Source organism: Plasmodium brasilianum, chromosome 13, assembly GCF_023973825.1.
Source record: "Plasmodium brasilianum strain Bolivian I chromosome 13, whole genome shotgun sequence".
NCBI lineage: Eukaryota > Apicomplexa > Aconoidasida > Haemosporida > Plasmodiidae > Plasmodium > Plasmodium brasilianum.
The window spans coordinates 1,544,836-1,788,628 of NC_090126.1; the positions used below are offsets into that span (position 1 = coordinate 1,544,836).

At 27.2% G+C, this 243,793-nt stretch overlaps 51 protein-coding genes across 51 annotated transcripts; 33 read left to right on the top strand and 18 right to left on the bottom strand.

Moving 5' to 3' along the window:
• Positions 1–589: 589 nt before the first annotated feature.
• Positions 590–2,377, bottom strand: MKS88_004993 (14-3-3 protein; the record flags this gene model as incomplete). The annotated part of the gene is made up of 1 exon (XM_067218213.1): positions 590–2,377. The coding sequence occupies one exon, from the start codon at positions 2,375–2,377 to the stop codon at positions 590–592; it is 1,788 nt and encodes a 595-aa protein (XP_067071369.1).
• Positions 2,378–5,969: 3,592 nt separating this feature from the next.
• Positions 5,970–7,667, top strand: MKS88_004994 (actin-related protein ARP4; the record flags this gene model as incomplete). The annotated part of the gene is made up of 1 exon (XM_067218214.1): positions 5,970–7,667. One exon carries the CDS (start codon positions 5,970–5,972, stop codon positions 7,665–7,667), a length of 1,698 nt encoding a protein of 565 aa, XP_067071370.1.
• Positions 7,668–9,973: 2,306 nt separating this feature from the next.
• MKS88_004995 (uncharacterized protein) lies at positions 9,974–14,095 on the bottom strand (the record flags this gene model as incomplete). Its single annotated transcript, XM_067218215.1, has 1 exon — positions 9,974–14,095. The coding sequence occupies one exon, from the start codon at positions 14,093–14,095 to the stop codon at positions 9,974–9,976; it is 4,122 nt and encodes a 1,373-aa protein (XP_067071371.1).
• Positions 14,096–16,611: 2,516 nt separating this feature from the next.
• MKS88_004996 (uncharacterized protein) lies at positions 16,612–18,441 on the bottom strand (the record flags this gene model as incomplete). Its single annotated transcript, XM_067218216.1, has 1 exon — positions 16,612–18,441. The coding sequence occupies one exon, from the start codon at positions 18,439–18,441 to the stop codon at positions 16,612–16,614; it is 1,830 nt and encodes a 609-aa protein (XP_067071372.1).
• A 933-nt stretch (positions 18,442–19,374) lies between these two features.
• MKS88_004997 (ERAD-associated E3 ubiquitin-protein ligase HRD1) lies at positions 19,375–22,706 on the bottom strand (the record flags this gene model as incomplete). The annotated part of the gene is made up of 5 exons (XM_067218217.1): positions 19,375–19,509; positions 20,407–20,550; positions 20,827–21,693; positions 21,950–22,213; positions 22,572–22,706. 5 exons carry the CDS (start codon positions 22,704–22,706, stop codon positions 19,375–19,377), a joined length of 1,545 nt encoding a protein of 514 aa, XP_067071373.1.
• Positions 22,707–25,026: 2,320 nt separating this feature from the next.
• MKS88_004998 (nucleolar RNA-associated protein) lies at positions 25,027–30,605 on the bottom strand (the record flags this gene model as incomplete). Its single annotated transcript, XM_067218218.1, has 2 exons — positions 25,027–25,965; positions 26,058–30,605. The coding sequence occupies 2 exons, from the start codon at positions 30,603–30,605 to the stop codon at positions 25,027–25,029; spliced, it is 5,487 nt and encodes a 1,828-aa protein (XP_067071374.1).
• Positions 30,606–32,768: 2,163 nt separating this feature from the next.
• MKS88_004999 (DnaJ protein) lies at positions 32,769–34,257 on the top strand (the record flags this gene model as incomplete). The annotated part of the gene is made up of 2 exons (XM_067218219.1): positions 32,769–32,934; positions 33,314–34,257. The coding sequence occupies 2 exons, from the start codon at positions 32,769–32,771 to the stop codon at positions 34,255–34,257; spliced, it is 1,110 nt and encodes a 369-aa protein (XP_067071375.1).
• Positions 34,258–36,074: 1,817 nt separating this feature from the next.
• MKS88_005000 (uncharacterized protein) lies at positions 36,075–36,965 on the top strand (the record flags this gene model as incomplete). Its single annotated transcript, XM_067218220.1, has 1 exon — positions 36,075–36,965. One exon carries the CDS (start codon positions 36,075–36,077, stop codon positions 36,963–36,965), a length of 891 nt encoding a protein of 296 aa, XP_067071376.1.
• A 1,314-nt stretch (positions 36,966–38,279) lies between these two features.
• MKS88_005001 (ribosomal protein L21) lies at positions 38,280–40,103 on the top strand (the record flags this gene model as incomplete). Its single annotated transcript, XM_067218221.1, has 3 exons — positions 38,280–38,388; positions 38,484–38,536; positions 38,886–40,103. 3 exons carry the CDS (start codon positions 38,280–38,282, stop codon positions 40,101–40,103), a joined length of 1,380 nt encoding a protein of 459 aa, XP_067071377.1.
• A 3,258-nt stretch (positions 40,104–43,361) lies between these two features.
• On the top strand, positions 43,362–43,907 carry MKS88_005002 (copper transporter; the record flags this gene model as incomplete). Its single annotated transcript, XM_067218223.1, has 1 exon — positions 43,362–43,907. The coding sequence occupies one exon, from the start codon at positions 43,362–43,364 to the stop codon at positions 43,905–43,907; it is 546 nt and encodes a 181-aa protein (XP_067071378.1).
• Positions 43,908–45,201: 1,294 nt separating this feature from the next.
• MKS88_005003 (uncharacterized protein) lies at positions 45,202–46,596 on the top strand (the record flags this gene model as incomplete). Its single annotated transcript, XM_067218224.1, has 1 exon — positions 45,202–46,596. One exon carries the CDS (start codon positions 45,202–45,204, stop codon positions 46,594–46,596), a length of 1,395 nt encoding a protein of 464 aa, XP_067071379.1.
• A 380-nt stretch (positions 46,597–46,976) lies between these two features.
• MKS88_005004 (uncharacterized protein) lies at positions 46,977–50,248 on the bottom strand (the record flags this gene model as incomplete). Its single annotated transcript, XM_067218225.1, has 3 exons — positions 46,977–47,035; positions 47,410–48,988; positions 49,337–50,248. 3 exons carry the CDS (start codon positions 50,246–50,248, stop codon positions 46,977–46,979), a joined length of 2,550 nt encoding a protein of 849 aa, XP_067071380.1.
• A 2,285-nt stretch (positions 50,249–52,533) lies between these two features.
• On the top strand, positions 52,534–54,756 carry MKS88_005005 (DNA-directed RNA polymerase III subunit RPC6; the record flags this gene model as incomplete). The annotated part of the gene is made up of 6 exons (XM_067218226.1): positions 52,534–52,592; positions 52,772–53,096; positions 53,401–53,457; positions 53,634–53,699; positions 53,980–54,372; positions 54,748–54,756. 6 exons carry the CDS (start codon positions 52,534–52,536, stop codon positions 54,754–54,756), a joined length of 909 nt encoding a protein of 302 aa, XP_067071381.1.
• A 967-nt stretch (positions 54,757–55,723) lies between these two features.
• MKS88_005006 (uncharacterized protein) lies at positions 55,724–60,019 on the top strand (the record flags this gene model as incomplete). The annotated part of the gene is made up of 7 exons (XM_067218227.1): positions 55,724–55,785; positions 55,928–56,011; positions 56,189–56,257; positions 56,400–56,456; positions 56,682–56,770; positions 57,058–57,993; positions 58,191–60,019. The coding sequence occupies 7 exons, from the start codon at positions 55,724–55,726 to the stop codon at positions 60,017–60,019; spliced, it is 3,126 nt and encodes a 1,041-aa protein (XP_067071382.1).
• Positions 60,020–64,010: 3,991 nt separating this feature from the next.
• Positions 64,011–67,313, bottom strand: MKS88_005007 (uncharacterized protein; the record flags this gene model as incomplete). The annotated part of the gene is made up of 1 exon (XM_067218228.1): positions 64,011–67,313. The coding sequence occupies one exon, from the start codon at positions 67,311–67,313 to the stop codon at positions 64,011–64,013; it is 3,303 nt and encodes a 1,100-aa protein (XP_067071383.1).
• Positions 67,314–70,545: 3,232 nt separating this feature from the next.
• Positions 70,546–72,109, top strand: MKS88_005008 (DIX domain-containing protein; the record flags this gene model as incomplete). The annotated part of the gene is made up of 4 exons (XM_067218229.1): positions 70,546–70,697; positions 71,039–71,099; positions 71,502–71,787; positions 72,066–72,109. The coding sequence occupies 4 exons, from the start codon at positions 70,546–70,548 to the stop codon at positions 72,107–72,109; spliced, it is 543 nt and encodes a 180-aa protein (XP_067071384.1).
• Positions 72,110–73,450: 1,341 nt separating this feature from the next.
• Positions 73,451–75,234, top strand: MKS88_005009 (mannose-1-phosphate guanyltransferase; the record flags this gene model as incomplete). The annotated part of the gene is made up of 2 exons (XM_067218230.1): positions 73,451–73,849; positions 74,398–75,234. 2 exons carry the CDS (start codon positions 73,451–73,453, stop codon positions 75,232–75,234), a joined length of 1,236 nt encoding a protein of 411 aa, XP_067071385.1.
• Positions 75,235–75,982: 748 nt separating this feature from the next.
• On the top strand, positions 75,983–77,531 carry MKS88_005010 (dynein light chain; the record flags this gene model as incomplete). Its single annotated transcript, XM_067218231.1, has 3 exons — positions 75,983–76,408; positions 76,827–77,105; positions 77,442–77,531. The coding sequence occupies 3 exons, from the start codon at positions 75,983–75,985 to the stop codon at positions 77,529–77,531; spliced, it is 795 nt and encodes a 264-aa protein (XP_067071386.1).
• Positions 77,532–78,044: 513 nt separating this feature from the next.
• On the bottom strand, positions 78,045–81,401 carry MKS88_005011 (surface protein P113; the record flags this gene model as incomplete). The annotated part of the gene is made up of 2 exons (XM_067218232.1): positions 78,045–81,078; positions 81,286–81,401. 2 exons carry the CDS (start codon positions 81,399–81,401, stop codon positions 78,045–78,047), a joined length of 3,150 nt encoding a protein of 1,049 aa, XP_067071387.1.
• A 4,982-nt stretch (positions 81,402–86,383) lies between these two features.
• On the top strand, positions 86,384–87,874 carry MKS88_005012 (pantothenate kinase 1; the record flags this gene model as incomplete). The annotated part of the gene is made up of 1 exon (XM_067218235.1): positions 86,384–87,874. One exon carries the CDS (start codon positions 86,384–86,386, stop codon positions 87,872–87,874), a length of 1,491 nt encoding a protein of 496 aa, XP_067071388.1.
• Positions 87,875–87,903: 29 nt separating this feature from the next.
• On the top strand, positions 87,904–89,458 carry MKS88_005013 (pantothenate kinase 1; the record flags this gene model as incomplete). Its single annotated transcript, XM_067218236.1, has 3 exons — positions 87,904–87,965; positions 88,674–88,908; positions 89,360–89,458. 3 exons carry the CDS (start codon positions 87,904–87,906, stop codon positions 89,456–89,458), a joined length of 396 nt encoding a protein of 131 aa, XP_067071389.1.
• Positions 89,459–91,209: 1,751 nt separating this feature from the next.
• Positions 91,210–94,323, top strand: MKS88_005014 (protein GPR89; the record flags this gene model as incomplete). The annotated part of the gene is made up of 1 exon (XM_067218237.1): positions 91,210–94,323. The coding sequence occupies one exon, from the start codon at positions 91,210–91,212 to the stop codon at positions 94,321–94,323; it is 3,114 nt and encodes a 1,037-aa protein (XP_067071390.1).
• Positions 94,324–95,210: 887 nt separating this feature from the next.
• On the bottom strand, positions 95,211–97,865 carry MKS88_005015 (glycine--tRNA ligase; the record flags this gene model as incomplete). Its single annotated transcript, XM_067218238.1, has 1 exon — positions 95,211–97,865. The coding sequence occupies one exon, from the start codon at positions 97,863–97,865 to the stop codon at positions 95,211–95,213; it is 2,655 nt and encodes an 884-aa protein (XP_067071391.1).
• A 1,620-nt stretch (positions 97,866–99,485) lies between these two features.
• MKS88_005016 (DNL-type zinc finger protein) lies at positions 99,486–100,616 on the bottom strand (the record flags this gene model as incomplete). The annotated part of the gene is made up of 2 exons (XM_067218239.1): positions 99,486–99,606; positions 99,814–100,616. 2 exons carry the CDS (start codon positions 100,614–100,616, stop codon positions 99,486–99,488), a joined length of 924 nt encoding a protein of 307 aa, XP_067071392.1.
• A 1,330-nt stretch (positions 100,617–101,946) lies between these two features.
• MKS88_005017 (myosin-specific chaperone UNC) lies at positions 101,947–105,639 on the top strand (the record flags this gene model as incomplete). The annotated part of the gene is made up of 1 exon (XM_067218240.1): positions 101,947–105,639. One exon carries the CDS (start codon positions 101,947–101,949, stop codon positions 105,637–105,639), a length of 3,693 nt encoding a protein of 1,230 aa, XP_067071393.1.
• Positions 105,640–108,941: 3,302 nt separating this feature from the next.
• On the top strand, positions 108,942–114,862 carry MKS88_005018 (uncharacterized protein; the record flags this gene model as incomplete). The annotated part of the gene is made up of 3 exons (XM_067218241.1): positions 108,942–114,321; positions 114,625–114,713; positions 114,815–114,862. 3 exons carry the CDS (start codon positions 108,942–108,944, stop codon positions 114,860–114,862), a joined length of 5,517 nt encoding a protein of 1,838 aa, XP_067071394.1.
• Positions 114,863–116,342: 1,480 nt separating this feature from the next.
• MKS88_005019 (splicing factor 3B subunit 4) lies at positions 116,343–118,231 on the top strand (the record flags this gene model as incomplete). The annotated part of the gene is made up of 3 exons (XM_067218242.1): positions 116,343–116,415; positions 116,594–116,704; positions 116,967–118,231. The coding sequence occupies 3 exons, from the start codon at positions 116,343–116,345 to the stop codon at positions 118,229–118,231; spliced, it is 1,449 nt and encodes a 482-aa protein (XP_067071395.1).
• A 2,220-nt stretch (positions 118,232–120,451) lies between these two features.
• Positions 120,452–121,618, top strand: MKS88_005020 (uncharacterized protein; the record flags this gene model as incomplete). Its single annotated transcript, XM_067218243.1, has 1 exon — positions 120,452–121,618. The coding sequence occupies one exon, from the start codon at positions 120,452–120,454 to the stop codon at positions 121,616–121,618; it is 1,167 nt and encodes a 388-aa protein (XP_067071396.1).
• Positions 121,619–122,020: 402 nt separating this feature from the next.
• Positions 122,021–122,902, top strand: MKS88_005021 (uncharacterized protein; the record flags this gene model as incomplete). Its single annotated transcript, XM_067218244.1, has 1 exon — positions 122,021–122,902. One exon carries the CDS (start codon positions 122,021–122,023, stop codon positions 122,900–122,902), a length of 882 nt encoding a protein of 293 aa, XP_067071397.1.
• A 1,555-nt stretch (positions 122,903–124,457) lies between these two features.
• Positions 124,458–126,581, top strand: MKS88_005022 (glutathione reductase; the record flags this gene model as incomplete). Its single annotated transcript, XM_067218246.1, has 3 exons — positions 124,458–124,525; positions 124,737–124,815; positions 125,229–126,581. 3 exons carry the CDS (start codon positions 124,458–124,460, stop codon positions 126,579–126,581), a joined length of 1,500 nt encoding a protein of 499 aa, XP_067071398.1.
• A 960-nt stretch (positions 126,582–127,541) lies between these two features.
• On the bottom strand, positions 127,542–129,037 carry MKS88_005023 (eukaryotic translation initiation factor 3 subunit H; the record flags this gene model as incomplete). The annotated part of the gene is made up of 2 exons (XM_067218247.1): positions 127,542–128,692; positions 128,812–129,037. 2 exons carry the CDS (start codon positions 129,035–129,037, stop codon positions 127,542–127,544), a joined length of 1,377 nt encoding a protein of 458 aa, XP_067071399.1.
• Positions 129,038–130,991: 1,954 nt separating this feature from the next.
• On the top strand, positions 130,992–135,206 carry MKS88_005024 (uncharacterized protein; the record flags this gene model as incomplete). The annotated part of the gene is made up of 13 exons (XM_067218248.1): positions 130,992–131,001; positions 131,333–131,410; positions 131,641–131,701; positions 131,865–131,966; positions 132,262–132,658; positions 132,859–132,903; positions 133,187–133,217; positions 133,314–133,546; positions 133,897–133,959; positions 134,190–134,261; positions 134,540–134,595; positions 134,810–134,884; positions 135,002–135,206. 13 exons carry the CDS (start codon positions 130,992–130,994, stop codon positions 135,204–135,206), a joined length of 1,428 nt encoding a protein of 475 aa, XP_067071400.1.
• Positions 135,207–136,517: 1,311 nt separating this feature from the next.
• Positions 136,518–137,153, top strand: MKS88_005025 (uncharacterized protein; the record flags this gene model as incomplete). The annotated part of the gene is made up of 1 exon (XM_067218249.1): positions 136,518–137,153. One exon carries the CDS (start codon positions 136,518–136,520, stop codon positions 137,151–137,153), a length of 636 nt encoding a protein of 211 aa, XP_067071401.1.
• A 3,151-nt stretch (positions 137,154–140,304) lies between these two features.
• MKS88_005026 (uncharacterized protein) lies at positions 140,305–147,177 on the top strand (the record flags this gene model as incomplete). The annotated part of the gene is made up of 4 exons (XM_067218250.1): positions 140,305–146,277; positions 146,416–146,480; positions 146,646–146,894; positions 147,123–147,177. 4 exons carry the CDS (start codon positions 140,305–140,307, stop codon positions 147,175–147,177), a joined length of 6,342 nt encoding a protein of 2,113 aa, XP_067071402.1.
• A 1,320-nt stretch (positions 147,178–148,497) lies between these two features.
• MKS88_005027 (glutathione S-transferase) lies at positions 148,498–149,308 on the bottom strand (the record flags this gene model as incomplete). Its single annotated transcript, XM_067218251.1, has 2 exons — positions 148,498–149,077; positions 149,271–149,308. 2 exons carry the CDS (start codon positions 149,306–149,308, stop codon positions 148,498–148,500), a joined length of 618 nt encoding a protein of 205 aa, XP_067071403.1.
• Positions 149,309–152,164: 2,856 nt separating this feature from the next.
• MKS88_005028 (thioredoxin-like protein) lies at positions 152,165–154,786 on the top strand (the record flags this gene model as incomplete). Its single annotated transcript, XM_067218252.1, has 3 exons — positions 152,165–152,230; positions 152,412–152,485; positions 152,890–154,786. The coding sequence occupies 3 exons, from the start codon at positions 152,165–152,167 to the stop codon at positions 154,784–154,786; spliced, it is 2,037 nt and encodes a 678-aa protein (XP_067071404.1).
• Positions 154,787–156,053: 1,267 nt separating this feature from the next.
• Positions 156,054–159,176, bottom strand: MKS88_005029 (ATP-dependent RNA helicase DDX55; the record flags this gene model as incomplete). Its single annotated transcript, XM_067218253.1, has 1 exon — positions 156,054–159,176. The coding sequence occupies one exon, from the start codon at positions 159,174–159,176 to the stop codon at positions 156,054–156,056; it is 3,123 nt and encodes a 1,040-aa protein (XP_067071405.1).
• Positions 159,177–164,055: 4,879 nt separating this feature from the next.
• MKS88_005030 (uncharacterized protein) lies at positions 164,056–164,481 on the top strand (the record flags this gene model as incomplete). Its single annotated transcript, XM_067218254.1, has 1 exon — positions 164,056–164,481. One exon carries the CDS (start codon positions 164,056–164,058, stop codon positions 164,479–164,481), a length of 426 nt encoding a protein of 141 aa, XP_067071406.1.
• A 214-nt stretch (positions 164,482–164,695) lies between these two features.
• On the top strand, positions 164,696–167,878 carry MKS88_005031 (uncharacterized protein; the record flags this gene model as incomplete). The annotated part of the gene is made up of 1 exon (XM_067218256.1): positions 164,696–167,878. One exon carries the CDS (start codon positions 164,696–164,698, stop codon positions 167,876–167,878), a length of 3,183 nt encoding a protein of 1,060 aa, XP_067071407.1.
• Positions 167,879–168,957: 1,079 nt separating this feature from the next.
• On the top strand, positions 168,958–171,960 carry MKS88_005032 (ATP-dependent RNA helicase DBP4; the record flags this gene model as incomplete). Its single annotated transcript, XM_067218257.1, has 3 exons — positions 168,958–169,135; positions 169,272–171,683; positions 171,917–171,960. 3 exons carry the CDS (start codon positions 168,958–168,960, stop codon positions 171,958–171,960), a joined length of 2,634 nt encoding a protein of 877 aa, XP_067071408.1.
• A 7,359-nt stretch (positions 171,961–179,319) lies between these two features.
• On the bottom strand, positions 179,320–179,730 carry MKS88_005033 (calmodulin; the record flags this gene model as incomplete). Its single annotated transcript, XM_067218258.1, has 1 exon — positions 179,320–179,730. One exon carries the CDS (start codon positions 179,728–179,730, stop codon positions 179,320–179,322), a length of 411 nt encoding a protein of 136 aa, XP_067071409.1.
• A 469-nt stretch (positions 179,731–180,199) lies between these two features.
• MKS88_005034 (uncharacterized protein) lies at positions 180,200–181,236 on the bottom strand (the record flags this gene model as incomplete). Its single annotated transcript, XM_067218259.1, has 3 exons — positions 180,200–180,244; positions 180,630–180,724; positions 180,879–181,236. The coding sequence occupies 3 exons, from the start codon at positions 181,234–181,236 to the stop codon at positions 180,200–180,202; spliced, it is 498 nt and encodes a 165-aa protein (XP_067071410.1).
• A 2,728-nt stretch (positions 181,237–183,964) lies between these two features.
• On the top strand, positions 183,965–185,044 carry MKS88_005035 (liver specific protein 1; the record flags this gene model as incomplete). Its single annotated transcript, XM_067218260.1, has 1 exon — positions 183,965–185,044. One exon carries the CDS (start codon positions 183,965–183,967, stop codon positions 185,042–185,044), a length of 1,080 nt encoding a protein of 359 aa, XP_067071411.1.
• Positions 185,045–185,121: 77 nt separating this feature from the next.
• On the top strand, positions 185,122–194,226 carry MKS88_005036 (liver specific protein 1; the record flags this gene model as incomplete). Its single annotated transcript, XM_067218261.1, has 1 exon — positions 185,122–194,226. One exon carries the CDS (start codon positions 185,122–185,124, stop codon positions 194,224–194,226), a length of 9,105 nt encoding a protein of 3,034 aa, XP_067071412.1.
• A 1,738-nt stretch (positions 194,227–195,964) lies between these two features.
• On the top strand, positions 195,965–198,592 carry MKS88_005037 (ubiquitin fusion degradation protein 1; the record flags this gene model as incomplete). The annotated part of the gene is made up of 10 exons (XM_067218262.1): positions 195,965–196,052; positions 196,248–196,310; positions 196,718–196,803; positions 197,082–197,150; positions 197,251–197,381; positions 197,561–197,654; positions 197,786–197,867; positions 197,942–197,982; positions 198,225–198,350; positions 198,509–198,592. The coding sequence occupies 10 exons, from the start codon at positions 195,965–195,967 to the stop codon at positions 198,590–198,592; spliced, it is 864 nt and encodes a 287-aa protein (XP_067071413.1).
• Positions 198,593–199,477: 885 nt separating this feature from the next.
• MKS88_005038 (ATP synthase-associated protein) lies at positions 199,478–200,509 on the top strand (the record flags this gene model as incomplete). Its single annotated transcript, XM_067218263.1, has 4 exons — positions 199,478–199,593; positions 199,872–199,925; positions 200,107–200,191; positions 200,330–200,509. 4 exons carry the CDS (start codon positions 199,478–199,480, stop codon positions 200,507–200,509), a joined length of 435 nt encoding a protein of 144 aa, XP_067071414.1.
• An 858-nt stretch (positions 200,510–201,367) lies between these two features.
• Positions 201,368–204,497, bottom strand: MKS88_005039 (DNA replication licensing factor MCM2; the record flags this gene model as incomplete). Its single annotated transcript, XM_067218264.1, has 2 exons — positions 201,368–204,280; positions 204,492–204,497. The coding sequence occupies 2 exons, from the start codon at positions 204,495–204,497 to the stop codon at positions 201,368–201,370; spliced, it is 2,919 nt and encodes a 972-aa protein (XP_067071415.1).
• Positions 204,498–206,077: 1,580 nt separating this feature from the next.
• MKS88_005040 (uncharacterized protein) lies at positions 206,078–207,749 on the bottom strand (the record flags this gene model as incomplete). Its single annotated transcript, XM_067218265.1, has 6 exons — positions 206,078–206,103; positions 206,257–206,330; positions 206,405–206,522; positions 206,845–206,995; positions 207,210–207,489; positions 207,703–207,749. The coding sequence occupies 6 exons, from the start codon at positions 207,747–207,749 to the stop codon at positions 206,078–206,080; spliced, it is 696 nt and encodes a 231-aa protein (XP_067071416.1).
• Positions 207,750–211,660: 3,911 nt separating this feature from the next.
• MKS88_005041 (uncharacterized protein) lies at positions 211,661–225,451 on the top strand (the record flags this gene model as incomplete). The annotated part of the gene is made up of 1 exon (XM_067218267.1): positions 211,661–225,451. One exon carries the CDS (start codon positions 211,661–211,663, stop codon positions 225,449–225,451), a length of 13,791 nt encoding a protein of 4,596 aa, XP_067071417.1.
• Positions 225,452–227,685: 2,234 nt separating this feature from the next.
• Positions 227,686–229,089, top strand: MKS88_005042 (H/ACA ribonucleoprotein complex subunit 4; the record flags this gene model as incomplete). Its single annotated transcript, XM_067218268.1, has 1 exon — positions 227,686–229,089. One exon carries the CDS (start codon positions 227,686–227,688, stop codon positions 229,087–229,089), a length of 1,404 nt encoding a protein of 467 aa, XP_067071418.1.
• Positions 229,090–230,544: 1,455 nt separating this feature from the next.
• On the bottom strand, positions 230,545–243,512 carry MKS88_005043 (rap guanine nucleotide exchange factor; the record flags this gene model as incomplete). Its single annotated transcript, XM_067218269.1, has 3 exons — positions 230,545–239,603; positions 239,864–240,152; positions 242,127–243,512. The coding sequence occupies 3 exons, from the start codon at positions 243,510–243,512 to the stop codon at positions 230,545–230,547; spliced, it is 10,734 nt and encodes a 3,577-aa protein (XP_067071419.1).
• Positions 243,513–243,793: the final 281 nt, after the last annotated feature.

The following is a 243,793-nucleotide window of genomic DNA, read 5'->3' on the forward strand; positions in this document are numbered from 1 at the left end:
GACCAAATTGAAATAATGCAAATATGTTGAAAAATATTTAAATGTAGATCGTAGTATTTAAAGAGTACCATAAAAGGGAAGGTGCTACATATATATATGCATATACATGTACATATATCTGTGCATATACATGTACATATATCTGTGCATATACATGTACATATATCTGTGCATATACATGTACATATATCTGTGCATATACTTGCATGTGCACAACAAGAAAAATCAGAAAAAACGAGTAAATGTTGCACAGGAGGGTAGGATGATAAGCATTTAACTTTTCCTTAAGGAAGGATCGGCAAAAATTAGGAGCAAAATGAGAAAAACGAAATGACGTGGGAAACATATCAATAAAAGGGTTATTATGAATATTAATTTTTTTTTTTTTTTTTTTTTTTTGTTTAGAAACTGTATGTATATTTTTAGTGTTTTCGGTCGTCCAACATATATACGTGTAAACAAATACAAATATATATTTGTGAATGTATATTTGGGTGGATGTGTGGGTGGATGTGTGCACGTATGTACTTATGTATGTGCGTATGTATGCGTGTACCCCCGGCGTACGGACGCACCTGCTCCTTGTCTACTAAAAAGTTAAGAGCAGAATACTGTTTTTATTAATTTTTTTGGACCACAGTTTTATATTATACCGTATTTTGGTCAGAATTTGTGAACATTTGTATGCCTTTTCAGTATTTTCTATATGCTCTAATAAATTACAAGAATTGTCAAAAACTTCAATAGAGATTTGTAAAGCCTTTTGTTCATACCCTAAATTAAAATATAAAAAGTTTATATAATGACTAGCTAGCTGTAAGAAATTAATATCTACTGGTTGTAAATATATTTGTCCTATGTCATAGGCTTTTTTATATGTTTCGTTAGCTAAATGCTCATATTTATATTTGACGCCTGTCTCAGTTATATCGGATATTATTTTATACTGATTTGCATTTAAATGAATATAATAAAATTTATTTTTATCTTCATCAATTGTGCTAAAGATCAGGTTTATTATGTTTATAAGAGCTTCACAATTTAAAAGAAAATCATTTTTTATTTTAAGCCGAATACTGTTACATATATTTTTTTTTTTTACTGGGTCCATGATACATTCCTCACTCGCTTCTTTTTTTGGTAGGGCATTATTATTATTATTAACACCATTCACATTATTGCTTCTGTTCATGTTATTATAGTTACTATCACTGTGGTGATGGTACGCCTTAAAGGTTTGTCTATATGATATCATACAGTGGTAACTATAAGCTCTTAGAGTATTTTCTAAGTCTTCTTTTTCCATCTCATTTAATTCTTCCTCTGGGTTATTTAATCTGTCTAATAACAAAAGTATCGCACAGACGATGGCATAATTATAATCTGAGCATTTATATGATACTTTCAAAAAATTATATATGCTTTTTCTATTCATTTTCACATTTAAATTTTCATTAGTACTGCTCCTTACTAATGCTTTGATTTTATTTATACACTCTGCAAAGAGATCACTATATTTTTCTAAAATTTTTTTTTTTTTAATTTTTATGTTTTCTTCTTTTTCCATTCCATTTTCATCATAATGCACATCTATGTCGTAATCATCATCATTTTTTGAAAAAATCCTTGGGCTATTAGATTGCGTTTCACTGCAGGGTGGTGTTAGCTTACGATCATTTAGCTCTTGAAAAGATTTTGACATTTTGGCTTTACCTTTACCAATTTTTCTGTTTTGATAATGGGAAGAAGTAGCAGTAATAGCGGCAGTAGTAGTAGCAGCAGTGGCGGTAGCGGCGGAAGTAATAGTAGTAGCAGCAGCGGCATTTGAGCTGTTATTGTTTATTCTCACTTTATTATTTTCAAACGATTTTTCCTTATTCTGTTCAGTTTGTTTTTTTGAATTTTTAATTCTATTCAAATTTGTTCTTTTTTTCGTTAAATTAACACCACAGTTATTTCTGTGAATTTCAACTGAAGGTGGCAATTCGTCTTTATCATTTGGATCATCGACATCATTACTGTTATTATTAATATTATAATAAATATTGTTTATTCCTTTTTCTCTTTTTTTTGAACAAACATTTTTTTCGCCCTCCATCATTTTATCTCTTACTTGATTTCTTGCGTTTACATTTTTGTCCTTCATTATTCTATTAACAATATTTGTTTCTGTTTCTTTCTTTGTGTTCATTTTTATTTTGTTTTTCCCTTCCTCTTTTGAATTTTTATGATAATTTTCTTTCTTATTAGACAAGCCATTTTTTTCATTTGATAAAATTATGCTTTTTTTTTTTGATGAAAAAAATGAGGAAGCTGAATTTCTGATATGTGCATGTATGTCTGTGGACTTCATAGTGGCATCAAGTGGGCTTAACATTCACACCTGGAAACATATACATATGTGCATATGTATATATGTATATAGATATAGATAGATACATACGTACATCCATACGCACGCATACAAGCACGTTTAAATGTTTCTGCCCGTTTTCCGTTCTAAAATATTTTATTTTTACTAAAAAATAAAAAGGCTTACATCTCATATATTTGAGTAGTTACTATATAACCATATTTTTACTGAAAAAACGTGTTGCTCACTGGTGTATGATCAGTTCGGACGTATTGTCTATTTACTAATTTGATGAAAGTGTTAACATACAAATGCTATACTTAAAGTTAATTCAAATTTCCAGTTCTTATTTTTATTTTTGGGCGAGCTAAATAGATATACATAAAATGTAAAATAAAACTGTATAAGCATAAACATATATTTGGTCTTAAACTGTGCACACAAATGACTCTTTAGCGTTTTTCAGTTTCAATCTGCCAAAATGCTTGCACTTATATATGTATATATGTGTATATATATGCATAATTAAACTAAGTTTTTTAGTGTATTTAAAGCTGCAAAAAAAAAAAAAAAAAAAAAAGGCCGCAGATTGACCGTACAGCAGATTGCCTTTTTTTTTTTTTTTTTTTTTTAAAACCTCAATTTGGTAAAAAGTTTCCTGAACAGTTAATAATATTCCTGTCTTCTAAGGAAAAAAAAATAAAATAAAATAAAATAATATAAAATAAAATAAGAAAAAAGGGGGATATAATCCAACTTAGAAAAATAAACAAATTAAGCAAATTAAGCAGATTCATCGAATTCATCAAAACTAGCGAACTAAAAGTGGCAACGGCTGTTCATACCTTTTTTTTTAAATTTTCATTATATATAGCTAAATAATAAAATGCTTTCCCCTTTTAACAGCAAATAATCGCCTATATATATACACATCTTAATTAAATGAAATTATACTTGAAATGGGAAAAACGAGCTTAAAATATATTAAAATAAGATGCCAGTCGTAAACTCCTTTTCACAACTCCTATATACTGTTAAACGATTGCAAAATATATTTAAAATGAAGCATCTCCATATATCTGTCTATCTATCTATCTATCTATCCATCTGTTTATCTTTTTTTTTTTTTTTTTTTTTTTCGCACTTAAAATAAAATAGTTGTAAAGTACAGATATTTTGAATTATCCATCAAACCTCCATATGTTCTTATAAAAAGGAAAAATGCTAAACTGTGGTGTATTAATAATTATATGTACATACAGGTGTTAATAATTTTTTCCCTTTTTTCTTTTCGTCTATTTGATTGTTATGGTAACAAAAGTATTATCGAGTTGAAAATAGAAGAAAAGCTATGCTTTCGAAAAAATCATTTGGCATATAAGCTATATGCATAAGTATATATATATATATATATATATATATATATACATTTTCTCTCTGCGTACGAAATTTGCTATACACATTAATTTATATAAAAATGCGTTTTACGGAAAAACAGTCGACGCCCTAAAATAAGAAGAACAATGTAGGGACAAATATAATGGAAAGGCGTCCTAACGATAAGACCAACAAATGACTTCTATATTTGTAAGAGAATTTTACGGTTGAATCATATTCTTTTATATTTATCCATACTCTTTGGTTTAACGTGTTAATGTTTGTTTATTAAAAAAAAAAAAAAAAAAGCACTATAGTTGATACGCTTTTAAAGAGGCATTACTTAATGGAGGGGGAAAAGAGGGAGCTGCATATGCGTCTTTTCTTGCTCTTCTACTTTTATTTTGATTTCCTTTTAAATGAAAAAACGCATACATTGTTTTCATGTAGGGAGTAATAGTTAAACGGTAAAAAAAATAAATAAATGGTTAGAAAAAAGTGGATTAAAAATGAATGAAGGAAATATATTTCAAGATGAAAAAAATATTTCGTTGCTTGGGCGGTATTGGCATAGATATAATTTTCTTTTCCAAAAATGAAGAAAATTCTTATATACTAGGTTGTAATTAGTTCTTTCTTTGAACATTTCTGGGTCTCAAGCCAAGAGTATAGACAAAATTTACAAAGGAAAAATAATGTACAAACCATGTATTCCCCTTGCTCGTAATAAATGTAAAAAAAAAAAAAAAGAAGGACATACACCCATAAATGGCTTTGAGTCCTTGAAAAACAGAAATCCAGAATTGCCTGTATGCTCGTTCGTTTGTTTGTGTATTTGTTTGTGTATTTGTTTGTGTATTTGTTTGGGCATTTGTTTGGGCATTTGTTTATGCATTTGTTTGTGCATTTGTTTGGGCATTTGTTTGGGCATTTGTTTGGGCATTTGTTTGGGCATTTGTTTGGGCATTTGTTTGGGCATTTGTTTGGGCATTTGTTTGGGCATTTGTTTGGGCATTTGTTTGGGCATTTGTTTGGGCAGTTGTTTGGGCAGTTGTTTGGGCAGTTGTTTGGGCAGTTGTTTGTGCATTTGTTTGTGCATTTGTTTGTGCATTTGTGTGTTTCTCTTCGCTTTTTATTTCTTTTTCCACTTTTGACATCCTGGCCGAGGTCTATATCTCGCTTCGCTTATGTATGTATAAAGTTTTGTTAAGTAATAAAAGGCAGCAATTCTTCAATAATTCAGTTTTTCCAGTACAACACATTTGCGCATATGCGTATGTACGCATACTTCCAGTTTTTTTGCCATTTTTAACTCGCTCATGATCCTCGTGAACCTATACATTTTTACAACATTTAAGCAGCGCGTAAATACTAATGAGGTTAACTTTAATTCAAAAAAGTGGGAGAAAAAAAAAGGAAAAAAAATGGAACTTCATAATGGTAGATTATAAGCTCTCGAATGGTATTTTTATGAATGTTTATTATTTATTTTTTTATTTTATTTTATTTTTTTTTTTTTTCCTTATTTTTACTGACGCTTCTTTTCATTTCTGAGAATCATGATCACTCTAAATATTAGTTTAACTATAGCTACAACTATTACTCTCCCTTTTTTTTTTTTTTTTTTTTTTAAAACTATTGTTCAGAGAATATGTAGCACTTTCTTCCTATATGTTTTTTTCTTTTTTGTGCTTCACATTTGAGCGTTCCCTTGGCAAAAAGGGTTTGAGAAAAGTAAACTACAAGAGCTATATTCTCATTTTCCTTATCATCATAATGTTTATGCAGAATTAATAAAAAGAGATGAGTTTTTCTTGAGCAGCACAATTTAAGTTAATACCTGTATATCACATTGACAATAATGTATATGTTTAATATATATTCATATTATATACATGTTAATGCATGATATATGGGAATATATATATTTAAGAAAAAAAAAAAAAAAAAAAAATATAGAAAACTGCAACGAGTACATACACTGCGAATGTAAAAAATATAAGAAAATTTAATAATATAGAAGAAATAAAGAAATACCGTATTTATGTGATATATAACATATACTTCTTTCAGAATAGAACCAAGTTAGCGAAAAGGGTTTGGGGCGGGGTAGCAGTCAATTTGTCAGCATATATACACATATGCACAAATAAAACATGTACCCATACTGTTCAGTGTGTTACCTTTACGCATCAAAAGAGCCAATCTGCGCAATATATTTAAAATAAATTGTAAAAAAATGACAACGAACAATGATGTTAATGAGAATCTGTTATGCGGTGGCGAAGATATATCGGCACTTGTAGTTGATTTGGGGTTCAGTACATCTAAAATAGGACATAATCAAGAAGACACACCAAGAATATTTTTGAATAGTATATGTGGAGAGTGTATATTTGAAGAGGGCGTGATGGGTATAAACGGAGGTGCAAATAATGATAATGTTATTTGTAGTAATGGTATTGGTAATGCCCATGGCAGCAATAGTAGCAGTAGTAGTAGAAGTGGAAGAAGGGAAAGAAGCGAAAGGAGTGGTACAGTTGGCGTACCTGGCATTGGTGGAAGAGGCCGCAGTAGAAATAGAGGGATAAATGATCTTATGTTTCCCCTAAATTTGTATAACCGAAAAGAACATGTACGAGTGAAACCCCTATTTTGTCGAGACCAATATAATAATGTAAGTCTTAATAGTGATGTATTTGAAAAAATGTTAGAGTATGCTATTGAAGGGGTAGAAGTACAAAGAGTATATGAATGTACAGATGAAGTTATAGATTCTATTAAATTAGGTGGGTTAAATTTAAATTTTGAAGAACATCCAATGTTGTTATCAGAATCAAATATACATCATAATAAAATAAGAGAAGAAATGACTGAAATTTTGTTTGAAAAGTATAACATTCCAGCATTATATTTTGCAAAAAAGGCAAAATTGACATCTTTCAGTTTAGGTAGATCAAATTCATTAGTTATTGATATAGGTTTTAGTTCATTAGATATTAATCCAGTATATGAAGGATATGTATTACAAAAAAATTCTTTAGAATATAACATAGGTGGTAATTATTTTGATAAATTAATCTATGAAACATTAAAAAAAGATCATATCAATATTATTCCCTATTTCTGTACTAGTTATAATAAATATAATATGTCTTCTGACTTATTTAAAAACATTCATAGTTCATATAGAGAAGAAGCCATATTAGATATCGTTCGTTATATGAAGGAAACTGTTTGTAGAATTCGAGTAAACAATGATACAAACCTTGGTACCAGGGGCGCGAATGCCACTGCTAAAAGCAGTGCTATTGCTGCTAGTAGTACGAATGTACATAGTAGTACTAACACTGCTAACATTATTAATAATACTTCTCTCAATGCTAACGCATCTGACCTTATCACGGCTGCGGGAAGTGCCAATGCTTCTTCCAATGGCAATATTGCAGAGGAGAAGGGAAATGAGAAAACGCGGAATTACGATTTGAACGATCCATTAAAAGAAGAATATTTCGAACTACCTGATGGATGTAAAATTAATATAGATAAGTATAAGTATGACATAGGTGAATGTTTGTTTAAGAGTATACCTTTAGAAAATAATTTTAAAGGATTACCGCAGTCCATAATAAATTGCATTTTATCGTCCGATGTTGACATAAGAAAAGATTTGTTACATTCGATAATAGTAACAGGAGGTTCTTCTTCTTTCCCTGGATTGATAGAACGTTTATATAACTCATTAAAAGAGAAAGAATGTTTTACTCAATCCATTAAATTAAAAATTTTAAATATGACTTCATATGTAGAAAATAAATATTCATCATGGTTAGGTGGCTCTATATTAGCAAGCCTGGGAACGTTCCAACAGTTGTGGGTATCAAAGAGGGAATACCTCGATTCGGGGCACAAGCTTATTTTTGATAGGTGCTTCTGAATGTTTTGGAGGCAAAAAATGTGTAGTATGTGCGTAAAAAAAGAAGAAAAAAGTGTACACACACATATATGCGCGTATGTTTGTGCGTATGTTTGTGCGTACGTTTGTGCGTATGTTTGTGCGTACGTTTATGCGTGCGTTTATGCGTGTGTTTGTGCGTACGTTTGTGCGTATGTTTGCGCTTATGTTTGCGCTTATGTTTGCGCTTATGTTTGCGCTTATGTTTGCGCTTATGTTTGTGCGTATGTTTGTGCGTATGTTTGTGCGTACGTTTGTGCGTATGTTTGCGCTCATGTTTGTTCATGTGCATACGCATGAGTGCCATTCATTCCACAATGTTAAGCAACAGTTATCGATGCCATTCTTATTTCATGGTACCACCGAAAGTGATATATGTAACTTTGTGCATATTTTTAAAATGTCCTTGGTATTATATTACTGTGAACTGTTTCTGCTGGACGTGCCTGACGAGTTTCCCCCATCGAACCTTTTGTTTTCCCTCCTATTTAGTTCTACCAATCTGCATACCAATCTGTATATCGGTCTGCTTACAAATCTTCATACCAGTCTGAATGCCAATTTACATACCAACTTGCGTGTCTATTTATTTATTAACTGTATGATTGTATCCAAAACTACGTAATGATGAATCTACTTGGTGGTTGTCCTGTTACAGCGCTCATTGCGTTAATTCCCATTATTCTTTTTGTGCTATTTCTTTTTTTTTTTTTTTTCCTTTTTTATGTCGTCGTGGAACTAGGTATTCATTTGAATAATACATACTACCGCCTGAGAATGTAACAACTTTAACCTAAAATCCTGTGCTTATTTGTAATTTTAAATGTTTGCATTTGAATTGTACAATTACAAATACGTCCGCTATGTGTATATACATATATGTATATATGATTATGTACATATACGTGTGTTTTTGTGTATGGGTTTATAATATATATGGTCCAATATATATGTTGCCTAACTTGAGGGGCACACACACATAAGAAAAGGTGCACTTCACAAAATCTGTAAGGCGATGCATTTTGTTAGCCTTGAAGATGACGATAGTTCGATGTAGAGAATTAATTATATTCAAATGAACGAAAAAGAGAAAGGGAAAAATAAATACTCATCAGTGTATCTGTAAAGGTTTCCCATTTTACGATTGGAAAATAGTTCTTTTCATAGACTGGTTTTTAATGCACACCTGTTTGGGTAGATTTTATAGCCGATTGACAGCTTAACCGATTAGCGGATTAACCGCATATCCGCTTAACAGCTGAAGAATCGAAATATTTCCAAGTACTACGCTTCAAAAGGAATTAAAAGTTTATATATTCATAATAATTTAAAAGAAATGATGCAAATATATTTTCAGTCAAATAAGTAATTACATATAATAGAAAAAAAGGGAAAAGAATTAAAAGGAGTAAAAGTGTTAATTAAAAATACATAATAATATGTATGAGATTTCGTCATATTTTTTTCCAAAAAGAAAAAAAAAAAAAAAAAAAAAATAAAAATAAAAAAATTGTTTCACTAATGAGATTACGAATAAATAATGAACATACACATCACAGTTAATTTTTATAAAAAATTGTGTGCACATGTAGATATGGATTTATAAAAAAAGTACAGGGGATAAATGAAAAAGGAAAAAAGGGGGCATCCAACTTCTAACTGTTGTGTAGTTGAGGAATAATAAAAGCAATATATGTATGCAAACATGCACACTATAATGACAAAGATGTTTACAATTATGTACGTTCACAAGTATACCCGTTCGTACATATTCATTCTCTTATATAGACCCGCTCATACATACACCCGCTTATATATATGTACATACGTCCACCCGCGCAATGTTTTACCAACCGTGTAGAACTCATTATCACCATTACAAAAAATGTGCGTTGATAAAACTTTACATTCATACATATAAATTAAAAATGTTGGATGAATATAATTTTTCATTTACATATAATGAAGATCTTTTTTTTTTGAAAGTACCGATAGGTCCAATGTTAAGGGTCTTGTGGAAAGCGAATAGGGGGAAGGAGAAATATAATTAAATTACTTTAACTCCACTATTTTATTAGTATGTTTCTTTTATGCACACGACATAAATGTATATTAACTGTTTAGCGAAAAAAAAAAAAAAAAAATTTAAGAGCACATTTATGCGTACATATTATATACTATATACATATTGTATATGTCCATGGGTATTCCAATTTTCTCCGCTTCTAAACACGCCACACCTACCTGCGCTTATAATTACGCTATTTCCATTTTCCCCTCCCAACCCATTACTCACTGTCGGCACCCCTGAAATCCTTCAGAACGCTATCTATCATTGTCTGCGGTATCTTCGAAATATTTTCATAGTCATTACTTAGTGAAGCCAGTATCTTCTCCCATATGTGCTCCCCTTTGTAGGCATAGGAAAGGCTACACGGCGTACCGCTACTGTCATTGGTTACATTATTATAAAAATCATTTGTTGAGTTAAAAATTATTTTTGATAGTAACTCCTTATTTTCACAATTTAAAGCTATCCAGTAGTCGTTGTTCACTTCCTCCATAAGTTGATCTAACTCCCAAGTGGCTTTTCCGATGAATCTCTTTATTAACTTTTTCTCGCAAACATTTTTACCATTGCGCGGGGTATTTTCATCGAGGTTATTCCTATTGAGGTTATTCCTATTGAGGTTATTCCTATTGAGGTTATTCCTATTGAGATTATTACTATCGAGATTATTACTATCGAGATTATTCCTATATAGCTCATTCCTATATAGCTCATTCCTATTGAGATTATTACTATCGAGATTATTACTATATGTGTTTAGATTATCAATGTTATTACTGTACGTACCATCACTACGTGCAGTACTGCTTCCTACTCCATTATCACTGCACATGGTACTGCTGTAGACACCTCCGTCGTACGTACCACTAACAAAATCAGAATCCATTCGATCTGAAGCTATTAATCGATCTTCCTTCTTCCCCCCCCATTCTTGCGTCTTTTTGCACATACTGTTGTTGTTATTCGTCGACTCCATAAAATTGGCATCAGTTGTTAAGTGAACTATATCCTCTTTATCATTTTCAATATTCATACTGTCGCTTTGTTCAGGTAAATTTGTGTCTACATGTTCGTTATATCCTTCATAAATTAAATCATTTACAACAATATTTTTTGAAAATTTCTTCATGTTATGTAATATGGTAAGTCCTGGTAAAGGTCCACCTAGCCAGAATAAATTTACAGGGTTTCTTACAATATAGTTCTGATTCATTGGGTTTATGTTTACTTTGTTTATTGATGATATCTTACTAGATTTGGTTTTCCTACTTTTTATATTTAATTCATTCTTTAATTTTTTAAAATTTTTCTTATTCTTCAAAACAGTTGTTGTTTCTTCCTCTAGTGCATTTTCTGCACGAACCTGCAACGTGTCCGTTTTTTCATCTCTCCTGTTTTGTCCTTTCTGCTCGTATTCGCTCCCTCCCCCATCATCGCCATCTTCGTTTGCTTCGTCCATCTCATCCACTTCGTCTACTTCGTCTACTTCATCCGCATCGTCCACTTCATCCGATTCTTCCTCTTCATCTGCTTCATCCGATTCTTCCACTTCATCCGCTTCATCCGCTTCACCCGTTTCATCCTCTTCATCCACTTCTTCCTTGGCATACTTGCCATCGTACATATGATACCCGCTGTCCCTAACTCCTCCCCTTCTTCTAAGTATACCCCTATCCTTGCCTCTATTTGTAGTGCTACTACTGCAACTGTCAATCCTGCTGTTATTTTTTTTTATTATTATTTTTTTTTTATCGTTTAGCTTGTCCCCCTCCTCTTCACCACTCTCATCTTCCTCCTCCTCATCCACACATAACTTGTTGGTTTCCTTAAATTTTTGTATCCTCCTGTGAATTCGTTCCTTTTCTTCTTCCGTTAGTTTCTCCACATCCGCGTTACTGTTACTCTTCATCATTATATCATATTTGGAAGGAGTCTTTTGTAATTTCTTCTTATTTTTTTCCTTATCGAATATGTGTATACGATTATTTATTATAACCACTTTCCATTTATTATATTTTTCAAAATAAATTTTATAAAATTCATTTAACATTTGCAGCTTTTTTATTTCACTCTTTATATCTGTCATTGAGCCAATATTATATGATGGAAGAAATCGTAAATATAAAGGTACCTTATTCAATTTTATAATATAATGAGTAATAATATCAAGCAAATGTTCATCCATCATTACAAATAAATTGCTCTTTTTTTTTATTCGCTTGTTCATAAAATGCTTTGACGAACTTCTAAATTGTATCCTCAAAAACATTTCTTGTAAATCCTTCAACGTGGGGAAGTCCTCTCCACTGCCACTACCACTGCCACTACCACTGCCACTTCCGCCATCACTGCTGCTCTTTTCCTTATCGTACCTAGGACCTTTCTTCCCCTCCATATCCAATTCTTTTTCTAAATACGCTTCTTTCTTTACAGTGCTTTTGTTTTCCACCAGAATGAGACTGTCCCCCCCGGGTTCACTACTACCAGTATCACTACCTCCACAGCGGTTCCTATCCCTAGCACGACCATTACTGCTACAGCCGCTACTACGTTCGAGGGGAGGTGTTATTACCTTTTCCCCTTCCACTGCTCTACCATGCGTATCATATATATCTCTTATCTGTTCACTGTTTCTATTTGTTTCATGCACGCTTGTGATATTCTGATTACAATTGCCTGATTCCTTTATGGTACTACTCTTCTTTTTGTCTATCCCCAAATGGTTCGTTATTTCATTATTTATAAATTCCTTCTTTTTTAGATATAATTTACTTAGTATTCTTAGAATTTCCTTTTTATTTGATATACCCCCCATATAATTATTGTATATGGGATGTTTATTTAATATTAAACCACACACTAAATTGTTTTTATCTTTGTGAGTAATTAATATTACCGACTTATTCCATAACATACTTGAGGTTAACGGGTGCGCTATTAATATAGTACCTTTTTTAATTTCATTCTTACTATTCTCTCGTTTCAAAATAATGTTGTTACTCTTACTACGCTTTTGAAGGTTGCACTCAGGGATTCCCACAATATGGCTAGCACTACTCTGGCTAGCACTACTCTGGCTAGCACTACTCTGGCTAGCACTACTCTGGCTAGCACTACTCTGGCTAGCACTACTCTGGCTAGCACTACTCTGGCTAGCACTACTCTGGCTAGCACTACTCTGCATAGCACTACTCTGGATAGCACTACTCTGCATAGCACTACTCTGGATAGCACTACTCTGGCTAGCACTACTCTGGATAGCACTACTCTGGCTAGCACTACTCTGGATAGTACTACTCTGGATAGTACTACTCTGAATAGTACTACTCTGGATAGTACTACTCTGAATAGTACTACTCTGGATAGTACTACTCTGAATAGTACTACTCTGAATAGTACTACTCTGAATAGCACTATTCTGGGTAGAACTATTCTGGGTAGAACCATTAAGTTTAGCATTTTTTTCTGGACCGTCTTTTATCCCCCCTGTGTCGTCGCTACTGCGGTCTCGTGGAGTCTTCTCCTCGCTATTCACGCTGTCAACCTTTGCAATGCTGCTGCTTCTACTGCTCACTCCTTCTGCTACTCCTTCTGCTACTCCCTCTGCTACTCCCTCTGCTACTCCCTCTGCTACTCCCTCTGCTACTCCCTCTGCTACTCCCTCTGCTACTCCCTCTGCTACTCCCTCTGCTGCTCCCTCTGCATTTACTCCATCCGTGGGGTCTTCCCCTCCCTTACTACTCTTCCTACTTACACTCTTTTTTAACACAGATGACCTTTTTTTTTTCTTCGCGTAATGTTCCTCATATGGTATATCAACATGCTCACATTCTCGTTCACTGGACACATTGAAGTTAATTACTCGTAAATTATTTTTGAAAAAATTCTTTTCTTCTTCGGATGTCCATACACTTCTTGTCCTATCAAACATAGCTGTAGTATTGTTATATTTACATGTATGGTCATATGTCTTACTATTTGTTTTATCATTTGCCTTATCGTTTGTATATAGTAGTACTTTATTTTGAATCCTGCCCAAGTGACGAATGGCTGTAAAGCCTATGTTAAAAAAAATATGATCATTATTTAAGTTAGTCCTTAAAAAATTAATAAGTTCTGTTCTTAACTTTCTTTTATTAGACTTGATAGGACAATAATGTATATTGTTCTTTAAATAAAGTCTTAAGAATTCATTATACTTGTCACTTTTCTCATTTTCATATCTGTATATATTTGATAAGAAACATTTCCATATTTCATTGTCATCAAAAAAATTTGCTAATTTTCCTAACGTTCTTATTAGTGAACGATACAACTTTTTGTTTTCTTTTAAAGGCATGATTTCACCCAGGTACTGACGTGTTCATGCGCGTGCGGATACGTGTGCGCACGGGCGTGGGGGGGAAATATATGTACACATATACGCGTATATACTTACGTATATATTTCTTTTACGTGTACGCATATATTATATCTACGCGAGTATAAATTAGCGGTTAAACAATTATCACCATACATTGGCAAAATTGCTAAGCGTTTTTAGTTGTTCTTTTTTTTTTCTGTTTTGCTATTATTCTGTTTTGCTATTATTCTGTTTTGCTATTATTATGTTTTGCTATTATTATGTTTTGCTATTATTATGTTTTTCTGTTTTTCTGTTTTGCTGTTTTGCTGTTTTGCTGTTATTCGGCTTTTCTGTTTTGCTGTTATTCTGTTTTTCTGTTTTGCTATTATTCTGTTTTTCTGTTATTCTGTTTTTCTGTTATTCTGTTTTTCTGTATTTTTTTTTTTTTTTAAAATCGTTTCTGTTTCTCCTCTCGTTTTTTTAAAGCATACAATTTTTGCGTTTAATTATTCTAGCGTTATGTTGGAACAGTAGCTCACAGGGGACTTGCCATTTTTCTTTTACTACAAATGTATATATATATATTTGTTATATATATACACGTAATATATCATTCATATGCGTACTATACATATACATAATATTATTCATATATGTAATATATAAGAATAGTAAAATCTTAAAAAAAATAAAGAAAAAATGACTGAATGAACAAATTAATAATCGGACTTTTTTCTATTTTTTTGCTTCATTTCTTTAACTTTGAAATGCCTCTTTTCTTATATACTATGCAAGAGCGCTTTTCATATGTAGAGAATAATATATAGCTTAAAAAAAAATAAATTAAGGAATATATATAAATAAAAATATTAACCATATATATATATATACATATATAATAAATGAATATATATGTAAATAAATATATCATTAAATAAATACATAATTAAATTTAAAAGTAATTAAATATATAATAAACACATGAACAAGTAAAAAATAAATGAACAAGTAAAAAATAAATTAACAAGTAAAAAATAAATGAACAAGTAAAAAATAAATGAACAAGTAAAAAATAAATGAACAAGTAAAAAATAAATGAACAAGAAATAAATAAATGAACAAGCAATAAATAAATGAACAAGCAATAAATAAATGAACAAGCAATAAATACGTATACTAGAAGGAAAATAAATAAAACAGCGCACCTGCTGTTTCAGCATAAAAAAAGCTTAATATTATATATCGAACAGTTGTTTCAAAAGTATAAATTAAAACATAATAAAACGTAAGAATTAACATGGCAAGAAGTATGCTTTTTGTGTAATTCCCTTTTGTAAGTTTTTTTCCTTCACCATAGGGCCTTATATATATATATATATTTATACATATGGAAACGTAGTAATACACTCGCTGGCTAAACCGAAGGCAAATGGCTTCCATTGTATGTGCATAATTTCTTCTTTTTTATGTCTTTTTATAAAAAATATGGAACGATGAGAAAAAAAAGTCGTCATATGGGATGAACAAGGGGAAGAACAACTAAACGCGTATAGTCAAATTTTTCATGTTAACATCCTTTTTGCATCTTTTCCCCCGAAAATGCGTATGTGTTCGTGCATACGTATATACATACATACGTATATAATACATACATACAAACATAAACACATACATACAAACATAAACACATACATGTACGGTAGTATACTTATGTAATATTTACATACTTGGCCAAATTTGTAATAAAACTGAATTAATTTTCCTGTACCCGATCATGCACAAACAGGTTTGAAATGTTTAAAAAAAAAAAAAAAAAAAGAAAAAAAAAATTTCATTTTCAACATTAAAATTGAACTGGGCAATAAGGAAATTATTTTTACTGTAGAGGAAAATACAAATGATATTTTATGTAACTCTATTTACAAAATGAAAGAGAAGATAACGAGCTTTATACGTGTGCTTATAATTTATGGGAATCATAAAAAAAAAGGACTTGCAGGACGCTTATTGCAGTAATAGGGAAATATGTACCAGGGCATGTATATTCATGTATAAGCAATTTTTAAGCATCCACATGTGGGTCATACAGTATGCGGGGCTTTCCATTATAACGTTAGATAATGTTGAGTAATTGTGTAAGGGTCAGTTAGTACTTTGTGAAGTCTCCTGAAGTGTAGATGAATATGTTTTTACATGTTCGTATGTATTCACGTGTGTGTGAAACTTACTAACTTCAAATAAACGTTTCATAGAAATAATAAGTGAAAACAAAAGAGAACATGAAAAGCACAATAGGCATAATTACGGCCCAATTGAAAAATCCAGAAAATGGAGGAAATGAAATACATTACTTCGAATGACACGCATTTAGAAATTGCCAAATATGTAGGCGTGAATTCACACACACAAGCATATATATATATATATATATATATATGTGCATGCATATGTGTGTTAATGTATAAGTGTGTTAGTGCACATGTCTGTACATGTATATGTGCTGAGGGGGTCTAACGAATGAAGGACGATGTTTTGTTAAAAGTGGCCATCGTTTTTGTGCTTTTGAAGTGGTGAAAAGTCTCATATTTTTTTTTGAGCGGTTCGGAGGTATTAGGAGGTTTCAATATGTTTCTTATCTGCTTTTCTAGTATAACTAAATTTTGTTTATTCTTAATACCTGTTAAAAACTTTAGAACAATTTGGTCTTCCCCATGATATTCCAACAATAATATAAGTGTCTTTTTTATAAATTTTTTGGTTTCTTCTAATTTAGCATTAATGAAATTTAAAAAAGGCTCTGCAAAATTGCTTAAGTTAAAATTAATTATATCCTTTTTTGGAATATTCTTTATAAATAAATAAACAAAATAAGACAGTTTTTTAGATATAGATGAATTCTTACTATTTGAATAAGAACATATTAATCTTAACATTTCATAATCATTATTGCTACTACTATGTAACATAAACTCCTCAATAGCATTAGTAGCACATCTATTTAAAAAATTATTTTTTATATCCAACTTTTTTACTATATATGGAAATATATGAACAAAAAATTTACATAAATGAATTTTATCCTCTTTCAAACTTATACATACATGTTTAATAGTCAAAAAACTGTTTTTACAAATACATGATCTTGGACTACAACAATAATTTATTATATTAGGTAATACACTTTCTAAATTTTCCCATTTATTGAAGGTGTTTGAGTTTTTTGCTAAAATTTGAATATTCGTTAAGTTGATGAAATCATGAACCCAATTTATTTCTACATCGTACAGGTGACTACTCTGCTCTTTTCCCTTTTCGTTCTTGCAGTAGTTTGTATTTACTTCTATCTTGTCTTCCTCATTTTCTTTGCCTTTGACCTTGTTTTCCTCATTTTCTTTGCCTTTGACCTTGTCTTCCTCATTATCTTTGCCTTTGACCTTGTCTTCCTCATTTTCTTTGCCTTTGACCTTGTTTTCCTCATTTTCTTTGCCTTTGATCGTTCCTTCCCCTATTTCTTCGCGTGCATCTCTGTCCTCCTTCTGTTCTTTGTTCACTCTATCAATTTTTTTTTCAAAATCCAAATGAATCATATCCTGAGTTCCCCTTGAATGTGACAAGTTTACCTTATTAAGAACTCCCTTATCATTAGTAACATTCCATTCAGTGTTCATAATACTATTTCTCAGTTTAGTTCCCTTTTGTTGAATTTTCAAAAAGTATTCCATTATATCTTCATATATAATAGATGATACCATACTTTGTATACTCTCTCCCAGTTCTTTATCGTTATTAATGCTTCTAATATTATTCCCATTCCTATCAGTTTCATTATATCTATCGTTAGAAGCTACAGCTGACACTGCTTTCTCATTTGACGGGAAATTTGAAAGAATTTGTGAAAGTTGTTGCTCATAAAAAATAGTTGACTTTTCATAATACATAAAATTGGTATTTTCCTTTTTATTAATAACATAAAAATTATTTTCAACTGAATCTACACTCTTCATATTGCTCTTAATTCTTTTTAACATCATATCTTTGTCTTTGTTAATTAAACCATACGGTAAATTAGTAACTGTTGGAATATTATCCCATTCGTAATAATAATTTATGACCAACTCAGGTAACTTTGTTTCACCCAAATTATTGACATCCCCACTATTGACATGCCAATTTATTTTTTTTAAATTTTTGTTATATTCTTCTTCAGCAGTTTGTAGTAAATAATTATGTTCTACTCTTCTTTTGTTACAAAATTTATACCCTTTCATATCGTTATTGTCATTCGTACTATCAGGCTTTAAAATGCCCGTCTGACTGCTAGCCACATGTATTTCCGCCATTTTTAATTATTACAATACGGAAATGGCTGCGTCTGCGTCTGCGTCTGTCATCCTTATTATATTATACTATATTATTTTATTTTATTTCGTTTTATTTATTTAATTTTTTTTATATTTATTTTTTCCTTTTTTGTTCTATTTTATGGCTGAAATTTCAAATTTATGCAACACGCAAATTCAAAAGGGCATTCAGGAACTTCCAAAGTATTAAAAACAAAAAAAAAAAAAAAGAAAAAAGAAAAAAGAAAAAAGAAAAAAGAAAAACATAAAATAAAACACATATATTAGTTGCGGTTTAACAATTTCCGCATATACATATATATATATATATATATATATATATATTACATATTTGATATTTTTAATTTAAAAAATGGAACGGGTTTGAAGTACACACCAATAATCGCCTCTTCCTTTTTTCATAACACGATTACATGTTATTACATTATTCGGTAGTTAATTTAATTAAAAAAAACAATGGGAAATTTAAAAAAAGTGTATCATTAAATTTTCCTTTTTAAGTACCATAAAATTTGTGCAACGCACTGGTTTATGCGCATGTGTACCTATTATATATATATATATATATATTTATTTATTTATTTATTTATTTATTTATTTTTTTGTTTATTTACACAAGTGTGTATGCTTATGGGAATGTTTATACGTATTTACGTATTTACATACGTTTCTATGTGTACATAATACACACATAAATACACACATAAATACACTCATAAATACACTCATAAATACACTCATAAATGCCTACATGCATAAATACACGCCAATTTTATATGACTTAGCAAAAGGAAGAGCCATTCGAGGCAAGTGTATATCCTTCTTTGTTTTTACCAAACGAAGACTTATTTGTGAATATATTTTTCTTTTATAAAATTCGTTCACATAAATTTTAATTTATATCAGTGTATTTTATGCTATATTAATTTGTGTTATAATTTGTAATTTTTTATCATTTTTATCATTTTTGCCATTTTTACCATTTTTGCCATTTTTATCATTTTTATCATTTTTATCATTTTTATCATTTTTGTCATTTTTGTCTGTCTAAAATGAAAGTTTGTAACACATGACGCTTATCAGAATTATTAGCAGTTAACATTTAACACAGCTTTTCTTAATTTCGAAAAAATAAAATGGAAACTAAATAAAAAAGAGGAAAGAAGAAAAATATATATAGAAACCGAATATTTACGCTTACTCTGTTTTCTCATTTCTATATTTAAAAAATAAATTTGAAGAGCAGTAATAAAAGGCATTGGTATTTATAAGTGTTATAGATATGCATTATAACGTGCTGTTTACTTAAAAAGGTAAAATAAAATTGTAAAATAAAATTGTAAAATAAAATTGTAAAATACATTTGTAAAATAAATTTGTAAAATAAACTGGTAAAGTAATGTGCTACAGCGAAATGCTACACATTTCAGGATAATGTATATGTTTCACTTATAAAAAATATAATTATATTTGCTAACACTTTGCTGTAATGAATATTTTTTTGTATTTAAAGTATTAACATTATATTTTGAAAAACTGCAAAAACATATACATCATATATATATATCCCTATATATTATTAAGGAGTACAAAAAAAAAAAAAAAAAAAAAAAAAAAAAGGAAAGGAATGGAAACATAATGACAAATATACATAATGAAAGGGCGAAGAAAACATATATACGAAAACAAAAGGGAATAATTATATCAATGCATATATACATATACGTACATTTACACATATACCTATATACGTATATGTACACACATACATATATACGTACATGTACACACATACACGTATACGTATTCATACAAGTACAAGATTTACATCAATGAACAAATGTCTTTTGTGTACTTCATGTCTGTAATTAATATTTTTTCCAAATAATTCTTAAGAACACTCATTTGCGGTACATGCGATAACTTATTTATATATTTTTTAACCTCGTCTTCTTCCTTATTATTTAATATATTATAATTTATGGAACCATAAATATTTCTTAGCATTACATTTGCCGGCACTGCGCTGTGATTAATTTTGTCAATTTCTTTTAAGCAAGCCAAACACAACTCCTTGTAATATTCACACTGAAAAAAAAAAAAAGTAATAAAATATGAACGCTTCATAAGAAAAATGCAAACATGCAAATTTTCACACGTGTAAGCAGAAATTCACATGAATGGTTCATAAGAAAAACGCAAACATGCAAATTTTCACACACATTTGTATATATTCACATGAACGGTTCATAAAAAAAATACAAATATGCAAAAATTTGCACACGCCATATATGAATTTCTGTGAACGGCTGATATGGACGAAAAAAATGCACTTTTTCTCTTCGTTTGATTTAAGTAGATTACCAAGTCGACCAATATTTTTATTTGCTCCTTTGTGTTCATATTTTGGTTAATAAGAGCACATCTTTCTTCTTTTGTGTTAAAAATTTTTAATGAACAGATATCATTTAAAAAGGGGGAATCTTCCTTTGGTAAAAAGGTTGGTTTTGTTATTATTTCTTGTACAGATGGTTTATTTACAGTTTCTTCATCTTTTTCATTTTCTCTAGAATTATTATTCGGTTTCATTTCCTTATTTGTTTGTGGCCTTATTTCTGTTCTACATATGGGACAAGTCTGTTGTTGTATAAACCAAGATTTTAAACAGTCAACATGAAATATATGTGAGCATGTCAATTTTTTTGATCCTTGTTTTAAATCATCTCTACATATTATACAAGTACCGACTTCTTTTATTTCTTCTTCAGTAGCATCAATAAATTTGGTTTCAATATTTTTCGTCAATTCTCGATATCTTTGAAAAGATTTAAATCTAGATATTAATGTTTTTACAACATGTATAATGTCAGCAGTCATATGTAATGGCAGGTTACTGAAATTATTTAAAATAAAAACCAAAATAAAAACTAAAAATATAATCAAACTCATAATATCATGCAAAATGTCCAAAAAAAACAAAATGGTAGCTTTAGAAGATAATCCATTGGGGGCCCTTAAATCAATTATATTAACAAAAAATTTAAATATAGATATTTGGCAGGATTCAAAAATACTTAAACTTTCGAAAAATAACCATAGATACATAGTTGAATTTCTTAATGAATATTTATAAAAATAAGTAAACATTGTTAAGTTAGCTACTGAAAGCAGACACATGAAAATGAACAGCTTGACTAATACTCTTGTTCTCGGTACACCTAACTCGAATATCTAAATGAAAAAGGGAAATGCGTGAATGTGCAAAGCAAACGATATCGAGGGTTAAAAAGTGGGCATATAATACAGTGGATGGGAGGGGGGGATGAAAGAACGTACACATTTGCACGTGTCTATGTATGTCTGCGTCTATGTATGTCTGCGTCTATGTATGTATGCGTCTATGTATGTATGCGTCTACTTATATATTTGTCTACGTATACCAAGTTTATACACATACACACACAGCACAAACGGAATGCATAATTACGTGTGAAACTCTTGAGTACAGGACCAAATGGTAAGCCTTAAGAATAACAATAATCGATAAATATTTAATTAAAATAATGGAAGATACTTCTTTTCCATTTATCGTAGGTTTGGATAAGACCAAAAATAAGATTGTGTCCATTATAAAAGCCCTTGCATTGTCTATCAGTTGTTCTACTTCTAAATATCTTAATTCGCCGATAAAAATGTTTAGCAGTAACTTACATAATATTATAAATATCATAAGGATGAAATTATATATTATCTTGAAAAAAAGGGAAAAGAAAAGGGTAAGATAGGGTGGGATGGGATATAATTATGCAGGATGGGATAGAACAGGAGCGTATAGCAAAGATTAGCACATGAACATTACGCAGTATACAAACGTATCGTTTGTAGGGTAAACACTACGGAAGTTATGTACATATCGGGGGGTGGTGGTAGAGAAACAGCACATGATAAGGGGTTAATATGAAATAACTATTGAAGATTCATTAATATGGCGCATCTCTTAACATCTCCTTAACATATACGTATATATATGTGTATGTATATATATATATATATATGTATGTATGTACATATATTATTTTAATATATATATGCCTCTGCTTCTTTCTTACTGTTCTTGGGAATTTTTCCGTTGATAAATACACAACTGCCGAGTAAAATTCGCTGTATTTCATAAAAGAATACATTAAAATAAAGGCTAACCCTATATGACTTAAAAAAATGTACAATCTCATATTTACTTCCATTTTTACCTTTTCTTTTCTTTTAGCCTGTTATTTTTACAAAAATTGAAGTATTCTTTTATCATTCATGAAGAAATTATTGAAAAGAAAGAAAAAGCATAAAAAATAAAATAAAATGGGAAGAAAAATGAGAAGTAACATGGAAAAAACATGGAACAAAAATGGCAGAAAATGGATGAAAAAAAACAAAAATGATGGAGGAAAAATAACAAGAATAATGGAAGAAAAATGAAAGAAAAGGAAGAAGAATAGTGGGGAAAAAAAAAATGCAATTATCTTTTCCTCCACGCACATAAATACGCGATAAATTATTTGTATATACTATTTATAATACACTACATATTATATATAATACATACTATATATAATAATACATATTATATAAAATACATATATATATATATATATATAATGTATACATTATTTAATCGCAATTATGTACACCTTTTTTTTTTTTTTTTTTATTATTCTTCCGTATTGAAATATAACAATCATAAAAAATTCGATTGAAAAAAAAAAAAAAAAAAAAATAGATGGTGGGATATAAAAAATATGATTATATCAAAATTAATAAAAATATAAACGTACTAATTCTAAGTTAAAATTTTTCTTGGCACAAATTTCGAACTGTTTAGTAAATTTTTTTAAGTACTTAATGGAAAATGTAGAATAAATGTGAACGACAAAAAAAAAAAATAAAAAAAACAATCAAATGAATAAATAAATAAACGAAAAGGCGAATAAACCGAGTAGGCGAATGGGCGAACAAACGAATGAATAAATAAATAAATTATGCATTATACCGTTTAAATGTATACAACATATATATATGTCGCATTTATGAAGAAATATTTTTTATATGCCACATGCATTTCCGATTGTTGAAAACTTATTTTGAGAAAAAATTTACAACGTAAAAGCAGCAATAACTTTGTTAAGGCTTCGCAGTTTTGCTGCTTCATTTTGCTGCTTCATTTTGCTGCTTCGTTTTGCTGCTTCGTTTTGCGTCTCTTCACAGTTTAATGGTATTTCGTTTTACTGTTCGTCGTTTTATTCATTTTCATTTCTTTTTATTTTTATTCCTTTCCTTTCATTTTTAAAACTCACGCCATTTTTTCAGCAGTAATAGTTAATAAAAAAAATACGACACTACGAACGTATAAGATGCCCCTTTTTATATTTCTCGTTAATTCAATTTACATTTTTTTTTTATTTCCTTTTAAATCTTCTTTACAAGTATCAATTGTGTGGACTGAAATATTTTGATTTTATAAATTTATAAATTCGCTACAATAATAAAAAAGGGATCTTTCAAAAAGTAATGAGCATTTACATGTGTGCTCCTGTATCTTAAATTTTAAAATGCCCTTATTAGTGAAATTTCTTTTTTTTTCCAAAAAAAAAAAAAAAACCATTGTGATATTTGAGTGATTTTTTACCTGAACTGTGCATGTTGTAACTATGGCACTTGATATAATGGTATTTCCTAACTATTTTAATTTTTAGTGTTTTCAACAAAACCGCAAATGATTGAAATAATATTTGTATTTGATGTGGTACATATAAACTTCTTTGCATAAATAAGTTTACCATATGTGTGTTGTCAATATAAAAAGTATTTTGTCGAGCCTTTTGCAGGTTATACGTATATATGAACATACATGTGTTACACATGTACGTATATGCGTATATTAAATTATTATGGAACGACTCGTTATAATATTATGATATCATTATATATTATATGCATTTTCCGATACGCGGCTAATGTAAAATATAAAAAAAAAAAAAAAAAAAGCTCGACTGCATAAATGTAAAGCTAAAGCAGCAACGTTTGTGGGCCTTTATAGGAGTGAAAAAAAAAAAAAATAAAACGAAATAAAATAAGAGGACGCAAAATGATATAATTTCACGTGCAGGGCTGTCAACAGTTAAATATAACTAAAAATATGCACAGTTCATGCAATTATTTTTTATACAAATGAAACTTTTGCCAAGTGGAAAGGATAACTGAGTATTATAACATGTAAGCATGTATATGTGTGTGCATATTTGGAAAAAACATGTAAACTTTTCCAAAAAAGTAGGTCAAATGGAGCACCGTGAAGCTCAGTTATATGTTGTTATATGTTTATGTTGTACAACCGTTTTAGCTTTACTTCCATTTCGGTGCACTTTAAATACTTTGAACAAAATAACTACTCGAAGAAGCACACAGGACGGGATCTGACGACGTGAAGAAAGCATGAATTGTGTATATAATTATATTCCCGGTATGTATGTGTGTGTAATTGTATAAGTTTTTACGCTTATCCCTGCGCAGTTAGACGGTCGGGAAATGAATCCCCCGCAGAAAATCTTGCGAGTTATTTTTTATATAAAACAATAAAACGTTAAAATTGTTAAGAGCGAGGGAGTAATTTGTATCATCAGTCATATTCTTTTCTTGACAATTTTCCTGGTTACCCATCTGCGTATTTATAACAAAGGACGGGTTGAACGTAATGAAAATATTGGGTGTCCATGATTTATGAATACTCGCATATCTATTTGAAAATACGTTGTTTAATTTTCGTTTAATTTTTTTCCGAAAATTATGAACATTTAAAATTTCATTAAAACATAAGGGATTATATAATATTGTTATTTCAGATGAAAATTTAGTCTCTAAATTTTTTATAAAATTATAAAAATGAGTTTTATATATATGCACCAATTCACATCTTTTCAAATTGCATACAATATTTGATGGTGTTTCATTCTTATTCGTTATATTATCTAAATAGTCTAAGTCATATTCCTCATCTATTTTGTATAGTTCCTCATCTATGCTTCTGCCAGTATTATCATTCTTTTCTTCTACTCGTTCATCTCCTTCTCCTACTTGTCCTTTTACACCATCTTTATGTTCGTCCTTTGCTTCATCCTTCTGTTGTTGTTCATTTGTATCCTTCTTTTCTTGCGTTTTTCTGTTGCTTTTGTTTTTATCTGTACAAGAAGGTACACTCCGGTTGTTCTCAACAGATGTCTTTCGGCTATCATTAACCTGTACCTTTCTTTTTTTGCTATTCGTTTCCGCCATTTTCATCTTTTTCTTGAAAATTCTAAGCGCAGTAGTAGCTTTATGAATATCCAAAATGATATCATAATTTCTTTTATCTATTAAGAATAAGGACATCCAGTTATCCCTCTCAAAATTATTGTGTAAATTTTTTATCATTTGCAAAGAATTGTTTGCAAAATTTATTATCAAATCGAATAGCTGATGAGGCAAGGAAATTAAAGTACAATGTGGGTCATATACTGAACATATCCAGAATTTTTTTTTTTCCTCTTTTTTTTTTTTCTTTCCACAAATGAACTAGTCAACTTGGTTTTATGCTCCTCACTTAAGGAGTTATCATAATCTACTATCAGTGGTCTAGTCTCCCATTCATAGTTAATAAGAAATTTTAAAAATTTTATAAGAATAATTTTTGACGAAAAGGAAAAGCTGTCCATATACACGTCTTCCTCCATTTCTATTTTTTTCAGTTTAAACATGGGTGATAGACCGTTAGTTCTCTTTTTCCCCCTCGCTGCGTGAGCATTACCATAGTCATAATTGCCACTGCCATTTCCACTACTTAAACCTGTTGTACCATCTTTGACCCTGTTGGACCGCTTTTTTTGTTCCTCTCTACTTTCAAAGAATTCATTAAAGTCGGTGGTTTCGTCCTTGTATTCATCCGCGCTAATTCCAACATTTTCCTTTTCCTTTTTGGTGAACTTGGCAAAATTTTCTTCCCCCGTTTCGTTAAAACTATGCATATCATTGGCTGTTACAATATTGGTTCTTTGCATTTCCACCCTCTTAACTAAATAATTGTAATACATTTTGCTTTCTTCCTGTTGTTCCTGTTCCATCATGCGTAAATATCCATAATGCACCAGAAATTTTCTAAGTCCCTCATTACCAATGGGCATATGATTATGAACAAAGAATTTATTCATCATGTTGTGCTTTCTAAATTCTTCTGTATATATATAAAACAAAATATGTTCAACTAACTCGTCATAACAGGAAATACCTTTAGAGGCAAACCATAATTTACATATTTTTATAGACATATGGAATGATGAAAATTTAGTCGCATAATAATAAATAAAAGAAGACATCATAGGTTTGTATATATAATTTTTAATTTTTTCTATATTTTCAACGTGTTCAATTTTCATATCATCTAAGTTTGTTATTTGTATTAAATTTTTTTCAATTATTTTACTTATAAATATATGCAATCTGAAGACTGTTAATTTACAGAACACATCAATACAAAAATTTCTTTGCTCTATTTTTACAAATGATTTGCTCTCTGTTTGGAGCTTACTCTTTATAATTCCTTTTGCTATTTCATAATTTTTAAAAAATAAATGTGCATTTTTATAAATATTATTCGAAAATTTTATATCAACCACAACATCTATCATTTTGGTATAATTTTTCTTATATCCTATATCTGTCATTTTTAATAAATTTTCTGAACTATTCATGTTACATATAGAAAATAATTTCTCATTAATGTTATATAGGATACCCTTAATTTCATTATAATATTCTAATATAGCTTCGTAATAGTTAAAATGTATATCTTTCACTAATAATGGATTAGAAAAGTACACATAAAAAGATTTATTTTTTATTCTTTTTCCACAATACAAGAAATTGTCATTTGTCTTTATATATTTTATTTTTTCATATAATGTTTTTTTCAAATCACTTGATTCCCTATATTTCATTGTTTTTAAAATGTACTGAATTACCTGAACGTGTACAGATTTTGTTCTGTTCTCATATAACTCACTAAATAGTGCATCAAACACGAAATTTCCCATATCTTCTTCAGCTTTTTTCTTATTATAACTCTGTTTCGTTAGTTCACTGCTATTCCAATTGCAAAAATTATCATCATGGTAGATCCTTCCACTATTTCCTGTGTAACTTCCGTTGGAGGACGTGGTGCTACCGCTCTCACTGTTCGCACGACAGCTTCTATACTTTTTATTTTCATTATTTTGCTCACTCAGTGCATCGGAACCATCCTCCTGTGGTTTTTTCTTTTTGCCCATTTCTCCGCTATTTAAGCTACATTTTTCCGCCTTTCGTTTTTTCCTTTCCTGTTCATGCTCAAGCGTATCCTCCTGCTTATCATCTTGTTTGGCATTCTGCTTATCACCTTGTTTGGCATTCTGCTTATCACCTTGTTTGGCATTCTGCTTATCACCTTGTTTGGCATTCTGCTTATCACCTTGTTTGGCATTCTGCTTATCATCTTGTTTATCGTCCTGTTTGTCATCCTGTTTTTCATTCTGCTTATCATCCTGCTTATCATCCTGCTTATCATCCTGCTTATCATCCTGCTTATCATCCTGTTTATCGTCCTGTTTATCGTCCTGTTTATCGTCCTGTTTATCGTCCTGTTTATCGTCGTGTTCCATCTCACCTTTATTTGCATTCTCATTATCATCACCACTGTCACTACCACTTTCGCTACCACGCGCACGCTCAAAGTCATGTTCGTATTTTTCTTTTTTTTTTCTTTTTTTTCCTTTTTTCATCAAAATCATTTTTGCTGGTTTTTTCCACATGAGTACTTCAAAAATGGTGTTATTTTCGAATCTCCTAATTTTTACCTTGTCTGTCCAGAATTTTTTAAAATTCGACGTTCTTCCAGGGTTGTACAGAACTTTCGATACGTCCATATATCTTATCGTGTTATTCGTGTTTATAAAAAAGGAAACACCGAGTAAAACTCTTTTTGTCAGAACACGTTTGCTCACTGGCTCGGCTTCTTCATCTTCCACTTTATCGCTATTTTTTTTTCTTCCCTCGTCTGGGTCTTCCCCTTTATCTTTTTCCCCTTTCATTTGTTTTCTCTTCTTGTTGAAGAGAATATCTTGAAAAATTGTTAAAATGGGGGAATCATCAATTATACTTTCACCGTGTGTACGTGCATCACCAGTGGCGGACCCAATGCAAAATCCAGTGGTACTACCTTTTTCGTAAAAATCAAAGGAAACCAAACGAAACGTTAGCTCCTCAACCCTGTCTGATAATGCTTTTATTAATTTTTTTTTTAAACAGCCAATTTGTTCATTATAATTAGAAATATTATTATTAACAAGTAAGGGAAAAAATATTTCTTCTTCATAATTAAGGGGAAAACAATCACTGTTGGAGGCAAAAAGTTCATAAAAATCGCTACACTTTAGATAGTACTCGGCTTTTTTCGCTTCTTCTATTAATTCCATAAGGGAATGTGAGCTGTTTTGAAAAATTTCGTACGTGGAATTTATTAAAAAAATGTGTGTCCCTTCGTTTTGTTGTGTTCGTTGTTCGCTGTGTTGTTCCTTCTGTTGTTCCTTTTGTTTTCCACTATCCTGTTCTCCTTGTTCTTTACTTTTTTCCCTTTTTTGCTCCTTCTTCTGTTCCCTCTTCTGTTCTTGTTGTTTCTCTTCTTGTTGCTGCTCTTTAGATCGTTGTGATGATCTTCGCCTGCACTGTTCAGAAGTTTTGTATACCCCATTTTGATACTCATAAAAATGTTCGCACAAATTCATAGAACTGATAAAATTAATAGTTTTTTTAAAAATTTCAAAAAACTCGCAATTTTCTAATTTATAAGTAAAGCAAACAAAACTGCATAACAGTCCAAGTATAAACGAACTAACGTCGGAATAGTAAAAGAAATTTGAAAATTTGTATTTCTCATGATATTTAAATTTTACGTTATTATTTTCATCATATGTGGAAAATGTATATAACAACTTTTTATTCCTGCACCATAATTTTAAAAGTTTAACGGCCTTTTTATATCCCTCAAATTGTTTACTCGTTCTTTTTATTAACTCATCACACTCAAGGATATGGCACTCTGTTATAAGAAATTTCTTCAGCATCATTCGTTTTGTGCACATAAAGTCTACTTTTCTTTTAATACTCCCCTCGTCCATGTTGTTCCTGTGTCTGTTGTTGCTTGAGTTCTTGTTGTTCTTCTTTTTGCTCTTCTTCTTCTTCCTCTTCTCGTCGTCCCCCTTTTTTGAGCCCTTCTTTTCGCTCATTACATGTGTTATTGCACCTTTGTTTCCCATACTTTTGCTACTACCGTTTTCGATAGGGCTATCTTTATCATCAAACTCCTTTTCATTAGGAATATACTCACATTTGGCGTAGTATTTGTTGTATACATACAAAAAGCTAGAAGAAACTTTCCTCGAAGGGTACAATAACACATTGATGCTTCCAACGTACTTTTTCTGTTTGTTAATGGTAAACACTAAAATAGATTTACACCTATTTGTCCAAGTGTTTATGCTTATACAAATGTCCAGATCATACGAAATGTTTGATTTCCTGATCTCGTTCATAAAATCTTTTTTATAAAATAAGTATTTCATTAAATTTATGTACATATTATGGTATATGTGAAAATTTCTATATTTACATTTTTTCCCCATCTTTGTATTTAAATCATACTCAATACCTAAGTCGATATTTACACAATTATTTAGATACATATTATTTTTAAAACTACCAATTATTTTACTATTTTTTAATGTTATACTTTTTGCATACATATCTTTAAAATTATTTTTTTCATTATGTATATGATCATGTAAATCATCCTCTAAACTTTTTATAAATTTTATTATTACATTCTTAATTTGAATTAACAGGTCTAAATTGGTTAAATTCTTTCTATAATATTGTAGTCCTCTCAATATATCACATAAATCCCCTCTATCGGAGTTATAAAAATTATTTCCATCATTCAAAATGTATTTTATTTTTTCATCATCTTTATTTCCACTGACTCCTTTCTGCAATTCAAAGAAAGCTTCTTTCCTTTGATGAGAATTCATTTTAATAATATTTTCTTCTAATACAAATTTTTTTTTTTTTTTTTTTTTTTTAAACAAACGTATTCCTGTGGGTTACGAAATTCCGAATGCACTTCCTTTGTTTTGTCGGTGTGCATTTAGTGAGCGTATGTAAGGGTATCTATACTTAAACTCTAATGACTAAATTGTTTTTTGGCAACACCTGATCTCTCTTTTCCTCTGAAATTTTGGTTTAACTTTTGGACCGTTCACCTTGGTCGTATGTACAAGCATATGCATATATATACGTCAATGTATATAGGTATATGTTAATGTATATATGTACAAGCATATGCATATATATACGTCAATGTATATATGTACAAGCATATGCATATATATACGTCAATGTATATATGTACAAGCATATGCATATATATACGTCAATGTATATAGGTATATGCGTATATGTATAGATTACATATCACTCGCATGTAAATGACCAATCAGTATACTACTTTCGGTTATTCATAAAAACAGGCATGCGATTTTCTTCCCGCTGCGCTTCAAACCTTTTGTATCAAACTAAAGTACGTACGTTCGTTCGTTTGCCCATATATTTTGCTTAACAACTTACTGAATATTAACCTCGTTGCCCCTTAACGAAATGCATATATTTCTATGTTCTTTTTTATTTCACTATTTTTTACGTAGATATCCAAACTTCCTGCCCTTTCATGCTTATGTACGTGTTATTATCACAAAGTATTTCTGATAGTGCAAATAGGTATATGTATATATATATCTATATATCTATATATATATATATATATATATATAACATAAAATGACTGTATTTTTCTTTTTTATTCCTCCTTTTCCTTATTTTTTTAAAGTCTCTTTTAATTTTGAGTTGTTCTCTTCCATATTATTTGTACTAATAACATGATTCATGCAGTTCTCTCAGTTGAATTGTACTTTTTGCAGTTCTACTATTTTGTTTTTCTTTTATCAAACCATAAATAAAATGTTTATCTTTTTTTTTTGTAAAATATACCGTATCTTCTGACAGGGAAGAAAAAAAAAAAAAAGAAAAAAAAAAAAGGAAAAAAAAAAAAAAACGGTCGTATTTATTTTTTTTCAAAACTTCATGTTGTTACAAAAAATGAAGTGTTATAATTTCATATCTATCTTTTTTCAAATTTTTTTTTTTTTTTTATTCTATAATTTGTTAAAAGTGTACATATTGACCTATCTATTACTAAAAGAATATTTTTCTTTTATTTATGTCATTTTTTTTTATGTTATTTAACGGGGTCCGTTTTTTTATATTTTTCTTAAGCCTGACCAAATAAAAGCATATGACCACGTACATATGTATATATATATATATATATATAATATATATATATATAATATATATATATAGTATTTATATATGTATAGTTGATAATTATACATTGAGAATAGTGTTATTTGTTTTGAAACACGAAGGAGCGAGGTTAAGTAAATGTGTACAATTGCTAACAGTTCCAAGATATGATATATATATATTTTTTTTAAGAGTACATTGAAAATGCACTTCTATGTGTATACAATATGAACACATATGAATATATATGCTCGTAGGTACATGCGTTAAACATGTACTGATAACATTTTACTCATTTATTTTGCATTCTTTTTATTTTTTTATTTCTTTTATTTTTATTTTTTTATTTCTTTTATTTTTATTTTTTTATTTCTTTTATTTTTATTTTTTTATTTCTTTTCTTTTTTTTTTTTTAAATTACTATTTTCACTGTTACATGTATATATATACGACAAATCCAAAAAAAGGAGAGGATTTTTCCTTTTTTTTCTGAACAAGTTCATAATAATTTAATGACTGTAGGGGCATAACACGAAAAAGCTCTTCGAATTTATGTAGTATTATAGGGGTTATTGTTATGTGCTACTTGTGTACATATATATATATATATATATATGTATGTGTACGTGTTTACATGTATATGTTCTGTTAATAAAATTACGAAAACGTTTCCCCAAAGGAGTATATTTTTGTTTATTTTGCTATTTCGTTATTTCTTTATTTTTTATTTTTTTATTTATTTATTTTTTTTTGTTGCATCTTTTAGAATTTGATGAATTCCTGTTCGTCGAAAGTAGTACTTAACTAGTGAAGGGAAAAATTAGTAGGCTAATATGAGGAAGATTACAACACGCAAAATTTACAATAATAGTAGTGGTAGTAGTTATAGCAGCAGTTGTAGCAGCAGTTGTTGCAGCAGTTGTAGCAGCAGTTGTAGCAGCAGTTGTAGCAGAAGATGTAGCAGCAGCTGTAGCAGAAGATGTAGCAGCAGCTGTGGAGGTAGTAGCAATTTTAATGATAATTAAGGGTACTACCTTTTTGTAATTACATGATTATGGTCAGGTAAATTCGCCTTCACAGTGTTACCACGTAATTTCCCCCTTTAAAAAAAAAAAAAAAAAAGGTAAATGAAATGTATAGCGTTAAATGCAGTATACACAACATGGCAAATACTACATTAGCATATATATTAATATATTAACTTGCTAAAATGTAATATGTATAAAGAAAAAAAAAAAAAAAATTATGCTTTTTTTTGCAATAATTCTGATGACTTTCATACCATTGTAATTTCGCATAAAATTTACAAGTATATATTATATATGAAAAAAATAACTCATCAAAATGGACTCATCATTTATTCCAAAAGAACTGGTAGGAAAAGACATTTACAAAATTTTGGGTCTTAGTATAAATGATGCGAATAAAGAAAATATAAAAAATATTATAAGAAAAAGTTATTTAAAATGTGCTTTAATTTTGCATCCTGATAAAAAAGAAATTAATTTTAAAGAAGAGGAAAAAGATATAGCATATGCGGAAAATTTTAACACATTAAAATGTGCTTATGAGTTTTTAATTAATGAAAAGTTAAGAAGAAAATATAATTTATATGTTCAGAAAAAATCAAAAAAGAGCACACCAGTTAATAATAATACAAGTTTAAATAGGTATTTAGATAAGAAAAAATTTGTAGCTTATCAGAATGAAAAATTAATATACAAAAAGAAACTAGAAGAGAGGGAAAAAGCTAGGGAAACTTCAATAAGAGCTGCTGCTACGTCTGCTTTCAACAATGAAAAAAGGAATGAAGAAAAAGAACAAAATTTGCAAAATGAAGCAAATTTAAAAAAAATAAAAAGACAGAATGAAAATTTTATAAAAAGAAATAACTGTTCTCAAAATCTCCAAAAAAATATTAAAAAATGTGCAACTGATAATGATGATAGGTTAATTGAAATTTATTTGGACAATTATGTAAATAACATTAATTTACTAAAACTTTATATAAAAAAAAAAAAAATTTTACACTTTTTTGTTAATTTTAATTTTCAAAAATATTATCTTAATTTAAATGACGAAGAAAAGAAAAATGAACGAAAAGTTGGGTACATCCTTTTTAGTCATCGCTTCGAAACCATTCAGGCATACTTATTCTACAAAAAATATAAAGACAAAATTAACGACAACTTTAAGTTAAAGTTACTAGTCCCTTGTAACGACTGTAAGGATTTGAACGATCCCAAAGTGCGCGAGTCGGAAAATATTGATAAGATGATGAACGAAATGATGGATGATCTGGACAAAATTTTTTCTTTATAACGCAGGAGTACAATCGTGTGCAAATTATGATGATTAGAAGAAAAAATGCTTCACTATTATGACAAATTAAGGTAAAAATGTGCTAAAATTATAACATGACCACAAAAATGCACCAATATTATGACATGGCAAGGTAAAAACGTAAAAATAGCACAGTATCGTATCAGTACGACAATATAGTAACATTGTAGTTATAATAATTTTTTTTTTTTTGTTTATGTTTGTGTGCGTTTAACGAAAATATGACTGTTTTAAAATACCCCATTATATGTGTAAAATTTAAACTTGGGCATTGAAAATGGCATATGGGCATATATATTCGTATACACAAATGTAAATGCACATACGTGTATATATTTATGTATATATATTTATATATTTTGTTTTTTCCATTTTTCCGTTACCATGTTTCTCCTTTTTGTTCGCAAATTTGTTATTTGTTACAACTGCGTAATGACTGCGCGCATTCTGAAATATTATCAATTTTGTACATTTCGTATATTTGTTCATTTTTGCATTATTCCTTCTTTGCATTATTCCATCTTTGCATTATTCCATCTTTGCATTATTCCATCTTTGCATTATTCCATCTTTGCATTTTTATGTTCTTTCCATATGTTTTATTTTCAATTTTTTCAATTTCCTGCTTAAATACACCTTTTCATAATTAACAGAAAAAAGCAGGGAATTTCTCATGTACCCAATGAGGACCAGATGATGGGCATAATTTTTTGCAATATTCAAAAAGAAGGAAAAAAAAAAAAAATATTAAAATAAAGAATTAACAACAGTTGAGTTAGAAATAATAAAGAAACATAGAAACACAACAGTTGTTATCGTTTGTCTAAATTTTCAAAATTGTTCATCTTTTTTAAAATATGCACAAATATGTATACAACTGCTGTATGTATATGCATTTATTCATTTTTTCCAATTTTTTTTTTTTTTTTTTTTGTCACTGTTATTATTAATTTTAATTATTCTTTTTATAAAACTTTTTTAAGTGCATTTGTAAGTTTTCATCATTTTACACAAGAGATGCAAAATGGAAAAATGGAAAAAAATAAAAATAAGAATAAGAATAAGGAAAAAACAGAACGCTCCGTAAAATTAACTGTGCTGCAATGATATACTGCACGGGAATTGCATTGTGCGGAATGTACTTAATATTGAAAAATGCGCAGTTCCAGTTTTTTAGTAATTATACCATTGTGATACTAAATTAGCGAATATTATGGTTAAAGTAAAAAAATTTATACCATGTGCATATATGGCGCGTTCTCTGTTCCTTGGTTTATTTTGAAAACATTCTGTCACAATGCAAGTGTAAAATAAAAATTTTACGTAGCGCTGACTGTTCCTTGTTTGTTTTCGTATGTTTTGTTAATTTTTCGTATGTTTTGTTAATTTTCCGTATGTTTTGTTAATTTTCCGTATGTTTTGTTAATTTTCCGTATGTTTTGTTAATTTTTCATATGATTTGTTAATTTTTCATATGATTTGTTAATTTTTCGCTTTTATTTTTATTTGCATTTTTGCGTTTTTATTCGTGTTTACGGCTGTTTCGCCCAGTGTTGATGCTTTTTTTTTTTTGTCCTTGCTAATTTTCATATTTTTGGCACATTTTCCCTTTGTATTATAATAAAATATAAAGTGAGTTATTACGCACGTAATCATAGGAATAAAAATTATTAAATCTATCTAAATTAACTACTCCATGCGTTGAGTTGTTACATTTGTTACAATGTAATGCTGTACCTTACTGATTTATTTTTACCCAGATATTTTACTTTGCCTACTCCAATTTCTCTTACACAATGAACTGCCTAAGTGAAGAGCGCCATTTTCAAAACATTGTCAAAAAATTAAAAAACTATAGCATATATGACGAAATAGACAAAAACAAACTGGACAAAAATATTATAAAAAAAATATCAATTTTATATGACTTGTTCAGGCATATAAATAAGGAACGAAATAGTAATACAACTGATTTTATATATACTAGTGATATAAAATATTCATTAAAACATGATGAGTTTGTACGTATAAGGTTTCATATTACCCCTATAGAAAGAAAAGGAATAAATTCCCTAGATGAAAATAATTATTCATATATTCAAAATTTAAACAATTTAGTAAGTAATATATATAATCCGTCAATTTATGACCAGTTCATAAAAAATCAAATAGAGGAAGACAAGGAGAAATTACAAATTATGATAAAATGTATTAACGAAATTGAATGTGCATATATTTATAAATACCGGAGTGATAACAATATCAAATTAACTTTTGATGTATTTTGTCATAATTTTTATGTTTTTCTTTCATATGATTATAAAAAAAAGTTAAGTATTAAAAATTTTAAAAATAAGTATAATCAAATAAAACAAGATAACGAGTTTGAATATTCTACCACTCAGAATATTATGCAGCTTAATTCAATCGGTCTGATTTTAAAAAATAATGACAACTCCTTTGAACAAGAGTATTTGGAAAAACTAAATCCATATATATTTGAGTCCGAGGCAATCATAAAAGAACTTCACTCAAAAAAGTATGCCCCCATAAAAAAGCTTGAACTGGAAAACAATTTTTTTATCAAAAATGATAATTATGAACAAGATATGCGCAGGTTGATCCAAGTGGAGAAAATAAAGAACGAGTACAGACGCTTAAAAAATAACATAAGAAAAAATTTTTGAAAAAAAAAAAAAAAAAAGGATATATAATTTTGCCTTCGTTGCACCATTATAAACAGAGGCGACCACGAAAGGGCGTGCAGACATACTTTACACAATTCGTCCTGAGAACATGCGCATACCTTCTATACATACATGTTAAACCCGTGTGCATACCCCCTCTATGCATACATGTTAAGCCCATGCGCATACCCCCTCTATACAAACATGTTAAGCCCATGCGCATACCCTTTATACATACTTGTTAAACCCGTGTGCATACCCCCTCTATACATACTTGTTAAGCCCGTGTGCATACCCCCTCTATACAAACATGTAATGTTGTGCACTCAACTTGCTCTGAATTTTATGACGACATAACATTTGGGCCTTCATTTTGAGAATTAATTTTCCCGTGCTCAGATTTAAATTAATTAAATTATGTCGACAAGAAAACAAATTAAAGTGTTAACTGGATAATACGTAATTACTATACTGCACATTTATTCATTACATTTTTACATGTACTGATTGTGCATTTTTTTAATTTGTTCCCAATGGTGTAATAGTGCTTTTTTTTTTTTTTTTTTTTTTGCAAAAAAGCCATAAAATTATAAAACTTCCAAAAAAATTTTTACTCTTCCCTGCCCTCACTCCCCCTCAAGCAATATATGATCTGCTCATAATTTGTTGCTAAAAATTTCGAGTAAGTTACGAAGAAAATGAATTCATGAAAGATTTATAAAGTTGCAAAGTCCCTCCATGTTATATGCCCTTTTCCCCATCCCAATTTGTGGCATTAGGCTGTGTTGTTTGTTCATATATAGCGCACTATTCACGCGTATGTATGTATGTAAATACATGTACAAATTATTTACGAGTAAACATACTTACTTGTACGCAAAAACTTGCCCTTTTTCTCAGTACACCTCTAGTATTGTGTGAAATTCCCTGCATTTTTTGTAGCCCCTTGCAGTGCAAATTTGGCGTACATTTTACGCGCCAACAAATTAAAAAATAAGTGCAAAAAAAAAAAAAAAAAAAAAAAAAATACAAATCGATAATCACTTAACCCATTTTGCACAACTCACATTGCATAACTAATTTACATATAGTATATAAAGTACGTAGTATATAAAGTACGTAGTATATAAAGTACGTAGTATATAAAGTACGTAGTATATAAAGTACGTAGTATATCATGTATGTAGTATATCATGTACGTAGTATGTCAAGCCCCATTTACTAGTCAAGTGTTCCTCAAACCAACTTACTAAGGCGCTCGTTCTTTTTTGAGAGAAGGAATATCCTATATTAATAAATGAAACCTTCTGCGATATGATACTAACAAGATTGGAGGAACAGATAAAATTTTTAAAAGTTCTCAGGTGCAAGTTCAGCTTATCGCTTGATGTTAGCGGTGTGCACACAACTACCCCTAATATAGGTATCGCTTTAATGCAAAAGGGAATATGAAATATTTTAAATTAACTGTTTTTGTATTTTTTATGAAACAAACTTTTCTTTTTTCCCCCATCTCAGTGAAGCGTTGTTTGACCTATTACCCGTGCAGAAGACAAGAGGGCCATAAAATTGTAAAAAAAAAAAAAAAAAAAAAAAAAAAAAATGTAATTTGAAAAGGTGAAACTGTAAGACTACACACTTTTTTTTTTTTTTTTTTCTTGTTGTTGTTGTTGTTGCTGTTGCTGTTGTTGTCCTTTTTTGATGTGTTCATAGAGTGGTGGTAGTTTGTTAAGCGGCAAAGGAGAACACAATATGACACAGACCTAAATTCTGAAGCAAATATTTAATTATGTGTGCAATGTTATTCATTTTTTTTTTTTTTTTTTTTTTTCGAGCTATATTGCATTGTTTGTTCCCTTTTTTTATTTCCATTTTTATTTTCTGTTTTTGTCCTTTTTCTTTTTAAATTTTTTATAATAGGAGCTGATGCTTGGTAAGCACAGGAAGAGACGAATAAACCCGCCCGTTTATCCAGTTCATCCGAACGAAGAAAAAAAAAAAAATCTTAATAATTTCATAACTTACAAAGATTTGAAAATAAGATGGAGGAATACGTCTAAAAATTATCGAAAGAAAGTAACCATAGCAAGGAAATGGAAAAATTTACATTGTATTATGCCTATGAATGTAAACTCATGCATATTCGTTTTACATAAAAATTTGCCACGTACTAGATATACACAAATAAAAAAAGAATATTGTCAGAAAGAGGAATGGTCAAATTCGGTACCATGTACAAATGAATATGTCGAAGTGAATGGTTATAGACAGAAAAAGGAGTACAACCTATGTTTGAATAAGAATGATGGAAAATGTGCGGAGGTAGTAGAGATGATAAATAATGAGGTAGGAACAACTAGTATTTTTCAACAAGACGACTACAACAGAAGCAGTTGTAGTAATAGCCAAAATAATGGAGTAAGAAGAGGAAGAAGGAAGGGGAAACATGCCATTCGAGGAAGACATATTGCGTTAAATGAAATAACACAATATGAATGCGAAAGGGAAGAAGATGATAATGAACTAAATTATTATGAAAAACCTCCGAAAGAACTAGAGCACATTATTAGTCGAGATAAGAAAGATTTATTTTGTATCTTCAAATCAAATTTTATAAATGAACACAAAGTAACAGTAGGAGATATTGTTCAAACAGAAAAGATGCATAGAAGGAAGGCAGGTGATGTTGTATATTTTGGTACGGTTCTCTTTGTGGGATCTAAAAATTTTTCAATCATTGGTAAACCAACAGTACCATACTGTAAAGTAAAAGCTACAATAGAACAGATAACTCTCAGTAAAGAAATTTTAAGTTTTCGTTATAAGAAAGTAAGAAGATCTAGTAGATTTTTACGAATAAGACATTGGATAACACTTTTAAAAATTGATGAAATAATTATTAACACATCAGGTAAAATAAAAGATGAAAGAATTAAACCTTTACAAATACTTGATTTATGGTCTAATAGATGGTTATATCAAAAAGAATTGAATTTTATTAAATTTGATGAAAATAATAATCCATTGGCAGAACAAATCTACAACTTAGTTGAACATCAACCCAATACTTTGCACAGGCGAGGACTCACTGACTGCTATCGGTTTTATCCTGATCCGCACGTTCCTCACTCGTACTGATACAAAACATTCGCTCTGTGCACACACAGTCCTAGCGTCGCGTGTGAATCCTCGTACCCTGTAAACTTTAGCCCTACGAGGGCTTCCTCCTTTTGTCCGCCATTTTGTAATCTTTTTTGTTTTATTTTGTTATCATTTTTGCTTTATTTTGTTATCATTTTTGCTTTATTTTGTTATCATTTTTGCTTTATTTTGTTATCATTTTTGCTTTATTTTGTTATCATTTTTGCTTTATTTTGTTATCATTTTTGCTTTATTTTGTTATCATTTTTGCTTTATTGTTTCATCATTTTTGCTTTATTGTTTCATCATTTTTGCTTTATTTTTTCATCATTTTTGCTTTATATTTTCTTCTCCCTTTTTCTATATATTTCTCTGAAAAAATCCGAAAATTTCAGCTCATCAGCGTATATACGTCCGCATACATGTACGCAAGTTTGCACGTATGTTCATTTATGTATATATGTAAATATACATACATGTGCACGAGGGAAGCTTTTGCTTATTCTCTCTTTTTTTCCTTTTTTTTTTTTTTTTTTTTTTTTTTTTTCACATACTACAAACCTTTTTTAACTATCCTCATCCCATGCTTATTAAATTAGCTACTAAAAAGGATATACGTTTTAATGTTGTAACACAATTATATACTAAAAGAGAAAAATACAGCATATCTTTAAAAAAATGAAAAAAAAAAAAATAAAAAAATAAATAAATTGAAATAAAATAAAATAATTTTTCATTATTCTGTTCTTTTCGAGGTGTTAAAAATTATTTTTTTTTTATTTTTAAAAAAATTACCATATAAGAGAAAAAAAAAAAAAAAAAAAAAAAAAAAAAAAAAGCGATTTGAAGGAGAGGGAAGCGAAGCAAAGCTAATTAAATCAAATTAAAACAAAACAAAACATAACAAAACATAACAAAACAAAACAAAACATAACAAAACAAAACAAAACATAACAAAACAAAACAAAACGTACCAGACCAAATCGAACCAAACCAAACCAAACACATTTATGTACAATATTACATATATACATACCTACATATGGTATGCGTAGATATCCTATAACGCTTACGCGCCTTGACTTATACCATATAATGGGGGTTAAGTTCGAAATCTTTCGATTTTTTAAATTAAATTACTACGCATTTTATGTAAAGAAAGAAAAAGTTTATACCTTTTTGCACACAACTGTAGCATATTCCCTAGTGGGGCTTAGCATATACCTAGGTACTACTTAAACTGTCTTCACATTTTGTATCTGTACTATTAAAAATGTATTCGCATGATATGAACAAGTGCCTTTTTTGAGCATCTCCTTGAGCATGTTGCATACCTACATCTGTTGGCACGCGTATATAGTATGTGCGTACATGCGTACGCATACATATACATATATATGAACGTGGGTATGTGGACCTGTCTACATATAAGCGTAGGTATGCGCACTCTTTACGTTGTTGAAAGGGTGCATGTGTATTTTCCTTTATTCATTCGTTTATTCTGTTTGTTTATTTTATTTTTTTCCTTTTTTCCCTTTTTAGGGTACTCCTTTTTCCACATGTGGAATGACGCAGTACATTACTCGTACAAGCACTACATAAGAAAAGAGGTAAGCACAAAAAAATAAAAATAAAAATAAAAATAACAATAACAATAATGGAAATAAATACAGTAACAGTAACGACAGGAACAATAATAAGGATAATAATTGTAGTAATAATGAAAAGACGCAAACGAATAAGTGAAACAACGAATAGCTTAAGCAATCGTTTCGTTTGCCTGTGCTATTGTAAAGAAACAAATATGCACAACGAGTATATTTTTTCTTTTGCATGTATCTCTGCTTTTTTTAAAGTAGAAAATAATTGCATTTTTGTTTTACTTTCTTTTTTAACAAAAGCGCAAATGTCTCTCAATACTTCATCATCGTTTGAGCTTTGCTTTGTCATATTTCCAACCTTTTGCCATAATATTTCGCTTTGTTATTCTCATTTATGATATATATATTTTTTTTTTTTTTTTCTAAAGAAGCAACGAAAAGAACTGTACGAAAAAATTAGAAGTGCCAGGGAAAGGGGCTTAATACCCAAGAGTCAAGTTGGCTACCCTAGTTAGCAATAAAATAAAAAAAAAAAAAAAAATTAAAAAAAAATAAATAAATAAAATAAAGAAATAAAGAAATAAAGAAATAAAGAAAAAAATAAATAATAATATATAACATAGCGTGGAGTAACACAGCATTATAAAACAATCACCTGCAGTTACTTTGGCACACCGGTCGAATTAACATGCCTTTTGCACAACCACATCATCTGGACAGTGGACCAACCAAATGAGTAGGCGAAATTTGTGAAAGGAACATTAATGAGCAAAATAGGTGCGACATTTTCCCCGTTGCATATAGTGCTGTAATTTAAAAAAAAAAAAATTTTGCTGAAATTTTTTTGAGTAAACAGTGCGTACAGCACGAAAGGATAGGGGGGGGTATATATAACCCTTACACAGTTAAAATGCGATACGGAAGTTTAAGAAGACAACAAGCTTAAGAAGATAACCTGCTTAAGAGGATAAACGTTTAAGAAGATAACCAGCTTAAGAGGATAAAAGTTTAAGAAGATAACCAGATTAAGAGGATAAAAGTTTAAGAAGATAACCAGATTAAGAGGATAAAAGTTTAAGAAGATAACCAGATTAAGAGGATAAAAGTTTAAGAAGATAACCAGATTAAGAGGATAAAAGTTTAAGAAGATAACCAGATTAAGAGGATAAAAGTTTAAGAAGATAACCAGATTAAGAGGATAAAAGTTTAAGAAGATAACCAGATTAAGAGGATAAAAGTTTAAGAAGATAACAAGATTAAGAGGATAAAAGTTTAAGAAGATAACCAGATTAAGAGGATAAAAGTTTAAGAAGATAACCAGATTAAGAGGATAAAAGTTTAAGAAGATAACCAGATTAAGAGGATAAAAGTTTAAGAAGATAACCAGATTAAGAGGATAAAAGTTTAAGAAGATAACCAGATTAAGAGGATAAAAGTTTAAGAAGATAACCAGATTAAGAGGATAAAAGTTTAAGAAGATAACCAGATTAAGAGGATAAAAGTTTAAGAAGATAACCAGCTTAAGAGGATAAAAGTTTAAGAAGATAACAAGCCAGGAGATTAAGTCAACGAGTTAAGCAAAAATAAGCCAACGAGTTAAGATAATAAGCAGACAAGTCAAGCTAATAAATCAACGAGTTCAGGTAACAAGCCTATGAGTGGAGTTACGTTGGGGGGATGCAAGGGGCAGTTCAGCATATCCGGAAAAACACAGAGTGAAACATCATACAGCGTAATACCTACGTATATTTTAATTTTCCTCCATGCTATATTTAATGTTCATATAGTTAGTAGCAGTTGTTATCACAAAAGAGGTAAAGATGGTGTTGACCCACTTCCAATGTACTTTTCAAATGACACAAACATAATATTCTTATTTGACTATTTTCGAATTAGATGTATGTATGAATTTATTTTTTGTAATATCATGTGTTTCTTATTAGGTTTTTTATCTATATATATTAAAGCAGTAAAAAGAAATACATTTAAAAAATATCCGAACGATTTAAAAGAAAATTTACTGTTCGTAAAAAATATTCCAGTTGATCATAGACTTACTTTTGGTATGATATCTTTTATAAATTATGCCGTTGATTATTTATTAATGCTCCTCGTCATGACTTTCAACTTGTTTATATTCCTTAGTACCATGGTGGGCATAGCTGTTGGTTATTTCTTTTGTGGGCATTTGCTAGTGTAAGGCGGCGGAAACGAGAGGATCAAAAAAGATGGGGTGAAAATGAAAAAAAAAAATGAGAAGAAAAGAAAAAATAGGAACAAAAAAGTGGAACATAAGAACAAAAAAAAGGTATAACAACATCATTATGGTCTACCACCCAGATGATGTTGTTTCCTTCTACTGAGTAATATTATGTAGTGGGAGAAGCTATACCCCTTATTTCTTCAAAAAAAAAAAAAAAAAAATATGCATAAATAGTATCATATTCGTGTTATGCGCATTTAATTACACGTCAGGTGCATACATCTACTGTGCTCACAGCAATTAGGTAAAATTTTAAGAGTTATATGTTTGTATATGCAAATAACTATTCAATATGCATGTAAAAATTTTCCAATTTTTATGACGTGTGCAGAGTGTTCATTTGATGAAATGGTACATTGCATATATGTGCATATTTTACGCCATCCAATTTTTCATTATATTTTTTCATTTAATTTTAATTTTGCTTCAATTTTATCTTTATTTTATTTTTATTTTTATTTTATTTTATTTTTATTTTATTTTTATTTTTTTGCCCTATTTTATAACTTTTGTAAAAGAATACTTTCGCACAATCCTTTAACGATACGCTAAAGTAAAAAGTGCAAAAAAAAAAAAAAAAAAAAAAATTGAAACGTTTAGGCGAATTTAGTGTATGTTTGCAGCAACTTTTTAAAAAGAAAAAAAAAAAAAATAAAATAAACAGACGATAACACAAACGAGCGCATAAAGGAAAAATCTGTTTTATTATTCTTCTGAATCTCTAAGGTATTAGAGGTATTTTCTTATTTTAGCAAAAATGTAAAGGTCTTCATTTCTCATTCAGCGCGCAGCAAGTAAAAAGTATTTTCACCTGAACAGGTACAGGTAAAAATTTATTCATTCCTATGTGTGGCTTTTTTTTTTTTGTTTTTTTCTTTCCTTCTTTCATGTAAATTCTTTATCGTCGTTGCATATTTGTGCAACAAAAAAATTTGTAATTATATAAGTACCTATATAAAGGCACACCTGTTCTTTTTTGTTGTTTTGTCCGTTGAGCAGTTTTTTTTTTTTTTTTTTTTTTTCCCTCCCCCTACCTCGAAACACCCAAATATATGAGCACCTGCAGGTTCCCTGCATCTTCTTTTTGTTTTTGTGTATGCTGTTACATTTACGTTGTAAGATAGTACTATGTGTATGTTTGCATTTGCATTTACTTTAACTTCTAGTCTTTTTTTTTTTATATTTTGATTCGCTTTATTCCATTTTCCCTACTTGACTCAAGTGAAAAAATATGAAAACCGAGAAGGCCCAAAAAGAGGAAAAAACAAATAGCGGTAATATAGGCACAATACTAATACAAGTTACGGGTAGCAACAACGTTGAAATGGAACCACAAAAAAGGAAAGGATTTGATAGGAAGAGCAATGAGATGAAGAGCAATGAGATGAAAAGTAATGAGATGAAAAGAAGTGAGATGAAAAGTAATGAGATGAAAAGTAATGAGATGAAAAGAAGTGAGATGAAAAGTAATGAGATGAAAAGAAGTGAGATGAAAAGTGCAGAGGACATGTATATTGATGCAGTAGATGGTGAAAGTGCCAAGGGGACCATTGAACGGGCAAAGAGGCTTAAAGGGAAGGAAGATGAGCAAGAGCACGAGTACTGCATACTTAACAGAAAAAGAGAAGATAAACAAAGGAAAAAAGATAATACATGTGATAGGGATGAAACTACTGATGATATTGTCAATGTTAGTGGATATGGTAGTGGCACTAGCAGTGGAAGTATCCATTTGAATGGACTTCCTAATGATGGACTGCTGAAGAACGTCGAATTTCACAAAATATACGAAAGCGACGACAATCACGTGTCGAGGAAAAATAGCACAGTCGATGTGGACAACAAAAGTAGTCAAGGAAAAACGATAAAAACAAAAAAAAAAAATAGTAATATAATATTAAATACATCAGTGCTTCAGTCGTATATCCATAAGAGTTATGACAAGGTATCAACTGCTCTGATAAAAACGTCCAAGACGTTCCTGGGAAAAAATTGTAACACGTGTAATGATAGCGGTGATAGGAGCATTGACAGGAGCAAAGACAAGAGCAACGACAAGAGCAAAGACAAGAGCAACGACAAGAGCAACGACAAGAGCAACGACAGGTACTGTGACAGACGCAAAAGTAGCTACTCTGAGGGGGAAGACGAGGGGAACGAAAGAAAAGATAAATATTACTGTAACGATAATGACAACATAAAGTCGGAACTGCTAAAAAATTACAAAAATGAGATGAGCAGTAGCAGTGCAGACAATTTTAGCGCAAAAATTTTTTTTGAAAAAAATTCAAAAATAATTAACAGAATCCTTGAAGAGGATAATCATAATATGAAAGAGTATAAGGAGCATATTATGGAAAAATATAAAAAGCTATCTGAAAATAATAATATATCAAAGTTTTATAAAGATTTAAAACAATTATTAGATGAGAGAACATTATTAATTAATTTCATTTTTTATTACAAAGATATGAATATTAATTATAAAAAGGATTTATACAAATATCAAACGTCCTATGATATATTAGCATCTGAAAACGAACAAATAAAACAAAATAATATAACATTAAAAAAACATATTGATTTTTTAAGTGCTAATGAGAATAAGCAAGACGACTGTAAATAGGCACACCATCCTGTGATAAATGGTACAGTTAACGGGTAAATCGCATGTACCCTATAAAAACTGAGAAGAAGTCTACGACATAAATTATAACATATGGGGGTTAACAGTCATCTGAAAAAGTACATTAAAACCTGAAGCTTTGCCCGTTCGTGCACGGCTAAATATACATACGTATGGATATGTGCACGTTTCAGATGTCCATACTGTCATACATGAACAATAATTCAAATGTGTCTTTCACAAACTCCTACGCCATCAAGTAATTTTTTTTTGCCTTTTTTTGTCCTTTTTTTTTAAAAAATATTAATCGGTTCAAATGTTTCGAGAAATAAAATAATTTAAATATGTTTCCTAGTTCTTTTCGTTGAAAAATTAAGTAACTATACGTGGGTGCAGCTTGCCAATTTACAACATCCCTTTGCTGAACTTTTTGTCGTACCTATGGAGGGAAAAAAAAGAGAAGGGGAAAGTGGAAAAATATGAGAGGTCATAGAAAGTACGCAGAGATGAGAACTGTTCCGCGATATATGATACATTCTCGGATGCACATTAGATGCATGCGAATGCAAATTTCATTTTAGCTATTTCGACTGTCCATTTGTGTTTATTACTGATTTCTTCGAGATCGCCCCTTGTTTACCATTTTCCTTTGGTAATATTTCTTCAATTCTAAGAAGTATATATATACGAAAAAAACAAAAATTAAAATTATATAAAAAACAAATAGAAAAAAAATTAATAAATAAAAAAATTCCGAATAATTTATGCATAGGCGCGCTTCCATACTGTGTGAACGTTCCATCTTTATATTACCCGCGTCATTGCCCTTATCATCCTTTGTTTCCTCTTTCCTTTTTAATGCCTCTGAACAACCTCTACCTTTGTAATTTCCCCTGGACTTGGTTGCATAAAGATGGGGGGTGCATTTATTTTTGTAAAATCGCCCTTGTTCATGCAACCTCGGGATATTCTTCTCCACTTCGTTATCCATTTCGCCATACTTCTTTCTATCCATTTCGCCATCCTTTTTTCTATCCATTTCGCCATACTTCTTTCTATCCATTTCGCCATACTTCTTTCTATCCATTTCGCCATACTTCTTTCTATCCATTTCGCCATCCTTTTTTCTATCCATTTCGCCATACTTCTTTCTATCCATTTCGCCATACTTCTTTCTATCCATTTCGCCATACTTCTTTCTATCCATTTCGCCATACTTCTTTCTATCCATTTCGCCATACTTCTTTCTATCCATTTCGCCATACTTCTTTCTATCCATTTCGCCATACTTCTTTCTATCCATTTCGCCATACTTCTTTCTATCCATTTCGCTATACTTCTTTCTATTCATTTCCTTCTCTTTAATCTTCTCCTCCTCATCGCTATCACCACTTCCTACATCCTGCCCTTCATCCTCGGCATAGTTCTTTCTATAGGACGTAGGGATAATCTTTTCATTGACAAAGATATCATCTGAACCCTTTAACAAATCATCAGAGGATAAACTTGATTGATTAAGAAGGTTCAAAATTTTGTTTTTATTCTCTTCACTCATTGATTCATTTCTATATTTGTACTTTGCGTTTTTCTTTTTACGTGCTTTGTTAATTAACGATTGCTCTCGTAGCATTTCTAACACATTCTTTTCCTTACTCCTATCTTTATCGTAACCATAATAATTATCAGTCCTAGTAAGGTTATTCGTTATAACATCCATTATACCTTCATCTACGTTTCTATTTTTACCTCCATTTTTGCCATCATTTGCATCGCAACTACACACAACACTTTTTTCATCACTACTCACATGTCCACTCACGTCAACACTAACCTCCCCACTTCTTTCATCATTACTACTATCATATGCACTAGCATCCGAGGGAGTGCCTTGACCCTTGTGCAGTATATCCATTTGCTCCTGGTTCATGTTAAGAATATGCTCCAAAGAATTAGAAACATTAAAATTATTTTTTTTCAAAATTTCTAAAATCATACTAGAACTACAAGCGGTGGCTATTTCCCTTACTTGATTAATTTCATTTTCATATATTTTTTTCATCATTTTCTCAACTCCTTTTTTACTTTTAATTTTTAAAAAATTATTAACATAAATAAAAAATTCAAAATCAAGTTTATCCTCAACTACAAAATTTTGTAAAAATTTCCATTTGCTCATACGTATGTCATTCCTTAAAAAATGAAGACTCACATCATTACATGTTTCAGTTAACAGATCAATTACAATTGAAAGGGGAAGAAGTTTGTTTTTGTCGTTTCCATACAATATATTGTATTTTATAAACATCTTCAACACTTTTGCAAATTCATATCGAAGGAACAAAATGGATTTCTTGCTCGTGTCCTCTGCACTGCTACTGTATAGTTTACGTATCTACGAACAGAGGGATGGGGAGAGATGAAAAATAAAAATACAAAAAAAATATACATGTACACACACATCCATACATATGTACACACACATCCATACATATGTACACACACATCCATACATATGTACACACACATCCATACATATGTACACACACATCCATACATATGTACACACACATCCATACATATGTACACACACATCCATACATATGTACACACACATCCATACATACGTACACACATCCATACATACGTACACTAATCTGCACAGTTGGGCCAGTTAGATAAGGCGCGCAACCCTCACTGCCGCAAGTATGTACACACACATATAATTTCCATTAGTGCATACCATTTCGATATAAGTCTGTATGAACAAGCAAAGAAAGGAAGAGCCCCCCTCTTTCCGTAAAACCAGCGAAGGGTTCTGTTCCAAATTATTTTCCTCCTCTCCTATTTGATCATGAAATAACAGTTTGGCAATAATTAAGTCGTTCGTTAACTTATTTTCATTCGTATCATAAAATTTGTATTCTTTGAAAAATTTTGTAAAACAGTAAATGCATACAATAAATTCATTTATTTGGAAAAGAAGAATATCTAGTATATCTTTTTTGGTGGGATTATTACTATTACTATTATTACTAATACTACTATCGCTATTATATTTTTCTATTTTTTCCTTTATACATTTTAGTTCCTTATATAGAAAAGATATATATTTATTTATTTTGAAGAAATGAAATTTAGTAATAACGTACAATTTATTCAATACTCTTGTTATAACATCTTTTTTTATTTTATAAAATAGCATTACAATGTCCATAAAAATATGTATTTTTAAAAACGTCGTTTTAATTATGCCCGTTTCCAACCTGTCCTTGTTCATAAATATTTCCACTAATTTTACATAAAATTCAAACACGTACATATCTAAATCGGAAAATTCTCTCTCTTCATTATTTTTAAAATATAAATCGTAATATCTATTGGCATTCAATAAATAAGAAAAAAAAAAGGACGTCAACGACCCATTCTTCTTCAGTGTACTGATTATATAGTCATGCTCCTGATTCAACAAAAAGCTGAAGCATTTGCTCATGTAATCAAAGTACATCTCCGACAGCCCTTGCTTCTCTGGCAACTCCAACAGCTCATACTGTTCGTATTTTTCTTGTAACTCTTTGTTGTCTCGCTTCTCTTCCTTTTCCCCTGTCACCTGAACATACAGGAAAATTTCTCTAAAGTATGTATTCGATTCCATTATGTTCTACTTGGATGAACAAAGGAACAACACTCCAATTGTAACGCACTATGTATAAATATATTTACGTTGTATATATATATATATGTATATATGTATATATGCATTTAGATATTTATGTACAAGTGTACGTGCGCGCACAGGTACGGGCCTATTATTGCAGTATACACAAATTCGCAGTGGAGTACAAAGTGTTAAACCGTATACAAAGGATTAACAAAAAAAAAAAAAAAAAAAAAAAAATACTGTTCAGACAAAAATACTCAACTTAGTGCCTTTTGCGGTAAAACTTTCGCCGCGACGTCCGTTTTGCTATACTTTGCTTTATTTTATTTTTACTTGTTTTTACATATCTTTATCGTTTTTTATTCTTCTATTTGTTTCTATCTTTTTTTCGATTTTTCTCTTTTTTTTTTTTTTTTTTTTTTTTTCTCCACCACTTAATTCGTGCACATATGTTACACGCACATCCACATTCTTATCCATAATTTGACATATAAGGTTGGTGAAAAGCATAAAAAAGATGTTTTTCTGCTTTCATTTTTCTTTTTTTTTTTTTTTTTATAACATAAACACTATGTTTTTCCAGATTTCGTGAAACCCCGTTACTTGTTTATAAATTCATCTAATAAATTTAAACTAGCTAATGTATCACTATCTTTTGATCTATTTTTTATAAAATGATTACACTCCAAGTATCTTTGCGTACAGTTCCATATGCACTTCTTGTTACTGTTGCTTAAACTTTTTTCTGAAATTGGCGTAAAGTTAAAAGGTATTATAATGGAAGAGCTAGGTCGAAAATGGGGCAATGGAGCAGTTATGCAATAGATTAATAACACAGTATCATCAACTTGTTTTATTTTTTACTTTATACGCATATATACATTTATATATGTACGTTTTTACATTTTTAAATTCATTTTTTTTCTCTTTTACCCGGGTAACTAACGCACTTATCGAAGCAGTAGGATGCTATTTTGCAGTTTTCCTTAAAGGAGGATATTATCTATGTAGTGAGGAAAGAAATGCAAATGGACTGTAAGTGAGAAATGTTGTCCTCTTGACATATAATTATGCGTAAATTGATACAAACATATATAAACATGTATATTCATATATGTGTATATAAACGTTTGTACAGGTAGGTATGTGTGCACTTGCGTGTATAATGAATATAACGGCGCGTACTTTGTTTAATTTGTTTAATTGCGTTAAAAAGTTGTCCGCATTTTCTCCTTTTATCTCTTCATCCATTGTTCAGCAATGCAAACTTGTTTACTTGTATCTTATTTTACCTACCCTCCAGTATAGTTTTGCCTATACTTATGGATGTTTTAATAACATGTGTTTTGTTTCTGCCTGTATATATAAGTTATTTCTTCAATATGCCCAAGGTTAAAAAGAAAAAAGGAAGAAATAAAGAAGAAATAAGGAAGAAATAAAGAAGAAATAAGGAAGAAATAAAGAAGAAATAAGGAAGAAATAAAGAAGAAATAAGGAAGAAATAAAGGAGAAATAAAGAAGAAAAAGAGAAGAAAAAAAAGATGAAAAAAAGAAGTAAAAAAAGAAGAAAAAAAGAAGTAAAAAAAGAAGAAAAAAAGAAATAAAAAAAGAAGAAAAAAAGAAGTAAAAAAAGAAGAAAAAAAAGAAGAAATAAAGAAGAAAAAAAGAAGAAAAAAAGAAGAAAAAAAACGATAAAGCAGTAACAATAACAGTAACAACAGTACGAATGACCGCAGCAACTTTGACAGCAATATTGGTATAACTACCAGTATAATAAATGTTGGACGCAAATTTATTTTATATTCTTAAATCTAATAATATAATAAATATATAAGTAAAAAAAGAGAGCACAAAATATTGGAGTTCTCAAAATAATTATATAAAAGGGGTATTTTCCTGTTTCATTCTAATTCAAACATCCGTAAGTTGTCAATTGTGTAATTTATACAAAAAAAAAAAAAAAAAAAAAAAATGGGAAGAGAATAAACTTTTTTTTCTTTTTTTTTGTCATTTGGGCAAATAATTTTCTATTTTTTGTCGTTTTTGTGTAATTTTTTTTTTTTTTTCCCCCTTTATACGGCTTATAAGCGTAATTGTTTCTTTTCTTTTCTTTTTTCTTTTCTTTTTTCTTTTCTTTTTTTCTTTTTTTTTTTTTTTAAGTAACTAAAGAAACGAAAAATCATGGGAATATATCTCGAAAGGCAAGATTACATTTTTTCATATATTGTTACGTACATTAAAATTTGGTAGCATTACGAGAGATCAAAAATAAGGAAAAAATGAACGCAAACAATAAGCAGTTAGTGAAGGATATATATAGAATAGGTATGTTAAACAGGTGAAAATATATAAGTATATGTATATATATAAGCATATGTATGAGCATATGTATGAGCATATGTATGATTATATGTATAAGTATTTAAACACGCCCGTACATGTACATACAAACGGGCAATGATTTGCGTTCGTATCTGCTCGTACACGCCACATTTTGTATATCTTGCAAAGATACAGTGAAAATTTCATCCGACGTGTCTTTGTAGGACTAGATCATAAGGACTTTATAAATATAGAAAATTTAGAAGAAATATATGAAAAAAAAAAAAAAGTAAAGTTAAGAAGATGCGAAATTGTTTATGCATTAAATATCCTTGAAAATGCAAGAGCTTGTTCAATAAAAAATGAAAATAATACAATTATAACGAGGATGAGAAGTGAAGATGTTACGAAAAAATTGAAAGAATTAAGTGATATAGATTTTTTAATATTTACCAAAATTGAAAATAGTCAAAACAATGGAATATGGACAGCTGATCTGAGAAAGCAGACCAAATTACTGGTAACTTTTTTTTTTTCATCCGTATGTAACATAAATTTTTAAACAAAAATATTTTTGCATAAGCAGATCTGCTACGATATTTGGCTAGTAGCTAATTCGTATCGCCTCCTTTTGCTCACACACATAAGCATACACACGTACATGCATAAATGCATACACACGTACATGCATAAATACATACACACGTACATGCATAAATACATACACACGTACATGCATAAATACATACACACGTACATGCATAAATACTTAAATATATATATTATGCCCACATGAACTCCCCTAATTCGTGCTCCTTTTCAAGATACATCAAGTCCAAAAAGGAGTGAAGTTGCTTTGTGAAAATAAATTAATAAAACAGGTAGAGACAAAAAAAAAAAAAAAAATATGAACAGTTAATGTAATATTCGCAAATTTGTTCATTTGTTCATTTGCGCATTTGTTCATTTGCTCATTTGTTCATTTGTCCGTTTTCCTATTTTCCTATTTTCCCATTCGTTTGTTTGATTATTTCCCCCCACCTTATTCATGTCGAAGGTAAATAATATCCATGTTAAAAATCGCAAAATGTACATACTGTATGATTTGGAAGCTTCAGAAAAGGTAAAAAAAAAAAAAAAAAAAAAAAAAAAATAGAAAAAAAGAGAGCTATTTTTGAAATTCGGATAAAATGTGTCATTAGGATTTTATGCTATTTTTTTTTCTTGTTACATTTTGATGTTGTTATAATGTAATGTGGCAATATTTTGTTATATGGTTTTTACTCGTTTGTGATTACTTATTTTGTTCTATCATCTTTTTATTTTTATTTTTATTTTTAATTTTTTTCCTATTTATTCTCTACTTCATTCCCATTTTTTTTCCCGTATGTGGATGTTTTCAGGTGATTGGTGGATCGTTCTACACGGACGGAGTGTTCAACAAAAAGGTTGTTGACTATATAAGAGAGAACATATGTTTCTATTTATATAACAATAACAATTCAAATGTTATTTCTGTTATTAATTATGTTAAAAAACTTAATAACAGTGTGTGTTATTTTTCGGACAACGATATATACAGAGTTATAAAAACGCTGTTATATGAGGAAAGAATTAAGATATATAAAAATAATAATGATGAAGAATATATTTATTATTATAACAATGAAAAGAAAATTTTTTTCCATAATTTTCCTTGCTTTTCATGTGATATTTTTAACAAATGTAATTCTGATACAAAAACAGCTATTAACCCGAAGAATTGCTTATATTTAAATTTTTATCTTAATTTAGAGGTATTCCCTACATTTGTGTGCGCTCATAGGAGAGGATATGCGTTGTTACTCCGCCAAACCTATATGCATTTTTATTTATGCCTGTCTTTTTTTGTGCGTATTCCGCATTTTAATATGTTTATTATGAGCACAATTTTATTTTACTTTTAATTTTACTTTTACTTTTACTTTTAATTTTACTTCTAATTATACTTCTAATTTTACTTCTAATTATACTTCTAATTATACTTCTAATTATACTTCTAATTTTACTTCTAATTATACTTCTAATTATACTTCTAATTTTACTTCTAATTTTACTTCTAATTATACTTCTAATTTTACTTTTATCTTTATTATTTCCTTCTTTTTTTTTTTTTCATTTCTTTTTTATAGAGCGATTAATATCATTAGCAGTGTATAGGATAAACAGCGGGAAAGAAAAAAAAAAAAAAAAAAAAAAAAAAAAGGAGTAACTAAATTAGTATTAAATTATTCCCATTTTAAACGCATTTTTTTTTTTTTTTTTTTATGTTTGTCGTTTTTTGTTAAAAATTTAATGTATACCTTATGAATGTGCTTTTAATTTATGACTCGTTTTTCAAAAACCCTTTTTTGTTTATTTTTCTTTTAAATAAAATGTTTGCCCCTTACTATTTTTAACATTTTATTGAGCATTATTTTATATGTCATTGGGTGAGGTTTTTACTTTGTTCTACACAGTTTTATTTTACTCCATTCTGCTTTATTTCATTCTTCTTCGTTACATTATACTTTATTTCACTCTTCTTCGTTACATTATACTTTATTTCACTCTGCTTCGTTATATTATACTTTATTTCACTCTTCTTCGTTACATTATACTTTATTTCACTCTGCTTCGTTATATTATACTTTATTTCACTCTTCTTCGTTACATTATACTTTATTGCACTCTGCTTCGTTACATTCTATTTTATTTCACTCTATTTTATGCTAATTTATTTTATTATATTCTAAAATATTTTTTTTTCTTTCTTTTTTTTTTTTCGAATTTCCAAAACGCACTTTTGCACACAATTCAGAAGTGAGAAAAATCAAAGAAAAACAACAAAAAAAAAAAAAAGACACCGCCATATTTTTTTAGCATTATCTTCCTTTTAAAAGCATAACAAAAATAAAAGGAGATTTAATTAATTTTTTTTCTCTGTTCCACTTAATATTTACCATTATTTTGAATTTACAAATTATCCTTTGGAATTTTATTAATAAAAAGAGGAAAGTGTTAAAAAGAGAGTGCTAAAAAAACAGCGCTAAAAAAAGCAGCGCATTATTATAAGATCATATATTGCGTCTTCATTGCAAAAATTATAAAAAAATAATTTATGTGGAAATGAGAGAAAGCAAAAAGAAGCAAAGCAATAATGTTCGAATAAAAGAGCAAAAATTAGAGCAGTAACCTTCATAAAAAAGTCTATTTTATATTTTCTTTTTTTTTATTTCTCTTTTCATAAGCTCATTGCAGTATGTCTATATTATATTCAAAATAATGAGACTTTTCTTTTTTTTTTTTTTTCCCCTATGTTACCGTGGGCAGAAACAAATATGAAATATCAAGGAGCGACTGCGATGAGTTCATAAGAGTTGTAAAAAAGTACGAAATATGCGAAAGAACAAAGCTGTTAGATTAGTGCTATAGATATTTGAACATAATTCCAGTGATTAGAAGTTCAAAGCAGTTACATTATTCCGTGGCGGAGCACGTACATATATATATATATACATTAATAAATACCCACGTACGTATATATGCTCATTATTTGGTTACATATACTCGCCGTTTTTCTATGTACAACAGATTTGGAAGCTCCTTTAACAGACAGGACCTGATAGAATATTGCAAATTAAACGAAATTCCATTGAACGAGTAAGGCAAGCAAGTGAATCCACCTCCACTCGTACATGATATATGTATATATATATATGTATATATATATATATTTTTTTTTTTTCTACTGCGTGGATACATTCCACAACTCGAGAACATGTATATTTTTACATTCGCTCAGACAAACAATAGACTGTATGTTTGAAGAGCTATTTCTAAATAACAGAAATACAAAGGAGTAAGATGCAGAAAAAATATATAACTTGACACATTAATTTTTTTTTTTTTTTGTAATGTTCATATATTGACGCACTTATACCTAGTTGTGTTCCGGCAAGCGTATATATATACATATGTATGTATGTATATACATATGTAAGTATGTATATACGTATGTATATATATATATATATATATATATACCTGCATACAATTGTTTGTAACCTATGCGGTGGCTTTATAGGCATAACGACATAAATGCAGACGATTTAATTTCACTAATATCTACCAAAAAAAAAAGATGCTTTTATGTACCTATAGCAGTGTATATAGGTTAGTAAGTAACGTAATCTTCTATGTTAAAAGGAAAAATGTTCATTTGTGCACTTATGGGGATATATGTTTGTGTGTTCATACGCGGTGATGTACACTTGTGTATTAATTTATGAGTGTACATGTATGTCAAAATTTGTGCATGTCTACATGTACGTGCTTATTTGCGGGTGTTTGCACATACGTGTTCAATTATTTCTCATTTTTTTGAGTAAACAAAATATGGCATAACACAGATCTGTTCTAACGAATTTGCTTTCCACCATATCCTTTCCCTCATGTAATAGGAAAAGGCAAACACATAGACAGTTATGAAAAAGAAATAAAAAGAGAAAAAGATGTTAAAGATGAATATATAGAAAGAAAAAAAGAAAAATTAAAAAGACAACATGAAAAAGACGAAAAAAATAAAAAAGAAAATGAATTGAAAAGATATGTATATGAAGACACAATATTTGATAATTCAAATAGTCATAGTATTAAATTGTATGAACTTCATGGATCCGAACTGCAAATAAATAATAATCATTTTGAAGGAAGTAAAAATGATATTTCTGTATTTGGAAGAGTGCCACAAGATGTGGTTAATAAAAGAGAAATGGATAAAGTTAAAAATGGAAGTGCCGAAATTTTAAGTGAGGAAATATCAAATGTAAACATGCATGACAAAGAAATGAAAAGGAATGGCAACGAAATGAAAAGGAATGGCAACGAAAAGACGCATATAAAAGAAGACAGTGCCAAAATGAAGGAGGAATCCTCGAAAAAAAGAGGTAACCATAACATTACAATGAAAACGAAAATAGTAACAAATAAGGGGAATAAGCATATCACACGACATAATACACAGATAAATCAAATAAAAGTGAATGATGACCACACCAGTTTGAATGATTTGAAAAAAGGGGGCGGTAAAGAATCGGGGGAGAGGGGGAGTGAAACATTGAAAGGGTTAAAGAAAGGGGAAGAGAAAGGGGAAGCACAGGGGTCAGCGAAAAGGATAGTGAATGAGGCAGCAACAGAAGCAGCGAAGGAGGACGAACAAAAGGAAGAAAAAAGAAGCTACTACAACTCACTGTTGCAAAAAGTGTTGAATAATAAAAAGAAAAAATATAAAAGAAAGAAGAGATATTTACGATCTTTTAATTTTGTTACGTATTTTAAGTTAAACGAGTTAATATATATCTCCTTTTTGGTCGAAAAATATTACGACTACTACTTCAGTAAGAGCATAAAGTGATATACTGACGATTTTTTTTTTTTTTTCAACTTAACCCGCCTGCAGTTTGATGTAAAGTGTGTTCCGCGAGTGTGTGCATGGATATACATTTATGCATATATACATACGTGTATATATTAATGTACGAATAAACTTGGGTGGGATAGCACATACATATGATGATTCATTTTCCATTCGCAGAAGAAGAATGTTACGACCTGGTTGACATATATGACCATGTTAAGAAAAAAAGACAGAAAAAAAGAGATGAAAAAAAGGAAAAAGAAAAATTGAAGGACAGCAGAGTAATAGAAAATTGTAGCGAAATTAATTTGACCGAAGGAAAAGATAACATGCTAAATTGGATGAAGGAAGATACAAAAAAAAAAAAAAAAAAAAAGCAAGAAGAAGGATGTATTCACAAAGTTAAAGATATAAATTGTTATGATATCTTTAAAAAGTACGATGAAGAAAGAAAAAAGAACAAAAGAAATATTTACAATAAGAATACATATAAATATGTGCATAGCAATTACTTAAGTAATTTTAAGTATGTAGGTAAAAATTTGCATTCCATAATAAGTTGTGTCTTATCTAACATAAATTTGTTCTTCAACCAAAACATTAATGATATTGAAAATGTAGCAAATAAATATGGTACTGTGGTTAGTACCATTAGCAAAGTTCCAAGTGGAGTAAGGAGTGCGGTAAATGAAGTAGGTCTCTACGAAACTTTGGATTTCAGTCTGGAGAACAAGACGATGGGGGAAAAAAAGCAGCAGGTGCATGCTAATAATGTATGTGATGACAGCATGGCGAAAGGTGGAACAAACGAAAATGGTAGAGGTGGTAGTGATGGTAGAGGTTGTAGTGATGATAGAGGTGGTAGTGATGGTAGAGGTTGTAGTGATGATAGAGGTGGTAGTGATGGTAGAGGTGGTAGTGATGGTAGAGGTGGTAGTGATGGTAGAGGTGGTAGTGATGGTAGAGGTGGTAGTGATGGTAGAAGTGGCAGAGATGGTAGAAGTGGCAGAGATGGTAGAAGTGGCAGAGATAGTAGCAGTTCCAGAGATGGTAGCAGTTGCAGAGATAGTAGCAGTTGCAGAGATGGTAGCAATAGCAGCGGTAGTCACGCAGACGGGGCCGTAGAAACGCCTGGCCAGAATTGCAAAAAAATGAGCGAAAAAAAGGAAGAAGATAGTTTTGATAAGGTAAAAGAAAAGACAAGTGAAGCAGATGATCCACCCAATGGTGAACGTGGAAAGAATTGTTCGGAAAAGAAGGAATTCCAGATAATAGTAAGAAAAACAGGAAAAAAAAAAAAGAAAGATTTACTGCTCAGTGATGACCAAGATAATAATAATAATAATAATACTAGCGAAAAATGCAACTCAGACGTAAATTATTTATCAGAATGTAACAACCATTTTGAGTATGATGAGAGACAAGTCATGTCGGATAATACCATTAATTATTTAAATTTAAAATACAGTAAGGACAAATTAAAAACTCCTAATTTTATTTATTACTTAACGAATGATATAGATCAAATACATATTTTTAAAAAGACTTATTTTTATGATTTTTTTTTTATATATTTATTTCGAAAATTATTTTGGAATATATTTTCATTGTACAATATATATTTGGAGCAATATAAAAAGGAGGAGCACTTACAAATACATGTTAATAATATATGTTCTTCGGATGAACAAAACACAAGAGCTGACAATTTCCTCTTATATGAAAGTGATATTAGCATAAATAATTTAAAAAAAAATAAAAACTTGCTTTATAATACTAACCAAAAGCTTTGCAATAATTTAACTCCTTTATTTCAAATTATTAAGAGAGAAAAATTGTTCATATATTTTCGCTATGATGAAAATAAAAAGCTTAAAAGCAAAAATAAAACAGAGTACATTTATAAGGAAATTTGGGAATACCTTATTATCACATCTCTAAAAAGGGGGCACTTAAAAAAAAGGTCAATTCCCTTCAGCGAGTTTGTGCTATATCGAGGGTTATAAAAAAAAAAAAAAAAAAAATTATAATAAAAATACAGAAAACAGCTAACAGTAAACAGTCATTTTCCCCTATCTTCTGTTTCCACGCTTTTACACTTACATGATGGGAAAAAATGGTTATTAGCTGTATTTTTTATTTTATTTTATTTTATGTTATTTTATTTTTTTATCTCTTCATACTACAAACGTTCGCGGTTTACATCCACCCTGAACTTTATTACGCACATGTGCATGTACACGTACAGATATATGATGTATGCCCATATACGGCGTATTATCGCTTTGCCGTTCGTGTAACGAATTTTGGAGGATTTTGTCGTACCGCATCTTATATTTTAAAATATTTGCCTTGTGCTACTGTTCCACTGGATGATGTAACATTTAATATGAAAAAGAGCATTCTCTTGTATTCTTTTTTTTTTTTTTTTTGCTACTCTTTTTTGATAGTCTGGTGGGCCTACATTTTATATGTCGATTGTACGTACATAAGTATATACACCCATCATACACATATATATTATATATATATATGTATACATTTTTTCACAAATGAATGCAAAAAATTAACGAGACATCCCTCCCCCGAATAGGCCTTCCTTTTTTTCTTTTTTCTTTTTTCTTTTTTCCTTTTTCTTTTTTCTTTTTTCCTTTTTCTTTTTCCTTTTTCTTTTTTCCTTTTTCCTTTTTCTTTTTTCCTTTTTCCTTTTTCCTTTTTCTTTTTTCCTTTTTCCTTTTTCTTTTTTCTTTTTTTTTTTTTTTTTGGCTTATTTATGGCGAGTCGACAGAAAAATGCACAAAATTATTTTTCCGTTTCTACGTACATAAAATGTTCTAATAATTCCCACGGCAGTGCTAACACTATTAATTTAATATGTACCTTCATTTATTTGACTTCTTTATTTAGCTTCATTCATTTATTTACGTTTTCACGAACTTTTACTTAATTTAATTTAATTTAATTTAATTTTTTATTTTTTTTTATTATCCTTAACTGCAACTTGATGCTTTTCAAATAATGAAAAAAAAAATAAAAAGAAAATTCTTATTGGAAGTCATAAAAACCACTTAGATCTCTCAAAGGCTGTAAAGGGATAAAAAAAAAAAAATAAAAATAAAAATAAAATAAAAATAAAATAAAATAATATATGTGCGAGTACTTTTTTATATCCTTACAATTTTAAGTTGCACCAAAATAAAAAATAGCAACTTAAAAAGAATATATGACGAAATAGCAAAGCAAAAAATATATATATACTTGATAGCAAAGCAAAAAATATATATATACTTGATAGCAAAGCAAAAAATATATATATACTTGATAGCGAAGCAAAAAATATATATATACTTGATAGCGAAGCAAAAAATATATATATACTTGATAGCGAAGCAAAAAATATATATATACTTGATAGCGAAGGAAAAAAAATAAAAAAAAAAAAAATTAATAAAAAAAATAAATTAATAAAAAAAATAAATTATTAAAAGAGTAACGATCTTTTTAAAGCGGAAATCTCCAAAGCATAAAAAAAAAAAAGAATCCTCTGTTTTTCATTTCTGTTGAAGAATTAGTGTTATCAGTTTTATATCCCGTAGTGTATTCTTATAACCATCCTTTTTTTTTATAGAAGTAATTGTTTTAATAAAAACCATCTTATGAGAAAAAATAAAAGAAAAGAGAAACACCAAGAGAAGTGATATACTTCCCTGGAATAATTTTTAGTTTCATTTTTATTAGCATTTACCTTCATTTTGTTATGTCGTACATTACTACTCCATATTTTGTTATGTCGTACATTACTACTCCATATTTTGTTATGTCGTACATTACTACTCCATATTTTGTTATGTCGTACATTACTACTCCATATTTTGTTATGTCGTACATTACTACTCCATATTTTGTTATGACGTACAGTTCTCATTTCCTTATCTTATTTCTGCTTAATTTTAGTGCCTCCTAAAGAAAGAAAAACGAAAGAGCAAATTGCTGCAGCAGCAGCTGCATCAGGAAGAAGCAAGAAGAAGGTATTGTTTCCCATTCGCAAGAAAAAAAGAGACTAATATAAAAATTCTGTTGTGTATATTTCCTTGCGAATGCTTTTACGTGGCTATCCATGAACATATGTGCGTGAATATATGTGTGTATGTATATATGTATATATGTATGTATTACTTTACTATTGCACTATATTTTTTGCCTGTTCATATTTTCTTTTTTTCTTTTTGCGTTTTTTGCATCAATGTGTAGAAATGGGGTAAGGGAAAAAACAAAGAGAAATTAAACCATGCCGTTTTTATTGACAAAGCGTTACATTCGAAAATTTTGGAATGCAAAAACATGAAAGTTATTACTCCCTCGAGTATATCGGAGAAATATAAAGTAAATTTAAGTGTAGCTCGAGCAGTTATTAAACATTTAGCGGAAAAAAATCTGATAGTGGAAGTGTGCATACAGAACCACAGCCAGAAGCTGTACACGAAGGCAGCTTGACTTTTTCATACGTTCTTTTTGAATTTTGTATTACTCAACCTTATGTTTCGTTAATCAGCTGTATTGTGCGCAATACTCCCTTTTTTAACTAATTTTTTCGAATTTTTTTTTTTTTTTTCTATTTTACAATCTTGTACATGCGAAGATAATAACCCCGCATAGTAGAACGCAGGAATATATTACCCTTCACCGTATGTACATGTTTATGTGTGCATGTAAGCTTCTCATACGTTTATAATTTTCCTTTTAAGTCGAACACATACCATGCACACGAAAATGTGAAGAGACTATTACTTTTAAAAAAGAGAAAATTAGTAAATTAAAATCCATGGCAATATGTTAACCAAACTTGTACATATGTGTAACCTTTTGTCAGTTTAAAAAAAAAAAAAAAAAAAAAAAAAATCCGTTATACATGCATGCATACGTACATACATACATACACACATACTTACATACATACACACATACTTACATTGATACAATAAAAGAAGTGCAAGAAGGATGCTGACAGTAGCGAAGTAGAAGAGCAAAGAATGAAGCTAACCGAATAAATGAAATAAAATGATGATCCAAAAAAAAAAAAAACTAATAAGTGAAGCAAATTTAAAAAAAAATGGAATAAAAGATTTCTTCTTCTGTTCATTTTGATTAAGTTTGCAAACGTTAACATGAACGTAATAAGTTGAAGTCATAGTTACTCTGATTATTTCATTTATCAAAAAAAAATAATAATAAATAAAAAAAAATACAATACAATACAATATAGTGAAAGTGAAGTGCATTACAGCATCGTACATTAACGAATTGCACGCCTCACATGCATGTATGGAAAGAAAGGCTGAAATGTGAATTCGCACAAAGGCGTCTTTATGTAGTAAAAATGGTTACATACATGTATATGTATATGTACATGTACATATACATACGTACATACATACATACATACAATATACCAGAATTAAACGAACTATTACGTCATTTTCGTCTAAGTGTTTACTTGTTATATATATATACATACATACATACATTTGCAGATATATATGTACAAGTGTACAAATGGGAAGAGAAATTACAAATAGCGTAAGAAAGTCATACAGTGTGCGTAAATTACCGCCGTTACCTAGAATACACATATAACTACATATGACAGTGTACATATAACGACAAGTGGAGAGATACGCAAATGTACTTCTAGTTATCGGTGTTACTCGCACTATTCGGTACGGCAGTGTTAAACGGACAGACAGGCGAGAGGGGGTGGGGGCGGACATAACTGCGAAAGATAAACTTTTCAAAAGAGTATCATTATGTTGTGATAAAAAAAAAAAAAAAAAAAAAAAAAAGACAAAAATAATTAAAAAGGAGTTAATTGAAAGGAAAAGCATTCATCAGTTTTATCCTCATGTTAGTTTTCTTTATTTTGTTCTGATTTGTTTTTTTTTGTTTTTTTTTGTTTTTTCGTTTTTCGAAAAACACTATTCAGGAAAAGTACCGATATGCTTATATATCACCGAAGAGAAATATGCCTATTTCCAGCCAACTTTCGGTTGAATAAATAATTTTTTTATTTTCATCATAGATATCATTTAACTGCTCACTCCGTTCTGTTGTTATTGAAATAAATTTCCCCGGAGCAACTTTTTTCTGGTGCATACCTTCAATGTACTCTATAGTGTCTGACTTTACCGATTCATAGTTATTTATATTTCCATTTATGTTTCTATTTCTATTTCTTCGTTTGAGTTGTTCAACTTTTGCTGCGGCAAAAACAAGTGGTTTTATCATAATGCTATGTTTCTCACAAAATTTGATGAGTAGGTCGTTATGCCCTATTAAGATGGGTATATCTGCACTTAACATAGCATCCAAGTCGATTAAGCTATCCCCAATAAATGCGGACAGATTATGATTTATATTTGTTAGTAACGAACATACTTTTGTTTTTATTCGTGTCTTGTCGAACAGCGAACATAATGTTACTTTTTCTTCTATACTATCAGCTTCATTATATTTTTCATGTTTTATTTTAAGTTTATTGTACTCAAAATTTCCAGTGTAGATCCTCTTCTCTTTATCATAGGTATGTGTCTTTGAATAGTATACATTGAAATATTTCTTAAAAATTTGGTAATAATCATTTTCATCATGTGTATCTTCTACTTGTTCGCTCGTGCACTGGTCGACTGGAAGTGGTAATTCTGTAGAGTTCTCACCTAATCCCGTGGTAGCTGTAGTGGTAGCTGTAGTGGTAGCTGTAGTGGCAGCTGTAGTGGTAGTAGTACTACTACTATTATGTAGTACTCCGCTCTGAATTGGAACCCCCTTAACTTTAAGCAAATTGTTTCGTATGGTATAAAGACATATTTGTTTTTTTAGATTAAGCGTAATAATATCGAAATAAAAAGTTTTTCTATTTTTTTGTTTATGATTCATTAAATGTAGGAAGACTTCTAAAAAATAATCATCCACTTGAAAATTATCATACGATTCATTTATTAAATTGTTTAGTACATCTACATTTATGTCTTTTAGAATATCGTAATATGCTATTAACATAGAATAACTTACGTGCAAATTATCCACTAACTTTAGGTAATAATAATACGAATCAGAATACGGTTCTGATATATTCTTTTCATCTTCTAGTTTTTCCAAAATTGTATTCTCTTCTATAATAAACCATTCATTTATTTTATGTAGGTATTCAATTCGCTCTTCCACTGAATGTATCTTTTTCTCTTTCATCTTGTCTATACTAAAGCTTTTAAAAAAGTGGATATCATCTTGGGTTAATTTTGCGCCTTTTCCATTGCCAATGCCAATACCATTTTCATTTCCGCTTCCATCCTTGTTAACGTTACCCTTACTGTAACTACTTTTATAGTATTTCCTCTCCAACATTTTAAAAAAAAAAGAATACGAATCCTTCTTTATTATCGTTTTGTCAAAGTCAATCGCTATGTAGTAAAATTCGTCTATACAGTGTAAGCGATTCTCTTCCCCTTCATACATATCGTTAAAATTTTTTAAAAAGTATTCCTTTTCCTCTTTCCACCCCTTTTTCTTCTCATCATTATCTGTAGTGCTAAATCTTTCATTCTGTTTAACACCCTCCATATTGATATGATCATTTCGTTTGGATTCCTTCTCCCCCGTTTCACTAATCTCTTCCGATGTGATCCCCTCTAACATTTTCCCTTTTTCATTCCCATTTTTTGCAAAAAGAGCATCGTCTATGTTAAACGTCGTTTGTTCGAAAAAGAGATGATCGAATTGGCTGTTAACTAAGCACTCTTGATGGATATGCAGCCTCGGACTACCTTCCCCACTATTACTTAAACTTATGGAAGTTTCATTACTATTACTTCCTTGTGCGTAGTTGGTACTATATACACTATTACCATCCTCTTTTATAAGCTCGACGTATTTTTGAAAAGCTTCTTTCTTTTCTGGTGTGAGATCAAGATATAGGGGAGAATTCTCTGTCACAGTACATATCTTTTTACAAATATTGCGTCTAATTGCTGTGTACTTTCCATTATGATGTAAAATATCATCCTTCTGAGTACTTGTAAACACTTGAGTAAAAAACAATTTTTGTAAATTTGTAGCATATTTAATTATATTTAAATCTTTCATAATATCATTAAAGTGGTAATTATTTTTATGTACTCTCTCTTTGGATAAGAAATATAATAAGAACTCATTTAATTCCATAAAGTTTACATTTGCGTATTCATTTATGTATTTATAATATAAAATAAATTTATCTTCATATCTTTTATCCCCATGTGGAAATACTACTCTTTCGTTTGAACTTAATTTCATTTCATAGTTAATTTTCTTTTGATCATGTGCTTCTATATATTTTTGTGCTTTCACTTTGTTAAAAGACATAAAACACGTGTAATACACATTTGAAAAAATATAAATAAACGAATAGACGCCATATAACAGATTTAAATAATTATAATTTTTATTTTTACTTAAAAAGTGTACTATAAAATATACATATTTTATTACGCTGTTATGTGGTACGCTCTTTTCTTCATCATATGGCTGCACATTTTTACTCGTATCCTTCTTCCTCAATACATTCAACTGTTCATATATATTTGATAATAGCTCACTACACATTCTGATTGGATGTTGCTCATTAATATTTTCATTCTTAAGTAATACAGATGAAAACAACTGTATATAACTATACAGCAAGTACAACTCAGAATCTAGGCACTTATAAAAATGATTCGTATCTAAATAATTGTAAGTAATAGCACGCGTAAACTCACTATGCAAACATTTGTAAAAGCTCTTTTCACAATATTTTCTTATCAAGTACATGTGAAAAAATTTAATTAAGTTTACGTTCTTTTCAGTTCTCACGCCGAGTGGACTAAAAGGCAAGCAGCTACCATTGTCAGTGCTACCACTATTAATGCAGCTAATCATGCCGCTAATAATTCTGCTACCACGACTAGTGCTACCATCATCGCTGTAATTCATAATAGCATTGTAATGACTGCTCTTATGGTAGCTATTAATAACATTACTGTAATAGCTATGTTCATACAAAGTTTTCCTCTTTAGATTCTTATAAACCTTTTCCACATATACAATACAGTTCTTAAAATTTTCAAAACTTAAGCAATTATCTTCTTCAATTACACTGCTTTTGTTTCCTTTCTTAGTCCTACTCACATGGATGTGTTTTTTCAAATCTATTAGAATTTTTACATCCTTGTCAAATTCTTTTTCTCTTCTTGTTCTTAGTTTTTCTAGCAGTAATTTTATATCTTTCATTTTGCCTTCTTAACTATTCGCTCACTATATAAGCATCCAACATGAGCTGCTTCTACGCCCTCACCCCTTTACCGCTTGATTGTTCTATGGTTCTTTTATGTATTCGGCTTACCCTGCTTACTCTGTTCACTCTGTTTATTCTACTTAATCTTCTTCCTCTATTCATTTACTTCTTATCTTTACTTTCTTTTTTTTTTTTTTTTTGTTTGTTCTCATACGTACTAAATGTTCGCAGATTGTTCATGCATTCATTCTAAAAATATTTCTCACCTCAGTTCTTTTGTAAATTTATACGTTTAGTATCCCTGCTTTTTAATTTGACTAAGAGAAGATATATCTGAGCAAAAGAGACTTGCGAGTAGGTACATACACATATAAAAATGTACACTTATATACATGTAAGCATATATACATATACATATGTATACATATACCAATACATCATGTACATATTTATACATACCGACTTATACACGTGTACATATACATGTGCTTCTGTATGTGCATACGTGCGAGTATGTTGTGGCGTACTTCTACTCACCACGAACAGGGAAAAAAAGACTTCGTTAATTATAAAAAAAAAGAGAAAATTTTCGTGCATGCGAAAAAGTATAAATAATGTATGCACGAGAAGACATCCCCTTTTCCCCTTCTATTCATCTCTTTTAAAATTTCATGGTATGGTTTTTAAATGAACAGAAGTGGACGGATGCGCGTATGTGCGAGGGCACATAAAACACGTGCATTAGATATATAGCATATACAGTACAACTGCTTAAGTGTATGGTTGTTATCAAAAAAAAAAAAAAGAAAAAGAAAAAAGGGCATTTATCCATACACATGTACATTTGCATGTGCGTTTATACATACATACATACATACATACATATAAATATATATATGTATATGTATATGTACATGTGTACAAAAGTACACTTGTTTACTTGCTTTAAAGAAGAAGCTTCTTATATATTTAGAATAACCATCTTGACTAATTTTGTTTTAAAAAAAAAAATTAAATAAATAAATAAAAAACTGCTGTATACTCTGAACACGTTTCAGCATTTATTACACATGCTATTTGCTTAAGTGAAGCTCGAAAATGCATATATCACAATGCATATATTTAATATATGTTTATAAATATGTACAACAAAAAGTATTTTCACGCATACATAATAATATGTATGCACAACTCGTACTCGTTCGCTATATATTTTTTTTTTTTTTTTTTCCTTTTTGTAAGTAATTAATTTTCCTCTTTAACTTAGTGGCATTCATATATGTAATATTTAATCGTGCTCAGTATACTCAACATAATAATAATAATAAAAGCTGGTTTGAGATATGCTTCCACTGTATTCCTTTTTTTTTTTTTTTCTTTTTATACTTTTTCTTGTTTTTCTTATTTTTCTTATTTTTCTTATTTTTCTTATTTTTTTTATTTTTCTTGTTTTTCTTATTTTTTTTATTTTTCTTATTTTTCTTGTTTTTCTTATTTTTCTTATTTTTTTTATTTTTCTTGTTTTTCTTGTTTTTCTTGTTTTTTTTGTTTTTCTTGTTTTTCTTGTTTTCTTGTTTTTCTTGTTTTTCTTGTTTTTCTTGTTTTCTTGTTTTTCTTGTTTTTCTTGTTTTTCTTATTTTTTTTATTTTTCTTGTTTTTCTTTTTTGATAATGGACAAAAATTTTGTGGAATTAAAAAAATCAAGGTGTATGGTAAAATAATTTTAAAAAATAAGAAATCATTATGTTGTCAAAGAAACTTAAGTGCGCAACATGTAATTTGTGTAAAGGGGTATTACATAAAACAAAAATGAATAAAATGTGAGTCCAAAAAAAATGTCTTCACAAAGTATTAGTGAACAAAGCACAGTCAAACAAAGCAAAATTGAACAAACAAAATTCAATAAACAAAATTAAATAAACAAAATTAAATAAACAAAATTGAACAAACAAAATTAAATAAACAAAATTGAACAAACAAAATTAAATAAACAAAATTAAATTAACAAAATTAAAAAAACAAAATTAAATAAACAAAATTAAATAAACAAAATTAAAAAAACAAAATTACACAAAAAGGCTACTTTTAAAAAGGTAGTTAATTGTTAGCTTCCCCTATGCTACATATCATGTGTTAACCTGTAAGAAAAGAAAAACAAAATAAGAAAATAAAAATAAAAAGGCAATAAAATGAGACATTTTTTTGGTATGTGTAAAAAGAAATTTCTTTTTTTTTTTTTTAATCCTGTTTGTTTCTTTATTTCACGTTAAATTATTTATATTACTTTATATTATATTAATTTTTGAAGTCTTTCATTTTTTCATTTTTTCGTTTTTTCATTTTTTTATCTTTTTATCTTTTCGTTTTTTCATTTTTTTATCTTTTTATCTTTTCGTTTTTTTATATTTTTTATCATTTCCAGTAATTTTAAAATGAACCTTTTCTTTGTATTTGTACTTCAACATTAATCGTTTTCCTAATTTTACTTCAAATAAATAAACATACATATATATATATATATATATATGCTTATGCATAATTGTCATTTTCTGTATTTATTATTATTTTTTTTTTTTTTTTCTTGTACATGGTTTAATAATGCATAGACAAATATGCGAAGAACAAAATGTACATGTATGTTCTCACATATACAAAACGAATATTGAATTATATACAGATATGTCCCTGTACATATTATTTTATGTGAGTATATGTTAGCATATGGAAGTGTCTGTGAGCTATATATATGTATATGTATCTGTTTTTTCTACAGTGTATGCTTTATTGTTAGAAGAAAAGCTTTATTATCCTTGTGAAAGGAACAGCAATACATAGGCAATAATTTATTTTTTTGTTTATATATATATATATATATATATATGTATGTATGTATATTTGTATTTACTTGTAAAAATTTTCTAAGCAACAAAAGAATTTTTCCCCATGAGCATTCACGAAATTTGGAAATTAACAATTTTACATAAAAGTTAAAATGTCAACAAAGTAAAATAAATAAATTAATAAATATACGAATGAATAGATATATAAATGAACAGATTAATGAACAGATTAATGAACAGATTAATGAACAAATTAATGAACAGATTAATGAACAAATTAATGAACAGATTAATGAACAGATTAATAAGCACATACATAAATAAAACAACGCCTATGCGTACAAACGTAATCTGTTTGTAAATCTTCCAGAACTTAAGGCAAAAAAAAATGTCAAAAACGACCGTTGTATTTTATCATATTATTAATGATAAAGAAGATAAAAATGCTCAAAATGTTTTTTATATATCTAAGCCAATAAGTTTAATAACTTTAAATGACATTAAAAATGAATTTCCTCTCATAGGAACGTATCACTTCAGGTTCTTTTCATTTTTCAATGTGTGTGCAAATTTACGCATACATATGTGTATTGTACATATGTGTATTGTATATATGTGTATTGTATATATGTGTATTGTATATATGTGTATTGTATATATGTATATAATTACATATGTATATGAATTTTTTTTTTTTTTTTTTTTTTTGTTAATATGCATGTTACATTTGTAACTAGATCATGAAGAACAAGATGAAAATTTTATTTAACTTTAATATGTATTTGCCTACATGTATTTATTTATGCGGAATTATAAGCACTTTTTCTTTTTTTTACTTCACACAATTACATATCATGCATATTATGTTAATTTATACATAGATTTAAAATAATACATAACAATATTCCCGCGTGGGTTGATATTAATGATGAGTCCTCCCCTGTTCCTTGCTTCAATTCCTGCATATACGCAAAAGTATATATAAAAAAAAAAAGAAAAAAAAAAAAATTTAACAATGAACAGTTAATAATTAAAAATTTATATATAACAGTCAACAATTAATAATTAAGAATTAATGTTCTAAACACATATAGTGAATTCGTACACGCCCTTTTGCCAAAATGTTTTAAAAAAAGAAAAATTAATAATAAAAAGAAATATATCACATAGGTGCAACTGTATATGAGAACAGTAATTACTCATGAAATTAACAAAAATTAACGAGAATACGTTGACGTTTTTTTATTAATGCATATATTCTTCATCTGTGTCTACAATGTTATATGTACTACCAGCCTTTACACATTTTCAAAAATATTTCTTAAAAATCATTATTTCTTATAGGTTTTGAGACTAAGTTGGGTGGATTACAAATGGAACAAGCAAAATTTAAACGAGAAAATTTTAAACGAGAAAATTTTAAACGAGAAAATTTTAAATGATAAAATTATAAATGAACAAGGTGTAACAACAAAGTCGTATAATAAAACCAATAAAACAGTTTCTGAAGCAAAGGAAAAAAATATAGATGATAATGGTACTAATCATAAATCAAAAAGTAACATTGACATGTTATTATTTGAAACAACTCCCAATAAATCCAGTAATACAAATATAGGCGAGAAAAAAGGTATTTACACAAATATGCAAAAAAAAAAAAAAAATGCACACATAAGCGTTGTAAGGATATACCTATATATATGTGCATATATGTATTTATATATGTATATATATATGCTTATACGCGTTTATATATATGTTTTTATATATGTGTATATATATGTATGCATGTTTGTATTTATAAAATGAAATGTTAAGAAAATGTGCATAACTTTTACTATATTTGTATATTTATGTTTTGGCGTTAACGTCAAATGAATTTTATTTTATTTTTTTTTTTATTTTCAGATAACACAAAAGATCAAAATTACTTTGATTTAATGTTTAATTAGATAATATTAACCTTTTTTTTTTTTTTTTCTTCCCTTGGTTTTACCTTTCCTTTTTCCCTTTTTACTTTTTCGTATCCCTTTAATTTCTTTTTTTTTTTTATTCTTTTTACACTTGAAAATTTTAAAAAAATATTAATGCCATTGTGTAATTATTATTAATAATGTAAAACGTATCAGAATAATATAAATACATTTTTTTTTCATATTTGAATATATATGCGTATAAATGTGTATTCATATAAATATATATAAATATGAGTACATATAAATGTATGTGCATATATGTATATAAATGTATGTGCATATAAGTATATAAATGTATGTGCACATTTCATGTTCTTGAATTATAAGCATCTTTTTGTTGCAATATAAAAAATATTTTTGTATTGAAATAAAATAAAATAAGATAAAACAGGATAAAATAGAATAAAATAAAACTTTAACAATTGAAGGTTTCATGCCTTAAGAAAAGCAGAAATGCGAGCATGATAGGTACAAAAAGGATTAAAAGAATAGTGCGCGAAATAAAAATAAGAACTATATGCCTAATTAAAAGCTCCACGTAGTAACAAATTAATTTTATTTTTTCTGTATTTTTTCCGCTTTTTTTTTCACATCATAGTATTATATTTTGGACACGCAGTAATCTATTTTGAAATATTGTCGTTTTCCTACTTTTTATGTGCGTTATGAATTTATGTATTTTGTACACATATTTATAATATACGTATATATTGTATATATATATTATATATATATATATGCACAAATATATGTACACATACATACATGCATACATACGTATATGTATCAAAGCGTTTTTAGTGTAATTTTTTTCGAGTTAATTTTATAATTTTGAGATATTTCATACTTTGAAGTGCTATTGTTTGTGTTTTTTACCTATGTTTTAGTTGGTAAATCATATGTATGTAATTGTACAAGTATCATTTTGTTTTATTTTTTCTATAGCTTGAATTTATTTTCGCACGAAAGTTTTGCCTTTATTTTGCGTTTGTTTAGCATTAGTTTCGCATTCATTTTGCATTTACCTTGCCTTTTTTTTTTGTATTTTTTATGTATTTATTTTGCATTTATTTTATCTTTTTTTTTTTTGTATTTACGCAGCTTTTTTTTTCGTATTTACGCTGCCTTTTTTTTGTGTATATTTCTCCATTAATTACACATATTTTTTCTTTATTTTGTGTCCATTTTCCCCTTATTTTGCGTTCATTTCCCCCGTATTTTCTCCTTTTATTTTGCGTTTATTTTACACTATTCTACCGCCTAGCATCGACTATTATTTGTTCGTGTGCACGTAATATTTTCGTTCTTTGCGTAAATATGAACGCGTTAATATTAGTTGGGGGGTATGGCACACGTTTGAGACCATTAACCTTAACAACACCAAAACCGTTAATTAGCTTTTGCAATAAGCCAATTTTAGAACACCAAATATTCAATTTAGCAAAATGTGGAATAAGAGAAATAATTTTAGCTATTGCTTATAAACCTACTAATATAACAGATTTTGTCAACGAATTAGAAAAAAAATATGATGTAAAAATTATTTATTCAATTGAAGATGAACCATTGGGAACGGGAGGACCAATAAAGCTAGCTGAAAAATTTTTAAACAAATATGATGATTTTTTTGTTTTTAATTCAGACATTATTTGTACCTTTCCATTATTAGAGATGATGAACTTTCACAAGGAAAATAATTCTCCTTTAACAATTTTAGTAAAATAAACAAAATAACACTAAGGAAAAAAAAAAAAAAAAAATATATATATATATATATATATATATATATATTTATTTATAAAAAGAGAGATTGACGAATGTGTTACTATTTTCCTTGCACACACATGTCTGTGTATTGCACATTGAAATACCTGAACATACGCGCTTGCACCTTGCTTGTGCATGTAAAATTCTAACATTTTGACATTTTAATATATTAACATTTTAACACTTTAATATATTAACATTTTAACACTTTAATATATTAACATTTTAACACTTTAATATATTAACATTTTAACACTTTAATATATTAACATTTTAACACTTTAATATATTAACATTTTAACACTTTAATATATTAACATTTTAACACTTTAATATTTTAATATTCTAACATTTTAATTTTATTTTTTTATCTTGCTGCTACTATTTTGCTGTTACTACTTTGCTGCTACAACGTTGCTGCTACAACTTTGCTGCTATTATTTTGCTGTTACTATTTTTCTGTTTTATTTTTTTTTTTTTTTTCCCTTCTTGGCAAGGTAAAAGAAGTTGAAGACCCCAGGGCATTTGGTGTTGTAATTACCGAGGATAAGAGAATTACAAAATTTGAAGAGAAGCCATTAGTGCCTAAGTCAAGTCTAATAAATGCAGGAATATACATATTAAACAAAAATATTTTAAATTATATTCCTATGAGAAATAGTTCTTTGGAAAAAGAAATATTTCCCAAACTAGCAAATGAGAATATGTTATATTTTTACAAATTAAATAAATTCTGGGCAGATATTGGAAAACCGTTAGATTTTTTAAAAGGTCAGGCGTTGTATTTAGAAGATTTAGAAGAAAAAACGAAAGAGCGAAAAATTTTATGCGATTATTTGTTAATATGTTATAGTATAAATGAAAAAGAAAATAATGATATACAAAATCATAGCAATAAAAAAAATTTATTTATAACTTTTGAAAATATAGAAGAATTAAATAAATTTTCTAAAAATAAAGATCATTTTTTTAACGATATACTACATTTTACAAAGGTTGAAGGAAATGTTCTAATATCCTCAAAAACTGTAATAAAAAAAAATTGCGTACTAGGTGATAATGTCGTATTAGGTGATAATGTAGTTATAGGAGAAGGATGTCGAATAAAAAATGCATGTGTAATGAGTAATTCTATTATTAACTCATATTCATATATTGAAAATACTATTATTGGTTCAAAATCAAGTATAGGAAATTGGTCGCGTATTGAAGGCTTATGCGTACTAGGGGAAAATGTTGTTTTAAAACCCGAAATTTTTCTTAATAATGCTTTTATTCTCCCATACAAAGAAGTTAATAACTCCATTTATGAGAAAGGTGCGATTATCATGTGATGAGGAAGTGGTAAATTAAGAACGCGAAATTGGACAGCATGTTTTAAAAAAAAAAAAAAAAAAAAAAAAAAAAAAAAAAAAAAAAAAAAAATATATATATATATATATATTTACGTAAGCATAAGTAAATATAAAAAAATGAATGATAAATTCATAAATAAATTAATTAAAAAAGAATAAGTGATAAATTAATAAATATATCCATATATCTATATATTTATAGTCTTCAATGTGAAGTTGAAAAGTTTTTAAAATTATATTATTACTATTCTTTCTTTGCCTTTTTTGTGTATGCTTTATAATACTAAGACTTTGTTTAATTAGTTTTTCTTTTTTCTATTTTTTCTCCCCCGTTGAATCCCCCCTATTAATTGTGTGTATACATGTATATTCTTATGTATGCCTGCACGTATGCATGTGTGCATATAAATGTGTAATTCTCTACATAAAAGGATAATGTTTAATAGCTTCCATTTGTGTGCATAACGTTTTTTTATAACTCCTCTAATGAAAACAAAAGCATTTTTAAGTATTAAAAAAAAAAAAAAAAAAAAAAAAGAGCTCAATGCGAATATGCTTATTTGTATTACTAAAATAATATACACATATACATATATATATACATATATGCATATATGTTTATGCATGGATGGATATATATATGCGCATGCATTTTATCTTTCGTACATTTCTTCGTCCGTTTATGCGAATTTATCTGTACAAACAGTACTTGGCGATTAATGTAAAAATGAAAGACTACTTAGCTGAATGCAACAAATATTTAAAATATGATAATCCAATAGTTATTGAAAATGAGGCTGAGGAGGAGGAGAAAGGTAAAAATTTGAAAGACGAAAAGAAGATAAAAGATAAAAATATTGTACGAATAATTCAAGAAATTCGAAAGAATTTAAAATCGAACATGTTATATAAAAATGACAATAAAAATGTTTTTTTCAATGAGCCTATTTACAATATTTTTCCAATGAAAAATATAAAAGAAAAAAAGATGGAATATATTTTTTACGTATCAAGATCAACTAGTGAAGACGATGTATTAACATGCCTTAGAAAAATAAATGAAATTATATTTGCTATGTATACAAAAAGTTTGGTCATAAAAAAAGAATTTCTCGATGAATTGTTAAACGTTTTTATGGAATTGTGTAGACAGGTTTTTCTTCTTAATTTTTAAAACGCCCATTAAAAGTGTGGGGTATCCAAATGAACATGTATTGCTACTCAGTGTTTACATGTTTGTTCTGTCATGCGTTAATATATCCTATGCCTCTATGTGAGTAAAGCATACATGATAAACGTGGGTTTGTTTATGCATATGCACAGGTTTCAGTTTCTTGCTTTCAAAGAGGGACCCTTCTGAAACAGTTGTTTAATTATAACATAATGTTGCTTACCCATTACCACAAATTAGTGCAGTAATAAAAAACGTATTAAAAAAAAAAATAAGTATAATTACAAATAAATTGTGCACAATATGCCCACCAAATGGGCATAAATTCGCATGAACACTATGCTACGTTGAGCGTATATTTAACAAATATCAAAAATTTTTATTTTGCTCTGCGAAAAAGACACGCGGAAGTGGAATACACGCAACTACTTCAAATTCTAATGAAAAAATATATCTGAACGCTTTATTCATTTCATTGTTACTTTTGTTAAAAAAAATGTTCAGATCATCTTTGGAATTAAATCTGAAGAAACAAATAAAACAAAACAGCTCGTTAAGTGCCCTACGCAATGAAATAGAAATAAAAAAAGATGCTATTAATTCTTTGAAAAATGAAATAGTAAAGACTGAAGATATGATCGAAAATGAAAAGATAAACTCAGAAAAGGAGCTATCGAAGGTATGGCCTTTGCGCAACAGTGCAAAAATGGAAGAGGAAAAAAAGAAAAAAGGAAAAAAAAAAAAAAAAAGGAAAAAAAGCATTGCATAACTCTCAACGCAAAAGTACAATATGCATGATGAATGTTGCCTTTTTTATTTTATTTCGTTTCATTTCGTTTTATTTCGTTTCATTTCGGTTCATTTCGTTTCATCTCGTTTCATTTCGTTTCATTTCGTTTCATTTCGTTTCATTTCGTTTCATTTCGTTTCATTTCGTTTCATTTCGTTTCATTTCGTTTCATTTCGCTTCATTTCGTTTTATTCCCTTTCGTTTCCCGTTATTCTTTTTGCGTAGGTGAATATAATATACCAAAACAAAATAGATAAGCTGAAAAAAAATAATCAAAGAAAAAAGGACGATTTCACAAGAATATTGCAATTATGAGTAGGTAAAAAAAAAAAAAAAAAAAAAAGCAAACAGTATTGCCTCCTTTATGTATTTTCTTCTTCTAAACGCTTCATCTACGCCTTTTTTTTTTTTTTTTCAAAATATATAACAATGTTTAAGTAGTTTAAACAGTTGAAATACTATAAGAATAAAACATTTAATGTTAGTGTACACATAAAAAAAAAAAAAAAAAAAAAAAAAAATGTAAAATGAAAAATTGAAAAGCTGAAGAATTAAAAGAATGAAAACTTAAATTGAGTTAAAAAAAAGGGGAAAAATGAAAAGCGCGCAGTAGAAATCAAGAATTGACGAAGAATGCTATGTAACATAAAAACGAAATATTTATACATTTACAAAAATTAAAATTACCTAAAAAGATTAAAACGTTTATAATTATATTTATATATACATGAATACATACGCACATAAGTATGTACAAACATAAATACAGACGCACTTACATACGTATTCATACATATGCCCATCAAACAGCAATTTATTACATGAAAATTAAAATAATAATTCTAAAAATAAGGCAGCTACAATAATTAAGAAACCATTACTTAGATATATAAAAAATGAACTTCCGTTATCTTTTCCACCCATATCCTGTTTCGCTATTTTTTCTTCAGAACCTCCATTCTCCGTAGTACCTTCAGGTGATTCATCATCATCATCTTCATCAGAGTTATCATCACCTGAAACTGTACCTTCCATGTTTTCAGTGTCCGCTCCTTCGACTGCACTACCACCTTCTCCTTCTTTTTTATTTTCTTTTTGTTCCTTTAATTCACCAGTAGTTGTTCCTTGGTCATTGATAACTACTACTTCGTCAGTTGAACTTTCATCTTTATTGCTTTTTGTCATTTCTTTACTTTCTTCTTCTTCTTCTTCTTTATTTTCATCTGTGCTTGGTACATCCGTTTCGGGTAATACGTCACCTAGGTATAATTCTTCCTCATCTTCTTCCCATTCAACGTTGCCTTGTTCTTCAGTTTTTTTCTCCTTTACAGATTCATCCCCTTCATTAGACTGTTCCTCCGTTACCCCTCCTTCCGCAGCGTCTGCTGGTATCTCTGCTGGTATCTCTGCTGGTATCTCTGTTGGTATCTCTGCTGGTATCTCTGCTGGTATCTCTGCTGGTATCTCTGCTGGTATCTCTGCTGGTATCTCTGCTGGTATCTCTGCTGGTATCTCTGCTGGTATCTCTGCTGGTATCTCTGCTGGTATCTCTGTTGGTATCTCTGTTGGTATCTCTGCTGGTATCTCTGCTGGTATCTCTGCTGGTATGTTTTCTGGTATCTCTGCTGGTATCTCTGCTGGTATGTTTTCTGGTATCTCTGCTGGTACGCCAGTTGGTACTTCCGCTGACACACCTGCTTGCACCTCTCCTTCCACTTCACCCGCATCATTTAGTCCCTGTTCATTTATTTGAATATTTTCCTCGTCCAGTTTATCCGTAATATTGCTTTTGTTTTCACCAACTCCTTTGTTTTCTGGTATAATATCGGTAATATGCTCCTCTTCCTCTTCTTCATCAACCTTTGGAACTACACCCTCTATATCAGAGTCTTTTGCTTGCTGATCATCTGTATATATAGGGCTTCCCTCATTTACTTCTTCGCTCTTTTTCCCGTCATTATCATTGACAGCTCCATCATCACCCATACCTTCACCAGCGCCTGTATCAGCACTGCTAGCTCCACTACCACTGGTCTCATTGCCCCCCCTTCCCTTAAAAATACTGAAGAAGGAAGAGGCCTGGTTACCGAACACCTCATCTTCGTTTTCATTCGGGCTTGAAATCATGGATGCCCTCTTCAAAGCGTTATCACTTTCACTGAACAATCTATCTAGGTTAAAGCTCTTTGCCTTTTCATACAAAGCATTATATTTTGAAGTTTTTTCTTGGATATATTTTTCCTTTTCGAATACCTGTTCATATCCTGAATTCATAATAACCTGAAGTTTCTGAGTTATTCTTTTGTTGTTGGTCCATGGTTCATTATTTAACTGTGCTATTTTGTCGAGGTAATCCACCAAGGTCGTTAGGGCATCTTGATTTTGTTCATTCTCTTTACTATCTTTCATTTTATGATAATTATGTTTTAATAAAATGCTCAAATTTTTTATGTTTAAAGGTTTTTTAAAACAATAAGATTTAATACAACTTGCTTGCATATTAAATATATTATTTTTTTCCATATACATAACTTTTAGACTATCAACTAAACTGTTTCTCATACTGATAATTCTTTGCTTTCGATTTGATTCATCTAACTTCTCTAATTCCTCTATATCCTTGTATTCATTATATATATTATTCTCTTCTATCTTATTATCATATTTCTTATCCTTAAAATCTATAGCTTTTACTTCTGGATGATATTTAAAAAATATATCAGCTGAAATCATTTCATTTCCTAGAGGGAAATCATCATAGGTTAACACAGGATCTTCATTTTCATCAAAGAGATCTACTACATTATTACTTTTTGCCTTTGTATATAAATTTGTATATTTCTTTCTTATTTTATCTATAGACTTTTCTACTACATCCAGTTTATTCATTTCTTCTTTTAAAATGTTTAGGAGCTGTTCTTGAAAAGCTGTTACATTAATATTTTCAATTTTCTCTGCCTCTAACGTTTCTGTAAGATATATATAATACAAATCATGATCCGCATTCCTTTTCATTTCGTTATATCTGTCTTCTAATAAATCCTTTATATCTGCTGCTTCATACTTTTTATTTAATATAAGTGATATCTTTTCTCCTAACTCGTTAAATATACTCGATTTTTTTGTTAACTCACCATTCATTTTTTCTAATAACAATGCTTTTGCTTTTTTTATTCGATCTGCTAAGTTTTCACTACCATTCATTATTTCATCCACTTCATCCTTTTCACTATTTACATCGTTACTTTCCAATCCTTGTTCTTTATCAGGCACTTGTTTTCCACCATTAGGGTTATTCTCTACCTCTACCCCTTCATCACTGGTACAAATAACATTTAAAGAAATATATGAATTGTTAATATAGCAATTATCTTTTTCGTTCAACTTAAATACCTGTAACTCGTATGGATCTATTAGACACTCTTTGTTATTATCACAAGATTTTTTTATATGTTCTGTTACATCTTTCATCTTTGTTGGACAGAAAGGGGAATGCAATAAAGCACTTTTTATACTTAATTTCCCATTCTTACATATTATTGGCTCTTCATTCTTATTCTTTATAAAAAAGAAATATTGTATGAACGTATCCTCCAATAAAAAGGAATTACTTAATAAACATGTTGTAGACGTTTTCACTTCATTTTGATCAGATTGCACACACTCATCTATTTCTATACTGTTTTTGTTTCTAAAAGACTGCGTTTTACTCTTAAGCACATAATCAAACATGTACAAGCACTTCTTATTATTCGTGCACTTCTTTTCTATCTCGTCAATGCACCTTTTATGGATTATTTCGTTATTCTTGTTTATGCACTGCACTTCACAGTGTAGTATGTACAGGCTTCCTTGTGTGCACCTGGTTGACGGAAAAAAAAAAAAAAATAAATAAATAAATAAAACAATAAATGGGGGGGTAAACTGAATAAAATGTGCCAAAAAAAAAAAAAAAGGTAAAATTATTTTTAATTTCACTCGAACGTGTGTACATATATACAAGTGTGCATGTGCATTTGCACACGTCTGTGCTAATACTAATGCATATTGAACTGTGTTATTTCCTTACTTCAACGAGTTTTCCTCCCCAAACTTTAAAACATCACTATGTACATAACACCTTGTCAAGCACACAAGAAAACTTTGCAATATTAAAATAAAAATACTAAAAAAATTTATTTTCATTTTACTATTAAAGTATATAAACAATTTCTGTATATATATACATATGTATAAGGTATTAAACTGTAGATGAGAAAATTCAAACTGCTCAGGAATTTATATCACGGCTGTACAACGAAGCGAAACGAGAATCGAAGAATAACGTAAAAGTTTAAAGACGAAATAAGAAAAACTCTAAATGAGAAAAATTAAGGAAGAAAAATCAAAAATTAAAAAAATAAAAAATAAAGCGTAAAGAATAAAAGCTACTATTAAAACTTTATGCAACGAAAACTTCCATAATTTGAAGAATTCTTTTTTTTTTTTTTTTTTTTTTTTAAGGTATAAAAAAAGGCTATTGTATAACCTTGTTCTAATAAATCAAAATGTATATAATAAAAGGTGCAACGGTATACTAACGGGCTTTTACAAAAAACCAGTGGCAAAAAACAGAAATGCTTCTATACTTTTTAACTTTATAATACAACTAAAAACATAAAATTGAAGCATCAAACTGTATATATATACATGCATTCGTGTAAATGTATATATACATATAAGCACATGAGTACAAATGTACATATATACCTAATATATATATATATATATATATATATTTATTTATTTATTTATTTACAACTGAGTACACGTACACTTAAATATGCGTATAAGTGTACGTAAATAAATATACGTACAAATACGCACTTTTACGGACTTAAATGCGTTATACGTACTCGTTTGGGTAAAGCAAATCGAACTTAACGTAACACTACTATTAGCGCGAATGAGTAATATAATAAATTAAAAGTGTAAAAGTAATGTAATATAATCAAAAAGCTTTGACTAATGTTGGTGAATTACAATATTATACATATATAAAAATTCCTATATCAATATATATCAATATATATTACGTATACATGAGTGTACTTTTACTATAAGGGCATTTAGTGATTATATACATAAAATAAAATATATATACATGTATGTATATATTATATAAACACGCATGCTTCTTTATTACAATACATCATCTATTAATTCTTACGATTATACAATAACACGTACTATGAATAACACGTTGTAATTTTTGACACAATTGCACAAATTATGCTAATATTATATTTTATAGCTGTAACAGAGTAGAAAAAAAGAAAGGAAATGGAAGGATGAAAAAATGATGAAAAAATGATGAAGAAAAAATAAAAGAAGATATGGTGAAAAAAAAAGAACAAAAATGAAGAAAATTAAAGAACAAAAATGAAGAAAATTAAAGAACAAACATGAAGAAAATTAAAGAACAAAAATGGAGAAATAAAACCAAAAAAAAAAAAAAAAAAAAAAAAAAAAAAATTATTTTACTCCTAATCTCAGTATAATAATTCTAAAAGCGCATGCAAACCTTGAACCTTGCATGTATATATTAAACAAGAAGAAACAAAGTAAAAAAAAAAAAAAGTATATAATGTAATATAATGCAATATATTATAATATATATATAATATAATAGTGCATAGCACTATTATCCCATAAATATTATTATTATTTGCAAAAAATATAAATTTTTTTGTGTTAATTTTTTTTTTTTTTACACAAATTTTAATTTTAAGATCTTGAATAAATTAAAATTTAACCACATAAGAAGGGCACGAACAGAATTATTTATTTTTAATATTTTCAATTTTTATCGCTTAAGAGTCCAAATCTTGGGATCATATAATAAACCCTTTTTTGTGACCCATACCAATTAGAAGTTTTTTCATTAAAAAAAAAAAAATTGCACATATGTATTAATACAGTAAGTACACTTACATACTTATGCACATACTTATATATTATACATTTTACAATGAAATTTTAAGAAACAAAAAAAACAATTGAACACTTGTAAGTGTACGTTACATTTTCGTTCCGTACCTAGGCCATTATACTCCATTCACCATGCCTCTTAAAAATGTACATACGAGTTAGAGGTTTATTCTTTTTTTACATATATTGGGAGAACAAGAATATACAGAATTTAAAAAAAAGCAAAAAAAAAAAAAAATGATTTTTTAATGGTATAAGTTAAGGAGTATAGTTTTATCTTTTTTTTTTTTTTTTATTAATTTTGCATATATATTATGTTCACATGCAGTTTTAACATATACTTTATTATATAGTCTTTTTTTTTGATTTTTTTTTTTTTTTTTTTTTTTTTTTTGCGTGGAGTGTCAAACTCGCTTTTTTTATGATTTTCTAGCATGCAGATAGATCTATATATATAAGTGTCAAAATTAGGAAAAAATATTTTTGTTTGTACTCGAAAAAGGGAAAGCATTTTTCTTCTATTTTCGTCTATATTCTTCTATTTTCTTCTATTTTCTTTTTTTCTTCTATTTTCTTTTTTTCTTCTATTTTCTTTTTTTCTTCTATTTTTTTTTTTTTTTTTTTTTTTTTTTTTTTTTTTTTTTTTTTTTTTTTTTTTTTTTTTTTTTGTGTGTATTCCCTTTTGTGTAAAACGTTGCAACTGTAGCAATATAATCTAAAAAAAAAAAAAAATTTCTTTCATCTTTTTTAAATTTAATTGTATAAATAACTGAAGGAGATCGTACTTGACAGGTTTCGCCTTATGTGTATACATGTTTTCGAATATTAACCCGCATATGCATATACATATGCTTATATATGCATTTGACATAACCGTGTGAGGGCAGAACTACTAAAACTTTTCCTTAACGGATGGAAAGCTCTCCCAGTATTTGCCAAAAGTAGGAAAAAAGTACGCTTTTCAATAAAACTGTTAAGTTAAAAAAAAATGAAACAATAGAAAAATAAAATAATTTTAAAATAATTTATCCATTTAAAAAAATAGAGGACAAAATGGTGCAACTACGTAATAACGTAACGACATAATAACATAAAGACATAATAACATAACGATATAATAACATAACGATATAATAACATAACGATATAATAACATAACGATATAATAACATAACGATATAATAACATAACGATATAATAACATAACTACATAATGGCAAAATGTTAAAATAAAAAAAAAAAAAATTTCACGATGCAACAGGAAAACATAAAAGTAAAAACGGAGGTATACTGAAATTTATTTTATATTTTAAAAAGTTTATGAAGGGTTTATGTTAAATGCTTCGATGAAACAACGATACTATTTCAAATGGCTTAAGTGCATCGTCCCTATATTGCCGCTTACGTAATTAAACGAACATCTTCTATACCCGTATATTTATGTGTATGTGTAAACATATGTACGCATTTATACGTTCAAATGTGTGTATATTTCTTTATTTGTGTAGGAAATAAAATATTTCCAAAAGCAACAAAGAAAAAAACTCATTATATATATATGAAACATATATTTAAAAAATTTTTATATATCCATTATGAAAAATTTCATATATTTATTTGTGATTTAGCTTTATGTTTTTTCTCAACTCGTTAAAGTATCTTTTGGGTCATTCTATGATGGCTTTTTCAATTTTCCCATGATACGCGATAATATAATATATTTTATTTTTTTCCGCTTCAATTATATGCCTTTGTATTCCCCTCACATATTAAAAAGAGCATTTTTTTTTCCAGTTGTAAAAAGAAAGAATGAAATGGAACAAAATAAAAAAAAAAAAAAGTGGACATAATGAAAATAAGAATTATGATATGAGATACTATATCATATAACATAATGTACATTACGAAAAATGAAAGAAAAAAAAATTGTAATAAATGGGACCAACTAGCGAACAGTTCTTTAAAAAAGAGAATAATTTATATCTAGTGTTTAAGCACTCTAAAGCGAATATTTGATTCTTCACCTTAACACAGGCAGGTGCACCATGAGCTGTAATAGTGCGAGGGTTACATAATTTTTTTTACCATAACAGGTATGAATGTATTGACATATGTATGTACTTACGTATGCATGAATGGATGTTTGTACAAATGTGCGCACTCTACAACTCATACAACCAAAATGGTTAGAGAAATGCATTAAAGGAAATAAGAAAGATATGCCTTGCGATCATAAAAAAAAAAAATAGTACTCCTTATAAGGTGTTTTTTGTACATACTTTTATACATACAAAAAGACCACTGCTACAGGATCTGTAAGTACTACAGTGCAGGTTTAAATTTTTTGCTAGTTTATATGCATATTCTTACTCAAATGATTAAGTTATTTCCCTATCGTGTCAAAGAAAAGCAAATATGGAGTTATACATACATACATACATTATATATAAATATACATATATATATATTTATGTATGGTAAAAAAAAATATCTGACGGATTTTAAACAAATGAAAATGTGCAATTTATCCTACGAGGGATTGCAGATGAAATCGCTTTTTTTTTTCGTTCCTCTGTTTGTCATCTTGTTTTTGTTAAAATTGAAATGTTGGCATTATGAACATATATATATATATATGTGTATGCAGGCGTATTCCTTCCTAAGTACATGCATATACTTGAACATTCAAAAAAAAAAAAAAAAAAGATGGTTACATAAAGAGGGGCCCGCCCACCTCCTGATGGTCTCCTTGTAAAAAACGAAACTGCTTAAGGCACAAAATAAACATAAAATGAGAAAAAAAAAAATATACATATAAAAACTTATGCATATATATATATATATATGCACACAAACATATATACACATACGCGTATATTTAAATGTATATGCGCTTACGCATTAGTGCGCATCTGTGTTTCTTGCCATACTCAAGCACTTCGAGGAGAAAAGCCGCTTTTTATTCTAGTTGAAAAAAAAAAAAAAGAAAAGATACATTAAGTACAGTAAGAACGGTATGTTTAGCACAGCAAGAACAATAAAGTTCAATAAACTCGTTACAACAAAAAATTCTTAAAATTTTATTTATCCTTTCGTAGCGAATAAATTAGCTACACGTTAGTTATCATCATAGAACAAAAAGAAGAAAAATCTATCACATGGCGAAATTTGCTTTGTTATTTTAAAAAAGCAGTAAAATGAGCGCACATATCCGAAATAGCGTACTTGGTAACTCTAACGCAGAATTAGTAAAAAAAAGAAATGCATACATGAACAATGCACATGAATATGTGGAAAACTTTGGGAGGAGAAGGTACATGTATAAGTTAGTCAACAGAAGCAAAGGAAGTGTCAGTGAAAGTGATATTACCGCGAACAGCATTAACGGGGGTAGTTACAGCGCGAATAATATTAACGGGGGTAGTTACAACGCGAATAATATTAACGGGGGTAGTTACAACGCGAATAATATTAACGGGGGTAGTTACAACACGAATAATATTAACGGGGGTAGTTACAACACGAGCGCGCTAGATATCGGTGGAACGCTAATAAAAGTTGTGTACCTAAATGATGAATACGTAAGAGCAAAGAGCGAGGAGGTATCTAATGAACCGTTAGCAATAGAAATAGAAGAGAACAAATATTTGTATGTAAACTTTTTTAACATACATGATTTAGAAGGTACATTGGATTTCTTAATAAAAAATGATTTAATAAAAAAAAAAATTATGTTAACAGGAGGAGGTTCACATAAATATTATTATAGTATAATTGATAAAATAGTTAAAGAAGAAATTCGTAAGAGAGTAAAAATTGCAAATGAGAACTACTTATTGTATGTATGGAACTACTCTTATGATGAAGAAGCTTTTGTGTTATATGTTGAACTGTGTATAGAAAGAGAAGATAACAATGAAAATAAAATAATTTTTAATAAAGAATTTCTTTCAAAATTTAAGAATTATGAAACTATTAGAGTGTATTTATTAAAATGTATTACATGTAATGATAAAATGGATGTCTCTTTAGAATACAATCCTAATGAAGTAGGATGCCACAGTCTTTATACGAACGATGATCAAAGAGAGCAAATAGAAGCTTGCCATTATAGTAGGAATGTAACTAACGCTAACAATGACAATGTCTTTGTTAGAAACATTAATTGCGTTAATTGCTTGTCTTTCAAGAGAGATTTAATTGTCGAGTGTTTCCGAAAAGACGAAATGAGTTGTGTTATGAAAGGAATATACACACTGTTTAATGTAAAGAAATCCATTGTTACATATAACAGTTTGTTAAGAACAGAACTACCTGTACAAATAAAACATCCTTATTCACCTTTTATAATTGCAAATATAGGGTCAGGTATTTCTATTTTAAAGTCAAACGGGCATGGTTGTTATAAGAGAATATCTGGTACAGCTATTGGAGGTGGTACTCTTATGGGGATTGCACAAACGATATTAGAAAAAATATCCTTTGAACAATTAATAAAATTAGCATCTAAAGGAACGACAAATCTTGATTTGAAAGTAAAACATATGAGAGAGGATGCATCTGGTAGTACTTGTATTAATGGACATGCTTTGGCAACTAGTTTTGGGAATGTTCAAAAAATTTTAAAAAAAAAAAAAAAAAAAAAGGAGAAGGAGAAGGAGAAGAGAATTATAAAAACCAAGAAATGAACCGAGATATAGCTAGAAGTTTAATCAACATGGTTTCTTACAACGTCGGATACTTGGTTTGTTTACTGGCGAAAATACATAATGTGTTTAGGTAAATTTTTAACACACACTTGATGAAGTGCCCAGCAAATATACACATGCGCACGCACATAAAACAAATATAGTACAGTATAGTACAATATGGTACAGTATAGTACAATATGGTACAATATAGTACAGTATAGTACAATATGGTACAGTATAGTACAATATAGTACAGTATAGTACAATATGGTACAGTATAGTACAATATGGTACGATATAGTACAATATAGTACAATATAGTACAATATAGTACAATATAGTACAATATAGTACAATATAGTACAATATAGTACAATATAGTACAATATGGTACAGTATAGTACAGTATAGTACAGTATGGTACAGTATAGTACAATATGGTACAATATAGTACAATATAGTACAATATAGTACAATATGGTACAGTATAGTACAATATAGTACAGTATAGTACAGTATGGTACAGTATAGTACAATATGGTACAATATAGTACAATATAGTACAATATAGTACAATATAGTACAATGCAATGTAACATAATATTATACGCATATCCGTACACGCTTCTTATGTGGTTGACGCATCATGGATATTTGCAGAGAGAACCAGTTTGTATCTGTACAACATATGTGCACCATGTGCAATTTGTGCACTCTTTTTTTTTTTTTTTTTTTTTTTCCATTTTCTTATCCATTTATTCCTCCATCTACATCTTCATTTCCATTCCCTTTGTAGAATATTCTTCTCGGGGAAATATGTAAGCAATCATGAATGTATAATGGAATCCTTGACAAATGGTGTGTATTATTATTATCGTTATTATGGTTTAAACACAACGGAGGTGTGTGATACCCCCGATGATAAGCAAATAAATAACATGCGTATACGTGAAGACAAGGACAAGGATAATGCACGGTACGACAAGAAAAATGCCTACAAACAGGTCAGTCCGTACCCATCTCACTATTCGGTAAGAATAATTCGGAAAAAAAGGAAAAAATAATGAAAAAAAAAAAAAAGGGAAGACGCGGTTCTCTTGCATATATGGAAACTGTTTTACGTGTTAACTTGTGTATATACATACGTACATATGTACGCGTATGTATGAGCATGAATGTGTTTTTAAACTTCATTAGTTATGTAGTTACCATTTGTTTTTAGTGGTTATTATGCAGTTCTTGCCTTCCCCACATAAGTATATGTGTATGCAAATATATATTCCAGTTATTATGGCAAAAATTAATATGATTTGTTCTAACAAAACTTTTTTTTTTTGCTTCATTGCTTATTTCCTTTCTGCTTTTTTTTTTTTTTTTTTTCATTTAATACAATTGTTCATTTCCCCCGTATTGCGCTATCCCCTTGGGATTAGTAACAGCCTGTATGAGGTAATATTTTTTCTTTTTTTATTTTTTTTTAAGAGTAACGATGATAAAACAATTAGTACGGGACAACTTCCAGAAGTTTTATTCCTCAAACATGATGCGTTTTTAGGAGCCATTGGATGCTTTTTCTCCTAGTTTTTTTTTTTTTTTTTTATTTATGCATGAGCGAGCATTTACCTCTTATGAAATAAATGAACATGTGTATCCGTGTGTATAAGTGTATACCAGCTTTTGTTGATAATTTTCTGTTACCTGTTAATTTGTATTACGGAAATTTTCATGAACATAAGGTATTATGGAAATACTAACATGATTTTGCAAAAGTATACCTGGTCAACCACTATGACTAGTGAACTTACGTGGGACCTATTTTTCCGTACGCTTATAAATAAGGCTTTGTATGATACTTAAGTGGGAATAAATGGATACATACATATTTGCATGCGCGTATGTTTGTTTGTATATGTGTGTATATGTGTATGTGTATATATGTGTGTTTGTATATGTGTATATATGTGTGTGTGTATATGTGTATGTGTGTATATGGGTATGTGTATATGTGTATGTGTGTATATGTGTATATGTGTATGTGTGTATGTATGTATGTATGTGTGCGTCCCATGATGTGTTGTGTTTACCACTTAGCGCACATCAACACTCCTTTTCTCCTATCAATTAGCTCTGCTATGTGAACATATATGTATCTGTGCATGCTTCCCTTTTTTTGCGAATTCAATGGTTTCGAAATTTTCTATTATTATCGAATGGAATGAATTACTACTTGCGTATGAAAGCTCCTTATTTTTACGCGTTTGAAAGATTAATTTTTAATTTTTTAGTGAATTGCTTTTTTTCCGATTTTTTCCTTTTTTCTTCCTTTTTTCTTCCTTTTTTTGTTTCTTTTTTTTTTCTTTTTCTTTTTCCTTCTTTCTTTTTCCTTCTTTCTTTTTCCTTCTTTCTTTTTTTCCTTCTTTCTTTTTTTCTTTCTTTCTTTTTTTCCTTCTTTCTTTTCTTTTATCCTTTTGTTTCTTTTTTTTTTTTTTTTTTTTTTTTTTTTTTTTTTTTTTTTTTTTTTTTTTTTTTTTTTTTTTTTTTTTTTTCATTCCCGTGCAATAATTAAAAAGGATAGGATTCTCAACATATTATTTGCTTCCTCCCTTTTGCCAAATGTATTTTACTATAATTTCTTTAAATTACTAAAAATGAAGAATAAACAGTTAGCAGTTCAAAACCTTAAGAATTAAATAAACAAAGATGGTGAAAATAATAAAGCAGATTGAGATCGTACATTTTATAATTCTTAATATTAGCTAGCTCAAAAAAGAAAGAATAAAAAATAAAATAAAAAATAAACTAGCAAGCAAACAATCAAAAAAGCAAACAATCAAACGAGCAAACACACATACGCACATACACACATATATACATACACACATACACATATATACATATATACATATATACATACACACTATATATATATACACGCATATGCAAGAAAAAACTGGGCTTCACAGAAAAACATGTTTTAGTCCTTTCAAAATAAGCCGTTAATTTGACTTCCGCGGGTGAGTAAAAACGAGTCATTCACTGAAGAAGCGAGTGGCATATTCTGTGCACACACCAAGCACTGTAAATATTGCAAACGTTGCAAGCACTGTAAATATTGCAAACGTTGCAAACACTGCAAACGCTGCAAACACTGCAAACGCTGCAAACACTGCAAACGCTGCAAACACTGCAAACGTTGCAAGCACTGTAAATATTGCAAGCACTGTAAATATTGCAAACGTTGCAAACACTGCAAACGCTGCAAACACTGCAAACACTGCAAACATAGTGAGGGCTTTCCTCATGGGGGGAATAAACTGTAGAGGGCTGCAAATATGATAAGCTGGACAGCCGTGTTTTTGTGCCTCTACCACTTAGCATTGTCGGTGTTGGGGTCATTGTTTTTTGAAAATTATTTGTTCAAGGATTTTGATAACAGCTTTAGTCTTGTAAAAATAATTTTCTGTTTTTCTTTTGTTCTATGTCTATCATTGTTGTCTATGATTGTATTTGAAATACTTGGTTTCATAACAACAAGTCTGAAGCTGTTTATATGGTATATTGATATAACTCTTTTAATTTTGTTTATTTATTTAATAATCCCTGTAAGTTTAATATATACATACATTACATTTGAAGATGAAAAGACAGCGAATAGTTTATTTAAATTTAAATATTTTTATACTGCACTAACTAAGATGAAACATAAGAAAAAAAAAATATACCTGCCTGATGAAGATAAAACAAATTTTATGAGGAAATTAGTGTATGTTAGTGAAGACTTAATATTAAAAATGAAAAATTATAATAAAAAAATAAGAAATAGAAATAAACAAAAGATATTAAAATTTGTAGTTGGTTGTATTTTTTTTTTACCAATAATATGGTTTACTTTTTATAAAATTTCAATGATTACATTAAAGAACAATAGTGATGTATATGACAAATCAGATATATATGATATAGGTAATATATTGCAAGAAAAATTTAAACTAATAAACAAAGAATTTGCTGAAGAGTATGATACTAATAATGAAAATAGTCAGAATTTTCTTTTCATCAAAATAATCAAAAATTTACTGATATATATATCCGTTACAGGGATGACAATAGTTAGTGCCTTTTCTGCATTTACTAGTTTATATTCACCTTATACGAACATAAGTAATTTTTTTTTTTTTGTAACTCTTAAAAAAGTAAAAATCATTGAAAAGAAGATTATGTTTATTACTGACGAGTTAGCATCAAAAAAAAAAATGCTTTTGTTACATGATTACCCACATTTAATTAATTTATATTCTAAAAATGTACATTATAATGAATCTTGTTTTTCAAATAAGCTACATTCTTATAATAACAGGAATAGACATAACAACTACACTAAAAACCTACATTTTGATAAAACCTCTTCTTTTTATAATACTTCCGCCAATACGAATAACTACTCTTTTGCTCAAAATGTATGCCTGAATGGATGCGAAAATTTTACCGATAATACTTTTAACTACACCAATAACAATGATACAATAAATCGGTACGTCGACAATTCCCCCCATAATTGTTATGGCATTTTGACATACCACATAGATGATAACTTCAATGTGGAAACGATGCATAGTCACAACGACCATGTGAATCACTGCGGACGGGAAAATAAACATGGTTTGAAACATACAGGGGGGCACAAGAGGGAAGAAGCAGAGGGAGTGGTAATGCCAATGGCAAGGATAGAGCCATTGAACGGTAATGGTAATGTGAACGTGGGTATACGAGATAGCGGAAAAGAGCAAATAAAAAGCAGAGAAAACAAGCAAAGAAAGCAAAATGAAGAAATCGAATACATACATTTTAAACCGTTCAAAAAGTGTAACTTATACTTGGGTAGTCACAAGTCAATATACAAAAACATATACGAAACGTTCATAAAAAAAGAAAAGAATTTTGGGGGGATATTTAACTTGAATGGAGGGTATGATGAGGTGGAAGGGGTAGTAGTCGAAGAGAAGAAGGAAATGGAAATGTTGGAGAAAAAAATGGATATGTTAGAGAAAAAACAAAAAATAAATGTATTGAATCTAACGAGTCCACATGAAGAATGTAAAGAAACACATGTAGAAAATCATCATATGTCTATTCTAAACAATAATAGAAGAGAAGTAGAAGTGGATATAAGTACTAGAAGTAGTAGTAGTAACCGGTTTAGTCCCTTTGTCGAATATATTAATAGCACTAATTCGTTGTATAAACGGAATGTTAAATCTACGAATTTGATGGAGAATAATAATAATAATGATAATTGTATTAATATTAATGATAATAGTACTAATAATAATATTAATAATAATATTAATAATAATAATATTAATAATAATAATAATAATAATAAGCATGTGGATTATAAAAAAAAATTTATTTTTTTCAAAACGACAGAGAAAGAAGAGGAAAGAGAAGCATACGACGTAGAACATAATGAAGAGACGAAAGAGATAAGCAGTTGTAATGATGGGGAAGAAAAAAACAAATCCATCTTTCATAAATATAACAACACAGTACATTCTTTTAAAAACTTATTTAGACATTTTGATACTTTACCACAAGATATTAAACACAAGGAGAGTAAGAGTATAAACCGGAGGTATATATCTGCTTTTCTTTTTAATAGTTTTCAAAAACCATATAAAACTTTTCAAAGTGTTAAGGAATTTTTTACAGGTAAAAAAGCAAATGTTAATAAAAAAAATAAAGAGATATTAATACAAGACATAAAAGCATTAGAATATATGGCTAAGAATTTATATTTCTTACTAGATGAAGTAATAAAGGAACAAATACGAATAAATCAGAGTACAACTTTTTGTGGTATTTTCTTATATTTATTAGGAATAATAATGTCCATATTATGTATATATAAAATTGTAAAAACCTGTTATATTATTTACATGATAGAAATATATTATAGGTTTATATCAACCTATAGCAGCGGACATGTGTTAATGCTATTTTATTCAAGAAATATGAATATTTCATTTATAAATGATCTCAAAAATGTACTTCATATAGTTCATATTAATATTAATTTAGATAATTATGTCATCTCAATAACATCTATTTTGTTATTATGTTTTATTTTTACAAATTTAAAAACGTTTATGGAAAAAATTATTAAATTACGATATTCTACAAAATCGTCCTTATACTCCAATATTGCTATTTTGGTCATGTGCGAAATTATGGACCTATACTTTTCCGCTTATTGTATACAGTTATTTGACTACTTACCCGTTAAGGAGAAGGTTAAAATGTTGTACATATTTTTCAACAATAATTTGCTCAATTTGTTTAAACTTAAATACCATTTCGATTTTGTCTACGTCATATCGCTCTTTATATCTCTGGCTCTGATCAAGTTGCATCACAAGCACAGGTCTGATCAATTTAGAGAAATATGAGCGGTTCATGAGAAAAAATACGAACGGGTCACATGAAAAAGTATGAGCACTTCATAAGAATAAACACGAAGGGGTCGTATGAATAATAAGTATGAACGGGTCATGTGAAAAAAGAAACACTTTAAATTTGCGTAAATATGATGTGATAATATTCCTAAATATGAAGTTACGGAGTGGATCTACTTCCCAAACGTTTTTGCGAAAATGTGCACTGTGATGAAATGATGTCGTACGAATGAGAATGATGAAAGGGGGGAAGCACAGGAAAAAAAAAGTAAATATATAAATAAATAAAATGTACAAAAAATAACATATATAAATATATAAATAAATAAAAAATAAAATGTACAAAAAGTAAATATATAAATATATAAATAAATAAAAAATAAAATGTACAAAAAATAGCATGTATAAATATGTAAATAAAAGAGAACAGTTTCGATGCGCTTTGCACAAGCAGACAAAAACAGGATACTCCGCCCCTATTATAAAGTTATTAAAAAAATTATACTACGTTGCTTAATATATTTCGAAAATGATTCCTAACATGCGTTGCATGTGTTTATATTCATGAATGAGTCAACTTTTATATTTAATATTTTTCATTTTTCATTTTATATTTTACATTTTTTTACGTTGTACTTTATTTTTTTGTGTTTATTGTGATATATTTTTAATGTGCGTGTACAATTCGGTTGATTGTATATGTATGAATAAGGGTGTGCGTTTTTCTTATTTTTTTTACTGTTTATTCTGGTCCTTCTCTCAACGCTTTTTAAAATTATAACACATTGTTAATTTGTTTACACTACTATGGAAATACGCAACGAGCACGTAAAAAGTACATGTGCAAGTACAAATGTGCGTGTACCCACACGCACGCTGCTTCATGTTTCCAATATTTGCTGTGTGAATAGACCATATTTGGAAACATACTCATCCCAGCTCTTCTTCTGACTTATCAACGAATTCACAATTTCGACGAGCTCAGAAACGTCAATCCTGATCTGTAACATTGAATTCCTTTCCCTCAGTGTGATAGTTTTATCCCTTATGGTTTGAAAATCAATAGTAACAGCAAATGGTATACCTATTTCATCTGTTCTAGCATATTTTTTACCAATAGATACACTGGAATTATCAATTTTTGATGATATGTTATATTCAATTAATAACATTTGTACTTGTTTAATAAAAGGGAGAAAAGATTTATTATTTGATATAGACAATATAGAGCATTTAATTGGGGCCAATCTATAAGGTAAGGCTAAATAATATCTTTCTTCCTTATCATCCGTAAAAATTCTAATCCTAAAAGAATGCTCTAATATACAAAATAGTAAGCGGCCAATACCAAAAGATGGCTCTATAACATTAGGGATGAAATTTTCCTCTTGCACTTTTTTTGTAAATTTTTGAAAAGAAATCATATCTCTTGTTAATTCGAAACACACAGATCTTTCATCTTGTTCGGTGGAAACTTTTAAAATATATTTATTATGTTTATTTAATTCATCATCAATATGTAACAGATCTTCATTACTTTTTTGATTTAAACAAATATATATTTTATTTTGATCTCTTCTAAATTTATTTCCTATTTTTGCTTTATTAGGAATAATTTTCACACATTCTACTTCCACCGGTTCGTTATATTTTTCGCATGCATATAAATTTGCACTAGTAAATTTCATATGATGCTTTAAATCATAGGCAGATCTATCTGCATGACCAACTACTTCAATATAACCATAAGATGTTAATATTTCAGCATCCCAACAATCATTTGCATAATGTGCTATTTCTGTTTTTAAATGTTGTCTAAACCTTATTCCATCTTTGTTAATTCCACATTTTAATAAAAATAAATATGTACGAGCAAGGAAGTAGCCTAACGCTTCATTTGCTATAATCCCTTTTTTGACGGCTTCTTCTAAAGAAATATTTTTCATAATTATTGCTTCACTACTGAGTTGATTATCTCTAGAATATAACGGTAACATCAAATGCTTAAATAAATCAAATTTTTCATGATCTTTTTTATTAGGATTTACAAAGTATTCAATTTCTGCCATTTCGAATTCTCTTACTCGTAATAATCCATTTCTTGGTGATATTTCATTTCGGAATCCTAACCCAATTTGTGCACACCCAAAAGGCATTTTCCCCCCATTATAATCCAGCAATTTTTTGAAATTTACAAAAATGCCTTGCGCTGTTTCTGGCCTCAAGAAGGCAATGCTACTTAAGTGGCTTTCCTCTTCGTTGAGATATCCATCCCCAACCACCTTCCCACTTGAAATTGCCCCTCCTTTTTCGTTTCCTACGTCCTTATCACTTCCAGCTGCACCTCCAGCCTCATCCCCTTTGGGTCCAATTTTTGTCTGGAACATCAAGTTGAAGGGAAAGGGGTCCGACAGATCATTATTTAAAGGAGATTTGACATTATACCTTTTGATAATTTCTTTAATTTCTTCCTGATTCATACCATCTAGTTTTCTCAAAATAAGTTCTATTTCGGCTAGTTGCACATGGAAACACTCTTCATCCTTTTTATTCGCATCATTACTACTAATATCCCTTTTATTTGCATAGTGATCCAAATCTGCCTTTTCCCTCTTTTCATTAACTCGATCGCACCTTTGCTCCTTTCCCTTCTTCATTTCCTCCATCAGATTTGTTAAAAATTCAAATAAATATTTATCCGCCCTATAGCAATCTTTTGTAACTACATCTCGTATCATCAAGTCAGTGAACCGATCAACATGTCCAGATGCTTTTAGAACATTATAAGGGGTAATACAAGAACCCCTTATTTCTAGCATCTCATCATAAAATGTAAAATGATACCTCCATAAATTCTCTAATTCTGATTTTAATAAACAGCCAGATGGACCATAATCATATAACCCAGAAGCACCACCATATATTTCAAATGAATTTGTGTAAAAGAATTTTCTCTTTATTAAATTTTCTAATTTGGTTCTATTTTCAACTAATTTTAATGGTTCACTTGGAACAGTGTATAACGACTTCAATTTATTTTTCTTTTCTTCTAACAACTTTTCATTCTCCCTATATTCTTTTTTTAGTTCTTCATCATTATCCAAAACTTTGATTGATTCATTCCTTTCTATTAGCGACGATATTTCTTGACTGTACTTTTCAATTTGCTGCTCCACCGTTCGTGTTTCGTCTATACTACTGTTAACATTACTGTTCACACTGCTGCTCACATTCCTGTTAACACTACTGTTTGCATTGGTACTAACATTCATATTCATACTCATACCCATACTCATATTGGCATTAATACTGCTATTAATATTTTTGCAAAACAGGGCATAATTTTTTTTTTTTTTTTTTTTCTTTTTATCGTGAAAATTGCTCACCGGAACAACATATGCAAATTTTCTAATTCTGTATGTACCAATCGTGTTATATGTAAATTTTATTCGTTTTGAGTTTAAGCTAGAACTGATGAAGCTGTACGTTCTTCCCTGAAAAAACATAGAAAGAAAAACTAGTCCAGTAAATCTCATATACCTTCTTTTTTAACACGTTGAGATGCAGGCTTGTGGAGCTAAAGCAATTTGTTTAAATATAAGAACATGCTCATACGGATATATATACCTATACGTTCATACAGATATATACACGTCCATATACAGCATACTCGATGACGGTAAACATTTAAAATGCGCTTTTTATGCAGAATTGTATCACAAGGGTGTTGGGTGAAAATGAGGAATACTGGCGCTTCAACTATTTTTTGCTCCCATTAGAAACATAAAAAAAAAAAAAAAAATTAAAAAAGAAATTATAAAAGATATAAACAGATAAGCAAATTAACAAATTAACAAATTAACGGATTAACAAATTAACAAATTAACAAATTAACGAATTAACAGTGAACGAATTAACAGTGAACGAATGAACAATAAAACAGTACATTATGGAGGACGATCTAGCTTTGCATTTGCGTAAAATATGTACCATCCGGGCGCTCAGCACAATTTATTCTGCATTATGATGAGCGCTTGCAAAACACACACTGATGCATATACCGTGCAAAGGAATTTTTCAAAAACGAGGGGTTTTGCCTTATATGCATAATAATATATCAATGCGCTCAGGCCCAATTTTCGTTAACAGTACTGTTCTAATTTTTTTTTTTTTTTTCTTTGTTACGTATGCACATCATGTATAATGAATATATATACATGTAAACAAGTAATCATGTATGCACGTACTTCCGCGAGCAAGTATGTGTTTGTATACCATTTCATGGCAGCCTTTTAATTTTATTGTTTTTTTTTTGGGGGGGGCTTTAATTTAAAAAAAGCTTTTAAGTTTTTCCCCACTAAGAAAATAAAAAGAAGTGTGTTACCCGAGCTTAGTTGTTACTGCGTTTGTTGTTCGCTACAAGTTATTTAGGTATATAAATAAGTATAAGAGAACATTATACATACGTATATTCGTACGATTATATGCATGTACGCATTCATGTAAATCTTTCGGTCGCTACGCAAAATTGGCGGCTTAAAGTGTATAATTCTTAAGCATCCTTTTTTCAATATTGTAAGATTATACACTTTTTCAAGCTGTATATTTGTTTGTCTGTCCAGTTCTCATGTTTATTTATCGTATTATAGCCGATCTTATCATATGTGCTCCTGTATAGCCAATACCTGTCCTTTTTTGTAAACGCACCTGCTGGAGAACATTACTGCACGTCATATGTTATAAATAGAATTATGTAACACATATGCATTAATGTATTTGTTGATATATATATTCATAAACTCCTTTACTTTTTTAAATCGCGTTAAGAATTGTACTTTGATAACTGCTCACATTTAAAGAAAATATAAATGTCCAATCAAGGTTAAATGGATTAAGCAGTTTAATGGATTAAATTAAAAATGTAACAAGTTGAACGAATTGAAATTAACTAATTGCGGGCGGGGTAAACGAGGGGGAAGGAATACAAAAAACTTTATTGAACGAAGTAGTACGTGGGCGAATGAAAAAAGGATTAAAAGAAACAGGAAAGATCATTAAATTATCTGATATGAAATTATATTTCATCATATAAAATTTTAATATGAGCAAAATGAACGATCGCAAAAATGTGTTAACCGAAGGAAGAATAAATATACTTAGGTGTTTATTTTATCATTATCCACTACGACTAATTTTTTTTTTTTTTTCCTTTTTTTACAATTATTTTGTTTCAGCCAAAATTCTTTTTTCGAAGGAATAGTACAATACGTTATGCAACTTAGACGCGCGAAAAAAGTAAAAAAAAAAGAAAGCTTATAAAGTAAAGACATACAATACGAAGCAAAAAATTTACGACACATCATATCTGCAAAAATGTGAGAACTTAAAAAATTAGCCCATTCAAGGGTATAAAGTTATATCCATATATACACACATATGTACTTACGCATATATATGCGTACCCCTCCCCCATACACTGCTCACTTGTAAGCATTCAACAAATCGTCAATTTCTAGCAGGTTATTGTAGGAAAACTTTTTAATAACCTTTTCCCCCTTCTCTTGCAAAATTTTCTCTATGTTCGTTTTTCCATCTTGAAACCAGCCCAACTGGTCTGATATCAAGTGAAGGTTTTCGCATGAAGGACACCTTATAATTACAACGCCATTATAATAAGCTTGCTTTGAAAATTTTTTAGCTGTTTTCTTTTCACATATTTTACAAGTAAACATTATAACCATATATTCTTTATCTTTTCGTGTCTTTCCCTCTTCAACAGATAAATGTCCATTATTTATTTCATTTCCTTTTAGCTTAATCATTTCAGAGTTAACAAGATGATGGTTATCATCATTTACAGGTACTACAATTGGATCGTTTTGTTTTTCCTTATCATGATGATCTATTTGTGATACATTAGCTTTTGTTGTGTTTTGAAGCTCAACTATGTTTTGTTCTTCCCTATTTATTATTATTTTTTTTTTTTCTATGTTTCTTTCACATTCTGATAATGATGTTATATCATTATCGTTTTTATTATTATGACTATTTTCGCCCTTGTTGTTTGTAACGAATTGTTTCTTCAAAAAAAATATATAAGGATGGTAATTTTCAAATGGTCTTACTACATTTCTGTGAAAATATGAACATCCCCAATTGATGTTACAATTATATTTATTTTTAAAAGTTGAAAATACAAATTTTCCATCAAATTTGTTCCCCTTTATAGGTAAACTCTTACTCATGTAAGGTTTATTTAAAACTCTTTTTAGCAAATTTTGAGTCATTTTTTTGTCTTTTCCTCTGAAAAAAAAAGAAAAAAAAATTCCTTTTTACCTGTACAGGTTAATAAATACCTGGAACAGAAGGGGACACAAGTCAAGAAATAACTTATGATAACTCATGATAATTCCCCTTTACGCATTTGACACGTATAAAGTATATATATATATATATGTGTAATATATACATATATATATGTATATATATGTGTGTAATATATACATATAATAATATGTACTTTACCCGTTTTATCGCACTGTATACTTTTTTTTTTCTTTTTTTTTTTTCTCTTCTTATGTTGTGTTAATTATAAACGAACTTCAAATTAATCATATTCCCCGTCTCTTCATTCTTTGAAAATCTTAACAATTTCAATTTATTTCCAAAAATTTAATTCAACATGAGGATACAACATGGAGAAATAATACTTATCAATTGTGCATAACAAGTGTTAGGCAAAAAATTTAATTAGTAATTTGGGACTGCTTTATTTGGAAAATACCCACATTATACACGATGTTATGTATGTGTTATGTATACATATATATATATAAATGTATACTCACATAAGTTGGACATGTATCAATATATGGAAACGCAAAAAAGTTTCAATCATTAACTGGTGGAGAAGAACTTACTTAACTTCAGTATGTAGTTTTTTTTAAATATTTGAAGTAAAAAAAAATTAAAATATTTTTTTGCCAGACGAAAGAGGAAAGAAATAACTGACAGTTGTTAATGCCAAAGAGAAATTGTTCGTCCATGATTGACTTATTGTTGCACAATTTTAAAAATGTAAAAATAAAGAAAAATAAAATAAGAATAAAAAGTAAAAATAAAAAGTAAAAATAAAAAGTTAAAATAAAAAATAAAAATAATAAAATAAAATAAACAAAATAAAAATAAACAAAATAAAAATAAACAAAATAAAAATAAACAAAATAAAAATAAACAAAATAAAAATAAACAAAATAAAAATAAACAAAATAAAATAAACAAAATAAAAATAAACAAAATAAAAATAAACAAAATAAAAATAAACAAAATAAAAATAAACAAAATAAAAATAAACAAAATAAAAAAAAAAAAAAAAATAAAATAAAAAAAAAAAAAAAAAAAAAAAAAAAAAAAAAAAAATATATATTAAACAACAAAATATAAAGCAAAAAAAAATATATTACACAACAAAATAAAAAACAAATCATATATACTGCTCTACCCCTTTAAACAGTGCAAAATTTAGCTTTTGATCAACTGCGCGAATTTGTTTCCCTCCCTCTCCCCTGCCGACTTTTCCACCTTCTTACCATTTTTTGTTATGTGTGTACTTGAATCATGGATGTATTTAATCTGCAAAATGTTGATGCAGAAAAAATTGAAGAAATTAAAAAGGAAGGAAACGCACTGTTCCGAAATAAACAATATAAGGAAGCACTGAGTGTTTATCGCAATGTTATTTCACTTCTGTGTAATGGTTCTTTCGATTTATATAAAATTAAAAACGTTGTGAAATTTTTTCAAGAGCAATGTGTAAATAAAATAAATGGGATAAAATCAACTGAAGAAATGGGCAAAGAGGCAAACAAAGATTTATCAGGAGTAGAAAACGTTAAAAGTCTTTTTATAAAAGTTTGTCATAATATATCATTATGCTATTATTTTTTAGAGGATTTCAAACGGTGTATTGAGTATTGCTCTTATATTAATGATATTGATAAGGATCATTTCAAAAGTTATCACACAATGGGCTTGTGTTATGAAAAGATAGGAGATTACAAAAAATGTATTACCTACTTTGATAGGTGTAAAGCGGTGCTTACAGAGGATAAATCGAATGATAATGGAAGCACTAGTAATAAAAATGAAATAAACAGAATTAATGAAAAGTTAAAAATGATTGTTAAACTAGCAGAGAATAACAAAAATGATCATACAACCAACATAGACACGCTTAAAGGTGTCCTTCTTGATGAAAACAGTAGTGAGGAAAAAAAAATTAAAATGTTATATAGTATTTGTAATCATAAGTTTTATATTCTTCTGAAGGAAAATATATTTAAATTGTTATATGACATGTTGCATAGAAGTAGTAGTACCATACGCATAGAAAAAACTTGCTTGTACGTTATTTATAAACTAATTTCCAAACTTGAAACGGAAAACTCAAAAATAGATAAGGATAAAATGGAAAATGGTAAAAATACCAAAATTTGCATTAACAAGTTAGACGATTTGAAATTTCAATACTATTATGATGTAGATTTTGTAAAAATGTTAATATCATTTAATGAAGTATTTGATATAACATGGATACATAATTATATAAATAACAAAATAAAAATAATTGAAAAAACTTTAAAATTTTCAAAGGAGGATCAACATGTGTACAAATCAACCATTGACATGGTAGTGTACATAATAAATATAATAAAATATGTACATGTCATAAATAATGATACCATTTTAAAAATAATTAATTTATATTATTTGAATAGTGATAACTACGAAATAGCGAGCAGTGGTCTAAATGCACTTATTTTCCTTTGCAAAAAAAAAAAAAGCTTTATTCAGAGAAGTATTGATAAAAAAAAAAAAAAGGAAAAAAAAACAAATGGAACACAAAAGAACGAAGCGAATGGAAGTGAACCAAAAAAGAATAAAACAAATGAAAGTGAACCGGAAAACAAGGAAATGGATTTTTTACAAATATTGGAAAAGAATCATAACATAAATATAAATAACACAATTGTTGATTTGCACTTTTCTCACTGCTCCAAATATCCTGTTTGTGTTAATTCAGAAATAAAAAAAATAATTCAAAATGTAATTAGCATGTATGACAACTCATCTGATGATGTAGAATATGCATTAATTTTACTGCTTACATTATTATATGATAAAAACAGACCGAGTGAAAAGGATACTGAAATGAATGACTTAATATACGAAAGTGTAAATACATATTTCCAAACAGACGAAATATGTGTTGAATGGTTCATATGTGTCAAGTGCCTTTTTTTAGTAGATAAAAATATTGTTTTAAATTATTTGATAGGAAAAACAGAGTACATGTTTCAAATTTTAACCTTTATTAATAATTCCATTGGAAGGAAAAGCAAAAAAATTTTGTCAATTTATATTGATGTGTTACTTCTTTTATTAAATATATCGGAATTACGTTTCATGCTAAATGATTATATTGATTTATATATAAACATTCTTAAAACATTAAATTATGATGAAAATTTTTTAAAATTGCTCATAGGATCTTTTAAGTTATACATGCATAACAATGACTTTAAGAAAGAAATTGGAAAAAATATGGATTTATTTTCATATGCTAAGGAAATGCTAAAATCGTTTCTTTTAAATTATGATATGCAGTTGGATGACCTTAATGCAAGTGGTGATAATATTTCACCTGCAAAGAGTTATTTAACTAATGATAAAAGAGAATATCCTGAAGAGAGGGATAAAAACAATGTTGCTACTGGAGAAAGGAGCAGTCGAGCTCGTTTCGTTAAAGAGGAAGTGCAGGAAAACACTGTGAGTAAACTAAAAAAGTCTAGCTATAGTAACCCTGTTGATAGTGCAATAATAATAGAAAAAGCAGAAAAAAGCCAAAAAAATTGTGAACTTGTCGATAACAAAAAAAAAGGAAAAGGAAATTATAACATAAGATATGATGAAGCGATGCTTAAAGATTTGATAGAAATGTTGTTTTACTTAAGTTTACATATTGAATTTAAAAAGCAGCTATTGGAGGAGAAAAATAATTATATTTTATTTTTTTTAATAAAAGTAGGAGATGATATAAATAAAAAGAAACTAGACAATACATATAAATATATGTACTGTAATACAATAAATAATTTAATATTAACAAGAACAGATGAAAAAATGAGAAGAAGGGCAATTAATAAAACTAATTTGTCTAATTTTGATAATGAACAAATAGAAGCATTAGAACAGTTTTATGATAAGTTACCTAATGCAGCCAGACCGAAAACGGATCCATTATATGATTATGGAGATGATGAAACTAGTAATGAATTAATTAGTTTATTATTATACAATGAGAAATATCAAAAGAATTTTATTGAAAAGGATATTTTATCTTTTGCATCAAAATGTAGGTATAAAAATGGAACGCTTATTAATACTATTTACAATTTTATTAATAGCAATTTTTTTACAACAAATATTGCTGAATCTATTTGTGATATTATTTCAAAATTTGTAAAAAATACAAATAATATCGGTATAGTACTTGTTAATAATGGATTGAAGACCTTATTGTTAGCTTCAAAACATATTACTAATAAAAAAAATTGTACTTTAGCGTTAAGTGAAATATTTATTTATACAAATCCGAAATTAATTCATTTTTATGAAGCATATGATTCTTTGCCCTTATTAATTGAACAACTAAATGATGATGAAGAATTATTAGTTTTTAAATCATTAATGGCTATTACCAATATTTTGACCATTGATGAAAATATAGCCATAAAAGCTATGCAACTTCATCTATGGAATAAATGTTTTGATATCTTATCATCCGAAAACGATTGCTTAAGATCTGCTAGTTTAGAGTGCATATGTAATTTATGTTCACAGTCAAATGTTCATCAATATGTGTACGAGAAATATCAAAAATTGGTTAAAAAAAATGAGGATAATGACAAAGAAATTAATTTTGTAGATATACAAATACTTTTTGCCTTTTCTATGGAATATGAAAATTATAAAGCCGTTTTTGCTTCTACAGGAGCCTTAGGTATGCTATCATCCGATCTACGTTTACCTTTTTTTTTAATTCGAACCAAAAGCTGCAATCTTATTTTTTCATCCTTCGAAAAAACCGACGATCAAAATATTTTACTACGTATTTTAACATTTTTTAATAATGTAATACTATGTGAACAAATACCTACCGATATTGTTAAAAAAATAAAAGACATCGTTCGGGAAAAAAATGGGTTGAATGAAGAAAACTCGCAAATTGCTAATTTAATTCTTCAGTAAAATTTGCAACAACATATTCGCGTTCTTTCCGTAGAGTTTCTCATACATATTAGTGGTATCCCTTTTTCGTTAACACGTATATAAATGAATAATACGTGCGTAATACGTGCTTAAATAAATGCGTAAATAAATGCGTAAATAAATGAGTAATTAAATGCGTAAATAAATGCGTAAATAAATGAGTAAATACATATATGTGCTTTTTGGTTTAACCAAATATATTTTTCTTTTTTATTTGAACTTTCTCATTTTACAAGTATCATTACATTTCTTCCCTTATTTTCTCAAGGATGTAAGCTTCCTTTTTTCCGTAATGGTGGTAGAATATAAAAGAAAAAAAAAGACCTCGAAAGTGAAATAAAAAATAGATAGATGATAACACAAATGGCATACGTACATACATGCATACATGTGAGTACATACGCATACATATATATATATATATATATATATATATATACGTATACCAATTTTTTACCATTCCGTACGAACGCAAATGTTCAAACGAGAGACATAAATGTGGAATGTACAAGATACAGAGCAGATACTGATAATGCGTGTAATGTGCTAAATATTTATAAAATTTGCATGTCTAAAACACGCAAGTTGTAAGTTTGTTCATTTTTACATTTACCATATTAAATTGAGATGCTTTGTCGTATATCAGATATTTTATTAATAAATAGAAACTATTTTTCAAAGTCATCTTAAAGTACAATTAAAGATATTCATAAATCTTCTCAATATTTCAGTTGTAATTTTATTATGCACATACATGTATATATCTTTTTTTTTTTTTTTTTTGGTATTTCCTATTTTGTTCATAAAATATTTTTGTTAACCAGAAATGACATTTAAAAAAAAAAAATAATAAAATGAAATAAAATAACTTATTCATAAAAATGAAATTCCCTTAATTTCCATGGTTCTTAAAAAAGCTAGTAGCACAAAATTAAATAAAATACAAACATAATAATCTGTTTAGCTGTATAGAAAAAAAAAAAAAAAAATATATGAACTGTTAATAAAAAATTTATTGGATGTTTTTTTCTAACATAAATGTTCATAAATTTTTTTTTTTGGATAGTAAACATTTATTATGAAAAGTTCGAATTTTTGGGGGTATGACCTAGTTGATGTTATTTTTTTAATTTAAGCTGTTTTATTCTACCTTATTTTTTTTTTTTTTTTATGTCTGCTAATAGTTGAAGGCTAATATTTATATTTTATCTATTCTTTCGTTCGTCGTTCGTTCGTTCATTCGTTTGTTTGTTTGTTCATTCATTCATTCATTCATTCATTTTATTTGTTTGTTCAATTGTTTATTTTTTATTTATTATTATTATTTTTTTATTTTATAATCCTCCGTTAATGCTTTTTTAATTAAAATAATAGCAATTATTACTATTTTTAATTTTTGAGAATGTTATAAAACATTAATGTTTGTATTTGTTCGAAAAATACCAATTCTTAAAATATAAAATACACCCACACACGCACACCTCTTTTTTTTTTTTTTTTTTTTTTTGTAATCCGTTGTATATTCACCATTTATATGAGAACATATGAGTTCACTATTGTACCTTGTAAGAGATATCTTCCATAAATAAGTATAGTCATATTAGTGAATTTGGAAGAAATAAAATACATTAGTAATTTTAGTGCTTAATAAAATTCTTTTTTTTTTTTTCCCCCTTTGATAAGTCCTATGAGGTATACCATACTCATAATGTTTATGCTATTAATTTAATTTACCTTTTTAATTTAAACTCATAAAACAACCTTGAAAAAAAAAAAAAAAGTTAATTTTTAATACATTTTAAATATTTGTATTATACATATATATATATATATTTATATACATACATATACACATATATATACATACGCGTACATATGCGTAGCATACCCAATGCCTTACATAAATTTTTAATGTGCGCTTACCAAGAAGTAAAAAATAAAATACCGACCTTTTTAATTGTTCTGTCATATATCTACACATCTGTGAACAATCAATGCATTTTAAATTACACCATATTTGTTATAATTAAATGAGTAAAACAAATTAATCGTGTTTTCAGCCTATTATGTCATTTTTTATAAAATAGCAACGCTGTAATTTGTTTAATTACATGTTGGATTCTTAACACCCCCTTAATCGTGAATATTATTTTACATTATATATTTTACGTTGTATATTTTACGTTGTATATTTTACGTTGTATATTTTACGTTGTATATTTTGCATTGTATATTTTGCATTGTAAATAATTTTTCCCTTATATTTTTTTCCTCTTAAGTATTCATCTTTTTATCTTGACTTTTTTCTTTTCTTTATTTTCCTTTCTGTGAACACATTTTATTATTTATTAGTGTCAATACGTATTCTTATAAAAAGAGCTACTAATTTCATTACGGATCTACAGAATAGTTTATTTACAATAAGTGATATCATAGCAGTATCTTTAATTACAGATTATTATATTGTCATTAAATGATCCCCTTATTTTCCAAAAAATGTGTATGCTTATCGTTTGCATTATATTACACTAAAAAGCATTAACACCATAAAAAAAAAAAAAAAATACAATAGTAAAATAAAATAATAAAATAAAATAATAAATATAAATCTAGTAAGTTTTTTCATAGAACAAAATTTGCATATAACCGTTAACGTATATGAACGTTTTCTTATATATTGTTGTACGCACGTTTGTTGATCTCTCGAGAATTTTGAACAAATTGACTTGTACTTTTGTCTCCTTTGGAAGACATTATATATGTGCATAAATATATACATATATATATATTAATGATTAACATGGCAGCGTTTAATGCCATTTTTTCCTTTTTTTTTTTTTTTTTGTCTTGTTACATTATTAGTTATTATTTATATTCAAATTATTTATAATCAACGTACATGCATATATACACATATACATACATTTTTAACTCCTTATGATGTAAGACACTTTATACAAATTACAAAGAACGTATTTGAGAAAGTTCTTGTTATGACACATGTATTATAGATGTGTAATGTTTTGTATAATATAAACAATATATTAGGTAGTACTTTGTCTTATGTTTTTTCTTTTTAAATACATTATTCTACTATTAGATAATAGTATATTACACAAACCTATGATACAGGTATTTTCAGGGGGATAATAACAAACTGAAAAAATAAAAACAATAGGAGGGAATACGTTGGAACATTTACTATACTGCTAAAGGTGTAAGGGGAAGATATACAATATAATATCACAAGGAAGAAAAAAAAAAAATTATTAAATAAAAAAATGAAGAGAATAATTAAAAGATTTAACGATAACCCATCTTCAACACAATTCGAAAATGAAACAAATAAGGACATAGACCCTGTAGAAACAACTTTAGAGACAAAATATAGAGAGAAGGAAGGAAATATGGACATAGAAAATATTGATATAAAAGATGACGCAACAAACAATTTTAATTATATTAACAGATATTTAACAGCAATTTTTGATATAGCAAAAAATGATGATTCCTCTTCATCAAAAGAAGACAACATAAAAAAAGGTACTAATGGAATTAATAAATTTACGGAAGAAATTTCACGTTTTAGCACAAAAAATCATAATGTAGATGATGAATGGGAATTAGGTAATACATATGAATTTGAAACAGTGGAAAGTGGAAATGCCCAATATGACATTTCTTCTCTAAGTAGGACATCAAATGTAGAGTATCACACTTCGCTAAATAGGGAAGTAAATCGTATCAATGTAGATAATTTAAAATTAAAGAAAGCCCGTACAGATATAATTGATGATAAAAATTGTGATAATATATTTGCAAACAGGGAAGTATTTAATTATTTTTATTCATTTAACGAAAATGACCACCTAGATGTATGGCTTAAAAGGAATGAAGACCTTTTTAACTTTCCCAAAAAATATAATGCAGAAAAGGACATAAATGGAAAAGAGGGTACATCAAGAGAAAAGTTTAACGACGATGTTGTAAAGGAAAAGACCTCAACTGAACGGAGAAATAAGTACACTCAGGAAAATGCTCCGCATTCTTCAAGCGGGAAAAAATATGCGGACAGTCTGCATCAGAAAGATAATCAAGAGCAGCTACAGCTGCAGCAACAGCAACATCATCAACTAATGCACCAGTATGAGAATAATATAAACCGAGGAATGGATTCAGCGAAGAACACAAATAAAGGTAAAAGGATTGAGAAGGAACAAATTCACAAGACATCGCATGATGAGTTAAGTAAAAATCTATTTCGTATGCATAATTACCAAAGTGAGGATGTACTTTATAGCTACTTCAGTGATAACGTTAGCATAAGTGATAAGCAACTAAAAGAAAGGTCAAATGAAAATATATTACAGGATCAGTGGAATGTAATACATAATTATTCTGGGAAAGGATTTAACGAATTTGCAAAGACGAATAATAACGAATATTACGAAGGAGGTGGAAATGATAAAATTTACAGCACTTATCAAAAAAGTAGAAGTGTCTATCCGAATTTTCCTTATCTTAAGCAAAGCAGTTTTTTAAAAGATCATTTAACTGAGGCTTATACAAACATTTTGGATAATAGAAAATATAATGTTCCTATTAAATTACAGAATTTAGAAATTGGTACAGATGATAATCCATTTTTTTCGGAACATATTAAGGAAAATATCAAAAACGAAGAAATGAAATTAAATCAACCCCCTGAAATGTGCCTTGATAATAAAAGGGTGGGCCCTTATAATTATGAAGATTATAATTTTAAGCATAATATTTCTCATTATAACAATATAAATGAAGATAAGAACACTTTTTGTTCAGGTATAAATAATGAAGTTCAGAAGGAAGTAGAAAATGATGGGTTAAACAAATATGATAATGTTATGTTGAATAGGAAAAACAACGTGAGTCAGGGAAAAACAGAAATTACCAATTTGTTTAAAAAAGATGACACACAGAAAGAGTGGAGTAATTTCAATAATAAGCAAGTCATATGTAGTGATATTGAAGGTTTAAGTATGAATAATAATTTAGTGAAAAATTCGATGAGGTATGACAATATAGAAGTAAACCAAAATTTAAGTAAAAAAAGTAAAGATAACTATTTGGAAAAAATGAGAGATTATATGTTACATAACAATGCCCTTTTTTCGAAAAAACCATATTTAGAAGAGAATAAAAAATGGGTAAATGAGGTAGATGAAAATGATCCACAAAATAATGTTAATGAAGGAAGTTTCAGAAATTCTGACATGTGCCGAAGCTTATTGTTGTCTTACTTGAGTAAGCAGGTGAACAGCATCGGAGTTTATGAACTGAATAATGAAGCTACAAAGAATTTTAATGGTGAAAAAGTTCGCGGTGGGAATTTAGGGCAGTACCAAGGGGACGTTGGAGGGTCTTCAGGGAGCGGTGCCATCAAGGGGAAAATTAATAATAACGATGATAATAATGGGTGTGATAATAATGGGTGTGATAATAATGGGTATGATAATAATGGGTATGATAATAATGGGTGTGATAATAATGGGTATGATAATAATGGGTGTGATAATAATGGGTGTGATAATAATGGGTGTGATAATAACTGGTGTGATAATAATGGGTGTGATAATAACTGGTGTGATAGTAATGGTAGTAATTATAGTGGAAACCGTGCATTTTTTCAAAATGATCATAACGGTATGCATAGCTCAAGTGTTAAGGACACACACAATATGGAGAAAATACGTGGTTGTAGTTACAAAGAGAACAATTTTAACGAAAAAATTCAAAAATTAAACGAAAAGGAAAGAACAGTTTCTACGTTATGGGAAAATAACTCAACCATAGAAGGAAATTGTTTTAACAATTGTCTTGACTCTTATGCTAATTCAAATGATATTAAAAAGAATAAATGCATACAAAAAGGATCATTCAGTGGAATGAGTAATCTTATTAATGATAGTAGAAATAACCATGTACTAAAGGAGACGCTAAAAAATAAGATAAAGTTTTTACTGGAACATGAAAGTGATGACATTTTGTTAAGTGAATATATTATAAATACCATAAATGATTATAATAAAAGCAAATGCAACATGGATAGTACTACTATATATGATAATAACTACAAAACGGAAGGACATATATGTGAAGATATTAGAACCAAAAATAATAATTACACAGAAAAAGACAAAATAATAGCTACCGAAGAAAATATTAAGAGAACAGATGATCAGATGAACAATCAAATAGTGAATAACAATTCAGATACAATACTTCATAAATGGAGGAACATGGAATGTAAACATACCTCTAATACACTTTACAATAAAGTAGAGGATGAATTGTATGATACTACTAATTCCCAGATCCAAAACACAGGTGAGGGTAGTAGTTCGACAGTTTTAAATTTCAATAATATATTATTACCTGAACAAAATAGTTATAACCAGCTTAATAAAAACATGAATATTAACTTGAATGTTAGCGATTTAATATCATTGCTAAACGCAAGTTCTGCTATAAATGGAAGTGATGTTATTTGTTCTGGTAAGGACCTCACTAGTAGTAAGGACTCCAAGTATTATTTAAGTCGATGTGACGAATTTAGAAAAAGCTGCAATTTCGAGGAGGGGTTCTCGGCCAGTTCCTCGATGTTTGAATCAAAAAGCGACCATAAGATTAGTGGTGCTGTTAGTAAGCTTGATATTAGGCTCGATAGTATGCACGACAGTATGCACGACAGTAAGCACGACAGTAAGCATTGTAACGGACCAACCTATAGCACACACGAGGGGTCCGGCAGAGAAAAAGGGGTAGTGTGCAACTCCCCCTCAGAATTCGCTACAAAGATAGAAACTGTACATCTTAATAATAAAAAAAGAGAGTTCAGTTACAATAATGAAAGAGGAGTGGTGCGTTATGCTGCTATCGGAAGGGAAAATAAAGATAATGACATTTTTGGAAAAAAGAATAGCATCTATCAATCGAACGAACAAAGAGATTTCACAGTAAATGAATCACAATATGAAAAAGTAAATAATCTTGTACATTTCATAAGTAAAAATAGTACGTTGGATGGAAATGAAAACTGTGCAGGGAATACCATTAATAGTACTTTCCCAAATAGTAATAATGTAAATAGTAATTCGAGTCATATAATGATACAGAATCATACAAAGGATAGAAGCATGTTCGAATACACTAAGAAGGAAACATATTATAAAGATAATACGCTCACAGATGATTACATAAAGAAAAAGCATAAAAGTGAAAAATTGATAAGTTCATTCCCTGGTGAGACTAATTCTTATCTTAAAAGCAAATGTGTTAAAAATAACAAATCCAAATGGGATAGTGGTAATTTTGAAAATGGCTATTTTAAAAAAAAGGAGTCGACTTGGAAGGGGCTACGAAATTTTAGTAAGACAGAGGAAACTAATGGAATGTGCAAAGAATGGAGTATGGGAAAGCAAGGGCATAACAAGTATGTTTCTAAATCAAAAGAAAAGGAATCTTCTCTTTGTTTTACAAGGAGCCACCATTACGGTAGAGATAGCGATGCAAATAACAGTTGCAATGAAAGCAGTGGCGGTAATGAAGGTAATACCTGCAGTAGTAGTAGTGACGGTAATAGCGCTAGAAGTACTAGCAAAGGTAACCCTCTCTGGCGAAGGAACACCCACTGGGGGGGAAGGTTGTCCACCAAGGCGTGCCGCAAGGACAGGTACGTAAGGTTTAAGAAAGGTAGTGTTGATATTAATATAAAGCCAAAATTAACGGGAAAATATACTATGTCTTATTTAAAAGAAAATAAAAAAAAAAAAAAAAAATGGGAAGAGATAGATGAATTACCATTTGAGGTGTTAAAAAAATTGGTTACTGAAGAAGAAAACAATTTAGAAAAATTACTACAATCGTTATATGATGACAGAATATTACCATTACTAATTAATATAAAAGGAAGAGCAGATGAATATCATTTAACAGATATATTAAAAAGCAATATAAAAAATGCATATAGTTTAAATACAGAAAAATATATAATAAAAATGAATAAGTCAGCTAACGATTATGTAATATATTTTTCTAATAAGAAAGAAAAAGATGACTACTTCTTTTCTATAAATAATTTGGTAGATGTTTATGATACATCTATGTGGTCTGAATTTGAAAAATATTTAATCCAAATAGCTAATTCTGAGGATCCTAATTTATATACATTTTCCGGGGGCAGATATGGGATGGCAAAAGAATTACAACGAAGAAATTTACCATTTTTTAAAGGGCTATATTTAGGTGAGTTATGCCAAATTGTTCATATAAGTACTAATAAAAAAATTATAGCATATGAAAATAATTACTTAAAGCCTATTTCTCAATGTCATAAATATACAAATGCCAAATTAGGTATTGTAAATACAAGTAGCAAAAATTTGGAAAATTATATTACAACTATAGATGAACTACGATTTTATTTGAGTAAATTATTGAAATATTATAAAGGGGGATTTAACATTTCTACGCTGAAAAAAAAATTAAAAAATAGATTCAACAAACAGCTATGCGAGAGTGTTTTCCACTGTATCAAATTGATAGAGGTCCTACAGTTAGAGCAGCTCAAGGATGTGTGCATCGTCGACACGCAATCCAAGGTTGTGCGAAGCCCCAGCGATGGTTAGATAAACAGAGAGGGGGATGATATTGATGTTGATAGTGATGGGGGTAGAAAAGAGGCTAAGGTGTAAACGTGTGAATGCAAATGCACGGGCTAAGACCGAAACCGCGTGGAGGTGGTGTGCCTAAATGGGGACGTAATATGTGCACATGAGTATGTACCTGTATGTACGTATGTGTGTACATGTAACATCGTGGTACATTTCTTATGTCTATCGGGGAAGTCTCTAAATTTTCATTCATATGTTTTTTTACCCCTCATATATAGTTCTTTTTCATGACAATCCACGGTAACTTATGAAGAGATTCCTTTGCTCCCATACATGAAACCGCATTGCAACGCAGTTGGCAAGATGAAAAGAAGCAAGATGTACATTATTAACGGAAGCATGGTCTCCCTTTACGTATACCTTTTCATACATATGTATGTGCACATATCTGGTATACAATTTTTTTTTTTTTTTTTTTTTTTTGTGCTACTCTTCTTTACAAGCAACCCTACGAAATTGGAATGTTTAAAAATGAAAACAATGAAACTTAGATATAGCAGAAGTTTTCCTATTAAATTCTACTAAAAAAAATTATCATAAAAATAATTCTATATTTTGTAAGAGCATAATGCATATACCACATTATATACTTCTGATTTTATAACGTTTCCTATTTTCCATTTGTTCAAAAAAGTATACGACTTTAAAAGTAGGGTAAGACAATTTTACAAAAATACTGTATAAATGAAAACTTATTTTGTTCACTCTTACAATAAATACAATTAAGCATTCATATTACACAGGCAGAACGTTTGATCATGCAAAAATGATGGCAAATGCACACCACTCACATTAAACTCGTATTTTACCTTTTCTCTGCATTCGTAAAAAGGTGTACACGTATGTACTTACGCACATGCATATACACTCATCCTCTCACTCAGTCACTCACTCACTCACACACATACATACATACATACATATGTATATGCAAATATAGGGGAATCTCTCCTGTAACGGACTCCAAATTAGCTAAAATGAAAAGGAGTTCTGGCTTGCAAAAAAAAGGGAAAACATATATCAATGTGCTTTCTTTAGCATGATAAGTTCATGCAAAAGTTAGGATAGAACTTTAAAAATTATTTATATTTCCGTTAAGCGTTTAACTTCACACAATGTAGAATGGTGCGTTTCCTCATTTTCTACTTACAAATTATGTCATTCTATTTTTTTTAAATGTAAAAAATTATGGCATGGTATTTTATTTTTTCAATTTATGTTTCATTTTGCCCCACTCATTTACTCTATATAATTCTCGTATCCTGCTGCCTAAACTTCCTTTCACGTTTTCATATTTGAAGTACTAACTACATAATAATATTTTTATTTTTTCCTTTTTCATCTTAGCAATTATATATAAAATTGTATACACAGAAAGAAGATGAACTCGCAACAACAAAGAAAAAACAAAAAATATAATAATAAAATAATAATAAAATAATAATAAAATAGAAAAAAAAAAAGTAATGATTATTTTATTTACTCTTAATGAAAAAATAAATGCATATACCTTGCATTACTCTGTACTTGAATTACCACATATATATATATGTATATATGTATATAGTAGTAATACCATTTTTTAAAAATGATGTGAAGCGCACGTAGGGGAATGGTCAACTTAAAATAATTCTATACTAATGTTAATAATAAAGTAGTTAATTTATTTTTTTTTTTCTAAATATAAAAATGTAAGCATTCAGATTGATATTTTTACTGTGGTTTTTTCTGTAAAATTGTGCTTGTTTTATTTTTTTACGTATTTTCTTCTTGTATGTATGTATATATGTATTTTTTTTTTTTTTTTTTTTTTGGTTTGAACTTAATTTTTTATATTTTAAAAAATAGAGAGAGAGAAAAAGAAAAAGAAAAAAAAAAAAAAAACTTTGAACAGATCAATAAGTGAATAATATATATATATATATATATTATTCATTTATGGGAATAATTAAACAATAGTAGATACATATGATGTTTATTCCTCATAAAAACCAGGAAATAAGTCATATATATGAAAGAAACAATGAAGCTACACTTTATATAGGTTATTATATAGAACACGTTCACAAATCAGTGATACACATATCGTCTATTTTTTGTTGTTGCTTTTTATAAAAAATGTCTCTTTATTAGCATATGTGAAAATAGCACCTCATATGTATAATAAATGCAAATGCGCGTCTATACATATATATATAAGTACATAAAATTTCTCCCTGCAGCAAATTTAGATACCCAAGTGGACGAAGAGATCTTGTGTGAACTGTTCATGCAGTGTGGTAATGTGAAGAATGTCCACATACCAAGGGACAAAATCAATGGGCATCATTCGGGTAGTTAACTATAAAACCATTTCGTCCACAACATTTTACTCATTTTTTACTCATTTTTTACTCATTTTATACCCCTTTTTTACTCATTTTTTACTCATTTTTTACTCATTTTTTACTCATTTTATACTCATTTTATACCCCTTTTTTTACTCCTTGTTTACTTTTTTTTTACTCCTTTTTTACTCATTTTATACCCCTTTTTTATCCATTTTATGCCATCAATTTGTACCACCATTGGTGGCTCCGTATTTTTTCCCATCAGGGTACGGATTCGTCGAATACGAATATGAGTACGAGTGTGAATACGCAGGGAAAGTGCTAAACATGACAAAGCTATTTGGAAAAGCGTTAAGATGTAACAAGGCATCTCAAGATAAAAGGTCATATGATGTTGGAGCCAATTTATTTATAGGAAATTTAGATGCAGAAGTAGACGAAAAGATGTTATTTGATATATTTTCATCCTTTGGTCAAGTAGCAACAGTAAGAATAATGCGAAATGAAGATGATACATCAAAAGGACATGGGTTTATATCATATGATAATTTTGAATCGAGTGATATGGCAATAGAAAATATGAACAATCAGTTTATATGTAATAAAAAAGTACATATATCCTATGCTTTTAAAAAAGATACAAAAGGTGAAAGGCATGGAACGGCAGCAGAAAGATTTATAGCAGCAAATAAAGCATTAACATTGTACCCTAATAATGAAAATACAGCTAATGGTATATCTTATAATAGTTCATCAACTATTGATAATACAACAAATAATAGTAATAATAATTATACTTCGATAAATAATGATAATAATTTATTTTTAAATAATATGATGATTTCATCTACAAATATAACTAAATTTCCCCATGATCCTATCCCCCCTCCCCTTATTAATTCTTTCTTTCCAACCAATCCACCACCACCTCTTTCATCCAATTTTATGCCACCAACTCATATTAACATACCACCAAATACAAGATCGAATAATTCGTATATAATGCCCTCAAAGGTTATCAGTAAAATGGTGGGTAGTATGCAACAGAATATGTCACCAAACATGCCACCAAATATGTCACCAAACATGCCTCCAAATATGTCACCAAACATGCCTCCAAATATGTCACCAAACATGCCTCCAAATATGTCACCAAACATGCCTCCAAATATGTCACCAATCATGCCGCCAAATATGTCACCAATCATGCCGCCAAACATACCTCCAAACATGCCGCCAATTATGCCTCCAATTATGCCCCCTAACATACCTTCAAATTTTCCTCCAAATTTTCCTCCAAATTTTCCTCCAAATTTTCCTCCAAATTTTCCACCAAATTTTCCACCAAATTTTCCACCAAATTTTCCACCAAATATTCCTCTAAACGTGCCTCCTACTATACCACCCACTATGCCACCAAACTTGCCCCCCATTTCGCCGGACGAAGGAACTTCAAATGCAACATCGAATGTTGAAACTAATCAAGTGAAAGAAAGTAAGGAATGTATAAACACCGAAAATCATGATTAAAAAATTAGCAGTAAAAAATTAGGAGTTAAATATCCGGAGTAAAAAATTAGCATAAAACAATTTGGAGTAAAAAGTGCACAATGAGCTATTTTTTGTAAGTACATAAAAGTTATGCCTACACGACGGTTCGTTTTTCCCAAAATTTGCAAAAATAAACTTCAGTTATGAAGACATGCTAGTATGTGCTTATTTGAAAAGTACGCACATCTGTACGTACATATATATATATATATATATATGTGTAATTGTGTGTGCTTATTGTTATGTTCCTTTTATACACATTTAAAAAAAAAAATGTTTTTTTGCACATCATCCCTCCCATAAGCAGACCATTTATCATAGCTTAAATGGCTTTTATTCATTGATTCAAGTATGTTTTATTATTTTATTTATTTATTTTTTTTATTAAAATTAATTTTTATATTGTTATAAAAAAGGATATATCAATAAAAGGAACTTTTAAAAATGCAAAAAAATTAAAAAAAAAAAAAAAGTATAAACTTGTAAAATAATTTAACCCCGTAATTTCCTCATATCGGCATGTTTTTGCTCCTTTACAGTTACTAAAAAATTATGTTTCACGAAAAGGGGCAATACGTTCATGTGTTTGCCCACGCACGTGAGTTCATGTTTATGTGTTTGTGTGGATACATGTATAAATCTATATCTATCATCCACTTGAAAAGGGTAAAAAAGGGCGAACTGTTATACATTACATTTCGTATATATACATATATACATTAACACATATACATATATATATATATATATATACATACATATACACATAAACACATATACATATATATATATATATATATATATATATATACCTTCCTATTTATGCACATAATTTGAATGTTAATCAACTCCCAACCGTTTTATAACATGAACTACGGCGATCCCTGCTTAAATTATAAACATATAGTACTACGCCATAATACATGATTGAAAAAAAGAAGCCCATATGAAATAAACAAACAAGGAAAAATAATTGTCTAATACGGAATGTGTCAATGTTTTAGTCTACTTTTAAAATACACTTATGTTTTATTTGTCAAACATTAACATAGGCGTAAAACCTTCTCTCTTACAGTACACCAAAAAAAAAAAAAAAAAAGGGGAGAATTTAAAAGTCGTTCCATTAAGGCGGGACAGAAAATTGGGAAGGCTTAAATGTTACTTTATCGTACGTACTCATGCGCACCTGTACCCATGCATGCATATATTCATATATACATACTTTATGCGCGTAGGTATGTATTTATGTAATAAACATTTTTGTACGTTTCCTTCAAAAACAAACAGAGCTCATAACAAAATGAAAGGGGGAAAAAAATACAAAAAATTAAAATTAAAATTGAACAATTTAACGGAAAAAATAATACATGTTCATAAGATTAAAAAGTAAACGCATAATTAAATATGTAAATAGCCAAATAAATCTAAAACGAAATATACGTTTTGTCAAATAAATGTATCACCAAATAAATGCATAATCAAAACAACATGCGCACGAAATGAGCGTAAAAAAAAAAAAAAAAAAAAAAAAAAAAAATTTTTTAAAATTCGTTTAATGCTATAATTAGAGTAGAGGGAAAAAATTATTTCTCCTTAAAATTAGCGCATATATATTTCTTGCCAAATTAGTACATAAAAATAGGTACTACGAAAAGGAATTCTTATACGTACATATATACATACTACACGCATGTACGTAAAGGTTTAAAAAATAGCAAGTGTTAAGTGTAATCACAGGCTAAGTTATTGCGACAATGCACTTTAGAAATTGGGATACAAAACAATCTCAAATGTAAATATAACTATATATATATATATATATATATATATATATATATATGCATATACATATATACATTTTTTTGCGTGGAGCAATAAGAGAATTTTTAAGGTAAAGTAGACATTTGCCGCACCCCTTACCAAATTGGGAATAGCGAAGCGCAGGAGTTTTATAATACTCTAAAAGGTGGAGGGAAAACAAGATAAAAAATAGAATAGTAGATTAAAATATATTATAAACTAACTGATATGAAGAGAGGGGCATATAACAAGTTATGACAAACTAGTAACTCCTGATGAACATAATAAAAGGAGTAAAGTCATTAAACGGAGCGTAATACCAGCGTTTAGTAACCATATCGTATTAGCGCAACAGAAGCCTCTGAAGGACTTTCATATGTTAAGAAAAACGGGGGGACAATGATGGTAGTCCACAAAAAGAGTATTAATAAAAAAAAAAAAGGCAGGAACATGTACGAGTTGTACTTAAGTATGCATGAAGAGAAGTATAAAAAAGTGGAAGAAGAAAAAAGTACAAATGATGAAGCTTATGTTGTAGATTTAGAAAGAGAGGTAAAAATAAAGTTAGAAGAACAAAGTAATTTATTGTCAATTAAAGGTATAGATAGAGTTGATATACAACAGAAAAAAGGAAAACATTCAATTATATGTATTCATTATATTAAAAATATGTGTATGAAAAATTTATTTTGTAATTATTTACATCAACTTATATATTCAAGAATACCTACATGTAAAAATTATTTAAAGTATAATTATTGTGCTGATAGGGTAAGAGGTTCATGTATGTTTCGTCATACTTTAGAAAATACAAATAGTAATTATTACAACGATAATAAGGATGAATATTTAGATGATATTATCAAATTTCTACATGAAAAAAATATATGTGTAAATTATCTCTTAGGTTTTTGTAATTTAGGATATAACTGTAGAAAAATTCATATAAATAGGACAAGAAAATATATTAACATTATAAGTATCCTGCCCAAGTTTTATTTAGATGAAATACTAATAAATAAAAGCTTATATACCAATCTATATAGTAACTCGAAAAAGTTTATAAATGATATGAATAAATTAAGGGATGCTTTAATAGTACTAAGTGGTGAGAAGTATTATGATAAAACGAATATTTCGTCCAAAAATGAAAAAGATTATAACTTAACAGATCATTTTAAAAATACAAATACCATGATGAATAATAATAATATTAATGAAAGTCATCATATTATTCCAAATAGTAATGGTACCAGCAGTAGTAGACTGGATACTCCAAGTTCGAGTAATGTCGAAGCGTACACCATGCTTAATAGGCAATCTGCAGTGTTGATGGATGTAAGCGGAATGGTTGGTGTGCACATGAATGGGGTGGAAATAAACAATAAGAGCAACAATAACAGTAGTAACGCAGTTCCTGGGGTACCAAATGATAGTATCATTAAAGTTAACATTGACAGGAGTGACAATAACTTGGGTAACAGTAATAATGATAATAATAATAGTAATAGTAATAGTAATAGTAATAATAATAACAATAATATTAATAATAATAATAATAAATAATAATAATAATAATAATAATAATAATAATAATAATATAATAATAAATAATAATAATAATAATAATAATAATAATAATAATAATAATAATAATAATAATAATAATAATAATAATAATAATAATAATAATAATAATAATAATAATAATAATAATAATAATAATAATATAATAATAATAATAATAATAATAATATAATAATAATAATAATAATAATAATAATAAATAATAATAATAATAATAATAATAATAATAATAATAATAATAATAATAATAATAATAATAATAATAATAATAATAATAATAATATTAATAATAATAATAATAATAATAATAATAGTAATAGTAATAGTAATAGTAATAGTACTAATAATAGTAATAATAATAATAGTAACAGTAACAGTGTTATGTATAATCAGGCGTGGGAAGAAGGGCATGGTAGCAGCGGCCACATAGATATTAGGATAAACCATAACAACTGTATGGAGGAGAAATATTTAAATAAATATAATACTATATTGAATAACTGGAATAATGAAAAGGCATATCAGCACAGTAATATGAATAAGAACTGTTCATATAATAACGAAAATAAAATGATAGGAACAAATAACGACATGGTATTAAATATACCTAATGTATACGACATAAATAATAGCAAGTTGATTGAAAATGATAAAATAAAAGTTTTTGTTATCAAATGTAATCAAATATCACATTTATATTTATCTATATTATATGGAGTTTGGGCAACTGGTAAAAACAATACAAGAAAATTTATCAATTTATTTAAAGAAAATTATACTATAATTTTTATATTTTCTGTTAATGAAAGTGGAGGATTTCAAGGATATGCAAAAATGATAACAATGCCGATAAGAAATTTATTTGAAAATTTATGGGGTCCAATTACTAAAAGATTAGGTGGTAATTTCCGTATTCAATGGATAAAAATAGCCAAAATCGATTTTGAAGTTTTTAAAAATATGGTTAATCCTTATAATAATAATTTACCTTTAAAAAAAAGTAGAGATGGTACTGAGTTGCCTTTAAATTTAGCTGCAATTATTTGTAATAAAATTCATATTTTACCCAATGAGGATTTCTTAGCTGGAACGATATATGAATATAAAAGAAGGATTAACCACTCTTCCTTTTTTCTTAATTTACATAAACAAAATTTACTTAATACAAATACCATGTGGGATATGCTCATTTTTAATTTAAATCAAAAGTCCGATTGCCAACAGATTACGTTCGTCGATGGAACAGAACAGAGCATTACATAAGTGCACGTGGACAATTTTTACCCCATAGGTCGTATTACATAGCTAAAAAGAGTGTTAAATGTTGGCCGTTAAAAGTAGGAAGTCAACATACGAGTTCACTGTTACCATATAAGTAGGAAGTCAGCATACGAGTTCACTGTTACCATATAAGTAGGAAGTTACCATATGAGTTGGAAATCAAAATTCGAAAATTTAGTTAAATATTGAATGTTAAAAATTCAATATTTTATGTTCAAAAAGGCAGGAATAATTACACAACTCCTTAATTTGGAGCCACGTAAAATTGGCCTAGGAAAAAAAAAAAAATTTTATCGGTGCAAAAAGGTACATATATATTTGTGCATAACATTGCATGTATTGTGTGCATAAGTGCGCATACATGTTTGCAGTGCGTACCTAAATATATATATATATATATTATATATATTATATATATATGTACGTATATATGTATGTACACAAGTATGTATAATATCGTGCGCGACATTTCTCTTGCTGCAAATTTAAATGTAGAGAATTATAAAATAAAAAAAAAAAAAAAAAAAAGCCTAAGCAGTAGGCATTACGGAATTAAGCAGTAAGCTATAAAAATATAGCAATGAGCAATGAACAATGAACAATGCGCAATGAACAATGAACAATGAACAATGAACAATGAACAATGAACAATGCGCTAGTAAACAATCAAGTGATGAACAAAAGGACGACATGTCATTTTGTACTAAGTGTAACAAGTTTAAAAAGGAAAACTCATTTATATCTTTTTTTATATATACTTTTACGAAAACATTTTTTGTCCCCTTTTTTTAATAATTTTTGAATTACATGAATGCTGTACTAAAACACAACTATAATTAGCGTTTGAGTAAAGGTATAATAAAATAGTAACAAGGAAATATAACCAAAATAGAAAAAAAAAAAAAAAAAAATACAGAAAACTAAGGAGTAGGAAATTACATTGATTATACAAATATTTTGTCCTTTCTTATTAAGGGAAAAAAACAATTTGTATTTTTAAATGAAATAATTTACAAGCATATTTGAAGCTAGCTAAAATACTTATGAGAACAATAACATTTAGGTTATTATTTATTTTAAATAGGTATTACTGCTTTGCTCTTTTTATTTGCATCTTTTTTTTTTTTTTTTTTTCTTTTTTTTCGCGTTAACGTATTTTTGAATAATTTATATACTGAAGTACGTACATGCAAAGGTTTATACATATATATATTTATATACATACTGCATACATACTGCATACATACATACATTCATACGTACGTACATACATACATACATACATACGTATATCCTTGTATATGTACATACACTCATACCCACATACCCACATACCCACGTGCATATATTACTGCATCCAAAATTTGTCCTTAATAATTAAAAACCCAAATTGTTAAAAATGTACAAACTCAGATATTTAAATTTTTTTTTAATTTTTGTTTTGTTTAATTTATCAATAAAAATAATAAGAAGTTTTAGCTTATTCCAACATATCGAAAATATAAGCAACCCAGCATATTTTAAAAAAAAGCCGAGTATGGTTTATGACTTAATCGTTATTGGTGGGGGAAGCGGGGGAATGGCAGCCGCTAGGAGAGCAGCCAGGTAATTTAGGAGGATCTTAAGTATATGCAAAAATGTGTACTCACGTATATACTTGCATATATACATGCATGTGCACATACCAGTATATTCATGCATATATACGTACAGGTGTACATATGTATATGTGTATTCTTATGCCCAATATTGCGCCTGCTAGTACATGTGTATAATGCATATATGAAATATACATTCATACTTTCCATAACCACAGGCATAAAGCGAAAGTTGCTCTTGTGGAAAAGGCGCACTTAGGTGGGACATGTGTAAATGTTGGCTGTGTTCCAAAAAAGGTACCAAATAAAAGTGAAGGAATTTAATGGGGAAATGCCTCACCTACTCACAGTGTATATGAGGATCATTTGTATCCACATGTGTTACACCTACGTGCGAACATACATGCATACATATGTTCATATGTACATATGTACATATATATATATATATATATATATATATATATGTATATATATATTTGAGTGAAGAGATAACTCCGTAAAAACAATGCATATGTCATTTTTTTGTGCAAAAGTAATGTGTACATTGCATTGATTATCTATCTAGCTATTTTTTTGTTTATTTTTTTATTTTATTTTTTTATTTTATTTTTTTATTTTATTTTTTTATTTTATTTTATTATTTTATTTTATTTATTTTATATATATTTTATTTTTTATTTTTTTTTTTTTTGGTACTTCTCACTTAGATCATGTTCAACGCAGCGTCTATCCACGATATTTTGGAAAACTCGAGGCATTATGGATTTGACACGCAGTTTTCTTTCAATTTACCACTTCTAGTAGAGAGGAGAGACAAATACATTCGAAGACTGAATGATATATATAGGCAGAATTTAAAGAATGATAATGTTGAGCTTTTTGAAGGCACAGCTAGCTTAATGAGTGAAAATAAAGTGTTAATAAAAAAAGCAAAAAATGTAAATGATGAAGAGAATACGGATGAACAAATGATTGAAGGTAAGAACATACTTATAGCAGTTGGTAATAGGCCAATTTTTCCACCAGTGAAAGGGATAGAACACACAATTTCAAGTGATGATTTTTTCAAAATAAAAGAAGCAAAAAGAATAGGTATTGTAGGAAGTGGATATATAGCAGTAGAGTTAATTAATGTTACAAAAAGATTAGGAATCGAATCTTATATATTTGCAAGAGGAAATAGATTATTAAGAAAATTTGATGAGACTGTTATTAACGAATTAGAGAATGATATGAAAAAAAATAATATCAATATTGTTACCCATGCTAATGTAGAGGAAATAGAAAAGGTAAAGGATAAGAACTTAACAATTTATTTATCCGATGGAAGAAAGTTTGAACATTTTGATTATGTAATATATTGCATTGGTAGATCACCAGATACTAAAAATTTAAATTTAGACAAATTAAATATTAAAACAAATAATGATTATATAATTGTTGATGATAATCAAAGAACGAACTTAAAAAACATATATGCTGTAGGTGATTGTTGTATGGTTAAAAGAAATAAAGAAGTAGAAGATTTAAATTTATTAAAATTATATAATGAAGAGCCATATTTATTAAATAGTAAAGAGAGTAAGGAAGCAAATTTATATTATAATGTTCAGTTAACTCCTGTAGCTATTAATGCAGGTAGACTACTTGCAGATAGATTATTTTTAAACAAATCAAGAAAAACAAGTTACAAACTCATACCAACAGTAATATTTTCTCACCCACCTATTGGAACTATTGGTCTTTCAGAAGAAGAAGCAATACAAACATATGGAAAGGAAAATATTAAAATATATGAATCAAAATTTACTAATTTATTTTTTTCAGTATATGATATGGAACCATCTCAAAAAGAAAAAACATATCTAAAATTAGTTTGTGTTGGTAAAGAAGAATTAATTAAAGGTTTACACATCATTGGTTTACATGCTGACGAAATTGTTCAAGGATTTGCAGTTGCCTTAAAAATGAATGCTACAAAAAAAGATTTTGATGAAACTATTCCAATACATCCTACTGCAGCAGAGGAATTCTTGACCTTACAACCATGGATGAAATGAAAGGGTTACAATTTTTAAATTAATATACATCTTACTATTATATATGCTAAATTTGCTGTGTATAAAAAGTTGTGCTGCTATATTTCTTTTATATAAAAAATGATTAGCTTTCTACCATTTTAAAATGCAACTTTGCATAAAAGTAGTTCCCATCATAGCTTCATTTTTTTTTTTTTTTTTTTTTTAAAAAGCGGAAATTACATATTTATATTAAAGAAAAATCGTAATGTTCTTTATCGACTTAATGGTCATCATAAAATTTTGGTGAAATTTGTATTATTTTTGAATTTATATATATATATATATATATATCCATATCACTTTGTACTTTAATATTACAATATAATAACCACCTGCATAAATTTTCATTAAACATAACATCATTTGTATAAGCTATAATTAAGCCATTAGATGGTGAACATGCGAGAATTGCCAAAATGCATTCCGTTATCCTTGTAATTATGCTACATATGTTTCAATTGGAAATTTTCATTTATGGAAGGAGAAAAGCTATTATTTTTTTGCTGTGCTTTTTTTTTTTTTTTTTTTTTTTTTCAAGTTAAAAATTAAAAAGAATGCTCATGCATATTAACGTAAAACATAAATGTTCGTATATAAATGCATAAGTGGTGGGGGGGAGTCAAAATGCATATGTGCGCACGTATGTATTATATATATAAATATGTGCGTGTGCGTACGCATGACTACGACAATGGTGGGTAATATACTCGCGCAATGGTAGTTCTTACATACGCCTACAAAACTTCCTCTCCTTTTATGTTTTCCATATCGTATTTTTCCAAATTTATTCAGATAAAACAGTATTATGCACAGGGTACATTAACTGTCGGTACCTCTCTCCCCCCTCATTGACACACACACATAGATACATATATATATATATATATATATATATATATATATATATATATATATATACATGCATATACATATACCCACTCACGGTTTCGCATTTCTGTAGTATAGATAAGACTTGGCAATAGCATGACTACATAAGTTATTAATATTATCATTCAGTAAATTGTTACTCATAGTTAAGACATACGGAAATAATAAAGATGGTTGAGGAATACTTTTGAATATGTTTTGTAGATTTATATCTTCTTCGTTTGCATCTAAATTATCATGTTCAATTTTATTTTTCTCTTTTTCTAATTTTTTCTTTTCTTGATAAATTTTTTGTGTTTGCAATTGTTTGAATACGTCTTTTTTATATTTAATAATTTTTTCTTGTTCTGTTTTTAACATTTCTAAAGATTTGCACGTATCCTGAATATGACTTTCTAAAGAATCTACCTCTAACGTGTTTAGATAATCCATTGTTGAAACGAAATTTTTATTTTTATTTTTCAGAACCTTTAAAAATAACGAATTTATAATTGAATTCTTAATACGTATAGGTATCCTTTGTAATATATTTTTACTATTTAGTCCCCTTTTATTTAACTCAACATTTAATATATCACTAAACTGCGTGAAGGTAGAATTCTTTATTTGATTCTTAATTTCAAATACAACATCTACATCTATTTTGTAAGCTGAGAAAATTAATTTTCCATATTTTTCCCCAAAACATAAAACAAATGAATTCTTATTAATTAGAGAACATAATAATAACGTTGCTAACACTTCTTTTTTTTTAATATCACAAACATTGATATAAAAACCAAAAGATGTTGTTTCGAAATTTAGCTCTGCCATAATATTTACATAATCGTCATAATAGTTATTAACTTCACTTATGTATTTTTCTCCATCTTCTTCATATTTATTTTTATTAAAATATAAAACTAAATTATTTAATAACTCATTATATCTTTGCTTAGATATTTGATACCTATTTGTTAATTTTGAAATTTTGTCAATACATATATCTTCAATATTACAAACACAAAACGATTGATTAATTTCTACTGTATTTAATTTTTTCAAATCATTCCTTTTATTTTTTTTTTGATCTTTATTAGAGGTACCATCTCTTTTCTTTTTTCTTTTTTTATCATCATTTTCATTATCATATTCTTCCATATCGTCTTCTTCATCTTGTTGATTCGCATCATCGTCATCATCATCTTCATCCTCTTCGTCCTCTGCATCTTCATCTCCTCCATCGTGATCATCATTATATCCATCCGCATTATTACCCTTTCCCTTTTTTTTTTTTTTTTCGATTTTTTTTTGTTATCTTCATTATTTTTAATATAATAACCTAATAATTCTCCACGTAAGTCCTTATTTTTGGATATATTACTAATAACAACGCTATTTAGAACTATTTCAAAATCATCTCCTGCTACAGATGTATCACTTTCATTTCCCTTTTCTTCATTTATCGTTTCAGCATTCTCTTTCTCTTGTTCCGCTTTTTCTTGTGTCGCTTCTTGTTTTTCTTTGGTTTCTGTGTGAACCCGTGAGTGTGGTGGAACGTATTTCATTTTTCCAGGCCTTTATGGGAGTACCCTGCGCTAGTAATACATGTGCAAGAAGGCATACGTATGTATGCATGTGTACTAAAGTATACTTATATATATACGCAATTATATGTGTGTACTGCTACGGATGGCACTTATGTGTTCATGTTTATGTTGTACGTGTATAATTATATACTAATGATTGCGAAAAGAAGAATTGTCTTTCCCCTTTCACAACATAGCATATCACAAGTTAAATATTTGGAGTACCTCTATATTTTCGATAATACCAAAAAAATAAAAGGAAGAGAAAAATTTTCAGTTCATTCAATTCTCTAAAAAGAAGGAAAAAATATATATCATCTTTTTGTATGTACTTTTGTGCGCATGGCAGAGTTGTCAAACACGTCAAAGTGTAAACAAACTTGCAGAGAAGCACATATACGTACATACAAAACTACATATATATATACATACAAAACTACATATATATATACATACAAAACTACATATATATATACATACAAAACTACATATATATATACATACAAACATACATATGTATATACATACAAACATACATATATATATACATACAAACATACATATATATATACATACAAACATACATATGTATATACATACAAACATACATATATATATACATACAAAACTACATATGTATATACATACAAACATACATATATATATATACATACAAAACTACATATATATATATACATACAAACATACATATGTATATACATACAAACATACATATATATATACATACAAACATACATATGTATATACATACAAACATACATATATATATACATACAAAACTACATATGTATATACATACAAACATACATATATATATATACATACAAAACTACATATATATATATACATACAAACATACATATGTATATACATACAAACATACATATATATATACATACAAACATACATATGTATATACATACAAACATACATATATATATACATACAAAACTACATATATTTATACATACGTACTTCCGTATAAGCACATATGAACGTAGCACATAGAACGGTTCAGCAACGTTCATACATTTGCAGTTACGTGTTCCTTTGACGAGGCTATAACTGTATTGTACTATGCTATGCTATTCTTTTTTTTTCTTTGTTTTTTCCAAGAAAATATTAAAAATATACTGCTAAAATGGGTAATTCGTAAAAGGGAACGTTAAAATTGTTTTATATATATATATATTTATATATTTATATGTGAGTACTACGTATATCACTTATAAACAATGAGCCGTCAGTCCTCTATCTTCAGCCCAAAAAATGTTCCTTCACAATGTAAAAGGTAAATATATACATATCAAAATGTTTATGTTCAGGTTTATGTTTCACTAAAAGGAGTAGAGAGCATGAACGAAATTAAAAAAAATTAAAATAAAAGAAAATAAAATAAAAGAAAATAAAAGAAAATAAAAGAAAATAAAAGAAAATAAAGAAAATAAAAGAAAATAAAAGAAAAGAAGAAAAAAAAAAGTAATTAAAAATAATGAAAATCAAGTAATTAACAAAAAGTAAAAATGTAATTATATTTATACCAAAATTCGAGGTGAAATTAAAAAAATAAAAATAAAAATATTGCAGTAAAGTTTTAGCAGTAGTTAATGTATAATATTATAATTTTTCGTTCCCCGAACATATTGCCTATTGCATACATATAAATATGTATATATATAAATATTATACATGTAAATATATATATACATTTACACGTCTGTACGCGCAACGTTTTGCGTATATTCAATTATGTAGTAATGTTCTTTATGCGTATAAATCCCCATACCCTTTTTTTTTTTTTTTTTTTTTTCCAACAAATAATACCTTTCATTTCAAATTACAATTTTTTTTTTTTTAAAATAAATTTCACTTTTTCACTGGCAAATTAAGAATTCTACATTTTTTTCAAAACATGGATTGTCGTAACTTTGTATATATATATATATATATATATATACTTTTATACATTTATAAATCTATACTTATAAATCTATTCATATATTAATTTGTAATGGTGTGCATGGTAATTAAAAAAATATATTTTTTACGTTGTAAGAAATTAAAAAATTTAATAATAGATGAAATGATTTAATTCTCTACAGGACTGTTAGTTTGCAAAATAACAATTTTTAGTACTCCTTTTTCTCCCATTTTGTCATATTTTTCTATTTTTTTTTTCCATTTTTTCCGTTTTTCCCTTTTTTCTACATGTGTTATTTGATTTTGCTTCCCCTTCTTCGTTCTTCCGAATAGTTACAGAAAGCACTATTTCTCTGAATTTTGATGAACGCGCAATTTTTTTGATAATGCTAATTATGGCACAGTCAGATGGTAATATAAACATTTACATATATATATATGGATGAATATGTACATACATATAGACAAATGTTTACGTGTGCAAATATGTATATATATATATATATACATACACATATACATATATATACATATATATATATATAATATATATATGTGTAGGTGTACTTTAAAATGTGTTGAAAATATACATATTTAAGCGTGTTACTGAAAATAGTACAATATTATCACCCCCTTAGTAGAGCTAAACCAAGATCTACCCAAGAAAAACAGCCAAAATGGTGTTAACCTATCACAAGAAATGTACAAATAAAATAAAAAATATAGTAAAATGTACTAAAATAATATGAAAAAAAAAAAAAAAAAAGAAATAGCTATTTAATAATAGCTTCCCTCCCCCTGTCTATCCATTTTGAAGTATGTGTTGTGATTTACCTTTTTACAAAAATATGTTTTAAATAATCAGATATGATGAAACAAATATTGATGAACTAAAAAAAAAAGTGAATGATTTAGAACTGCAGCTCGAATATGAAATAAATAGACACGATGCTGAGATTAAGGAAAGGTAAAAGGAAAAAAGAAAGTTCTTAAAGAAAAAATATGTGGAAAAAATAAAGAAGACGATAGAAAAAAAAAATTCATTTTTTGTAATGTATTATTTATGCACACGTACATGTGGTATATATGTGTTTATGTGTATACTACATTTGCTTATAATGCCCACGTATTATATGTAAATATATTAATGCACAACTGCACGAATGTGTGAGTGTATGAATGTATGGATGTAGGACTTCACAAATGCAAGAACGTACGGGTCGCCCGTGAACACTGCCGCATTTTTTTTTAAACAAACGCAGGGATGAAACGATAAAAATGCTTGAGGAAAAAATAAACGAACTGGAAAACTGCAAAAGAGAAACAGAAGAAAAGGATGATGCTATTTTAAATATGAGTGAACAACTTTTAATATTATCTAATAAATATGATATTTTAGTAAAAGAAACTAAATTACAAGAAGAAGAATTAAAACATCTTAAGAATAAAAAAAGGTATAGAAATGATGAAACAAATGAATATATAGGAACTTTGAAAAAACAGAATAATGATTTTAAAAAAGATAACGAATTAATAAATGATAAGAATGCTCAATTATTAAAAGAAAACAGTACATTAAAAAATTCTTGTAAAATATTACAAGAACAGTTGGACGAAAATAGGAAAAACTTGGAACTTGTTAAGAAGCAAATAACAAAAGTAGGGCATATAGGAAGTGCTTGATATGCCTCTCTCGCATATTTGGAAAAATAAATGCATAATATAGTGCACCTTTAATTGCCCTATATTCGTTTTATACGTCCACTTTTAAAAAATTTTTTTTTTTATATAAATATATGCATGTATAACTACATTTACACGTAAAACTATGTATGTATATATGCTTATCTACATGACAGGATTTCGATCAGAAGAATGCACTGAAGATACTAAATATAGGAACCGTTAGTATTTCTCTAATTCATTACATAGATTATTAGCAAAACTGTGGTTTCATTTTTGCTTAAACTGGCAACTGGGAATCTGCCTCTTCTTTGAAAATATTCCCTCTATTTGTGGAATTGCAAATATATATTTTGCTTTATTCCTGCGTCGCTGCCTTTGAATTTCGTTTCTAACTTTTGCCATATTATCCCATATTATTCCATATGTTTCCGTATTATCCCATACTTTGCCGTATTATGCCTCATTTTTCCATATATCTTTTTTTTTCTTTCCTCAATACAGGAACTGATATACAAAAGGAATGAGAATACAGGTAATTTGTAACCCCTTTTTTTTTTTTTTTCTCATAAAATTTAGTTAGGTATAGCATTTGTTTTTTCTTTCGTACTGTTCATCCTATTATATACAGATAACTCGAATTCCCTTAAATTAGAATTAGAATATAAAGATATGATAATAAAAAGGCTACTAAGAAAAAGGGTTATCGATGAGGAAGTGATGAAACTTGAGTCGAACAGCAAAAACAATGGCAGTGACAACAGCAATGGAAACAGCAGTGGAAACAACATTGACAATAATGATAATAATAATAACAGTAATAACGGAAGAAGCAATAGCAATGACCAGCTAGTTAACTATAAAGTAATACAGACTCAGAATAGTGCCTCCTTTTTGTACTCAGCAACCACATTTTTGTTCTCCATTTTTGCTTTATTATTTTATTTTTATATTTTACTTTTTATTTTTACTTTTTATATTTTACTTTTTATTTTTACTTTTTATTTTTACTTTTTATTTCTACTTTTTATTTTTACTTTTTATTTCTACTTTTTATTTTTACTTTTTATTTTTACTTTTTATTTTTACTTTTTATTTTTACTTTTTATTTTTACTTTTTATTTTTACTTTTTATTTCTACTTTTTATTTCTACTTTTTATTTTTACTTTTTATTTTCAATTTTTAATTCTATATTTTTATATTTTCTTTTTAGCAAAAAGTGGACGAACTATATCAGAAATACCTCAATTCCCAAAGTGATAACGATAAATTGAACGTACGAAAAGAAGAGAAAAAACAATGAAATATAATAAAGTATAATATAATCTAATATAATGTTATATGATAAAAAATAATAAAGTTAAATAAAGTTAAAAGAAAAAAATAAAAAATAAAATAAAATAAAATAAAATAAAACGACAGAGACCTTGTAGAATGAAGCGCGTATGTTTACATTAAGGAAGTGCAATTTATGTGAAAAAATATTTTTTGTTACCATCTTTTCAGAATAAAATTAGCAAATTAAACGACAATATAAATGACCTGAAAAAAGAAAACGTTGACCTGTTGAGCATTATAGTAAATTTTTTTTTTTTTTTTTTTTTATATTTTTTCTCACCATTAGTGCTCTATTGCTTTGTATAATATTTTACTATGAGTTACCCATCTTTTTGTTTTATTTTTTTCTGATTGGACGAAAATTTTTTTTTTTTTTTTTTTTTATATTTTTTCTCACCATTAGTGCTCTATTGCTTTGTATAATATTTTACTATGAGTTACCCATCTTTTTGTTTTATTTTTTTCTGATTGGACGAAAATTTTTTTTTTTTTTTTTTTCTCCCCCCCCTTTTATTAAGGACACATTAAGAGAATACATAAACAAGGTGTATAAGGAGGATGTGAATATTCATCAGTAATTTATAATAATATAATATTTGGAAAAAAAAAAAATATGTACACATATACTAGGGAGTATAGCGCATATTTTTGTATAATTGTTACTGCGCCATTTGATATTAATAATGTATTTAAAAGAATGAATTTTATTTTACACGATTTGTATAATTGCACATAAACCTACAAACAAACCTACATATGCACTGTATTTTCCGTACTATCCCTTACAGATTTGATGATTTGATAAATAATCTTTTGAAGGAGAATTCGACCTTAAATGAAGAGTTGACGAAGCAAAAAAGAAAGTAAGGATTAAAAAAAGTAGAAAAAAATTATAAAGGCTCAAAAGTGGGGGATACAACATTATACATCCTTTTTTTTCTTTTTTTTTATGGTCTCATGTGATATATTTTCCTTTGTAGGAATATGGTGGACACGTATTACTTTAACAAAGAATTACAATTTATGCAAAATGACAAATTAAAAATTATTGAAAAATTTGATAACACAAATATTAATAAAATCCCTCATTTATATAAACCACTCAATGTAACCCTCAACGAGGAAAGTAATAATAGGGATATGGAACATGCTCTGTTTGATGGTGGTTATAATAGTAACTCTTAATAAATTTTGAACATATATAAGGAGAAATCTTACATATGCACATATATCATTTAGTCAAACAAACGAGTAAATATTGACAATTTTGGCTTATGTTTATGTGCAGCATTTATATTAACAACATTCAAAATAAAAATAAAGAAGAAAAAAAAAAAAATAAAAATAAAAACTTATACCTCTTCCCCCACCTTTATCGTTTACCTTTTATGGAAACTTAGACATATTAATTTATTTATATTCGTCTTTTAACATATGGTTTTACATATGTTTTTACGTATGTTTTAAATGATATAATACAATTGATCAATTGTTTTTTTGATTTTTTTTTTTTTTTTGGAGCTACTCTTTCATTACTATGTTTACTATTACTATGAATAATGCTAGAGAAATGTATATTCAAAATAATAATAAAAAAATAAAATGTAAAAAAAAATTGACCGAAGGCATTTCCTCTTTTCTAGTGAAGTACAACTGTAATTATCAATTTAAGTTAAACAAAAAAAAAAAAAAAAAAAAAAATAAGAAAGAAAGAAAGAAAGAAAGGATGATTTCCTTCATTTTTACTTGTCAATAAATTTTTTTTGTGTTTTTATGTGATATTTGTTCTCTAATTTTTTTATTTTTTTAATATTTATGTGAATATGTCTGATGCATGGACGTTTGTGTGTGTTTATATGAATTATATAAATGTATATGTAATGTATATGCATATATATTTTTATTTTTACCTTCATTTTTATTGTGATTTTAATTATAATTATAATTTTAATTTAATTTTTTTTTTTTTACGTCTACTAAGCATTTCCTAAATGAGCATACTATTAAGCACATACCTATTAAAAAAGCAAAAATGTGTTATTCATATGAATGGGTAAATACATTTGTCAAAGTTAATGTTAGAGTTTTTTCCATTTTTTAAAGAAAAACTTTGTATGTATGGGTATATGTATAAATAAGTATGTACGTACGTATGTATGGTGAATATACGCCCTTCTTTCCACGTTAATACTCAAGAGAAAACGCGCACATATCAGATAATAATAAACTTGTGTATGAAGCCCTTGTTTCATTCTAACCCCCAGCAGGAATAATTTTATTTTTAAAACTAAATTTTTATGTAATTTCACAAAAAAAATCAATCATTAACGTTTAACTATTAACATTTAAGCAGAAACTCTGTGTTTATTGCGCGCATTCCTATACATGTATAATCTGCATACACACACATATAAGTATATATACATAGTATATACATATATATATTCTTACGTGCACGCGTATATATGTACACGCCGTGTGTGTGTGTTGGTAAATATGGACCTTGAAATTGTTGAGGACAAATTGAAAAAACTGGAAGAAGAATTGGAAGAGTACCGAAAGAATCAATTTCACAAAGTGGAAAAAATAATAAATGAAGTAAAATTATTAGAAACAAATATAAAAGAATTAAATAAAAGGAAGATTACGAAATGCTTAGTAAATGCTAATAAATCATTTGAAAAAAAAATTATAGAAAAAACAAGGAAATGTAGTAAAAAAAAAAAATATATAAAGGATATAAAAAAGGATATAGTACACGAATTAATGTTATTAAAGGAAAAGAAAAAAAATAATAATAATAATTTTCTAAACACGAAATTTAATTTCCAATATATACATGCCATTGAAAATGAAATAAATAAAACCTTTCTTGTTTTAAATATACAAAGACAATATATACTGAAATTTATATTTGAAAAATTGAACAAATTTAAAAATAAATCTTTAGCTTATTATGATAAATATTTAAATATACAAAAAGAAATAGATACATTATTCCACTCAATAAATAAAAGTGCATTAACTGATATTTTTGTGTTAACTAAAAATTCTTTATTTTTTCAGAAGGAACTAGCAACTATGTTTCAACAATTTCATTATCAAATAGAAAACTCGTTAACACACACGTGAATTTGTATATGCTCGAATAACTGAATGTCGAAGAAAACCTTGGGGTTTGTGTATAAACCTACTGTTAACTTGTGCCTCAGCTAGACTTTATTTCTCTTTAAATTAACTTTAATTTGCCGTTAATTTAGTATAGTATAATGTGTAGTATGATTTAATTTTTTTTTTCTTTTTTTTTTTATGTGTAATCCTTTTTGTTGGCTATTACAAGTGCCGCATTTTTTTTAAAAGAACACTGTCCATGACACATGTACATACACAATTATAATTTAAAAAATATTTTAATTTTTAACACTTTTTTTTCCTTTATTTTTAGTGTAATAGGCGATACGCAATATTGTTTTTGACTCCTTTTGTCCTTTCATTTTCTTTTTTTTTCCTTTCCCACTTCATCTTTTTATTTATGTGCACGTTATGAAGCAGTGTATATATCCACATATATCACAGTTGTATATATATAACACACATAATATATATATATAATATGTACGTATAATGCATTATACAAATATATATTCATTTATATGATTTGTTTGATGTGTAGATAAATACTATTGCAGTCTATAGATGGTATAAAAGATTAACAAATTTTTGTCTTTTAAACTAATTTTAATAATTTTTAGAAATGAATCCTCATCATTTATTAATATATATCTAATGTGAAATTATATTAAAGCATTGTATTATCTATATCATTTAAAAATGTAAAACAAAAATATAGACAGGCATAAGGGAAGAAATGCCCTCATAGTAACGAACAGAAGGTGATCATAAATAGCAACAGGGAATTTCTATAAAAAAGTGCAAACGTACAGTGCAGATAATTTTTCTTTTTTGTCCTTCTTTCTTTTTTCCCTCTTTCTTATATTTTTCTCATTTTTCAAGCAATATTTGATCTTATAAAATTCTCTAAGTTTTTGTGTATATTTTATTGTGTCATGTTTGTATGGAAATAAAAAACATTCTTAAATGGACTTAGCACAAAAGTGTTCAATGCATAAACGTTGGGTATTTTATATATTTCCACATTTTGTATTTTACGATCATGTATATATACATACTTACAACCATTCTTACATACAAATATACATACATACATGCAAATATACATACATACAAATACACTTACATATAAATACACTTACATACAAATACACTTACATACAAATACACTTACATACAAATACACTTACATACAAATACACTTACATACAAATACACTTACATACAAATACACTTACATACAAATACACTTACATACAAATACACTTACATACAAATACACTTACATACAAATACACTTACATACAAATACACTTACATACAAATACACTTACATACAAATACACTTACATACAAATACACTTACATACAAATACACTTACATACAAATACACTTACATACAAATACACTTACATACAAATACACTTACATACAAATACACTTACATACAAATACACTTACATACAAATACACTTACATACAAATATACTTACATACATACAAATCGTAAATATATATATGCACATCATACACCGTATATGAACGATCTGTTATATCATACATGTAACACATTTTCCACCTATGACGTTAAGTAATAAATTAAACATTTAATACATTTGTGTTCTCTCAATATACTATTAAATGGGGAAAAATTTTAAACTTAATTTTATTAAATGAAGAAAATCAAATGAATAAATCTTCTGTTAACATTTTTTTTTTAACGAAATGAAAAGAACAGGAAAGGCAAAAAAAATAAAACAAAATGAGATAAAATAAAACATTATGCAATACAATAAAACATAATAAAACAAAACAAAGTTAAAATGTTGATATGAAATACATAAACATGTATATTTATATCTCACAGGATATCAAATGGGTTTTATGCTAATTAACAAGCCATATATATATTGTATATATATAAATATATATATATATATATATGTTACATACGTATGCTTATAATATACAAATATGCATATACATACATATGTATGCAAGAACATAGAAATATAAATGTTTGTATGCATACATCCCCTTTTGTATTCGTCATATTATGTTATTATATGTCAACCCTTTATTCTTTTAATATCTTTACAAAACATAATTTAAAAAAAAAAAAAATGGAAAAGCAAAGAAAATAAAGAAAGAGATTTTTTAACATATTCATTTATTACATTTAGTACAATCATTACTACGTGCAAATTTGAATTAAAAAACATATATATGCGTATGATATTTTTTTAAATTATTCGCTCTTGTATTAAAATTTTATATATATGATAGAATTATTAAAATTCAATTATATTTTTCAATTTTACATTCTGAAAAAAAAAATCTTGAAAAATAAGAAGCCATAAAAAGAAACATAAGAAGCGCAAAAATCGTATAAAAAACGCAGTAAACGTTAAAAATGTAAAAAAAAAGTAGTAAACGCTGAAATCGTAAAAACGCAGAAAGCGATAAACGTAATGAACGTAAAAAGCATAAAACAAATGACCGAAATAAACAGAATGAAAAATAATTTATCTTTTTAATATTTTCGTATTTCATATATTCATGTTTTTCATTTTTTAAAAAATAACATAGTATTTTTAATAAAGTTGAAAAGGGAAAGTATTAAAAATATTATTGATATTATAAAGTTCGTTTAATTGTAAATATATATATAATATATAATGCTTTTTACTTGTTCATAAATATGTATATATCCATATATATATAACTGTTCGTGTATGCCCCATTATATAAGCGATATATATTACATAATTATTTTTCATTTTTTACGTAATTTATATATACGCTATATATGTTAATTCGAGAAAAAGTGAATTAAAGCGAAGATAAAAACGGAAATATATTAAATGAGAGAACAGAAAATTAAGAGAAAATTGTTTTTATAAATAAAACCTACATTTTTTCATTCTTAATATTTTACTCGAATTTATGCGTAGGAGCATAATAGCAAATTGCTCGTTACAGATATACATATTCGTATGTATCACTTGTGTACATATGTACATATATATATATTTATATATACGTATACATGTGCATGTATATACCGTTAAGTAAATATATAAAAAAAAAGACCCTACATGAAAAAGCATATATATATATATATATATAGTAGCTATACATTAGGACAAAATGAAGAATTATAATTCAAGCAGTTCAAGGAACAAATATAAGGGTGAGAATAGCAGCTATAATAATGGTTATAGTGGTTACAATTACTATAACAACTATTATTATAATAACAATTTGTCTTATTACAAAAAAAAAAATAGTATATATGGAAAAGGTGTGTACTATAATGAATATACGAAGGAAAAGGATAAAAATAATAAAAACTCAGATATAATTTTACATAAAAAGTATGATGACAAAAAAAATGAGATTGAACAAGAATTAAACGAAATTGACCAAATAAAAAATGATAGTGTTCTTGAAGAAGTAGATAAAATTAATAACATCACATTTGGTAATGATGATAATTTGGATTGTGATTTTTCTTATATTATGAGTAATAATTTAATTGAAAATGAAAAGAAAATATTTAAATTAAATAAGTTAGAAAATAAAAATCTGAATTGTTCAGAATTTTCTAAATTAGAGGAAAATAATGATAATTTATTAGATGATAGTAGTACTGATTTTATAAAAATGGGGGAAAATAAGAGAAAAGAACATTTTTTAAAATATGAGAATGAAATAAATTACAATGAAAGAAATAGAAAAAAGGGAACACAAAATGATAATATTATTCATAGTAATAATAAAAATGTGGAAAAAAAAATGCTTTCCAAAAATAATAAAGTAAGTAAAGAAAATGATGACCTGTTTCAATTTGATAATAAAGTATCCAACTTAACGGAGTTTATAAATAAAAATATATTTTACTCTAATGAGAATGACGAGCTGAATGATGGACAGTCGTCAGGAAATGGAGATCCATTTAATTTTATGAATTTTGATACCACTAATGAAGGTTTTAAAGAATTGAGGGAGTTAAAAAAGGATTATAGGAATAATAAAAATATTATAAACGTTACACACGAAAATGAGGAAAATGGAAAAAATAATTATGTGAAAAAAAAAGTAAATAGTGAGGAAGAGGATGAAGAAATAACGGAAAAAAAAGAAAAAAGACTGGACGAATGTAAACTGAGTGAAAATGAATTTACAAGAATGCATTTATTGAGCAGTTATGAACAAATTCATGACAACAGAACATATAATAATGAAAATTACAAAGATGTGGATTATTTTAGCTGTTTAAAAAAAAAAAATATGAACATTACAGGATATAATAAAAGATGGAAAGATGAAAGTAATGATATTGATAGCGATAATATTAATGAAAAAAGTAGCGGTAGTAATAACAATAATAGGAGTAAATACAATAGTAGGAGTACGAGCAATAATAATGATAGTAACAATAATATCAGTGGTAATGGTAAAACTTTGTTGGAACAAAATTATTCTGAACACGCAAGAATTTTAACGCTTAACATGATGAACAACATGGATAATATTTTTTCCGCAAGCGGTATAAATGAATTAGTGGAGTCAAAAAATTTTGTTGCTGATGAGAAACTCGATTTGTTAAATGAAGTTAGAAACGTATATAGTGATATGAACGATTTGAAGGGAATGAATGACAAGAATGGTATGAATGATATGGATGATATTAATGGTATGAATGATATGAAGTGCACAAAGCGAATGAAGGACAAGAAGGCCATCAACAATATGAGGGAGGTGAACGGTGTGAATAATGTTGAAGTGTATGAAGTGAAACACATGAGAAACCAAAATGATATAAACAGCATTCTAGAGTCTAGCTATATTAATGGTGGTACTGGCATTAATGAAAATTATGTGGTTACGTCAAATAAATATCCAAGAAATAATGTTAATAATTTTAAGCTGAAAGATAATGATATTAATGAAACTTTTTTGTTACATATTAATGAAAAAAAGGATATACCCTATAAGAATAGAGTTAACTATAATTTAAATAATAGTAATAATAAGTATAATGATATTAGTGAAGGTTTAAAGAACTATAGGGAAGAAGAATATTCAAATGAAAATTGTATATCCCAAGAGCATATGATAAGAAAAAATGAAGAAGAAGGAAAAACAAAATATTTTGTTTGCAATATAAATAATGATGATAAAGATACAGATTTAAGAGAATTAAAGTATAACAAAGAAATATTACATGATGAACATATACTAAGTAATGCTGATAATTTTTTATTAAGAAACCATTTTGAAGATGAAAATTATTATATAAATTTAAATAGTAAATTAAATAATTTTACAGAAGATGATTTGCTTTATTTGAAAGACGAAGAAAACATTAAATTAAATGCTGAAGAAGATATGAACGTTTTGAATATTTTAAATGAATATTACCTAGATGCTAAATCAACTGATTTTATGTTAATGGGAAAAAATAAGGAGATATTTGCAGATGAAGACCAAAATGTAGAAAGCAAAAATAACATACCTGACGGGATAAGTAAACCACACACGAATGATGATCGTAGTTACGTTAAAAACTATGGTCAGGGGAAAGATAGTGGTTATGACCATGGGTGTGATGGAAAATATGATAGTAATGAGCATGAAGATGCTCATTATTATAGCTCTAAACAGGGGGGAATTGATATTCATATAGAAACAGTAACGCCCCATAAGGGAAACAATGTTTATGTTAACAGTGGGAAAACGATTGATGATGTACCCATGAGAGAGATTCATGTAAAAGATGCACGTGTTAGAGGCCCCCGTTTGAGTGATCCCCATTTGAGCGATTCCCGCATAAGTGATAATAACAAAAGTATTCAGAACGAGGAGGGAAATAGTACCAAAGCAAGAAACATCATGCCTAATTATGGGAGTGGAACTAATAACATTCGCCTGAGCAAAAATTTGGACACGAACAATTTTTCTAAAAAGAATTATATCGGTATGTATAAGAACAACATAAAGGATAGACCGAGTAGGAGTACACCAAATGTATATATAGAAAAGCACGAACAGAAAGGAGAGTATTTTCATAGGAATAGTGAAAGAGGAGCAAATCAAAACGAGCTGCACGCAGGTAATTATTGCATGGCGGCACCTGACGGTAACAATAACAGTAATTATAACAGCAGCGGTAACTACAACATTAATGGTATCATTAACCATAACTATAACTACTTTACCAATGACAAAACGCATGCATACTGTGGGAAGAGTGTAAATGGAAATGATTTCTATAAAGCAGCATTTGAAAGAAGTGTAGTGAGCAATGAGAATTACGTTACCAAGTTAAGGAAGCAAAACATGCTTAAGTTGACCAAGTTTTTGAAAACGAGTTATATGAATATGCATATAAAGCAAATAAATGAAAAGTTGTACCATTATTACAGATTTATAAACAAAATTAGTGCTAATATTAAGAAGCACAAATACCATATAAAATATAAAAATATTATGCAAAAGAGTGATAAGGATAAACTGCTAAGAATTCAATTATCTTATATGATCATAAATCCATGTATTCAAAAAAATAGTGGAAAATGGAATTTTAAAAATGAAGAAAAAGGAGATAAGGAAAACATAAATACATTACTTAATCATGATACTGTGTTGAATCATGACTCATTGTTGAATATGAACAAAGGTGAAAAAACATTAATTCCACATTTTGATAAAAATAAAATATCAAGTCATACAATGAATAATAGTGAGGCCGTTTTTAAAGACTTGCCTAGCAATAAATATCAGAAAATTTTGAACAGTTATAAAAGCGAAAATGAAGAGGAGCACGTACAAAATGATGATCATATGGAAAATGATGAACCCATGCAGAATAGTGAAACTCTTTTGTTATTAGAAAAATTAAAACAAAACTATTTTCTGAGCCAGGATTTTAGTATCCTTTATCCCAGTGGAAAAGATGATAAATTAGATGCATTATTAGATGAAAGGAATTTTGATATGTCTAATGAAAATTTTTTAAATATTAATTTAAATAAGATTTTGAACTTTTCCACTTTATCTGAAGATAATCTAAAAGATCATGAAAATGAAGCACTAAGAGGAGGGGAGCCCAATGAAAGGTATACGGAAAATACTTATGTAGATGATAATGCAAAAATGTTTCTTCAGATGTGCAAAAAAAGAGGCATAAGTGAGGAAAATAATCAGGGAGATGCATATAATGAAGCTGGGGATAAGAACGAAGAGAGTAGAGAAGAAGAGGAAGAAGCAGGTGAAGGAGGACACAAGGAAGAAAAACAAAATATAAAGAAACTTGATAACAACAACGACGATGAAACAAAAACTAGATATAAAAATGATGATTATGAAAACAGCTTGTATATGGTTAATGGAGGAGATAATATATGTAAATATGAAAATATTAAGAAGTTAGGAAGGTATGTATTTGCAACAGTACATGAACCAAGAAATTTAATAACGCTAGTTAAAATGAAAGATACTGAAGGAACAGATGAAATAATAGATAAAATTAAATTTATAATAAAGAGCGAAGTGGGTGATGATATAGTTGAAGAGGACGAGCAGGAGCTGGGTATAACTGCGAATGAAATTAATACCAAAAGTTATCATCAGCAAAAGGAAAGTAGATATTCTCTTGACAAGAGAAGGAACAGCTATTTAATAACTTCCAACATTAACAGTAATATGAAGAATAATATGATAAAAAAGATTCTAGAGGTAATATGGGATCTGTATATAGATATAAAAAATTTGTATAAAGATATTGATAAATGCCCTTACACTCATATAGGAACTATATCTAAATATAATGAGGATATAAAAAGAAAGAAAAACACACTGTTTAATTTTATCTTTTTAAATAAAATAAATGATGATACGCAAATGGTATATTCTTACGCTGATAACAACAATATATTTTTAAAAAAAAATATTACTAATGTAGATATTATTATGAACAAATATGTGTATTTATATATAACCAACACATTATATAATAATATAATAACTAGTACCAATATTGACCATTTTTCCTTTCCCAATATTGAAGATTTAATAACTAGTCTGACATTTGATCAAAAGTTTGTAAGTAGGTGTGTTAGGAGGTCCTATGAAGGAATTGCAGGTGGCGGAAAAAATGGATTGTGCCAGGGTAAAGGAGATAAAGTAGATAGATGTGATATAAGTGATAACGCTGATAAAACTGATAAAGCAGGAAAGAACCACCTGAGCACAGTTAGCAATGAAAGCAACATAGGTAACATATTTTTGTATCCCTTCCCCTACGAAAACAACGAGGTTAAATTGAGCAGTTTTGATATATTTGGTAAGACAATAATGTTTAATTGTAAATATAGTTATTATAATTTTGAAAATTACAATAATTATGACTGTTTTAACAAGATGATGGTACCAAAGGAAAAAAAAAAAAAATCTTTTTTCCTTTTTAAAGAAAAGGAAAATAGAAAAGGCACAAGTCAAAGTACAGAAGCAGATAACATACTATTAGCAGATAGTTTAAAAATCCATAATGATATAGAAATATGTGAAATGGACAAAAATCAAATTAAGAATGACCTTTGTAGGTTGAGAAGTGTATACTACTTATTTGTAAAAAGCATATTAAAAAATAAGGGTGCATATATATATAAAAAAATTTTTAAAATTATTAAAAAAAAAAAGAGAATGTCATTAATATATACCTTGTTTAGTAATTATTTATTAATGTTTTATATTTTTTCCCAAGTGGATGAATGCTTTGATAGTAAATTTGAATATGAAGAATTTCTTAAATTACAGCTGTTACATATTAATACAAATATAAATACAATTAATAAGTTATTGAAAAATGAAAAGGCACAAAACAAACCTTTATTACAGCAAGAGCAAAATTTAAATAATCCTCAACAACGACAGAACATACGATATAAATTGTACAATGCAAATGTATATACTTCATTGTATATATATCTTATTGACATAACATTATCTTATTTATTTACTCCTGACATAGGAATAAAGTTTTTTCAAAACATTCTATCTCTCATTTTGTTTTACAATTATATCAATTTGTATATAACGAAAATTCTTTTTTATAAGGTAAGACTTTAAAAAGTGTCAAACTAAAAAAAAAAAAAAAAAAAAAAAAAAATACAGCTTGTATGCTTATCCAGCTTTTTATATTTTTCCCAATATCCCACGTTTTTTCATTTCTCATTTTACTCCTTTCCTTCGTAGAGCGGAGCGGGGCTGTTAACGATACTACTGGTGAAAATAATTCCGTACGTCAAAGAATTTGACAGGTTTGGGCACACGAACACATATATTATATATATATATATTATGTATATGGAAAAATGTGGTATCATTGTAAGAACTGCATTTCAAAATGTTTATAAAGTGTTTATTTTGTTTATTCCGTCTATGTCGTTTATTTTTTAATTTTTTTCTTTTTTTTTTTTTTCCAGAAATCTCATAATTTGCTTCCTATACTCAGTGCTGAATAGCATGTTTTATATTTTAAGTAACATATTTTATTATCACTTAAATAATGAGAAAAAAAACAAAAAATACATAGGCAACGAATCAGAATTGTATTCCAAAATTTTAACGTCTATGACGAATGAAATAGACTTTTATAAAATTGTGTACAAAAGTGTGTGTAGTTATTCACATCAGGAAAGATTTTACGAGGATGAAATAGCCTACATGCTGCAGTAAGGATATGAAGAAGGCGTAAAATTGCTCATTTTATTCTGTGTGTGCATGTACATACACATATACATATATTTATATTGCTTGCATATTTATGTGATATCCATTTTTCATGGTTCATCGATTGTTGATCGTACGTTTTACTACTAGTATATTGGAAATTTTGATTACCCTTTACTCATTTTATTCCTTTTTTATTTTTTTTTTTTTTTCCTGTTTCATTTCGACAGAGATTTAGGAAAAGATGATATTGTAAAGGTCATAATGAATCATATAAAAACTTAAATTGCAAGGGTTCATATAGCCAAGTAGTAGATTTATTTATGTTAGATACACGAACTGGGTATATAGGTAAAAGTGTCGTTAAGGTATTGCAATGGATGGCAAAATATTTTGTAAGTTGATAAAATATTGCACACTCCGTAATTTTGATATGAATAAAATTAAATTTATCATGATTTGAATTTTTAATGTTTTTATCTCTACATATATGCATTATAAGAAAGGAAAAAATGATATGCACATATATTTACGTGCATATATATATATATATATTCACATTTACATGTACCTACATATACATATTATATATATATGCATAATTACAGAACAGACACACTTTTTATAATATACTATTAATGTAACTACCTTTTTTTGTTTAACCCTTTTTTTTCGATACAAATTATTTAATAAACATTTTAAATAAAATGGGCATATGCGGACATCCGTAAGTGTCCACATATATGCAATGTGCAAATATGTACACAAATATATGTTTATACACGTGCATACACATTTGTATATGGTTAAAAATTTGCCATTTTTTAAATTAACTCTAGTTTATTAAATCTCTTAATAGTATGATGTGTATTAAAAAAAAAAAAGAAGAGAAGGTAAACTGAAGTACAATAAAAGCGATTAATTTTTTTATATTGTCTTGGTTTATTTTTTTTAAGAAAATGTAGGATGGAACAAAATTTGTAAATTCAAAGGATTGTAAAAGAAAAAAAAAAAAAAAAAAAAAAGAGGCATATTTTTACCAATTCGCAAAGCAATAAAACACAAAAAAGAAGGGGTAAAAATGAAAAATTAAAGTAAAATTAAAATTAAAGTAAAAATAAAAATAAGAAATGCTATTTAAAATGTACGTGATAAGACTTCTTTATTCGAAGAATACCGTTATATGCTGAATATGCGCAGCTCAACATGAATTTTGTTTAACATTGTGCATACATAATTATGTTTACCTTATCATTGGGCATGAGGAGAAGAAAAAAGAAAAGAAAAACATATAAACGTATACACCTATAAACATGCACGCGTACACAGCTAAAAACACACAGGCGTGTAAAATCCAAAACACATATACACATAAACATGGATGATAAATGAATGGGAACAATACATGTTCTAATAACATTTCCACTAAAAATAGTACGTTTGTTCCATTTTAGTGATAAAATGGTGTATAATATTAAAAAAAAAATAAAAAAAAAAAAAAAACATACAATAAAGAGTAATAAAGCGTAATAAATAATAACACAGCACCGACAACAAGTAATGTCTTACCAACCCGCCCAAGCGTAAACTATCTACTTATATATTTTAATAAATGCTTTCCTTCCTATTAGTAATATAATTTTTAATATTAGGGAGGTTACTTATAAATTCATTATGTGCTTTTAATAAAGGAAAATTTTTTAAACTGTTAGGATATTTTGTTTCTATATCATCATATAAATTAAAAACAGCTAAATCAGCATATGTTAAATTATCACCTACAAAATAATTTGTATTATTCTTTTTTAGAAGTTTTTCAAAATATCCTGACCATTTAGGTAACTCTTCATTAAGAAACGTGGTTTCATTTTGTTTAAATAAATTAGTGTTATTAAATTTATAATGTATATCTTGAACACCACAAAATATCATATCTGCATAAAATTCATTTAATTCACTATTCCCACTAATATTATATTTTTTGGACAAATATCGTACTATTGCTTGGCTTTGCGCAAATATCAAATTACCTACTTCTAATATTGGTACTTGATTAAATGGTATTTCTTTTTCTTTTTTAAAATTTTTAAATTCTGCAAATGCATCCCCATTTTCTCCAAATCTTTTGTCTGTATATTTTATTCCCAGGTATGCAAAAATTAACCTGATCAGTTCAGCTTTTCCCCTTCGAAAAAAAAAAAAATAAATAACAAGGTAATAATCAGCAGATATGTGCAAGCTCAATGAGGTAAATAGAGTACTTATAACAAAAGAGTTCTAAGCTCGAATGTATAATGTGTATATACATAGATATAGATACATGCACGTATGCAATGGAAGTAAACTAATGCTTCTTCTTCTTTTTTTTTTTTTTTAACCTTGCGTCGAAATAGTACAATACTATATCCTCCGTCATTTATGCTTAACACCGTGGACGTAACAAAAGTATGCAGGCAAATACATCAAACACAGCAGTATTTTATGTGTACACGAGTTAATGTACGCACATAGATATGAAGAACATAAATGTTCCTTTACTGCTGAACGAGCAACAGTAACAATCATAAAAAAAAAGAAAAAAAATGAAGAAAAATGAAGAAAAACAACAAATAAATGAACGAAGGAACGTACGAATAAACGAAAAGAAAACGTGTTAACAAAAGAAACGGCTAAAAATAAGGAAGACTCAATAAAAAGGTATACGATTAAGTAGATAACAAACAAAAGATAAATCTGTGAATACACACGAGCGTGATATATGTAAAGCATAAAAATGTTCTCATGGAAGGAGAAAATAAAAGAATAGATATAAGTTCCTTAAACACATAATAAAAATACACCTAATTTTTTTTTTTACATTAAATCATGGATGCTACACATAATATGGGTTTAAGATAAAATAAAGAAAAAAAAAATAACAAAAAAAATATTATTATAATATATATATATATATATTATGTTATTATTTTTCTTACATATATATATATATATATATATATTTATGTATATATTCGCGTTAATTCGCCATTTCATTAGTTTGTTATCGCTCCAATTACATTTTTTTCGTATTAATATAAATATTAAAATAAATGTGAGTTACAATAATAATACTATAATATAATAACAATTACAAAATGAAAAGGTAAATAAAAATATAATTATTTAGAAGTAGGATGTAAAAAATAAAAAAATTGAAGAAAAAAATAACAGTAAAAGAAAAAAAAAAAAACACTAGTACATGTAGAAAAGTGTACGTAGAAACTTGAATTTAATAAAGCCATGACAAAAATATAAAATATTTAAAAAGAATAATTGTTAATTTTGAAATAGATGAAAAAAAAAAAAAAAATTAAAATAAAATAAAACAAAATAAAAAAAAAATAAAAAAACATAAAAAAATACTTTAAGCAGCAAAATTGTTAAAGTCGAAGAATAAAAAGTATCATTTTATGGAAAACCAAGAATTGCGTACAGGAATACATAGTACACTTAGATGATATATATATATATATATATATATAATTATACGTATAATAATATATATATATAATAATACAAATATGCTGTGTTATTAAAACGTGCGACGGCATAGATCTTTGCAATATTGAAAAAAATGCTATGAAAGAAAAATGTTTGAAAATTAGGGAACACGTGTTACCATAAAAATAGTGTAGTTCGTTCTTCATTAAACTACCTTTATTTGTAAATGTATTTATTATTTCTTCTTTTTACGTTATTTTTATTTTATTTTTACTTTATTTTTATTTTATTATTATTTTATTATTATTTTATTTTTATTTTATTTTTATTTTATTTTTATTTTATTTTTATTTTATTTTTATTTTTATTTTATTATTTTATTTTTATTTTATTATTTTATTTTATTTTTTTTTTTTATTTTATTTTTTTATTTTTACATTTTATTCTTATTTTTATATTTTATTCTGATTTTATTTTATATTTTTCGTTACGCGTTTTTACAAGTTTATTCATTGAAAAAAATCGCTTAAGCATGAACTCATAAGTATATGTTTTATCCTTGATTTCATTCAGCTCAACACATCGTTGCTGCTGTTTTGATAGCTTTTATTATAACACATGCGTGCATACGTAGATCCATACTCTTACTTATTTGAATATTGTAGAGCTATATGTCACAATAGTCAATGTAGTTTATTATTTCCCTGCACTTTTTTATTTTAACCCGATGCCGCTCTTCTATCCTTTTTAATTTTTTCGTAATTTTTATTTTTTTTGTATTTTTTTTAAAAGGTACTAATTACTGCTAATTTTTGATTTGTAAAAAAGGGGAAGTTCGTTAGATCTTGTAAAATAAAATTGCTTTTATAGTTGTGGTACCAAAGTGTATGTTAAAATATTTGTAACCTTAAGAATATTTTGTGCATACTATATATTTTTTTAAGTTTGTGTGTATACAGTATGTTTCAATAGAATGAACAAATACCACATCACACCTTAACATACATTTGTTCGTACATATGTATGTAATTATATATATTTATATATGTATAAGAATAAACAGGAAAAAAAAAAAAGTAAAATAAAAATCTTTTCTGCATACTTTTTTTATTCTATGACTGAGTTCACCTTTTTACTTTTTTTATTTTTTAAAAAAAAAAGAAAAAATCCCAAAAATATATGATATGAATTTTTAAAATATAATATATTTTTTTTATTAAAAGAGGTAAATATATCTATCTCGTTGCTGTTTTTCAATAATTTAGATGTTATCAAGTATTTGTCATAAATTTTTTCTTTTTTTAAACTCAAATTAATTGAAGTATAACTATAAAGGATAAAATATGTAAAAAATAAAAATAAAAGAAAAAAATTGAAGTAAACAAATAAACGGAATAAACGAAGTCAAGAAAGTATAAATAAGAAAAATTGCACGAACGATTAGAAGTAATAAAGAAGAGCATATCGAAATAGAACGAGAAGTGCAAAACTGAACAGGGACACGTATAAAGAAATTTGCCAAGCTGATTGTAAAAAGATAAAAATATAGAACTAAAATAATAAAATATTAAAGAGTTACATAAAAAAAAAAATTAAATAAAATAAAACGAAGCAAAATAAAACGAAGTAAAATAAAACGAAGTAAAATAAAACGAAGCAAAATAAAACGAAGCAAAATAAAACGAAGCAAAATAAAACGAAGCAAAATAAAGCAAAACAAAATAAGCACACATCTAAGTATAGAAGCAAATACAGTTGTTCATTCTTTTTTTTTGTTTTATTCCATTTTATAATGACAAAAACTCTCCTTTTTTTTATTTTTCAAGTGTTTGCAATATGTGTCAAAAATGTTAAATCAGTAAGAGAAAAGAAATAAATAATTATGTCGAAGAGTTGCCAAATTATTTTGTTGTATACATACATACGTATATACGTGTGCACATTTTGCTTTACGTTTGAAATGATGCGTTCTTGTGATTTATGTATATGTAATTTAACCGTATGTACGCATTCATAATTTTTTTTTTATTTTTCTCAAGGTTAATCATAAAAAATCTTTTACAATAAACCATGTAAATATACCGGTAGGTTTGCGGACGAACAAACATAGGAAGTAAGTAAATATAAAATTGTAAAGAAGCCGAAATAATGGACATGTGGAAATATTTGTGTACATCCATATATGTGTACATGTATGCACACACATAAAAACACATATGTATTTGTATTTGTATTTGTATTTGTATATGTATATATATATATATATATATATATATATGTACATGTCTGTTTTGGTCACATTCCAACGGCTGCTAACTTTTTTTCGTGTGCATTTTCTTTGCATGCTTTTTTTATGCACTGTTCATATTTTTAGTGTGAAAAATAGGTCAAATTTTTCGAATTAACTTTTTTTTTTCACCATTTCTCCTGAACATGCAATTTGCCCATCATTCTTGCCGCGCATTTTTCCCCTCTTTTATCTGCTTATTTTTGTGCCCATCTCATATCCTGTTACAGGTTTGCATACGTAGACTTGAGGAGGAACAAGTCCGAAGAGGGGAGGAGAAATCTGTTGGAGGGGAATTTATCTAGGCAGAAATGCCCCCTGAGGAAAGTTAGTTTGAAGGGTCTTATAGGTGTTACTGGTATTTCAATTCCTTTATTTTTAGCTAGCTTATTGATATATAATAAATTAAGATTTGATAATAAGAATTTAAGTGATGCTGAAAAGATCATGGGAAAGTATTTATATAAACATGAAAAAAATTTATTTTTTGGGAATAATTATGATGATGAAAAACCATATAATATATTTTATATAATTAGTAATATATATAATAATGTGATAACGTTTATTAATTTTTATATAAATGTAAAAAAGGTTTGTACTAAAGAAAACGCAAATGAATATACGATATTATTTTTCCATTCTTATAATGTAGATAAATTCTTACGTGCACGAAATATTAAAACATATGCTGATAGATTAAAAGACATATATAAAGAGATTAATAAAAACAATAATGTGAATGTAGTTTATGTACCCTTAGATAGTAAACTGTTATTTAATATAAAACATTTTAGCAATATGAACAACTGGTATAGTGTATTATTTCATGATAAAAGACATATTTTAAAATTAATTAAAAATTATAATATTATGAATATTCCTACCATGGTTTTATTAGATAAAAATATGAACATTATAAATGATAATATAAATTATTTATTACTATATGAAAGTAAACATTTTCCCTACAAAAACGTGAACAATTTTACGTATATAAACCACTTATATGATAAAAATAACAATAAATATAATTTCAAAGATTTAAATTCAGACTATATAGTTTTTTACTTTAATAACGACAAAGATAATAAAGAAGATATGCAATCCTTGTTAAGAATAAAAAAAAAATTAGCAAAAAAGAACATAAAACTGGACATTATTTATATAAAAGATATGGAAAGAAAAAAAGGAGGTAAAAATAATAAGAGTAGTGCTGATAATGTTATTGGTAGTTCGAGTAAAAAAGATGATCCGAGCGAGGGCACCAAGGAAGAACATAACAATGACAATAGTAGTAGTAATAATAATAATGAAAATAAAAATAATATTAATCACAATAATGGTGGTAATGGTGATAATAATAATAAAAATAATAAAAATGGTAAAGGAGAGAAAGAAGACAAGCAGGATAACAGTAATAAAGAGACATTCTCGTTGAATAATGGAAAATATAGTGATACTAACGAAGACAAAGGTAGTGCAAACTATCTTGATGATGTGTACTATTTAGGAAGTCAAGAAAATAATGCTATTTATAAACTTTTATTATATGATATTTTTGATGTTACATTTAAGCCTGTAAGTATTTTGGCTAATAAAAAGGGAAATATATTAAATAAATATATTAATGTTAGTAAAAAAGATAACGAAATATCAACATTTATTTTAAATAATCATAAAAGTTTAAATGAACAAGTTAATGAAAAAAATTATATGTTTAAATATGATAATATTAGTAACTTGAGTAATTTAAATGTGTTTGCACCAATTTTTATCTTATTTAGCGAAAAATTAGATTTTGATTTATTAAATCAGTATGATTCACTAATTGAAGAATATAGTAAAAATAGAAAGGGAAAAAGAATTAACTTTTATTTTTTACTTAACGAGGATAAAAAATACGAAGCTTTAAAGAAACTTTGTTCAGTTAATGATACAACTCAAGTACTCATATTAGATTTATTCAACCAAAAATTATTTAAAGAAAATATTAATAATATTAACATTATACAAAAGATAAATGGAAAAAGCGTGATCAACAAAGAAAATTTTTTTAATTTTGTGAACAGGTACTACAATGATGATTTGTACTCATCTACTATTGTTTTAACGAAGGAAGCATAGCCCAACGGATTATATGCACAAGTGTGTATATGCAGCTGCATGTATAAACATATAAAAATGAAAAGGCCTTAACGCACTTTTCAATTTTTTTTTAATATTTTTGTTGAAATAAGATTGTCTACATTCTCCCCGTGCGTTAGTTTTGTAGTATTATATACACATTTGTATTTTTATCCTTATTTTTATTGTTATATTTAACGCAATTACTATTCATTTCCCCCCTTATAATTAATTTACCTTTGTTTATACTTCCTATTTACAACCTATATCATGTGTGACTTTGCCTACATAATGTATATATAATACATTCGTATATACATTTTTTTTCATGCGATAAAATTATTTTCAATTTTTATTTTTTTAAAATATTATGAGCATTTTCTTCAGTCATATTCTCTTATAATTAGAAACATTAATTTTTTTTTTATTGATTTAATTAAAGAATAAATAAATATTTGTTTGTTAAGTTTTAAATTAACCTCTTTGTACCTTTAATACAACTCTATGTATTTTTAAAAAAGTAATAAATAAATAAATAAATAAATAAATATATATATATATATATATATATAAATGAAAAAAGAAAGAAAGAAAAAAAAATGTATGAACAGTTCATATGTAATCATTAACTATTAATGTATATTATTGCAAATTAAGGCGAATTTTTTTTCCCTATAACTTCTAAATATTAGCGCACGTAAGAAGGAGAAAACAAATATAACTTTTTTTACTTCGGTAAGGAAACCATTAGACGACATGAAGATAAAAATATATACCTGTGTTTATGTTTGTGTGTATGTTTATGTTTATGTGTATGTTTATGTTTATGTGTATGTTTATGTTTTATGTTTATGTTTATGTGTATGTTTATGTTTATGTTTGTGTTTATGCTTGTGTCTGTATTTGCAGCATCAACAGCGCACTTAATGTATTAAGAAATGAAAGTAAATCTGCGGCGTAAGAAAATTCAACAGAATGTTCTATAGTGTGTTAAACATACGTTTATAAAAATTAATTAAAGTGAAGATATTTGCATACATAAATACACATATATGTATGGGGGTACACATACAAAAGTGTACATAAATAAGAATATTTAAAAAACTATGAGGCAGAAAATGAAACCTACCTAAGAAAAAGCTACAAGAAAAAATAAAAAATTTCAATATTCCATATAACATAAACTAATTTAAAAAGATATAGTAATACACACACATAAATGAGTCATATGAAAGCCTAATACTCCAAACACAATAAAATTACAAAATTATTTTCTTTTTCCTTTATATCTTCCTTTTTTTATCTTTCTATTAAATACTTTTTGCTTTTTTTTACACTTTATCTTAGTTGGTTTAAAAATATTTTTCTTTTGAATACTTACATTTTTTGACATATTAGCCGTAGAAAATATGTTATCGACATTGTCTATATTCAACAGTTTGTAATATTCATCTTTGGTTATTTTTTTTTTTTTTAACTTTTTATATAATTTTTCTTCGAAAAATAAATCATCAATTTCATCTTCTTCCATTTGTCTTTTTTCACGTTTTCTCTGAACAGTAGTTTTTTTTTGTTTTTTTTTTTTCATTTTTTGCTTTTTTTTGTTCTTTATCGTGTTCTGCTCCTTTTGCTGAAAATTTGAATATTTTTTACATTCCAAATCTCCTTCTTTCTCTTTATTTTTCAAATCTCCTTTCACTTTGTTTTTCCTATTTTCCTGTCTCTTTTTCTCCTTTTCTTCGTTTTTGTACGGTATATCAAAAGTGTTAATGTTAATTTTTTGGAAATTCTTAATTTTGAATTTCTCCTTAAATTTCGGTAATTTAACTAAAGCAAAGGCGTAGCACAAATGCTTTAAGTTTATTTTGTTCAATGAAAAAATGAAATTTAACTGATGGTTTCTGTAAAACTCTATATACGAAAGAAATGCTTTCGTTGAAAGTGAGAATATTTCTCTGTATTCAATTACAAAAAAGACCAAATATTTTAAAAATAAGGTAACCATATTGTTTAATAAAATAATGTTTCTCTTTTCTGTCGACTCGCATTTCTTATCCGCATCATTACTATCTCTCTTGCTACAAACGTCGTTGTTATTATCATTGTTCTTATTGTCATTGTTGCTACAGCTACTGCTACTACTGCCTTCATCCGTGCAATTTTTTTTTTTTCCCCTCCCCACTTTCTTATCCGCATTGATATTCCCACCCATAAATTGCTCACCGTAATAATTCTGATAAAAATGAAAAAAAAAATTTTCATTCTTGTCAAGTGTTGTTATATTTTTTTTATTTTTTCTTGATATATCCAACGCTTCTTTACTTAATATGTTCTCATATTTCATCATACGCAATTCATAATTAAACATAATTTGAAACATGTCAGTTTTTTTAAAATTAACAATATGTACCTTTTTATTTTTTAAGAAGTATATATACTCCTTTTCTTTTTTATTTAATAAAACAATGCTTTTTCCTTTCTTATCAAATCTCCCTGTTCTTCCACTTCGATGAATATAAGTCATATTTTTATTTGCAACATCATAGTTCAAGACCCAGTGTACATTAACATTAATTCCCCTACTCATAATATCAGTACAGAAGATAACTTTTGTAGTAAACTTATTTTTGTTTTCCATTATTTTTTTATAAGCACCAATTCTTTTTTTATCTTTCATTTTTCTATGAATTTTTAAAAGTGTAAATTTCTTTTTGTTCCCTATATATTTTTCAATATAGCAAATAATTTTTGCAAATTGATCCAGTTCATTTTCTTTATATATATTATTATATCTCTTATTAAGGCTTCTTATTTTTTCAAAATATTCTTTCCTATTATTTTTTTTTATTGTTAGAATATTTTTAAATAGATGAAAATAAAACTCAACACAAAAACAAGTCGAAAAAAATATTATAATGTTTTCTCCCGAATTAACAACTGTATTTAAGAATTTAAAAAGAAAAAAGCTTTTGTCTAAATTTCTTAAAACATAGTAATAATTTTCTATTTTTTCTGGCAATTGAAATGTGTTACTTGCATTTTCATTACTATAGTCATGTATATTAGCATCAGCATTAACATTAATGGTACTACTTTTACTATTAATACATTTCGTAAAGTATTTTACTTTATTTGAAAACATATTATAAAACTTCTCTTCATGTAGGCAAGTTGCACTACATATACATGTACAGTACTCTTTTTGTACGACATTTTTTATTATATCTTTAACATAACTAATATAACTTTCTTCTAGCAATTTATCCCCTTCATCTAATATTAAATATTTTAATTTACTTGTGTCAAAGAGGGAGCCATTGCTCCTACTATTACCACTACTACGACTACCACTACTACGACTACCACTAATATGCCTACTGTTGTTATACTCATTAAACAGGACAGATAACTTTCCTGGGGTCCCTACAATAATTTGATATCTATTTTTTTTTTTTTTTTCATTTTCAATTATTTTTAAATCCTCCTGTATTTTTATTGCTCCTCGTAAGAGCAGAACGTTTATAAAGAAATTCTCCTTATTCAATGTTTTAAAGTCTATATGAAACTTTTGCGCATAATACAATCTAATGAAAAATAAAAATTTATTTATCACATTGTAAATTTGTATGCACAACTCTCTTGTAGGGGTTATTACAATACCACTCACGTTTAATCCTTCGTGCTTTTTAACCTTTTGCTCAAAGGAGCATAAATTATTTTTTATTCCTTCTTGAGCACATTCAATAATGCTGTAGTTAGCGGCTGTTATGGGATCTTCTACTGGGTCTACTACTGGTCCTGTTACTGGGCCTACAACTGGTCCTGCTACTGGGTCCACTACTGGTCCTTCTATTGGGCCTACTACTGGTCCTGCTACTTTACCCGCTGTTGGACCTACTACTGGGTCCTTCTTCGCTTCTTCCCCTCTAGTGCCTCCATCTTGCTCGATAACCTCTCTTAAAATTTCCTTTTGTATTATATTATTATTGTACATAATGAAATTATCTATATCTATGTGAACATATGAGCTACATTTTTGTATATCAACATTTTCGAAATAATCGTAAATAGATTGCATACTGTCTTTGTTGTACAAAACATTACTACCTATATCTTTGTTATTTTCAACATAAAGTTCAGAATGGTGTTTATTTATATATCTTCGTTTACAGCTAACCAAATACTGTAATATTGGTATTACAAAGCATAATGTTTTTCCGCTACCTGTTTCTGAATGTAGTAAAACATTTTCTTCTTTTATAATATTTGGTATCGCATTTTTTTGTATATTGACACAAAAAAAATATTTTTGCATGAACAGAGAAAATATTATGGACTCGTCTAAGTTGAGTTCTGTAAAGGGAACTTTTTCCTTTTCCTCTTCTCTCATTTTTTTCGTAATTTTGTTATATTGATATTTTTGTAAAATTTAAATAGGCGATATCTTTATATTTCTTTTTTTTGTATCTCTACTTATGTTTTGCTTTTTTGCATTTTTGCTTTTTAGCATTTTAGCATTTTAGCATTTTAGCATTTTTGCATTTTTGCATTTTAGCGTTTTTGCATTTTAGCGTTTTTGCATTTTAGCGTTTTTGCATTTTAGCATTTTTGCATTTTAGCATTTTTGCATTTTAGCATTTTTGCTTTTTTTCTCTTTTTTATTTTTTTTTTTTGATATGCTTCCCATTACGTTGTAATAATTTTTCGTACCCTTTTATTTCAATCTTTTAATTTATTTTACCTCCTGATAGTTAAAAAAGTGTGGTCTGGCTCCGTTATTGTTTTTCATAACAGGAACAACTATATTGCAAATATTATTTCAACTATTTTGCTTCTTTTTATTATTATTATTATTTTTCTTTCCTTTTGTAGATGATACAACTGTTTGTACAAATATTTATGCACTTGTTACAAAAATTTATGCATTTTTTTTTTTTTTTTTAACTTTTATTTCTTGTATTTTTAATTGGAGGGATAAAATTATATAGCTAAAAGGATAATAAGCTTAATAAAAGATGTATTGTTCATTTGTTTTTCTATTAAACGATGATTTATTAAAATTACTCAAAATTACGATGATATATATTTCTATAAATAGTAAAATTTCAAATTACATGTAAATGTTACAAAGGGAATTAAGACGTGAAAGAGAAACATAATGAAATATTGTACGAGGAGAACGTACCACATTATTATATTAATTAAAAGATGGAACAGAAGGATGCCCATAGGTTTTGTATATAATATAATATAGTGTTGGCTTCTTATAAAAAAATTCCTATAACATTACTGCCAATGTAGCTTTTATTTATTTTATATTAATATATATGAATGCGTAAAATAGCCCACAATATTATGGTTAAACAAAAAAAGGGGACTTACAAATCTGTAACTGGCTTTATGCACACTTTTACATTTTATGAACTATTTTTTGTTAATAATGGAATGTAAATATGTATAAACGTATTATTCGTAAGGTTACATACTTATATAAATGTTAAAGTCATATCTCAATATATACACATAAATGAGTAGGTTAATGTACTTCTTCGCCTACGGGGTAGTTTGTAGCAAGACCAATAATAGGTAAAAGGAAGAAAAAGTAAAATAAAATAAAAAATAAAATAAAAAATAAAATAAAAAATAAAATAGAAAAAAATAAAAAAAAATAAAAAAAAATAAAAAAAAATAAAAAAATAAAACAAAACAAAACAAAACAAAGAAACGTTAACAAATATAACAATAAATATGACAACATACACATCAATGAGTGTTATCAATAAATATGATAGTGTATACTCGTGAATAACTGGCATTACATTTTCCTTTTGAAAAGTTTTAATGTTAAAAAGGGGTTATGTGCACGTATATTTAAAGAGAGCAGTTACTGACTATTTTATTATATAAACAAATGATGATAAATGGTCTTATTTTCCTTTTTAATTTATTTCATTTCCACTCCATGTATGTGTATATTCATTTTACTCTATTATATTTTATTTTTATTTTATTCTTTTGCGTTTATGTGGCATTTTCAGCTTATACAATTATTTTCATCTTCCCTTTAACGTTTACCTTGTGGTGTGCTCTTTTCTTATGTTCATATTGGTACGTACGTATATATGTATGTACGTATATATGTATGTACATATAGATATTTATGCATATATGTTATATGTGTGTATAAATTAACGGTGTGGGGGTTCTTATTATTAGTGCAAAAAAAAATTGCTACTTAAAAGCAGTTAAACTAGAAATGCTTATAAACCAAATACATACCTGTGGCATGTACTTGTTTATACATATTACATGTGGGCATACTTGTTTAATTTATTTTTTAGTTATCATATGCTCCTTTAAGATAAAAATAAATATACGTGCCTTATTATTTCACTTATCCTATTAATATTATTATCACTATATAAAAGAGAAATATGATGCCATGACACAATAACAATAATATGTATGTAATGTATATATATATAAATGTATATATATATAAATGTGTAGGTATATAAATGTATATATATATAAATGTGTAGGTATATAAATGTGTAGGTATATAAATGTGTAGGTACATAAATGTATATATATATAAATGTGTAGGTATATAAATGTATAGATATATAAATGTGTAGGTATATAAATGTATATATATATAAATGTGTAGGTATATAAATGTATATATATATAAATGTGTAGGTATATAAATGTATATATATATAAATGTGTAGGTATATAAATGTATATATATTTACTTATATGTACATGATCGACGTCGTAATAAAATTCCGTTCCTTCTGTTCATTATAAAGTTGTCTAGAATGAATCATGTAAAAGCCCTTAGTCAACTTGTACGTGCTATTTCTGCAAGTACACAATAATTATTTATTGAGAATTTATTCCTCTTTGTTTCAGAAATAAAAAGGTAGAAAAAAAAAATAATAAATATAAGAATAAACAAATAAACGCGGAAGAATTAAACAGAGAAACCCTTTTGTTGAAAAGGAAATGATTTACTTGCTTTTCCACACTTGCATCTTTTATAAAACATTTAAAAAAAAAAAAAAATTGAAAAAAAATTAAAATTAAAATTTTTAGCAATTCCATTTATACACAAAGAGGTTTTATTCTTTCAATTTTTTTTTTTTTTTTTTTTTTTTCCAACCTTAAAAAAAATATATTTTACTTATTTGTTACTTATTTAACCTAAATTACTGCTAACAGTAGTAAAGTTAAATTGCACAACTGTTCTTGTTTCTTCAAATGGTTTTTAATAATGATGAAGCATATATAAAAAATTGTACGAATATAACTGCGTGGGATTAAACAAAAGAAAAAAAAATTAAAATAAATTAAAAAATAAATTAATAATTAATAAATAAAATAAGTTAATAAATAAATAATAGATAATAAATAATATATAAATAATGAATAATAAAGAATGAAGAATAAATATATAATAAATATATAATAAATGAATAATAAATATATAATAAATGAATAATGAATAATAAATATATAATAAATGAATAATGAATAATAAATATATAATATATAAATAATAAATAAATGAAAAGTAAATAAAGCAGAATAAGACAGAGTAAAACAGAATAAAATAGAGTAAAAACAAATAAAACCATGTAAAATTAAATAATTGTGTAATATTTAGAAGTACCGAAATTGTTAACACACTGTGCATTATTCCTCTTTATTTTCATTTCACACCCTTAGTACTGCTTCCCCTTTTTATTTATATTTTAGTTCTTTATTTTCAATTGTACATAAAACAAGTTTAAATACGTACATACATACATACATACACGCTCATTTCAAGTGCAAAAAGTAACACCAAAAGAAAAAGTTTCATTAACGAAACGAAAAAAGTACTACTGAATTCATAAAATGTGCTGACCAATTAAGTTAAAATTAATTTGATAATTTTTACAAAAAAAAAAAAAAAAAAAAAAATCAAAATAAAATAAAACAAAACAAAACAAAACATAAAAGAATGCTAATATTCTCTTTTTCTAAAAAAATTAAACGCTTCAATTCATTCGTTAACATAAAAGTTGTAATTTTTAAACTGCGCTATTTAAATGTTACTCCTAAAATTTGAACTCGTTATAACATATATACACATTGAATCCTCTTATGCAAAAGAACTTGTTACAACTGCTAAAAAAAAAAATGCGTATTTCAAGTTTTAAATGTATTTTTTAAGTATTCATTTACTATTTTAATTATAATTATAAATGCACTTTTCCAATAATTTATACTCACATTTTTGTTCATTATTGTTCATTTTTTTTCCAGTTTGTTATTGTATTTTGACAAGATTGCACGCTACTATCAGATGATGCATATACGAGCATATCCAAACACATAAGCATACATACATTTATATATATACATGTGTGCGCCTAATATATACTAATAAGCAACACATTTTTTTACATTTTAAGTTTATGCCCCATTTGAATATCTCTTTAACGCATTAATTTTTTTATACGTACACGTGCATATATATATATGTTCCTCAGGAAAAAACACGAAAGTGGCTTTTTTTTTTTTTTTTTTTTTTGCATCCCTATTTTTTTTACTTGATCTTTCAATTTATTAAATACTCTTAGCTTATTACTTCCCCTTACATTTTAAAAAGCTGGTTAAGTTGTGTGAAGTATTTTTAAAATTGTATGCAATTAACTGAAACAAAAAAAATAAAATAAGGGAACAAAGAAGGGAACAAAGAAGGGGACAAAGAAGGGAACAAAGAAGGGAACAAAGAAGGGAGCAAAGAAGGGAGCAAAGAAGGGAGCAAAGAAGGGAGCAAAGAAGGGAGCAAAGAAGGGAGCAACGAAGGGAGCAACGAAGGGAGCAACGAAGGGAACAAATGACAAATAGTGAGAAAAAAAAAAGGAGTGAAAACGGTATTTAAAAATAATCCTTTTAAAAAGAAAGATTAAACAGTAATATATCAGGAGAGAGGAAAAAAAAAAAAAAAAAGAAAAAAAAAAAGAAGGGGAAGAAGCAATAAAGGTAGTGGTAGTACTAATAGGAGCAGCAGCAACAGCTGCATAGGAAGCAGAATCGGGAAAGGAAAAGGAATGAGATGAGCATGGCCCCAAGGAACCATAAAAGTGACTACAAAAAAAAAAATGAAAATGATGCAGGTATAAAAATAAAAATTAACAAAATTGATAAAAATCACAAAAATAATAAAAATCACAAAAACGATAAAATTAATATAAACGATAAAAATGACAAAAATGATAAGAGTAACAAAAATAGCTTCAAACCAAATGGAAAAAATGAAGAGGGAAAAAAAAAAAAGAAAAGACTACAGTAATTCGGATACAACAAGGAGGAGAACAGGCAGACTGGAAAGTCATGATATCAGTAAGATAAAACATGTAAGGAAGGAGACGCACATAAACACAACTAATAAGAATCGACCCTCTTGTAATGTTATAAAGAACAAATCTGAAAACAGTTATAAGAATGTAGATGTACCTGTTAATGTAAAAGGAAAAATACCTAATAATAGTAATCGAGAAAAGGTGCCAAAAGGAGATAATACAAGTTTACTAAGTAGTAATAAAGACATGGCATTTCAAGGTACTATCAAAAATCAGAGGTCAACTATAGCGAGAAAAGAAGAAAATACAAATGAAAAGGGGAAAAAAAAAAGATAAAAAAATAGAAAAAAAAAAAGATAAAAAAGAAAAAAATACGTTAACAAATGAAGGTTTAAATGATAAATTGAAATGTCAAAAATTAAATAAGAGGCATATTGAAAAAGGAAAAAAACATGCAAAAAATATTAGCAAAAAAAGTGAGTTAACCATAACTAATACAAGGGTGAAAGGCGTAAGGATAAACAAACTGACGAACGAATCAAACAGAAAAATGAAAAAAATACAGCAAAAAAAGGGGAAAAAATTAACACATATGCAAAATGAGAAAGAAGTGGTAGATAGTGGAGATTTTTTGTCATTAAGGGAAACTCAAAAGGAGAGTGGTATGTACGATAAGGCAGAAGTAGAAATGACTGTGGAAGAAGAAGTGGAAACAACTGCGGAAGAAGAAGCGGAAGAAGAAGTTCAAGTAGAAGCGAATGCAGAATCGAAAAATGTCGCCAAAGCAGAATCAAAGGATAATGAAGAGCTGAATGGAGGTGACGGTGGTTCCCCATCGAATGAAGAGAAAAATGGCAAAGGAAAAAAAAACTATGATGAGGCTTTGCCATTTTGGTGTTTTATGCAAAAAAAGTTAAAGGTGAGAAAAGCAACACAAGAAAATTATTATGGAGATAGTATAAAGAGGAGAAGGAAAAAGATGATGAAAATGAAAAATAAGGCAATAAAAAAATCAATAGATGAGTTAATAAAAAACAGTACTTTGAATAATACAATTATTACCGCTAATAATAAATTTAACATATACAATAGTGGAAAAGGAAACGCTCTGTACTATTTAGAAAGAATAAATTGTAACAATGAAAAATTGAATGCAGATAATAAGATAAAACTAAATGTTGTATCAGAAATAATAAACATTAAAAAACAAAAATTTGTAATAGGATCATCATATAGAAAATGTGATTTAGTAATAAAAGGAGATATAGAAAGTGAACAGTGTGAATTGGTATGTAGATGTGTTGAGAAAAATATTAACCATTCAAATGATATAAATAGACAAATAAATAAATACAATTTATTTATTATTAATAAGTCTGTAAGTAATAGTACAATAGTTAACAACACAGTTGTTGATATAGAACAAATAAAAGATGAAGATACCATCTTTTTAGGTATTGATCATATAGACAAAAAGAATACCGCTAAATATATTTATAAGATAAAATATAATAAAATGGCCAACATTTTTAATATTAATAATTTATGCCAATATAGTAAAGATAATTGTATACATGTACAAATTATCAATTCAGAAAAAAGAGAAAAAGGTAGTAAAATTATCTCTAACAATTTTTCCTTAAATAATCAAAATGAAGAACAAGAATCTCAGGTCTCTATATTAATATTTCTCATAATGAATAATAACCCTAATATGTTAAATGAACCAATTTATTATATGAATAATTTAAATTGTTTTTCAAATTTAAATTCTACTCCTAAAAAAAGTGTAGAAAATGTAAAACAGGTTAAGAACTCCACATCTGTTAATAAAATGATTAAAGAAGACTCTCCTAATACACAATTTAATGAAAGCATTAAAAAAATTAATAAAATTTGTCAGAGTAGAATTTCCCCATTATGTGTAAAAAATTCTATTGAAAAGGAGAAAAAATTGAAAGGACCATTAAAAACTGAACATCACTCGAAAGAACTACCAGTAACTTTATTAAATGCTTGTGCTGAGTTGTGTAAAGAGATAAACAGAACTGTTACCAAGGATAATGATAAACAGGCCAGTTCATTTAAGAAGGGGATGCCCACGCTAAGTCGTGGCACATTGCTTATGCCAAACAGTTGTACATCGATGCCACATGATAGCACATCTATGCCAAACGGTGGTACACCTATACCAAATTGCTACGTAGCGCCAACGAAAGCAAATAACTTTTATCAACATAATAATAATGAGCACAATATAAACACCAATTTTCATAGCAATTCTGGTTCTAGCCAAAAAAATTGTGCGTTCAGTTGTGATAATAAGAAAATGTACAATAGTCACACTGTAATTCATAATATAGCAAAAGGTGCAGGAATAGAAGAGGATGTCAGTAATATTGTGAAGGATAGTAGAGGTATGAATGATCTACTAGGGGTAAGTAATGCACGTGAAAAGTGCTCTAACTATATAGATGGTGATCATTGTGATCATCATTTTGAACATCATCATGGTCCTCTTTCCAGTTGCACAAAAAGCGCCAAAGAAGAAAACATGTATGAAAAAAGCCTTTTTGGTAGTACATTACAGGTTCATAATAATTCCATAGAGGAAAAAGAAAAAACAAATGTAAACAGTACAGAAAAGGAAAATATGTTCGAAAGTGCTAGTAACAATATTACGCATGAACATAATATTATGTATGAACAGTTTCTAACGAAAGACCGTAAGGACTATACGAATGGAAAGGAAAAACGCTCGATCGGAGTAAATCATACAAATATGAACTGTAGTAAAAATATTAGTTCTCTTTCCCCATCAACTGACTTGTATTGTGGAAAAAATTACCAGGATGTATTATATAATAAGAAATGTAACAAAGATGAAAATGCGATGGAAGATGAAAATAAGAAGGAAGGTGAAAATGCGATGGAAGGTGAAAATAAGAAGGAAGGTGAAAATAAGAAGGAAGGTGAAAATGCGATGGAAGGTGAAAATAAGAAGGAAGGTGAAAATGCGATGGAAGGTGAAAATGCGATGGAAGATGAAAATGCGATGGAAGATGAAAATGCGATGGAAGGTGAAAATAAGAAGGAAGGTGAAAAATATCAAGCAAATATAAATCCTAATGACTCTTTAATGATGACACCAGGAAAATATGGTAATTTTTCGAACAGCAATAATAATCAAATTATGTTTTATGACTGTAAAGAAGAAAAGATGATGCATTCTGTTCCTTCTGTTAATAGTAATAATATACCCAATGTAACGCTTAAAGCATCTGAGTCTAGTGAATTTTTGAAAAATACCGAAAAAGGCCTGTACTCCTTTTTATATTGTAAAAACAATGTTAATGATTCAAATCATGATTTTACATTATGCTTAAAAAATGAAAAAGGGGTAGAAAAATATCTAAAAGTTATAGGAGAAATTAAAGTAAAACGAAATGCCATTTTTTCGGACCTTAAACATAATATAGATTTGAAACTTTTAGATAAATCTATTGAACTTACAACTTTCAATAAAATAAATTATTTGAAATGTGAATCCATTTCCAACAAAAAATATTCCATTCATTTGAATGCTTTTTCTGATAAATTAGATGAAACAAAATTTAATGAATTTTCTGCTTTACATCTAGATTATATTGATAACACAAATTTTTCAGATTTAGATACCACTGAAGCATTTGAACTGAAAAAAATGTTATTTATAAAATATGACGAAGAATAGTCATGCTTGTTCTTCGTGTTACAAAGTATGCTGTCATTTTGCCATTTTTTTTTTTCAATTTCTTTCACTTTTACGTTCACTTCTACGTTCACTTTTACGTTCACTTTTACGTTCACTTTTACTTTTTTTTTTTATGTTTTCAAATATTTTAAATGTGCTAGTAGCTATCTTTGCCTTTTTTTTAAAGAAAACTTGTGAAGTTTTTTTTATTTAATTTACATTTTTAGTGTTTAATTTTATTATACTTGCATAAGTATGCACATATATACACGTGTATACATATATATATATGTATAAGTATGAAACATTTTAATCTTTTTGAAAATCTACTTTAATAACTTTTTTAATTGTTATTTAATAGCATATTTTAACAAAATGCCATAAAAACATAAACAGAGTTGGAAATATGAGTTTATCAATATTTTTTAGTTATTTTCAAAAAAATTAAAAAGAGCATCTTTCAATATATGGAATTTTTTTTTTTTTATAAATATAACAATTGCACTTTAAAACTTTATAGAACCAAGAAAATGCAAAAAAAAAAAAAAAATATATATATATATATATATATTTTTTAAAATAAAAGAATAAATCTTAACTGTAGTACATGAATATGAAAGTACCATAACTTCATAGCAATACAGAAGAAGTTATAAAAATAATACAAGTATATTCGCAATAATATTTTTGCAAGCTTCAATCAAATCATAAAATTCAAAAAAAGAAGTGAGACTTTGTAGTTTATGTATAACAACATTTAGAAGCGATTAAAAAAAAAAAAAAAATTTCTTTTTTTTGTGTTCCTTTTCATTAATTCGTTTTTGAGAAATTTTTGTGAATTCTCTTTTTCCAAAATAGCGCAGTTATTTTTTCTTCAAAAAATTTTTAAAAGTATCTATATTTATATACATATATATATATATATATATAACATATTTGTATATGTTTGCATATATAATCAAGTCAAACCCTTGAACGTTTTGTTTATTTACCCATTTTTATTTATATCAGAGATGATGCAGCTGTAGATACTGTATGACAAAAATAGTCAGAGGAAAAAAAAAAAAAAATACCTGAACATGACAGGCTGTAAAGCAAGATTAATTATAAAAAAAAAAAATTACAACAATAAATGTAACAACAATAAATGTAACAACAATAAATGTAGCAACAATAAATGTAGCAACAAAAAATGTAGCAACAAAAAATGTAGCAACAAAAAATGTAGCAACAATAAATATAGTAACAATAAATATAGTAACAAAATAAAGAAAAAAAGCAAAGGAAAAAATGAGCATGGGGATAATATTGATGAGAGATCCCTATTGCAAAAAGAAATTGATGAAAAACTAGGGATTGTTGTAGAGGAAAATAAAAAAAAAACAATATGAAGAACAGTGGAAAAGTAATATAAACAAAAATGACAGTAATAGTATTAGTGAAAAACCAAATATAAATGTGGAAGATAGTAAAAATGATAAAAAGAAAGATAAAAGTAGAAAGTATAAAAATAACTTAACCATAATTGATAAACATGTTTTAACATCACACGAGTTTAAAACATTACCAATAAGTAAAAGGACCTTAAAAGCTTTAAATGAAAACAACTTTGTGCATATGACAAATATACAATCCGTGTCTATACCGATTGTTTTATTAAATAAACATATTTATGCTCAAGCCCAAACAGGTACAGGGAAAACTTTATGCTTTTGTATACCTTTAGTTGAAAAAATGTATAGGAATAGTATTGATAGCTATAATAAAATTTTGGGAGGATTAATAATAACTCCAACCAGAGAATTAGTATTTCAAATTTTTGAAGTTTTAAACATGTTAAATAAATATCATAAATTAAATATTTGTTGTGCAATAGGGGGAAAAGATGAAGAAAGAGAAAAATGTATTTTTAGTTATGCCAATATTATTGTGTGCACAACTGGAAGACTACTATTCCATTTGGAAAATAATTATTACTGCAATTTAGATTATTTAAGTACTCTTGTAATTGATGAAATAGATAAATTAATTGACAAAAGTTTTTATGATAATTTAAAAAACATTTTATTATATAAACCAAAGGAAAATTGTCAGATATGTTTATTTTCAGCAACGATATGTAAATTTTTAAATATTATATTAAAAACGTTTTGTGTGAAAGATTATGAATATGTCAGTATTAATGACAATGATAAATATATAGAAAATAATAATGTGCAACAAATTTTTATCGAATGCAGTATTTATAATAAAATTAATTATTTGTATACTTTTTTATTTTCAAAAAAAAATAAAAAAATAATTGTTTTTTTCTCAACATGTAAACAAGTTCGATTTATGTATGAAGCTTTTAAAAAGATAAAAGTTGGTGTTATGAAATTTTTACAATTACATGGAAAATTAAAACAAACGTCTAGATTAAACACATATCATTTTTTTTCAAAAAAACAAAATTTTGTTTGTTTATTTACTACCGATATTGCTTGTAGAGGGTTAGATTTCGCTTCAGTGGATTGGGTTATACATTTTGATTTTCCAGAAACTGTCGAAACCTTTATTCACAGGTCAGGTAGAACAGGTAGATTTACGAATGTTGGTAATAGCCTTATATTTTTAACAAGTGAAATTGATGATAAAAAAATATTTTTACATGTTTTAAAAGAAAACAATATAGAAATTAAGGAAAAGTTTATTAAAAAACAAAAGCTATTCGATATAAGCAATAAAATACACTCTTTAAATGCTGCTTTTGTTGAAATAAAATATCTAGCAAAAAAGGCGTTAGTTATATATTTAAGACATTTGTACATTGTTATGAAATTTAAGGATATAAAGAAAATAGATTTAAACCAGCTGGCTTACGCATATGGCTTGATTGAATTTTCCGCGGATATGATGGAAGAATTGAACATATCTTCAAATAACAAAGTAGCCGTTAACAGGAAGAGGACACGGTTCGAAAAGTATTTGGAAATATTGAATAGTAAGAAGCTAAAGAAGAGAAGCGAACGAAAAGAAGGGAAGACAGAGGAAAGGGCGGAGGAAGAGGTAAGGGAAGAGGAAGTGTCAAACGGGGGGAACACACACAAATGTGTTTTAAATAGCAAACGTAGCAGTTATAACCAAAATGAAAAAGATAGTATTATATTCAGTTCAGAGAAGAAGAACAAAATTTTGAATGATTATAAACATAATGATATAAGTGATAATGAAATTTTGGTAGATAGGCATATAGAAGAATTAGACGATGATTTTTTTAAACCAAAAAAGGTTGAAATAGAAGATAACTCCCTAATATTACTGCCAACTAGAAAAAGAAAGAAACGAGTTAAAGTAGCTAAAACTTTAAGTAATAGTATTTTATATGATGAGGATGGGAATGAAATAAATGATGATAAAACTAAATTAAAAATTTTACTTGATGAATTAAATGAAGATAAAAAAGATGGTAACCAAGATGAAGAAGATGAACATATTGACATATTTAATGAAAAAACATACATTGAGTCGCTGAAAGAAAAAGTTGAAAAGGATAACGAACAAACAAAATTTAGCAAGCTAAGAAAAAAAGAAAAAGTTATACAATTAAAAATGAGTGACTCATATAGCTCGGATGAACATTCTGATCTTGCGAAAAATCCTTTGTACGATGAAAATGAAGAGTCATGTAGTTCCTGTGATAATAATAACACATATAAAAATTTAGAACAAAAAGCAGATGATTCCTTTATTAAAGATAAAAGAAACAGAAAATTACACAATAATAAGAGTGAAACAAAAATGAGCGAAGAAGAAAATATAAACGGTAAAATTGCGCTCTTTTGTTTGTATATAAATATATACATTTATTTTTTTTCTTATATTTGCATGTGATTATTTATCTCCATTGTTACTACTTTAGTAGATTGTAGTAAATTTCACTTCCTTGTCTTTTTGTAATATGAATATATACATTTAATTTGTATTATCATACTATACGTATTTTATTAATACTATTAAATTAATACTTTCATTTATTATATTTTTCTTTTTTTTTAGAAGATATATCATGTTTAGAAAATAAAGTATTGGCATTTTTATAGAGAGGAATTATCCCCCTTCATTATGTAAATGGAAACTCTTTCTATTTTAAGTAGAATAGTTTGTTTCATTTTTGGAAACATTTTATGTGTTTATCATCCCTTTTGAGTGTCATACTTAAAAGTGTAATTTGACTGGTCTTTTTTTTGTTGATTTAAATTGATGCGTATTGGTAATTTTGCTTTTTTCTTTTTTTTTTCACTATCTTCCCCCTTTTTTTTTAATTTATATAAAGAAGGAAAAATAAATATATAAATAAAAACACGTATATAATTTAATGCTAAAATTAAAGCGCACATGCTATTCCCAGGTCTTCAATGATTTTTCTTAAACATTAAACAGCCATTTTTAATACAAGAACATAACGTTCCAGCTGGGCTGATAACGTTATACATATATATATATATATATATATTTATTTATTTGTTTTTATTATTTTATTTTTATTATTTGCTCTGGGAATACGAATGCTTATGATATATAGAGCTGCAGCAGCTTCGTAGCAGGTAGTGCCATCTAGTCTTACATTTTCGTACATATTAATCTTTCTACGTTTATCTCGCAAAAAATGGTAAGACTAGGAATGTATGTTTTATATAGCTTAAAGCGTATTAAATTTATGGCAAATAAGGGGAAGAATTTTCGTAATACGAGGGTAATTTTGCTTTTTAATGCGTTTTAAGTTCTTCCTTACACGCACAACAAAAGGTTTGTTTATATATATTCATATACATATACGTATGAATGTAATTATATGTAAGCGAAAAGGTCATTTACTAAAAGGACATTACTTTATCTTCTTTTAAATGATGTGTAAATATAAACGTATCCGTAAAAATTAACTTCGTTATAGCTGTCATACTGCTACATGGATGTACTCTTTGTAATGAAGCCCCCCCCCCATATTGAGATTAATCTGTAAGCGATGAATGCTTTAACGTTGGAAAATGGTTTTCTTGAAGGATGCATATTTATATATGTATTAAAAAAGGAAAAACAAAAAAGGAATGAAAAAAAATTCGAAAAAAAGTGAAATATTTTGTACTCTTTTTTCATTTTACACAAAATGGAACTATTTTCCTTTTAAAAAATAGTAAATGAAATGGATATTAATATTTTAAAATGACACGAAAGGGAAAAATTGTAAAAAGGTTGAAAATGCATAGCTGTAATTTTATTTTATTTTGTTCTATTCCTATATTTATTTTTTATATATTCATAATTTTTTTTTTTTTATAATAAAAAAGAGAAAGCATTAAAAGGGGCATCGCAACTTATGACTGCTCTCATACACTGTTTAACGCATAAAATTTTAGTAATAAGGATATAATATGCATGTATATAATACATATATGCACTTCACCGAATAGGAGGTTATTCGAGCTTTATAATGACAAAATTAAATTAATTTTAACTTTAACTTCCCAAGGTATTTTATTATGTGCACATAATTACATATGTACAAAGTATTTGGTAAAAAGGAAGTAAAAATACTTTATTTTTATTACATTCGTAAAATATACAAGATCCGATAAATAAATATACGTATATAAATATATATATATATATATATATATATGTATGTAACTATATAAATTTGAGTGAGCACAATCAGGGAAAAAAAATGAGTAACCAAAATCACGTTTTCTTATCTTATACCTATATTGTGATTTACTTATAAATAATGTCCGGCTGATTGCTCTTTTATGGGTTAGCAGCTGTAACTGAAAAGGGACAGCAGATCTTCTGCAAAAAATTTTGGGATACTACTATATATTGTGAGAAATTTCAATATCATGATTTGTTCCCGCCTACAGCAAGACATCAGTTACTTAGTATGTCCTGATGGAGAGAGGATAGGCTGAAGTAATAATGAACTGCAAACCGCCTCAGGCTGGAAACAGAGCAGGGTCAGTAGTCGCTGATGTACGGTGCCGAAGATTACGGTTGAGCATAATGATACGTTCGAATCTCACATGTAAAAGTATGTGCACCATTTTTTTTTTAACACTTTCATCCAAAAAAATTATTAAAAAGGAACTTACTTGTAAATTATTATTTATATTATATTTATTGTATTCTTTTGTTATCTGTAAAAAGATATTATATATTTACTGATAAATTATTCGTAACATGGAAAACAGGGGTTAAACCCAGAAAAGTAAGGGATATCAATTTTTTTTTTTTTTGAAAGGAAAATAATTTTTTTTTTTTTCCCTCCCCCAACATGTTCCTTTTATCAAACTTTTGCCATATATATACACATATATTCATTTAAGTACATGTTTGAAATATTCAAAAGAGTTATTTTTCCTTTTTTTTTTTTAACAGTAACTTCATTGTTATTACTCCATCATGCATACATTTTGGCACATTAAGTACCGTTCTTCTTTCTTTTTATTAAAAGCTTAATAAAATATCTGTAAATAATTATGTATTACGCGAATAATAAAATATGGCTATACAAACTATTAATAATTTCCCATAAAATAAAAAACAAAAAGTACTTTTTATGAAATTGGGCCACAAAAAGTTTGCGTATTCATTTATGGCTAGCTTTTATTGAAAGTGTTTAATAATACTTAAAAAGTACATAAGTTCATACATACGTATAATATAATACACATTGTTATGTGCGTATAAATTGAATTATAGCTTCTTTTTTAATAGGAACGTCTGAATTATGAAATAATTTCTCCATGTAAAATGATATATTAAATTTAAGATCATAATTTATCCCAAATATTATTACACTTACAAATGAAGATACATCATTTAAGCCAAAAAAAAAAAAAAATGTTAAAATTATCAATTTTTATGGAGATAAAAATTTTGTGATTAATAATATTTCAAAATATTTTTAAGATAATATGACATCAGTATATATAACATGTACAATTAAACATTTAACGTTCTTATTTTTTCAAGTATTACACAAAAAAGTTCGTTTTTCCCCATTTTTCAAGTCAACTATTAAGTAATATATTTACAAGAGATATGTAACAATTACTTTGATGAATAATACCGCTTACAAAAGTCCATGAAATAATGCCATATGATAATCATATTATCAAACATTATTCATATATACAGTTTCTATTTATATAGATATATATATATATATACATATTAATCATTGCGATTAGCAATTCCACAATGTTACTTAAATGGTCATTTAAAGAACAAAACATCTAAAATGAATAATATAATATAATTTTTTATCGAATACATTTCTACAAAATTTCATATTTTATTATAAACTACTTTGAATTAAATTTTTTTTTATAAATATTTTAGATATAAAAAAAATGACTCATCACTTAGTGTTCCCGAGCGGTCTCCCACCTCAGTACTGGCCAAGCCTTAGAGTGCTTAACTTCAGAGTTCTGATGGGATCTGGTGTGGCCACTGTAGTATGAACGAGTCATTATAATAAGTAAATTCCTTTTTCATATCTATACTAGCATAATTCCAACCATTTAATAGCATGAAAGAGAACATATATATAGTTCTTGAACTGTAAAAAAGATGTTTTTATGGAAAAAAATGCAAGAACCGTTAATTAATCGTAAAGAAGATATGTACATACAGGGGTACATATATATAAATATATATATATATATATATACATATACGTATATACATATTTGCATATGCTAATATGTGCAAGTCACTACGATATATAAAATTCCGTAAAAATTTAAATTTTTATATTCTAAAAAAAGAAGCATAAAGGTGAATTTCAAGGGTTTTCCTAAGAAATAAATTAATTCTCTTTTAAGTTAAAACAACAAAAACGTTACTACCTATTAAAATTTAGCTTAAATTTTTTTTTAATGAAAATAAGATATTAAAAAATGCCACAGACATATATATATATATATATATAGTACTTTTTATTAAAATATTATTTAAAACTGTTAAATTTTCCAAAAAAAAGTTTACAATTTTCCTTTTATCAACTATTTAAGAAAATTATATAGCGCAGAAATACATACTTAAGTAAACAACAGTATCTGTATATGTGAATTTTTCCATATAAAATATTTTACTAGCTATATGGGTATTGATTTTGCCTTTGCATTAAAGGTAAAAAGTTCATACTAAAACTCTCAAATTAAGTAAAATAAAATTTTTACGTAAAAATGAGAGAACTCATTCAAAAGAAAATACATTTTAATAAGAGCTTCATAAGTATGGTAAAGATAAAGAGAAATTATCTTTCATATGAAAAAAAAAAAAATTAAAATAACGATGAAAATACAATAAAACAAGTTTTTGCAAATATTTAATCGGAATTTCGCATACAATAAGTTACAACAATTCAAAAAAAAATTAGAATAAATATATTTTTAAAATAAATAAATAAATAATACATGTTTTGTTTTTTGTCAGATTTTAGAGGCATGTTATATACTCTATTAAATTTAATTTATAGTAGAAAAATACTATTTTTTGCATTCTTCTGTTAAGTTAAATAAAATATGTTTAGATATAAAAAAATGACTCATCACTTAGTGTTCCCGAGCGGTCTCCCACCTCAGTACTGGCCAAGCCTTACAGTGCTTAACTTCAGAGTTCTGATGGGATCTGGTGTGGCCACTGTAGTATGAACGAGTCAATAATAAAAATAATTTACACTGTTATATTCATTTTTTCTTCGTAAATTATATAAAAAATAAAAAAATATTCAAATTTTACTTATATTTTTTCTTTAAAAATTATGTAAGCTGCATTTGTATATTTCAAAAGCACTAATTTAATTTGTAAATTATTATTAAAAATTGTAAAAAAGCTGAAGATTTTTTTTTTTTATGAGGCTTTTACTTACGCTCTTATATTTCGTACTACCCTTTAATGAAGTACCCATGTGTACATATTTTTTAAAAAAAAAGTAATCACAATTTATTTATTTCTCTCTCTATATACTATTATTTAAAAGTTCGATTGGAATACTTAAAGTATAAGTATAAATATAAAAAAGTTTTGAGTAAAAAAAATGACTCATCACTTAGTGTTCCCGAGCGGTCTCCCACCTCAGTACTGGCCAAGCCTTACAGTGCTTAACTTCAGAGTTCTGATGGGATCTGGTGTGGCCACTGTAGTATGAACGAGTCAACATAATAATTAAATTCTTTTCTCATATCTATACAATTTTAGGAATATAAAATTTTTAACCCATGTTCTCAGTGTATATGTAATTTTTTCATATACAAGGACATATTTATTGTTCAAAAAAAAAAACTTTTTTTATTAACTTTTTATTCCTTATACTTTAACCTTTATAAGTATTATTAACAATAAACAACTCAGTACTTGAATAAAGATTTCATTTTTATCCTACTAACACTACAATAATTATGGCAGTAAAATATTTAAAGGTTTATAACATTTTTCATTTTATTGAATAATTAAATTCTTTATAAAAATTAATTTATTTTAGTTATTTTTAGGATTATAATAATATATATTCATTATAGTAGAAAATTAATATTGGAATATAGAGGTAAAATCTTTTTCCTTCAAATAAATTGCAAAAAAAATTTTATATGTTTATATTTTTTTTTATAAAACTATTACTTTATATAAGGTTTTTTTTTGAAAGGGTTACTTATTCATGTTAACAAAAAAAGAAAAAAAAAAAAATTTCCTTTTCACATTTGGAAGTATATATTTCATCAGATTTTAAAATTATTAAATAAATGTGTTCCCTATTCATCTAAAATGTAGCATTATTCAATATTTACAAAAAATTCAGACTTAATTTGTACCTTATCAAAATATTAATTGAAAAAAAAAATATTTATATGAAAGGAATGATTAACCTTATTCGTATGAATATTCTTCGCCTGATTTAAAACATGAACAACATACAGCCTTGAGCAAAAATAAAAATAAAATAACAATATTCCTAATTTTCAGCATAAATAAATAAGTTTATCGAGTTGTGTGTGTGTACACAATAGAAACATAGGTTAAGGGACTATTTGATAATTCATGCATTTACACTTTATACATATATATGTTAATATGCACATGTGTATAATTTAATAATTAATTGTTAGAATATTAAACATATGTAAAAGATATAGATATATATACGAAATTAATCAAAAGAAATAAAAATATTAATATATTTTTTATTGTCACATCTTTATATAAAGACTAACTATTTCATCGAAATTTATTTAAAAATTCTATGTGGGCTACTCCGGGAATCGAACCCGGGACCTCTCCCACCCTAAGAGAGAATCATACCACTAGACTAAGTAGCCTCGTTTAATAATAATGTACATTATACTCATAGATTTAAATAATAGTATAATAATTTATTTTTATTATTAAGTATTACCAAAGCATTACTATATTTTGAAGATTCCAAAAAACACAATATATCCATTACTAATTACTAAGAAAAAAAAAATTTCCTTAAAATTAATAGGGCATACGTATATGTAAAACAAAACTAAAAATTATAATTACAATACAGCGCACAATGAACACGTTATATATTATAAATAAAGATTTTAAAAAATTATTAAACATTACCGAATTATATTAAGTTCAGTATATAATCGCTTGTTCATTTTTTTAACTATTATTGAGATATGGATTAAAGTTCGTAATACATACTTACAAATAAAGGAGAGTTTACATAAAGTAATAAAACAAAAATCTTTTTAAATTCGTAAAAAATTACAATTTTTTTTATGACGTATGTTCACTTGCACATATATATATATATAGAGAGAGAGAGAGAGAGAACATTAAAAAGTGCTATTTATTTATAGGTATTATTTTAATATTAGGAGAGTTCATCCTCGTTCTTATTTACTAAAACAGTTCACGCATTTCTTTTATTCCAAAATTAAGAACACTACTGCAAACTTAATATAGAAGTAGGTAGGACTGTTCAATTTTGACATGATTTTTATATATACGTAACGAGCGATATCTTTAAGTACTGAATGGATTACAAATGGCGCTTAAAAATAAAATTGAACAGTTAATACTTTGTATGATATGTAATATTCTATGTTTCAGAACATATCATTTATTATTATAATAGACAAATGATGGTGGTTCTTTCTTTTTAACAAAATATAAAAATTAAAAATAATGAATTAATAACAAAAAAAAGAAGGAACAAAATATTATATATTATAAAAAATAAAATAAAATATACAAAAACAAACATATACTATTAACCAAAAGTAGTAGCTGAATTATGCATAAAATATAAGGACAGCTGTTATCAAAACAACAATTATTTTAACAAATTGATGTACTAAAAAAGTAAAAATTATAATATATGTGAAGTTAAATATTATAACACTGCAATATTTTTTTAATATTCTATTTTACGAAAGCAGTTTATTTACAAGTTCTTCTATGGATATATACTTTTCCTTATATGGATCAATAAATTTCTTAAAACTTTTATAATCCTCATCACTTAAAACATCACTTACAGCCATTACTAATAAAATTAGTGAATCTACCGATAACTTACCATTGCTACATTTATCTAATTTTCTTAAAATGCGTGTTAGTTTCTGCTTTGGTGTGCTTGATCTTAAATGTATCTTTGCTATTTTTGAATAATCCTTCAATGAATATTTTGTAGAATCCTCTTCCTTCAACTTACTATTATCAAGTTCAACACCTATGAACCTTAAAGCATAAACTAACTCATTATGCGAAATTAAACCGTCAATATCTCCATCTATTATGTTAAACGACTCCTTAATTATGGTATCTGTACTAGACATTGTGCTGTAACAATTAATTCCTATAATATGATATTGACGTTACCAAAAAATAAAATAAACATAAAAATACACATACATATACATATATATATATATATACCTATATTACGTATATATAATCGCTACAAAAAAATGAAAATGAAAATAAGACATAAAAATTTAACAGATCTTACCAACACTTAATTTGAAAATGAAAAAATATAAGTTATACTTTTTTTTTTTTTTGCTAATAAGTTTAATTAAATTTTATAATAATTCTTGATTTTAATATAGCTGCTATAAATAAAACGAAGGTTTTTTTTTCATGATAAAAATTGTGGGAAAACGCGGAAAATATATGATTTTGTTTTAGTTTTTCAGAAAATTCGTTTCAATTTATATTTTTAATTATATTTTAACTTTTTTTTTTTTTTCAAAAAAAGCTATAATATTTTTAACCAAAATAGCCAAACTGTTCATATTTGTTCATTCAAATTTCTTGAATAAGATCTTTTTCATGTTGCTCATCTGATTCCTACATGAACATTCAGGAAAAAAAAAAAAAAAATAAAAATAGTTATTTTTATTTATTTAAATTTTTTTTTAATATTTTATTGCTCTCAAAATTTACGTAATATATATCTGTTTTAATTTGTGGGTTGGCGTGAACACCAAAATTTATATATTTTTCTGAACATAAAATTAACTATATGCTTTTGGATTATAATTCTTATTATATAAACAATTCTAAACTTTCTTTTGTTAAAAGAAATATTCATTACACTTATAATTCCACAAATATATATAAAATCAACAAATGCGTAAACTTTTATATACTAGGATATGTGTGCAAAAATATATGATACATAAATAAGCGTTAGCAAAGAATACTCTCTTTTTTGACCAAAATTTTTATTTACCCGATTTACAACTTCAGACACTGTTATATTCATGTCATTCAGTTTACATTCACTTAAATTTTCATTGTGAACATCGAAAATACCCATGGAAACATCTACACAAAGTAAAATATAATGAAATTGTCTGAAATAAACATAAGATACACGATGCTAAGTAAATACTTCTTCGTTGCGAATACGGGAAGAAATATATAAAAAATAAAAAAATAAAAAATAAATAAATAAATAAATAAATAAGAAATATGTTACCCATAACAACACATGCTTTGTCATTGTTGTAATTGGAATGATCAAGAATATCCTTGTCAATTATTATACTTTCTGCATCCATACTGTTTATATCTTTATTGGATTTTTCCATTTTTGACAAGAATTCTTTACATTTTTCTACGGAAAAATTACTCATTAAATTCTTGTGCATATATGGCTTTTCGGCTTTTAATTTCTGCTGCGAATGTGTTTTGTCTGTTTCACTTGGATTTTCATTGTTAAACAGAAGAAACCTATTTGAAGAGCTTTCTTCGAATTGATCATCTAATAAACTTTCTCTTAAAAGTTCACTGTCCCTTTGTGCTTCTTTTTCATTATCTTTTTGATTTTCATTCATATTTAAGTAAGCATGCGTTGAACAAAAATAAATTTATGATTATATCAATTAAGGTTAAATTAAAATAAAAAAGATTTTTATTTCAATTTTAAAATAACAATACAAATTAGTGAAAAACAAATTTTCTATAAAATAAGTTACATATTGCCCTTTTAAGCAATTAACTTGCGTGTAGCTGATTGCTATATAAAAATGTTATGCAGATTTTTTTCAAAGTTTTATATCATATAACCATGCTTTTTACATTTAATTTAAAAAAAAAATAACTAGCTATAAAAATATGTTTTTCAATGAATATATGAGGATGTTTGACTTTCTTTTTTTTTTTTTAATTAATTAAAAAAATATGGCATATAAAATAAAGTTCAAAATAAAATTGACTTGCTTTTTTGTATATGTTTTTTTCAGCGTATGCTTAACTCTCATTTTGCAGTGAAAATCTATATATTTAGATATATATAATATGTAAAATAAAATTCAAGAGCAGAAGCACAAGATGGCATAAAATGACATAATATTATTTATATATTAGGACGTGTCGACCATTTTATAAACTCTACATAATATACTAAATGACTTTATATTTTTATAAGAATAATAAAAAAAAGTGCATGAAAAAAGTGGATTTATCCATAAAAAAATGGAACTATGTAAAAATTGGCATGTGAATTTTTTTAAGGGAGAAAAGATATTAACATATGTGCTTTTCTCAAACTGACAAACGTGTTTATATATAAACTATACAGAAATTTATGTATCTATACACATGTATACATTTATATATACATACATGTGCAAATATATTTATATATTCTATCCTTTTTTGTAGTGGCACAATTAAACATGCAGAAATTTTCTTATGTGCACCAAAATGGGAATATAAAGGAACTCAAAAAAAAAAAAGAAAAAAGGAATAAGCTTAGAAATGAACTTGAGAAAACATTTATATAAATAATGTAAATATTTTAATACTATATCTATAAATAAACGGAATTCACTGGAGTTCTCGCATTGTTGCTGAAGCCGCACTTTTTGCATGGTAAATTAAAATGTATGAAATATTTTTTTATTCATTCATATGAATGTGCAAAAAAAAGTGTATGTTTTTTTTCATACATCATTTAAGGATATATTAATTATTTCTCTTTTTTATAGTATTGACTTGAGTCCATGAAGATGATGGAAAAGACATATATAACAATTTTTTGTTTATTTTATTTTATTTTTTTTTATTTGTTGTTGTTCATTCTTGTTCTGTTTGGCTAAATTAAGTCTTATAAGATAAAAAGTTGTTGAATTATGGTTGTCTCCTATATATAAAATTGTTGTGGCATTTTAATCAGATATTTTTTCCTCATCCATTATATTAATAACTATGATTTATATATACTAAACCCTATATAAAAAACTTATATATTTTAAAATAAGAATACTGATGTGCACTGTTATAAAATTTTAATGAATAGAAACTCTTAATGAAATAATCGTTTTTTTAAAATGTTTATGTATTTTAATTTTTGCATTATGATGAAAAGTATTCATTTCTTATTACACAAGAATATATCACAATTTATTGCGTATTAAAAAAAGAGCAACTATATATATATAATTACTTCGTGTAAAATTATTTAAATAATACGAAATTTTTATTATTTTCTTTTTTTTTATTTTTGCATGCTAAATCATAACATGAACATTGCGTATCCACATATATGGCAGCTTTATGCAAGAAGCATGTGGACATGCAATTTTGAAAAATTCAAATCGAGTATATCGACAACCGAATAAATAAATAAATAAATAAATATATATATATATATAAAGTTCTCTATGCTCTTATTCTTTCATTTCAATGTAAGAAAAAATATTATTTGACATTTTAAAAAATTGCTGTTTGACTAAAATTAACTAATTTTTAAATATTTATATTTACATGTAAAAAAATTCTTTCATATTTATTGTAGGTTATGTTTATCCTCCTATAGATTTTCAGCAGTGAAGATTAACATACGCGCATATATATACACCTGTATATACGTATATACATATATATATATATATATAGTTATTTAAAAAAATATAGATGTTAATATATAGGTTTATAAAGTACATTTGCATATGTTCTCGTCGTTTGAGACTGTTGGTAAAAAAGCACAAATTTTTACATAATTTGTAAATATCAATGTGAAATAATAAGTTAGGATTCAGAAAACCATGCAAGTGTTCTTTGAAAATTTATACCTCTTCTTCTATTTTCCTGAATTTCTATTTTTCATGATAGAAAAAAGTTTATATGTGCGTGTTTATGTTACACCATCGTTATCTTTTTAAGTAGATCTGTGCAAAGTATGCAACACAATTAATATTTTTTTTTAAGAGTATATTTTTTAAGAAAATATTTTTAAATGTTATTGTTTTATTATTCGAAAGTTAAAATTAAGGACATACACATATTAACATATAAACATGTTAAAGTACGCACATACTAACATATATACATATTAACTTATACGCATATTAACATATACACGTATTAACATATACACGTATTAACATATAAACATATTAACATATATACATATTAATATACATATATATATATATATATATATATATATATATATATATATATATATTAATACATTAAAGTAGGAAAAACTACTTAAGGCTTAAGAATAAGGGAGAAAACAGTTGAATCCGATTTTTTTTTTTTTTTACTTGTTAAAATATGAAACTAATTATTCTTTACGTTCTCGGTTTGTTATTCTTTTTATCTAACAATGTGCAATGTAAGAAAAAAAAAAATAAGATACTTAGTAATATACCAAAGAATAGTAATCTACTTGACTGTCTTTCATTTATAGCACATGGTGATCACCGAAATATATTGTCTGAAGTTAGCGATTCGCTATTGAAGAAGCTAGAAAATAATGAATTGGTTACAAAGGACATGTTATTATCCACACTGAGGTCATTAGAAAATAAGTACAAGGAAACAGATGATGATTCAAAAAAAAAGGGAATTGAAAAATTAGTGGTAGATATTAAAGAGGCCTTAAAAAAAAATTATACTAATAATAGTAATAGTAATAATGTGGAAAATAATGAAGAAGATATAAAAAGTAAAGAAATAAATAAGAAATATTTTTTATTAAAATTAGAAAATGCTTTTATCAAAAAAGATCTTTCTAATTTTAAAAGAGTTAATGAAGATATCAAACTAAGAAAAACATATTTAGATAAAAAATTCAAAATATGTAGTACTTCAAGTGAACAATTATTATCTGGGGCTCCTGGAAAATTAAATTTATCTGATAGTAGCATAAAAGAAATAGATTATCCATCATCTATTAAAATCGTAAATCAATTAATTCCTGAAGAATATTCTATCTCAAATAACACATTGGGGTCACCACATTTTAACAAGTTAATAGATTTATATAAGCCTTTACTTGATTTCAATATAGATTTGATAAAAAACGATTTGAAAAATGAGTTACAGACTTATGAAGATTCTAAAAATGAAATCTCCTTTATAATACGTGATAGTAAATATAATAAATTGAAAAAATTCACGTTTACTGTTCCTATGAGTAGAATGCCAGATGCTAAACCTAATGACGAAATGAAAAAAGAAATTACAGACAAAAATAGGATTTATACATATGTGATTAGTAAAGCGGATAGAGACAAAATCCCAGAAGAATATATTCTTAGTAGTCATTTAGGGAAACCTTTACATATTAAACCAAAGAGAACTAAAAAGATTATAAAAATTCCCGTTAAAAAAAAAAAAAAAAAAATATAAATGATAACATACAAATTAATGTTAAAGCACCAATAAAAGTTGGCCATTTGTTTTTAAAAAAAAATGAGGAAGATAATATGACAGAGATACCCCTCAATGAATGTCACATATATTTGAAAGATATTGCACAAGGAGCGGTGGATTCATCATCTTTATCACAATCATCGTCGTCATCGCCTTCCCCATCTTTTGCAAAAACGCTTGAGGGTCCAGTTGAGCTTTTAACAGTGATAAAACCACAGTCAGATTGTGATATATTAAAAAAAATAATAATCCAAAGGATTATACATCATGAACCGATGAGTAATAAACAATCAAAAGATGGGAATTTTTCTCCTGAAGGAAATTCTATACAAAAATTTCCCGAATGTTCTCATCGCATTTGTCATTCTTGCTTTAATTCTTTACCGCTAATACATTTTAATTATCCATCGGGTGGTTTGTATTGTATGGCACGTCCTACTTATGAAAATAATTCATATAATAAATATGATTTTAATGAAAAATTTATTAATTTAAGTTATGACAAAAATTGCCTTATATGTATTCCCAGTAGTGCCATAAACAATTTTTTGTGTAATTTAAATCAAGATGACAATTCAGAAAAGGAATATAACCAAAATGTCAACAATGATTTTCATACTTACAAAAAAATTTACATACACAGTGATACATGTCTAAATTGTGATCCTAAAAATAATCATATTTTTTCTTTTCTTCATAATAGTAAAACATGTCCATATTGTAAACATAACAAAACATTCAAAAAAGAAAATAGTAGCTCTAAAACCGTAAGCACGTTTAACGCAGATGCTTCACAACAAAATGATATACATGGACAGGGTGTATCAAACTTTATCATTGTAAACGATAATGAAAATTTGGAAACAGTTTCAAATGAAGAGGATGGAAATGAAAATAAGGAAAAACCATCTTTTATAAATAGACTTCATAATGCAAGTGGGGGCGATACAAAAGAAGATAACAGAAAATATGGCACATATATGTACAGTAGTGAAGGGGACTCAAGGAAATACGACGATAAAGTTGACATGAAAGGAAACAATAATAGTGAAGTACATAATGGATTAAGCAACCGTATAGTTTATCTAAGTAGTAGCTGCTTTGACACGACCAAGTTAAAGGTAGTTGGCCGTGATGATCAAGATGAAGATGAAGGGGAGGATATAAATAACATCGATGTAGTTAAGGAATATGTAGGTAAGGAAGATACAGGTAGGGGTGCAGTAGATAGCAGGGGTGCAAACAGTAGCGGTGAACATATAAGCGGTCCAGATAACAGCGATTCAGATGAGAATTTATCACAAGAAGAAATCGACGATCTAGATAAGGAAAAACTTGAAATAGAAGACGAAAATTTCAAACAACAAGAAGATTCCAAATTTTACAGTTCTAATCAAACAAATGAAGTGGGTAATAGTAATATGAGCTACTTGAGAAAATTATATTATAACACTGTTCATGAACAGGGTAATAATATGGATAATAATGAAGAGGAAGTTTTTCTTTTCAATATAAGATTCATATATAAAACTAGTTTTTTTGGAAAAAAAAAAATAGTAAATGCGTACTTAAAAACATCAAAGGTAGATATTAGCTACAACAAAGAAAAAATACTTTATTTATTTGAAAATTTATTTAAAAAAGTATTCAAAGACATAGATTATAAAATTAAAGAATCATTGGTACATTTGTCCCCAATAATAGAAGACTATGAGATTACAGGATATGATATGGATTTTGGGAAAGTACAAGCTCATTATGCAGGATCTATAAATATGTTTAAGCATTCAATTTTTGATCTTCAGAATATGGCTATTTATTTTATTAGTCCAGATGAAAAATATATATTATTAGAAGATGTGATAAGAGAAATACATGAAGAAAAGGAAGGAAGAGGTTCATATTATAAATTACATCATGATGAAAATGTAGATACTCCTTCAGAGGAAAAAAATGTTATCGATTCAGTAATTGAGGAACAAGAAGGAGAGGATAGTTCAGATACTCACGACTTGGAAGAATTATCTACGGACGAACAGAAAGAGGAGACGCAGGAGATGGAAGAAGAGGAGGAAGAAGAGCAAGAGGAGGGAATTGAAGATGAAACGGAAGAGACGGATGCACAGGAGAAAGAGAAGGATACACTTGAGAAGGAGAAAGATGTGAATGCGAAAAATAAAGACGAGCAAGAAAAGGAACAGGACATTCCAACGTACTATAGCATTCCAGCAGGAAGGGAAAACGAAGATAATAAATCTACATATAATTTGGATCTACTTAAAATTTTAGCAACCTACGGTAGTCTATTGTCAAAGAAGGACATGAAAGATATAAACGACAATATAAAAAACATAACGGTTGACAAGAAAATAATAAATGGAAGTGAAATTATAGAGATAATAATTAAAAAGGATCAAAAAGTTCTAGAAAAAGATATATCTGAAGAACGTAAGAAAGAAAAAGGAGATGACGAAAAGCATGAATCTATATCTATTGATGGGGATGAAGGAATTCACGATATTAACGAGACAGTGAAAAAATATATGGATAAATATTTTAGTGTTCATGATGTACCAATATATTATATTGAAGATATGCATATTTCAAAAAACACAATATATGTTACATCTGATGTAAATTGTGATTTAGATATGCTTAAAATGAGTATTTTAGGTATTTGTAATATTACTAATAAATCTATAGAAGATTATAATTTTTTTTTAGTACACAAAGACATAAAATTGTATGACCCTAGTAAACTTCAAGAAATACCATCATTCATAAGGAATGTGCAAGAATTGTACAAGTATAGTAAATCATTAGATATGAAAATAGTCATTGCATCAATACATGAGGAAGATATAAATAGTTTAAAACCTAAAAGCTTTCATTATTTGTATGAATCTAATAAGGAGGATATTTCTTTCATAAGAGAAAAAGGGGAAGAAACCGAATCGAGCGAAAAGGATGAACAAGATGGTGAACGAGAGGGGGATAAAATATTGGGGAAGATACCCCATATGGATGCACTTAACATGCAGGAAAATTCAAAATATGAATCACCTGGAGATATTTCTAAAAGCTATGTTGCGGATAATGTTATATTTGGAAGAGAAACACTAATGAACGGATTGGTAGAAAGGAATGAAGAGGAAGAAAGTCAAAGTATATATAATACTAGTGAGGAAGATGTAAAATATATAAATAAAGAGATAACCATTTTAGAAGATGAAGAATATTATAGGAAAGGAAATTATTATAATTTTTTTGAAATATATATAGATAATCCTACGAGAAAAATGAGTATAACAAATGCTCCAATTTTAAAAACGTATACATTGAATTTATTTATAATTGATATTATGAACAAAATAATGCATGTGCCTTCAACTTTTATAAATACTGAATCTTATAGAAAAGGAATGTGTATATTAGATATTCATAAGTGTCTGGAATATTATTCATATAACAGTAAATCGAAGGTCATTAGTTCTTTGGTTTTTGAAAAATTTATTACATTATATGAAGTATTAAAATATCTTGGTACAAGAGACGAACATCTATTGATAAGAAATAAAATTAGTGAAGATTGTATAGGGGTAGACAACTTAAAAGATATTAAATATCCAGCAAGTATTAATTTAAAAGATTCAAAATTTATTCATCTTGAAATACCATTATTCTATTTAGACGAACGTTCTAATTTCTTTCATGATAAAATTACTTTAATGAATGTACCTGAAAATTTAACTGTATCAGAACTATGCACATCCATAAAAAATATATTAAATGAAGCTTTAACTTCGTTTAACGTAAATACTGTAATGGATATACAAGTGTATACTATAACAGATAAGCAATGGCAAAATGTACCAGAAAATACATCAATATATGATATAAAAATGAATTTTCATAATTTGTATACCTTATTTATTAAAAATCAGTTCTTAAGTAAAAATAATTTTCAAGAATTATCAAATTTAATAATTGATTTTTCAGATAACCAAATGTACGTTAAAAAGTTAGACATATATATAGATTACAACTTTAGTCCTTATACCCTGTATAATTTACCAATACATGCCTCATCTAATCATATAAAATATTTATTATTACGTAATATTCATTCGTTTTTATCGGACTCTTTCGCAAATGAATTTTTTTTTACCTATAATAAAATGTACGTAATTAAATCCTACTCTGAAATAAGGGGCTCTGAAAATGCAGAAGATGAGGAAGTATATATTTATGAAGGAGACGAAAGTAAAGACAGTAAAAAAATAACCTACCTCTTTTTATTAAATATGCTAAGTAGATTTTACAAAATAAAGTTCAATTCGAGTAGGATGCTAGAAAATGTGATATCTGAACTGTTTGAACTCAGCGGGAAAAGCTCTAGCGAAAATCCCTTGGTAGAGGTAAGGAAGTCATCCAAAAAGGTAAAAAATATAGAAATACATCTGGCCAATGATAGCAGTGGGAGCAGCACCGGCAGTAGCAGTGCCACTGAAAGTACTTCTAATAATAAGATACTGGTGAAAAATGTTCCGTTAGGACTACTGGTGTGGAAATTTATCAACATACTGATGAAGGGAACATTCAATGTACCCATAGAAGACAAAGAGAAGTTATATAACCTATTTGCACTAGTTCCAAAAGATAAAGAGAAGGTACAAAATCATGATTATTACTTCAGTACTATCCCAGGATACACCATAGAAGAAGTGCTAAAAATAATGGATAAAAATAACATTCTTTTAATAAAGGCATATCCAGAAAAGTTGAATCGTATAAGAAATAGTGAACATTTTGAAGGATATATAGAATTTAACCTTGATTCCTTACCATCTGTAATAGATTTTAATAATCCCATTGGATCCTTAAGCTTTTATGTTAATTACAAAAACAAAAATAAAATAACACATATAATTAATGTACCTGAAAATATTACCACAGATAAATTGCTAAAAACAATTCTTTTAGATATGTATTCCAAATGGCAAAAATTACCAAAAGATGAAAAAATAAAATTTTCGCTTTTCCGGAACAACAACGAAATAACAGATATGAAGGAGTATATAAATTCTGGAGAAGGTGCACAGCTGCGAACATTTATTTCTTTGAAGAAGAAAAGAAGTGACTCCAATACTAACAATAATACCAGTATTAACAGTATGAATCATAAGTTTTATAAAAAGAAATATGTAGACTTAGACAAGATATCAGAAGTTGATTCCATGAATCTATCAGATGCAGAATTAAAAGCAGCACAACTATATGATAATGTGTTGAGAGAAATTCTCGTTAAAGATTATATTGACTTTAATAATATTTCCATAAGTGGTTATACTATGACTATTTATATATTTGACGGAACAACATACCAACCAACATTCATATATAATGTACCTTTAAGTTCAACTAATAAGGATGTAATTAACTTTTTACTAATTAAAGCAAATCATATTAATACGAAAAGACTAGTAGATGAATTCCTTCTCCTCAATGAAGAATCATTTAATTTATTAAAAACAAAAACTTTCATAGAACAAAATGTTGTTTTTATAGGAGAGTTAACAGAACTAATTAATTTAGATAGATCTAAGTTATACCTTGTCCAGAAACCATTATTTAATCCGTTAGATGATTTATTTAAAAATATAGCTAACAAAAGCTATGATTTTAAATCAGAAAAAAGGGGTGTTCTCAATGTAAGTGAAGAGAAGGGAAATCTTAATCTTAACATCATGTTTAGTAAAAATAAAAAAAGAGTTATAAGTGTTCAAAATATTCCTCATAATATGTACATAACCGAATTTTTAAGATTTGCAATTGGGTATCAAAGAAAATGGATATACAAATTTGTCAATTTTTACATTATGAAAGACAGTGAAAAGTATGTTTTAAATGATACTTGTGATGTTATAAGACACGGTAGGACAATAAGTGAGATATTTAAAATTTGTAAATCTGGTTATCCTTGTACCTTACACATTGACATTAGTTTGAAGGACCATCATAACGAAACCAAAGCTGCGCATTCTACAGATTCTGCATATTTTATACGTCCTACAGATAATGAGGATAAATATAAAAATTTAGTTATATTAAAAGAATTAAGGAAGAAAATACTAGCAGATGAAATGGATTATACTACTACTACTAATACTAATAATAATATTAATAATCAGAAAATAAATTTGGCTTCCATAAATTTTGAATACAATGCTGGGTTATATGAAAAGTACATCTTTGGTTCTTCAAGAATTATTAACATACCTAAGAGTTATACAGTGGGTGATGTATTATCTTATATCAAAAAAAAAGTAAAAGAAGACACAAAAATTAAAAGTGTATACGAATTAGAATTGAAAATCATTTTTAATGATGCTTATATTACTATACCAAAGGAATTAAATATGGAATATGTCATCAATTATTACTTTATTAATACTCCATCTATCGTTTCTATATCAGATGATAACCCATTCAATATTGTTCATCTGACATTATATGACACCATTATAGATATAAAAAATGATATATTTGTTAAGAAGAGTATTCCGATGTATATAAAAAATGGTAAGAGCTTGCAAAATGTGAAATTAAAAAATATACCCGTTTCTATAACAGAAGATCAATTAATTACATATTTACTGACATATTTAACACAAAATACGGAAGTGATTAATTTCATAAGAGATAATACATCTATATGTGTATATCCAAGGTGTGATCCTGTGTATATTCATCATGAGAAGCAGCAGTTATGCTTTATATCTTCCCTATCATATCATATTGCTTTAAAAAATATTTGCTACTTAACAACAGTAGAATCGTATGAAGACTTTTACAGCAAAATGGGGCATTTCGAATTTATTTATGACAGATCAAAATATTTTAGTGAAATAAAAGCACAGAGCAGTAGTAAAAAGAGTAGTAATGTAGACGATATTATGAACCTCGATATGAATATCCATTTTCCTAATATTGAAAGAACAGTTCGTGTAAAAAATTTTAATATGAACATGCAAATAGAAGACTTATTAGAGAAAATATTCCAATCTGTAACAACGAAAAGTTTTAGATGGGGTGAATTATTTACCTTCCTTGGAAATACATCACGAATTAATGAACAGATGGATGAAAGAAAAATCGAAAAAAAAGTGAGAACATTTAGAGATTATTTAAATGAAGAAGGGAACATATCATTCATTTATAAACCTGAAAATAACGAAATACATGATTATTTAATGCATAGAATAGTTTATTTACCATCATTGATAAATTATCAAACAAAGTATATATCATTACAAACTAGCATTAATGGTTATCAGAATAGTAGTACCATCTTAAATGGCTTCCCTGATTATTTAACCCCCAAATTTATGCTCACATTAATACAGTATAATCTCTTCAGATTAATAGACAAAACTTATTTAAAAGTTTTTGGATGTTCTTATGAATATTGTATTAACGAAGATGAGTTTATTAATTATACGAATGAATTGTTTACTAAGAAGAATGATAACTTAGCGGCATATACTTTAAAAAGTGAGAATTCAAAGCAGCAAATGAAACTTATTTTAAGAATAAAGAAAAAGGAAACAAGACAAATTGATACAATAAGGAATTTACTATCCATGGAATTGAACATATCCTGTCAACAGTTAACTAATGAAGAAGATATGGAAGAATGTAATGATATAATATCTTCGCTAAATACTTCTCATATTTTTTGGAGAAATAGTGTTTTAGGTTTTATGGCAAATTCTATAGTAATAAAAGACTATTATAATAATACTTTAATGTTACCATATATTGATTATGGAGTAAATGAAAAGATATTAATTCAAAACATATTAAATAGTATTAACATCTCACCATATTTATATAAATTATTTGAATTAACACATGTAGATAAAGTTTGTGTCAGCTATATAAAAAAATTAAAAAATATTATACCACATATTCAGTGCTTGTTATCTTATGGATTTACTGTATTTTTTGATTTACATCATAATAGTAAATTTGACCAATATAATGGTTTCAAATTAGGAACTGAATCATCTGATATAACACATATACATCCATTCCAGGATATACTTGAAAAACATTTTGTCGAATTCTTCATACATAACCATGATGGAACTCATGTTTTTGTAAAAAATGTATACAGAGATTTGACCGTATCTATCCTTCTGAATGAATTGTCTAAAGCAAGATGTCACATCCACTCATTAAAGTATAACCAGGTTAGTAACTTTTATAAACTTGTATACGTGCTCAATGATAATGAGCAGCACGACATATCCCCCGAGATTTCCATGGAGGACGTGTACGACTTAGTGATAAAGCATTCCAAAGCAAATTTTTCCTTAAGAATTGTGAAAAGGGATGACAATAAAAGGGGAAGCGATAAGAGAAGCGATAAGAGCAGCGATATGAACAACGATAAGAACAGCGATATGAACAACGATAAGAGCAGCGATATGAACAACGATAAGAACAGCGATATGAACAACGATAAGAGCAGCGATATGAACAGCGATAAAAGTAGCGATATGAACAGCGATAAAAGCAGCGATATGAACAGCGATAAAAGCAGAGATATGAACAGAGATAAAAGCAGCGATGATAACGAAAGTACGGTAGAGGGTGACCTACCAGATATGTACCTCAGCCCCTACCCGAAAATTATTGACCTGAGCCAAAATGAATTCCAAGTTCTCATGTTTTTACAGTTAAAACCACTGGAGATGGATAACATGTTAAGAGGTTTGTCAACACCTCGAATAATAATTAACAGCGTTTTAGCAAGTACACCTATACTGTCTTTAAAAGAATATCTCATGGTATTATTTAAAGATTATTTTGAAAGAATGGAAATTTCTCAAAATTACTATACAAAATTTTATGAATTTGATATAGATTTATTAATTATTAATTTTAATCCTATCACAAAGAAAATTTATAAAGTTAATTCAGATATATTAAATAATTTAACAGTTTCAAACTTTTACAGAGTTTATTATAACGCATACTTAGTACTGCAATTAGATAAAGTAAAAATTTTTAAATCTCATTTATATGATGATTTTATTAGTTATTTCTCAACAGTAGTTATAGACTTTTCTTTTCATAAAATTCAAAAATAGTAGATTATGTGAAATCTCTTTTTCCGGGTTCCCCAAAACTTTCTCATTTGTGGGTTGTGCATCTGTGTGAAAAAATAAAAAAAAGCATAAAAAAACAAAAATAACAAAAAAAACAAAACAAAACAAAACAAATGCATTATTTAATTTCCTCTTGTCTCAATTCATTTTTTTTTCAATTATTGCATGATCTTTCAAGCACAGTACTGTTATTTCGTTGTTCCCTTGTTTCAACACTGTTATTTTGTAATTTCCTCTCTTTTTTATACATTATTTACTCCTTCCATTTTTCACAATTTGCGTTATCTGCTTTACTCGCATTGTATACATTGTATGCGTTGTATGCATTACTTGCTATATACATACTGTTAACTCCGCCCCTCCTTTTTTTTTTCGACATGTTCAAATTTTACCCCTACACGTTTTATGTTACCTTTATATAATTCATCTTATTAGAAGTACTTTCCAAAATAATACTTCAACCAGTGATGTATGAGGCAGTAAACTTTGCCCATATAATATATATATTCACCATTTTTTAAAATTACTTAAAAACTTATTTTTTTTTTTTAAATATGTTCTTTTTGAGCTACATAAGAAAAATATTATATATATATTCATATTATTCAGAGGTTACACAGTTTTTACTATTTGGTGACATGTAGCGTTATATACATAAATATCCATTTTGCAGAAATTCATTTGTAATTTATATCTTCATTCGAAAAAACTAAGTAAAATAACCCCCTCTTACAGTAACAACACTGTGGACATTTAGCATATCATGAGTTCACGCACATATGCAAGGATGGGGGAACGTGTAGAAATATAAAAAATAAAAAAATAAGAAATAGAAATATAAGAAATAGAAATATAAGAAATAGAAATATAAGAAATAGAAAAATAAAAAATAGAAAAATATATAAAATAGAAAAATATATAAAATAGAAAAATATATAAAATAGAAAAATATATAAAATAGAAAAATATATAAAATAGAAAAATATATAAAATAAAGAAAAATATATAAAATAGAAAAATATAATAAATAGAAAAATATATAAAATAAAAAAAAATAGAAAAAAAAAAATACAGAGAAAAGAAGAAACACTTACATTCCTTCTGTACTGGGGAAATATTTTTTTTTTTTTTTTTACAACTTCATATAAAGGCAGTAAAGTCAAGTTGCTACATGTAATATTTTTTTAAAAGTAGTGGGAAAAATAATTCACTTCATAATCATAATTATGGGAATTTTAAAAAGCATTAGGAAAGTGTGGTGTTTATAACTATTTTAAGATATTTTTTTGAAAAAAAAAAAAATATATATACTTGCATATGTTTACATTTAAATATAAATATATATATAAATATATATATATATAATATTACACATACGTACGTACAAATTGCATATATATATATATATATATACAAGTATACGATTAATGTATTAGTTATAATTAAAAATATATATTTTAAAAACAAAATTTTTAAACAGAAAGAGTATAAGTTTAACGATTGAAGGAAATAGTTTGTGGGATCCACGTCACGGTTTTACTTTGTTTTATTCTGTTTTTTTTTTTTTTTTTTTATTTTGTTTTTTTTTGTTTTATTTTGTTTTACTTTGTTTAATTTTGTTTTATTTTATTTTTATTTTATTTTTTTTGCCATTTCGAATTATTTTTCTTCAGTGCAAAAATGTGAAGCAGTTTTTTTTTTTTTTTTTTTGCTAAAATGTATGATAACTGCAAAAAAAATTGCACAAGAGAATATTAAGAATTTTAAAAGATTTTTCCCTTCTTTATGTTTTTCGTTCATTAAGCATGGTAAGAATAGAGGAAACAATAATTTTTTTTGAAAAAAATACTATAAAATATATAAAAAAAAAAAAAGTGAACAAAAGAGTAAAAGAAGTAAAAGAAGTAATAAAAGAAAAAATTGTCTATTTTTGCAGTGGAGTTTTACAAACTTTAACAATTTTTTGGGTAGAGACTTTTTAAATATAACTGAACCCTTTACAGAAGAATATACATGTTATCCTGTATCCTTTATTGGAAAAGATGATATGGAAAATGGAAATAAAAGTACTCAACTCATTTATACGAAGCACATTTATATATTGATACATGTTATATGTATAGCCTAAAAATTTTTCATGAAACAACTTAAGAGATTTTGAAGTATACATATTTTATTTATTACAAATATATCAAAACTTTTTTTCCCCCGAATGTCATTCGTTTCTTTTTTGTGCAACGGTCTTGTGTATTTTTTTTTTCACAGTTTTATAGCACAATGTTTTTGCACATTGTTTTTGCACATCGTTTTTGCACATCGTTTTTGCACATCGTTTTTGCACATCGTTTTTGCACATCGTTTTCGCACATCGTTTTAGCACATTGTTTTTACTCTTTTTTTTTTGAATATTTCTTTTGCGCATTTTTCTTTACAATTTTTTTGCCCCTCTTTTCTTTTTAATCATTTTACACAGTTATACTTCCACAAACGGCTTTAAACGCATTAGCTAGGAGACATATATCGTGGCCTATGTTATTTGAAGTTTCAAATCCATACACTGTAAGTCTATTTTTTTTTATAAATAACACAACAGAAAAATTAAATAATATAGAATGTAACAGAATAGAATATAGTTAAAAGTTATATTAAACGCAATACTAGCAAATCTGTTTAATGGGGATTTGATAAATACGTATGAAATATGAATGTGCATATATGCGAGTGCATCTAAGTTATCTGCTATTTGCATTAATAGGATGAAATTAATCTGTAATTTGTGAATAATTTTCAAATAATTTGCGAACAATTTGCGTATAATTTTTGAATATGTATAACAGGAAAAACGAACACACAGCGGGGTTCTTGAATTTATTTCGGATGAGGGTACTTGTCATATGCCATATTGGGTGAAAAAAAAAATTAAACTAAAATAAACAGCGCATTACTGCGTATATATGTATATATACGTATGCATGTATATGTGTATATACATATTTATATTCTCAGATGATGCAACAGTTGTGCTTGAAAGAGGGAGACATAGTAAGGGTTACAAGTGTAAGTTTACCTAAAGGCACCTTTGTTAAACTGAAGCCCTGCTCAAAGGATTTTATGGAGTTGTCCAACCATAGAGCTGTGTATAATTGCATGTTTCATATAAGCATTTATGTTTATGCACATTTATATATATATATGTATTCTTATTATGCTTGTATATATATATATATATATATACGAGCTTAAGTATCCGTGAGACATAATAAAGATAACCGTATATGAATATTTTATATTCCATAATTTTTTTATTTTTGTTCAGTTTAGAAACAGCTTTAAGGAACTACGCTACGCTGACTATAGGCGACAATATTGTAATTCATTATTTGGGAAAAACATACGAAATAAAAATTGTGGTATGCTTTCTCCGCCCGTAATAATGCATATAATATATATGCATATGCATATATATATGTATATGTATGCTTTCCCCCTTATAATTTCAACAAATTATATGTTCTCCAATTTTTTTTTTTTTTCTAATAAGGATTTAAAACCAGCTTTTGCCTGCACTATTATCGAAACTGATGTCGAGGTGGAATTTGAAGAACCTGTAGACCATACTGAAAGTAACTACATTAGTTAAATGTTTGTTCTCATAATTTTTTTTTATGCAAATTGCGTATGTTTATATTTTCTTTAGGTGTACAATATGTAGAAGAGCCTGTATCTGTGGAAGAAAGCGTAAGAATCATTTACTGCTAATATACATCAAGTGATTATGAGTTATAAAGTTTTCTTGTGTTAGAAGCGTTTAGATTAATTCCCATTACTCGACATTTTAAATATTATAACTTTTGTAATGAGTACAAATGTGTGTATATATATGCATACGTATGCATGTATGTGTAAATGTGTGTATGAATTCCCATTAACGCATTTCAAATAGCGGAGAAATACAAAAATTTATGAATTCAAATTTTTAGAAGTTCATAGGGAAAGGGCAAAGAACCGATGGTAAAGCGTGTAAAAACATTAAAAAAGAAAAAGTCAAAACAAAAGTTGTTGAAAATATGGAACCATGGAAGGATAAACTAGTTGGGGGCGTCAGAGTAATTAAATGAAAAAATAAAAAGATTAAAAAAAAAAAAAAAAAAAAAATACATACATACATTACGTACGCGCAGTACATACATATATATATATGTATGCAGCACGTATATATAAAAGACAATATCGTTATAAATGAAATAAATTATTTTTTTATCAGAGCCAATGTGTCGAATATGAAGAGATGTTAAGGAAAGGCTGTATTCCTGGAATAATAGGAAAATTCAAGGAACGAAAAAATTAAGTGAAAAAAGGATACTTTTTTTTTTTTTTTGATACCATCTAATATCTTTTCAACACCTTTTTAACACTTTTTTTTTTCATATATTTTTACATATTTAATTCATATCTGTAATTTTTATTACTTTTACTATTATTTTATTATTATTTTAATTATTATATTTGCAATTTTTATTTTATTATTATTTTTTTTTTTTAATGAAACCTTTAAATATTAGTATCTCCTTTTTTTGTTAATATATTATTTATAACACACAATGTAGAATATTAAAAAAAAAAAAACAAAAAAACAAAAAAAAGAGCTAGAAAAATGAAAAAAACTCTAAAAATATATTTAATGAAAAACTGTTTTAAAATAAGCCGTACATAAATACCAAATTTAAAAAAAATTTCATGAACACAGAGGAAAAGGAAAAAAAAAAAAAGAAAATACATAGGTACACATATGTACATATATATTATATTACCTATATGAATGTGGAAACACTTAAGACTTAAATAGCGAACGAGAAAAAAAAAAGCAAAAAGTGTAAACTTATAAAACAAAAAAATTAAGCTTATGTACCCTTGCATGTACGCAATAGAGAATTTTTTCTTTTCAATAACTACGTATTAATATAAATAAAATCAAATGAAAATCAATTAATAATCAAAAGAAAAAGGAATAAAAACCAAATAAAAATCAAAAGAAAAAGGAATAAAAACCAAATAAAAATCAATGAACAAGCAGATAAAAATTCAAGCACGCAAATAATATATTATAATATGTAAGCCCTTTTATAAACAAGAGAAGTCCAAAAATAGCATATATTGTAATAACACAAAAATAGTAAACACTAATTTTTATTAGTTATATACTAACAAGGAAAATTAAGAAAATTTTAATACAATGAATGAAAAATGTGAAGAAGTAAAACTAAAATATTACACTTGTTTAAATAATAGCAAAAGAAACCCAAGCAAGTGCAAGTATATTGAAACTGAATTAAGGGAATGTTCAAAAACGTAATATAAAAATAATGTTCATTATTATTTATGTAGAAAAGGAAAATTTTAAATGTTTAAATATTTATATAAACTTGTTGTATATAATAAAGAAAAAAAAATAGGAAAAATATTCCCTGCATACACGAATGATAAAACTGCCTATATATATGATAAATACACATAATTATCTATACATATTATAACATAAACAAATATGTCGGAGTTCTTACAAATAACTGAATATAAAATGTTTATTGAATTTATTTATTTTTTTTTTTGTTTTTTTATAATCACAGGACAGGGGAATCCTACTGCATAGATGAAATTAATAATCTAATGGAGTGCTCAAGGTACCTTTGCATCTTAAAGTGTGTGAATTGTCAAGAGTAAAATATCATATGCGCTTCAACTAAGATAGTAATGCATAGACTGTGTGTGCTCCTGCTTTAATGATTCTTATATATAAAAGAAATATAACAAAATTATGTTATGCATGTATACTAATTCTTTTTATTTTCAAAAATTGAATAGATCACCTGATTCTTCAGTTTGTGCTAAAGATTTTTTTCTTTTCCGAGAATGTAACAGACCCGATGGACCACACATGCTCATGGAAGTTATATCCAGAAAAAGAAAAAAAAACAAATAAATAAGCAAAGATGCAAATAAATAAACAAATAAATAACAAGCACATTGTTGCATATATATATAAATGAGCAAACATGTACATGTTAGCTCTTCTTTTAATTTACAGGACAACAAATATGTAATTGCAACAAAGCATCTGGATAAATATAACGTCAATAATGCGATAATAGGATTAGCCGATGCACCTGAACGAAACAACACAAACACAGCATCCTTCTTACAAAAAATGAAGGAAACATTACACCTAAAAAATTTTAAGGAAAAATTTGTTGCATATAAATGGTGAACCAGAAGTTGTGTGTTTTGTGAATAATTTTTTTTCTTTTTTTGAAAATTTGCTTTGTTTTATATATTTTTTTCTTTATTTTTCTTCGTTTTTCTCTTTTTTTTCTTCATTTTTTAATATTTTTCTTTATATTTCTTCGTTTTTCTCTTTTTTTTCTATATTTTTTTAATATTTTTCTTTATTTGTCTTCGTATTTCTATTCTTTCATTCATTTTTCTATATTTTTCTTTATTTTTTTTCATTTTTCTATTTTTTTCTAATGAATATTTTTTTTTTAAATGTTTTTGTAAGAAATAGTCCCATTTTTTGAAAAATGTAAGGAAAAACCCGAAACTTCTTTATGCATACAATGCTGAATAACACAGCACCATTTGAAGCAATCAGAATGAGAATGGAAATATTAGCAGCGCAGGTACGTATATTGGAATTTTAAAATATAATGGTATACGGTATTAATAGTCAGAAGCCGCTGAATGGTTTAGAAAACTTTTTATCTTGTTACGAACATAAATGCTTCAAGAATATAAATAAAAAAGGGAAAGAAGTAAAAGAAAAAAAAAAGAAAAAGAATCCCATTTTAATAATATATCTATGTAAAACGAGAAAAAAATTAATAAGTGTATAAGGCACATGCTGCTAAATAAAAATGTACAGCTATCACTAGCATTTTCTGCCAACGTGATGTTAATAGTGGGTAATCGTATATATACATATATATAAATATATAAATATATATATATATATATATATATATATATATATATATATATATATATATATATATATATGTACGCATATACAGGGGATGTATTTTCGTTTGTCCTTCTTTGCTCGCCATTTCGGGAACAGGTGCACATACTAAATTTTAAATTTTTTACTTATTATTCCTTCCACCCCGTCTCTCTTGACAACCGAATAATGTTCATTAAAAACTTTAGACTTCATCCAGTTGACAATTTGATATTCAGAAAATTTATTTTGCATAGCTGTTTTCATGAAAATGTGTAGGGGTAAGAAAACATTATTAGGATTTAAAAACTCGGTTTCATTTTCCGTTCCTGATTCAGCATCATTATGAAAATCTTTTGCAGAAGCATTTTTTAAATTTTCTCTCTGTATTATTTGTTGAATAGTTCTTCTAACTAATTCACATAAAACTTCATGACCACCTCTAAATAAAGCTCTGTATCTAGCAAATTCTTTACTTAATTGTTTGGCTACAGCAAATCTTTGACAAGAAACATACGATTCCAATAAAGTAGCTATAGCATAATCTACATCTTTTGAAACAATTTGTTGAGACAATCGCATTTTTGCATTAGCTTCAGCAATTCTTATAATGCTTTCAATATGTCTTAAGGTTAATGGATAGCCACCAGATGCACTAGCTTTTTGCCTTACTCTACTATAAAAATTAGAGAGCTTCGCACTAATTTCTGCATATGGGACATCTGATAAACTTGGTTTACAGTTCGTCCTGGCATAGATAATATATTTTTGTAATAAGTCTTGTGGTATTGGTTCATATGCTGAAGAAGAAACAATAACATTCTTCAAATTTTCAATTCTTTTTTGATAATTTTGAGTATTTTCTAATTTAGGGTGACTTAACTGATGATTAGTTACAACATATTCAGCAAGGTAAAAATCTTCATCTACATTTGGTATATCTCTCAAAACAGTAATTAGATCAAATCTACTTAATATGGGATCCGATAGATCGACATTTTCCTTAAAAGTTAATGTAGGATCATATCTACCATAAATAGGATTTGCAGCAGCAATAACTGCACATCTTGCTCTTAAAGTTGTAACAATACCTGCTTTAGATATAGAAATCGATTGTTGTTCCATTGCTTCATGTATACTAACTCTATCCTTATCTGTCATTTTATCAAATTCATCAATGATGCAAATACCTTCATCTGCTAGTACTAATGCACCACCTTCTAATGTCCATTCATTTGTAGTATGATCTTTTCTTACACCAGCAGTTAAACCAACAGCTGAAGCACCTTTACCAGTAGTATAAACAGTTCTAAGGTTCGTTTTATGAACATACTGTAATACTTGAGATTTACCTAAACCTGGATCCCCTAGCAATAGTACATTGATATCACCTCTAATAGTATGTCCTCCTTTAAAAGTGTTTAAAATATCTCTATTTTGCATACCAAAATTATTTGCTTCATTATTTTTTGAACTATTTTTTTCTCCTCCTTTTTGTACTCCACCAAATAATGCATAAGCTATAGAAGTTTTAATATCTTTATGCCCCCATATGGCAGGTGCAATAGATGTAATAATTCGTTCCCTTATATTCGGATCTTTTGATAATTTTAAAATATCTTTAATATCATCTTCTGTTAATTCACTTAATTGAATATCTTCTTTTCTTTCTATATTATTAGCTTCAATTTCGGTTTGTAATATTGGAAAACCATATTTTATATTCAGTCCTATATCATATTTCGTTTTATATATACCTAAAACTTCGACTTCTTCTCCTGGTTTTACCTTATCAACTAGATCGCCAGTTACTATTACTTCTCTTTGTCTTGGTGCTCTACCTGCTGGAACAGAACTAGGTGACTCCTGTAATGTAATTTTTTGAAAATCTGTATAGGCAGTTTTTACTCTATCAACAGAGAAGGTTGCCGATTGGCAATGAGGGCATCTTCTAGGTAATATTGGTTTCTTCCCATCGGAAAAATATATAGGTACTTCTGATAATGTAGTATCACAAGAATTGCATTTTAAATACATTACTCTCAATTTTGGTAACACATAACCTCTTTTAATACAAACCCCCGTTACTTTAATTAATGTATTCAATTCTGTACATCTTAGATTTCTCAACTGTGTTGAATATGGCCAATCTTTTAAAACTACTTTACAGATTCTTCCTTTATATAATTTTGGAGATATTCTATATGCCTCTACCATTAAACATTCATGCAATACTTCTAATATTTGTTCAGGCTTAAACTCTATCCACTGAACTAAATTTTCACAGTGAAATTGAATTAAATGTTTCGCTGATACTATTAAAGTATGTTTATCATTTAATATCATCTTTTCAATTTTATCAATATAATATTGATGAGAACTATTCATATTTTCATCTTCATTATCCCCTAAATGTGGAGAATTGTCCACATTTAAAACCATCGAATCTTTTAAAGAAAATTTGTGTAAAAAATAACGAAAACAAGTATCTGCTGCTTGTTGATATCTCTCATCAAATATTACATCTTTAGGATTAACAGATAAACATATTTTTGCACTCTCTAAGTTGGACAAATCAGGAATATCTGTTTCTTCTGCAGATAGGTGAATATTTTCTCTTCTTTTTGCAACCTTTTCTGCTACCTTATCAAAGATATCTTCCTCATCATCATCTCCTTCTAATTGGTCTTCTAAAATTTTGTAAAATTTATTTTTTTCATATCTTCCTTCTTGCTTTCTTTGCATTTGTATATGCCTTTCTGCTGCTCTTCTTGCCTTTAAATTGTCTTCATAATCTAACTCGTCATCAATAAAATCGTCATCATATTCATCATTATCCAGACCTAAATTTCTAAGCCTTTGCATTTCCTTTTTCTCATCATCAGCGCCAAAAATAAACCCTTCATCCTCTTCAAATAAACTTTCTCCTTCCAGTTCGGCTTGTCTCTCTTCTTCATTCAGTCTTCCTTCATCATCAAGCAGATCCTCCTCATCAATATCGTACTTGTTCGATTCTAAATCTTCCTCCACTTTTTTTTTGTCCTAAAAAGGGGAAAGTATGAATGGTAAGATGTCTCTCATTATGTATACACGGGGGTATTCGCATATGTATCACTGTACGTGCTTGTTTATGATTGTACATACATTTATGAATGTACACGTATAAAAAAAGCAAAATTCGAATAAACATTCACATATATGTATGTATATATGTGCATTTATTTTTTGATTTTTTAATTGGCATTTATTTTACCTCCATTGTTGAACTTAAAAAGATAAAAAGAATACGTTTATATTAAAAAGAAATGTTTCATATAACGTAAAGACGTATATGTATATATTTTTTTTTTTTTCCCAAAACTGTGATACGAACATTCAAAACATTTGTACTTTTAGAAAATTATTAAATTCAGACAAATTTTTTATATAGTTTATTTTATCATTAATTGCTTTTGTTTCTTATTTAATATTTTGCATATTTTTGCTCATATTTGCCTATTTTTGCCTTTTTGTTCCTATTTTTACTTTATATTTTATTTGTTATTATTTTTTTTTTTGTTTTTCAAAATTTTTTTTTGCATTACAGCAAAGGGAATTTATCTGTTCAATATTACATTTGAAAAAATGTTTAAAAAAACGTTCAAAATATATATTGCATATATATATATATAAATTTAAAAACAAATGTGTAGAATACAGAAGGTAAAAAATTACACATTTTCAAATAAAAAATGGTAATTTATGTTTTAAGTTAATATCCTTTTTTTTCATTTATATTTTGTTATTTTACGTTATTTATATTATTTTGCGTAATTTTATTTATTTTTTTTTATATATGTTCAAGAAATATTTATGCTAAAATCGATTCTCTCAGTATATACGAGAAAATCATGATATAAAAAAAATACGTCTTAAAAAATTATATCATTACTACTGCACGAAATACTATTTCTGCGAACGTGTGATTTTTTAACAAAACATAGTGAATCGTGAACATAATATTTGCACATGCATGTATATATGTACAATATATGTAAACATTATATATGCGTAATTAGTATATTATATATATATATATATAATATATATATATATATATTTATATACATTTTTTTTTTTTTTTGATGTTTCTTCAGCAACTTAAAATTGAATATTCCAATAGATACAAGAAATAATAAAAGTCACCTTCTGAGATCTGAAAAAAATTATTATAGTATGTATATATATATATATATATATATATATATATATATATATATATATATGTATATGTATATAAACTTACATTTTTGAAAAAGTATTAAAATTTAAAAGTTTAATTTTCATATATTTTTTAACTACTTACATGAAGACATTGGAACAACTACTAAAAATTTGATAACAATGTAATTTTTTGTATGTGCAAAAAAAATGAAGACGTGAATTAAATAAATATCAACGGGATAAAATCCTTTTACGAGCGAAGTAACATAAATTTTTATAAGCTTATTTATTCAATTACAAGAAAAAAAAAATTTAGGAAATATACAAATGTACTATTTGACACATAATTCGTTAAGAAGTTATCGAAAAAACGTGATTTTAAAACAAATAATTTTATAAACAGAAAAAAGGAAATAATAATTTTAAAAAATAAAATATAAAGGAAAATTTAAATTAACAATATCTACACTGGTAATTTAAACAATTAGACGATATTTTCATAAGTTATTTTAGTGTAAAAGAAGATATATTTTAACGTTCCCATACATATTTGCTTTGTTTTATACAACTATTAGTCAACAATTCCTTGTTATATACTTTTATTTAATTTGTTAATAATTGTTCTCTTAGAAATTTTTAATTCCACTGTTTGCTACCAATAACTGGGTAAAAAAAAAAGAAAAAAAAAAAAAAAAGGAATGGAATGGAAAAGAAAAAATTTTAATATTTATCAAACTTAATTACATTTTATTACATTATCTTTATAATGCCATCTAAAATGTCAAAAGTTTAATTTTTTCTTATATATTCGCAACCTGAACAGTTAATGCAAAGCTGACAAAGGACATTATGATCTCCAACTAAAAGATAAACTTTATCCATAATATGCCTACGTAAAAAATTTAACATTTTAAAATATTATTATTTAAATAAAAACTACACGGGAAAAAAAAAAATTTATACCATCCGCAACTTCCTGTACTGAATATTCTTGGTTCTAGTTTCAATTTTATGTTTTCCGAGATATTGCATAATAATGTTTTTGCGCTGTCTAAAAAATAGTCTTTTGTCATCACATTCGCTAATTATGACAAAGATAAAAATTACGTAAAAAATATATTTATGACTTTAATATTTATTATGAATTCATGAAAAATCAAGGACAACACACCATTATATGTATGATTTATATTTTATACCATATATGCTAAAAAAATTGAATAAAAAACACACATAATATGCAAATTCGAACTACATCTTTTGTTTAACATTTATATGAAATTCTGGTATAAATAATGATATTTTTTTTCCTTTTTGTTGCATAAATTACGTATATATTGTCGTAAATGAAAAAAATTAAAATTAAATAAAACAAAATAAATAAAATGATATCCATTTTGTACCTTGTTTTTTTCTAGCTGAAAGAGATTCATTACCACCTTTTTTTCTCTTTTTTGAGGAATTTTTATTATCATTACTATCTGATTGTGCGCACAATGATTTATCATCAATACTGTTTTCATTTTTAACTTCTTCACTTCTGTTTTTATTCCTCTGCAAAATAACAATTTTTTACATGAATAAATATTTCGTGTTAATTGTAAATAAATAAAAGGGTCGTAAACAAAATATAAAAATGAAAATAATAATAATAACAATAACACTGTGGAACACAAATTGTGCAATATTCATATATTTACTAAAGACAAAATAAATATAGTTCCATATACATAAATGTATGTTAACAGTTATATGTTTGTGCTTATACCTGGTTACTGTTCATTTTGCTTGAATTCGCTAGTATACTATTTTCATCTCCATCATCATTGGTTTCTACACTGTTCATGTCTTCATCTTTTATACGTAAATCATCATTTTTTTTTTTATTTTCTTCTTGAAGTAGATTTATAAGCACTTTTTCAACAATATCATTGATTTCTTTTTTCCTTTCATATAAAGCGTTTTCCTCTAAGTTAAAAATTTCTTCTAATTTTTTCCTAACAAATCTTCTACTTATTTGAGTGGCAGACTCAATTGAAACAAAAGATCTACAAATTTAGTTAAAAATAAAAAAATACGGAAATAAATAAATTATTGGAGAATTACAAATAAAGGTTAAAAATATAAACATAACTAGGAATATATAAAATTACAACAGAAACATTAAGTAAAAAATAAATTCATAAAAGTTAAATAAGGCTGTTTAAGTTCTTTTGGCACAAAACAAAAAAAAAAAGAATTTTTCTTATTTTATAAATTACTTAGTAGCATCTTCTAACTGTTCCGTAGTTATGTCTTCAACACTCATTTTAAAAAATTTTTAATATAAAATGGATTAAACATAAAATATTAATTTTTTAAAACAGTATATAGCTTTATATGGTACGAAAAGAAGAAAATGTTCAGAAACTATTGGGATTTTGCATAATTTAAAATTATGCAAATTAAATGAATATCAGAAATGATATAGCATACGCAAATATGCAAAAATAAAACAGTAGGAAAAATAGTAAAAATAAAATAATCGCATATATGACAAACATTTAAAGATGCAAAATTACGAAAAAGTGCTTTTAACACGAGAGGAAAATAAAAATATATCAACATTGAAGAAATATATTTCTCTTAAAATTTGAGTATTTTTGAGAATATATAAATAATGCTAAATATATTTTGTTAAACATTAACTTAATTCCTTAATTATTTTATTTTATTTTTTTATCTTTCTCGTTAATTTGTATATGTTTATAAAATTGAAATTTGTAAAACTAAAGAATATTTAGATTAAAATTAAAATTTTTCTTTTTATGAGATATTTACAACTAAACTTATTAGTAATCCCAATTTTTTTTTTTTTTTCGAAATAATCATTTCACATATTTTGTTTTTAAAAAGGATTAAGCAATTAAGTGGATTTTCTTGCAAAGATGGGTGCATTGTACAAATAATAAAATAATAAGAATGATTAAAAATTACAATTTTAAAACATTTTTGTTTTGTATTAGTGTAATATATTATGTAATATACATGTGTAACACTCTAATTCATTTGAAAAGATTCTTTTTTTGTTTTTTTTCTTATCTTTGTTGAAAGTATTTTAAAAATAACAAATTAAAAAAATGTAACACTTCAATAAAGATATTAGTATATAAGCATATAAATTTAAGATTTAAATAAATATCTTTTTTTTAATTTTCTAATGTAATACTCTAAAAGAAAAATTATTAATAAAAATTACGCTTCTCGTGAAAACAAAAAATATGCTCTTAATTTTTGTGTAATTTTATGGTATACATTTTCTAGAAATAATATTTGTGGAATAAACTAGAAATACATTAAAAAAAAATTAAATCATTTTTAAATTATATAAGAACTATATATATACTGCTATTGAACAGAAAATAACAATAAAAAAAAAAAAATAAAAAAAGCTAAGAAAATAGACTCGTTCATTATTTTCAATTTTTTTTTTTTTATGTAAATTTATCATTTAGATACGACTACAGTTGAAAAAGAATTATAATTTATTGGTTTCATTCTATTTGTTAATTCTTAATACTAAGATGGGCCATATATTTGTAAAAAGATTTATTAAAATATTGCAAATATTGAAATAATTTGAAAAAATGTAAGATAAAATTAACAGAATATGCAAAGTAAAATGCACATCACTATGATATCACGTGTTGGTACTTGGTGCACTATAATATGTATATAAATTCTCATTATAACTCTTTCTAGTGTTTCTTCAAATTTTGCGATATACCTATTTATGTTTATTTCGTATGTAGATGCTGTAATTTGATGAGTGTGTAATTAAAAAATTGTTTCTTTTTATTTTATATTAAAAAAAAATATAATAATAATTATAATAATATATAATGATTTAGTAATGTTGGAGATTTCTTCGGTGGGTTTTTTCTTTTTTTCATTTTTTTTAAATATCGCGGCTAGCTAAAAATATACTGTATTAAATATATTTTTTCAAATTAAAAAAAAGAGAGTTACAATTAATGTACGATAAATTATTAATATCATGCAAGAATTAAGACCGATAATACTATAATTTTTTTTTTTTTTTATATTTATTATAATTTATGTGAATATTAACGACAATAAAAATAAAAAAAAGAAGACCAAAAAAAATTATCATATAAATTTTACTTTAGTTATGAAGAAAAGTGTACAATATTTTTTTTTAATGCATTATAAACTTATATATAAATTAAAATGCTCTCACATTATTGTATCATAAAATAACGATAATTTTAGTGAAGAAGAAATAATTTTAATATTCATTATTTTGTTTTTATTTTTATTTCCACATAATATTGTTTGTCTACAACTTATATAATTTAAAATATAATTTTACGCTTAATTTATGACTTGTTCAATTATTAATTACAATAAAAGACTTTCAAAAAGTTTAAAAAAGAGTTTTTGGGATAAATATATAACCCTTGCACATCATGGGAATAGAAGAACAATAACATGCGTACACATGTAAATACCTATATCAATATAGATATATATATATTTATTTACAGAGTTACATATTTGCATTATTTTATAGAAACAAATGTTATGAATATGCTTGATATTTCACCAAAAACAGCTATATCACGATAATTTTTCACAGAATAAGAAACATGTATAATATATTACATAGATAAATATTAAATGCAAACAGTTCAAAAGTAATAAGACAAAAAGTGTTTTTATATTGATGTATTTAATTTAAACAATTAGAAGCACTGTCCTTTTTTCAAATTCTAAAAATAAAAAATTGTTTTAAGGTTTAATAAAAAATTTATATCTGTATTTTACTATCCTGTTTTAACAGTATATGTAAATAATTTACAATAGAGAAACATAACGTACGTTTTATAATGGGACGACTACAAGGAAAATGCAACTTAGAATAAATTTTTAACAACATGCAATCAAAATAATTCTCATATCAACTCATAATAATATTGAGTTGCGCATTTAAATAAATTTCATTTGACTACTTTTATATATTGTAAAAATATTAAAAGATTAAAAAATTAAGAAACTTCAAATAGTAAGAAAAAATTATGCTGTGTAATTTATTTATATTTCAATAATATAATAATTTATAATTTTTTCCTTTTTTTCCCTTAAATTTTTTTATAGCAATAAATGCGTGCATATTTTTAAAAATATTATTATTAAAAAAACAAAATCTTTTAAAATATATATGCTGCAATTAATGAAAAATACTTATTTCGTTAATTGTAAAGCAACATAAATTAAAAGATTAATTAAAAATATATTGGAAATAAAAATAAATATGAAGTTCTATTTTCACAAAAATAAAAAAAAAAAACAAAACAAAAATAGGAAAAGGAAAAGGAAAAAAAAGGTGTAGAGTTTAAAACGATTTACTTTACTTTTGTTATATATTTTTTTATAGACATTAATATTAATTAAAAGAAAATGTAATTTTATTAATATATATTTTCCTTTATATTTTTTTATATGTTATATTAAATCAATGATAAAATATAAAATATACAATAATTCATGATACTAAATAATTATCAACACGTAAAAATGTAAACATTAAACATTTAATCTAAATATGTAAATCTGTTTCTGCTTTAATTATTTTTTTTATAACATTTTTTTTTTTTTTTATATTTTTTTTTTTTTTACTTTTTTTCGTAAATTTTTTTTTTTTTTACATTTTTTAATCAATATGTTTTATTATATATAATATTTTGTTGCGTTTGCAGAAGAAGAGGAAAGGTATTCTTTATCTAAATGAAGTGACGATCAAGAATATAAATTTTTTTCTTTAATTTTTACTATAATAAAACAATTACAAGATATATACATTCATATATATATATACATGTGATATACATATATACGTATACAATGTACGTTTACATAAACATGTACTAATACATATATATATATTTATACATGAAAATAATTCTTTAAAAAATAGAAGCTTCTCCAACTTTAAAAGTATATAAAAATTATGTTCGGAAATAAAAGAAGTAATTAAAAAACATAACAAGGAATATGCAAAGAAAGGATTATAACATATTTCAAGAAATTAAAAAAAATAAAATGTTTAACCAAATAAATATAAGAAACACTCGAAGTTAAAAAATTTTTTCGGATGTATTCATTAGAAAAGATAGAACATAAAATTAACCAGGCAAAATTAGTATTTCTCAAGACAAAATGAATTCTAATAAAAATGTTATTAAAGTATATAGGTATTATAGGAGTAATGACCACAAAAAAGTTTTAAAGTATGATATTCATCCATTTAAAGATGTTAAAATGGCTGTTTTAAACTATTTTGTTAAAAAACAAATTATTCATAAAAAAACACACACTAAGCGCAACCGCAAATGTAATATTTTTTTCTTTAATTTAATTAATTACAGAAAATATAAAAAAGGAATCATATTGATACTTTTAGCTTATTTTCAAATGATATACGATATAATTTTATTTTTAATTAAAATATACATTTCTATTTATATATGTTATATATATAATTTTAAAAAGTTATGGTTTTTGTTATTATGTAATTGTTCTGGTTATGTATTCAAGAAATATAAATATTATATTTTAAATAAAGTAAGTAGAAAAGGTAAAAATATATATGTAGAAATAAAGAAAGGAGAAGAAAAAGACAAAAAAATATTATCAATTATCAATTCAAATAAAGTAGCAAAAAATTGTTACATGTACTACTACGATATTGATAATAATAAGTCTGTAAAGCTATTTAAAAGAAATAGCTGTATTTATTGTGTTTTAAGTAAATTTAATATTGATATATTTTTTTGTTTCAAGGGGAAATCTTTTTTTTCCTTAATAATAAAGGATGAAATTACAAAGAGTAAGAAAACATTCCGATGTAGTATGTGCCGCAAAAATTATAATAGTAATAATAATAGTCTTTTGAATAATAGTCATGAGAATATGACTAACTGCAATACATGCTATAGTAATAATCGTCCTAGTTACATTGGAAAAGTAACATATGTTTGCGTAAAAATTAAAAATAAAGAAATTCAACTAACATCTTTTCATGTACGCAGAAAATGGAATTACAGAAAAGCTGTAAAAGGCACATTTAAAAAAAATGTATATAATGTAATAATATATTGTAAAAATGCGCATAATTATTTTAAGAGAAGAAATATAATTAATTACAGTAGAATATGTTTTAGTAATATAATTAAAAATTTAATAAATATAGACGTGCAAGAAGTTAACTATTATCATCTTCTTTGTTATAGAATGTATGATGTTAATGAAGCAGATGATAGTGGTTTATGCAATACGTGTAATATTTCACATAAAAATACTTTATCAGAAGTGAGAGTAAGGGAAAATGTTTTTATTGACAAAATAGAAGAGATAATTAAGAAACCACTGAATTTTTTTTTAATGAAAATTATAAAAGATTTTAATAAAAACACATATTCAATAATTCTTACAAAGGAACTTCATAATGTAAATGAATCAACGTTAATAATATGTTTTAATATTTTTAAAGTAATAATTATTCAAAAGTTAATTAAAGTTAATATTGTTATATACTACATAAAATTTATAATAAATAGGGCGTTAAAATATAATATGAAAAAAAAAAAGGAATTAAAGATGATAAGAAATTTGTGTTATAATTCGTTACGTAGTAAGGAATTTTATATTGTAATAAAATATGGTACAATTATAAATATATTAAAAGAATATTTTATAAATTTCTTTTTTATATTTCTGATTAATAATTTACTTTTTTCCGTTATATTGTTAATATATAAATTTAATTACTTAATTTACTATGTCCTTTTGAATAAACAATATTTTCAAAAATCACAAAAAAATTACTCCTGTTCAATTATAAAAACAAGGAGAAATTCTATGTGTATTTTTGAGTTGTTATTTATTTATAATATTGAGTTAAATGTAAAAAAAGTTAATGAAAAAACATATATATCATCCGCAGCAGAAAGGGAAGAACTGGAAATGGGTGAAAATGTGCACAATTTAAGGAAAAGCCAAAACGAAAATTTGGAAATTAATTTAAAATATTGTAAAATAATGAATGTAAATATGATAATGAGTTTTCATATGAATATGAATTTAAAAAGTGTTCATAATAAATTAAGAAAGGATGGAAAATATAGAAGAAAGAAAAAAAAAAAAAAACGTTTGAACAGGATTACGAACATTGAGAGGAACTTAAGAAAAATAAAGAAACTCTCCCCATTATCAGAAGATTGTTTTAATTATGCATACTTTAAGAATTTAATGAGGAAAAAAAATAGTCTTTATATTTTTGTGTTAAACTGTTTTAAAAATATTCTTTTGAAATATAAACACATGAAGGTGCTACACCTTAAATTGGGGTGGCGGAAATGTGGAAGTGATGTTAAGAATCCCATGAACATTTTCTTTGAGAAAACATACTCTAGTAAATGTAGCAATCGCAGTAGTCGTATTAATTGTAACAACTGTAGCTACCATAGCAATCGTAGTAATCACAGCAATCGTAGCAGTTGTAGTAATCATAGCAACCGTATTGATCATAGCAATTGCAGCAATGAAGATAACAATGGTAACAACATAAGAGATAGCAACAACAGTAGTAACAGAGACAGCGGTAGCAATAACAGCAAGGGTACGAACAACAATAGCAGTAGCAATACAAATAGCAATGGTAATACCAATGCCAACAGTAACAATGCAAGTGGCAGTAACTACAGGGGAGGTAGTAACCAGTGCAAAGGGGATAACGGTAAGAATAGTAATAATGGGGATGATGACAATGAAGAGGGTGATGAGGAGAATAATAAGAAGAAGAAAAACAGAGATGAAATGGATGAAAAAAACAACGAAGATGCTAATAACAGCAGCAAAAAAAATAGTAACAATAACAACAACAATGAAAATGACAATAATGTGAAGGAAAATAAAAACGAATATGGGCTTCAAAATAAACAGGATAATGAACATCAAAATAAAAACGAAAGTGCACATCAAAATAAACGCTCAAATGAAAACATCAACTTAGTGGATAAAAAAAAGAAAAACGAAAAAAGTAAGAGCACAGAAAACAAAGGTAAAGGGGAAAACCCAAATGGTGATATAAGCCAAGTAATTTTAGGAAAAGAAGATATTCCTTCAGTTAATAATAATTCTTCCCTATTAATAACTGAAAAAAAGGAAACGAGTAAAAGAAAAAAAGAAAAAAAGATAGGGAAAAAAAATTGTTATCAAGAAAAAAATGATAAATACTCATTGAATCTTCTTATTGCAGAAAATGCATACAAAATTATAAAAAATGGAAGAACATACAAACAGCAAGAGCCACTTCATAATTTTCAAACACATAATAATTTTATGTTGAAAGAAATGGTATGGATGAGTATAGATTATTATGAAGAAAAAAGATGGAAAAGAAATGTTTCCAAAAGATTTAGTTACCTGATGAATAATCATTTTGAAGAAAGGAAAAAAAAAGATAAATATTTTATATCGTCTCAAATATCAAATGATATTAAAATGTTTTGGTTTTTTATATTAAATGAAATTAGACCTGATTTAGTTCCAATAGATCTAGATCATAAAATTAAAAACAAGCATGTTTTAAAGAAAGATTTCTTTAAATCAATTAAAAAAAATTTACAAATAGAAGAAAATAATTTTCAAGTTGATAGGAATAATATCTCGTTAAATAAGCAGTGCACCACAAATGTAAATCAATTTTTAACGAATAGCGATGCATCGGACAGAAGGGGAAAAAAGTACCAAACGGACCAAACAGGAGAAAACTCCAAGCGTAATTCTGATACGCTTTCTAAAGATTCTAACCCAAGTAGTATATTCGACATTGCTTGCAACATGCTCACATTTAATTTTATGAATAAGAAGAAAGATGATCAGAGTTGTAACGATCTTAATCTTACTACAAATAGGAATAACAAAAGTGGTAGTATGTACAATTCACCAAATAGTACAAACATTGATACGAATGGAGATTCTTTGAACATTCGGAAGAATAACGATAGTAATAATGGTAATGATATGAGTGATATTAATGAAAGTGCTAATGGTGACTATAATAATGATAGTAGTAATTGCAGTGGTGGAAATAGTGGTAATAATTACGTACATGCTTTGGATGAAAAATTCATAGCTGCCTTTGAAAATTATGAACAGCGTTTTATGAATATTGAGGAAAATGTAAATAAGGAACTACTATATAAACATGAATATAGTATTAATAAAAGAGGGTTTAAGAGTTCCGAAAATTTTAACATTGATGAACATATGAAACAAAATACTCTTCATTACAATGAAGAATATAATTATTACTACGCAGATTGGAATAACTATCTACATATAAGTAATCACTTGTTTATTTATTGTTTACTTTTTATGAGTATTTCTCTCATTGAAGTTAATGAAAATATTTTTTATCAAAATGATCACATTTTAAATGATAGTGAAGTAGAGCACCCAAATGAAGGGAATGATTATTTAACCCTAACAGGAAACCGTTCGAATTTGATGATAAGAGATAATGATATGAAACAAGAATGTTATCACCCAAAGCATAGCAAGAAAAAGAAAAAGGAAAAAAAAGAGTATAATGCTGCTGGTGAGTATGAACAAGGGGAAGTAGAAGAAGCACAAGGTGAACAGGATGACGAAGAGGAACAAGAAGAACAAGAACAGATGGAAGGGCGTGAAGAACTGAAAGAACAGAAGGATGAAGAAGAGGAAGAAGAAGAAGAAGAAGAAGAGGAAGAGGAAGACATCGAACCAAAAGAAGGGCACAGAGGAGAACAAACGAAGGAAGGTCAACTACTTAAACTAAAAATAGTAGATAAGGAAATCAAGAGCGAAGCGGATGAATTTGACGAGGAGGTATATAAAGAATACAAACAATATGAAAACAAATATCAAAAAATATACCAAGTTGATGTTAATGATAATAGGGATAATGATAATCTAAGAAATAACTATAGCTTCCATAATAGCAAGAATTATATGGATTATTATGAAAATATGAAACATTCAGACAATAACGTTTTGAGACTTCCTCCTTTAAACAATGGAAATGTTAAAGAGTTAATTGTGATACCTTATTCCTCTGTTGATAATATAATAAACAAAGAAACGTATGTATTAGGAGGGGAAAAAAATATAAATGAATATGTTAACGAAATAAAACAAAAGAATGTAAACTTTTTTATGAACCATATGGAATTGTATGGAGGGCAAATATATCCTTTCGAATTTGGATATATTGATGATTTTTATAATGATATTCGTTTGCCTTTAATGAATTTATCAGAATACGATGAATTCACTTTTTTTTTATATTTATTTTATATAAAAAATTCTCCGCATATATTAAAAAAGCAAATGAAAAAAGAAAAAAAAAAACGCAAAAAAGACTTTCCAGATATAACATCAGCAAAGAAAAGAACACCCAGGCGTAAATTGAACAAAGTAGAAAACGAAAAGGATATAGAAATTATTGAGGAATATGAAAAAGTATCAGCAAATGAACGTATTTTAATGAATGTAGAAGAAGAAATTATTTCACAACAGGAAATAAATTGCGTAGAAGAAGAAAAGCAGGTTATGCCCTATAAACAAGAAGAGAAGGAAAATGGTTATGTAAATAAAATTACACAAAAAGATGATGTACAACTGTCAAAGGAGAATACTCTTTTTGTTGAGGAGCACGTTGAAGAGAATTTGAAGGAGTGGAACGAAAAGAGGGAAGAGTGGGCCATGGACGAAATTATTTTTCTTCTCATTTTGACCAAGACATATATGAAGTACATAAATATTGAAGAAGTCAAAAAGGGGGGGGAAATGGAGGAAGCGCAAAATGTGGTTGAAGTGGTAAAAAAGAAAAACATTGACAATAAGAACTTCATTACAATGATCTGCTCAGAAGAGGAAAAAAAAATTGAAAAAAATTTACCAAGTGACAATTCAACGGGTAATAATATAATATCAATGAGTAGTATATTGGATGAACGAAAGGTGGATGAAGATGAGCACAGAAATCATTTACATAAATGTAATGGCATGAGAAACGAGAAAATCAATGTTAATGAAGGAATATATGTTGAAATGGAAGAACATAGGAGTATTGAGATGAACAGTGTGAACAACTCAGTTGTGTTTACCCCTGATAATAACGAAATAGATAATGGTATTGAAATTTTCGAGAATAAAAATTTTGAGGAAAAAATCAAAATGATTGTCGGTGACACATTTAAAAATATTAATTATGTTAATAATGATAATTATGATAATTATCATAATTATCATTATTATGGTAATTTTGGTAATTATATATATCTTATAAATTGGGATATTATATCATTAGCATTAGCATCTTATAATAAATTAAATCACATTTATGAAATAAACAGAAGCGCAAATGAGTGTAAGGATAAATTTTTATCCATCATAAAAGGAATTTCATATGAGAATATGAAATCATTAAATATGCATGCTGAGCACTACTTAAGTAACAAAAAAATGCGTAAAAAACCATTGAAAAAATTAAAATTTCTACCCATATTTTCGTCAACAAGCACCACTATATTATTAGACTCTTTTAATAAATACATGAATGAAAAAATTGAGGGGTATAAGATAAGGGAAAGAAGTTGTAATAGTGAATCAGTTAGGAATTCTGATAATTTTACAGTTGATGAACAAGTTGAGCAATATGAAAAAGAGAATGAAAAAATAAGAGCACTGAAGCAACGAAAACAGGGAGATGATGTATCTAACATAAGGGAGAAAAGTAGGGACAATAATGATGTTCTACCAGATCAAAAGAAAAGAAGAGAGTTGTTAGGTGCGTTATATAACGACTTATTAGAAGGAAACAATACAATAAATTTTATGTCGAGTATGAATAATAAAAATAGTAGCAGTTACAACGAACGGAATAGTAGTATTAACGCAGTGAATGAAATGAAGGAAGAATTGAATGATCCATATTTGCATAAAAATAGTAATGTACTTATAAATTTATATAAAAATGAAAGTTATGTTAATAATTTATTTCCGGATTTTTCCGAAAATACTAACGAATCTTCAGAAGGAGATTTGGATTGTGGAAAAGATAGCTTTTTTAGTTATAGTGACATAGAAAAATTAACATTAAAATTAAATGATTTGACATGTATAAAATCTGAATGCTTTAAAGAAGGGTTTAAAAGTGCAAAGGAAAGAGGGAAAATGGTAATTGGAGTTAATGCGCATATGAAAGATGAAAGCGGAAGTAGTGATATGCAAAGAGGAGTAGAAAATGATAAGACAAATGAGGGTTATAAGCAATATAGAGAGGATGAGCGAATGAAACTGCGAGAGAATGTAGAAGGGGCAGTATGTGATGGTGAAAGGGAAGACAAAAGTGACTCATCAGAAAAAGAGATGCAAGAGGAACAAGAGGATCGTATGAATTATCTTCAAAAAGGAAAGGAAAAGCAGCAATTGCAAGAAAACCAAGCAAATAATACGGATGAAAATATGAAAGGGCAATACGGTGGAAGTGAAAATAAGGTAGGGAATACGTACACAGAATATAATTTAGAAATAAAAGAAAAAAAAGTAGTAGAAGCGGTTGGAGGGGTGGAAGCAGTGGAAAGGAAAGGTGGAACAAGAATAAGGGGTAAACACGATTGTGCATTGTTTGACGAAGCGAATAGTAAGGATGACTTAGGTACGTTGCACTTATCTTGCAATTCAAACGTTGTATCAGGTGAAATGATAAAGGATAAAGAGAAGAATGAAAAAAATTTACAAAATGATAAGTTAAACGGTTGGAATAGTTTAAAAAGGTGGCTGTGTTCTATATGCAAAGATAAAAGAAATGTTAATGAATTTATATCATTACTAAAAAATAAATATATTGTAAAAAACAAAAATTTTTATAAGATCATTCAGAATTTTTTAAATAAAATAAAGCCTATTGTAGGATATTATAATAGTTTGTTAGACGCACTAAATGGTGAACTTAATTATAAATTACCGAATAATGAATACGTCAATGACATATGTACAGAAAAAATAGATAAAGAATTTGTTAAATTTATTAAAAAAATAATTGAATATGATAAAAAAAGAAAAAAGAAAAATGTAGAGAAAATAAATAGTATATCCTATAACAGATTTTATAATCATAATGATTTTTTTATATATTCACCAAATGAATCATATAATACTGTAAATGAATTTGCACAACAGATATTGAACTATGTTCCTTATGTTGATGACAAAAAGAAAAATAATATTAAAAATATGAGAAAACGATTTGAATGTAAAAATTTAATATCGCAAATTTTATTAGCTGATTATATTTTAGATAAATTAAAAAATTTTCCTATGGATAATTCTTTACTAACTGCTACAAATAACAAAGTAGTTGATAAACAACTTTTAGATACACGTTTAGAAGCGTATACACAATGCATCAATGATAATTTTAATGAAAACGATGATATATTTAAAACGGAAAATATATATACAGATATGGTTGTAGAGCAAAAGGAAGAATCATTATATAAGGAAAATTTACATAATTGTGACATAACAATAGACGAAAACAGGGATAAAAGTGTATCTCGTGATAAAATTATTGATAAGAAAGAGATTGAGGGACCCACTCCTCCTGACCAGAAGGATTTACCGATGAGCATTTATAGAGAAATGAAGAAAGTGGAAGATGAAGTGTATGGCAAGATTTCCACACAACATACAAGTAATAAGGAGATAAGTGAAATATGGCATATTAGTAAACCCGACAATAGTGTTAACACTAGTGTTAACGATAATAGTAACAGCGATGTACCTAACAAAAGTAGTAAGAACAATGATAATACTAAGGTAGTCTTATGTGATGTCAATTTCACCGATTTAACAGGAAACTCCATGAACAAAGATGGACATAAGGACATTAGCAATGACTTAAGCAATAAGAATAACAATAACGTCTGCAGTGAGGTCAGTAACCATATTATTAATGATAATTGTAACGTTAATGGTAATATCAATGGTAGCAGCAGTGGTAACAATAATAATGATGATAAAGCCAATTTATCTGTCTGTGCGGAGCAAGCCAAAAAGAGTGAAGAATTTTTAGAAAAAGAATGTAATGTTTTTAGAATTGAATCGGAAAATACAGTTGATCAAGGAACCACTGCACATGTGTCTAATAATGGTCTTACACCATATAAGTTAAATGAAGAAGAACATAAATTTGAAAAATATATAGATTCATCTCTCAATCAGAGCAATAATCTTAACAGCCAAATTAATGGTAAAAGTGACAATATTAGTAATAATATCAATAATATCAATAATATCAGTAATATTAATAATATTAATAATAGTAGCATTAATAATAATAGTAGTGATATTAATAATAAATGCAATAGTAATAATAGCGGTAGTAATAGGAGTAAGAATAACAGCACGAATTTGTCCAGAATTAAAGAGGAAACTCAGAAAACAAAGAAGACATCAGCAAAGTCAAAGAGATCATCTATGTCACTAATTAAATCTTATAAGGGAAGTATAAATGAATCGTTCAATTTTGATAAACATTTAAAAAAAAACACGAAAACAGAACTGCTACTTAGTAGTAGACAGAAATCACTACCAATTAGAAACACACAGAAAGCAAATAAAACAACGAAATATAAAACATCAATAAGTGTATCTAATTTTTCACAAGATAAATTGAAGAACAATAGTATATTAAATTATGTACAGAATGGCAAAGCTTATTTGTCAAGTAAAGCACAAGCGAAAGCTCAAATGATGATGAATAAAAATAACACAATTAATAATATATCTCTTATTCAACAAGGGCCATGTTCTCAAGGAGACGCACGTATACAAAAAAACAATCCACTAGTAGACGAGAAAATGGTAAATGCGCATAATAGCAGCAGCAAAAATAATTACAATTATGATCATAGTAGTATAAACATTAAGAGTAACGGTAGTAGTAACAATCGCAATAACAGTAGCAGTAACAGTTGCACTAATAATAATGATACATTAAATGGTCAGAATCCCATCAGTGTTTCAAATGATCACCAATTTGTAAATAATGGTAAGTCAAATTTCCCAAATAAAAAACAGAAGTTGTTAGGTAATATATATAATAGTACTTCGAGTAAAAATTCATCAAGTGAAAATATAAACAAAAATATAATAAATCAATATGGAACCCCAATTAAAAACATTCAAGACTACTGTAATATGAACCAGTCGCCTCGAAATTTGCATAAATGTTTATCTAACACAGAAAGTATACATTCAAATGCTTCGGCAATATTACAGCAACAGGTGCAAATGTCGGGAGATTCTCAATTTATTAGTAGGACAGATACCATGTTTAATGTGAATGCAACTAAGCCGTCGGGTAACCTACCTTCAAGTACTTTCATCAACAATAACGACAGTAACGGTAATAACAACATCAGTAACTGTAATAATAATGTGTACATTTTTTCGAGGCAAGGTAACGAAGATGGTAAAACCATTACCCCAATACATGCTTTTTCACAGAACAGTAAGCACATTCCTATAAATGCTAGTAACAACCAAGTGCTTTGTAACAAATCGATATTGTACGAAAGTGCAGAATTAGCTACGAAGCAAATGGCTGCAAGTAACGCATTAAATAACTCTAATTCAAGACAGATGGAAATATTATTGAATAATACAACAAAAAAAATACCATATTCGTTCAATAATAATAATTTAATTGTCGAAAAGAAAATGTATTCTATGTGTATGGAAAATCAAGTAAAGGAATCAGAAGTATGTGCAGCATCAGAAGCGTCAGTGCCATCAGTAATTTCAGTAGTATCGTTATCATCATCACCATCATCAGGAGTTACAGGAGCAGCAGGTTCAACAATCTTAACATCAATGCACAAAATGAATGATGAGCTACTCATGGTAAAACCTGCATCAGATAAAAACTATCTGTTGTCCAATTCCCTTAATTCGCAAGTAATGCAAGAGAGCGATAACCAATTAAGGATTTATCATGATCAACATATAATGAATAATCCAGATATAATAAATAACGAACAAAAGAGTTTTATGGATGTAATGAACAAAAACGTTCCTAATTATAATTATGGAGTACCAAAATATATTAGCAGTAATATGCAAAACTTTAATTCGATTAATAATGAAAATAGATCAAATATGCTGCAAAATTATAATCAACCAAATTATGCAAATGTGAATAATAATTGTATTCCCTCCAATGGATTACAAAGTCAACATGTGCAATCCTCAAATAATTCTAAAAAGGTTTTACATTATCCTACTCACCCCATTTCAAATCTTGTAAATATGAACAGCACAAACATAGATAATAAATTAGAGAACGCGTCATCACCTGATGATCCATTCATTAAAAAGATGAAATGTACCAATCAGAACAGTGGAAAAAACGATATGAACGATGAAAAGAGAAGCATATTGTCTATATTAAAAAACGCTTCAGACAAATCAAACCTATTCCAAAACATGCTTCAGACGAAGCAGCCAAGTGATGTGGATGCTATTACTCCGGACAGTAACAAAGTACAGCAAAATTATGCACTTAGTATTAATAGCAGTAGCAACATTAATAGTAACAGCAATAGTAACATTAATAGTAACAACAATAGTAACATTAATAGTAACAATAACAATAACAGTAGTAGTAGTAACAACAATAGCAGTTGTAGTAACAACAACATTAATATTAGTAAAAGCAGTTATGTTGATAATAATGTCTATTCAAATATGCCATCAGTTTTATCCAACTCATTACAGCAATCACATGTGCATATTAATGATCAAAAAAATAATTATATTTACAGTGCTTACGAAAGAGATTCAAATAACCAAATACCCTTTAACACACAAGGAAATAACTTACAAGGAATAAATCAGCAGAATGTTAATATAAACAATATTAACAATATTAATAATACAAATAATACAAATAATATTAATAATACAAATAATCAAAACATGAAACATAATAATGAAAATTTGCAAAACAGAAAACCGGGAAATTCAAATTCGTACGTCAATCAAATGAATTTTATTCTTCAAGTGTTGAATCAGTTTAATGTGAACTCAAAGAATAACATTCCTGCAAACGTGAATCCACAAAATGTAAGTAAAGCTATTATGGAGCAAAGCTGTTTGAATCAGTCAAATATAAACCAGCCGAACATAAACCAATTTAGCACCAACCAGCCGTACGCCAACCATTCTAATATGAATCAGTCGAACATCAACCATTCTAATATGAACCAACCGAACCTAAACCAACCAAATTTAAGTGCACCATTTTTTAATCAACCTACTAGTTCAGTGCAGAATGCCAATAAGAATATGGGTATATCCCCATTTCATTCACCAACCTTAAAAGGAAAAAATGTAAAGTCATCTTTTAATGATAATAATGTAAATAATTCTAATATGGTAAATATGGGTTTAAAGAGTAGCCTAACCAAGAATATAATACAGAAGGTACCGCAGAAAAATGTTTTTTCTCCGCAAGATATGATTCAACAGAAATTAATTTTGCAGCAGCAGCAGCAACAACAACAACAACAACAACAACAACAGCAACAACAACAACAGCAGCAGCAGCAACAACAACAACAACAACATTATCAACAACAACAGCAACAACATTATCATCAACAATTATTGCAACAAAAATTACAGCAAGAATTATTTCAAAAGGCTTATAATGACAAGGAAAATCAACCAAGCTCCCATTCACCATATCAGGAAATATATAATCAGTGTACACCAGAAAATCAAATGCATAATGATCAAATACGACAGCAAAAAATGTTGCAAAAAATTCAACAAGAGCAAATACAAAAACAGTTGCAACAACTGCATTCACAGCAACTGCACCCACAAAATATGAGTCCTCAGCATCAGTTACAAGTACATCAAACAACACAAGACATGCATACTCAACAAGAACAATCCCCGCTAAGAACGCAGAAATTGAAACAGCTGAATCAGCAGCAGCTACATCCACAGCAGCTACATCCACAGCAGTTACATCCACAGCAGTTACATCCACAGCAGTTACATCCACAGCAGTTACATCCACAACAGTTAAATGCGCAGCAGTTAAATCCGCAGCAGTTAAATCCGCAGCAGTTAAATTCACAGCAGTTGCATCCGCAGCAGTTGCATCCGCAGCAATTACATTCACAGCAATTACATTCACAGCAGTTACAACAAATTCAGATGCAAAAACTGCAGTTTCAGCAACAGGAATTGAAAAAGCATATGGAACAAATGCAACAAAATATCCCTTTATCTCCTCAAAAAATGCAACAAATGTATAATGTGAAACAGAATATTATATTAAATGAAGAAAATAAAAAAAAGATTAAACAGAGGCAATTTGCCATACCTTCAAATTCTCAAGTTTCTAATATACATCATTTGCAACAAATAGGAAACCAAGATGAACTTATTTCTAAAGAAATTTTAAATAGTAATATGAGCGGAAATATGGCTGGATATATGAGTGGAAATATGACTGGAAGTTTTAGCGCAAATATGGCTGGAAACGTTAATACCAATTTGAATGAAAATGCACTACATATGATAAATAGAAAAATGTCAAATAACCAAAATAAATCTAATAACCAAGACCAATTTATTTCGTACGATTCATTTCAGCAAGGTCTACCTTTAAACGAAATTGATGTAAAAGACATGAGAAATGTTGATAATAGCGTAAATGAAAATAATATTTTATTAAACCCATCACAACCTAGAGATATTTGTAATAATATCCCTCCATACATTCTACCTAATAACGGAACATCTTTTATGACCCAGAATTCCCACTATAAAATAAATCATAAAAATAATAATAACAATTCACAGCAGCCAAATAATTGTTAGTTTCGTGTAAACTATTTTAGAGCATGGAGGAAGTGCGTGTATATTATATTTTTATGTAAGTATATATGTTTGTGGGCGTGTGTACACATGTTTGTATGTATGTGTGTTTGTACGTGAGTTTGCATGTTTCTTTGTATGCGTGTTTTTATAAGTGTATGTACGTGGGTTTATATGTTCGTATATATATGAGCTACTTAAAATAATTAGGAGATATAGATTCTTGTAAAACATCAGATGTTTAATATGCGTTAAACATGAGTAAGAAAATGTGTGCCTTTATCAGAATTATATGCATTTTCAGGAAAAAAATGTGTATTATCTTCCTTTTTATTGTAATTTCACCTTTATATATATTTATATGCTATTATATATCAAAAAGAATGACATTACTGTTATATGTTATAATAGAATAATATAAAAGAAGCCAAGATTAAACACAAGGTAAAAAGAAAAAGGGGAATATGTGTTTTAAAAATCTACAAATTTTCAACAAAAAGTAAAGAAGATTTGTTTTTTTTTCCTTTTTTTTTTTTTTTTTTTCATTATAGTTTACCCTAGTTTATGTTTAACATTTGTTTGGAAATTAAAAAAAAAAAATAAAAAATATATGATCCTCATTCCTCATCATTGTTTCAAAATATATTTACTTTTTTACCTTTTTTAAAAATATTGATATTATTTTTGTTGTCCACTTTATTACACCTTCATGCATTCTTTTTCATTTACATCCATACATTTTAGCTTTATTGATGACATCATTTTATTACATATATATATATATATATATATAATGTGCTTATAAATTAATGAATCAAAGAAGCTTTTTATTTTTTTTTCTTTTTCCATACATAATTATTTAATTTTTTTTTTAATTTGTATTAATTTCCATTATTCCTTTTTATTGACATTTATTGTTCACATATTTTTATTATTATTTTTTTTTTGTTTTTTAAAAAAAAAAATTTTGATGACGAAATGACGCAGTTTTTAAAATCCTAAAAATATATTATGTGATCCGTAAGTAAATAATCATAATGAAGGTACACAATTATATGTCATGGAAAAAAAAAAAAAAAATTCGGACTAAAAAAGAATACAACTACGAAGGGTGTATCTTTTTTTTTTTTTTTTTTTGTAGATTTATAAATAATCCTTGCATATTTATATAGCATAAAATAATACTGTTTGTATCATTCGTTTTTATTATATCAATTTTCTTAACCCTTAATGAGTTTAAAAAATGAGAAATAAAGAAATGAATAGGTAAAAATGAAAGGACACAAATGAAGGAATACCAAAAAGATCTTACGTTGAAACGATTTTTCGTATTTGTAACACGTACCTATATATAAAAAAAAAAATTGGTATATTTTTCCCTTAAAAAAAAATTGACGTAATGATTCCATAATAATTTACGTATAACCACATTCGGAAGTAGCGCACCGTCATATTATATAACACGGAAGGCTTACTTGACATAATGTTCAGTTAAACATATTATACATTTGTTTTATTCTGTTATATACATTGAAAAAATTATTTAAAAAAAAAAAAAAAAACAGTTATAAACATAAAATTGTTCCTTAATATGCAAATATTAATGTAGAACAATGTGGATTGACCAAAGTAAAACAAAAATATAATTCAATTTTTTTTTAAATTAGTACTATATACATGTAGTACGTTATACATATATATATATATATGTTTGCATACTGGCCCTTTTTTTTTTTGGAGACTCTTAATTATATCGATTTACATTAATATTAAAAAAAAAATATAACAAAAAGGAACAAAAGTTATAAATTACAAATCATTATCAGCGGTATATAATTGATTTTTATTAACATATAAAAAAAAAAAAAAAAAGTTACAAGAAATAAAAAAATGACTTCATATAACAGAACAGAAAAAATTAACATTATTTATATTGTGAAATTCATTTGACTATGAAAAATAAAAAATTAAACGCAATACAAATTAGATGTATATATTTGTGTGTGATTTTAAGTTGTAGATACTGCTAATTTACGAGATTGATGTACATTATTATATGAAGGAAAAAAATACAGGTATATGTAATATATATATACATGTATGTATGCTTTATTCAATAATATTTTTGTAACTTGCTCATGGTAGAAATATTCATAAGGTAATATAGCAGTGACATCTTGTATACTTATGTACCTATTTACATAATACAGAGCATTTGTGAAAGCGCTAGGAGAAAAATGGAAGAAGCAAAAGTAGAATATAAAATAGAACCGGAAAAAAAAGAAGCTGTTATAGATGCTTCGAATTGGCCATTATTACTAAAAAATTATGATAAACTAAATATTCGTTCATCTCATTTTACGCCTCTTCCAATGGGTAATTCACCATACTCAAGAAATTTAGAAGAATATTTAAAATATGGGATAATTAATTTAGATAAGCCAAGTAACCCGTCTTCACATGAAGTCGTTTCATGGATAAGAAAAATTTTAAAATGTGAAAAAACAGGACATAGTGGAACACTAGATCCAAAAGTAACAGGGGTACTACTAGTTTGTTTAAATAGGGCAACTAGACTTGTAAAATCTCAACAAGAATCTGGAAAAGAATATGTTTGTGTATGCAAATTTCATTCGAAACCTAATAGTGTAGAAGAAGTAAAGTTAGTATTAAATAATTTTCAAGGAGCTATATTCCAAAGGCCACCATTAATATGTGCAGTTAAAAGACAGTTAAGAGTTAGAACAATCTATGATTCGAAATTACTAGATTATGATGATATAAATAATATATGTGTATTTTGGGTAAAATGTCAAGCAGGAACGTATATAAGAACTTTATGTGAACATATAGGTTTGTTATTAGGAGTAGGAGCACATATGCAAGAATTAAGAAGAGTAAAATCTGGTAACATGACTGAGTATGACAATATGTGTACATTACATGATATTTTGGATGCACAATATATATATGATACAACAGGTGATGAAAGCTACTTAAGAAAAATTATAACACCTTTAGAAAAATTACTTATTAATTTCCCGCGTATAGTTATAAAAGATAGTGCAGTTAATGCAATTTGTTATGGTGCAAAGTTAACCATTCCAGGTGTTTTAAGATTTGATACTAATATAGATATAAACTCCGAAATTGTTCTAATGACAACAAAAGGTGAAGCAGTTGCACTAGCTATTGCACAAATGACTTCGACAGTCATTGCAACTGTTGATCATGGTATTGTTTCTTTAACAAAAAGAGTTATAATGGATAGGGATACATATGATGTTAAATGGGGATTTGGTTCTAGGTCTATGGAAAAAAAAAAATTAATTCTTTCAGGTCTGTTAGACAAGTATGGAAAACCAAATGAAAAAACTCCCTTAAGTTGGATAAAAAGTGAAGGTTATGCTCCTAAAATTGTTGGGGACACCACAATTTATACTCTGAATAATGATAATAGTGATAAAATGGAAGAAAATAAAAAAAGTACCACGATAATTCAACAAAATGCTTTGGATAATGGTAACTTAAATTTTAATGAGAGAGAGAAACAAAAACGGGAGAATAAACTTCTAGAAGCAAATAATAACATTGAACACTCTGACACAGGTGTAGTGAAAAAGAAACGAAAAAAAAAGTAGATACAGTTTAAGCAAAAATAATATGAATGTATGTTGCATACTTTCCTTTATAATACTTGAAAATTTTATGCATTTGTAAAAACTAATTTATGACAAGTTGCCAATTTAAAAAAAAAAAATTTTATATCTATATCATAGCAAATTTACAACAATTTATTCAATATACGCGTGTGTAATGTATGCATAATTATAATCCACAAAACGGTGGTTCTTTAGTGTATTACTTTGTTATTTTTCTTATTCTCATACCCACTGTTTTTCTTTTCTTTTTCTTTTTTTTTTTTAAATATCACTTTATTTGCTTTTGTTAATATTTAATGCAAACCACTAATATATACTTTCCTTTTTTAAAGTTTCAAAATTTTTTATTTTTAAAAGTAAATTTACAACTTAAATTGTAAATATTAATGAGGGTTTTATTGTTTCCATTTATGCATACCTCTACTTACCAATTGTTACTAGAAGAGGAAAACAGGGAAAATTATAATGTCCTAAAATCATCATGCTGAAATCCTTAGGATAGCAAAAATTTCAAGAATCTCTGCAAAAACATTTTAACTGATTACTTATTTAAAGCAGCAATAAAGACTAACAATCCTATAATGACATATACTCTCACATATTACCCTTTAAGTTCATATATCTGACTATGGACATATTGAACTTGATGATGTAATTATAAATGTTTTTTTAAAACTAAGATAGTTTAAAATTACAAAAAAAGTAGTTATGTGTAATGCTCGTTATTGAAACAGGACGCCTGTGGGCGCGCAAATCAAGCATTTGATGTATGCACGCATACATACATATATAAATGTATATATATATACGTTTATACGTTTACACGTAAGTAATAAACCGAATATATTAAAGCTAAAAATATCAAAAAAAAAAAAAAAAAATTACACACACAACTTACTATCTTATTCGTGTGTATTAGCACTTTGAAAAAAGCTTAAAAGAATACGATGAAAAATATGTAAGAAATAGGCCATGCAATTTTTAAAAATAATTAAAAAATGAAATTTATACATATATATTTATACAAATATGTTTGGTACGAGGGGGGAAATCAAGGCAATGTTACTTAAAGTTATATACATATATATACGTATGGATATGATTAAAAATTGCTAAAAATACAAAATTATTAAAAACACTTCAAAAAAAAAAAGAAAAATGAAAAAATTAAATAAACTTGGTTCATTACTATATACGTGAAACGAAAAAATGTTGGTAAAAATTAAATTTTTTAAAAATTATCAAAAAAAAGAGGATAAATATAGAACAAAAACAAAAGGTAATATTATATCATAAATGGAGTACAGTAAAATGCAATATAACGATTAAAATACAGAAATTTACTAAATGGAACTTAACGCATTACACATATACAAGAAACAATGGATATCTTCCCACTCTACTCATCTCCTATGTAATGTTCTTTTTCGTACGTCAAGTTTTCTCCTTTTTTTTATTCTTACTTTTGTTCTTTTCTTTCTCTTTATTCCTCCTTATGACATTCTTTTTTTTATCATCCTTTTCTGCTATATTCTTCTCGTTGTTTCCCTTCTCTTTGCTGCCGTTCTCTTTATCTGTCCTTTTCTTCTTATCACTATGTTCATGTGTGTCTGCAGCACCAAATACACGTTTATCCTTTTCTACAGTTTGGCCATAATTAACCTCATCCGTATTGGCATTTTCCTCGTAAAAAGAACTTACACCTCCCCCCTTAGTTTTATTTTGGACGCTGTGTGTAACATCTTCTATATCATAGTTGTCTTGTATAGTAACACGTTTAGTTTTCTTTCTTTTGGAGGGTATATAAGCGATATTTGAGTTACTGCTAAATTTTTCCATTTCTGTAAATAATAGGAGTTTATCGTTTATATTAACTTTTTTATAATTTGCCTCAGCTCTATTTAGAAATTTATCAAAATATGGATGAAATAATCTATGAAATTCTGAATCAACAACTGAGAGCAGTATACTATGTGTGTCTAAAACAACGTTAGCTGTTCTTTTAGTATTTTTTATAAGGGACAATTCTCCGAAATAATCCGCTTTTTTAAGGGTAGATAAGATAAGCTTATTTTTATTAATTTCTGAATTTTTTTCAACAGTTGCTAAACCTTTACAAATGATATAATATTTATCGTCATATGTATTTTCTTTTATAATAGTATGATTAGCTTCATGATATTCAACTTTCAATGCATAGGAGATATTATCAAGTATGTCTTGTGGGAGATATCTCAATATAGGTACATTTCGAAGTACATGCAAAATATGAATTAAATTGTGTTTTCTTTCTTCTAACATTGGTTTTAAGTTATCTACATAATCAGATCTATTTAAAGCCCATACAATAGCATTCTCAGAATTTATTTTTACTTCATAATATGCTGGTGATTCATTGATGACTTCATAACATCCATATATTTCCTTATTATCAATTTCTCTTATAATAGTTTCTATTCCAAATATAGTACGCGTAATAAGATTAGCTTTACCTTCAAATATAAATATTATAGGTCCTTGTTCATCATACTGATTTATTACTATTTCACCATAATTCATAATTTTTCTATTCATTAAAGTCGCAAAAAATTTCCTTTGTTCTAACGTTAAATACTTAAAATATATATTTGTCTCTAATAATTCAACTATATGTGCCCATTCATTTGAGCATGATTTATGATGATATTTGTTCATAATTATTGGATCCTCATAATTTACTTGAAAATTATTTTCCATAACATCTGTACTCATTTTGGTTAAATCCTCTTCATTACCTTGAAAAAAATGAACTACCTGATTTAATATAGATTTTTTAGCATTATATATTGTATAAGATTCTTCAATATACAATTCTCCATTTATTATACTAAGGATAATTTCTAGAGGTATATTCTCTTCATTCATTATATTGATTTCATCCCATATGTTTTTAATATTCATTTTACTGAGTCCAACCTTTTCACAAACTATTTCAAAATTTGCGTAATTACATAAACAGTCATCCATATTTAATATAACAACATTTTTCTTAAAAGCCAACATACTATTACCATACACTTCGCATAATCTTAAATTTAATTTATACTTATCTATTTCTTTATCCTTATATACAATTTTATAAAAATCGGTCAGAGTCAAAACGTTCTTACCATTACATAAATATTTAAATAAATTTTCCACATTTTCTGGTCCTTCAAAAACTTCTTCCATATTTAACAAAGTCATACAACTCAAAAAATTGTCGTACTTTATATATCCTGTATTAAATTTATCTATACTTTCATAAAAGTGAAAAATAGAATTGTACTCTGAACATATAAAACCCATTAATTTTTCTACCAGTTTATCCGTAGTTAGCTGTGTCGAAATAGAGGAGCTTGTTTTCTTCTTTAAAATACTGGACGAATTTTGGGTAAAAGCGGGTTTAAGGCTTTCGCTTGTACGTGTGTCGCTTACGCTAGTATCACTTATACTCTCGGCACGAGCTTCTTTTTCGTTCATTTTTTTCTTAGTAGCTCTATCCTTATCTGTCACCTTTATATTTTCCACTGAACACTGTACCGCATGTTTTCCTATGCTTAGGTCTTTTTCTTCATTTGGCACTATTTTGTCATGTTTATTATGCAAATATGATTTATCCTCAGTTGTCTCCTTTTTCACTTCATTTTCCTTTTTTTTACTACTATTTGGTAGTTTATATAAGGTTTGGTGATTATCCTTGTTGCTATATGCGCTCACAGCACACTTTTTCTTTTTGGTAAGCGTCCTCATTTTTTTTTCTTCTTTTAATTTTATCTTTTCGAATACCTTTAATTCTTTTAGCTTAATTTCTTCTATTTTTTGTTTCTTTTCTATTTGTATTTCTTGGAGTTTTTCATCGATATTTATACTTGTTAGACTACTACCATCACTTAAGAAGCTTTTTGAGCTGTTAAGCTCGTCCGTCTTGATGCTCCTTCTAAGGAAATTAAAATTGTCACCTATTTTTTTGCCTATATCTTCCTCTTCCTTTTCCCCTTTTTCGTCTGCTGCTGATACTCCTTCCCCCTTTTCCCTCTTCTTTTTTTTATTTTTATTTTTTGTTTTCTCCCTCAACTTTTTATTTATTTCCTTTTCAAAGCTAAACATCTCGCTGCTATCGTCCGAAATACTACTGAAGGAGCTTCCCAAATCAGGTATTTTTATTGATAAGGAATGTGTGTTTTGGTTAAGTTCATTTCCATATACAGATTTTAGCCACGAGGGTAAAGAATAATTTTTTGTGTATCTGATCTCCGCCTCTTGCAATAGATCATTAAATAGACTGCTAAAGTAAGTAATGAAAGACACTTTATCTATAGCTAGTAAGAAACAATTTGTATGTGCTATACATGTAGCTGTTCTTAACTGATCATTTATAATGGATAACTCACCAAAGTAATCGTACTTATATAAATAGACGGATGTACTGTTATGACTTTCATCTGCATGTTTCTTTTTATATTCCCCATTTTTTTGTAAGCTTTTTTCCTCTACAGAATCGCGTCCTTTATTGTCGATATTGACAGAAACAATACCCTTTTTAATAATATAAAAAAAGTCAGGTGTGTCATTATATTTAATAATAGTTTTCCCTTTTTTAAAAAATTTTAAGTTGCAATTTTTAGCCCCATTATACAGTTCATCATCATTTAATTTTTGAACAATACTAACTTTTTTAAAAAATTTTATTACCTTTACAATATAATCATTATCTTTTTTCTTTGTTTGAATATCATTGTTTATCGTTTCTGTCAAGGTATCAATTTGGTTCACATCTTTTGTTCTATTAAGTATTTCAATAAATGGAGAAAGAAATTCTTCAAATAGCAACGCGTCTAATGTATATAATTCACTATCAGTTATAGCTACTGCGATAAAAAAAGATTTCATCTTATTTAATATTAATTGATGACCAAAATATTGTTTATCTTTAAAAAGAGCTATTTCATCATACATATTTTTATATTGATTAAATTGCTTTATTGATATTTCACCTTCTTTAATAAAATAAAATTTGTCACAGTAATCGCCTTCTAACAGTACATGTTTTCCTTTTGGATATTTTTCATATTTTATATTTTTCAAGAATTTTCCTTTATCTTTCATATTTTTTAATATTTTTTTAAAAATTTTTGTTTTTATTAAATTGGATTCCATTTCTTCAACAAAATATTTTTGCTCTGTGTTGAACATGTTCAGAAGAAGTTTATCTAAATCGCTGTTAAATGATTTTATACAACTTTCATTAATATATTCTACTTCTAATGTAATATTATCAGTTGAATGTATAACAGAGGATAGTTTTTTACTTATGCTATCTGCACTAATTTGACTTGCGCTTTTAAGGGTTTTCCATTTTTTATAACCATCTAGAACATCACTATTATTAGAATCTTTGGATGATATATGAGCATTTTCCTTCGATAAGGTAAAATAGTCCTCGGCACTCCTGCTGCTTATCTTGTTCATCGTATCATTTATGGTGTCATTTGTTGTTTCATTTGTGGTATCATTTGTAGCTTCATATGTGGTGTCATTTACTGCACCTTTTATTGCACCGTTTCCCCCCTGGTGCATGGATGTATCTCTTATATTTGTAAAAACATAATTTGAAATAATATGCTGAATACCTTCCGTGTAGTTATCACGAAAATACTGTATGAACTCCTTTGCTACATCCTTGTTTAATAGGGATAAAAAATATTCCTTCGAAATAGAATAACAATGAGCTGTATCCGATTCGACCACTACTGTACATGTTCTCAATGTGTTAAACATAAGTGACACTTCCCCAAAAAAGCCATATTGTGACATAGTGTTAATTGGTGTATCTTCTCTATTATTACAATAGAAACTAATTTTTCCTTCTTTCAATATATAAAAGTTTGTTGGATCATCATGTTGTCTTATTATTATTTTTTTCCTCTCATATGTACATTTTTGAACATTAATAGATAAGCCTTTTTTCAAAGCATATGGGAAATTTTTAAATATTGGTATGAGGTCTATAATTTTCATAAATTCTTGAGAAATTTCTCTTTTTTGATTTATTAGATGGATAAATTCGTCCGTATAATGAGAGTTGTTTACTTCTATTGTAGCAGTAGCAGTGTATGCTACATAATTACACAAATTATCCCTTTTTATTACATTAACACTATTTATGAAAAAATTAGAATCCTTGTTATGCCTTAATATTCCATTTAACAGAATAATTAATTCATTGTTTATGTAATTTATATCTGATGGTTTAATTTTGAACTTTCTTTCTTTGCTCTTTTGTTTATGACACTCTTCAGATGAAGCAAAATCATGTCCTTTTTTGTAGCATTTTTTTTTTAATTTTTGTATAAATATCTTTTTTTCATTTTTATCTAAAAAGTTGAAAGGATGAACATTACTCAAAACTTGAATGACTGCCTCTATTTCATCAGCAGTTAATTCATATGTTGAAGTCATTTCCTCTAAATTGGTGAATAGTCGAGAACATATTGTACCTTGTAATATATTTTTATGGTTACGTATATATTTTGAATCCTTCTCTTCATTATTATGCATTAGATTTTTTTTTATTTTATTAACAGTTTCCTCTGTTTCATGACTAGTTAAGTGTATTTTACCGTTCAAAAAGGCAGAGAATATTTTATAATCTAATAAATCACATTCTAAAAAAGGTAAAAAGTTATCCCATAATGTTAAACAATGATTTAAATGTATTCCTATATTATACATTAAGCACATAAAAATCTTTTTACTTATTCTGTTTATTTTATTCATTCGTATGTCTGTTTTACTGAAAGATGTTTCTCGTTCATAAAAAGAAAGTTTATCCGAATGCTTATATCTATATCTGTCTTTCATAAACAAATTGAACGAGTCTGACATTGAATTTAGTGCATCAGTATTAATAGATGAACTGCTACTTATTTCATCATTATCTATATTCCTGTCATCATCACAAACTTCTTTATTTATTAGTAGTCCTTTTTTCAAAGATCCATATATTTCAATAATTCTCCTTTTAATTTTAGAAAACGGGCACTCAGACCCTTCAAAATAAAAATAAAGATCTTTCATTTCAATAACAAAATTAAAATCATCTATAGTGAAATATTCTTTATACAATGACAAGTCATAGTTCACATAATTATAGCCATCGTCTAGGATATGTGCATTGTTATGGTTTTTATTTTTAGCATTTGTATGTACAGTTTTTCCTCGCACGTTGGGGTTAACGGTGCTTCCTTTCTTCTTGTTGTTACTGATTTGTTCTATGGTACTATTTTGCTCATTGTTATTATATTCAATTCTGTTACCATTTTCAATGCTATTACCATTTTCAATGCTATTACCATTTTCAATGCTATTACCATTTTCAATACTGTTACAATTTTCAATGCCATCACCATTTTCAATGATGTTACCATTCCTCTGACTGCTTCCAATCTTCAAATCGTGGCTTCCACTCCTCTTACTGTCATTTGAAAAATGCAGCGTTTGTAATATTTTATTTTTGTTGGTATAATAAACATAAAAAACAATAGAATAATATAAAGATATGATATCCTCTTGTGAGAAATTGTATTTTTTCATTTTTTCATGTTCATAATAAAAAAAAATAAATTCATTCACGTTTATATATAACTTATTTTTCTTTCTTATTGATTTAAAAAATTCATTTAAATTATCAAAATTTTCACTAATATTTATATACATTAAATTCTTCATATGCATTGATATAAAATTGTTCTTGTGGTATTCTTCTTTCAAGGATGTTTCTATGTCTAAATAATAAAGTATATGCTTTAGATAAATATATCTTTTCCCTTTATACTTTTCATCCATATAATTAAAATGGTATAAGCATGAATCTCTAGATATTCCAACTATATCACAAAAATTTACAAACGAAACATCAAAAATTTTATCAAAACTATTTATGTCTTCATCATGAAACAGATTAATTAAGTTTATTACGCCTCCTTCTAATAATCTACCTTTAAACTCTTCATAATTTTCACTCGTTATATAATTAATCTTATGATATAATGTTTTCAATGACGACGTGTTATTGTTATTACATATGTATTCAGTAACCAGTTTATATTCAACTTCGCTTAGGCTCTTAACTACATCTAAATTTTCTTTTATTTCTTTTATTTCTTTATTTTCTTTATTTCCTATGTTCTCTTTATTCTCTTTATTTCCTATGTTCTCCTTAATCTCTTTACTTTTATTACTGTGTTTATCTGATTTCAAATAATTACGTAAAATATACTGTAAAATATAATCTGCATTTATTTGTACATTAAATATCTTGTTTTGGTAGGTCTCTATTAAACCAGTCTTACTATGTAATATTAAATTCAAAAAAAAAGTGTACACATTTTTATCATAATGATAGAGTGTTTCTCTGAACAGATGAATTTTTACTTTAGAATATTTGTTATTTTCAAAAAAGTCTTGTTCAGAGTATTCACTTCCTAATTTCATAAAGTCATTATCTGCGGAACTCCCCTTTTTGACACTAAGCTCATTACTCCTATTTTCATGAGATAAACTACTATTAATAGAATATGTATTTGTATTTACATTTTCATCTGTATTTTGATTTGCATTTTGATTTGCATTTTCAATTGCATTTTTGATTGCATTTACACTTGAATTATCATTCACATTTATATTTTTATCTTCTTCCCTTTTTTCCTTTTTATCCACGAATTCTGAATATATTACGTTTTTCATGGTGTTCTTCCTTTTAATTTGATTTAAAGTACCTGAACTGCTTATGCTTTTCTCCCATCCTATTTCTTTCCCTTCTTCATTTTTGTTATTTACGCTATCTGAACTTCTCATGCCTTTCACCCCTTCTATATCTTGCTCTTCTTCGTTTTCGTTATTTGTGCTATCTGAATTTCTCTTGCCTTTTACCCCTTCTATATCTTGCTCTTCTTCATTTTCGTTATTTGTGCTACCTGAACTTTTCATGCTTTTCACCCTTCCTATTTTTTGCTCTTCTTTATTTTTTTCTAAAGTATATGAACCATTTTCGCTGATTAGACTTCTAACGTCTTCCTCTTCTTTCATTTTTTTTGTACTGTCTGATTCAATGACTGTTTCAATACTTTCCTCTTTTTTTGGATTAAGTGACAAACTTGAACTTCTCTTCTTTTTAACGTTTTTCCTATATACTTCTTTCGTAGTATCTAATTTAATTTCATCTATATAAATGTTGTTGTTATCACCTATATACTCTACATTTTTATTATTTTCTTGTTTTTCTGTGATTGCTTTTATTTCCTCTTTAATTTGTTCTACTTCAAATGATTTTCTCGACATGCCAAATTTTATGCTATGTTGACTTATATTTTTATCTGTTACATAAGATATAATACTGCACTTATTTTCAAGAGATTTGGTACTACTCTTACTATGATATGTTTCATCAATTGATATAGATCCCTTATCAAACGAACAAATTAGTTCATTTTTTTCATTTTTACTGTTTCCTCTTTTTACTGTTTTTTCTTTAATGATATTTTTAATATTCTTTCTTAAAATTTCTAGAGAAGAATCATGTCTTCTTGGGTTCTCTTCATTAGGATATAATTTATCTGAATTTTCATTTCGATTCTTAAAGTTTTCCAAATTGTTTTCATCAATTTTGTTACTGTTAGCTCTATTGTTTTCCTCTTTATTTTCATTTAATAATTTATCGTTACTAGATCTACAAACATATTCTTCATCGTTATCTCTAATTGTTGTTATGTCGATGGTAATGTCACAGTCTTTTTCATTTCCAATTTCATTTTCGCTTTCTATTTCGCTTTCTCTTTTGCTTTCTCTTTTGCTTTCTCTTTTGCTTTCTCTTTCACTTTTTCTTTCTATTTCTCTTTTTATTTCTGTTTTTTTCATTTTCTTTTTCTTATTCTGCCTCTTTTTCTTCTTTTCTTTTTCTGCCTCTTTTTCTCTTTCCCTTTCAATTTCTGTTTCTCTATCTTTCATTTTATCCGTATACTTCTCTTTCTTTTCTTCTTCTTTCCCCTTTTCGAATTTTCTGTTTATTTCTCCTTCTCTTTCACTTTCCCTTTCAATTTCTGTTTCTCTATCTTTCATTTTATCCGTATGCTTCTCTTTCTTTTCTTCTTCTTTCCCCTTTTCGAATTTTCTATTTATTTCTCCTTCTCTTTCACTTTCTCTGTCTATTTCTCCTCTTTTTATTTCGCTGTCACTATTTTTCTCTTTCTCCTTTTTCCTTTTGCTTCCCTTTTCTGTTGATTTTTTCTCTTTCTTTCGTTCAACTTGATAAATGGCCTTTGTTTTATTATCACCAGAAGAATATTTGGCTTCTTTGTCATGATACTCTGTCTTTTCTACTTCTATATATAAGCTTTCCCTTTTGTCAGTAACCTCATTTCTAGATAAACTTCTATTATATTTTTTCAAATCATTTTTTTTTTTTTTTTGATATACTGTAGTAGCTCCACCGTATTATTTTTTATATTATTAGGACGTAAATTTTGATTGCAATGTGAAACATGACCATTTTTAATATTTAGCACATGTTTGTTAAAAAAAGCATTCAACTGTTTTTGGTTTATCTGTTTTTTATACATACCTTTTTGTTGCATATAGTAGTCATACATACATTTATATTTCATATATTGAAAAATAATTTTATTATTAATATAATTCCTAAGGCTGTTAATTCGTTTATGATTTTTGAGGTTACCTAGAAATAGGATGTTGTCTTCATTATTGTTGAAACGTGCATTAATCAGTGTATCGTCTTTTTTTTTACTTAATTTTAATTTATGATAATTTAATATTTTATTATCATTTGTTTTTTTTCCCAAAATATTTAAATCTGATTTTAAAATATCATCAAGTTCTTTTTTTCTTTTATTTATTAATTTTTTTATTTCAAAATAGTATAGTTCATCTTCCATACTATCATCTAATTCTTCTGGACTTGTGTTGTCTTTTTTGTTTTGCCTTAAATTATTTTCATTTTTCCTTTTCTAATTGAAGAAAAAAAATCATATTACAATAAATTATGAAGAGAAAATTAAGTACATTGTCCAGAATGAATTCTCTTGAGCACTAACTAAAAAATATAATGTTCAGAGCGATGTAGCGACATCATGTGCATATACACACACATACATACACATACATAAACATATACACATATATACATACACATACATAAACATATACACATATATACACACATACATAAGCATATATATATATACACATATATACACACATACATAAACATATATATATATATATACACATATATACACATATACATAAGCATATATATATATACACATATATACACACATACATAGTCATATATATATATATACACATATATACACACATATATATACGAAAAAAAGTGATTCTGAAAATAAACTAATCAACCTAATATACTTCAAATTAGTGACGGAAATACAATCGTCACTTTATTCATCGAGTTATAGGAAAAATGCATATAATTAAAAATAAGAAAAAGAATAAATTTGTATCTTATGTATATGTTCTACATAAAACAGAATTTTGTGAAAAACTTAAGCTGTTCTCTTAACACATACATTCTTTTTTGTTTTATTAGATACGATTATATATAATTATACATATACGTAATTAATAATGTGTGTATATCTATATATGTATTTATTTATCTTTAACAGACGGGAAAGATACACAGAGTATATTAACTTCTTTAAGCAGGTATGCTCTATTTGTTATTCCGCACTACTTTTTCTTATAATATTGACAATATTGACTTAAAATTAAAAACGAAAAATTTATAAATTATAATAAGCATATACATACGTACATATATATATAAAGCCAAACAAAATTCGTTCATCTTAAAATTTTGTAAGAAAAAATTAACACAAATATTTTGATATATATTTAGTTAAAAGTACACAATTTTTCTTTAATTTTTGATTATATGTACCTCGTCCAAATATATGTACAACGCCTTGATTTGTTCTACATATTTACATATATTGTAGAACAGAGTTAAAATATAAATAAATTCAATAAAAATACATATATCATTCGAAATTTTCAAAAAAAGAGAGAAAAAAAAAAAAAAATATATATATATATAATATATTGTTGGTATATCTTACACACGAAAAAAAGAATAATTCATTAATTTCAAATAAGTGTTAGCATATTTATGCAACAAATAATTATTACAGAAAAATTTAATTACTAACAGCGTTAACGTGTATATAAAAATAAACATGACAATTAACTAAAAGCATTAACAGCTTTGAGAGAAAAATTATTCTATTGCTATGATATTTTTTGTAATATTTACACACAAAATTTAACTTAATTCTATGAGATCAAAACATTTCACTTAGATTAGATAATCAGTATATGCATTAACATTTATTGTGTACATTATGTATGTAGAAGTAATATGGGGGAAAAAAATAAGTAAAACATATTAAAATTGACAAATATTAAAAGTATGTAATGCGGTGTAACGTATATAAACATTTGTTGTATATTATTTAAAAAATAAATTGTCTGACATGAACACAAAACTAAGAGAATATCATATATTTATGCGTGTTTATATATATATGTATATATCCGGATAAATCAAAAGTCGTAACGATATTCGCAAGAAAATTATATTATTTTTTATTTTATAATCATATACATATATATGCGCATATACGTACACATACCCATATACATATGCATACACATACCCATACACATATGCATACACATACCCATACATATATGCATACACATACACATATGCATACACATACCCATACACATATGCATACACATACCCATACACATATGCATACACATACCCATACACATATGCATACACATACCAATACACATATGCATACACATACCAATACACATATGCATACACATACCCATACACATACATATATATATATATATATATTTTTTTATCTGTTTAAGCGTACTTTGAGATAGTCAATGTCTTCGTCCATTTTCTTAATCCTCCTCCACACTTGAGTCAACATTAGTTGATTATTATCAATTTTTGAGCTGTTCATTTTAAACATTCTAAGGTATTCTGTATTATTCATGTCAGTAAAACAATTCTTATATTTCCTTGTAATTTTTTTCGATTCTTCTTCAAAGCTGTTATTTGTAGTATTTGCATAATCGCTGATATTTAAATAATGCAGATTTTCCTTTTCATTTTTGGAACAACTTGTGTTGTAAAGTTGATTTAAATTATTATAATTTACATTTCTGTCATTATTTAGTTTGTACAATTCTGTTAAGTCATTTTTTAATTTATCTCTCATATTATACATATACGTTTTATAAATTAAAGATTTTTTTTTTTCGTTTAATAACTCATTCTTTAAATCCACATTTCTATTTTCTAAAGCGCGTACATCATGGTATAGCATTTTGACATTATTATTTCCATATAATTTGAAGTTGTTTTTTATCGAGTTATCAACATTCTTATTTGTGGAATCATAAAAATAATTAAATTTTTCTACTAAAAAAGGATCATTTAAAATAAAAGTTTCTATTTGTAAAATTTTTTCTTTTAAAAATGCATTCTGCATTAGAAGTTCTTCCTTTTCAATTTTCATATTTTTCATGTTTCTTTGAAATATAAGTGGTTCTTCATATTTTATATTGCTATTAAGGATGTTCAGTATATCTTCTAAAATGTTTGCGCATTTAAGTATTCTTTTTATTTTATGCTCCATCATAATTGAATTATTATGAGCTAAATAATTTATGTTATTATCCACAATGTTGTATTCATTGATGTCTAGAATGTGATTGTTCTGATTGTCATCCATATTATCCATTTCATATAATTTGTACAGTTTATACCTCTCATCTGAATTATTAGTTACAGAATTTATGCTTTCATTTTTAGCATTTTGACTTAATACTTGCTTATCTCTATTTAATAATGAGTTATTTAATTCAGCATTATTTCTTTCTAAAGAAATGTTTTTTCTTAACATTTTTTGAAATTTATACTTGATAAATTCATTTTCATTGTTTAATTTATTTATTTCGTGTATATATAATCCGTTTACCCCCTTTTTATATTGATAAATCTTAAGTATATTTCCCTCATTATTTTTTTTAATTAATTCTTCATTTTTCTTTCTTAAAAAATAATTTTCTTGTTTTATAAAATTGTTGATATTTGTCAATCTTAATATATACTTTTTTAGTGAACTGTATATGGATGATACATCATTTACATTATTCCCTTCAGTTGATTTATAATTACGAATACTTCTGTCTCTATGCCCCTTCAAGTAATCATGAATATTTTCTATTTCTCTTGATTCAAGGTCATCCATTTTTCCGTAACATTGTCTACTAGATTTTTTTAATATTTCAAGTTTTCTTCTTTTTCCTTTTCCTCAATGTCCTTGCATATGCCTTTATTATGGTGAATGTGTACATATATATATACATATATATGCACTGTATATTTCATTTTCTTATATTTAACTGTATTTACTGATTCTTGGCTCTTCATAAATTTTTTTTTTTTTTTTTTTTTGTACAACCCGTACTGCTCAGGATAAAAATACACAGAAGTTATCTTTTTTCACATCATTTATATTTGTGAGGGCTT